Genomic DNA, 288358 nt, shown 5'->3' on the forward strand with positions numbered 1-288358 from the left:
TGACGACACACAAAGGTTACAGAGTTAAGCCCAAGAACAGGCCTGCACACTAAAGACACAGATTCTGGATCACTGAATCACATTACAATGGACAGGTATGTAGAATAAGATTGAAGAAATCCAATAAGATTTCTTTTATTCACATGTAGTGACACTTTTCGTGTATATATACACACATACACACACATTGTTTTGTGCATCTACTGTATATCCATCCATCTATTATCCCTAGCCGCTTTATCCTGTTCTACAGGGTCACAGGCAAGCTGGAGCCTATCCCAGCCGACTACGGGCGAAAGGCGGGGTACACCCTGGACAAGTCGCCAGGTCATCACAGGGCTGACACATAGACACAGACACCCATTCACACTCACATTCACACCTACGCTCAATTTAGAGTCACCAGTTAACCTAACCTGCATGTCTTTGGACTGTGGGGGAAACCGGAGCACCCGGAGGAAACCCACGCGGACACGGGGAGAACATGCAAACTCCACACAAAAAGGAGTTCGCTGGGCTCGAACCCAGGACCTTCTTGCTGTGAGGCGACAGTGCTAACCACTACACCACCGTGCCGCCCACATTTACTGTATATGTAAGCTTTATATACAGATTGAGTGCTTGATGAAACATTTACTCTATTCTAAAACTGAGGCATCCTTTTGTGCTTCTTACTAAAGCTCCTTATAAAAGAGCAATGTTCGCAAGTCATGCACACAAAACGGCATTTTAAATGTGCTCAAAACGCACTAGTTTAAAGAGCCATGCAGCTGTGCTGTCATCATGAAAAACAATCAACATAAGAGATGACACTTCCAAAATGGCTTGTCTGTACTGTACCACTGTCTCTCTAAGAAAGCCTGGCTTTCTCAGCGCCTATAACCCTGCATTCAGCTCAGGCACACAGCCCAGGAGCTGCAAAAAGATCTGCACCTCCAATGCAAACAAAGCACAGGCCCATGAACGATCGGAATAGCTGATAAAATAGTTTCCACTGCAGCTTGGCATGGGGCAATCCCATTTGGCAAGTGCAACCACTGTGGAAGAAATTCGTATGTATGTTATGTGGATACGGATTATGGAGATAAAGACCAGATGCGGTGAAAAGCACAGAGAGAATTTTATAGAAGTCATGATCACCTTCACTGTGGAGACAGCCCAGTGTGGATGTTCCAAACAAGGAGTCCCAGTTAGAGCGTTGCATCAGAGAGTGATCGTACTTCACCATGTGTGACACAACTGCTGAAAAGGACTTCAAATGCTGAACGTCTCGGTGTGATAGCTCTAAGCGGTTACGTCATTCTCTAGTAACACAGTAGTGTGTGTTTTGTGTCCATACAGAAATAGATATAAAAGCAGTTGTAAGGCAAATGCATACCGTGACACATCCCCTTCCTCACACTTCCATGGAGCTGGAGCCCAGTTAGACCAGATGAGAGATAGGAGCACGAGGTTATACTGAAAAGCTGAAAAGAAAGGAAATGGAGGCAAGAGGATAATAAAACTAGCCCCCTTTCTCTCTCATACTTCCCATATGAACTGTGGGCAGCTAGAGACAGTCACTTTCAGACCTCTAGGATGAAACACACCTCCCTCATACCCTACACTTCAAGGGATCCCTTGTTTAGTCACCCTCTTTTCAAATAGTTTAGCGTTTTTATCATGCTAGATTTTTGGAGGGCGGCACGGTGGTGTAGTGGTTAGCGCTGTCGCCTCACAGCAAGAAGGTCCAGGTTCAAGCCTCGTGGCCGGCGAGGGCCTTTCTGTGTGGAGTTTGCATGTTCTCCCCGTGTCCGCGTGGGTTTCCTCCGGGTGCTCCGGTTTCCCCCACAGTCCAAAGACATGCAGGTTAGGTTAACTGGTGACTCTAAATTGACCGTAGGTGTGAATGTGAGTGTGAATGGTTGTCTGTGTCTATGTGTCAGCCCTGTGATCATGGGCGCCGCCAGGGGGGGAAAGGTTAGAACAATTCTAGGGGCCCAGCACTGCCATGGGGCCCTTTAAGGGGCTGATAAAATGATTTTAATAAGACTTTTGAAATAACAACAATGCAATATTACATCTGGTAAAATGACCTAACTGAATAAGGTTGTCTATTTCTTGAGTTCTTCAACATATTGTCATTTAACCCTCCCCCTTTTGCGAAATGGTACGGTCCAGTTCTGGTAGAAGCGCGATGCGTTAAATGTGTGTGCTGATCAGTGCAATGCTACTTGCTGCTGTGTCGCGGTGCAGCAGCCAGCCAGCCAGCAGTGGAGTGCGTACAGTCTATGATCGCTAAATATGAAGAGTGGCTGTCAAAAACGTAAAGAAAGGCAGCTGAAAGCTGAGAGGGACCGGAGAGGCAGGCAACTGGTCACTCAGTTTTTCCCAAAGAAAGGTAGCTATCGCTCACATGTGTGTTCAAAATATTAGCGAATGGTAAATGAACAGTATGAACGTGGTTGGATTAGCCTATCAATAGAACACTTTTACAGTTTGTACAGTGACATTTTTTCCATTTTAATAACTGAACTGACTTGTGTGATAAACAATAAGATGAAATATTACGTTATGCTGGTGCTAATAACTAGTGCTAATAACCAGTTTCATAACTAATGGGGTGCCCTAAATATGCACAGATTCAGCCTCAGGGGGACCTCCGCCCTACCAAACCACTGAACCCCCCTTTGAAGAAGGAGGTAAGCAGCAATACAACCCATAAATGCTTTAGGATTGAAGTTTTTAATGAGCGAGCGCCATATACAGTTTGCTAGATTAAAGTGTTGCTAATAATGGACACCAGTCAAGTGTTTGACATGGTTACGTGTGTGGAATGTTCACACGTTCTAAACCACTGGTTTCAAATTGAGGAGCTGGAGAAAGCGCAGCACACATAAAAGAGGGATAGAGGTTACAACATATGAAGAAATACGTACGTAATTGATCAAAATGAAATGCAAAATCTTGAATTTTTATTTGTGATTGTAAATGCACCAGAATTAGTCACTGACCAGTTTTCATCTAGTCCCTGGTAGGTTAATACATAAAATGTAATAACAAAGTTACAAACTCAAAGTCCATGGGCTATCAAAAGTCAAATAATGACAATAGTGCAAGTGTGACGAGGGTGGGCAAAGTTGGGGGGCCCAAAATTCTAATCTTTCATGGGGCCCAAAATTTCTGGCGGCACCCCTGCCTGTGATGACCTGGCGACTTGTCCAGGGTGTACCCCGCCTTTCGCCTGTAGTCAGCTGGGATAGGCTCCAGCTTGCCTGCGACCCTGTAGAACAGGATAAAGCGGCTAGTGAAGATGAGATGAGATGAGATTTTTGGAGGTCAGTCTGCTCATCACCCAACCTTACCATTGTTATCTGATCTGCATCTCAGATCCTAGCAGGGTGTCAAAATGTTACAGTAGGATTCTGTTCATTTTATGGGCTATCAGCTTCCTTCTGTTCAACTCTGAGTGAAACCGATGATCAGTATGCTGGAGATATAGCGGGTGTCTTGCAAAGTATAACAGTGGACAAAAAAAAAGTCTTTCTGCAGACTGCATACTAGAGGTACTAGACGAATGCTACAGATGTGACAGTAGAACATGGTGGAAAAACATCCTCCATCCATCATTTGGTCATAAGGAGCTTCTGTGCTATGTTTCAGAATCAACAATTTCATCTGAGCTACCAGCTCATCCGTACGAGTGCATTTTAAGAACTTTACATCGGTGCAATACAATATACTGATTTGTTACACCAATTTATTTACTTTCATAATTAACAGCATAGAAGAAAAAACACTAAAGCTGGAACATTTGTTTGTTGCATGTATGTGGCTGTTCACTGAAGTGTGATTTGACGCATTATTTGCTGCATGAATAAAACATTATAAAAATCCTGAAAATATCCTGAAATAGTTGGTTTTATTAATTACTGGATGGCTAGTAAAAATTAGTAGTCATGTAACCTCTACTGCATACCAGAGAAGACATCTTTGAGTTTGCATATGGAAATCACACATCACATCACATTATCTCTAGCCGCTTTATCCTTCTACAGGGTCGCAGGCAAGCTGGAGCCTATCCCAGCTGACTACGGGCGAAAGGCGGGGTACACCCTGGACAAGTCGCCAGGTCATCACAGGGCTGACACATAGACACAGACAACCATTCACACTCACATTCACACCTACGGTCAATTTAGAGTCACCAGTTAACCTAACCTGCATGTCTTTGGACTGTGGGGGAAACCGGAGCACCCGGAGGAAACCCACGTGGACACGGGGAGAACATGCAAACTCCACACAGAAAGGCCCTCGCCGGCCCCGGGGCTCGAACCCAGGACCTTCTTGCTGTGAGGCGACAGCGCTAACCACTACACCACCGTGCCGCCCGCATATGGAAATATGGATGAATTTTCAAGTCCATATACACTTATGTGCAAAATAATAGCAGTGTGTTTAAAACCACTGAGAAAAAGCTCAATCCTCATAATAGCATTTATTTCCATATACACAAAGGCACTGGGAGCACTGCACATTCAATTCCAAATGAAAACATGAACAAAACATCAATTTTAAACTGAAAAATGAAGAAAAAAGAATAATAGGCTGTTCAAAAAAATAGCAGTGTCTGCATTTTCATTTACAAACTCGAATATTTACAGTAGAAACTGACATTTGTTTACAGATTTAGCTTTTCTGTTAATCACTGAACTAATATTTAGTTGTATAAACCTTTATTTCTGATAACTGCTTTACATCTGTGTGGCATGGAGTCAACTAACATCTGACACCTGCGAAGAGATATTCCAGCCCAAGCTGACTGGACTACATCCCACAGTTCTTCTGCATTCTTGGGTTTTGCATCAAAAACAGCATTTTTGATGTCACTCCACAAATTCTCAATCGGATTGAGGTCTGGAGATTGGGCTGGCCACTTCATAACATCAATCTTGTTGGTCTGGAACCAGGATGTTGCCCGCTTGCTGGTGTGTTTGGGGTCAATGTCCTGCTGAAACATCCATTTCAAGGGCATTTCTTCTTCAGCATAAGGCAACATGACCTCTTCCAGTATTTTGATATATTCAAACTGGTCCATGGTGGCTGGTATGCGATAAATGGGCCCGACTCCAAAGTATGAGAAACATCCCCAAACCATTATGTTTGCACCTCCATGTTTTACAGTCTTCACAGTGTACTGCAGCTTGAATTCAGTGTTTATGGGTCGTCTCACAAACTGTCTGTGGCCTTCAGACCCAATAAGAACAATCTTGCTCTCATCTGTCCATAGAATGTTGCGCCACTTCTCTTTAGGCCAGTCAATGTGTTCTTTGGCAAACTGTAACCTTTTCAACACGTCTTTTTTTTCAGCAATGGCACTTTACGAGGGTTTCTTGCAAATAGTTTGGCTTCACATAGGCGTCTTCTGATTGTTGCAGTACTCACAGGTAACTGAAGATCTTCTGTGATTTCCCTGGAGCTGATCATCAGATGCTTCTTTGCCATTCTTGTTATTCTATGATCTACGCGAATGGTAGTATTTCTTTTCCTACCACGTGTTTCGGGTTTTGTTTGCCATTTTAAAGCATTATTTTAGCTGAGCAGCCAATTATTTTCTGCACTTCTTTATATGTTTTCCCCTCTCCAATCAACTTATTGATCAAAGTTCTTTCTCCTTTGGTACAATCATGGGTGCAGATCCTGGGGGGGACATGACCCCCCCCCAATTTCTGAAAAACATGAATTGTCCCCCCCAATAAAAATCCCCTAAATTATTAAAAATTCATCTCATCTCATTATCTCTAGCTGCTTTATCCTGTTCTACAGGGTCGCAGGCAAGCTGGAGCCTATCCCAGCTGACTACGGGCGAAAGGCGGGGTACACCCTGGACAAGTCGCCAGGTCATCACAGGGCTGACACATAGACACAGACAACCATTCACACTCACATTCACACCTACGCTCAATTTAGAGTCACCAGTTAACCTAACCTGCATGTCTTTGGACTGTGGGGGAAACCGGAGCACCCGGAGGAAACCCACGCGGACACGGGGAGAACATGCAAACTCCACACAGAAAGGCCCTCGCCGGCCCCGGGGCTCGAACCCAGGACCTTCTTGCTGTGAGGCGACAGCGCTAACCACTACACCACCATGCCGCCCCTTATTAAAAATTGTACAAACAAATGTATTTTCAGACAAATGATTCCCTGTGCAGTACTTTTGGAATGATGTGGCAAGCCTCTACGAAGTCATGATTTATGGTTGCATGGTATGAGTTGCATACGGGCAAAAAAAAAAAATCACTTTTGTGTCCCCCCCCCAATCCTGACATCGGATCTGCACCCCTGGGTACAATGTCAACCCATTTTATTCACTGAGCAAGGGCTAAAACCAGCAGGTACAACATTTGTTGCCCTCCTTTAAATAAGGGCCATAATTGACACCTGTTTCTTCACAGAATGAATGACCTCACTAATTGAACTCCACACTGCTATTAATTTGAACACGCCCCTTTCATTAAATGAGTCAATTACATCCAATTAGCAGAGTGCATGTCATGACTGTTGATTCTGTTGGTTGCCCATTACTCGGCTACACCTATTTTTTCCCATGTTGTATTATCTTTTCTGCCAAAATCAGTAATTAAACACATTAGTGATGTTAGACTGCTATTATTTTGCACATAACTGTAGGAGTCTTTTTTTTGGAGGAAAGCTGTGACAAGACAAGAAATAATAGCCAGAAAGTAGCACAGGCATGAGAGCACCCTGAGACATAATGCATCACTGGTTACACAACTACTCCAACTTCAACAATCCTGTGTATTTACATGAAAGTGGCAAATGACGGTCTCAAAACATCCCATTTTACCAAAACATTCTATGCCTGATCTGCACCTTTACCTCAGAAAAGGCAATTTAATAAAATGTTTGACTAAACAAATAGGCTTTCAACCTAGACGTAAAAATTGAAACTGTGTCGGAGTCCTAAATACTAACGGAAATCTATTCCATAGCAGGGAATAATAATAATAATAATAATAATAACAACAATAATGTTACATTTATATAGCACCTTCCTCAAACTCAAGGTCGCTTTACACAGGTCAGAGAAAACACCACAGAGTTGCTAAAGAGTGGTGAGTTTATGCACTGGTGGAGAAATGCTCATGAAACAGAAAGGTTTTGAGATGAGATTTGAAGAAAGGAAGAGAAGAGCAGTCATGGAGGGGTTGAGGAAGGGAATTCCAGAGCTCGGGGGCCATGACAGTGAAGGACCTGCCACCCAAGGTAGAGAATCTGGTGCGAGGAACAGCAAGGAGATTATAGCTCAAGGATCTGAGAGAGCGGGATGGAGTATAAGGGGTCAGGAGATCACAGATGTAAGAAGGAGCAAGGTTATGGAGAGCTTTGAAGGTGAGTAGTATGATTTTATATTTAATTTTGGACCGAACAGGTAGCCAGTGAAGCTGAGAAAGAATGGGGGCGATATGAGCAGATGGTTTGGTATGGGTGATGAGTCTCACTGCAGAGTTCTGAATGTATTGTAATCTTTGAAGGGATTTAGTAGAGAGGCCAATGAGAAGGGAGTTACAATAATCTAGGTGGGACATAATGAAGGACTGGACCAATGTTTGAACATTACTAGTGGAAAGAAAGGGGTGAAAGCGGGCAATGTTCCGGAGGTGGAAGAACGCAGTCTTGGTGAGGGATTTAATGTAAGGATCAAAGTTGAATGAAGGGTCAAGCAATATTCCAAGGTTTCTAACAACAGGTGAAGATTTAACAAGTGCACCGGCGATGTTAAGACTGAAACTGGAGGATTTGGACAATGAAGATTTGGGGCCAATAAGCATGATTTCTGGGAAGCTTTGTGCAAAAAAAACAAAACAAAAAAAAAAAACCCACAACTGCTGCTCCTGCTGTCTCATCTCATCTCATTATCTCTAGCCGCTTTATCCTTCTACAGGGTCGCAGGCAAGCTGGAGCCTATCCCAGCTGACTACGGGTGAAAGGCGGGGTACACCCTGGACAAGTCGCCAGGTCATCACAGGGCTGACACATAGACACAGACAAACATTCACACTCACATTCACACCTACGCTCAATTTAGAGTCACCAGTTAACCTAACCTGCATGTCTTTGGACTGTGGGGGAAACCGGAGCACCCGGAGGAAACCCACGCGGACACGGGGAGAACATGCAAACTCCGCACAGAAAGGCCCTCGCCGGCCCCGGGGCTCGAACCCAGGACCTTCTTGCTGTGAGGTGACAGCGCTGACCACTACACCACCGTGCCGCCCTGCCCCTGCTGTATTCTTCATTATTCTAGGTACTGATAAAGAGCCTGCACCTTCTGAATGAAGCAGGCAGATCATACAAGAATATTTCACTCCAGTACTGTGGTGCAAGACCATTCACAGCTTTATAGGTCATTAGATGTATTTTATAATCAGTCTGAAATACTACTGCTAATATAATGTGGATAAGAGAAGGGTAATATTAGCAAACTTTCTGGTTATAATAGCTCTCCTGCAGAACATTGTTCTATGTATTTGTTTTCCTGTTTATTTATTGTTCTGCATATATTGTGCTGTGGGTGGCACGGTGGCGTAGTGGTTAGCACTGTCGCCTCACAGCAAGAAGGTCCGGGTTCGAGCCCCGTGGCCGGCGAGGGCCTTTCTGTGTAGAGTTTGCATGTTCTCCCCGTGTCCACGTGGGTTTCCTCCGGGTGCTCCGGTTTCCCCCACAGTCCAAAGACATGCAGGTTAGGTTAACTGGTGACTCTAAATTGACCGTAGGTGTGAATGTGAGTGTGAATGGTTGTCTGTGTCTATGTGTCAGCCCTGTGATGACCTGGCGACTTGTCCAGGGTGTACCCCGCCTTTCGCCCGTAGTCAGCTGGGATAGGCTCCAGCTTGCCTGCGACCCTGTAGAACAGGATAAAGCAGCTAGAGATAATGAGATGAGATGAGATATTGTGCTGTGCATTTATTGCTTGACTCACACTGTTGTGTATTTGCCCATTATGTAGTCTTGTGTACTGTTAAATGCTGCACCATAGTTATTTGATGGTTCATATTAATACTAAACATGTGTTCATCCAATTAAATTCTCTTTAGACTGTACCTGAAGGCAGGTCTTAGGGTATGTGTCCACATGGCTTTTTTTTTTCCCTGAGTACCACTATCTTTTTTCAACTGTTCCCAATGAGGAGTGGGTGTATACCACCGCATGTGGCCCCCAAGAGAAAAAGTGCAGCATCCAGCATCTGCCGTTTTTGCCGACCTGAGCACTTTGAGTTCAAAATCTCTGAATTTTTCAGAAAGGCGCCGTTATCGACATTGGTTGCCTGAAATGGAGCGGCAATCACACGATGCTTGAAATGTGTGTTGACATGTTTCAAAATATCGTCATAAAAACAAAATCAACATGCAATGTGGGAGCGTTTTTTTTTTTTTTTTTTTGATGAAGTGCTAAGATGAAGCGCTCCCCAGCGCCTTGCTAATGCCAGAAAAAAATGCTATATGGAAACGCCCTTACTCAACAGTAGCTGCTTGTTCGCAGCAAACATGGTGTTTGACTGTGCATCTTTCCACACACCAGTCCATTTTCCAATCCTCTCTTTAGCTTAGTTATTTTGAAGAGGGTTGATTGTGTGCAGGGCGGCACGGTGGTGTAGTGGTTAGCGCTGTCGCCTCACAGCAAGAAGGTCCTGGGTTCGAGCCCCGGGGCCGGCGAGGGCCTTTCTGTGCGGAGTTTGCATGTTCTCCCCGTGTCCGCGTGGGTTTCTTCCGGGTGCTCCGGTTTCCCCCACGGTCCAAAGACATGCAGGTTAGGTTAACTGGTGACTCTAAATTGACCGTAGGTGTGAATGTGAGTGTGAATGGTTGTCTGTGTCTATGTGTCAGCCCTGTGATGACCTGGCGACTTGTCCAGGGTGTACCCCGCCTTTCGCCCGTAGTCAGCTGGGATAGGCTCCAGCTTGCCTGCGACCCTGTAGAAGGATAAAGCGGCTACAGATAATGAGATGAGATGATTGTGTGCAAGTTAGCATTTATGTGATAGAGACCTTTGAGAGGAGCGTTTTTATCTGCTGCGCTGTTGAATACATGCATTTCCAACAAGTACGTCAAACACTTCAAAATGCCATCATTCTGACTTCCTATTTCAAAAGGAAACGTCAGCATACAGAATCAATTCATGACTCTCAAATCATTTCACTGAGACTTTAAAGAAGAGAAATTACGCCAAGGTTGTTCACTGGAACACATGATGTAACTGAAAGGCCATACACTGTTAGATTATGCTAAAACAGACAGAGCTTTCTGAAGATGGAAGTCAAATTCACGAGAGGCTTTTATGGTCACTAAAATATCCACGAATGGCTCATGTAAACAGAAGACCTGCACATCCTGTACTTAACCACAATCTTATGAGTGCTTTGAGCCAATTTACGTAACATTCACTGATCATCTTCTAATCTGTGCAAAGTCCTTTAGAGCAATTCCCTAATTATTGTCCCCAGTGATGTGATCTTTAGCTTTGCATAAAAGCATTTGGGGTTAAAATGTATCACACTGTAGGTGCATGCTTTTTCAGTTTCAGATTTTGCAACTAATAACTTGTGAATATTTTTGTTTGCTCTATGTATGAAGGAGACACAGTTCACAATATTCAGCACAGAACCTTCAAAGCAGAGATTGTTTCAGTTTCCATGGTAATGCAAGAAAGAGCGAGAGCATGATAAAGACAGAGCTGTGTGGGAGAAGGTATGCATGCGACGGAGGGAATGTCAGAGACAAGGTTGGAGAAGCATAAAGGAAGCATAAAAGCAGAGTAAGAAAAAGGCAGCATGTAAGACTTTGGAGGTCATGTCGGACGCAGAGAAATGTTCCTCTCCTTTGTCCCTTCCTCATCAAAGCTAACTCACAGAACTGACAGACCACAGAAGATCCCAGTCCTCTGTTTCAGCCCCTCCGAGGGACTCGTCCAAAGTTGCTGAGCTTTCACAATGTCAGCGTTCAATGAGGACGACTCATTTACCCACAAATCTCACGGAAATGTTTGCACACAGACACACAGGAGATTTCCTTCATTGATTCCATCTTGCTCATCCATATTGTGATCTTACAAGAGATTATTCAATATCCTTCACTGAACTTAAGTAGAAATTTCTGTACGAGGGGGTCAGACGGCCATTTCTGTCTGCCCCCGGCTCAGAATTTACGACCTGCTCACTAATTCTACATCAATGTTATCAAGTGCTGGGTTTTAGACAGAATTAATTTGAACTAATGCTTTCTTCACCTTGCTACATAAGTCTTCATTAGCCAAAATTCCTGACTTAACACTAACTCGTTGTCAATACACACCAAGCCTTCATTAATATCCTCCCCTTTACCAAAGCACAGCTTTTCCTCCCTGAGTCTGGCCTTAATCTCACCTTTGTCACGATGCCATGCTGGACAGACTGCTTACTTCTCTGTCCTGATGCAGGTCCATTAGACATGGGTCTGACTGCAATCCTATTAAAAGATGCCTCTAATCACAAAAAGTTTGCCTGAACAGACAAGTAAGCAGAAAAGAAAGAAGGCTCTTAGAAACACAATGCCTGAACATTCACTTGAAATAGAGGACGTTGAGGTATTACTCTGAATAAATGATACAATCATTTCCTTTTCTTGTCAGGCATTTCAGTGAAATTGAGTTAAAATACCTAGTCAAGTAAAAATGTCTTTCTTACTGTACTTTCGCCCAAATAATTACCCAGTGCTTTTGAGCTTGCACCACACAGGAACGGTAAAAGAATGCGTTAACACACAAGCAATGAATTCACGGATGTATGAATTTGTACCCAACATGTTGGTCAGTATGAAAGTTATATAATTAGACTTTCAAGCCAACATCCATCCATCTGGACCGCTTATCTGTCAGGGTCGTGGAGGAAGCTGGCGCCAATCCCAGCTGACTTCCATGATGAGAGGTACATCCTGGACAGGTCACCAATCTATCACAGGGACAAACAGCCATTCACATTCACGGGCAACTTAGAGTAGCTAGTTGACCTAATCCACATGTCTTTGGACTCTGGGAGGAAACCGGAGCACCCAGAGGAAACCAAGACAGGCTTAGGACAAGCAAACTCCACACAGAACAGTCCCAATGAGCCACAAGCTTTGAATCCAGAACTTTCTTGCTGCGAGATGACCATGCGAACCACTGTGCCACCCTCAAGCTGAGATTTTTTTAAAAAAAGATCTTTACAAAACAACTGCTGCCAAGGTAATTCTTGAAATCTTGAATATCTCCTGGAAGATTACAACTAACTTACACTATGTCTTCATATTTTAATTTGTCAGGCAGGGTTTACCATCATGCAGGTGAGAACAGGCCATGTTGATGAAGACGTACTTGGTGTGAATTGTTACTTGTGATGCGTTTACATTCATTCAACTTGAGTTTGGCTGTGGATTAAATTTGTTTACATTTTGGGAAATAGAACCAGCTACCGTAATTTCATTAGGGGCGGCATGGTGTGGTGTGGTGTTTTACAATGGAACATCTTCTTACTGAGGTCGTCTTCCCACCTTGCCATCAGTGTTCCTGGGATAAGCTCTGGATCAACCATGACCCTGACCAGGACACATCACTTACTGAAAATGAATGAATTAATGAATGGTTTGTTTTTGGAAATGTCATTCACATCATGATAAAAACAAAAATATCATCAGTGAGTTGATAACACACCTCTACAGCAGAGTAAACTACTGTATGGAACAAATATTTCTATTTTAATTCCAAAAACGACATGTCCATTAGGGCGGCACGGTGGTGTAGTGGTTAGCGCTGTCGCCTCACAGCAAGAAGGTCTGGGTTCGAGCCCAGCGGCCGGCGAGGGCCTTTCTGTGCGGAGTTTGCATGTTCTCCCCGTGTCCGCGTGGGTTTCCTCCGGGTGCTCCGGTTTCCCCCACAGTCCAAAGACATGCAGGTTAGGTTAACTGGTGACTCTAAATTGACCGTAGGTGTGAATGTGAGTATGAATGGTTGTCTGTGTCTATGTGTCAGCCCTGTGATGACCTGGCGACTTGTCCAGGGTGTACCCCGCCTTTCGCCCGTAGTCAGCTGGGATAGGCTCCAGCTTGCCTGCGACCCTGTAGAACAGGATAAAGCGGCTAGAGATAATGAGATGAGACGAGACATGTCCATTGGAGGCAATTTATCAACTTTTTTTTTTTTTTTACATTTCTACACATTTCAGAAAGATTTATTTATAGCAGACACAGGCAAAAACTGATCAAGTGCACAAAAACCAAAATCACATACAATCTACAGAAAAAGGTAGAAAAGTTGCCTTTTGAAGGATGTCTAACCCTCCAAATGATTTTTCCCCTCTCAGAGTACTCCAACTCCAATGGGCGACACAGTGGTTAGCACTGTCGCCTCACAGCAAGAAGGTTCTGAGTTCGAGCCCAGCAGCTGATGGGGGCCTTTCTGTGTGGAGTTTGCATGTTCTCCTCGTGTCTGCATGGGTTTCCCCCACAGTCCAAAGACATGCGGTTAGGTTAACATGGGCTGTAGTGCCCTTGAGTAAGGTACCTAACCCCCAACTGCTCCCCAGGTGCTGTAACATGGCTGCCCATTGCTCTGGGTATGTGTGTGTTCACTGCTTCAGATGGGTTAAATGCAGAAAGGACAAATTTCACTGAGCTTGAGTGCGCATGTGACAAATAAAGACTTCTTTTTCTTGAACGTAAACCAATGTCGGAGACAAAGAACCCCTCAGTATCTAACAAACCCCTCTCTTACCGCGCTCTATTGTTTTGCACATAAATAAAGAAGGTACAGGAGTTCAGTTCACTGTGTTCTTTATAAAAAAATTTTTATAGGTTTAAATTATCAATTCGAAACACTGAATCAAGAAGTAGTTTTTTTCTTCAGAAACAACTACTGAAAAAAAATACAAAGTGAAGTTACGGAAAGAAACCTTACAACTCCGAACTTGTTTTAATAACGCAGAAGATAAAAGCTAATTGAAAACTATTTTGACTGACATGACTGTAAAGCTGCATAAATGAACAGGTGTAGTACGGTGTTTTGAAATATTAGATGCATTATGCTATCTCACAACTCGTAGCTCTTTGTTCAGGTATTAAGTGAACAAAATGGTGAAATATTTCACCAGAAAGACTGAATACATCCATGAGAACGTGAGGAGTCAGGCTTATTTTTCCAAGATGGCGCTCCCGTGTGCAACATAGCATAGCCCTCCGAGTTAAGCTTCACATAGTTCTTGCCTTATTAGTGTTGTTGCTGTCTTTTTGTGTGCGTCATGTTAGAGCTCATACCTCATTGAAAATTCTCTTCTCTTTTCTCCCCTCCCAAAATGTCTATGTGCAATATAACTGAATTTTCTAACTTCTTTTTCTACCTCCTCAATCAAAATGTGCAATACTCAGTCAATTTGTGTGATACTCAATATATGTAATACCACTTCAGATAGATAATTACTTATTTATATATTTATTCATATACAGTTGCACTCAGTTTAATGACAGCCTTACATAGTTCTGTCTAGTTCCCTCACTGTTTATTTATTGTTATAGTTGTGTATTATAGTGTTTTTAAATTTTAGAATGCATGTTGTTTCGTATTTTTGTAAGCGCCCCCCCTTTTTATAATAATGTCTATGAAGCTGACTCGTGGAAAACGCTCCTGAATTCCAATGTACTGCAGTGTATTTGTGCAAATGGCAATAAACTCTAAACTAAACTTATTCAATGTAAAGTGCTCAGTCAGGGCTCAGACAAGCTGTTAATAATAATTTGTTTTTGGAAATGTAATTTTACAGAAGTACATGGGTCCATTTAGATGACGTTTGAGGGAAATGGACACACCCTATCTCTTTCTTCAATTGGAAAGGACAATTGGAAAGGTCTTCACTGCAATAATGAGTCTGTGTGTCTGTCAGCAGCTCCGCAGAAGACACAAACACATTTTAATATGGCGCACATGGAACTGAACTCAGCCCACATGAGGAGCATTCGGCTCATACACACCGACACTGCGGTGGTGTGAGGCTTACTGAAGAGCCAAGGCCCAGACAGTGTGCAAGAAGACAGACTAGAAAGATCAGCCAATGGAACCAAAAAGAAAACTGTACACACACACACACACACACACACACAGAGAGAGAGAGAGAGAGAGAGATTGGAAAAGAATGAACACTCCTGTCACAAAAGAATAGTCATGTGAGAGTGCACACTGAGGCAAAACAGTACAAATGCAATTCACTGGAGGACAGAGCAACAAGGACAACCGTGAATCACAGACAACCATATGACTGCCAACTAGTGGTGCATGCATGCACCTCGGAGTCAAATCCATATTAGATGTCCAAGCACACAAGGCTGAAGAGGTACTGCACAAAAAATCCACACTTTCATAAAATAATAGAAAGCCTTAGTGCTCTCCAAGTGCATTACGTGAAAGCTTTTCCTATGAACTTTGTTAATTTAAAAGAAAACGCAACCCCGAAACACATGAAATATGTTCAGATTGTAATATTTCTGATGTGCTTAGTGATTCTGGTGCTAATATTTTTGGTTGATGACGCATTTTCATTATGCCTGCAACAATTAGCTGACGTCACAGAGGAACACTGCTAGCACAGTTACAATGACATTTACTCGGGAAACAATTCATGATCTCAAACGTGTTAAAAAAAAAATCAGATTTCTCCATTTGCTCCTAAAAATAAAGGAGCAAGAGGTTCTTTTCTCACCATTTTTCAGTGACGTTCAGTGTCACATTAATAAGAATCCAATGTAGTAGCAGTGAGAAAAGCAAACAACAGGCTCAAAGTCCCAGAATGTACAATGCAGCTACATGACGCAGTTGTGCTACTTTGAGTTACCTGAGTCAGTTTGTTTAGCAATGTAGGAGATGACAAGTAGGATGGTGTTGATGGCATTAACCTCAAAGTTGAAGCTTTGGAAGCTGATCTGATTGAGTAGACTGTACAGATGAGAAGAGTTGGACCAACTATAAATCCATCCATCATCTACAGTGGTGCTTGAAAGTTTGCGAACCCTTTAAAAGTTTCTATGTTGTTTCTGCATAAATACGACCTAAAACATCATCAGATTTTCACACAAGTCCTAAAAGTAGATAAAGAGAACCCAGTTAAACAAATGAGACAAAAATATTATACTTGGCCATTTATTTATTGAGGAAAATGATCCGATATTACATATCTGTGAGTGGCAAAAGTATGTGAACCTCTAGGATGAGCAGTTAATTTGAAGGTGAAATTAGAGTCAGGTGTTTTCAATCAATGGGATGACAATCAGGTGTGAGTGGGCACCCTGTTTTATTTAAAGAACAGGGATCTATCAAAGTCTGATCTTCACAACACGTGTTTGTGGAAGTGTATCATGGCACGAGCAAAGGAGATTTCTGAGGACCTCAGAAAAAGCATTGTTGATGCTCATCAGGCTGGAAAAGGTTACAAAACCATCACTAAAGAGTTTGGACTCCACCAATCCACAGTCAGACAGATTGTATACAAATGGAGGAAATTCAAGACCATTGTTACCCTCCACAGCAGTGGTCGACCAAGAAAGATCACTCCAAGAGCAAGGCGTGTAATAGTCAGCGAGGTCACAAAGTACCCCGGGGTAACTTCTAAGCAACTGAAGGCCTCTCTCACATTGGCTAATGTTAATGTTCATGAGTTCACCATCAGGAGAACACTGAACAACAATGGTGTGCATGGCAGGGTTGCAAGGAGAAAGCCACTGCTCTCCAAACAGAACATTGCTGCTCATCTGCAGTTTGCTAAAGATCACGTGGACAAGCCAGAAGGCTATTGGAAAAATGTTTTGTGGATAAATGAGACCAAAATAGAACTTTTTGGTTAAAATGAGAAGCGTTATGTTTGGAGAAAGGAAAAACGCTGCATTCCAGCATAAGAACCTTATTCCATCTGTGAAACATGGTGGTGGTAGTATCACGGTTTGGGCCTGTTTTCCTGCATCTGGGTCAGGACGGCTTGCCATTATTGATGGAACAATGAATTCTGAATTATACCAGCGAATTCTAAAGGAAAATGTCAGGACATCTGCCCATGAACTGAATCTCAAGAGAAGGTGGGTCATGCAGCAAGACAATGACCCTAAGCACACAAGTCATTCTACCAAAGAATGATTAAAGAATGGTTAATGTTTTGGAATGGCCAAGTCAAAGTCCTGACCTTAATCCAATCGAAATGTTGTGGAAGGACCTGAAGTGAGCAGTTCATGTGAGGAAACCCACCAACATCCCAGAGTTGAAGCTGTTCTGTACGGAGGAATGGGCTAAAATTCCCCCAAGCCGGTGCGCAGGACTGATCAACAGTTACCGGAAATGTTTAGTTGCAGTTATTGCTGCACGAGGGGGTCACACCAGATACTGAAAGCAAAGGTTCACATACTTTTGCCACTGTATGTGGCATGGCGATAAATCAGCTCAAAATGGATGATCGGAGTTGGAATCAGCTCTGTGTTTTAGTATAGCGGAAATGGCGATGAGACCGATAGACTTCCTGCTGTGACATTACAGACATCGTCATTCACTCAGACCACTACCTATATAAATCACTTTAATCGTAAAAATTACTATATTAGATTTATTGTTAACGCTTAAAACTATTCCTGTGCCATCCTTGAGGTCTCAAGGCATTTATAAACAAAAGTGAGGCCATGGCTCTGCGTATATGCTTTAAGGGTTATAATGCTTCGTCACTGACTGCATGCTTACCCCAAATGTTTTGTTTAAAGAAAGTACTTATAGTTGTATCATCTGCTTTAACCTTAGTGATCAAAATTTTATAGCACAAGATCTTAAATTCACAGAATTATAATATAAAACCTTATAATACCAAAGTCTCCATTTGTCATCGTTGTGAATTTCCATAATCCCAGTGTGTCAGAGCATCCTCGTCCAATACAAGACCATGCAAGACAAATAAGTTACGAGACTTAATACTTCAGACATTTTAAGGACCCACACCCAAGTTGTTTTCTTTCTGTTAACAAAGCATAAAATTGCAGGCAGTTTGAAAACAAAACATTTTTAGTCAGTGTAATTCCTACATGATATGCGAATAATTACAAAGGAACATAAAGTTGTAAATCAGCGAGCAATTCACAATGTTGTCTGTTGTTTCTCTCTTCACGCTCCTTTATATGCAGCTGGATTTGTTTGTGTTTGAGATGTTCATACCTCCAGGCAAGCCAAAGCTCTACTGTGCTTCACAGGGCCGTGTTTTGGTTACCAGGAAGCTGACTAAGCTAAAAAGTGATAGCTAAAATAATACCACATACTATGTCAAGCGAGTTTGCTAGTCGAGTGTAAAAATACAGACTAAAGCAAAGAAATATTTTATGTTTATTATCCTCTTGGTACAAAAGTTTTGTGACAAAAAGTGAGCAAGTTGTTGGCAAATACTGCATCACATCACAACGTGGTGTTTCAAGTTCAAACATAGCTATATATCAAAAAATAAAGACTGTTTTGCAAGTCCAAAGGAAGTAGGGTTTATTTTCTTTTCCGGGATGTTGAACCTTGTCTAATAGGCAACTGTGAATAAAAATACTCAGAGTTCTGGACATGTGATCTGCTCGTCCTGGGTGCCCAGGCAACTGGTTTATCGACCCGATTTTCAGCGTCGATCATTTTCAGCTTATCCGACATCCCGGAAAACTCACAGAATTGAAGCGTTAACAGTCAAGTCATTTTATCTGCCCTCTTAGAAAAATAAGTTCGATTGTAAGAGTTGTACAGTACAGTTGTCCCTCTGGAGAGCCCTTAAAGGTTCTACAAAGAACTCAACAGCGCTTCCCTGTTAGAGAGGTTTTTCTGTGAGTCATTTCAACAGCCTAGCAGGCCAAAATCATGTGTAATGACTAGAATTAGACTGTACAGCACGTGTCACTTTGAATATACTGAAATGAAAGTGATCTTAACACTACATTATTCCGATAAATTGTCACAAAGGAGCCAAGAGGGGGGGAAAAGTGAAGGATGAAAGTAAATCAAGGGTAATGAAAATGTAATTTCTTGCTGGGTGCACAAAATTATGAGTCAAATCTTCATTTCAGCCCACGCTTAATTTCTGACACCTGAAGAGAAACCAGGCCAGGCTTTTATATTCAAACTTCCTCTACATCTGAGTATTATAGAGCTATCATTTAATGAGTGGATTCCGCAGATAAGTTTGATTTACTCATCTGGTTCAGGTATTTTTCTTTCTTAGGATGTCAGAAATTAATTTCAAAACTTGATCTGAATTATGCAAGAAGCTTCAAAGCATTTTTGATAGCAGCATCTGCAATTGCAGCTACAGGAATTGGGATTAGTGAATTATCAAAATTGCCAATCTAAAGTCAACTGAAAATTAAAACTTACAAAAAAAAAAAGATTAGCTCCTGATATATGAACATTTGTCCGGGTGATTGAGAAGTTAATTAAGGTCATTTTGATCTCCATCATTTAGCCTCAGGAAATGTAGGGAATAAAAGAAAAAAAGAGCAATGAGAAACTGATTTTCCTGTATGGATGATTCAAAGGAAGTGGTCGACGGTGAACCCAACAGGAAGTCTAAAAGTGAAAGTTCTCAAGAACCTAAAAATGTATTTTTCCCCCCAGGAAAGCATGGACTAGTACATGGGTAGGAATTGTGGTCATGTGCATCATCAACAGGAAGCTGAATGGACCGGGTGGTTTTAGGAGGATGGGAGGGGGGGGAAGAAAAATAGCTGCTGCCCTGAACACTGTTTCCAGCATATAATGATGATGTGACCTGAATATTGTATACTGCATCACAACTGAAGCAAAGGACCGATAATTATTATCACCACCACTGTTTCCACAAACAAGCCATCGGCACGTAGAGTTCATGTCCAAGAGATAAGGGAAAGCAGTAATGATTTGGTCAGGAAGCCGTGAAGTGTTTCTGAACATTTCTTTCTGAAAATGGATTTTGCAAGCACCAATGACTTAGAGACAAGAGTCACAAGCACTGGATTATTATTGCTTATTCTATGTACAGATCCCTTCTTGAGGTGGAAAGAGTTGGGCTTTTTATCAATACCAGAATAAAAGCAGGAGCATGTAGACGGTGCCATGCTGAAACAAACACCATGGCCCAGTGTTCTAATGAGACTGACCCGAAACCGGAGCTCGTGCGATCGATGCCCTCCGAGTCTCGCTCATATACATTCAGATCAATAGGCCTCGAGAGAGAAATTCATTCCTCCATGCTGGCAGACACAAACACCAAATCAGATTATCAGCTGTGGAGCTGTGCTATAAACACAGGTCTTAATGAACAGGTGCAAAGGCACAACTCACCTCGGAGATATTTCTCTGAAAGAAACTAGCACTCTTCACCGGTCGTCTCCTCTAGTCAAGCAGAAATAAATTAAAGCCACGTTCCCGTTAGGCTAATGATGACAGCGCGCGGCTGGTGGGCGGACTGCGGAGAAGGAGCAGATAGTAAACTCTGTGGGAAATCAGGTTTTATTCATCCATCTGGGGTGAAGCAGACATCAAATCCCTTTGATACATGTTGGCTTTCACAGGACCGAGAACTGCTTTTATAACACACTACATCACCAGTTGCATTGGTTGAAACTTCTTTAGTAAAGAATTTTGAGCCTTGCATAAGGATTCACCCCCATTGAACTTATCCGCATTTTGTAGCATTACGAGCTGGGATTAAGTGTAATAAGTCTTCAGAAAATCGCTCATAAAATAAGTGGGAAGTCAACAGAGTTTGACAAAATGATGTAAGGAATGAAGTGTGACCGGGCCTGTTGTTATTGATCAAATATACCACGCACCAAGAGGCTCCGGTTGAAATTATGGATTCTCCGAGGTGACTGGCAGAGTACTATTTTGTGAGGGGCGGAGCCTCTCAGTGCATGGTATATTTGATTTATATTCCCCATCAAAAAATTCCAAACTCTTCATAATTCACTTCAAGAAGAATTCAGTATTCCTTTCAAATGGCTAATCCAGGGCGGTACGGTGGTGTAGTGGTTAGCGCTGTTGCCTCACAGCAAGAAGGTCCGGGTTCGAGCATGATGATTTGTAATAGTTGCTGAAATGGGAAGAATTTTAACTCTACAAGGAAATGGCAGAAGAGAGTAAAACTGGAAGAAACTATAGTAGAGCGATAGGTTAAGGGAATAGTTCAAGATTTTAAAAAAATAGCGAGTTTCTCATATTCATCTCATTATCTGTAGCCGCTTTATCCTGTTCTACAGGGTCGCAGGCAAGCTGGAGCCTATCCCAGCTGACTACAGGCAAGAGGCGGGGTACACCCTGGACAAGTCGCCAGGTCATCACAGGGCTGACACATAGACACAGACAACCATTCACACTCACATTCACACCTACGGTCAATTTAGAGTCACCAGTTAACCTAACCTGCATGTCTTTGGACTGTGGGGGAAACCGGAGCACCCGGAGGAAACCCACGCGGACACGGGGAGAACATGCAAACTCCACACAGAAAGGCCCTTGCCAGCCACAGGGCTCGAACCCGGACCTTCTTGCTGTGAGGCGACAGCGCTAACCACTACACCACCGTGCCGCCCAACATGAGTTTATAAATAATAGAAATCAAACTCAACCAAAATCTTTTACACAAATAAATGGTCAAATATCTATATGCTTATAATCTCGTTTTCAAGTAAACACTTTTCTAAAACAGTCAGTGATGGTCTGCATTTACAAATATAGGTTTACATAACTTGAACCTTCCTCGTTTAAGTCCAGCTTCAAATTTTAGGAGGCGGAGCTACGGAGGCAGAGTGAGAGCAAATTCTTCTTGGAAATAACACGATTCCAGCTCTCAGATGACTGCACCTACAACATTCAGCTACATTTGGCTTCTGTTCATGTTTAATATTTTACAGTAGACATGGAACAATACATCGTGCAATGATAAATCGTGATACAAATTTATGATCATTCAACTCAATGAAATAAAATCTCATGATTATTATAAGGCTGTGTAATCTTAGTTTTTCTTTGGTGTAATTAATTGTTTCGACAGCAGAGAGTTCACAATAAATTATACTAGTGGGAATACATGGGACTTCATCCTAAGCAGAAGTAACACAGCTCTAATGCCGATCTAAAATGGGAAAGAGCTGCTGTGTGACTGACTGTACAAAGATTTAACAAGAAATCGGAGCTCTCTTTATACAGACTGCTGAAAGATAAAGAGAAGCAAATAGAGGTAGTACAAATGTTAATAGTTTATGATGAAAAGACCTATTTGTTATTAACTTTTTCATTTTAAATAAAAGAAATATTTTAGTTAACAGGTTGTGTGTTACTCCAGCCTTTACAAACGTGGGCAAATATTGTTGGTTATTAAGAAAATGAACAAAAGTTGTTTTTTTTTTTAAAATGTATTTAACGAAATTAATATTTAAATTGATGATGAATAGGAAAATAAATGTTGCATTTTTTGGTGATAAAATTTAAAATTTTTTTTCTAAAATACTGTGGAAAAATCAAATCGTGAACCCAATATCGTGAATCGAATCATAAATTGGGAGAATTGTTCCATGCCTATATTACAGTGAGTCATACTGTTTCCTAAACCACATCAGCAAGTGTGTATAACACTGGTGCAGAACTGTATGCATTTGCAGATGGGCATTTTTCAAAACAGATTGAGTGAGATTCCATTAATTGCCTCCATTAACAGCTAGCTACATTTGCCTTGCAGCTCCATAACAAGAAAGCAAACACTGGACACCAAAAATGTCTTTATTGCTCAAATCCCACTGTTTAAACCATAAAAAATAAATAAATAAATAAATAAATCACACAGCCAGCCACTGAAGATTGGGCACAATCCATTTAATTATTAAATTTAGTCAAATCTCCTTTTACAAAACCTTAAAAGAGTAATTCTGCTTTCTTTTTATTGGTCCAACTTACATAATGTCGCTAAAACATGTGCTAAATAATATTTTAAAAATGCATACCTACGAACAGTTGTTCGTTAAAACAAATATTCATGTAATAATTTCATACAAGGGGACCCTTCTTCCAGTTCTTCATTCGCGTCTTAAGGGAGATTTAGTCGTAACCAATTACAGGATTCACCTCAGGAGAACCAGCGCATCTGCTGTCCTCTAGCTGCTATGGCCCTGGAGAGCCTCTGCCATGAAGAGCTTACCCAGGTTCTGAGAAGTAAACTCCTTCACCGTCTGGCAATACGTGTTGATTTGCCCTAAAGACAAGGAGGAAAAAATACAGGCATAATTACTGCGACAATCTCAGGACTTGCTGAGTCATCTCAGATGCTGAAAGAGAGATTAAAAAGTGAGACGGAAAGGCAGAAAAGTCAACAGAAATAACAGGAGAGGTGTAGAGGTAGAGAGTAATGACAGCACTGCCTGGTGATCTTAATGTCCTCTATTATGTTGTAAGACCAGACTGCAGCACTAAGTGATTGGCTTTCTGCTAGGCAGCATTGAAGGGGAATGCACGTCTTGCCAAGCAGAGCTTGAGAGTTTTTCTAAAAGCCCTTAAGAGGCTGAAAAATGAAGTGTGGCCTCCCGAGCTTCCACAAACACTCCATCACCTGCAACAGCAGCTCACCTCTCAAAAACACACCCACACACAAACTTACAAGTGTCAGCTTCAGGATCACCGACGTGTTGCTCGTCCCGATTCTTCCCTGAATGGTAATGCAGACGTGACATCGGGTTGATGCCATGATGGAGGTACCAAAGTGTGTCCCACTGACATTACATTTACAAATATACTGCATACATAAACTAAAGGTACAGGACCAGTTTAAACCATGGGCAATGTGTCCTTCATAACAACAATGTAAATGCTCCAGATATACAACTTTAAACATGATTACTCATCTATTGGAATGGAATAAAAACACGTGTTCTAACCCCTTCTAGTGGGCTTCATTCATTTGGTTTGATAGCATGCAATATTGTTAGCATATCGCTTATCCTACCGGTATGTGTAGTACGTTACTCTACCCAATGGAGAATGAGCATGCAATATTATCATGATATTGCACTTTGTCAGGACAACACGACATCACACTTTGGAGCTGACGTGAATATCCAGTGACAAAACTTTTCTGCTGTGCAGGCACAGAACCATTTCTTTGTTTGCTGGGAACGAGAAAGATGCGCTGAACACCCAAAGGGCTACCAAAACTTCATTAGATATTCTTCACGCATATTTACAAGAGAAAAACATACCAAAGGACACTGAAAAACTAGAAGAGAGACACATCAGAGATGTAAAACTTCCGTGCTATTGAGCGACTGTGACCATTTGTAAAACAAACATGGCCGCGAGGTTTGCTTCGTCAAATACAGAAGATTTTGAGAGAATTTTGGCTGCCAGATTGCTCTGTTGTGTGTACAGTGCTCAGCGTAAATGAGTGAACCCCCTTTGAAAAGTAACATTTTAAACAATAGCTCAATGAACACAAACAATTTCCAAAATGTTGACAAGACAAAGTTTAATATAACGTCTGTTTAACTTATAACGTGAAAGTAAGGTTAATAATATAAACTTAGATTACACATTTTTCAGTTTTACTCAAATTAGGGTGGTGCAAAAATGAATACACTCCACAACAAAAACTACTACATCTAGTACTTCGTACGGCCTCCATGATTTTTAATGACAGCACCAAGTCTTCTAGGCATGGAATGAACAAGTTGGCGACATTTTGCAACATCAATCTTTTTCCATTCTCCAACAATGACCTCTTTTAGTGACTGGATGCTGGATGGAGAGTGATGCTCAACTTGTCTCTTCAGAATTCCCCAAAGAAAATAATTTCTTTACACCACAAAGGTGAAGGCTACAAGAAGATCAGCAAAGCTTTACTTATCAGTCAGAATACTGTAGCAAAAGTAGTACAAAAATTTAAGAAAGATGGAACTGCAACCGTCTCACAGAGACGTCCAGGTCGTCCACGGAAGTTAACACCTCGACAGGAGCGTCTTCTGATGAGAAGGGTTGAAGAAAATCGGCATGCAAGTTCACTGCAGTTATCTAAAGAAATAGAAAGCCAAATTGGGGTGACTATTTCCCGTGACACAATACAGTGTACACTGCAGAGGAATGGCATGCATGGATGGCGTCCACGAAAGAAGCCTCTCCTAAAACCCAGGCACAAAAAAGCCCGCCTAGAGTTTGCCAGGACCCGTGCTGACAAAGATGAAGACTACTGGGACTCTATACTCTGGAGTGATGAGACCAAGATAAATGTTTTTGGAACTGATGGCTTCAAAACTGCATGGCGTCGCAAAGGTGAGGAATACAAGGAAAAATGCATGGTGCCTACAGTGAAACATGGTGGTGGCAGTGTCCTTCTGTGGGGCTGCATGAGTGCTGCTGGTGTCGCGGAGCTGCATTTCATTGATGGCATCATGAATTCACAGACGCATTGCTCTATACCGAAAGAGAAGATGCTACCATCACTCCGTGCCCTTGGTCGTCGTGCACTTTTCCAACATGACTAAACACACATCTAAGGCCACTGTTGGATTTCTGAAGAAGAACAGGGTGAAAGTGATTCAGTGGCCAAGTATGTCTCCTGATCTGAACCCAATCGAACACCTATGGGGAATTCTGAAGAGACAAGTTGAGCATCACTCTCCATCCAGCATCCAGTCACTAAAAGAGGTCATTGTTGAAGAATGGAAAAAGATTGATGTTGCAAAATGTCGCCAACTTGTTCATTCCATGCCTAGAAGACTTGGTGCTGTCATTAAAAATCATGGAGGCCATACAAAGTATTAGATGTAGTAGTTTTTGTTGTGGGGTGTACTCATTTTTGCACCACCCTAATTTGAGTAAAACTGAAAAAATGTGTAAACTAAGTTATATTATTAACCTTACTTTCCTGTTACAAGTTAAACAGATGTTATATTAAACTTTGTCTTGTCAACATTTTGGAAATTGTTTGTGTTCATTGAGATATTGTTTAAAATGTTACTTTTCAAAGGGGGTTCACTCATTTACGCTGAGCACTGTAGCTGTAGATGTTGATTTTAAAAGTAACTAAGTAAATTACACAGGGAAATGAATACTTAAATCTGAGTGAAAAATACTGTAGCGAGTGGGCGTGGAAGAAGAGTCTGGAGACAGAAATCTTAGTTTCTCGGTTGCTAGCCTGTGCTACTTGCTCTCCATAGCACCGCTTTACTACCGTTCGCTAACACCACTAATGAACGCTACACCTGCTGGAAGATGACTTCACTGCCGCACTGACAGTGCTAACTTGCGGGTAAAGTAGCGTTGGCCTTCACTAATACGACTGATGAATGCTGGAGGTGACTTCACTGCCACGCTGATGAACTCGACACCGGCTGGAAAGTGACTGCATTGCTGCACTGACAGCGCTAACTCGCAGGTAAGCTAGCAATGGCCTTTGAGAATACTGATATGAAGTGAGTGTGCATGTATAATAATAATAATAATATTGACTTGCTTTTTTCATGGTATATCAGATATATTACACTCAGCTAGCATGATATTGAACTTGTCTTTGACTTGTTATGCCATGAAAAAAGCCAGTCAATATTACTTAAATGTGTCACTCAGATCTGCAATGTATTTTGCATGAAAAATGCGAGCTGTTCAACAAGAGAAGAAACTTCATATCTTCAAGCCAACGTGTGATCTTATTATATGGACACATTCATAAACAAAAAAAGACCCAAATTTATCAAAACAATTCATTGATTTCCTCACGACTGACATATAGGTTTGTGTCATGGTTTTGGTTCTCCATGTCCCGGCTGTAGCTCGTACGAAAATTAAAAGTGGCGTATTTCCCAGTAAAACACTCATGTCCATATATGTCTCAATCAGAAACACACACACGGGCTATTAGCTACAAGGGCTAAACAACACCCACAGAATCTTTCATCATCCTGTCTACAAACAATGGAAAGCAATTTCTTCCAGGTCACACCACCTTTCATATTCTAACAACTTAAAAAAAAAAAAAAAAAAAAAAAAAAAAAAGAGGGACTGTGAATATGACTTTATTATGGCCAGCACAATTTAGGAAGCAAAATGAGCTTATTTGCTTTAAGACACTGATGTCTTACAGTATCCGAATACTCAATAGACATGGATGAAACGCTAAAGATCACTTGGATGCAGTTGGAGGGCAGGTAGCTCAAGGTCCAGATTAGAGCCCTGCACTCCCGCGGGAGTCCCGCGGGACCCGACGCAAAGCAGTGAGGCGCGGGACAAATTTTGAAAGCTCATTGCGGGCGCGGGCGGGAGGGGGAGTGCACAATGCGGGAGCGGGTGGGAGAGGTGATAAGCTGCAGTCCCGCTAACTAAAAACGTGTTTAAAATAAAATTTATAAATTATTAATTTATGTCTACCATATATAATTTGTGCTGGATATTTTATTTGGCATTAATAAAAACATTTTAAGATGCTTAAATTTGCGGATGTGGTCTAATCTCGCGTACGTTTCCGATTCCTTTCCGCTCTTCCGTGTGTGAGATCTCCGATCATGGCAGAAGAGCAGAGCTCCTCTAGTGAAGCTCACAGTGCTTCAGAAGTAAGTGCTGCTTTAAAAAGAGGTACATTTACTGTTAAAAAGTCAAGAGTCCTGAAATCAGACATTTGGAAGTCGTTCTCACTCGTGTACGACGCAGAGGGAAATCAGCTGCCCTTTGCTTGTTGTGATAAGTGTTGTGAGCTGTAATTATGCTCAAATCCACTCAAAGTAGGGGGCGGGGCACCATCACGCTGTGTCTTTAAATTATATTAATTTCTTATAGGCCTACTTGTATTTCCTAGAATGTAAATGTGAGGAGTGACATATAAGCTATGTGCAATGTACAATATTCTTAATATCCACTGTAGATTTTGGTAGGTGTGTTGGGTATCTCTGGAAAGCCTCAGCTGCGCATGCCGCCTGGCAACGCGCACCCTCGCTATGTGCGCTAGGTGAAGGATCGGTCAGTGGAGAGCTCAGCTAAGCTCAGCATGTTTAATTCCCCAAGCCAATGACAAGAACTTTCGTGAGAAATAACGCGAATGTCTGCATCATGCTAGCCTGGGCCCGCCCATCCTAAGTGTGACGCAACACGAGGGCCTGTTGCGAGCTTAGTCTGGCCAGGCAAGCTATCTACAGCTCTTCCAAGCTCCCGAAAAATCGGGAACCAATCAACTTTGAGCATCTCCAACGGCCCTGGGTAGAGGCGTGTTCAAGGCAGTGACGTAGTAGAACTGCGACCGGAAGCCACAGATTGTTTACAGAATCTATGCCGGAAGCGCTTCATTCACGCTTCCGCATCTATTACGCATAGATGCTGTATTGAAAGCATTCAACGGGAAGTTCTCATTGAAAACGGAGCAAAGAGCAGCCCTGGAGGTATTTATTGAAAGGAAGGACGTTTTCGCCTTGCTCCCGACCGGCTTCGGTAAGAGTTCAATCTACCAGTTAGCCCCGTCGCGTCGCATACGTCAGAGGAAAGAGTGATGTGATTGGTTTAAGCTTCGTCACAGCCTTTTCTGGCTTCGACCAGTAGCAAACTGAGGCATTTCAGGGAGGCGGGTCAACCACGGGCTCTGGGAAACGGTTGGGCTTAATATCTTGGCCAGACCAATAGCTCGTAGAGCTTTGTCGCGTTAAGGCCTCTGCATGCTCGTGCGACAAGGCTTTCGCAGATAGCTTTTCGCAGACAGTTGTAATTTATTGTTGAGCGGGGATAATAGGCGTGCGCAATGTTATTCACCGGCACAACGCAAGGGGGCGCGAAGTCGCTAGGAGTAGTTGGTGGGTGTGGTTAGTGGAGTGTTTATCCTCCGGTTACTTATAATGACTAGAACTGGAGTCGTATAGATGTACGTACTTCCTCAATCAACCGCTCTTCATGCTGCTCCATCTTCGCTCGTGTTTTTAAAAATGGCGGTCGTGAAAACAAACCAAAACGGGAAAGTAGGGAAGCGGAAGTGCGTGTACAGCGGATGTAGAGTGGACCAATCAGAGCCCTCTTGTCTGCGGCGCTGTCTGCGAGGCTTCTGCGGTGGTCACAATTTTTGGGAGGTGCGCGCAGAGCGTCTGCGAAGGTGGGGGGGGGCTACGCAGACACTGTCTGCGAGGACTGGGTTGTCAGCATAAATTGGCCTTTAGCCAGACTAGCATCATGCGGGATTTGCGGGCGGGAGCGGGACAAAATATGGCAGGCGCGGGCAGGAGCGGGACTGAAAATCATAATTCTTTGCGGGAGCAGGACTGCACCATGCGGGAGCGGGACTGAAAATTCTGTCCCGCGCAGACCTCTAGTCCAGATTTCACACAACCTGTACACAGTGACAGTTCCAAATCTAATTACTCACAACTCAATAAGTGACCTCGCACATAAAGCCCCACAGGCGAAGATACTCCACTGCAAAGCAGAGCTGGAGTAAATCAGGAATGTTAATAATTCAAAGACAAATGTGCATCTGCCCGGGGTGCCTCTGCTCTGAGACAGTGATGAAAAACACAAACCTGAAGGAGGAAGGAGTTAGTTAAAAATAAATAAAAAAAATAAAAAAAATCTACTCAGAGACAGGGATTAGATGCAAAAGATCCTGTGAATGCTGCAGCTCCTTTATGCTCTTTAGCGCTCATTAGCATGAGAAAGAGTGACGGCTGAATTTGGCAAAGCGAGTGTGTGACATGTGAGTGTGTGTGTAATTAATCCTCACTGCCACAGATATAGTGACAGGCAGACAGGGGCTGTGAAGGCTGGTACACGAATGTAATCAGCTCTTCAGGCCCACTGTAACCTCAGCTGCTATTATCTGCACAAGTCTCTCACACCTAGTCATGAGGAATGCCAAATCCTCACACCGCAAGAGCAAACCCACGTATGCTCAACCTCTAACGATATAAATGCACTTCGAGGGAGTCGTTCACATCTTTGTGTGGCTCATCCTGCACAGTCTCACGCTGGCAATTCTGATTAGGGTCTCCAACAGTTAATCTGGACCGCGGTGCTGAAATAAACGGCAAGAAAACAACTTTCTTCTTGTCCGTCTCTATCTGGAGTAAGAGCTCTTTAACAGACACTATAAATTGCTCATCGTCTCTCCCGACTAAATCCTCAAGCAGCAGAGAGGATCAGTACAAATCTTTACAAACCTGGATTACTCAGACTAAATAAGGAAATGAATCATTAACAGGCTGAGCTCTCAGTCTGTTCCACATGTCTCACTCGCTTTGCTGAGCAGGCACTTCCAACACATTTCAGCTGAATCCATGAATCCTCAACGCTTCATTCCTGTGCATTTCTGAGCATACATACAGGCTTATAATATAATGGCTGATATGAGGAAAACTAGGGAGCTGAAATTAGCAGTGCACAATAAATGGTTCGCTAATAATTATCGCAATATTGTCCTTTGCAATACTGATATCCTATTATGCGTAACAGACGTCGCTGAATTCTGGCAAGCAGCCAAGACAGAAGAAAAATTGGGTTTTGTCGTCGATAACATACTTTAACACATCAATCTTAAAACACCCGAGATTTATTTATATCTATCACACACAGAGTGCTGTGCAAACGTCTTGGGCACATGTAAAGAAATGCTGGAGAACAAAAATGGCTGAAAAAAAATGAAATGAAATGTTTCAACATTTAAAAAAAAATACTGTAAAACAGCAGTAAGTCATTATTAATGAAACAGTCGATATTTGGTGTGAGACGACCCTTTGCTTTTAAGAAAAAAAAAAAAAGGTAGTCTCCGGTACAGTGAGTGCAGTTTTATGCGGAAATGAGCTGTAGGTTTTACTGAGCGTCTTCCAGAACCAGCCACAGTTCTTCTGGACACTTTGACTGTCACACTCGCTTCTTCATTTTGCACCAAAACCCAGCAGCCTTCATTATGTTCTCTTTTTTTATCTGAAAAGTCGGCTCTTATGTAATAAGCTGCTCAGATACAAACATTTCTGTAACATTTAATTTTGCGCTGGAAAACAAATGTTTGGCAGTCTAAAATGTTTTTGTACTGACACGATAACGTGGACGTCATAAAAGAGAAATCTGTAACAAAGTTTGTATGGGGGGGGAATAGGGGGGTTAAAGTGCATATCCTGGACCAATTTCTTTTTTTTTAATATGAAAGTATGTCCCTTTACACACTCATCCAGAAGGGTAATTTTGCACAAGGCCATCTGTCTACAGCAGGAAAAAATAAAATAACAAAACGCGTCTGGAAAAATCCCAAGGGAGTCTGGAGCCAGAATCGTGACGTCACCTGCGGAAGCGCCAGCAGGCTGCGCGAGCTTTGCACGGTTTCAGTGCACAGCCTGTGTAGCCCAAGCGCTCCCATTTCTCTCTCATTGTCCAGTCTTTTGGAAAACGATGAGTACTAATCCCATCAAGATTGGTGTTGCTACACCCTCCTACGATACATCTGTTAACCATTTTAATAATTACGCGATAATGTTGAAGAAATTTGCAGAAAACCACCAGGTCGTTTTCTCAGAAACAAACCAGCGCTGACGTAGGATTCAGAGGGAGGCGTCCCGCACGCGACGTCACGAAAATCAATGTTTCCCAGGAAATCCAAATGCCAAGTTTTTTCAGAGGCGGACCAATTCGCCTCAAATGGCTTGATTTCAACTGAATTTTTCTGGTATTGCGCAAGGTAAAAAAAAAATTGCACAAAATGCAAAATGTGACAGATATTTGACCTAAGTTTAATATAAAATAGGAGAATTACATTGATCTTGCTCCTGAATTTACCCAAGATGTGCCCTAAGACGTTTGCACAGTACTGTGTTTAACTTTTTAATCTTGTTGGGTCAGGAGACAAATTTAACAAACGCAGATGTAAATGCAGTCACATTCTGCCTAAAGATGTCTAAAAGCTTGCTAGCAAAAAGTGATTCTTTTCTTTAAAAAGCAAACGTCAGGCTTTGATGAAGTTCTTGGATAGTTCTGTGTTGCGGCAAAATGGATATGTAATCAGCCGCTGGCTGATGAAATGTCCAATTCCTCCCATCACAAGACAACAGCAAACGAGAGAGGGGAAAACGTGCTTCCTCCGAGACATACCAGGTTACAACCTCTGCGTCATTTTGAACTGCTGCTCATGCTGGGTAACACACTAGGAGGAAAGGACTATCTGCCTTGTTCTGCATACACGAGCACACAGGCGTACATGATCGGTCAAGTGTTGCTGTGATTGACAGGGGACAGACAGACAGACAGTCATGTCATCGCGCTCACACAGAAAGTACAGCCAATTTTGCTCTTTGTCTTCTGACCAGGAAAAAGTTGTGGCTGTCATGAGCTCATGATCTCCTGATAAGGCGAATGCTTTTCTTTGACACTCAGGAGGAGTACAACGGCATATTCGGACTATTGTAGCTTTAAAAAAAAAATTGAAAATGGAGCTGAGGTGGAGGGGTAACATTCTGAGAACATTACCTGTTAATTGAAAGAATAACTGATAGACACTTGAGTAGCAATAAGAAAATTGCTCGATAGAATGTACGATCTCATCTCATCTCATTATCTCTAGCCGCTTTATCCTTCTATAGGGTCGCAGGCAAGCTGGAGCCTATCCCAGCTGACTACGGGTGAAAGGCGGGGTACACCCTGGACAAGTCGCCAGGTCATCACAGGGCTGACACATAGACACAGACAACCATTCACACTCACATTCACACCTACGGTCAATTTAGAGTCACCAGTTAACCTAACCTGCATGTCTTTGGACTGTGGGGGAAACCGGAGCACCCGGAGGAAACCCACGCGGACACAGGGAGAACATGCAAACTCCGCATAGAAAGGCCCTCGCCGGCCACGGGGCTCGAACCCGGACCTTCTTGCTGTGAGGCGACAGCGCTAACCACTACACCACCGTGCCGCCCCAGAATGTACAATAGTTTCACTTAAATGCAAACCGTCAGAGAAGCACATAATGAATACATAAAGTTCGATTGCATGAACAAACCCCAGACCTGCTCCGTCCCTGGCTCATAAACAGCCCATCATATCCCTTGATAACGGAGTGTGCTACGAGTGACACACACAGATTTAACAGGTGTATTGTTCGGTTGCACCATCGACAGAAACGGTGTGGAGTGAGAAAACGAGCTGCGTTTCCCACAGATCTTCAACATACTTATGCTGGTAGTCGGCTGCCACAAAAATTCTCTACCTCGTGTCATTTTTGGATCGCGTTGGAGTCTACTCTGCTCGACCTGCTCAGCAAATCATGCATGTTATCTATCAGAGACAACCACAGGGTTCAGAAGAACAGACTCTCTCCTTTTTATTTCTTTTTTTTGCTTCACAAAAGGAGGAAAAGAAACACACACACACAAAAAAGTGGCCTATTAATCTCTGTTGCTGACACAAAAACAGAATGGCCAAACGTAGACAGACTGTTAATGTATTTCTAATAATAAGTTCAACGGTCAAGGGAGAGAAAAAGCACTATTATTCCAAAGCTGAATTTACTGACTAGAATCGAGCACTCCATGTTGTCATGGTAACGCATGTTTACAACATGAAAGCGTGGTTCATGTTGTCAGCTATTTGGCCAAATGTTCGAACACAGCACAGTTCCTTTTAGTGATGCAGTACATTATGTTCCTTATTATTTATCTATCCATCACAGAACATTCTCGTTCTTCATGATTATTTGCTAAAATGAGTCGGCAAATATACTTTGATCCGCTGTTAATATTCCTGGGCGACCCGCCCGAGTCGAGTCTGTGTGGGAAACACTACGCAAACGATGAAACTGTTGATGCGGGGTTTAAATTCAAAATAAAGTGTTTTTGGTTTTTTTTAATTAAAAAGAGAGCTCTCTTTTCTCTTCTGGCAATTATTAAAAATAAGTAATTAAAAATCTCATATCTGTAGCCGCTTTATCCTTCTACAGGGTCGCAGGCAAGCTGGAGCCTATCCCAGCTGACTACGGGCGAAAGGCGGGGTACACCCTGGACAAGTCGCCAGGTCATCACAGGGCTGACACATAGACACAGACAACCATTCACACTCACATTCACACCTACGGTCAATTTAGAGTCACCAGTTAACCTAACCTGCATGTCTTTGGACTGTGGGGGAAACCGGAGCACCCGGAGGAAACCCACGCGGACACGGGGAGAACATGCAAACTCTGCGCAGAAAGGCCCTCGCCAGCCACGGGGCTCGAACCCGGACCTTCTTGCTGTGAGGCGACAGCACTAACCACTACACCACCGTAATTAAAAATTATCAATAATTATTGTAATAACTGAAACGAAACATTTTATCATGACACATTTTTCAGCGAGCTCGCCCAGCCCTATTCTGAACCATATATAGCAGAAAACATGAAAAATAAATCACCATGTGAACAGTTTTTCCAGGCCACCAGACATACTGCTTATTAAACTGTCAGTTATTTAGGTTTTCCCCTCCCACATACACAAAATTAGAAGTTCTAGATTTGTTTTGCATGGGATAAATTTGATAAATTATGGTGATCCCAAAAAAAATGGTCAAATTAAAGCAGGTTGTGCATCATATGCTCACCAGATTGTTTTAATATCGTAATCACAATGTGTAGAAATCTACTTGTGCTTCCCCCATCAATACCATTTTGAAAGTGTACATCACACTAGGCTTCTGAAACTGTACGACTAAAACCAAGTCTTTAACTTGGTTAGAATTTTTTTTAGTGCAAGCTGGGTTTTTTTGTTTTTTGCCATCAATGATCTTGAAGGAAAAAGGTTGAAGTGTGTGGTTGGGGTGCAAACTGACCAGCGATGAGCAGGGAATCCATGCGTGGAGGAGGCTGTGGAGGCTTGAACAGCTTGGTGAGGTCTTCTTCAGGAAGAGGCGGCTCGCCTCGACTCTGCCTCTGAGCGTTCTCCTGCTGACGCCTCTGGACGTACTGGGTGGGGGGGTGGGGGGACACATGAATACATTAGCGTTAATATGACCTTGATACTTGGACCACCTGCCATTAACCTGCAGATGGCCTGAGCCGATTCAATCCTGTCCCAGTGAAACAAAAACTTAAACGTGAACCTTTCAAGCCACAAGTGGTGCATGACGGAAAGGAGAGAGAGCACTTTGTCAGAAGGGAGGAAAGGATGACAGGTGGAATCAAAGACTGTAGGAGGGAGAAGAAAATCAGAGAGGAGGAAGAAAAAAAAAAGCAGCACAGTGAAGTTGATGTATGGTGCGCATCCACCACCTTTAGCATTTCATCTTCTAATGTACATACCGTCCTCTGACTCGACACATTTCTGAAGTGCAGATGTAGTCTGAGCGGTGTGGGTTACGCTTCAGTACAGTTAGTCATGCATCACACAGCAGGCAAACATGCAATGTTTACACAGAAGCTGTCACTAATTACAGTTTTAACAGCGAGAGTTATAAAACTGCTACAGCAAAAACAATGAGTACACTCATTGATTCCTTGGACTGCATGAAGGGATAAAAAAAATATATTTTCTTCCAATATTGCAAGGAAACATGATGCAAATTGTCCTAAAACAAGCCACCATTGTGTGCGCGTGTGTGTAACATTTGGCATCAATTCCAAAATTAGTGGCAATCAATGAGTTACACACAAAAAAAAAATCTCTTAAAATGTCTGTTACTGAGCTTAATCTCACACTGATACCATGATTAATCTCACACTGAGAATATGAGAAAGTTTACAAAAAAGTATATACACAGTACCAGACAAAAAATTTGGACACACCTCCTAATTCAAGAGTTTTTCTTTATTTTTATTAATTAAAAGTCAGGCGGCACGGTGGTGTAGTGGTTAGCGCTGTCGCCTCACAGCAAGAAGGTCCGGGTTCGAGCCCCGGGGCCGGCGAGGGCCTTTCTGTGTGGAGTTTGCATGTTCTCCCCGTGTCCGCGTGGGTTTCCTCCGGGTGCTCCGGTTTCCCCCACAGTCCAAAGACATGCAGGTTAGGTTAACTGGTGACTCTAAATTGAGCGTAGGTGTGAATGTGAGTGTGAATGGTTGTCTGTGTCTATGTGTCAGCCCTGTGATGACCTGGCGACTTGTCCAGGGTGTACCCCGCCTTTCGCCCGTAGTCAGCTGGGATAGGCTCCAGCTTGCCTGCAACCCTGTAGAAGGATAAAGCGGCTAGAGATAATGAGATGAGATGAGAATTAAAAGTCATTTCATGTCTTAAAACAGCGATGTTTTTCTTTACTTAGCTGAGCGGTTCTTGACATAATATGGATTACTACAGTTGTGGAATAGGGCTATTTACTGTATTTATTATTTACCGTTTGATCTCAAACAAATTAAGAAGGCAAGAAACTAGTCCACTAATTAACTTTTGACGAGGCACACTGATTAATTGAAAAGCATTCCAGGTGACGACCACATGAAGCTGGTTAAGATAATGCCAACAGTGCGTGAAGCGCCTCATCTCATCTCATTATCTCTAGCCGCTTTATCCTGTTCTAAAGGGTCGCAGGCAAGCTGGAGCCTATCCCAGCTGACTACGGGCGAAAGGCGGGGTACACCCTGGACAAGTCGCCAGGTCATCACAGGGCTGACACATAGACACAGACAACCATTCACACTCACACTCACACCTACGGTCAATTTAGAGTCACCAGTTAACCTAACCTGCATGTCTTTGGACTGTGGGGGAAACCGGAGCACCCGGAGGAAACCCACGCGGACACGGGGAGAACATGCAAACTCCACACAGAAAGGCCCTCGCCGGCCACGGGGCTCGAACCCGGACCTTCTTGCTGTGAGGCGACAGCGCTAACCACTACACCACCGTGCCGCCGCGTAAAGCGTCATCAAGGTAAATTTAAAACAGGAATTTTTTTTTAAACACTTTTTTGTTTACCACATAATTCTGTATAATGTTTCACGTGTTATTTCATAGTTTTGATGCCATCAGTAGTGTTCTACACCGGAGAAAATAGTCAAAATACAGAAAAACCTATGAATGAGTAGGGGTGTACAAACATTTGACTGGTACCATGTCTGTTCGTCTGTGTGTGTACGTGCGCATATCCATTCATTAAATTACAGACATTTAGCAGACAGACAGTCTTATCCAGAGCGACGTACACGGTACCCAGAGCAGCCTGGGATTGGGTGCCTTGCTCAAGGGCACTTCAGCTGTTCCTGCTGGTTCAGGGAATCAAACATATATATGCATGTGGTGTGTATGTAGATATAAATAAAAAGGAGAGAGAGAGAGAGAGAGAGAGAGAGAGAGAGAGAGAGAGAGAGAGAGAGATATCCAGAGACATGGCTTCCTCTCATATATATGAACAAAAACAATACTGGCAGCTGAGAATTTCTCATATCAAAATATAAGAGAGTCAAGGGGCCATTTATACTTTACTTTTTTCCCCTCATAAGCAGTCATCCATAACTTCCTGTTTAACTGGGGCCAAATTTCCTTTCACCATCATTAAGATTGGAAAATATGCAAATTCAATGACACCCTTACCCCTTTTCCACCAAATCAGTTCCAGGGCTGGTTCGGGGCCAGTGCTGGTGCTGGTTCACAACTCGTTCAACTTGCGAGCCAGCTGAGAACCAGTTTGCTTTTCCATCGCTCGTGGTGCTAAGAGAAGCCATGTCATTACATCGCTGTATACGTCAGTTACGTCATTGTATATGTCAATACGTCGCTGTATACGTCAGTTACGTCGCTACGTTTGCATAAACCTTGGTGCGAATATCGAAGCAAAAACAACGCGGAAGAAGCAGCAGCAACAACAACAACAACAATAATAAAGGATGACTTCGCGTTTGTACAGCTGCTGCTTCTCGTCGCTTAAAAATGGCGATCTTTCACGGTCTTGTTATTGTTGTCGGTCTTAACAACTCCACCCCCCGCTGACGTAAGCGGTTCTTTCCTCTGGCCCAGCAGAGAGTTGGAACCGGTTTTTCTGGCCCCAGAGCCAGTTCTTTGTCAGTGGAAACAGAAAACCCGGTTCCAAACTAAGCACTGGCCCCAAACCAGCCCTGGAACTGCTTTGGTGGAAAAGGGGCACCTGACCTTTGTGAATCAGCCTGTCCCCTGACCCAAACCCAACTGAAAACCTGTGAGATTTAGCTCATTAACCACAGACGTTTTTGTACCTTCTGTTACCCATCTTTTCCGAAGGTGCTGATAAATCTTGAGCCCACTGCAGCTTTGCAACATAAGCAGGCTCAGTTCATGTAAGAACATCAGCAACAGATAAATACATCATATAAAATAATCAACAGATCACATCTAAAATATGGCCTATGAAACGTACGGGTCAAAAATGAAATTAATCTCAAAAAAACAAAAATTCATGTCTAGGATTCATTTTTAAGAACTCTGACCCATAAGCACTTCTAACTTATTGTAAATTCTCTACAGCACACGCTGTTCATGTCACTCACACGAGGACAACACGTGCACTTATCAGTAACCAAGCACGGGGCACAAAAGCCATTCTGACTTCATGCCTGAACCTGACACAGATGGCAACTCCATTGATTTCCTTCAGGCGCTGCTCATTTCACAGAGCCAATTTGGAAGGCTTTGTGTTCTGCCTAGTGGTGGATTTGGCTCTCTGCACTGCAGCAAAACAATGGATATCTCGGAAGGGGAAATGCTATAACCTTTACTGTGTTGAAAGCCAGAATTCAGTTCGAAAGCGTGAAAGCAGTCTAGCAGCGCTGGTGCAGCTCACCGCACTGAGCTCTGAGTCACCTGCTCAGTGTGGGCCAGCATCAAAGAGATCTGGCGACAAAGGGGCTCTTTCTTATCAGTACCAAAGCTAGTGCAGTGAACTCCGATGTACAGTCACACGCAGCACAACACAGCCACGGTAACCGCACAAAGCCCTGGACGAGCAGTTCAGCGAGAAATATTGATTTTTTTTTTTTCCCCCAGAAAGAATGGCCGAGCGCCAGCAAAGAACGGCTCACGAGAAGATTCCTTCAGCAGATGGAGGTGGAGGAAGAAGGAGCTGGAGGGCACTGGGCAGCGCGCCAGTCCAACTCAGACAGCAAGAAACGGAGAAATCAAGAAAACCATGACTAAATCAACCAGCAGGTGGTTTGGTTGGCCTTCAGGGTCCGACATGCAAGAAAGCAGACGACGAGAACTTCATTCAGACCTGATGACTGATTTTAGGATCAGCTCACAGTATGGGAAGGTGAGGGATCTCTAGGGGACTGACCTTCCTGGGTTAGGGACGGTTGTTAAAATTCGAAGGGCACTTCATGAGCTGTGCATCTTATTGGGAACATGGCCAAACGCCACAGCAAAACGCTGAATAAATATTCATGATGTGGTTAATGCTGAATACACGATGGTGGACTTCTTAATAGTACAGACTTAAGCAAATTAACTGAACAGAAAACAAGAACCTCAGCACTTTTTGGGGTCCATGTTGAATAAAAGGAAGGAAGGGAAAGGGAAAAAAGGTTCACACAAAAGTATCTACTACAGTGGCCAGGCTTCAGGAATGTTTCTGTTCAGTTGGAGAACACAAGTAACTCTTCACTTCTTGTTCTAATTTTAAAAACAGCTTGACAATCCCAACATTATGAGCAAAAAAAAACCAAACCCCTCCATCCTCTGAAAGACTAAACATTAGTAATTGTGTCTAACGAAGGTTACAGCCAGGTGCAGGAAAGCTTAGCGGAGCAGAAGGTTGTGCTACCTGGTGTTTCTGCTGCTGCTGTTTGCTCAGGCTGCGGCTGTAATTGTTGTACTTGCTGATGTCTTGGCACATGTCGTCCACTCGGTCCATCAGCATCTGCAGGCTTTTCTCGAGATGAGAGCTGCAGCAGAAGGAAAGGAAAAGCAAGGCACATTGGCTTCATTCATGCAGTCAGGATCTCACAGACGACAACAAATATTTACAGCAGATTTACTTTTCGAAAAACATTTTTTTTTGTCTCTCACACACACACTTTTGCCCCACAGCTGTTCATGGTTTCTTGTGGAATCCGAAACAAATTAAAATGGGGTGTTGGGGGGGGATGACCACACACACGTCTTAGTAAGGTATTGGACCACTCTGAGCTGCGAAGCGTCTTCGCATAAATTCTGCAAATCTCTTAAAGGGTAATTCTTCCAAAAAATTATTTCCTCAACTGGTGTTCAAGTGGACTGAGATTTGATCGGATGATTTACACTACCGTTCAAAAGTTTGGGGTCACTTTGAAATGTCCTTATTTTTGAAAGAAAAGCACTGTTCTTTTCAATGAAGATCACTTTAATCAGAAATCCACTCTATACATTGCTAATGTGGTAAATGACTATTCTAGCTGCAAATGTGTGGTTTTTGGTGCAATATCTCCATAGGTGTATAGAGGCCCATTTCCAGCAACTCTCACTCCAGTGTTCTAATGGTACAATGTGTTTACTCATTGCCTCAGAAGGCTAATGGATGATTAGAAAACCCTTGTACAATCATGTTAGCACAGCTGAAAACAGTTGAGCTCTTTAGGTGGGGTTTACATTAGACCGTATCAGCGGATCATCAGATTAACGTTTTTAAAACGATTAGTGTGCACACAGTAACACCAATACACGATTCGCCTGCACACAGCAACGCCAATACACGGATACGCTCGGCTCCGCAGGCATCCTGCGCTCCAAATCACTCCGCCCTGAACAGCGAGTGCCCTCTGGAGGGTGCGCACTCCGGCCCTGCGCAGCTCACAGAGCGCGCGAGTGAAGTGCACGAGCAGTGATTCGGGACTGAGCCGCTGTGTGTGTGATCTCAGTGCATATCGGGCATGCGCGTCACTTACCACTTGCAAGTGGAAGGACGGCAAGCCTAAAGACAATCATAACTACACAATGGGCAGTATTTGCATCAGTATTTGCAGTATTTTCATACTTTTATACTCTTTAATGAAAGGTGATACAAGGCAGAAGTCCGCGCCGTTTTTCAGCAGTCGCGTCACATGACCAACGCCAGCGAATCAGGAAGGTGGATGTCACAGTGACGTTGTCCAATGACGACGCCAGCTAGAGCTCAGCACAGCGTATCCGCGTATCTCAATGTTTACACAGCACCGGAGCTGACACGATCTGGATTGAATACGTGGACGCTGGCGGATTCCCGTTTCCCGGCGTTTTAATGTAAACGGACAGTGCATCCGTGAAGAAAACGAGACGGATACGGTCTAATGTAAACTTGGCCTTAGAGAAGCTATAAAACTGACCTTCCTTTGAGCAGATTGAGTTTCTGGAGCATCACATTTGTGGGGTCGATTAAATGCTCAAAATGGCCAGAAAAATGTCTTGACTATATTTTCTATTCATTTTACAACTTACGGCGGTAAATAAAAGTGTGACTTTTCATGGAAAACACAAAATTGTCTGGGTGACCCCAAACTTTTGAACGGTAGTGTATTTTACTTTCATACATATCAAATCATTTCATGAGCGCTTGTATCCTGTAGGTGGGGGCGGAGTCGTCCCGGTACAGAACACTCCAATCAGGATGGCAATGTTTAAATCATAGGATAAAGGTGATCAGTCAGAAGATTTCCAGCGACCCTTCCTGAGCAAGTCGAGTCGGTTTATTTGTTTTGCGCTTTTAACAAGATACATCGTCACAAAGCAGCTTTATAGAAAAAAAAGGCTTTAAATGCATGAGCTAATTTTATCCTCTAAGAAATGTATTTATCCCTGATGAGCAGGCCTGTGGTGATGATGGCAAGGAAAAACTCCCTGAGACAGAAATCGAGAGGAACCAGACTCAAAAGGGATCCCATCCTCATCTGGGTGATAACAGATACCATAGCGTGATTATAAATGACTCGCTTCTACATTAGTGTCCTATACAGTAGGAGTCACAAAGTATAACTGTGTAACCAGGAAATTCATTATAGTTTTAGCATGAAGTCTGTTTTGTTCACGTTATCATCAAATGTTCACTAATGGAGACTTGAGTGGAAAATTGTTCACGACAACTGCAGTCCTAAAGTTCTCATCTCATCATCTCTAGCCGCTTTATCCTGTTCTACAGGGTCGCAGGCAAGCTGGAGCCTATCCCAGCTGACTACGGGCGAAAGGCGGGGTACACCCTGGACAAGTCGCCAGGTCATCACAGGGCTGACACATAGACACAGACAACCATTCACACTCACATTCACACCTACGGTCAATTTAGAGTCACCAGTTAACCTAACCTGCATGTCTTTGGACTGTGGAGGAAACCGGAGCACCCGGAGGAAACCCACGCGGACACGGGGAGAACATGCAAACTCCGCACAGAAAGGCCCTCGCTGGCCACGGGGCTCGAACCCAGGACCTTCTTGCTGTGAGGCGACAGCGCTAACCACTACACCACCGTGCTGCCCGCAGTCCTAAAGTTATCACAGCGATTATAGTCCTAAAGCATCATAGCAAAACTGTAAGTAAGTGGACAACTGGACCCAATCCATGTCTACAAAATGTCCCCACTGCACTTCCCCCCCCCCCCCCCCTTTGTCACCCATGTGTAGCTCTGCCAACAGATTGTCATCATCTTTTGGGCTTCATCCAACTTAAACGCTTTAATCCGATTTTGATTTGGCTTTACATCTTAAAGCTACTTACACAACACAAACAAGACCCATCTAAAGTTAATATCAAAACCCCTCAAAAAAAAAAACCCCAAGGGAACAGTCGATCCGTATTGCTTTAAGTACTCAATTTGTAGCCCTCACATTCTGAAAACCAATAGATTACGCCTGCATAAAATATCACGTGCCAAACACAATTTGAAGTAATTGATATTTACTGTTGTGTGATGTCGTGTGATAGATTTTCTCGTCACTGTTACTCCCTCATCATTAAGTAAATCCAGTGAGGTAATCAAATACTTTCCTAGGCTAGGCTGGAAGACAGACGTGTAGTTCCTGCCAAAACCCGCAAAACTATTCTGTGATGACACTGAAGATCATGAAGCAAGCAAGCTTCCAAATTTTCTCGGCAAACTACGGATTATGGAATAATTTGATTTTGGGGTTAGCGCTAGAACGAAAACCACAAATCAGTCTTTTTGAAGGTTGTTTCATGTTCAGTGCAAGTCAAAGAGGAAACATTTGGAGACGTATTTCACTCTTCAATATTGGGAATTCCATACCATCAAAGCGCATCTGATTTACCCAGAGCGTACGAATTCCGGCACTGAGGCTTAGAAACGACTGCTCGACAGAAGGGAATACACTGATGGGTGGAGTTTCATGAGGAAACAAATAAATGATTCATCATATCCGAAAAACATCACAAGAAAAGCTGCATAGTTCAAGCAATCTGGAAATCCTATTCCATGCATGTTATGTTTCATGTCGAACATCAAAGTCAAGGACTGAGAGGATAACAGGAGGAGGCTTTTAAATTCACTCTAAACCCCGTGCCGAGTCTTTTTATTTCTAGTATAACATTAATCTACATTAGCAGCCAATTAGTTACAATAGCAAGTTCCATTAATCTTCCAGGAAAATTCCTTAAATCTGCTGGGAAAACAGATGAGACATGACCTGCAGGTAAGGACAAAGTTTAACTAATTCACATGCATGCACACACACACTCTCGAAGGTTCCTGGTAAGAATGGTGTCAAAGGCTTTCTACACCATTAACAAGGAGAGTTTAACGTTAAAAAGTGTATGTAATGCCTCTAAACCCCACTTTTTCCCCTCGTACAAAGCAACAATCATCATGTTGATTGACCGTGTGTTTTCGAACCGTAGCTGATTCAAAAGGCCATAAATTGATGGAAAATCAATAAGATCAGCCGATTTTCACGGAATCTGCCGAGACTGATCCAGAAGATCCCGAAGGGGTGCGTGACGTCACATGTCTAACAAGGATCCAGGTATCGGTTTCGTTCCTGTGCGCAGCAGTGGTTAGACCAGTCTCAATACGGTATCACTTTTTGAAGAGAATTCTGATAGCGATTCCGATTCTTATATCGGCACGGTGGTGTAGTGGTTAGCATGGTCGCCTCACAGTAAGGTGGTTCTGGGTTCGAACCCAGCAGCCGGCGAGGGCCTTTCTGTGCAGAGTTTGCATGTTTTCCCCGTGTCTGTGTGGGTTTCCTCTGGGTGCTCCAGTTTCCCCCACAGTCCAAAGACATGCAGTTAGGTTGACGTGGGGCGGCCTTGGGCTGAAGTGCCCTTGAGCGAGGCACTGAACCCCTGACTGCTCCCTGGGCGCTCTAGTGTGGCTGCCCACTGCTCTGGGTGCATGTGCGCATGTGTGTTCACTGCTTCAGATGGGTTAAATGCAGAAGATGAATTTCACTGTGCTTGAAGTGTGCATGTGACAAATAAAGGTTTCTTCTTCTTATATATCGGATGAAGGGGCAGAAGATTATCAAGGATATTCCAGAGTAAATGTTATCTTTTCAAACCCCAAAACAACAAACAGATGCCAGTTCATTCAGATCACGACAGTCTCACTCACCGCCGATAGCGCACCACCAGCCAGAGAGAACTGGAAACACCGATTGGGTTGTGGAGTTTTATTCTAAGCTGCCAAAATCTCGGGAAAATAACAGACCTCTTGCAGTCACGTGACCGAATCCCGGCTGGAATGTAAACAGCCGCCATCTTGTCGGTCAACAACACAGATAAATATTGTTGCACTCGTATACAAAATGTCTAAATTTCAACCGACGGACTACACGGCTCATTTTTCTAATGAACAGATAACTGGATATATGTCTAAAATAAACGACCTACAGATTTTAGTGACCCTTATCGCTTACCGGACGGAGTTTTCACGACCGTGTCAGTGGATATTGAACTGCCAGAGGTGGAATACCCAGACGTGTATAATTACATCATTAACTTTCCCTCGCTGTTCAGTGGTGAAGCACTGCGTGCTTATAAATCTCTGGACAGTTATCTTTACAGAAATTCAGGATTTGTCAGCTGCCCTCAGATGTGGCATCTTGTAAACAAGAAAATAACAATCCTCATTGGACGGGTAAGTCACTTAAGTATTGAGTACTAGTACTGATACCACATGGATATACTGGAATAAATACATGGCGAACCTGAGATGAAATGGTCACTGCACAGGCGCCAGTGATCGTTCTTTCCAGTCGGTACCCATGCCTTGTTGTTTGGATCGGCCCGGCCGATAGCAGCAATCCATTTTGCACGCCTGTCAGGGTCCCGTGGCAGCCTATGAAACTTTCTTCCCGATTTCTGACCTCTCCTGTTGTGGCATTTATATGCCATACAACTCTCCGGCATTGTGGCACGGTAATATTTGCAGATTTGGGCGAAAAACAACGAAAGTCAGTGTCGGTAAATTGCGATGGCGGAAATATGGCGTTTGAACGACAAGATGGCGTCTGTTTACAATCTGGATCGGCTGTGACGTCACATGCAAGTGGACTATATGCAGAAATGTAATCTTTAACGCGTACACTTATTCAGCATGTCAGGGGATAGGTAGGAAACGGATGTAAGTACAGAAGTACATTTTATTAATAAAAACTGACAATCCAAAACAGCAGGCAAGATCATAAACAAGCAATGGGTCGGGCGAGGCACAAAGCATCACAGGCACAGACCAAAAACGGAAACTAGGAACAGGGATCGGAAAACCAGGAGGTCAACACAGAGAAAAAAGGATCGGCAAATTGTACAAACCTCATGTAATACTTCGCACCGAGTGTGCGATGACACGGTCCTTTTATTGGCACACTGATGCATCTTAAATCAAACACAGGTGTGCATAATCAACAGCGCGCGTGCGTCCGCTTGGCGCGCACAGTCCATATTACGCCCGAGAGTCTTTCTGGTGCACGCACAGGAATGAGACAGTATCATTATTGAAAGAAAATATGAAATGGCCAATAATAAGGGAATCGACGACCCGTCCAAATATCAGATCAAATATCATTTATGAAATAAATCGGTTTCTATTTTGCTCCAATAATTCTCTGGTCGTCATTCTGTCTTGATTTGGGTAGATGCAGTGGCATGGTGCAACAGCTGGAAAACTGAATTAGATTTGTATAAAATCATGTACAAAGTACCACTGCATGTACTAATAAATATCATAATTATAATTTTACAATAGATCGGAAAAATGCAAATATTAGTGTCCATCATTTCATGTCTTGACTCTAACACCAGTGTAAATATATTCTAATCAATCTAGATCACTAGCTGGTGGTTATTAACTGATAATTAAAAAAAAAAAAGCTGCATATTTAGACGGGCTGTGGTCAACTTGTCCACAGCTCTCCTCTTCCTGACAGGGGGTGCAAGTTTCGTTTGCACAAACCTCACCCACTCTCACTTTAGACGAGTGTCTTTTCTCGGAAATTTGTGAACTGAATGTCCTGTTGTATATGGATCTGAATATCCAAACACAACGTAGCGCTTTCCCATCACTATTTTTGTAAGATTACAACAACAATGTCCAATTTTAGCAAGTAAACAAGCATGGAGTCAGATGAACGGAAATGACCCAGATAACCAGGGTTCCATGTGCAATATCATACGAGATTTGCCCTGAGGCAAGGCTGCCTTTTACCGGGCTCCAGAAGCCATGATTTATTGATAGTTTTGTGCTTGATAATAAAATAATTTATATTTATTTTTCCCTGCTTTATTAATTCATTTTGGTTGTTACTCATGACCGAAATGAACAGCTCTCCTCTTCCTGACAGGGGGTGCAAGTTTCATATCTTTTTTTTTTTTTTTAAATAATTTGTATATGTAAATAATTTATCTACAAGTTTTCTCTATTTTCTATTCTCTGTTTATCCTGTAACGATGCTACTGGAATTTTAATTTCCCTGAGGGAACCCGCCCAAAGGGATCAATAAACTTATCTTATCTAATCTAATCTAATGATGTATATTCATTTTAAAGCATTACAAAAAGGCATTACATAGCTACACTTTAAAGCAAATGAAGCTGTTTTAGGGAAGAGCAAGTGTCCCCCCAATCAATAGTAAACACCCCCCCCCCCCCCCAAACCACAAGACAAAAGTTCAAAGACCCCCACCCCAAAAAAATAAATAAAATAAAAACAAAACCCTGTCTTACGTTTGAGCCATATGTAATGCGCCTGAATAGTAAAGACGTGTGACACCCAGTTAACCACCTCAGCATTCTGTTCAGGTATTCATGTAGCCAGGTGAGAAAATACGAGAGGAAAAATAAAAAAAGCCACATCTGGCAGTATCATGATACAGAGAGCAGCACTGTCATGATTAGGGATATGCATCAGAACTAAAGAAAATCAAGAGCAAGAGGTTTGTTGGAGTAGAAGCAGGCAACTAGATATAAAGCTCATGAGACATTTCCAATTGCGTTCATTCCAACTCCATTAAAGGTCCTGAACTACAACTGATATAAATCAAGTCCCTGATTAAGGCATAATGTGTATGTGTGTGGTTTTTTTTTTTAACACCAGAGTAACGCTAAACAATTCAGGCTCCTCATGGTTAACTAAATGTCCATTTATTAACTCTTACGGTATCAGAATACACTCACTGGCCACTTTATTAGGAATACCCATCCACCTGCTGTTTGATGCAGTTCTGTAATCAGCCGATCCCTTGACAGCAGCACAATGCATCAAATCATGCAGATACAAATCAAGAGCTTCAGCTAATGTTCACTTCAAACATCAGAACGGGAAAAATTGTGATCTCTGTGACGTTCACTGTGGCATGGGTGTTGGACTGGTTTGAGTATTTCAGAAGCTGCTGATCTCCTGGGGTTTTCACACACAACAGTCTCTAGAGTTTACACAGGATGGGGCGAAAACAAAAAACATTGAGTTGAGTGAGCGACAGTTCTGCGTGTGGAAACATCTACTTGATCAGAGAGGTCAGAGGAAAATGGACAGATTGCTTCAAGCTGCCAGGAAGGATATAGCAACTCGTATAATCACACTCTACAGCCATGATGAGCAGAAAAGCATCTCAGCATGCGACAGCAGAAGAGCACACTGGGTTCCGCTCCTGCAGCCAAGAACAGGGATCTTACAATCAAGAACAAGTTCCTATTAAGTGGCCGGTGAGTATAATCTAACATTAATATTAATAGAAGTGTGCCTTTTGCCTAAAGTATGCATATGAGGAGGAAAAAAAAATAAAGGGAAAACGGAAACGCTAACAGAACACACGCTGTTTCAAACCATGAAATAAATTTGGCTTCTCCACAGCAGCTGCTTTGACAGTTCAAGGCAGAAGATGACAGTCTTTATGCTGAAAACACAAAGCTATACTCAAAGGTGTCTGAACACACCTCCGCTTGGCATTCAATTAATGAAACTGTGGTTTCATTTGGAATTGGAAAATAAAAATTTCAGTTTTGAAGAGAGTTAGCCAGTGAAAAATGCATGTAAACTTGGATACGGGGCATGAAAAAAAAAGGAAAAAAAACAAACAAAACCAACATTTTCCCATTTAACTACCCCTACCCAGCAAATTACAGCGTTTGCTGGCTCTGCAGGTTTGGCAAGAAAGTAAGCAAGTGTGTGTGTGTGTGTGCGCGCGCGTGTGTGTGTGTGGCCCTGGAAGGAGTTTTTAATGTTTCTGAAGAGGCTTTCTGTCGCGGTGTGCCAGCTCTGATGAATGAGGGCAGGGATCCCAATATGACCTCCATCTTTTCCCATGCACCTCATTATTCAGCCTCCAATGAGCTCAGAATACTCTCTCCCACACTAGCCGAATTACACACACCCACACGCATATACACACGCACACACAATCTCCTACGGTACACTGACACAAAAAATTACAGAGACATGTATATTTGTGTGGGCATACATACATGGACACACTGCACGGTCTATAAATCTCACAGAATCAAACAAGATGCAAAATTCTCACACTGTAAATGGTGCTTATGTTCGAATCAGCTGCGTTTGTGTGCCATTCATGGCCTTAACCAGCAAATTTATAATTGTGAATGAAATACTGTTCGGGGGGATCTCCAGAAAAGCGAAACAAGAAGGAGGGCGCCATCCTCTTCCTTTACCGTAACTGAAACCATTCGGTGACGCAGTTGGATCTGCACAAGGTCTGACTAAGGAACATGGTGTCCCAATAAAGGCTGCCACAGGAAAAAAAGGTGACTCAGTAAGACAAACTGCGTTATTTTAGCATTCGACTGGTGGAACGTTTGGATCATCTTGTGGCATGTTGGCAGGATTAATTCTGTAATCCAATTTTTTTTTTTTTAAATAAATTTAAAAAAAAAAGAAAGAAAGAAAGAAAGAAAGAAAGAAGCAAGGTTTCCTGAGGTCAGTGGTAAGGTTTGGGTATAGGAATACATATAGGAACTGCACTATTTACCAAGTCAATGGAAATACCTCAGAGATAATAATACAATTCTGCTCCATAAACACACACAGCCCAGGGAGCGCCGAACTCTTCTGGACCTGAGGCCACGTTGATTACAAATCTCATAATATAGAGGCAGCAACAACAAATCCAATCACAAATTCAAACTGATATCAGTGACTGGCCAACAAAACATGCACTGCTGTGGTGCAATTTTGCTGCCCAGTATATACTGGTCATACTGTTTCAATCATGACTGGTTACAAAGTGCCTTCAAATATTAAAGGCCGAGAAAAATGTACCTCTTTCCCCCTTGTATAATAATAGTACAAGTCTTGACAGTGAAAACTTATCACTGAAACCCACGTCGTGAACATTCAGAATGTGTCGAGTTTAAATTTGCCGCCAAGGGAATCCCGGCACCGGCGTCGCCATTAATAGCTGGCTTTTGCGTGACGTTACGAGTGAGTGTGGTTTTACCGGCGGTTTTTCGACTGACGTCCACGCAGTGTAGCTTCTATCCGACTCCCTGCAAGATTACATTCATTTTGACGGAAACTTGCGACAGAACATGATGGAGAAAGACAGACAAGTCATTAAGCAACAATCGACGACTGTTACGGAGAAGAAGGGGGAGAGAAAAGAAGGGAAAGTGATGCATCACTGCTGGGTGCAGCAACACAAATGCCGTGGAGGGAGTGGCCATGTTACCTTTATCTTTTGGGAAAAGGAATCACTAATTAGTCAAGACTTTGCGACAATGAACTGCAAAGCATTCTGTTTCCAACAAACTGCAAGACTACTAACTTGAGGAATGCATCTTCAACTTCCAGTCATCCTTACCACCCCCGAATATTTTAATTATTAGCCTAGCAGGCTAGCTGATGAAGGAAGTTGCATTGCTTGCAGTTGGAGCCCATATACTGCAATGGCAGGCCAGCGATAGACTATGCATGGCCACGGAAAAGTTGAACTCAAGACTGTCAGCTGTAGCTGTACTAGGCTAGCATATCATCTTAGTCTTTTTTTTTTTTTTACGTCTTTTCTAATTCTAAGAACATTTTGGAAAGCTTACCATTCCATATTTGCAAGTCAGTCTTCATGATCGTCCTTGGGTTCAACATTGTCACTGAACCCGCTCTCATCGGACAATTCTGGCTCGAATCGGTACAGTTAGATACCGCTCTCTTCTTCCCTATCGCTGGCCACTTCTTCTTCTGTCAGTACGTCATCAACTTGAACTGACGAAAAACTACTAAAACTTGAATTTTCTCCCTCACTAAATTCCTGCTCACTACGGTCGCTCATGTTGTTGCTCGTGGCCGACATACACTCGTGACATCATGCGGCTTCCGTCTGCTACTTCCGGTTGCTTCTCATCTCATCTCATTATCTCTAGCCGCTTTATCCTTTTACAGGGTCGCAGGCAAGCTGGAGCCTATCCCAGCTGACTACGGGCGAAAGGCGGGGTACACCCTGTTCAAGTCGCCAGGTCATCACAGGGCTGACACATAGACACAGACAACCATTCACACTCACATTCACACCTACGGTCAATTTAGAGTGACCAGTTAACCTAACCTGCATGTCTTTGGACTGTGGGGGAAACCGGAGCACCCGGAGGAAACCCATGCGGACACGGGGAGAACATGCAAACTCCACACAGAAAGGCCCTCGCCGGCCACGGGGCTCGAACCCGGACCTTCTTGCTGTGAGGCGACAGCGCTAACCACTACACCACCGTGCCGCCCCGGTTGCTTCTAAAAGGGCTAAATTTACTCGCCTTTCGTCTGCGAATATATCAGCTACCGTGCGGTTTAGAGAATAGCTGCCTCTGTCCAGGGACTCGATAAACCTCGCCGAACCCAAAGGTATTTCTCTCGGCCTTTAAATTCTTTGGGCACAGTCGCATGCTGCGAGCAAATTAAACAGTTGGGCTTCTGGTTTATTTCTCAGAAGAAATATGCCATTGTCCTGGCATTCAGAGTCCATCTTACATTTTTGTCAGTGCATTGCACAGTGCTAGCTTGTCAGGATACATTAGCCTGTTTGATCTAGCCCAACTAGCCTGCAACAAAATCTGCCTTAACCCATGAAAAATACACCAGTGGGATGAAGAGGCGCAAAAAAAACACTCTGCTAAAACGTGGTGCTAATTGTTCGTGGCGGCAATTATTCCACGGCAAAAGATGTTTTGTGTAAGCTTTTCAAAGAGGCAGAGAGATATCACCACCTAGTCTCCCCTGAACTAGCTCTGTAATGAGAAAAATACACGGCGCGCTGCTCAGAGCGTCTAGGGAAGCATAAGGGAGCACTTCAAATGGAACAAGAAGCAAACATGCAATTCACAAGAGCAACAAAAAGTTGTGTAAGCAAGCAGGATCTAATTTATTTAAGCACAACATTTTGAAGCCTGCCAGATAAACAGAGGCACCCAAACTCATCAGTCTGCTTTTGTTAAAATCTAAGACGCATGTTTGACCCTTCGGTTTGGGATGAGACCATCTGAGCTAGTGGGCCATGATAGATTAGCGGTTTAGGAAGGGATCTGTTGGGGCCAGACAAAAGATCTAACTCTAATTCCACCACAACACAGAGAAATAAGACAGCCGTGTGGTTCACTCGTGCAAGCCAAGTTGATTTTCGCATGAGGTAAGAGACTACTGCACCATCGTTTGAAATGGCGGAGGTGGAACGTCGTGTGCAGATGCGTCTGTGCACTTAAGGGAAGAAAAAGAAAAAAACCTTGGGAGGCTCAAGAAAATGTATGGTTAGCCTCTGTAATGCAAATGCTAGTGTGCTCTGGCTATGAAGTGCTTTCACACGCACAATCAGAGTCCAAGAGTAGCCGGATTATAACGGGGATGGACAGACTGAAAGTTTGAAAAGGGAAACTGAGGATGGGCTACAGGAGGAGAGTGGCAGGCCCCTCCAGACAGGCAGGCTCATTTAAAATTGAGGCTATACTGAGCGTGAGGTTCTTTTTTTTTTTTTTTTCCTCAGCCAAGCCAAGACGTACAGATTCTCCCAGCACCACCCGATCCACCCCCATCCACACACTGTAAAACTCAGTTCTTTTTTCACTCCATGCAGAAAAAAAAAGGAATTCAATTTAGCCTCTCAGATGAAGAGAGCTGATTTGATGTGAACCCTCTGGGAAGAAGGGAGGAGGGTGAGGGAGGAAGGGAGGGGGACGAGAGAAAGACAGGGAGGTATTGTACTAGCTGGGCTGCAGTGGTCCAGTGTTTGCTTTGGTTTCTACGGTAACAGCAGACTGCAAAGAGATAACTTAAACAGATGTGGAGAGAGCGGAGAGATGGAGGGAAAAGAATGCCAGAGCAAAGCCACTGATAAATCTGCCATGCCTGCACGCTTTTTTAGTATTTCAGTCATTAGAGAGGGAAAGAGGGAGCATTACTAAAGATAGAAAGACAGACAGAGAACAAGATGGAAACAAAAGGGTGAGCCCTGATACACAGTCATTTGAAGCAATACTGAGCTTGAAATTAAACAGGAAATCGCTACATTTGAGTGTGAAATCTAAATTAGTGCGCTCTGGAGGAACGTCTACCTTTTTTTTTTACTCGCTCTCAAAATGCATGAGTAAATGTCCAAAACTTAAATATAAAAAGTGATCATTTCTGCATCTAGGTAGTCCTGTGAACCAACAGGCATCTGATAACACAACATTCTCACTCACAACGATGACTCGTCAGAATACTAAAGCAGAGACGCAGAGCCATGGCCTCACTTTCGTTTAGAAATGCCTTGAGACCTCAAGAATGGCGCAGGAATAGTTTAGTGTTAACAATAAATCTAATATAGTAATTTTTACGATTAAAGTGATTCCTATAGGTAGCGGTCTGAGTGAATGACCTTGACGACCGTAACGTCACAACAGGAAGTCTATCGATCTCATCGTCATTTCCGCTATACTAAAACACAGAGCTGACTGCAACTCCGATCCTCCATTTTGAGCTAATTTATCGCCATGCCACGTAGATGTGTTGCTGGCCGGTGCAGCAACATGACAGAAGGTGGATTTATGTTGCATTCATGGCTCAAAAATGTTCAAAGTGCAAAGATTTGGACGCGGTTTTGAGAAGTTCATGGGCACGTTGGGCAGCTACGAAGTGGTCTGTCCTCTGCTCTGCACATTTTACTGAAGACTCGTACAAGACCTCTGATCTGTCGAGGAGCGTTGGCTATCAGCCCGTATTGAAAGAGAGTGCAGTACCAATAATTAAAGGAAAAGAAAACAAGAAAAGGAAAGTATTTGTTTATTTAATTAAAAAAGGAAAGTTCAGTTGCACCAGCTCTCCTGGAGTGAGCAGAGGGTTGTTGCTAAAACCCAGGATGGAACGGGACGGGACATATCGCTCGGGCAGTGACCTCCCCGCAGCTGTTGCTAAAACCGGTGACGTCCCGTTCTCTCCCGGGTTTTAATAATTGCCTGAGCCCAGAAGTAATGACGGAGTACTCAGTACGAAAAAAAAACAGAGAATGAGTGGAGCAGCCGTCTGATTTCTCCACTGGATATCGCTGCCATCTCACCCTGATGTGGAAGAAGCAAATGAACAGAGAACTGAATGAAGAACTGAAAGTCAGATTGTTTCAAAACAAAATCGGCCACAAGATCGGCCTTCAAGAAGCGAGAACACAGACGGGTAAACTCCAACACTCATTTGGATACAATACAACAAAAACAACACGCTGTTTAGCTGCATTTAGATTAATACATGTAACTTGTATTGTGTGTTTAAGTTAGCGGTATAATATTATTTAATTTGCTTCAGAATGTGATTGTCTCAGTTCATCTGATTATTTAATTAGCCTTTTACGTTTTATCAGTGAAAATGCATGCATGTACATGTATGTTGCATAAGTTATAACACCCATCCTGTTTTAATGAGAGTCAACCCACAATCAATGAAGTCAAATCAGTCTTAGTTGAGCAAGTTGGTAACGCTATTTCTTACTTTCACCATAAATTCTTATTGATATGACTTTAGTCTACAGCTGTAAAAGGCCTCGGCCTTAAAACCGGTTCCCGCTGTGACGTCACGCGCTCAGGGCTGGCTGGCTCAGCGGGGCAGCTCGAATGCCAACTTTGCGGTCGATTTTAACGCATAAAATATATATATTTTTATTCTTATTTATGCAGCATACAAGAGTCAAGGATGGAGATACTATCCACTCAGAAATGTATTTAAAAATAAAAAGGTTCTGTGTATCTGCTTTAATGAATTTGTCCCAAATCATCTGACAATTACACTAAAGACCCTCCTGGTCGAGCCGGTGTACGTGTGTGCATGTGTGTGTTTAGCTGTGTCCCCGCTCATCACACCTTTCCTCAGAGAAGGGCAAGAAATTTGCAATGTATTCTTTCAAATGCTAACGAGAGCTACCAGAGTTCTGCCTTTCACCCAAGACAAAACATTTGACAGAACTGAATTAAGAGAGACGAATTAAAAAGATAAAAACTCCCTTTCTACTCTGCTGGGAGAGAAACCTTCGGACCCACTTGGACCTTCAACAACGGAAAAAAAGGAAGCAACGCAAAAGTGACGATTTCTTGCTCCCAAATAAATAAATAAATAAATAAATAAATAAAAATTCACCTACTCAACCATGGCGGCACGGAACACAATTAATAAAATTTAAATAATTGAAATCTGAAAACCTCCCATGAGCGCAGTGCGAAATTGAAAAAAATAAAGCACATGCTGATGATTCCACTGAACAATATGCAGTACCTGATTTACCGATTAATCTGCAGGTCTGTTGGGATGCTTCCTTGACACAGAAGCTGAATGAGAAAATTGAAGAGTAGACTTATCTATCAAAACAGATTCCTTCATTCTTAAACCAATCAGTCTTCAAATGCGTTTCCGTTTAATTGGCTTTTTTTTTAATCAGACAGAAAAGGAAACCGAATACTAACATTGTGTTACTTCATGTTCTCATACGGTACTCAAAATTTAAACCCTTTTATCCACGACACCTTTTGCCTTCTTTCAATTTTCTTTGTCAGCTGATATGACAAAACAGCTTCTGTATTTAAGCATGATGCATGAAACTGATATACACTCACCGGCCACTTTAATAGGAACTTGTTCTTGATTCTAAGATCCCTGTTCTTGGTTGCAAGAGTGGAACCCAATGTGGCCTTCTGCTGCGACATGCTGAGATCATTTTCTGTTCACCACAGCTGTAAAGAGTTACTACATCCTTCCTGGCAGCTCGAACCAATCTGGCCATTTCCCTCTGACCTCTCTCATCAACGAGGCGTTTCCACCCACAGAACAGTCGCTCACTCAATGTTTTTCGCATCACTCTGTGTAAACGCTAGAGACTGTTGTGTGCGAAAACCCCAGGAGATCAGCAGTTTCTGAAATACTCAAAGCAGTCCATCTGGCTCAAACCAACACCCATGCCACAGAGATGACAATTTTTCCCATTCTGATGTTTAAAGTGGCGGCACGGTGGTGTAGTGGTTAGCACTGTCGCCTCACAGCAAGAAGGTCCGGGTTCAAGCCCTGTGGCCGGCGAGGGCCTTTCTGTGTGGAGTTTGCATGTTCTCCCCGTGTCCGCATGGGTTTCCTCCGGGTGCTCCGGTTTCCCCCACAGTCCAAAGACATGCAGGTTAGGTTAACTGGTGACTCTAAATTGACCGTAGGTGTGAATGTGAGTGTGAATGGTTGTCTGTGTCTATGTGTCAGCCCTGTGATGACCTGGCGACTTGTCCAGGGTGTACCCCGCCTTTCGCCCGTAGTCAGCTGGGATAGGCTCCAGCTTGCCTGCGACCCTGTAGAAGGATAAAGCGGCTACAGATAATGAGATGAGATGTTTAAAGTGAAGATTAACTGAAGCTCTTGATTTGTATCTGCATGACTTGATGGATTGTGCTGCTGTCAAGGGATCGGCTGATTAGAGAAGTGCATCAAACAGCAGGTAGATGGGTGTTCCTAATACAATAGCGAGGGGGTGTCGAGACTAGGAGCCAAAACGACGCATTCTCATGCATCACTGCATTTCACGTCACATGGCCATTTTGAGTACCAAATACTGACTGACTGCATCAGCAGTTTTTAATCTGTGCTTCATTAAGAAGATTTCATTTAATTTATAATGGTAATCAACTGCCTGAATAATACACTTCACGAAACACAGTCCATCTTCAACAAGTAGCAGTGCAGCAGACCATGTTACCGGTCATTCTGCCTCATAGCTACGCTGGCTAGCTAGCTACATTATGGGACAACTGGGAGTTTTATTCTGGCACCGAGTATTACTCACATTAGCTCAAGTTAGCTGATATCGACCTTTGTATAATTACAAAGTCCCCCCACACACACACACACTTTGGTAAATAGCCTGCATCTGTTTCTTCTCTGTCTCAATTGTTACGCTCCCCTGGATGAATATGTTTTCCTGACCCTATTGTCTCTTAATTTGAAAGCTCACAGCAAGCTGCTTGATAACTGCTCCCCCCTCCCCCCCACACACACACTTTTCACGCCTTAAATATGAAAAGAAAATAGGTGTTGAATGCTTTTATTTATTACACACCTTAAGGAATAAATAAATTAATCAGAACGTCAATGTGAGCTTGCATAGCTGTAAATATTTCTGCCATGTTGTACCAGGTTTTCAATAAGATGATGTTATTCAGGGTGCTTTCACACCTCCCTCGTTTGGTCCAGACCTTCAGACTTTGCAGTTTGGTCCGAACCAAAATAAGTGTCAAAAGGTGCCTCAGACTACGGTCCGGACCAAAGGAGCAAAATTTGGTCCAACCAAAAGAGGTGGTCTCAGTCTGGATCAAACTGAACCATGGTTCCCTTCGTTTGCAATGTGAAAATGCTTTCTGGGTGCTTCGGCCTTTCGGACCAATTACAGGAAGTCGAGGCAAGCTATGGTCATCGTCACCCATTAAACTACAGAAGAAGAAAAAGAACCGGAAGAGAAGTAAAAATGAGCCGCAGTAGCACATGGAGAGAGGAGGAAAGGAAATATTTATTTATCTTATTATCTCATCAGTCACTGTAGTAGCAAGTACCACTCACCTGACTGGCCTCTGCAGAAACAGAGTGGCCAAGGCTTGCAGGATCGCTTCCAGTCTTTGCCTTCTGACCTGTTGGTAACTGAAAAAGCGACCCACCGAACTGACAACACGCCGATGTCAGGCACATGTGCGTCTAAAAACTAATCAATGTCAAATGCAGGGAGATGCAGCCCACGCAAGTGATGACGACAGGACGTAGATACGTCATGCAAAGTTATTTAGCGTGCCCACAAAATTGCAACGTGAAACCAAATGTATCATATGTATACAATGCAACAAAAACACGAACCTTGGTTCTGGCCTCGGTCCGAACTTTCAAGTGCAAAGATGCCCTAAATAAACTTGAAAATCCGTTTTGTAGTAAACTATAAAAGTGAGTTACTGACATAACAACAAACATCCTTCTGAATCTCTCCAAAGGCTTAAGCAAATGTTCTGCTGTCCATCATTACCAGTTTTCACAATACAGACTCAACATGGCAGTGCTTTCCTTCTTGCCTGGATGTACGCTTGGATCAGATGTAGAAGATCCATATCTGTTTCACACTGGTGTCCCTCAAGGCTCAGTACTACAGCATCTGATAGCTTTCCGATAGCAGTTCTCTTGTTGATGTTATATCTTTATATTGCTTTTCCTTATGCTGATGAGACGCACTTCAGACTGCGGTTGCTACCCTGAACTAAGCAATAGTTGCCAGCTCAGATGAGACAAAACCCAGCATAACTGAGCTGCTGGACCTGGGAATGTACGACCATAAATTGATCCTATCGTCTCTGCTGAAAACTCACTCATCACTCAGGCACTGTATAAATGTTACATCCCTGGACATTGGATTCTGTCTCTCTGCCTCCCCATGTGGTTATGGCAGCTCGAAGCTCACCTATGCTTGACAGATGTAAGCATCATCAGCTAATTTGTAAATATTACTATAGAAAACAGACTTCATACACTATACGGCCAGAAGTTTGTGGACACTTGACCACAACACCTAGATAGGAGTCTTTCCTAAACCATTGCCACAAAGTTGGAGACAATTGTCTAGAATGTCTTTGTACGCTGGAGAATAAAGATTTCCTTCCACTGGAACTAAGAGGCCCAAACCTGTTCATGACTATGCCCCAGTGGACAAAATGAGGGCCTTGAAGACATGATTTGCTTAGGTTGGTGCAGAATAACTCGAGTGTCCTGCACAGAGCCCTGACTTCAACCTCACTGAACACCTTTGAGATGAACTAGAACACCAAGTTGACACCAAAAAAAAAAAAAAAAAATCAGGTGTCCAGCCTCTTGTGGCTGAACGGGCACCATGGTCCAAAATCTAGTGGAAAGCCTTCGCAAAAAAGTGGAGCGTGTTACAGTGGCAAAGAGGGGACCAGCTCCATATTCCTGCCTATGTTTTTGGAACAGGATGTTCAGTGGTCATGTGTCCACATACTTTTGGCCATATTTGGTTGCACTAGGTAAAGATCCACCATCTACACCCTTTATACAGTAGCTGCCTAATAACTGTATGGGCGAGTGCCTTTTCGCCTGGGAGTCATGCTTTTTCTCATGTTAAAAGAGAGTTTGGATAGCAAGAAAAAGATATTGTATTTTTCTTTTCCCTTTGGAATAGGGAAGGAAACTAAAAATCTCAGCACTTTTGTTTATTGTTTTGCTGTTATTCACCCCAAGGTGAATTCTCCAGCAGCAAGCTTCTTTTCTTTTTCTCCCCCAAATAAATTTTGCATCAAAATAACAAATCTGGTGCTTGGTCTCACTGACGTGTGTTATGACCCTTGCTTCCAAATGACACAAGCCCAATGTCAACTACTTATGGTTTTAAAGAAAGGAATAAATAGGGTTGTAACAATAAGAAGTTATCGTCCTCAGCACATGCTTTTTCAGAACTCTGTTGTACATCTTATACTTTCTCCTTGAAATCAGGTGCTTGTTTGACCTCTCGTCATCTTGAGTTTCTTGTTGGTGTTCTTGTCGATGCCATTAATTCCTAGCAACTGACCCAAAATGCATCTGCCTGACGTGGCTTCGATCTCCAGTGATGGACTTCACCGCATCAGTGTAATACTACATTCTTTCTGCTTGCCTTCATACTCGCTGAAAAGCCAAAACTGGACCAAAACCAAAAACTCACCTCAATTTAATACAATTTTCACACATGCATGAGTAAAAAGGGTGGCACGGTGGTGTAGTGGTTAGCGCTGTCGCCTCACAGCAAGAAGGTCTGGGTTTGAGCCCCGTGGCCGGCGAGGGCCTTTCTGTGCGGAGTTTGCATGTTCTCCCCGTGTCCGCGTGGGTTTCCTCCGGGTGCTCCGGTTTCCCCCACAGTCCAAAGACATGCAGGTTAGGTTAACTGGTGACTCTAAATTGACCGTAGGTGTGAATGTGAGTGTGAATGTTTGTCTGTGTCTATGTGTCAGCCCTGTGATGACCTGGCGACTTGTCCAGGGTGTACCCCGCCTTTCGCCCGTAGTCAGCTGGGATAGGCTCCAGCTTGCCTGCGACCCTGTAGAACAGGATAAAGCGGCTAGAGATAATGAGATGAGATGAGACGTCAGCATGAGTAAAAATGAAATTAGCTGCTAGTGCATGTTGTGTGTGTCGGTGTCTAACCTGCTGGAGAGGCTGAGCAGCTCGTGCTTTTCTACGGCAGTCGACTTGTCCTCCAGCTCCCACAGCAGCACGTTGATGAGGTGAGAGTTCTTGATGACGATAGGAACTTCCTCAAACATGTTCTCATAGCCCACACTGGCCTTCTTCAATCTGTGGGAGGACACACCATTTCTCATTGGCAAGCTGTTACACCACTCTAACGCTCGTCATTGTAACACAGCGCTTAACGATTTCCACATTTGCTCAAATGTCACTGTGGACCATCTTCTATCCGTTCTAGCTAAGCAGATCTGCAGAATTTATACAGTAAATTATTTTTAGAACTAATGTATTGGTGTGTGTTGGGGGGGGGGGGGGGGGGACGAGGGTATAAAAGCCGCTAAAAATTGATCGAGTCGTTGTTGCAACGCTGTCTTGTTGGAAGCAGTCACAGAAATATGAATTTGAGTATACCTTTGGATTTCTTTTGTTTCGCAATATTGCCAAAAACGGTCAACATTGGCCTGAAATACTCAATGCATACTATTAGGAACACCTGTACGCCTACACATTCATGCAATTATCTACTCAGCCAGTAGTGTAGCAGCAGTGCCAACAGTTCTGGCTAACGTTCACATCGACCATCAGATCAGGGAAAAAAATGTGATCTCAGCAATTTTGACTGTGGCATGACTGCTGGTGCCAGACAGGCTGGTTTGAGTATTCCTACAACTGCTGATCTCCTGAGATTTTCATGCACTACAGACTCAAGGTTACTCAGAATGGCGCAATAAAGAAAGAAAAAAAAAAAAAAAAAAAAAACACATCCAGTGAGTGGTAGTTGAAAGACCTTGTTGATGAAAGGACAAGGGAGAATGGCCAGATTGGTTTGAGCTGACAAACACGACAGTAACTCAGATAACCACTCTGTACAATTGTGATGAGCAGAAAAGCATCTCAGAATAGACCCCTTTCACATGACGTCACCGCGCCGCGAGATTTTGTTAAGCGCCATATTGGAAGACCAAGTACATGCACTCACAATATAAAACAAAGTACGAGCGAGAGTAAAGTGACACGATGGATGATAATTCGGGTTATGTGAGTACATTACCAGCTGCAGAAAGGGCACGGTATGTGGAGAAACTGGCTGTGCTTGATGGGTTTGACCCATATGATAAGACTCGGGGCAAGGGAGAATGGAAACATAAGGAGGACCTGACACCAATTTTCGGGGGGGGGGGGGGGGGGGGGGGGTGTCCCTTTTTTCCCTTGGGGGGTGGGGTGTGCTTGTCTCAGAGCGCGGATCTCCAAACACATGAGAAGCCTATCTTACGCACATATCACGCGGACTCCACACCTCCACACACGCATCGCGTCTGAAGTCATAACTCATCAGGGGAAATCGTGTCCGCATTGGCATGTTCAAAAAACAACCTCGCGTCAACAATGATACCACACGCAAGAAAAAAAAAAACAGTCAGGCTACTCAACAACCAACTTGGCAGCAGCGAGCAAGCCCCAAACCATCCTAAATTATTATTATTATTAAATTGTAGAAGTCTGGGAGGCTTGCTCCTCATACAGTTATCAACTTGGGGCCACTTTAGCATGTTTTAAATCTGAATTTCTTGCGTTTGCTTACCTCAAAGTGTCCGCAGATCATGCACAGACTTATCCATTATATCCACAGTTTTTTGCCAAGTCTCACACAGGTTTCTTTCAAGTCTACTGTTGGGCCAATAAATCATAAATAAAACAGCTCAGATTTGTTTGTTTAAGTCGTTTGCCACTCCACTTTATTCTCGTGGGTTCACATACCGTTGCCGTTATTTCCCCCTAATCACGAGTTTGTTGGTCTTCCAAAATGGCGCAGGGTCTGTTTACTTCCGGTTTCGGGTGACGTCAGTGAAAGGGGTCTATACACAACACGTCAGACCAAGTTGAGGCAAATGGGCTACAACAGTCGAAGACCAAGTCAGGCTCCACTTTTGTCAGCTGAGAACAGAAAGCTGAAGCTGCACTGTGTACAGGCTCACCAAAACTGTACAGCTGAAGACTGGAAAGACGTAGCCTGGTCTGAAGAGTGTTGAAATTGGTGCCAACAACAAGAGTCCACGGACACAACAATCCTGGCTGGCGGAGGTGGTGTAATGGTGTGGGGAATGTTTTCCTGGCACACTTTTGGTCTGTTAACACCAATCGATCATCTCTTGAATGCCACAGCCTGTTTGGAGTATTGTTCTCGATCGTGTTCATCCCTTCATCACCACAATTTACCATCTTCTAATGGCTACTTCCAGCGTGATAAAGCGCCATGTCCCAAAGCGCAAAAAAAAAGGGCACTTCAAACTGGCTTCATGAACATGACAAGGAGTTCAGTGCTTTTCAGTGGCTTTCTCAGTCGCCAGATCTGAATCCAACAGAACACCTTTGGGATGTGGTACAACGGGAAATTCGCAGAATGAAAGCGCACTTGAAAATCACGTGACGCAACTTGGACCAGAATCCGTGCTACAAAGAACTGCGGTTGTTCGGAGAGCACATGGACGCCCTACTCGGTATGGTGTTCCTAATAAAATGCTCCAAGTGAATGTGTAATACCGTATTGGCTCAAATATAAGACGGTGTTTTTGTTGTAAAAAATAGCTCTTAAAAAGGGGGGTCGTCTTAAATTCGCGGACTAGACAAAATGCCGCCAAAAACGAAAGTGAAAGTGAGGACAGTGAGAGTGAGCAAAGTGAGGCTGAGGATCTCTGTGCTGAGTAGCTGTAATTTAGCAAACTACCCTTTCCATTGTTTCAGTTGTTTATTATTGTAAACCTTAATGTATTGTTTAATGCATTGTTTAAAGCATTTGCACTGTTCTGCAAATTTATTCCATATACCCGTAGGCTATGGGAAGTTAATGCATTGACATTCTGAAGTTTATGAACTTTCAATCTAAACCTGACAAATTTGTTGAATTAATGCAATTTAAATGTTTTAATTTGACTTGTCTAGTAGCCTACAGTTTAGCCTCTTTTTTTACTTCTATGAAAAGTGTTCACGGAAATGAGACTGAAATGACCTCTATTTAAATGTGAAAAACAAAAGCCTCTAATTTTAAACAGAATTTTGAAATAAATACGCTTTGTATGAATGAACATTTGGTCTTCAAAAAACTTTTTCCCCAAAGATGAACTTGGAAAAGGGGGGGGTCGTCTTACATTCAGGGTCGTCTTATATTCGGGCCAATACGGTAATTATGGAAATCTCTTAACAGTGAAGCATGAGTCTTTTTCACTTTCTCCTTCTCATCTGATCACGGATTCAGTTCACGCTCTCAGTGCGGTGGTCTCGCGGCTACATAAGGAGGACATTCGTACTCGTGCTGTGATGTTTTCACACTAGCGCTCATCTGTCCATTATCAAGAGCACTCCGTATTAAAGCTGACACGCTCCTGATGAAAAAATGTGCTGGTGGCTCTCCTCGCTAATCGGGGGAAGAGAGACGACGACACAAGAGCCTGAAAGCCCAACGTGATTTAAATCAGAATAACAATATGAGCAAATGAGAGAAAATAGCAGGGGATATGGAACTGATAAGCTTTGTGTGTGTGTACGTTGCATATAACTATGATTGAGGACAGCTGTTTGTCGTGTCCGTGTGAGTGCAGATGCATGCATCATACCCTTCTGCGGAGAAGTCTTTCTCTTTGCAAATCTCCATGAGTTTAGGGGTCAGCCTGTAGGCCTTGAGGGACAGGGAGCCCTGAGCTGTCTTAATAGGATCTATGGAGAGAGAAAAGAGGCAAATAAGATGAAAATGCACTGATGCAAGGGTGTTCTTTACCACACTCTCCCAATTTTCCCAACAAGGCATCATTCTTTTCCACAGCAGATGCAACTAACTAATTTTTTTTTCCCCCAGGACAAACCATCAGCCTGAGCACTGAAAATTCAAAACAATAAAACAAACACTCGAGATTATGTCAGAGGTACGGAAGCAGAGAGAGGCCCTTCATATAATCCTTTTTTTTTTTAATTCACCTTGTTATCCCGAGATAACGACATAATTAATTCAGGATCTCGAGAAAACAACACAACTAATTCGAGATCTCGAGAAAACAAAACCGTTATCCCGAGATAACGACAATTAATTCAGGATCTCGAGAAAACAACACAACTAATTCGAGATCTCGAGAAAACAAAACCGTTATCCCGAGATAACGACATAATTAATTCAAGGTCTTGAGAAAACACAACTAATTCGAGATCTCGAGAAAACAAAACCGTTATCCCGAGATAACAACATAATTAATTCAGGATCTCGAGAAAACAACACAACTAATTCGAGATCTCGAGAAAACAAAACCGTTATCCCGAGATAACGACAATTAATTCAGGATCTCGAGAAAACAACACAACTAATTCGAGATCTCGAGAAAACAAAACCGTTATCCCGAGATAACGACATAATTAATTCAAGGTCTTGAGAAAACACAACTAATTCGAGATCTCGAGAAAACAAAACCGTTATCCCGAGATAACAACATAATTAATTCAGGATCTCGAGAAAACAACACAACTAATTCGAGATCTCGAGAAAACAAAACCGTTATCCCGAGATAACGACATAATTAATTCAGGATCTCGAGAAAACAACACAACTAATTCGAGATCTCGAGAAAACAAAACTGTTATCCCGAGATAACGACAATTAATTCAGGATCTCGAGAAAACACAACTAATTCGAGATCTCAAGAAAACAAAACCGTTATCCCGAGATAACGACATAATTAATTCAGGATCTCGAGAAAACAACACAACTAATTCGAGATCTCGAGAAAACAAAACCGTTATTTCGAGATCTCGAGAAAACAAAACAATTATTCCATGATCTCAAGAAAAAATTATTTCATGATCTCGAGTAAACAGCTGAGAAATGGTTCATTCAGGTGCGCCAAGAGACTTGTGATATGCTGACTTTGGGGCTATTTCTCATTCTGTATAGACGCAACTTTGGTCATTAGAATGTCTGGAATAATCGATCACCTAATAAGGCAATATTTTGATCAGGGGTTGACACAGGGAGAGATTGCATTAAGTCTTTTAATAAGGGATAATTTCAAAATTAGTCCGCGGCACCTCCGCAGAAGACTGGCCCGGCTTCGTCTCTACCGACGGAGATACAGTGATCCAGCTGAGATCATGAAATAATTGTTTTGTTTTCTCGAGATCACGGAATAATTGTTTTGTTTTCTCAAGATCTCGAATTAGTTGTGTTGTTTTCTCGAGATCCTGAATTAATTATGTCGTTATCTCGGGATAACAAGGTGAATAAAAAAAAAGATTATATGAAGGGCCTCTCGGCTTCCGTACAGAGGCACTACTGGACAAAATTTCTTCTCTGGGTTATGAGGCCTTCAATGTGCTGACTGATACGAACACGTGAAAGGAGGAAATTTAGAAACTAGTCATAGTGCATTAATTCGACTGTCAGGAGGCAGACATCTGGTGTCAGAAAGGCTTTATTAGTTTTCCACTGAGCCTCGCTCGAACATGCCAGTCACCTGGACGTTTTGACAGCCAACAAAAGAATCTGTAAAAATGTAGCATAATTCTATCCTTCTCTACCTGCATCCTGGCAACTCAATTGTCTGACTTCTCAGTGAGTTTCTATTTCGGGAGAGTGAAAAACAAAGGTTGTATTCAACAATGATGGTAGCAAAGGCAAAAAAAAAAAAAAGGAGCGCATTACGCATTACACAAGAGACGGGTGTGGTATAATAAATAAATAAATAAAAACTTAACTAAAGCAGGCACTCCACAGACAGAGTTCAGAAATGAAGCTGAAAATAAACAATCATATTTACAACTTAAACACCAAAAGCAGGGGAAACTGCACAGTGAGCTGACTGAGGGAAAATGCCACAGCATAGCAAAGGATGTAGTATAGCTTTGTTTAAATGCAAATAAAAAGATTTATAATAAGGTGAAAACGTTACAAAAAAAAAAAAAAACACACACACAGAGGACACTTTAATAGGAACTTGTTCTTGATTCTAAAATTCCTGTTCTTGGCTGCAGGAGTGGAAGCCAATGTGCTCTTCTGTTGCATGCCGAGATGCTTTTCTGCTCACCACGGTTGTAAAGAGTTGCTGTATCCTTCCTGGCAGCTCGAACCAATCTGGCCATTTTCCTCTGACCTTTCTTTATCAACAAGACGTTTCCATCTGCAGAACTGTCGCTCACTCGATGCTTTTCACCCCATTCTGTGTAAACTCTAGAGGCTGTTGTGTGTGAAAACCCCAGGAGATCAGCAGTTTCTGAAATACTCAAACCAGTCCAACACCCATGCCACAGTCAAAGTCTCAGAGATCACAATTTTTCCCGTTCTGATGTTTGAAGTGAACATGAACTGAAGCTCTTGATTTGTATCTGCATGAGTTTATGCACTGTGCTGCTGTCAGGGGATCGGCTGATTACAGAGCTGCATCAAACAGCAGGTGGATGGGTGATCCGAATAAAATGCGCTGCCATGATCGTGGATTATTTGTCAGGATCAGACTCCCTGTGCTACCCTGCATGCATGTGTTGATCGTGTCACATACCAGTGAAATTTTTTCCTGCACTAAACCCTTTCAATACACATGAAGAAGTTAACATTAACTGAATTGGTTTTTAGTTGAGCTGTTCATTTCATTCGAAATGGCGTTTTAAACTCCATCACCTTCCGAAACCAAACAGGAAATTCATCAAGCTCTTTGATAGGGGTCCATTCACTTCCGCTCAGCGAAACCCGATGGCTGTTCCTCTACATTCACAAACGCAGAATGCTTTATACGTATAGTGTGGAGTCACCATCCGAGTCCAAGCTGTTAGAACTTTAATGTTCACATGACCTTGACCCTGCAGAATTGATGCTCGCCCTCGACAAAAATCAACAGCTGTAAATGAAATGGTACACAGACCAAACAAAGTGAGAAAGCCGAGTTGACTGGAGATGGGGGAAGCTCAGAGGGCAGATCTAATCCGTGTCCAGGCTTCTATTACTGATGGGGGGGTGAAACAGAGCAAGCAGACCTTCAGACACAGCAGAGACAAGTCACCCGAAATGCATCAATCAAACTGCCAATTACAGCCCAGTAACACGGACACACCCTGTCCCTACATAACCCTCCCAGTTATGTATAATTTAAAGTCAATATGATAAGAGGAAAAGTGAATAGGTTCCCAAGCAAAGTGCTAGTTATGAAGGGGAAATGTTTGAGATTTACACAAGGCTGCCATTTTACTGTTTGAAAGTGCTGATGACACGAACATGACTCTATGCAATTTCTTAAATAAACTATACAACATGGCAAACATGTTAGATTTCTGTTATAATTACGTGAAAAGAAGCTGTTGTTACGCAAATATCCAACTTTTAATTGCACAGCGCAAGAAAACTGGGTCCGTGGCTCGCGGCCATGTTGTGACGTCAGCGGGAGAACACGCTGCGGTTCACTGGCTGTTCTACTCTGGTTCTACTCAATGGAAATGGCGCATGAAAACGCCGGTGAACTCTCTAGTGCTAGCTCTTCCTCTTCTGGGAGTCTAGAATTGTGTTGATCTCTTCCGAATAGAATCTATGATAGCCTACCCTCTTTACCCTTTGCCTCTCGTTGCTAGGCGGCAGTTACATGAAAGCCGCAACCTTTCACAAGCAAATACATGACTGATATCACGCCCACTTTATGATTACATTTATGATTATCATGTAGAATCTATAGCTCTACGTACCTTTACCTTATGTCGTTTCACAACACATGTTCTGACAGGAGGACTGTCTTTGGATCCGGCATAGCTACTAGTAGACCCCCTCCGGAATACTGGCAGTGTTGCCTGATTGGGAGGTTTCCCGCCCAGTTGGGCAGTTTCAAGTGCATTTTGGTGGGTTTTGAACATATTTTGGGCTGGAAAACTTCAGCAGTATCTGGCAACAGATACTGCTGACGTTTTCCAGCCCAAAATATGTTTAAAACCCACCAAAATGCACTTGAAACCTCCCAACTGGGCTGGAATCCTCCCAATCTCGCAACACTGTGTAGGCACTGCTGATGGTAGTAACACACGCTTGTGCTGAACTGAACACCCAAGAGATTCTTTTAAGCTGGGAAGGGTGTCAAAACAATCCAAATCGAAGTGTTCAGAGCACAGGACGGATGTTGGTGAGGGCTCCCACTTGTCACGAGTGCGCCTGACTTGCTTCACCCACTTCACATGCAGCTCGGGATCTCTGGGAAACTTGAATAAACTTACCCCATCCTTGTGGGTTTTGGAGCAAAAGCAGGCAACACAACATGAAGGCATAATAACTATATATATAAAAATGTCTAATAAAAATACTAATAATGATAAACTGAACACCTGTCGCATCAACAACAAACTGGTAAGTTAGGAGGAAGGTTCTTTCGCTGACGTCATATAGCTCCTCCTCCTCCTCCGTCTCCTGGGTGCTGCAGCCCCGTCAAATTTGCCCAAATAGCCGCGTTTTTTATCATAACTTGTAAAATAGGCGCCTTCATGAATTAATATATGGATCATCAGGAATTACTTTTTATGTTATAAAACATCGCCAAAGATGTCAAAAACGTGTCATCAGCACTTTAAGAGAGATTTAGACAAAGGCAAGGCCTGATACAACGCTGAGGAAAGGTACATCAGATATATTTCTTACGCAATCTAATATAATGTGCTATCCTGTTAAACTTAATGGGATTGTATTAAAGCGTGAGCCAAGTGTGGACTACCATCCTCGCTATCTGAATAAATTTATGAAACCCGTCATTAAACGTTACCCAATCTGACCTGGAAAATTCAATTTTAGCCTCCTGATATTTATGCATATTCAAAATTAAACCTCAAATTTCATTTCCACTGCTTCAAGACTGGAAATCATTTGCCTGGGCTAATAAGAAACATCTCACAGACCTGACCAAATTCATCAACAAATCCTCAGTGAAAAAGACTGGTGTGTTTTATAACCAGATGTTGGAGAGGTGGAATGAAAGTAGCTTAAAAGCATGCTGTATAACGAGCAACTCTGCTTCTCACAGAATCACGCCAGCGCGCACCTCAGTCACGGCACCCACGGCTGCTCTGAAAGGCCTTATTGTCTACACAAAGCATGTGGAGCAGGTTCTGGCAGCTGCGAGGTGTCTGATGTAGATTTGCACTGCAGGCCTGCGTCCTGATAGGGAGCCACATCTGGCGTGAAGGGAGTGACTGAGGAAACTTACTGACAGCAAGTGGACCAGGAGGGAGGAGGGTGCTGAGAACACTCAGGGTTTTGTGTGTATGTGTCGTCGGTCCACCCCCCTGCATCTCACCCGCTCAATCACAGCTGTAATCAGAGAGTCTGGAGTGCACCGGGAGCTCAGCTGAGTGAGAGGGAGTGTGCATGTCGGTCTGTCATAAATGCAGCTCCACGCATGGCTGCCCCCATCTGCCCCCTCCCCAGCCATCAGCACACAGCCACATGGTGCAGAGGGCTATATACTGGAAATGCTCGTACTCGAAGGGGAACGGTGGAGCAGGGAAGGGGAGGGGGGTCGTCCAGTGCGCCAAGCCTTCCAGCATTCCTGAAGGTACACATCAGCACTCCGATAGCAGGCAAAACAAATACAGAGGAGGAAACCCTGTCTAGACAGAGCCTCTGCTGGCCAGCTACACACACTGAGCTACTGTTTATCCAAGGGGGGGGTCAGGGGCAGAGAGAGAGGGAGACAGGGAGAGAGGGAGACAGACAGACAGAAAGAGAGGGGCTAAAGAGAGGGGGGAAAAAGGTTAAAATGCATGAGTGCAAAACAGAAAATGTTTAAAAGGGGGAGGGAGAGAGACTCTAAAGGTATACTTTTCTCCCTGATGATGCTTTGACAATACTGTAAATGCATATGGTCATGGCAATAAATCTTACTAAATTGGAGACACTGAATTTAATTTTGGGAGAGAACGAAAACCAAAAGAAGCCATACCTGAGAGAGAGAGAGAGAGAGAGAGAGAGAGAACCAAACGAAGCCATACCTGAGAGAGAGAGAGAGAGAGAGAGAGAGAGAGAGAGAGAACCAAACGAAGCCATACCTGAGAGAGAGAGAGAGAGAGAAAACCAAAAGAAGCCATACCAGAGAGAGAGCAAGAGAGAGAGAACCAAAAGAAGCCATACCTGAGAGAGAGCGAACCAAAAGAAGCCATACCTGAGAGAGAGCGAGAGAGAAAACCAAACAAAGCCATACCTGAGAGAGAGAGAGAGAGAGAGAAAACCAAACGAAGCCATACCTGAGAGAGAGAGAGAGAGAGAGAGAGAGAAAACCAAACGAAGCCATACCTGAGAGAGAGAGAGAAAACCAAACGAAGCCATACCTGAGAGAGAGAGAGAAAACCAAAAGAAGCCATACCAGAGAGAGAGCGAGAGAGAAAACCAAACAAAGCCATACCTGAGAGAGAGAGAGAGAGAGAGAGAGAGAGAAAACCAAACAAAGCCATACCTGAGAGAGAGAGAGAGAGAGAACCAAACGAAGCCATACCTGAGAGAGAGAGAGAGAACCAAACGAAGCCATACCTGAGAGAGAGAGAGAGAGAGAGAGAGAGAGAAAACCAAAAGAAGCCATACCAGAGAGAGAGCAAGAGAGAGAGAACCAAAAGAAGCCATACCTGAGAGAGAGCGAGAGAGAAAACCAAACAAAGCCATACCTGAGAGAGAGAGCAAGAGAGAGAAAACCAAACGAAGCCATACCTGAGAGAGAGAGAGAGAGAGAAAACCAAACGAAGCCATACCTGAGAGAGAGAGAGAGAGAGAGAAAACCAAACGAAGCCATACCTGAGAGAGAGAGAGAAAACCAAAAGAAGCCATACCAGAGAGAGAGAGAGAGAGAGAGAGAGAGAACCAAAAGAAGCCATACCTGAGAGAGAGCAAGAGAGAGAAAACCAAAAGAAGCCATACCTGAGAGAGAGCGAGAGAGAAAACCAAACAAAGCCATACCTGAGAGAGAGAGCAAGAGAGAGAAAACCAAACGAAGCCATACCTGAGAGAGAGAGAGAGAGAGAGAAAACCAAACGAAGCCATACCTGAGAGAGAGAGAGAGAGAGAAAACCAAACGAAGCCATACCTGAGAGAGAGAGAGAGAGAGAGAGAGAAAACCAAACGAAGCCATACCTGAGAGAGAGAGAGAAAACCAAAAGAAGCCATACCAGAGAGAGAGCAAGAGAGAGAAAACCAAAAGAAGCCGTACCTGAGAGAGAGAGAGAGAGAGAGAGAGAGAGAGAGAGAACCAAAAGAAGCCATACCTGAGAGAGAGAGAGAGAGAGAGAACCAAAAGAAGCCATACCAGAGAGAGAGAGAGAGAGAGAGAGAGAGAGAGAGAACCAAAAGAAGCCATACCAGAGAGAGAGAGAGAACCAAAAGAAGCCATACCAGAGAGAGAGAGAGAGAGAGAACCAAAAGAAGCCATACCAGAGAGAGAGAGAGAACCAAAAGAAGCCATACCAGAGAGAGAGAACCAAAAGAAGCCATACCAGAGAGAGAGAGAAACAAAAGAAGCCATAACTGAGAGAGAGAGAGAGAGAGAGCGAGAGAGAGAGAGACAGAGAGAGAGACAGAGAGAGAGAGAGAGAGAGAGAACCAAAAGAAGCCATACCAGAGAGAGAGAGAAACATAAAAAAGACACACCTAAAAGAGGGAGACAGAGAAAGGTCACACACGGACAGACAGAAAAAAGATGACAGAGAGAGGAGAGGAAAGGAGAGGAGAGAGAGACACACAACACCAAATAATAGAAGTAACAGCAGAGGGTACGCAGGGCTTCTTCTGTCCAGCTGGTGCGCAGACAACAGAGCAAAGACGATGAGAAATGGGCAAAGGCCATGAGAGAACATTAGCAATGGAAGAGTGAGAAACACAAGACCAAACCCAGAGCTGGGCAATTCTCATTAGCCCTGGCAAAGCACATTATGAAAGAGACTGACAGATGGAAGGAGAGGAAAACTGTACCATAGATTAGCACCACAGACTCCTCGATGGCGTGCTGGTAGCTGAACTGAGAGTCCAGCAGGGCTCGGCTCATGAAAGAGCCGAAGAATGTGGACTGGTACCAACCCACGTGCAGATGGTCGATGTTGACGTGACGAAGACTTCTCATCATCTCCATCTGATACTGAACTGTGAGGCAGAAGAGAGACAGACACATGTTTTGTGAAATGTTCTCAGGCTGCATAACTAACTGTACTTTAGTCATGACCAACAATTGCTGGCTTTTTGACTGCAACAAAAACACCACTCACTGTTGAGTCTGAATCTAAATTTTAAGCCAATAAGTCAATATCAGATATGAATTATTACTGACTTTGCTACATAAACTGAATAAAATCAAAACCACGCTGGCTAAACCTCCAACAGCTCTGCTGCACGCTGCGGACATGCACTACATGGTTCCTTACTTTTTATTCCTTTTGTTTACTATTTATATCTAGTACTGAATAAATATTCAATGTACTAATTAACACCTACACATGACGACCAAAACAGATCCAAAACTTCTAAATCAAAATCTTTACTAACCACACTGAAATGGCTCAATAAATAAACAAATACAACCCCGATTCCAAAAAAGTTGGGACAAAGTACAAATTGCAATTAAAAAGGAATGCAATGATGTGGAAGTTTCAAAATTCCATATTTTATTCAGAATAGAACATAGATGACATATCAAATGTTTAAACTGAGAAAATGTATCATTTAAAGAGAAAAATTAGGTGATTTTAAATTTCATGACAACAACACATCTCAAAAAAGTTGGGACAAGGCCATGTTTACCACTGTGAGACATCCCCTTTTCTCTTTACAACAGTCTGTAAACGTCTGGGGACTGAGGAGACAAGTTGCTCAAGTTTAGGGATAGGAATGTTAACCCATTCTTGTCTAATGTAGGATTCTAGTTGCTCAACTGTCTTAGGTCTTTTTTGTCGTATCTTCCGTTTTGTGATGCGCCAAATGTTTTCTATGTGTGAAAGATCTGGACTGCAGCCTGGCCAGTTCAGTACCCGGACCCTTCTTCTACGCAGCCATGATGCTGTAATTGATGCAGTATGTGGTTTGGCATTGTCATGTTGGAAAATGCAAGGTCTTCCCTGAAAGAGACGTCGTCTGGATGGGAGCATATGTTGCTCTAGAACCTGGATATACCTTTCAGCATTGATGGTGTCTTTCCAGATGTGTAAGCTGCCCATGCCACAGGCACTAATGCAACCCCATACCATCAGAGATGCAGGCTTCTGAACTGAGCATTGATAACAACTTGGGTCGTCCTTCTCCTCTTAATCCGAATGACACGGCGTCCCTGATTTCCATAAAGAACTTCACATTTTGATTCGTCTGACCACAGAACAGTTTTCCACTTTGCCACAGTCCATTTTAAATGAGCCTTGGCCCAGAGAAGACGTCTGCGCTTCTGGATCATGTTTAGATACGGCTTCTTCTTTGAACTATAGAGTTTTAGCTGGCAACGGTGGATGGCACGGTGAATTGTGTTCACAGATAATGTTCTCTGGAAATATTCCTGAGCCCATTTTGTGATTTCCAATACAGAAGCATGCCTGTATGTGATGCAGTGCCGCCTAAGGGCCCGAAGATCACGGGCACCCAGTATGGTTTTCTGGCCTTGACCCTTACGCACAGAGATTCTTCCAGATTCTCTGAATCTTTTGATGATATTATGCACTGTAGATGATGATATGTTCAAACTCTTTGCAATTTTACACTGTCGAACTCCTTTCTGATATTGCTCCACTATTTGTCAGCGCAGAATTAGGGGGATTGGTGATCCTCTTCCCATCTTTACTTCTGAGAGCCGCTGCCACTCCAAGATGCTCTTTTTATACCCAGTCATGTTAATGACCTATTGCCAATTGACCTAATAAGCTGCAATTTGGTCCTCCAGCTGTTCCTTTTTTGTACCTTAACTTTTCAGCCTCTTATTGCCCCTGTCCCAACTTTTTTGAGATGTGTTGCTGTCATGAAATTTCAAATGAACCAATATTTGGCATGAAATTTCAAAATGTCTCACTTTCAACATTTGATATGTTGTCTATGTTCTATTGTGAATACAATATCAGTTTTTGAGATTTGTAAATTATTGGATTCCGTTTTTATTTACAATTTGTACTTTGTCCCAACTTTTTTGGAATCGGGGTTATAAATAAAACTAAAATGCATGCCTCTTATTTCACAGCTATTCACTGTATATTATAGCTGTATATTTTAATCATCATCCAGGGTGAATATGTATCATACGCAGCCGTGGCCAATCAATATCCACATTCTGTTTACACAAAACCTGAGGCCTTGGTATGAAAAATTAATGTATATACAGTCAACTGAAGGAAAAAAAAAAAGTTTTGTTTTTATTTGCTGGTCTTATGATGTATAAATATTCTGGCATTGGCATCAAGTTAGTTAAAATGTATGTTCAAATGTAGTTAAATATGATAAACAAGTGGACTGAGAAAACCAGTCAGAAGTTGTGGCCAAAAGTGGGTTTTTCTGCCCAATATGCTTTATCATTTATTATATTTCCCAACTACAATATGAAATTGGTTTCATCATTTTGTTAAGGCGGGGCGGCACGGTGGTGTAGTGGTTAGCGCTGTCGCCTCACAGCAAGAAGGTCCTGGGTTCGAGCCCCGGGGCCGGCGAGGGCCTTTCTGTGTGGAGTTTGCATGTTCTCCCCGTGTCCGCGTGGGTTTCCTCCGGGTGCTCCGGTTTCCCCCACAGTCCAAAGACATGCAGGTTAGGTTAACTGGTGACTCTAAATTGACCGTAGGTGTGAATGTGAGTGTGAATGGTTGTCTGTGTCTATGTGTCAGCCCTGTGATGACCTGGCGACTTGTCCAGGGTGTACCCCGCCTTTCGCCCGTAGTCAGCTGGGATAGGCTCCAGCTTGCCTGCGACCCTGTAGAAGGATAAAGCGGCTAGAGATAATGAGATGAGATGAGATTTTGTTAAGGCTGTTCTCCTGCAAAGCTCACACTGGGTAAAGATCCAATTTATCAAAGTCAGTGACAAATGTCAGTCTGTCTAAAAATGTCTAACGTCCGTCTTGCTAGTTAAATGTGATTTCTGCACTCCGTGAACGTCAAGTTGTTGGAAAGCTGTGCCCAATGCTGAAACGGACATAAGCCTGATCAGTTCAGTGGTCAGACACCAGCTGTCAAAAACATCTTTAAATACAACTTCTCACTTTTCGGAAACAGATTTTAAAATGCTATGACTTTACTTCCGCTTGAAATACACCCAAAAGCAAAATATTTCAAAGAAACATTTCTCAGGAAAGCCTACTGTTTTCAGAATTACATAGAATAGTAAATTTCACCAGTCAAAAGTTTGGACACATCTTCAAATTCAATGGTTTTTTTTTCTTTATTAAAAGACGTTTCATGTCTTAAAGTAATGACGTCGTTTCTCTTTACCTAGTTGAGCGGTTCTTGACATAATATGGATTGCGCCAGTTGTGGAATCGGGCTATTTACTGTATTATTTACTGTTTGATCTCAAACTCAATAAGAAGGCAAGAAATTGCACTAATTAACTTTTGACGAGGCACCTGTTCATTAAAAAGCATTCCAGGTGACTCCCTCATGAAGCTGGTTAAGATAATGCTAATAGTAGGGCTGTGCGATATATCGAATATACTCGATATATTGCTGAAAATTCTGTGCGCGATACATAAAATTATTATATCGTAACTATAGAGTATTTTATGGTCATCTTCCGACTTGCGTTCGTTTCGTGTTTGTTGCGTTTGTTTAAAACCTTTCCCGGTGGTTTTCTCCCTGTCCCTCAGGCAGTAATGTGAGAGGCTGCCTAAGGGTAAAGAAAACAATAACGTCACGCACTCGCCAACCAATCCCGGGCAACATCTCGGTGCTGAAAGGAACTTCCGGGAAGATTTTCTAGTTTCGGTTGTGTTGCCAGATTGGGTGGTTTTAAGTGCGTTTTGAACATATTTTGGGCTGGAAAACGTCAGCAGTATCTGGCAACACTGCCGGCGGGAAGATTTCCTGGTTCCGGTTTACAGCGCTGACTCAGTTCGTGCAATCGCTGATTTTGCGTAGGCTACCGTGTAAGCTCTGTCAATTTCAGCGACAAATTAAAAATGGAAGCGGACGAATTGGTTCCTAAAAGAACTAGTAAGGGGTCAGTCATCTGGCATTTTTTTGGATATCGCGAGGAGGACGTGGAACAGCAAATGCCAGCTTGTAAAGTGTGCAAAAAAACCCTGTCATCACGAAAGGCAGCAGCCGGAATTCTACACATCTGAGAGGCAGAGCCAGAAAACATTCAGTTCAAAAGTGTGCAAAGAGAAAAATGATGTTTTGCAGATCTCTCTCTTCTCTCCCTCAATCTCTCTCTCTATTGTGAATGTTCCAGTGGTTCTCAGTAGTCAGGTTAATAGCTTGGAGATCTATTTTTTTAAATAATTTAATGAATGAGCACTTTTTCTTATTTAGGCTAAATGTCTTTCTCAGTGTTGAGCTTGCACTTTATTGATTTGAGCTCTGAGCAGCTCTGTATTGTATTGCCCCTTTGTTTTTGCAGTTTGTGCCACATCTTTGTTGAATAAAAATAGTCTTATTTCAATTCAATTGTGATTAATCACGAACATGAAAATTTAAAATGTGTTGTTGAAAACCACCTGTAAAGTTAACCAAGAATGTTATTTAATCTGCAGGGATTGTAGTGAAAACAATAAAGAGTAAAAGTTAGATTTCATGGGGTCCTTTAGAGGAGATTTAAATATATCGAGATACATATCGTATATCGTGAAATGGAGAAAATGTATCGGGATATTCATTTTTTCCCCATATCGCACAGCCCTAGCTAATAGTGTGCAAAACGTCATCAAGGTAAACGCTGGGTACTTTGAAGAATCTAAAATACGAAATATATTTTTGTTTAACACACAAGTCCATAGTTTTGATGTCTTCGGTATTGTTCTACAATGTAGAAAATACAAAAAAAAGCAGCCTATGAACGAGTAGGGGTGCACAAACTTTTGACAGGTAGCATATGTTCAGGGGAAAAAAAAAAATCTACTGAAAATTCAATATGTTTGGTCGCTGTTTAAAACTTCACCGTCTATTTATCTCTAAATTGCGATCCTGCATCTTTGAAGTAAATCTTGAAGTAGAAGACGTGTGGAGCTGTAAGACTGTCCCATAGGTCAGGCATCGCAGTGCACGGTTTTATTAGCCATGATGTATCTAAGCAAGGAAAATTATTTTAATAGAAACGTGTGCACTGAGAAAAATGGACATATTAAGCACGTGTTATAAATAAAACCTTTTTATTTGCCAATTTTAAATACTTATTCTAGAATGCTGGGTTTATTCTTCTATTATGGTGACTGTCGATAAAAGTACTGTAAAGTCCTTCTCTGAATCCGTGTTAAATCTCGAAAAATGGATTTTTAATCAGATTCATACTTCTAATTATAATACCAAAGTCACCATAAGGTTGTAACGTAAAAGAAAGCAAGAGATTCTGAAATGCCGCTGTTGTGATCCTTTCTTGTTAGCAGGGACAGAGAGGGAAAAGAGGGAGAGAGAGAGTGATGGAGGAAAAGACTCCGATTTGCTTTATCACCAGAGCTGCTGAACTTACCAGCAAATCAAACGTCTGACAAAATGATGGAATGGCGTGTGCGCGTGTGTGTGTGTGTGTGTGTGTGTGTGTGTGTGTGTGGGGGGGGGGGGGGGGGGGGGTTTGACCAGGCAAAAGGCTCTGGAGCGTTTAAGGACAGGTGCAAAGTGGAACCCTGAAATTACAGCTTCCAGCTCTGTAAACAATTACCACTGAGCAGAGAAGAGGGCAATATCACCGTGTGTGTGTCCGAAAGCTTAACGGTCAGTCCAAATAGCATGTGTGAAAAACAGATTAATGACTACTGTGTGTGTCCTCATGCAGATGAGTGCGTGTAGGTATTTATACGGGTGTGTGAGATGGCCGAGTGGTCACTGTTGAGGGTGTGCGCGCAAGTTCAGAGTACAACAGTTCCACACTCTGGTCAGACAAATGGTGGTATTTTGGGAGTGCAGCCTCAGCCCACTCTGTGCCATTATACTTCACCATCGGACTGACAGCATGGCAAACAGCGACCACAGAGCACACACTCCCACACCTCCGCACGCTCAGCTGGAATACGCCAGGCCATGAATTTCCTGTCTTTGACAGCTCTAGCTCAGCGGCAGTATGTGACAGGAGAGTAATATCAGGGCTGAAATTACAATTCGCACGTCAAACAAGCCCTGCAAGAGTCGCCACCTTCATTCTGAATGCCAGCAGTGATCTGCTCCTTCTCATAATCTCGTTTTACAAACACGAGCTAAACACATCAATTCTGGGGCAGCGTTCTTTATTTATGAAAGCGCGCCGAGAGGAGAAACAGCTGGGTAGAGCAGGCGCTCGTAGCCCGCGTAGGCCTTGTGCTTTCTTCCAAACAATGGCAAATCGAAACTGGTAAAGAGGAACCGCCGAGCAAACCGCTTGTTCAGACTCACACGAGATCAGCTTTATAAGGGAAGTCGATGTGGAGTCGGGGAGTGCAAAGGAAAAACAATGTGGCTTTTTTTGTGTGTGTGTGTGTGTGTGTGTGTGTGTGTGTGTGTGTGTGTGTAGAAAATACACGCAGACTTCAAAAGCGGCGGTTGGGCGCACGCATTCCAATACGCGGCACTGATCTTAACCGCAAGTTGGATCTTTCTCGGACAAACGAAATGCATGCGAAATAGAAAATAAATAAATAAACAAACAAGGTCAACGAGGGGGGGAAAAAAGAAAAAGGAAAAAAAAAAAAAAAACCCAAACCCAGAAAAGCATTTGAAACAACACAAAAAAACAAGATAATGAGAGTCTTACTGATGCTGTCCTGTAATTAAAAGACTTTCTGGCGAGCAGAAACACAACTCGGCAGAAATATAAAAGCGGGGCCAAAGCCACCAGATCAGAGCTTGAAAGAAAGTGGGCTTTTCTGTACAAAATTACAAATGCGATCTGAGGCCTCTCTTAACTTTTTAACTTATAGTGCGGACACGTTTAATGCCATGGTTTAAGAGAAACAAGAAAAATACAGCGCTGAGTGACAATATAGGGTTTTCGACAACGAACCCAGAGGGCGCTCGAACAGATCTGGGGCACATGTGGCACTCGCTTGCCAAGTTTCGAAAGGTTTGGGCTATGAGTGCAATAAGTTGTAACTGTGTTTGACATTGGATTACTGCAGCGCACCAATTGTAAAAAATGGTTTATGGTGTGTTGCATCTGTTTGAAGCAAAATGAGAGAGACAACTGTGTAAAGCAGGCAAGCCAAGTTTGCTGAGTGTGTGAGGCATGGATGCCACCTCATCTGTGAAACACGGTGCCACGGGCATGTACAGCTGCCAGCGCAACTGACTCACGGGGCTTTATTGATGATGTGATGTGACCGTGGATGGCTGCAGCAGGATGCATTCTGAAGTGAACAGCAACATCTCAACTGCTCAGAAGACTGAAAATAAACCGTGTGATGCTTCAGGGCAATATGTTAACGCGACTTACAGAAATTGGGAGGATCCCGATTGGTCGACTGATCTGAGCACTTAGTCACTTAGTTCGCTCACTCAAAGTCATCAGAGACAACACCCAGCATGTGGTCAGGGTTGGATGACAGGCTTCAAGTCATACTAACAGGGACGGTGACAAACGTTGAAAAAGGGTGATGATTTCGGCGTGTTTGTTATTCCGAAGAAGTCACAGCCACATTCTGAACATTAACCTCATCGTTGAATCAGACGTGCCAGAAGGAGCTCCGTTCCATCATTCTCAGATTCCTTGTGGACTGTACTGTTCCGTTCCTCTTACTCTCATCTTTCACAACTTACTCTCTCCCTCGTACATCTACTCAGCGTGAGACGAACAGCGAAGCTGCATTCCAGGAGACTGGATCCATTTTACATTACAAACACAGAAAAGATCTGCAGTACATTCAGAATCCTTTGAGAATCAGTACGAAGGGAAAAAACCTATCCCGTTGAGACACTGCGGTCTGTTCAGGTTTAAAACGTATACATATACACATGCATATAGTTAATACTTGGAAAAATCTGAACCTATACCAAGGAGTGGCATTCGAGAGGCTTTCCAACCCAACCTTTGGATTTGTTGCCATTTGCGGTGGAAAGTTGTGCTTGTGTGTTTGGAGATTTGGGGTGCGATCAATCACTATACTGCCTCGGAGCGTTCTTCCTACAATTCATTAAAGCACGTAGCGTAGCTAGCAATGTTTACCTCCACAAAGAAGCGATGCTTTTCATTCTTTGCTTAATGAAACAGGAGAGCAATAGTGACAAATTCTGTGCAGATATATAATAATGTGTGTATGATTAGTGTACGGTTACTAATTATGCTCCATAAAAAAGGTTTGCAACTGTTTCGGTTCATTTGTGAAGAGATGTATTAAGTGTGTTTGGAACAGTCAGAGGTGAAGCTGTAAGTTTAATTTTTCAGACAAATAAAATTAATCCTGATTGAGGGCTTTTTGCGGTTTTCTCGGTAACATGACAAAGCTGCATTTTTGTCTCATTAACTTCAAGAAAAGAAGTCAGAAGAAAGGTTTGGTGAGTGGTTGGTTTTAACTGGAACTGGAGGTGATTTATTTCCATATAGAGTACTGTCTTGGGCACATGTAAAGGAATGCTGGAGGCCAAAAATGGCTTAAAAATAATGAAATGAAAATGTTTCAACATTTAAAAAAAAAAAAATACTATAAACAGTAAGCCATAATAAACGAAACAAAGTAAAGATTTGGTGTGAGACGACCCTTTGCTTTAAAAAAAAAAAAAAAGTGCATCGCAGTCTGAGGTCCAGTGAGCGCAGTTTTATGCGGAAATGAGCTGTAGGTTTTACTGAGCATCTTCCAGAAGCAGTCACAGTTCTTCTGGACACTTTGACTGTCACACTCGCTTCTTCATTTTGCACCAAAACCCAGCAGCCTTCATTATCTTTTCTTTTCTAATCTGAAAAGTGCTCTCTTATAATATGCTGCTCAGATACAAACTTCTTTTCCTCCAACATTTAATTTTGTGCTGGAAAGCGAACGTCTCTCATCTCATTATCTGTCGCCGCTTTATCCTGTTCTACAGGGTCGCAGGCAAGCTGGAGCCTATCCCAGCTGACTACGGGCGAAAGGCGGGGTACACCCTGGACAAGTCACCAGGTCATCACAGGGCTGACACATAGACACAGACAACCATTCACACTCACATTCACACCTACGGTCAATTTAGAGTCACCAGTTAACCTAACCTGCATGTCTTTGGACTGTGGGGGAAACCGGAGCACCCGGAGGAAACCCACGCGGACACGGGGAGAACATGCAAACTCCACACAGAAAGGCCCTCGCCGGCCACGGGGCTCGAACCCAGACCTTCTTGCTGTGAGGCGACAGCGCTAACCACTACACCACCATGCCGCCCGAAAGCGAACGTTTGGACTCTAAAATGTTTTCGTACTGACTTGATAATGTAGAAGTCATAAAACAGAAATCTATAACAAAGTTTGTGCGAAAAAAAAGGGTGCCCAAGACTTTTGCACAGTACTGTACATGTACAACCTGTCTTGAATTTATTCCCTTTTTCTCCTCCTTGCCAGAACATACAAGTACCTGTAATAACCACTACTGTATGAGGCTACTTAACCCTGTTAATGTTTGTTTTACTTGTTCCAAACAAAATCCAAAACATTTTCTGGAAAGAAAGTTCCAGGGGTGCAAAGAGGAAGTCCAAGCAAGCATGAATGCATGTTTGCTTTAAAAATCAACCAAAACGACAAATTATAATACAAAAATATACACTAGATTATACACAAAGGAAGCAAAAGCAGTTTAACTGGGCACCAGTAATACCAGCAAACATAATTCTCAGTGTGGGAAATAGGGAATTTTAAGCAGACTGTCACAGGACAGACAAGTCTGAAATGTCTGTCCATCCCAATTTCAGCCCGTCCGAATGACAGGCTAAAGGTGCAGAACAATGCAGCCAGGGGCCCGGGGCCTGCCTTTGGGGCCTGAAAGCTGAAGGGCTTCAGCTGCCTGGAGGTCAGCTGTTTCCAGGCACATTTTTGTGATCTTCAAAAGCTAAATTACACTAGACATTAGTTGCTAATTACACTACAAATTGAATATAATTTACAAAAAAAAAAAAAAAAAGTCAGAAGACTCAAGAAAAACATGCTTAAAGCTCGACCCAAGAAAACAGTAGCACACACAGGTCAGTTCCATGTCTAAAATTTTATCTAATCTAATCTAATCTGAAACATTATGTCAACAATGATGATTTTTATAATAAGTCTATAAGAAATTTAGTAATTAACAATACAACTATTCTTCCATAAAGTTAAAATTTTGGAGTACGAGATTCCAAGCAACTTTGCAACAAAATGACTTAAGATGACTCAAAGTGAGACATGGTCATATCATTTGGCATTCAGACTCAAATCTGCTGGACTAGAACTGAGAAAATAGAAGAAAATGCCGCAAAAAAGAGAAACCAATCAAAACCCAAAGAGTGAAAGTGATCATCACACCATTACCATGGAAACAGTCTTTTATGAATGCGTACATGGGCGCTCAGTGCTTCGACGACGGAGTAAGGCGACAAGTTTTATGTTTCATCTAATTTCGGCAATTTAATATATTATTTGTCAGTGGGTACATAGGAAAGTGTAAACTAAAGTATAAAGTTTGTCAATATGTTTATCATCTCATCTCATTATCTGTAGCCGCTTTATCCTGTTCTACAGGGTCGCGGGCAAGCTGGAGCCTATCCCAGCTGACTACGGGCGAAAGGCGGGGTACACCCTGGACAAGTCGCCAGGTCATCACAGGGCTGACACATAGACACAGACAACCATTCACACTCACATTCACACCTACGGTCAATTTAGAGTCACCAGTTAACCTAACCTGCATGTCTTTGGACTGTGGGGGAAACCGGAGCACCCGGAGGAAACCCACGCGGACACGGGGAGAACATGCAAACTCCGCACAGAAAGGCCCTCGCCGGCCACGGGGCTCGAACCCGGACCTTCTTGCTGTGAGGCGACAGCGCTAACCACTACACCACCGTGCCGCCCCCCATGTTTATCATGCTTGTATGATTTAAAAAAAAATTTTTTTAAAAACCCTTGAAGGTATTTATCTTAATAAATGACCTACTCATTCTAAACCTGCCAAGCTTCGTCAGCAAAGCTGTCGACCCCAGAGGGTTAAAAAATGATGGAAAAAACACTTTGTCAGGGTCCAAAACCTGTCGTAGTCCATTTTCTTTTAACGTTATTGGTATGCCTACTGGCTGATAACATGCCAGAATGCACTCCTACTCGCTGATGAGAGGAGACTTGTCATTCATTCATCGAGAGCGTCTGCGATCGGCCAATCACAGGCCGTGTTATGACCATGTGTTCGCCCAGTGTAACATTTGGAAGAAAATTAGAAGTAGATTAGACCCATATCATGGCCTAATGGTTAGAGAAACAGCTTTGGGACCAAAAGGTTGCTGGTTCGATTCCCCAGACTAGCAGGATTGACTTAAGTGCCCTTGAGCAAGGCACCCAACCCCCAACCGCTCCGGCAAGAGTGGTGGCGTACCTTGTGTCTGATTAGCCAAAGAAAAACTGATGTGATCATCAGTTCGGGCATTGAACCCGACCAACTGAACTGAGACCCATATGTTTACAATTTTTTTTATGGGCCATCCAGTCCGATGCTTTTGAAATACAGACTGACAAATGCAAAAATTACCGGTAAACGTCCGCCAGGCCGGCCTCATTTCCCCACACTGATTCTTGACCACAAGAAGTCGACTTGTATAAGACATACCAATCCAGCTAAAAATCACAGCTATCCAACTTATTATTAAATCCAATAATATGCACTGTCCCTTGTTTGTTCAGTATTTAAATGATCTGTGTATATATACACGTGCATATTTAGTGTGATCGTGAAAGCAATCACACTGTTATCCATCAGACCTCTTTTTTGTCCTAGTTCTTCTCCTGCAGTTTAAGATATTGTCCCTTCAGCTCATTCCCCCCCCTCATTGAAATGGCGTAGTTCTGGTCTCATATGGAGTTTTGGAATCAAAGTCTTCCGGCTTGGTCACGCTTTCATCAAAGAGCCACCAAACCTCATTTCATAGCTCAGAACATCTTATGAGCCCCACTTTTTTTTTTTTTTGCACAGCGGCACAATCACGCTCATTTTCTTGTGGAAATGCCTCTCTAGTCATTCATACATTCATCTCCAATAGCTGCTTTATCCTGGTCAGGCTTGAGTCCATCTCAGGAATACACCCTGAATGGGACCCGAGTTCATCAAAGGGCACCATACACACAAATCGCACACTCATTCACACCGAGCTTAATCACTCCATCTGGTCATGGAACCACAGTGAAACCCACATGGACCCTGGAAGAACATGGAGAGCAGGATTCTGGAGCTGTGACTCTGCTCAGTCACCCCATCGGCATGTTAACTACAGCTTCAACACAACACTGTATATGAAGAAGCAGCTACTGGAAAACAAGTGTCAAAAACAAATGGTTTTTCCTCTCCACTGTGGCACAGGACAGCAGGAGGATGGACCGAAGCTGGGTAATGCCACCTGCTTCTGCAGGCTCGGAGGAGTTTTCTCTCCTTGAGGTCTAAAAACTTTCAACCAAGACTTTCCATGACACATACAAAGGCATGTAAAACTAATAAGCTTCTGCCTTACCAATCGAGGCTTATTTTCTTTCTGAATACCCTCACCTTGCTCTCTTTCTCTGCAAGCAGGACCACAGTCTCAGAGACTTGTTAAGAGACAGATATTCAATCACTGACAGCTTGTTAGGGCTGTGGAATTGGGCACCTCTGCCCTGCCATGCATGTTGAAATCTGTTCCATGAAAACAGGCTCAAAAGAAAAGTCAAGTCCAGTTTGGCAAAAACGTATACCGAAGTCAATTACTGCTACATATCTGAAAATCTGATGTGCTAACGATTAGAAAAGATACAAATCGTTAGTAATAGGATGGAAATTTGTTGAAAATGATCCAAGATTATATACAGATATACTGTACCAGTGCTACACCGTACTAGCTTCTTTCAGGCTTAGGGCTTCTGCCCGTTTTAAAGAAAAAAAAAAAAATCAACAAGTACAAATCAGATGAGGTCAAACTCCTAGGATTAAACCCCTGCTCACTGGATTAATTGCTGTTCACGCCATCAACAGAGCAACCCCGTTTCAGGTTCCACAAATCAACAGCATTAACAGCCATGTTCACACATGCACATAAAGGAGGATGAGGAGAGTCGAGGTCCTCGTCAACTGTCTGTTTTAAATAAGATCAGTAACACCGCAGGAGTTAGGAGGCAGTGCTCGCCCGTGGCTGCTTTCCCTGAACCACGGAGTTACAGCTCCATCTAGTGCGAGAGCTTTTCTCAAACAACTTCCTGTGCTTTCGAAGTCTGTAAAGACGAGCATACAAGCGGAATGGGTGGCTCTGTAAAAGGCCCGGGGTGTTGTAGCGCTTTTCCAGAGAGGAAGTGAATCTCTTTCACAAGTCATCAGTGTGTCTACACCTCCGAACAGCAGTTCATCCCAGAACACAGGGCACAACCCTCGCTGCCAGGCTGCAGGTTGAGTTAAGCTGCAGGGACATGGTTTGAAGTCTGAAGAAGAAAAGAGGTTTATTTCCTCTTCTCATCCTCCCCTGCCTCCTAATTACACACCACAAAGCCCTGCCTGCCTGTCAATCAGCGGTCCGTAGAGCGGCAAGCCGTGTCTTCGCACATAGAGGAGTAGGACGATCCGATACTTACCGCCGTGGCGTCTCGGAGTTTGTTGGTGCAGCAGGTGTGTGTGGGTGTGTCGAGAGAGTATGCACTTCACCTCTGAGCTGTCCTGATTACTGCAGGAACCAAGGAGTTCTTGTGTCTTCCGTTCATTTGTTCCGAGGCATTATAGAAATGCTGCTTGCTGGTTCTTTTTATGCATTCGGTGTAGGACTACACTTGTAACGTTGCAATTTATCCAACTAGATAATATGCCTTCTAGCCAAAAGCGAAAACAACAAGTGTCGGCAAATACAAAGCAATGAATGTTGATCAGCAGCTACACTGCGAACGGTTCACGCTCATTTACACAGCGATCACACTTGTCTAATGCACCCCAGCAGCTCAGATCGGAAGAAAAAGGGATGAAGAATCAAGAAAAATAATATTTTCGCCAACAGAAGAGAGAGTGTGACGGGAAGACTGGCCCGTGCAACGAACAGACAAAGGAAACAGTATGAAAGAATATGATTGCTCATACAAAGGAGGCAGGCTTTACTTTCCCGGTACAGTCGTAGCCATCACAGGGAATTGTGATATGCTGGATATCTATGGTAAATAATTGGAAAAAAAAAAAGTGCAAAGAAATCCACAGCATGTTCAAAGGAAAGAGAGAACTACCCTGCCTTCACAGCCTGCACAGCAAGCGACAAACTGTCAGGCAACTGTGTCATTTCCTTTCCCAAGTCAGCAGCACTGTGACAAAACAAGGCCATCTCAACTGAGATTTCCTGATGTATTAAAGCAACAAATCCAGACGATTCACTTCGGGAAATTCTTCAGTTTTGATATTGTGCCCCCTGCACTTCTCTACTCACAACACGTCAATATCGTCTTGGGTTTAGTTTTGATCCGACAGTGATTAGTGCACAAAAATCAAGAAAAATCTATAACCCTGGCCTTAGTTTTTATTGGGTTGTTCTATAAAATATACATTTTGAACAAAACTAACATGGTGATGTACATAAATTATACATCAGAAATACACAGAGGTGTATTTTCCACAGATATGGCCAAAACTCTGCTTATAGGCACAGCAAAGGCCACCACAAAATGCACTTCACTTCACAGCCGTATTCAGACTATTTCCATTTCCAGCTCTGATGCTTGTTCAGGTTACTGTCTGTCCATCCATCCATCCATCCATGTATCCTCTTAAACAATTTAGGGATGTACTAATTTTTTAAATGCGCTCATGGGCAAGCCAGTGACTCAGAAGAAATTGTGGATTCTGAAACCGAGAGCACACATGGCACGGCGTGACGGATGGAGGATACGAGGTCTATCGGAGCGTCCACAAGGTTTTTCCACCGTATTCAAGTCCGGTCATGGTAGCATCTGAAAACGAGTCTGGATCAGCCTCTCTGAGCTAGCAGCTGATCTGACTCTAAACTCGCTGAGAGGGTTGGATCATGATGTGCAACCCGCGGCTCTGAAAGTGACGATCACACCGGAATTCGCTCTACGACATTTCAAGGATGTTATTTACGTTTTGTTTAGCTTTACAGGACAAAAATTTAAGTGTGGAAGGGAATTCCTGTGGGAGCAGGATTAAAACAAAAAAACAAACAAAAAAAAAAACAGGCGAGGACACACACACCTACACTTTTCATTGTACACAGGTGAATGTAGAATTGCCTTCATTTAGTCTGAAATGCTTTCTAACTAACAGTAATTATATTCAGCCTTCTTTCTTTACCACCCAGTGACAGACTAGTCTCCAGGTCCCCACGTCAGCGACTATTAGTCAACTTGTCTCTGCAATCACAATACAAGCCATGTCCCACTGACATCACCGATTTGTCACGTTTGTCATGTAATATGAATGCAACCTTAAAGAAAAATTGGTCGAGACAAACAAATGAAAGAACTCCAGGGTTGCAGGGCTGACCCAGAGCAGCCATCTCATCGAGTCTAACCCTAGTTAGCTTGGGTAAACAGCTTACATCAGTCTTCAAGTTCCGTTTTCTGTCAGGCTCAGAACAACATGCCCTATTCTGTAGACGCCCTCAGGGGCGCCTGCAACCAAAACACACCATGGTAATTTCGGTTTCAGCTCTCCGTTTGCGATGAGGAAAAGGATGACACCAGGGAAAGGATTGGGTGGAGATGAGCATGGGTTTGGAAAACTTTTGGGGAGGGGGGAAGAGCACCATAGATGAGAAAGTCCAAAGACAAAAATATTCAACAAGGTCAGATTCGTTACATTACAGGCATTTAGCAGACGCTCTTATCCAGAGCGACGTACAACATACCCAGAGCAGCCTGGGGACCAGTTGAGGGTTAGGTGCCTCGCTCAAGGGCACTTCAGCCATTCCTGCTGGTCCAGGGAATCAAACTGGCAACCTTTTGGTCCCAGAGCTGTTTCTCTAACCATTAGGCCATGGCTTCCCCCATAGAGACAGTCATGAACATGGCCCTTAAAGGAGTACGCCACCCCCAGGTGAAATTGAGTCAGTCCCTGCAGTCCCTAGAGTTGGATGAGTGAGCCAAAGTGTTTTGTAGCCGACCCAGCCATTGTCCTGATCTAGAAACGCCCCGGTTAGCTTTAGCTTAGCGTAGTCGCTGTAATCCGGCGTGTCCAGCTAGCATGTCATTGCAAAAGTGAATCAAATAACTCAAGATTTTTTATAATTATTTCTCATGACCTGTACATTCACATCGAGTACACGTATCAATGCAAATTAACATGAAGGGATTTACTAGACCAATTTATATCTGGAAATATTTTTGGCCACAGCACAGGCAATGCACCGCTGCAGGCGCAAAGACACCACGCAGCACCTGAAAACCCTCAACTTCCGTCAATACACCAGCGTGACTACTAAGTTGTGGTGATGCGTGGTGTCTTTGCGCCTGCAGCGGTGCATTGCCTGTGCTGTGGCCGAAAATAGTTCCAGATATAAATTGGTCTAGTAAATCCCTTCGTGTTAATTTGCATTGATATGTGTACTCGATGTGAACGTACAGGTCATGAGAAATAATTATAAAAAATCTTGAGTTATTTGATTCACTTTTGCAACGACAATGCTAGCTGGACACGCCGGATTACAGCGACTACGTTAAGCTAAAGCTAACCGGGGCGTTTCTAGATCAGGACAGTGGCTGGATCGGCTACAAAACGCTTTGGCTCACTCATCTAACTCTAGGGACTGACTCAATTTCACCTGGGGGTGGCGTACTCCTTTAAGAGAGTTGGCATGCAATACTGGTCATTTTTTTTTAAGAATGAGTAGGGTATAAGGGTATCATCTATAACAGTGAGTATAATTATACACTGAAGGTGCGATCATGCTGTGAACCGTAGACCCCATCCACATGTGCATATAGATATTCCCAGACATCTCGGTCTACAAGAATACACAAGTGATTCAAAAATGCTCACATTAGCATGCCAGCCAATTAAGTGGTGAGAGTAAATTATCAACCGTCTGGTCAAAAGCACCAAGAATAACATTAGGAACGTGTGTATTGCGTGGAAGAGAAGGCGAAATGTGGAAAAACACCAACGTGGACAAAAGTTCGTTCATTCATTCATCTTCAATAACGGCTTTCTCCTTTTCAGGGCAGCGGTTGGCCAAAAGATCTAAAACAAACAACGTCAAACAAGCGTTCATATGTGTGGCCTGATGATGATGAACTACTGCTTAAGGTTCCTCTTGGGTTTTATCTGAAATCTCTGTTCGCGGTGTGGTTTGTATCGGCAGAGTGGTGGATTCACACGAAACTTAGCCAGAACCTATGAGAAATCATGCATCCGAGCACATTCATCACACACGCAAAACTGGAATGGACCTGCGCGAGTTGACGCCGGGGATGGGGCCTCAGGATAAGACCACTCGAGTTGTCAGGAAAGTTAAGGAAACAAAACAAGGGCTGATGAGCATAGAATTTTCTGCATGCTTCCCTCAATAGATAGAAAAACTTCAGTTAAGCACCTAGATCCCCAGGCACAGATTGATTCAGTCTCTGTCTCCGCACTAATGTTCACTGGAGCTTTGTTCGAGCAGCTTTAACTTCACAAAAGCTGCAACAGCCTATGGACCAAGGAAATCCAGATTTCATACAAACAAGTCCCTGGTGGTACAGTACAGCAAACATTTACAGCTCTGCTAGATGCATTATAAAACAATGCAATATTTAATATATTCCTGAGATTATTGTTGAGTTCTGGGGTCGTCGCAACTGTGGGGTTTTAGGGATATCAATAGCTGATAAGAAGATCATTAGAAGGCTAGAATAGTCGTTGAAGTTCGCAGTGCATCCAAAAAATGGCATTTTGCACCAACGCTAATTGGATTTTAAAGGGATAGTTCGGGATTTTTGACATGAATCTGTATGGCATCCCCATCAATAGTGTCGTGCAAACACACTGACTTACCCCCGACAGCATCCTGTGAGTCCAGTTCTTATCCAGTTTTGGTCCAGACGAAAGTAGTCCGGCAAGTTTGTTGGGGTCACGAAAGTAAAACGTTTTTCGTCTCAAAACAGTACGTGTTCAAAAGAGTGATATATTTGCATCACAAAACCATTGCCAAATAAAAAGTCAGACCTCGAAATCGCTTGGCACTATTTTGTCTCCCTCGGTATCACTGCATGCTGTCATGTTGACATCTGCGCAGGAATCAACACCTTTCCCATTGTTTGGCAGTGATTAGGAGTTCAGATCAGCGGCGCTAACAAGCTAATTTGAGAGCAAGAACAGCAACAAATTTATCACCTTCTATAGACTATACAATAATATATTTGTGAAAATGGTGCGCACTTGCGACTATCCAGGCTGTAGCAACAAAGATGTGGCTGAATCTCCGCACACATTTCACCGTCGTAGTCAGACATGTTGTCACTAACTTTGCTAGCAGTAAACAATGTAGTGATGTGTCGGTCGCGAACGATCCGGTTCAAAGAGCCGGCTCTTTGAAGTGAACGACGGGAGCCGGCTCTTCGGTGGGAGCCGAGTTGGGGAACCGAATCAGTTTTTTGTCCTTAGGTGCCTCAGAGAGAGAGAGAGACAGAGTTCAGCTCAGCTGAAGGATGATTGTCTATTTGACAACCATGATCATTGTTTTGTTGCCGTGAATTCCTAAAGCTCATGATATAAATTGTCGCTCATAAATTGACAGGTTCGGTCGGCAACCGCCTTGGCATGGCCAGATTAATCTGCGGTATACAACGAGACAGCAGTCATTATAACAGGAGCATATCTGCTGTTCCAGCGGCTTCTCATTACTGGTGGAGCAGAGTGCGGCACTTTTTTCTCTTTTTACACGCGCTCAAGGTGCCACATATTTTGTTGCACATTGTTCTGTGTTTGTTAAAATAATTTCCAACTTTGCTTCATAGTTTCTTAGGCCTGATTTATACTTCATAATTTATTTTGTGGCATTCTGTTCAAGGTCGAGTGTGAAATAAAGCCATAAAGGATAAACAGTTGATGTCTTCTGTGTATTTTATATTGGTAATATAACACAGTTTTGCATTATGTTTGTGAGAAAATAATTTATTAATTGGTAAGTAAGTTTTATTTCTATAGCTAGAACATTGTTACACTGCTATACTTTACAAAGGCTACAAAAACTAAAAAATAAAATGGAAAACATCCTATTGATAAAATATAAATAATAATGTAATTAATTAACTAGTTAATTGCAGCAATTAAATCAAAAATAAAATCTCAGGAGCCGTTTGGGAGCCGAAAGAGCCGGCTCCTTATAGTAAGAAGAGCCAAAAGAGCCGGCTCCCGAAAAAGAGCCGAAATTCCCATCACTAAAACAATGAATGAAACAGCCGTGGCTGTCACCTGGCGGCAGCGCGCAGTGATAAGAAGGGAGAGAAAATAGTGCCAAGCGATTTCGAGGTCTGACTTTTTATTTGGCAACAGTTTTGTGATGCAAATATATCACTCTTTTGAACACATACTGTTTTGAGACGAAAAACGTTTTACTTTCGTGACCCCAACAAACTTGCCGGACTACTTTCGTCTGGACCAAAACTGGATAAGAACTGGACTCACAGGATGCTGTCGGGGGTAAGTCAGTGTGTTTGCACGACACTATTGATGGGGATGCCATACAGATTCATGTCAAAAATCCCGAACTATCCTTTTAAGGTTCCGCTCACACTGCGAGATAAGCTTTCTGACTGCTACTAGAATTCTGACTTTTCCTGCCATTTACTTCATCTTGAAGGACTTCCACCGTTGGGTTGAAGGACTTGTGCAGACATGAGTGGTTAAAATCAGTACTCGCATCCCTACTCGCTTAATGCAAAGCAGTGTTCACAAGATGATTCCTCTTTGCTATTCACAAACAGGCTCGAGACAGCTTTCTGATTACAGACATCTGTCGAGGAGCTGCCTGGCCACAGGGGACGAAAAGCATCAAAACATCCATGACACGACTTGAGAGATTCGGGAGGCTTTTTTTCTCTTCACAACGTAGGAACTGAAGGAGATCGAAGCACAACCTTTACCCTAAATCGGCTGAAAGAATGCTGCGTCATGGCGTTTTGTTACTGCCGTTTTCCAGTTTTTTCTTCCTGGCTCTCTCTCTCCCTCCAACACACCTTTGTCTGATTAGCTGTGAGTAGCGGAAGCAGTGGAGGCGGAGGTAGCATTGGCTTGGAAGCTGGTCATTAGCAGCATTAGTCCTTTCATCCTCTTTGTCATCACGGTGCAAAACAAACCCTTTTAGGCAGCTTTCCATGCCGTTCTTTCCTTGGTGCTCGACCGAATGACTCGTGTGAGCGATGGGGACTGCTGCACTTGCTGCATGCTGCACACAGATTAGTTTATCGCAATACACAGACATTGCAAACACACTCAAAGGCTTGTGTCCCAATCCTGCCATGCAACCTTTGCCTCTCTCAGCAGCTCAGGCTTTGACTAAAACCCCTTCTTTGCAAGAGGTGCCACGACAATTAAAGGAGTGTGGGAACGATGTGTTCAAGAGCCTTCAAATCTGGGCCAGGACACATACTGAGTAAAGTTTTCCAACAAATACAGCACACAAAAGCTCACACGAGGGATCTACTTCTGCTGATGTGATCTAAACCAGCCTGTCCCAAGAGGAAAGCAGGAGTAATTTCTCTGATGGCACTCATCTCTTCAAAACAAACCCGAGGAGATAAACAGGGATCAATGAATAATTCCAAGCTTATGCGAGACTCTGATATGCAAACAGGGGCTCTGAAAAGTGTCAGTCTTTTGATTCTATAATGGAAGAAATAAAAGACAACGGTGTCATATTAAACCCTTGCCAATGGAAGGATTAGTCAGTCAAGCCACACACCTTTGATATACAACCACAAGCAGACCTTCGCTTTGTTCCTCCGGCACCGGCCTGGAATAGACTCGCCTCAGGGCGGGAGGCAACCCAGGAACAACAAGACAGCTTAGAAACGCCAGCCTTGTAGACGCTCATTACCAACCCAGAGCCATCCTCCAGGCCAAACTAGCATGCAGAAAAAGCCGAGGTAGCAGAAGGAAAAAGCAAGGCAAACAGCCTGGAGGTGGATGGGATGAGTGGAGAGAAGAAGAAGAAGAAGAAAAAAAAAGTGGCTTGTTAGGCAGCACACACGACGGTGAGCACAACATTTCAAAGCAAATATTTCTGAGGTCTGGTCGCAAAAGGATCTGAGAAGAATGGCCCCAGGGTGATTTGATCTAACAGGAGATTAACTGTGGTTCCGATTTGTGCCGCAAAACACAATGAGCACCACAATCACGTGCCAGCAGTTCGTTGAACAACCAATTATTAGGTATAGTCTTGCTTCAAAATGCCAGTTCACTGGGGTACAGAGAAGGAAAAATGGCACTGAATGTGGCATTTTGCAAAAACCTGTCTTCTGAACTAATAAACCCAAATACAAGTATCAAAAAACATGATGAAAGTTCATGGAAATATTAAGAATTAAGCAAAAATTACATTCATTAAATTACATTTCAGGCATTTATCAGACGCTCTTATCCAGAGTGACATACAACATACCCAGAGCAGCCTGGGGAGCAGTTTGGGGGTTAGGTGCCTTGCTCAAGGGCACTTTAGCCATTCCTGCTGGTCCAGGGAATCAAATCGGTGACCTTTTGGTACCAAAGCTCTAACCATTAAGCCATGGCTTCCCCAATTTGTACTTCAATCACTGGTAATGGCACATGTTGGACCAGACAAGTGAGATTTCTACAGGTGAAAACTTTACTTCAAAAGAAAAAAAAAAAAAAACCTCCCAGTAAGAGCATATGTAAGGAGATACAGATAAAATATAATTAAACGTAGGCTAATGAGCAAGCCAAAGGTGACCGCGGCAAGGAAAAACACCCCGAGACATCATGAGGAAGCCTCAAAAAAGAACCCGCCATTTTCAAAGCAACACCAGAAAAGAAATCGTTTCTTTTCACCGACTGTAAAGTTAAACACGGCTAAATGTGTTGAAAGGATGCTCAGTATGAACATCATGGTCTGCATGATTATAGCAGCAGTTCTTAGGTACAAGTCTACAATACAGAGCTGAGATTATCCACTGAAGAAAAGAGGGAAACTGGAGCACATACACACACCATGAGCTTTAAAAACAGCACCTTCTGTGCCTTTACAATGGCGGGGGGGAAAAAATAAATGCAAATGAATAAAAGCAGTACAGGCTGTGACACTGTCGACAAGAGAGGCTTTAGTGACTTGTGCCTATGGCAGGGGCAATTCCTCACTGTTTAACAGCAGGTGCTATACAGCACACAGGCTTTTGGTCCCAAAGCTGCTTCTCTAACCATTAGTACGTAATACGTCTTTTTATATAGAGTTTAGGACACACAACACACTTTGTTTTGCCTATAACAATGACGAGCTATATTGCCAAGATGAATTATAAAACTAAAAACATTATATAACAGGAGTCTGTACTGCAATACTGTCTGATCATTCAGTTTGCCGTCGCATTTAGGAGGAAATTAAGCAACCTGTCCTCCTCATCTACATATGCATGATGGGCCAATGTCAAATGATGTACATTTACTGTAGAGGGTGTGCTTTACTATTTGAGACACAAAAGCACGTCTTTCCATTCATTGAATGTACTTACCACTAGCTTTTATTATTACAAGGGTGATTATAGTTACTATAGCTACATCTGGAATGTGCTGATTCTGTTCGCTTTTGTAATTATTGTACCATCCACTATTAGGCAAAATTAAAATAAAATCTTACGTTATTTGAAAGTCTGGAGCAAGACATTTTGTTATTTTACAAATAACACCTCAGATATTGTTTTAACAATAATAAGCATCACTGTATAAATGACAGAGTGCAGATAGCTCTGTAACTAGATGTGCTTGGGGTTGCTGAGACGTGGAGGGCCGGGAATACCATCTAGCCCACAGTTCAGGTTGGAGTCCTTTGAGAGTAAATGCTTTGGCTTTCGCAACATTCTTTTCCCAAAAGCTGATGTCGGGAAAGTCTTCACACAGAAGGTTTTCTTGCTTTTGTAGTTTTTTTTTTTTAAACTGTTCTTATGTGTTGGGACTCTTCTGGGAAAAAGAAGGTACGCGAGACCACAAATCTGCACCGTCACTCTGGTCGTTTTGAGGAATTTTGTACAGATCATAACCGGCAGTAAACTAATTTCCACGTATACCTATCCTTCACTTCTTTCTGGCGAAGATTGTCCAAGTAATCCGATAGTGGAGCTTTTTTAAGCTGTAGTTTTCTTCAGACAACAGCAACAGACGCCAGATATCTCCGCTCGGCTTCAGTACATGAACAAAATTCACTTGCTCAGACTTTACCCAGACGTTGGGTAGCAACAGTTGCTAAGATAAATGTGACGTCAGTGCAAGGGGTCTTTATGTGGATGTCCTGAAGTCAACCCGGGAAAATGTAGAGGGCACCACCGACCACTCGCAGTGAGGAAAAGCACAAATGCGCACGCGTGCCTGAAGCGAGCCAATCTGAATCGCCATTACAAATCAGGAAGAAAAAAAACAAGATGGCGATCACAGGGGAAGCGGGCATGCTGGTTAATGCGTCTTGTTTTTTGTGACGTACTCGCTCGAAAATAATTTTTGTGCTTAAAGAAGCCGACCATAGGTGTGCCTGAACGGGCCTAACTCGCTAAAAGATTTCTGCCCGAGTGCCTTGGTCGGGCAAATCGGGCATTCGGGCAATGCCTGGCGTTGAGGCTTGAATAAACACACCACCTGCACTTACATCCGTCTCCCAACCATCTCTGACAGAATACTTCACACTACCTGATAAAGAGAACGCACGTTCACCTGTTCATACGTCATGTTCAGGAACAAACTAATATTAATGGCACTGAAACAGCCACCGTCAAATGGTGTGGTTGGAGTCTTGTTCTCAGACTCGACTCAGAATTTTTTTTTAATGACTTGAACACTGGGAACTCGAGACTGGACTCGGACTCGAGGTTTAGTAACTCGACTACAACAGTCAGTGCGTTTACATGCACATCCAAATCGAGCTGCTGTCAGTAATCGAGCTAAGGGTCCCAGCAGGGCTGCCAGAGAAATCCAATCCTACATGCACACAAGGAAATCGAGCTATTGTGTGAGGTACATTGTGCACCCGAGCCACAGGTGGCGCTACACGCCCCATCGTGTTGGTACACTTCCGGTTGTCATCATGAAGAAGAGCTATTCAAGAGTATAAACAAAGTTATCAGTTCCGTGTTCTGCTCGCCATTTTCTCTTCGTTCGTTCATTCATTCTCTTTGTTCTTCCTGACCTCTTCTGCTGCTCGCTACTACTACTGTTGTCATGCCGACCGAGGCTGTTGTGTTTCCCGCTTGTGGTCTCGTCACTCGTCACTTCCGGAAGGGGCAGTGCTGAAGTAAGTAGCTCGACTACGTAGCTCGATAGGGTTTACATGCACTAAGTAGCTTGGCTACAATCGCATAATCTAGGTCACGTAGCTCGATTACGAGAAATCCAGTTCGGTTCGATTTCAGCCGAGCTAAGGTGTTTCCATGGCATTTAGAACTTCGATTTCAGTTGAACTACGGCAGAAATTCGGTTATCTCTATGTGCATGTAAACGCACTGACTGATATGAACTCCTGAGTGCAATTATTGTAGCTGCCCACAGTCGTTCTGCACAACTGATACGATGACCACCACAAAAAACATACATCATATTTTCATTAGTTGGCGTGAGACAAGAAACACAAGGTTGTAGTTTCATTTAAAAACAAAACAAAAAAACCCCACAACCCTCAGAAAAAGACGACTGCCCAGACCTTGTTACTATTGAGAGGACATATTTTTTTGCTTTCCAAAGCAAGATGATGACAGAAGTCTCAAGTGGCCACTCAATGGAATGGAAAGAAAGAAAAAAAAAGAAACAGATTCAACAGCTCTGTCGGAATTTATGCTAGAAATCATTTAGCTGAGTAAGTTTAAACCTAATACACAACTTTTGTGCAACCCAAACAGAAAATCTATCAAGTACAGCAATATTCCATCATCTCTCAAACACCATATTACTCTTTATAAACTCTTATATTAACTGCTTTGATTATGTTATATATAATAGTTTGGGAAGGCGGGGGAAAAAAAAAAAAAAAAAACACACACTAGGCCAGCATACTTTTGCCAATCCACCTTCACAGCATTTGTCATGCAAATGCCAGTGATCTAGGCTCTCGGACAGGATGTCAGAAGTGGATTGCTTTTCTGTAGCCTACTACAGAGAAAAATACCTCCGTGCTTAGAGGCCTGTTAGCTGCAGGACTTTCTGCTAAGTTCAGTGCTGAAATACGAGTCCACTTTGTGCTTCGTGAAGTCTCTTGCATCTCTCGTGGATGTGCATTTCAACAAGGAGGCATTCAGTCAAGCAGGCTCCAGATGACACACCCTCCTTTTTTAATGAAAGTTATACAGAAAACATTCTTTTAGACTCTTTGGGAACTCTGTGTCTCCTGAACATGGTGCCATGGCATAAAATGTGTTATTCACTACATGTCCAATGCATCGTTTCACTTCGATTCAGAGCCTGGAAACAGTGCCACTAAAGCTAAATTGGGCAGCACTAAGCAAATTAAATGGAAGTTAATTTAAAGTCAAACATACAAAGTTCCAATTAACAACTGCTTTCATCTAACATGTATATAAGCTGTGTCAAACATAACACATAAGCTGGGAGCAGGCCAATAAAAGTTGAAGTTGACTAATCATCCTTTTTTGCAGCTGAGTTACAAAGGACGCAGCTCAACATGGCCGAGTCGAATGCACACACAGGCACCGCTGGCAGCCGCCGTATGACTCGCGTCTGACCACAGAACACATCGCAGACCTACAGGTAATTCAGAGTAGGATAATTAACCTGGGGCGGCACGGTGGTGTAGTGGTTAGTGCTGTTGCCTCACAGCAAGAAGGTCCGGGTTCGAGCCCCGGGGCCGGCGAGGGCCTTTCTGTGCGGAGTTTGCATGTTCTCCCCGTGTCCGCGTGGGTTTCCTCCGGGTGCTCCGGTTTCCCCCACAGTCCAAAGACATGCAGGTTAGGTTAACTGGTGACTCTAATGGCCCTTTTCCACTACCCTTTTTCAGCTCACTTCAGCTCGCTTCAGCCCGACACGGCTTGCGTTTCGACTACCTTAGAGCAGCACGACTCAGCTCGCTTCAGCCCTGCTTAGCACCCAAAACTCGCACGGTTTTGGAGTGGGGCTGAAGCGAGCCAAACCGAGCCGAGTGGGGCTAGGGGCGTGAGGAGACACTCCCCTGTGCGCTGATTGGTGAGGAGGAGGAGTGTCCTCACATGCCCACACACGCCCCGCGAGTACGCTGGGATCTGTAAACACCGTAAACCCGGAAGAAGAAGAATTACGAGAATTTCTGAAGCCTTATGCGCCTCGCCTCATCTCATCTATACGCTCTTGCCAGTATCTGTTGGCGTTGTCGGTGACAACAAGCCACAGCACCAAGACCAGCAACACTAACGACTCCATGTTTATTGTTTACTATCCGGGTTGTGAGACTACCGCTTAAAAGATCACTGATGTCACTGTTTGCGCCGCCTAACGACATCACGTGACATCCACCCACTTTCGCTAACTCCACCCAATGTGTCCACCCACTTCCAGCCAGCACGGTTCAGCGCGGTTGTAGTGGAAATGCAACTGCAACAGCCCCACTCAGCTCGACTCAGCCCAACTCAGCACCGCACGGCTCAGCCCAACTCAGCCGCGTTGGTAGTGGAAAAGCGGCATATATTGACCGTAGGTGTGAATGTGAGTGTGAATGGTTGTCTGTGTCTATGTGTCAGCCCTGTGATGACCTGGCGACTTGTCCAGGGTGTACCCCGCCTTTCGCCCGTAGTCAGCTTGGATAGGCTCCAGCTTGCCTGCGACCCTGTAGAAGGATAAAGCAGCTAGAGAGAGATAATTAACCTAACCTGCATGTCTTTGGACTGTGGGGGAAAACCAGAGCACCCGGAGGAAACCCACGCAAACTCCACACATAAAGGCCCCCTTCAGCTACCGGGCTTGAACCCAGAACCTTCTTGCTGTGAGGCGACAGCGCTAACCACTGCACCACCATGAGGTTCTAATCTGGCCCACTGGATGCATTTCGAAACGGTGTTCGAAAATAAAATCATCTTTGCCCCTTTTCCACCAAAACAGTTCCAGGGCTGGTTCGGGGCCAGTGCTTAGTTTGGAACCGGGTTTATTGTTTCCACTGAACAAAGAACTGGGCCAGAAAAACCGGTTCCAGGCTAGCACCAACTCTCTGCTGGGCCAGAGGAAAGAACCGCTTATGTCAGCGGGGGGGCGGGGGGCGTAGTTGTTAAGACCAACAACAATCGCAAGACCACGAAAGGTCGCCTTTTTTAAGCGACGAGAAGCAGCAGCTGTACAAACACAAAGTCATCCATTATTATTATTATTATTATTATTATTGTTGTTGTTGTTGCTGCTGCTTCTTCTCCATGTTGTTTTTGCTTCGATGTTCGCGCCAAGGTTTATGCAAACGCAGCGATGTAACTGACGTATACAGCGACGTAATGATGTGGCTCCCCTTAGCACCGCAAGCTATGGAAAAGCAAACTGGTTCTCAGCTGGCTCGCAAGTTGAACGAGTTGTGAACCAACACCGGCCCCGATTTGGTGGAAAAGGGGTACCTGTGGACTGTAATTGGAGTTACAGGTCTGAAACAAATAGATTCTGCTACCAAGAAGTCAAGTCCTTCTTGTGAGTCATCTGTATGCCTGAAATATCTTTAAAACATACTTCAACCATGAGGGAAGCTCCTGAAGAAAAACTCTCTCAGACATTTGACCTTGCTGTGGCCTTGACCCTGCTTGGATCAGTTCCATCTAATCACGTCATGAGAGTTGCAGGCAAGCTGGAGCCTATCCCAGCTGACTACGGGTGAAAGGCGGGGTACACCCTGGACAAGTCACCAGGTCATCACAGGGCTGACACATAGACACAGACAACCATTCACACTCACATTCACACCTACGGTCAATTTAGAGTCACCAGTTAACCTAACCTGCATGTCTTTGGACTGTGGGGGAAACCGGAGCACCCGGAGGAAACCCACGCGGACACGGGGAGAACATGCAAACTCCGCACAGAAAGGCCCTCGCCGGCCACGGGGCTTGAACCCGGACCTTCTTGCTGTGAGGCGACAGCACTAACCACTACACCACCATGCAGCCTCTAAATCCTACATATAAATCCAACAACCATTCAACTACTTGTTCTTGAGAGATCACATTAACAAAAAGCTGCCAGATGACACACAGAGAACCTGAAAGCATAAAACAAAGTCTAGCCTCTGCTATTCCACTAGGAGGCAAAACAGAGCAATAAAGTCGGGGCCTTAGACTTAACTAGCAACATAATGCACAAATAACACCACATGTAATTCTTCAGCAAACTAAAAATTTGATGTTGGAACCCCATCACCTTCTAAAAGAATTAACTTATGGGTTTCACAGCAATGAGGTGAATACTTACGCAATCGCAACTTTAGAGTTGATATTTGTAAATAATATGTGGGAAACACCCACAAGATGTGCCATTCTATACATGTTCGGACCCAGTCATCTCGCCATCACAATTTGGTCCTTGTCAAAGTCGCTCAGATCCTTACGCTTGCCCATTTTTCCTGCTTCCAACACATCAACTTCAAGAACTGACTCTTCACATGGTGCCCAATATATCCCACCCCTTGACAGATGCCACTGTAATGAGATACAGTGCCTTGCAAAAGTATTCATACCCCTTGAACTTTTTCACATTTTTCCACCTTACAACCACGAACTTAAAAGTTTTTTATTGAGATTTTATGTGATAGACCAACACAGAGTAGCACATAATTGTGAAGTGAAACGAAAATGATAAATGGTCAACATTTTAAACAAATAAAAATCTGAAAAATGTGATGTGCATTAGTATTCACCCCCCTGCGTCAATCCTTTGTAGAGCCACCTTTTGCTGCAATTACAGCTGCAAGTCTTTTGTGGTATGTCTCTACCAGCTTTGCACATCTAGACACTGAAATTTTTGCCCATTCTTCTTTGCAAAATAGCTCAAGCTCAGCCAGATTGGATGGAGAGCGTCTATGAACAGCAATTTTCAAGTCTTGCCACAGATGCTCAATGGGATTTAGGTCTGGACTTTGACTGGGCCATTCTAACACATGAATATTCTTTGATCTAAACCATTCCATTGTAGCTCTGGCTGTATGTTTAGGGTCATTGTCTTGCTGGAAGGTGAATCTCCTTCCCAGTCTCAAGTCTTTTGCAGCCTCCAACAGGTTTTCTTCCAGGATTGCCCTGTATTTAGCTCCATCCATCTTCCCATCAACTCTGACCAGCTTCCCTGTCCCTGCTGAAGAAAAGCATCCCCATAGCATGATGCTGCCACCACCATGTTTCACAGTGGGGATGGTGTGTGCAGGGTGATGAGCAGTGTTAGTTTTCCGCCACACATAGCGCTTTGCATTTAGGCCAAAAAGTTCAACTTTGGTCTCATCTGACCAAAGCACCTTCTTCCACTTGTTTGCTGTGTCCCCTACATGGCTTCTTATGCCTGTCTTTCAACAACGGCTTTCTTCTTGCCACTCTTCCAAAAAGGCCAGATTTGTGGAGTGGACGACTTATAGTTGTCCTGTGCACAGATTCTCCCACCTGAGCTGTGGATTTCTGCAGCTCCTCCAGAGTGATCATGGGCCTCTTGGCTGCTTCTCTGACCAGTGCTCTCCTTGCTCGCTCTGTCAGTTTAGGTGGACGGCCATGTCTTGGCAGGTTTGCAGTTGCGCCATACTTTTTCCATTTTTGAATGATGGATTGAACAGTGCTTCTTGAGATGTTCAGAGCTTGGGATATTTTTTTATAACCTAACCCTGCTTTAAACTTCTCCAGAACTTTATCCCTGACCTGTCTGGTGAGTTCTTTGGTCTTCATGATGCTGTTTGTTCTTCAGTGTTCTCTAACAAACCACTGAGGCCTTCACAGAACAAGTGTATTTATGCTGAGAGTAAATTACACACAGTAGGACTCTATTAACTAATTAGATGACTTCTGAAGGCAATTGATTGCACTGGATTCTATTTAGAGGTATCAGAGGACAGGGGGCTGAATACTAATGCACAACACATTTTTCAGATTTTTATTTGTTTAAAATTTTGAAGACCATTTATCATTTTCGTTTCACTTCACAATTATCTGCTACTCTGTGTTGGTCTATCACATAAAATCTCTATATTAAAAAAAAAAAAAAAAAAAAAAAAAAAAAAAACTTTTAAGCTTGTGGTTGTAAGGTGGAAAAATGTGAAAAAGTTCAAGGGGTATGAATACTTTTGCAAGGCACTGTAAATGTTATTCACGTCACCTCTCGGTGGTCATAATGTTACGGCTGATTGGTGTGTGCATAATTGTATATACAATTTGGAAACTTGGGCTTTTTGGTAATGAATTGCAGTCTGTTCGTTTGTTTTTGCATGCAATATATCCATTTGGTAATAAACGTCATATGGCCTGTTACCTAGAGTGAGTCCGACACCTCCGATTTACATAATTTTGTTTAATCGTTCAATAAAAGAAAGGAATGAAGAGTAACATGTACAAAAGTGTAACACCATTACATTCTGGTCCTACAACAATATAATTCTAAAATCATTAAGCAAAGCATTTTTTTTAAACTAATGAGAGAGCTGTGTTAAACTGACTGACAGACAAATTACATTAGCCAAAAGCATCCCATATGACTTGGGAGTGAGCTTTATCAAGTGATAATGTCATAGCTAATGGCGAGATAAATAAAGTCAGCAGGGCCTGACAGACAGCCCGTATCTAATTACAAACACCAACAGCATCCACAGCCCAAAACATCCGAGCCCTATATCCGAGAAGTGTCCGCTAAGATTTTCAAATAGCAGTTCTATCATGATTAAGCCAACTGCTGTATCTGCTACACAGTGTTACTTGAGGCAAAACTGCTTATGTGGGGTTACAGAGAGCAAGCGCTGCTATAAAATTCCAATAAAATTGCTTGAGAGCTGTGATTTGATTCTGCGTGTTAATGCATTTCCTTTAGAACAGGAAATCTGTGTGAGGGCGCTCGAGATACACCACGCCACTACTGAATCTAAACAAACTCAACCGTAACTTATTGAACAAGCAATATACGGAGAACAGCAAAACACTTAACAAGAGGCTTTTTTCCCCCCCCAACTGTGGAGGGTTCCTCACCACTGCCTTCATCCACACCTGGCCACTTTAATGAGATGTTGAGATGCTGTGGGATTCTGAAGTCATGTCGTACATGTTTGAGCTAAGGTCTACAGCATAGGCGGCCAACCCGCGGCTCGCGAGCCGCATGCGGCTCTTTGCCTGGTGTCATGCGGCTCTCACCTTCACGTCCAAGTTGGTGTTCGTTTGTGGTTTTATGTGCGTTTTCGCTTCACTGCAGTTAATTACGGTTATTTTATCAAAGGTGCTTCGCTTGGTTTCATTACGGTATTTTCACATCATGACAAATGCGCAGGTGCGTGAGATGATATGCTAAATTTCAGATCTCAAAATGGCAGGGAAAAAAATGCACTTCAAAAAGAAAATATGAAGATGAAAACAGGACGTTTTTAACAGAGTGGGAGGATTTATATTTTTTCGTTGAACGTTATGGCAAGCCATTCTGCCTTCTATGTCAGTCGTCATTGTCGCATTTCAAGGCTTCAAATCTTCAGCGTCACTTCAGCTCACTACATGCTAAAATCGACCAGGACTTTCCGAAAGGGAGTGAACTTCGTAAACACAAGTTAATCACGTTAAAAAGTCAATCACAAAAGCAGGTACAGCTCTTCAAAAAATTTACAAAACAATCAGAGACAGTAACACATGCATCGTATAAACTGGCTTGGAACATTTCTGGTGAGTTTCATACCATCCCTGCTGCTGAGGCTTGGGATACGCGCTGGGCGCGCAAGCCTGAGTAGTGGGTGAGTGCTCATTCAGTTTTGATGCCCTGAGTGAGAGTAGAGTATACTGTAAGTGTAAATAGTCATGAGAATACAGAACACATTGAATGAGAAGGTGTGTCCAAACTTTTGTCATGTAGTGTATATACATTATGTATTTGTTCATTTGTTTTCCAGTTATCAATTTGTGTGTGCGCGTGTGTTGTTCTTTCAAAAATTTGAGCATTGTATTATATTTTATCTATATTTGCACTTGCACTGATCACTGTTCCCAGTGCCTATGGAGCTTGTACTGTTTGAGGAAATTAAATTAGCACTTTGTAATTTCCATTTTCCGACTGACTGTATTTATTTGAATACTTATTTATTTGAATGCAGATCTTGTGTAGGTCATGCAATTGAGAATTCAAGCTGAATCAAAATGGCTTTTGTATTTTCGATGTTAAACAGGTAACTCCAAAATGCACTAGAATACAGGAAATTGCATCTAAGAAATCCAAAATTTTTCGGGGGAGGCCCCCCGGAACCCCCCCAATGGGGGGAATCCCCACATGTAAACAATGTCTGCCTTTGTGCCCCACCTACAATTTTCTTCACCAGTCACCACTGTTGAAAATGACTGGCCTGTGGTCTTGGTACTGCAGTAAATGTATCATTATCATGTTGGTGTGGGGCATTGGTTAAGTTGGAGTGTGACATCAATGTGGCTGTGTGTGTGTGTGTGTGTCCGCGCGCGCAGAAGGAAGGGTAATATTTGTGTGCCCATGTTCATGTGCCGATGTGGCTCTTTGCCGTAACACAGTAAGAATTGTGGCTCTTGGGCTGCGACTGGTTGGCCACCCCTGGTCTACAGTTAGGTGTGTTGATGAAGCTCGAGAGTCACATGCATTACTAGGAGGCATGTAATGGGTCTGAAAGGTAAGCTTATAACAGTATGAATCCAAAATTATCTGGACCGCTGAGCATCACACCCAAACATGGTTCTTCCTCAGATTGTTTCCAAACGCTATCTTTGAGCTGGAAATTTCACCCCAGTGGAATTAAGAGGCCTAAACCTGTTCCAGCATGACTATGGTCCTGTGTACAAAGTGAGCTCCATGAAGATATGATTTGCCAAGGTTGGAGTGGAAGAACTCTAGTGGCCCGAGCCTTGACCTCAATCCCACTGTGTAACTTTGGGATGAACTGGAACACTGACTGTGCACCAAGCCTTCTCCATCAGACATCAGTATCTGACCTCATGAACACCCTTGTAGCTGAATGATCACAAATCCCAACAGCCATGCTTCAAAATCTAGTGGAAGGCCTTCCTAGAAGAGTGGAGGGTATTACAGTGGTGCTTGAAAGTTTGTCAACCCTTTAGAATTTTCTATATTTCTGCATAAATATGACCTAAAACATCATCAGATTGTCACACAAGTCCTAAAAGTAGATAAAGAGAACCCAGGTAAACAAATGAGACAAAAATATTATACTTGGTCATTTATTTATTGAGGAAAATTATCCAATATTACATATCTGTGAGTGGCAAAAGTATGTGAACCTCTAGGATTAGCAGTTAATTTGAAGGTGAAATTAGAGTCAGGTGTTTTCAATCAATGGGATGACAATCAGGTGTGAGTGGGCACCCTGTTTTATTTAAAGAACAGGGATCTATCAAAGTCTGATCTTCACAACACATGTTTGTGGAAGTGTATCATGGCACGAACAAAGGAGATTTTTGAGGACCTCAGAAAAAGCATTGTTGATGCTCATCAGGCTGGAAAAGGTTACAAAACCATCTCTAAAAAGAGTTTGGACTCCACCAATCCACAGTCAGACAGACTGTGTACAAATGGAGGAAATTTAAGACCATTGTTACCCTCCCCAGGAGTGGTCGACCAAGAAAGATCACTCTAAGAGCAAGGCGTGTAATAGTCAGCGAGGTCACAAAGGACCCCAGGGTAACTTCTAAGCAACTGAAGGCCTCTCTCACATTAGCCACTGTAAATGTTCATAAGTCCACTATCAGGAGAACACTGAACAACAATGGTGTGCATGGCAGGGTTGCAAGGAGAATGCCACTGCTCTCCACAAAGAACATTGCTGCTCATCTGCAGTTTGCTAAAGATCACGTGGACAAGCCAGGAGGCTACTGGAAAAATGTTTTGTGGATGGATGAGACCAAAATGGAACTTTTTGGTTTAAATGAGAAGCGTTATGTTTGGGGAAAGGAAAACACTGCATTCCAGCATAAGAACCTTATCCCATCTGTGAAACATGGTGGTGGTAGTATCATGGTTTGGGCCTGTTTTGCTGCATCTGGGCCAGGACGGCTTGCCATCATTGATGGAACAATGAATTCTGAATTATACCAGCGAATTCTAAAGGAAAATGTCAGGACATATGTCCATGAACTGAATCTCAAGAGAAGGTGGGTCATGCAGCAAGACAACGACCCTCAGCACACAAGTCGTTCTACCAAAGAATGGTTAAAGAAGAATAAAAGTTCATGTTTTGGAATGGCCAAGTCAAAGTCCTGACCTTAATCCAATCGAAATGTTGTGGAAGGACCTGAAGCGAGCAGTTCATGTGAGGAAACCCACCAACATCCCAGAGCTGAAGCTGTTCTGTACGGAGGAATGGGCTAAAATTCCTCCAAGCCGGTGTGCAGGACTGATCAACAGTTACCGGAAACATTTAGTTGCAGTTATTGCTGCACAAGGGGATCACACCAGATACTGAAAGCAAAGGTTCATATACTTTTGCCACTCACAGATATGTAATATTGGATCATTTTCCTCAATAAATAAATGACCAAATATAATATTTTTTTTTCTCATTTGTTTAACTGGGTTCTCTTTATCTACTTTTAGGACTTGTGTGAAAATCTGATGTTGTTTTAGGTCATATTTATGCAGAAATATAGAAAATTCTAAAGGGTTCACAAACTTTCAAGCACCACTGTACAACAGTAAAGGGGGGCCAACTTTGGATAAGGATGTTCAGCAAGTACATGTGGGTATGATGGCCAACTTTTGGTCATATAGTGTATCTGGAGGGTTCGTTAAATAGTAGGCTACTTGATAAATTGATATTTACTCACTGATTGAGAAGCCATAATCCTGTATAAAGAAGGAATCACATTCTCAGTCAGTCATTGAACAGTCCCAAGGTGGTAAAAACACTCCTCCAAAAAGTGTGCGTCAAAATGAATAAACTCCAACCATTCTCAACCAAGGGTGCTTGGATCAGGAAAGAGTCTACAGGATGAGACACAGATGATGAAGCAGAGTTGCAGCTAACAAGCTCCTGCTATGGAGCCATAACCATCCCCAAGTGAGGGACATTCACTGTACTTTCTAGAGCGCATTTAAATGGACAAACAAGACTAGTCCAGGATGAATCATCATCATCAAAAAAAAAAAAAAGCTGTTTTCCTGCAAGTAATAAAAACTACAAAATTCAAATGAAAATACTCAAACTATTTTATACTATTACAACAGCGTCTAGAATGTTTTCAGCATTAAGTGTTGCTTAAGAGTCTGACAGATCTTCGTGGCAACCAATAAACGTTCAGTGCCAAATCACCACTATTACAACACTGAGAATCCATCAAGCATTAATGGTCAACTACAATCTGGTAAACCAGAGCGTCTGCGGTTCAGCTCAAATCAACCAGCAAGCCAAATCAAGATGAAGAACTCATTAGGAAATCAATGATTTGGAATGATGTACACAGATGTTTTAAAAGGGGATTAAGAACATTCGCTTTTTTGTAATGCTGCGAGACTGGACAGAAATCTCACCATCACACTAAAGCAACAAAACTGGCACAAGCAAACATAGGAGTGCAGTCAGTGGCATATTTTGCTTCAAAAAATACCTCTTTTCTAAAGATCCCCGAACCCCATATAAAATCTTAAAAAGTCAAGTTTGTTAGATGGTTAGTTGGAAAGCAGACGGAGCACGTCAACATCAGTGTTGCTTCAGAAGCAAACCTACTCCGACATTCTGACCGTGGTTCGCTTTTCAAACTAGTTGAAAAGATTTACCAATCTAAATGGGATTCATAGAATAGTTAAATCTAATCAAAAAAGGTAACATTTTATAGCCATCTAATCAACTTGTATTTGACAGAAGCCATCACTTTATATTGTTAGTCAGTTACCAGGATAGCTAATCTAACGACTGAAACAACACTGAAATGCAGGCGAAGAATCCAGGTAATGACGCTGGCTTACCTTCAGGTCCAAAGTTAACCATTTCATGAATAACAATGTCTAAAGTTAATAACAATGTTTAAACGATATCTGTGAAGATACTCAGTCATCCAGGTACATAGTAATCTGTGGTTGGTAAAAGAGAGCAACTGGACTTGCTTGAAGATTCTTGAAGACGTTTCGCCTCTCATCTGAAAGGTTTCCTCAGTTCTGTCTGACTAATAGATAGTTTTCACTGACGTCACGGCATTCCGGGGAAAGCCCTCCAGCCGCCATCTTGCGGGGCAAACAAAACGGACCATCGCCATTACCGGCTACGTTATCTCGGACGAATTTATGAAGTTATATAGTCAGTTTTCTAAAATAAAGATCAATGTCGGCAAAATCAAGCAAACAGAAGTATATAGATACATTAGACGACATCTCACGACAACGGTATGCAGCCAAACTGGCCTTGATTGGGAGAACTGACCCCTCCGAAGTGGACAAAGATGCATTTTCAAGTGACTATGCAGGGCTGCCAAAGCCTAAAACTGCCAAAGCCTGCTCCAAAGCCTGAAACTGACTTCATCAAACTTTAAAGGCTGTCTGATATATACAACTTTATATATTCACAGCGTGCCTTTTGTCGGATGCCGCCTTTTTCACGGCTGAATCGCGCAGATCCGATTTTTTTTTTGGGGGGGGGGGGGGGGGGGGGTGTTGGAGTGTCTGATTATAATTTCAAAGTAAATTCTGTATTAAAATTACTAAATAAGCAAATCCGTTACAGTCCATGAAACAGGAAGTACAAGGATGAGAAAAAAAAACAGTTTAAATCGCAAAGCTGCGCACATTTGCGCAGTCCTGCACACCGCTCGGGCTGCGCAAATGTGCGCAGCTTCCCGATTTAAACTGTTTTTTTCTCATCCTTATACTTCCTGTTTCATGGACTGCAACGGATTTGGTTATTTAGTCATTTTAATACAGAATTTACTTTGAAATTATAATCAGACACTCCAACGCCCCCCCTAAAAAAAAAAGAAAAATCGGATCTGCGCGATTCAGGCGGCATCCGCCAAAAGGCGCGCTGTTTGCATCCCAAACACAAATCAAATCATACAGAATAGACCTAAAATGTTTTTCAAAAATGACCCTTGCGTGAGTGAAGTGACAAGTTTCAAATAGAAACGTGACAAACGAGCGATATTAAGTGTACATTACAATATAAACGTACACTCAGCGGTTCCAGTTAGGCATTCTCCAGAGATTGTTCACATGATGTTTTGGTTTCCAAAAACAAACTTAAACACAATTGATTGTTTATTTAAACAACTTACCACTTATAAAATGATCGGAGCAGACTTTACTGTGTTTGGAAGGCTGATAATCCTTGCGGTTGATTCTCGCAAGCCATAGATTTCTCCTTTGTATGCTGAGTTTCTTTGTTTGCTCGCCTTCGTGCTCCCGTACAGTGGGAATTCCATAAAAGCTCCGCTTGACTTCATCATATGACCTATTACGACAGCTGTGAATACAACAGGTGTGCACCATTGCGAGCTTTAAATAGCCTGCTTGGGTTCTTTTGAAGACTTTGTACTTGCGCGTTACAATGTGTGCTCAGTCACCCGTACGGTAAGCTTGACCAGCAAGATGGCCGCCACTAGAGAATCCCCGACTCTGTGACGTCATGTGAAAACTATCTATTGGGAGTATCCAGTATTTATCCTCTCATGCATCATCATAGAATCCGAATCAGAATTCTGATGGCTGCATTGTAGGTGGCTGATAAAAGATGTCTTAGACCCCCACCTCTGTTCAGTGATGGTCGTTCCAGGTTGACAAAAATGAACGATCCTCTCTGGCTAAGATGTCTGCCAGTTTTCTGGAAGTCCTCTCATACTCCTGCACCAGTCGAAGGGATCTCATCCCAAAGTGCGTAGAAACATATCTGTGAAGATACTCAGTCATCCAGGTACATAGTAATCTGTGGCTGGTAGAAGAGAGCAACTGGACTTGCTTGAAGATGTTTCGCCTCTCATCTGAAAGGATGAGAGATCCCTTCGACTGGTGCGGGAGTATGAGAGGACTTCCAGAAAACTGGCAGACATCTTAGCCAGAGAGGATCGTTCATTTTTGTCAACCTGGAACGACCATCACTGAACAGAGGTGGGGGTCTAAGACATCTTTTATCAGCCACCTACAATGCAGCCATCAGCATTCTGATTCGGATTCTATGATGATCCATGAGAGAATAAATACTTGATACTCCCTATTAGTCAGACAGAACTGAGGAAGCCTTTCAGATGAGAGGCGAAACGTCTTCAAGAATCTTCAAGCAAGTCCAGTTGCTCTCTTCTACCAACCACAGATTAATGTTTAAAAGACTAATCGGAGATCATTAACAAATGCAAACATGGCATTTCTTGTTTTCAATATTTCTGGACCACTAAAACACTACATTATAGACATTTAGTCGACGCGCTTATCCAGAGCAGCCTGGGGAGCAGTTTGGGGGTTAGGTGCCTTGCTCAAGGGCACTTTAGCCATTCCTGCTGGTCCAGGGAATCAAATCAGTGACCTTTTAGTCCCAAAGCTGTGTTTCTAACCCTTAAGCCATGGCTTCCCCAATTTGTACTTCAGATCACTGGTAATGGCACATTTTGACCAGACAAGTGAGATTTCTACAGGTGAAAACCAAACTTCAAAAAGAAAAACAAACAAACAAACAAACAAAACAAAAAACCTCCCAGTAAGAGCATATGTAAGGACATACAGATCAAATATGACTAAACGTAGACTAATGAGCAAGCCAAAGGTGACCACGGCAAGGAAAAACACCCCGAGACATCATGAGGAAGCCTCAAAAAAGAAACCGCCATTTTCAAAGCAACACCAGAAAAGAAATCATTTCTTTTCACCGACTGTAAAGTCAAACACGGCTAAATGTGTTGAAAGGATGCTCAGTATGAACAACATGGTCTGCATGATTATAGCAGCAGTTCTTAGGTACAAGTCTACAATACAGAGCTGAGATTATCCACTGAAGAAAAGAGGGAAACTGGAGCACATACACACACCATGAGCTTTAAAAACAGCACCTTCTGTGCCTTTACAATGGCGGGGGGGAAAAAATAAATGCAAATGAATAAAAGCAGTACAGGCTGTGACACTGTCGACAAGAGAGGCTTTAGTGACTTGTGCCTATGGCAGGGGCAATTCCTCACTGTTTAACAGCAGGTGCTATACAGCACACAGGCTCAGGGAACGCAGTGTTCCCACTTAGCACCATTTGTCTCCGTGGGTGAAGATACATGGTGACCTGACTACCGCCGATTCCCTGGGGGCCTTCTTTAGTCCAGTATAGATTCCAACTCCAGTGGACGGCAAGCGAAGAGTCTGGCTTTATAGAAGCCGAACATGGATCGGTCACATTTAAATAATCAATAAGGCAAGAAAGTAGCAGTCAAGCTTTACGACAGAGGAAGACTCATAAATCAGGGGATAGCTTCTAAAAATTCTTTAAGCTGCACTTGACCGAGCATGTCCATTTTTTCCCCAACTGCTGTTTATTCTCTCACAACCCCAGCAAAAAAATAAAAATAAAAAAACCTAAATAATTGAGCAAATCTGTCTGGCTCTACTAGTCAGCTAGTGCAAATTAAACAAACATCCGAAATTTAAATAACTTCACTGATCCAGTGTTAATTATAATCACAAAGACCATTTACACAATACCTAATCAAATTTTCAGTGAGGAAATATGAGCCTCGGCTCATTTCTGACAGCAGGAAGCTGCGATCTTTAAATAACACGCATATATTTGTGTGTTTATCAGAAAAGCACACACCCATCTTCAGTTCTCTCTCTGTCGATGGAGAGGAGATATTCTCTTTCATGGTGCCACACTGCCACCTTCTGGAGCACGGTAATGCTGCTGAGGTATACGGCAGCTCTTAACCTTATTTAATCCCCAGCATCAGAACAAACACCACCCACTTTCAGCATTTGCGGGCATTCTAGTCATGTCTCTTTTATCTCTGTTGTTCTCTCAAGCACTCCAGTACGAGTGCAGAACTGAGGGGCAAAATCCTATTTCACGTCATGTGACGTTTTATACAGCCGCCGGCCATTATAGGCACGCAAACCGATCCCTTTCTGGGAGGCTGCGTCTGTCAATCAGAGCGGTTAATAACGGGAGACTGACGCTACATCAGAGCGCAAACCTCGTTTGTTCGGCTGCCTCCCATCCCCTTTTTGTAAGCAACAAACCTGCTAATTAGGTTCTTGCAAAGTGAACAGCAGCATTAATGCGCAACCTTTTCCATTGAGGCCATGCTGTGAGCAGCTAAGGCTTAAGAGCGTACTGTAATTACTACTGCTGATAAATCCAGTTAATGAAAAAGAGCCAGACCAGAAGCTCAAGGGAGGTGACGGAGAAGGGAGGAGAACGTGCTACTGGTGGCAAAGTCAGACGAGTCACATTTCAAGCATCATATCAGAATCATGGGCCCTGTAATCAGACCAGCAGTTCACACTTGGCTTTTTTATGCGTCTTGTACATGACCAGTTGTGATCGTATTATGGAATTCGAGAGGGTCGGAAAATCTGCCCAAAGCAGAATCACTGCAACAGCAGCACAGACACTACTAGAGTCATAAAACTCAAAACCTGGCTAACATTACTCCAGCTCAGTTTGGTCGATGAAATCTTCACATGTGCAAATCAACAGCAGATGCATTTTGTGCAGCTATTGCTCGGTTAAACACACTTCATGTGCTTTCAGTAATCGGGGGGGAGGGACAAACCAAAACCCCATAACGGAGCTCTGAACCTAATGTGCGGAAAGTACAAAACAAAGGTATCCCATGTATTGTAGTCGAAGCACAGGCATGCGAGATAAGTAGTCGTCTTTCTCTCACGCACATCCAGCTGTAATGGCTCGGACCACAATGTAGACGGCTTTAACTTGCTGGGATTGTCGAACAACATTGAAAAGCTGCACTATTTGTTTTCCTATGAATCTTTCACACTGTTGCAGAGACACGTCTCGGCTATCTGTCGACAAAAAAAATCACATTTTATATCGTACGTACCTTGAGACCTTTTGAATATTGGTCCAAATCAAGGTGATACTAATGTCTGTGTACCAAGTATGGCTTTGTGATGCATTTTGCATTTCGAGAACATGTCCATCAGTCAAGAATTCCAAGCTCTGAATTTATTTAGCATTTAGTACGATCAAAGGATTCGAGGCAAGTTTTTCTGCATTCAAATAAAAGGGTCACAATTCTTCATTTCCAACCACAGACCAGGAAAAACCAAAGAAAATAGGAGTCTCTCGAGTCCGAATTCCTGTGCAGGGACTCAGGAAGGTCTCCTCAACCCCAATTTCAGCAAGCGACATCAAATCAACATGGCTGCTCACAACATGAACAATAAACAAAGAAGCACTTCTTACTGTTCAGTAAGTTATACTGTATATACACAAGTATTTGCTTTAGGTCAGTCAACATCGAGAAATATTCACTTGTTAAATCGAACACTGAACATACAGTTCACTGTTTGGAGGCGTTCATGTTTTTCCCCCACTTTGCAGCTTGAACACACAAAGGGTCAAAAAACGGTGCAATTCCAAGCTCCGATTTCCTACTTCCATGGTAGGTCAAATGCAGCCTTAGTTTCCTTTAGCAAAATTTTCCAACAGAATAATAACATTTCTTATTTTTTTCGCGGTCCAGTTTCCATCAAATCCTGCGCTCTGATTGGCTGGCGAGCGGGTCCGTATCCTACGATACGGACCCCAGTTACGGACCTCTGGTGACTTGCTCGTTTACAACAACAAACATAGTAGCAATTTTTGTCAACATTTATTTTTGCATTTCTCAGCATAATAGCATTAATTTTACAGCATGGGTAGTGATAACGACAGTGTTCACAGCGAAAGTGAGTTTTACTACCCTGAGGAAGACGAAATAAAAGAAAACATTTCAGGAGAAAGCTAAAAACCTGTAACTGTTGCTAACGCCGAGCAAAAACATGGCTGAATCCTGAATGACTCCCATTTGTATAAATAGGGGACTACATAGGCGGCAAAATGTAGTTTTTTTTTCCTGCCATGGAAGTGCACTTGTATACCGAGGAGGAAGCCATTTGCATTACAGCCGTGAATGAGGACTCAAAAGGCCGGCTCGGCTCGGTTTTCCCTTTCGGGCGCTCTCATTTTCTGTTATTATTTGGTAAAGAAAAAAATAAATACATTATTTACCAGCTTAAGGTCGGTCCGTATGGTGAAATACCATGACCTCGGCCTTGAATACTGACCTCGGCCCAGAGGGCCTCAGTCAGTACTTTCAAAACCTCAGTCATGGTATTTCACGATACGGACCTCCCAGCTGGTAAATAACATATGTATAACACCATTATATGGAAACGAGTGTTTTACTAGGAAATACACCACTCGTAATTTTCATACAAGCTACATCTGGGACATCGAGAACGGCAACCGGGACATATTTCCAAACATCACTCCTGGGGAAATTGATGAATTGTTGACTTGATATGAAGTTGATCTCATGTTGAAACTCGTATTTCATACAAAATACATCCCAGACCTGACTGACATATTTCCTGATATTTCACTCTGATGTCGTCATTCGCAGTGTTTTCCTGCTGACTAGACACACACTCAAAATGGCAAACCGGATCAAAATAAAATTCTTTTTTAGGTTAACTTGCATATTTTTTCTGGATGTGTCTACATAATAAAAAGATTATTACACAGAGACACAAAGATATTAAAGTTTGTCTTCTCATGTTGAAAAATATTCCACTCGTGCACTTCACTCACTCATGGTGTATTCATTCACCACGCGAAGATGAACATTTCTTTGTGCAACCGTGTAATACCCTTCATTTATTCTATCCACATTCACTGGATAGGAGCAATCGCGCGCTCCGATTGGCTACTCTACTACTAGGCTAGCAGCTCATATACCGTGAGTAGAGAAAAACAAAATGGAGTATGTTGCTGAACCAACTGAGGACGAAATAAAAATTCTACTCGAAAAAACAAAACCCCAAAAAATACAAAAAAAAAAAAAAAAAGAAAAAAGTATTTGATGGAAAGAAATTTTTTTTAATTTTTCAAGAATTATTATATTTTTTCACAAATTGCTACTGTCATTTCGCTGGTTTGTTTCTATCCTAAGCGGAAATTATTTGGTCAGACGTTTTGTATAAAGTTTTTATTTATCAAATTTGCAAAAAATAAAAATGCTCCATTTCTCAAACTCCAGTTAATGTGGATATTAAAAAAAAAAATTCCACTCAATCTCATGGTACATGGCTTTTATGCACCATCAGCTCATGTACGACTCGATTTTTTTTTTTTTAAAGATTTTTTTGGGCTTTTTCCACCTTTATTGGATAGGACAGTGTAGAGACAGGAAATGAGTGGGAGAGAGAGATGGGGAGGGATCGGGAAATGACCTTGGGTCGGAATCGAACCCGGGTCCCCAGATTTATGGTATGGCGCCTTATCCACCTGAGCCACGACACCCCCATGTACAACTCGATTTTGTGGAATAACTTAAACATGCACTGCCGGGTGCAAAAAAAAAAAGCCCACGCCCTTTCAAAACCATACACTATTTTCCAGTCCAATGTCCAAAGACCACAGTTGCAAAGACACCATCATATGTTTGACTGAAAGCAAATGAAGCATCCAACACAGTGCATCTCAGACACATATGGGACCATGTAGGACAACAACCGACAGATGTTACAGTAACATATGTTCATACTAATACACAGTGTCTGAAACTTATTGTACAATTATCTGGTAATAAACAGAATCTTAACAGTTGGCTCTCCACAGCTACGTATACAAACTTCATAATCAGTCCAACAGGAAAAAGAACGTTCTGCTCTTGGTTTCAGGCAAATGTCCTTTTCCTGTGAGAGGAGGTGGTACTTGCCATATCTAGAGACAAAACAAAGACACACTAACAAAAAAGGTAGAAATCTGGATGATGAGAGAAAACTCAACCAGGACAACAGACATTGTGGAACATATTCACGAGATCTACAGAATGAAAGCAAGTAAAGCATAAAACAAGCTTAAAAGAATGCGAACGTGTCTCTGTCTACCACATCCACAGCATATGTGATTACGAGAGAGAAAAGAGTTCCAATGTAGTGAAAAAAAAGCACAGAAAACTGGCTTGAAATCGACTCATCACTGAAGTCTTGGGACAAGGGTTCTCAAAGACAATCAGCATTCATGCAAAACTTTAACATATTCTTCTTCCATCAAAGACGAGCTCGAAATCTGTCCAATTCCTCCTTACAGAGATGGGACTACTTTTTCCAAAGTGAAAAATCTGCTATAGCTCAGACACACAGCTTTGTAAAACATCTGTCAGGTCTTTCTCATCCCAAGACCTTTGCTCTTAGCGTATAACGGTTATATTAAATTTGTTTGTTGATTTGCATCTTTTCCAGGGTTTCCCCAGGTTTGACCACCATAAATTTAAGACTTTAAGACCTTTTTAAGCCCACTTAAATGAGAATTAAGACCTACATCGCACCCATTATGCGGTCGTAGAACACCAGATCAAATTCCCAATAATGACAAATGCTTCAAGTAAAAATACTTTTATTATAAAAGTTATATACTTAAAAGTCATTATGTGCATTGCTTGTCAAATCTTCACATTCAACACAAGCAAGACCGAATTTTGTTATGTAAGACGTTTGGTTTTTTCCACAGGAGAATGTTGTAGTGACTTCCGAGTCTGGGAACACAGCCTTAAAGAGTTCGCTTATGCCCTCATTCGAGCTGTACGAGTGGTGTTCCGTAATTGTTTTTAAAATCCAGAGCACCTCTGCCCGAAGCGTCGGGGTTCCACCGACACCCATCATGCCACTGCTCGGCCCTTGTGTTGTTGCTAGCCTTGCCGATGATGTCTGGCTTGGCTGATGCTGCTGACGTTCGACAGCGGTGCTAGTGCCAACTCCAGATGCATTCGGAGATTGAACCGTGCAGAACTGAGCGATGGGCTGGTGGCGGTGGAGGGCAGATGCAATGTGCTTTGAGCTCTTCATGTGAGACTCTAAAGTGAAATGACCTATAGTGGACAACTTGAAGGTCTTTCGACAAACACAGCATCTTGCTTCAACATCGCTTCCAGGAACCTCCCTCACCCAATCACGATATCTTTCATCTGAAAGCCACTGCTGATTAAAACGACACTTCCCCATGCTGCGATTCGCGGAGTCTCCTCTCCACCACGGACTCCAACGATTGCGCCGGCGCGAAAACGTATCAATATTGTTTCTTTGCACATACTCCAAGAAATTCACTGATGTAACGCAAAACCCACGTTTTCACATTGTAGAATAGTATGAGTAAATTTAAGACCTTTGTTTAAAAAATTAAGACTTGGGCAAAGCAATTTAAGACTTTTTAAGGCCTTAATTTTGGAATATTAAAATTTAAGACTTTAAGACTTTTAAGACCCTGCGGCTACCATGTTTTCATGCCAGAATTCAACAACTGCACTTTGATTTCTATTGTCAAAGTTTCGCCCAAAGACCTCTCATTGTCAAAATGGTCTGTGGTCATTGTGTAGATGTTACAGTGATGGATATTTTTAAAAGCTATTCCTTCAAGTGTGCTTTCACAGGGTCCCAAACAGCTGTAGGGCAGACGTGCATTAAGCTGGTGCGCATTTGTTACTCAAAATGACAAGAAGCACACGGATTACCAAATATCAGCCATTTAATCTTCTACCTCCCCTCAACAGCACCAACCGGAGACAGCAGCGAGGAGGGAGGACACAAGTGGCAAATGGGAAGCAAGCAACAAGCAGAGTGCCAAGTGAGTGAGACAGACATAGCAGGAGACGAGGGTGATGAGTGAGTGGAAGACAGCGAGGAGAGAGATGTGCGCTAAAACTGGGGCAAGGGAGGGCGAGATGAGGCAACACCGTGCCCACAGATCCTGCTCAAGTTGTAGAAGTCTGTAAATGCATAAACCTGGCACTAATGTATACACTCAGTGGTTGGTATCTGCACTACACAGCTTGTGTCTGTAAACATGGGGTTTAACACGGGGCTGTGGTTTAAGCACGTTTCTAGAACACTTCAACAGCTTCGTTAAAAGGGACTTTCAAAAGAGGTGACAATCCGCCACCAAGCTGGGATTCAGGAGAGATTCCCTTTGTTTACTCCTTCCAATTTTGAGTTCTGGGTACAAGGTGAAATTTAATACTGCTCTGATCCTGATCTCCTTTTAGGACCCGAGCCACGATGGCGACTTGCTATAGCACTTTTTCAAGATCTGTGCTGGCATCATTGTCTGCTTCCACAGCACAAACATTTCACTGAAATGGTCTGTGAAGGTTCTCAGGTCATAGCAAACCACAGGTGCTAAAAAAGGCAACTGGACTTGCTTGAAATTCTTGAAGATGCTTCAGCTCTCATCTGAAAGGCTTCTTTAGTTGTGTCAGACTAGTGGGGAGTTCCAGGTATTTATCCTCTAGTGGACCAGCAACCCTAAGAAGAGCGATTGCGGTCACATGGATCACAGAGTCATCCTGTAGGTGTAGGTCCCTGGGGGCCGGGCGTGAACGGTGTTAGCAGCCTAGAGAGTCATTAGGGTGATCCGTGGGTCGTTGGCTCTCTCTGCCATCACGCGAGTCATTGAACTCAGCAGAGTTTTGGTGTGGATGTGTATTCAGTTTTCTGGGAAGTGTGCCAAAGAGGAGGAAAAGAAGCCATCTTTGGCCCTGTCCACACGGCAATGGATTCAGGTGAATCTGATAAAATTGTTTATCGTTTCGGCCTGGCATCCACACAGCACCGGTGTTTTGGGTGCCCCAAAACGAAATCTTTTGAGAACGGGTTCCAGAGTGAAAAAATCTGGCAACGGCGCCGTTGCGAAGTCGTCTGGATGAATAGAACAGATTTGTTTACGATGATGTCACAACCACATGACTGTCAGTGCTTCACGCCGGGTAGAAGTGTAACGAACTCGATGCGAGTTGTCAACAAATCCTATAACTTGGTTCATGAAACGCGCTTACAAAATATTTTCACTGTGAATATTTATTGTGTAATGGTGCAAAGTGAGAGAGAGAGAGAGAGAGAGAGAGAGAGAGAGAGAGAGAGAGAGAGAATAGCCCTTAGGGCAGAGTCTTTAGTCCAAACACTGCGGAAGCAGTACCAAACCGCGCACCGCCCGTGCGCTTTCCAAAAACAATCCCGCCAGCAAACATAGGAAAAAAAAAAAAAGGAGCGATCTCACCTCTTCAGATGTTGGTTTAAGTCCGACAATACATTCCTCAAAAAGGCTAATGCTACAGAAGAAGGCTAATGCTACAGAAGAAGGGGTTTATGCGCATGCATCTACTTCTATTGTTTTGGTGTCTCCGATGGGACTGTCTTACAGCGCACGTAGTGGTGTGGCATGTGTATTGCATCGTTTTCAGCAAGCGCTGCGTTGCCATATGAACCTGAAATTTTACTGATCCGTTGCCCATGTGGACACGATATTTAAAAAAAAAAAAAAATCTCGTTGCCGTTGTCATGTGGATGTAGCCTAAGTCAACCTGGAACAACCATCACTGAACAAAGGAGGTGGTCTGAGACACCACCTCCTCTGTGTCCAATGCTGGCACACTTCTCAGAAAACTGAATACACATCCATACCAAAACTCAGCTGACTTCAATGGCTCGCATGATGGTAGAGAGCGCCAACAACCCACAGATCACCCTAATGACTCTCGAGGCTGCCAACACCGTTCACACCCGGCCTCCAGGGACCTACACCTACAGGATGACTCAACGACCCAGGTGACCTCAACAACTCTCTTTCGGGTTGCTTTCGGTCCACTAGAGGATAACTACCTGGAACCCCTCACTAGTCAGACAGAACTAAAGAAGCTTTTCGGATGAAAGGTGAAACGTCTTCAAGAATTTCAAGCAAGTCCAGTTGCCTTTTTCTTTTTTTTTTTAAAAAACATCTATGGTTCAATGATTTGGAAAACATGTTAAACCAAACCCAAGGATGATCCAGAGGTTCAGGTTTGTATTGGCCGCAATAACAATAATCATATCCGAGTGACGCATACTTGCTCCTAGATTATACAGTTGAGGCAAGTTTCCAAAAAGAAAGCTTAAAATCCACTAGCTGTGACATCGTCCTTCAATATAGCTCAATGCAAAGCACGGAAATGCCTCAATTGATGGTGTATGGATAAGATGTTAGGGAAGGCATGACTGATCAGAATAATTACCGTTTACTGTATTGGAAATGTTGTATAACCCTACAAAAGAACCACATAATAATATAATGCGTCTTTATAAGACCAAGTGTTAACCAAGTGACAAAAGTGATTCATTTGCTCTAATAGTGCTTTTTAAAAGTTCATTGACGAATCAAACACACACACACACATTTTCAGCATAATTAAATATGTTTTCCTGCTCTTTTCTCAATACAAGGAAACATCATTAATAAATAATAAGCGCACGTTAATTGCACATATGCAGTACATAGAGATCCCTGGAGTATTCCTTAAATGTTTTCCAGCTGAGAAAGTTTCCATGACTGAAGTTTTTGAAACCAGATGAACATAAATTAATTAAAAATTACATGTCTACATTACACGCCCATGGTTCAAAACTTATGACAAGGTCTGGCTGTTGCTTGAACTTTCCCACCACTGTGCCTGTTAGCAAAGCGCACACCTCCTATTAAATCAGATAAACAAACTCCACTGCCTCAGTTAGTCGGTTTCCCCGAGCTTAACGCCCCCAAAGGCCAGAGTCTCCTCGGGTCAGTAGCACCTCCTCATCAAAATGAAAGCGCTTGCTCTGCGAAAGAGACAAGGTGAAGGAGCAGACCTGACAGACTCCTGTCTGCCATTTTAAACACACAAATAAATAAGGCAATTTCCAAGTGAGGAGTGACAGTGGAGTGAGTTGTTTGCTCATTAGGAAGTGAATTTATAACTTTTTGCAACTCTTCGTATAGTTCAAGGCCTCTGATGACATGGTTTATGAGGACTGGTTAATTATTCATTATTCTCCGTCTCTTGTCCAGGCACAGCACAGGCTTGGGAGCAGGCAAAGACCAAAAGAACATGAACATGAGAGAGAGGGGAAGTAGAGAAGCATATCGATTTTCTTCTCATTAAACATTCGTTAATCATCAGTGATCAAAATTTCATTAAGTTTCACACTAACAGGCACCCACAGACATTCATACAGACTTTACAGCAGTTCAGGTGGAGCCATTTCGAGGCATGGAAACCACAGAGTCTCAACGTGTTAATAAGCACAGAGTCTCAAGACGTTCTCCATCTTGCCTGAAGCCCTGTTTAAATGCTTGCTGTGTACAGGTTCATTCCTACAGTATGTGTACTTCCGGTCCTAAAAATACAGTGGTGCTTGAAAGTTTGTGAACCCTTTAGAATTTTCTATATTTCTGCATAAACATGACCTAAAACATCGTCAGATTTTCACACAAGTCCTAAAAGTAAATAAAGAGAACCCAGTTAAACAAATGAGGCAAAAATATTATACTTGGTCATTTATTTATTGAGGAAAATGATCCAATATTACATATCTGTGAGTGGCAAAAGAATGTGAACCTTTGCTTTCAGTGTCTGGTGTGACCCCCTTGTGCAGCAATAACTGCAACTAAACGTTTCCGGTAACTGTTGATCAGTCCTGCACACCGGCTTGGAGGAATTTTAGCCCATTCCTCCATACAGAACAGCTTCAACTCTGGGATGTTGGTGGGTTTCCTCACATGAACTGCTCGCTTCAGGTCCTTCCACAACATTTCGATTGGATTAAGGTCAGGACTTTGACTTGGCCATTCCAAAACATTCACTTTATTCTTCGGTAGAACGACTTGTGTGCTTAGGGTCGTTGTCTTGCTGCATGACCCACCTTCTCTTGAGATTCAGTTCATCAACAGATGTCCTGGCATTTTCCTTTAGAATTCACTGGTATAATACAGAATTCATTGTTCCATCAATGATGGCAAGCCGTCCTGGCCCAGATGCAGCAAAACAGGCCCAAACCATGATACTACCACCACCATGTTTCACAGACAGGATAAGGTTGTTCTGCTAGAATGCAGTGTTTTCCTTTCTCCAAACATAACGCTTTTCATTTAAACCAAAACGTTCCATTTTGGTCTCATCCGTCCACAAAAATTTTTTCCAATAGCCTTCTGGCTTGTCCATGTGATCTTTAGCAAACTGCAGATGAGCAGCAATGTTCTTTTTGGAGAGCAGTGGCTTTCTCCTTGCAACCCTGCCATGCGCACCATTTGTTGTTCAGTGTTTTCCTGATGATGGACTCATTAACATTAGCCAATGTGAGAGAGGCCTTCAGTTGCTTAGAAGTTACCCTGGGGTCCTTTGTGACCTCGCTGACTATTGCACGCCTTGCTCTTGGAGTGATCTTTGTTGGTCGACCACTCCTGGGGAGGGTAACAATGGTCTTGAATTTCCTCCATTTGTACACAATCTGTCTGACTGTGGATTGGTGGAGTCCAAACTCTTTAGAGATGGTTTTGTAACCTTTTCCAGCCTGATGAGCATCAACAATGCTTTTTCTGAGCTCCTCAGAAATCTCATTTGTTCGTGCCATGATACACTTCCACAAACGTGTTGTGAAGATCAGACTTTGATAGATCCCTGTTCTTTAAATAAAACAGGGTGCCCACTCACACCTGATTGTCATCCCATTGATTGAAAACACCTGACTCTAATTAACTGCTAATCCTAGAGGTTCACATACTTTTGCCACTCACAGATGTGTAATATTGGATCATTTTCCTCAATAAATAAATGACCAAGTATAATATTTTTGTCTCATTTGTTTAACTGGGTTCTCTTTATCTACTTTTAGGACTTGTGTGAAAATCTGATGATGTTTTAGGTCACATTTATGCAGAAATATAGAAAATTCTAAAGGGTTCACAAACTTTCAAGCACCACTGTACATACTGACAGAGAGATCAATCACACCACTGTAATAACACACTATGCAACAGTGAATAATTACTTCAGAATGCATCACTTAGCTTGAATGCATTAAATACATTTCTTATAGAAAATTAACAACACAGTGCATCATATTCTATTGTCCGATACAAGGCTCGAGTCGATGATGTGTTTAGGTATCAAACAATGCACAGGCTATTAATCATAAAAAATACAGCTTATATTTTATGACCTGTAATAAACATTGACACCATCAAGCCTACATTCACTGTTCTGAAAAAGTTATTTCGTCTTTATCTCAAATCAACAAACTGTGGTGTAGCTGTAGATACGAGATCCTATTCTGGCGTGACTCTGAAATGACAACTAGCTAACAGCAGTATGGGAAATAAACAGTACCATGCTTCAGACAGACCCTCCTTGATCAAATGGTTAATTAGCCAGTTACATTCTAATGAACAGCTCCTGTTTTGTGACATGCTGCTAACATGGATCGAAACTATAGTGTCATTATAAAGGTTCAATTATTGCATAATCAATGCTTATCAACTGAAAAATAGAAAACTAAGGCATACGGTTGTGCTCAGAACTTTACATACAGGGATATGAACCATGGCGGCACGGTGGTGTAGTGGTTAGCGCTGTCGCCTCACAGCAAGAAGGTCCTGGGTTCGAGCCCCGTGGCCGGCGAGGGCCTTTCTGTGCGGAGTTTGCATGTTCTCCCCGTGTCCGCGTGGGTTTCCTCCGGGTGCTCCGGTTTCCCCCACAGTCCAAAGACATGCAGGTTAGGTTAACTGGTGACTCTAAATTGACCGTAGGTGTGAATGTGAGTGTGAATGGTTGTCTGTGTCTATGTGTCAGCCCTGTGATGACCTGGCGACTTGTCCAGGGTGTACCCCGCCTTTCGCCCATAGTCAGCTGGGATAGGCTCCAGCTTGCCTGCGACCCTGTAGAAGGATAAAGCGGCTAGAGATAATGAGATGAGATGAGATATGAACCATCATAGACATGAACCATCATGGCAATATTGAGCTTTCAATTACTGTTTTGAACTGTTCTTTTTTGTGAGACTGTACACCATACATATTTAATTTAAAAAAAAGCTCAACGAAAATAACGGTGCACAAGTTTAAATTTATTTTAGGTTTTCTGAAGTCAACACAAGGTCAATTATACATACAGGCTCAAAAATTTACACCCATTGACATGATTAAGTCAGTGGTGGTGAAAGTGTCAAAATGTCTCCAACTGCCAAGGCCTTTTAACTTCTTGTTACGTGATCATGATTGACTACAGCTGGTACCTTCTCTGTGCTAATAATAAAAAGGGTTTGTTTGACCAACACAGTCCAGTGGGAAAGTCCAAGGAGCTCAGTGCAGATCTGAGAAAGAGGATCATAGATTTACACAACCCTAGAATGTCTCTTGGATACAAATCTAAAGACCTGCAGACTCCAAGAACATCACTTCAAACAACTCTATGCAAGTAGGAGGTTTAACCAGGAAACTGGTTGTGATGGTCAGGAACAACCCAGAAGCCACCAAGGCACAGGCCTGCCATGAACTGAAAGCTGTCCATCATCAAGCGAGCTTTATATCACCATGGACTGCCATCCAAGAAAGAAGCCTCTGCTCCAAAATCAAACTGAAGCTGACCACATGGACAAAGAAAAAGCCTTTTGGAGGAAAGTTTTATGGTCAAACAAGACAACGATTGAGTTATCTGGCCACAGGTACCAGAGGTACACTGTACCAGTTGTTAAGCATGGTGGTGGTAGCATCATGCTCTGGGGCTGTTTTGCTGCCAGTGGAACTGGTGCGTTGTACAAAGTGGATGGAACCTTGAAGAAAGAGGACTACCTGAGGATTCTTCAGCATAACCTCAAACCACGAGAAGCTTGGACATAATTGGGTGTTCCAACAGGACCATGAAGCCAAACACACATCAAAGCTACTTGTGGAATGGATAAAGCAGGCTAACATTCAGCTCAAAATAAGTCCTGACCTCAATCCTATCAAAAACATGTGGACTGTGCTTAAAAGTCAGGTCCTTGCCAGGACGCGCACAAATTTAACAGAATTCTACTAATTCAACCAAGAAGAGTGGTCAAATATCCAACCAGAATTCTGCCAGAAGCCTGTTGATGGTTACCAAAAGTGTCTAGTCAAGGTAAGACTGCACAATTATGGAAAAAATGACAATCACAATTACCTTGATCAAAATTGTAATCACGATTATTAATCACGATTATGCTTGATGTTAGGGAAATCACTTAAATTTGATTTCACTATATTCAAACAAACAATATGAACAGCTTTCAGTGCAGAATGAAATTTAAAAGAGAAATTCTGATTTCCAAATGACAAATAAATGAAATTTATCCAAGAAATTACCAAAGGATGAAGGAACTGAAAACTCAATTGCAACAATTACATAGCATTATACTGAGGCCTACAAGTTTTTAGCTAGAAAGAGCAGCCTATCAACATGCTCTGGCTTTAAACATGAGCGAAGGCAGGTCACAGCATTGCCTCCAGTGCTAAACAGTCTGTTGTTCCGACATGGTTAGCTTTTCTCTCTCACCTCAATCTGTTACCTACTCTCACGCCATCACCCCTTGAAGAAGATACCGCTGCACTGAAGCTCTGCGCACTTGGCTTGCTTGCTTATTTAGGCGGAGTAATGAAACCTTACATGCGTCGGTTCGCCCCCTAATGGTTTGGCGGAGTACTGGTCAAAAAGTGCTTGATCAGATATGCAGCAGAGCTCGCATTTTAAATGGAAATAAATCGCGATTTTCATTTAATTTAATCGTGGCAGCCAAAATCGCAATTTTCGATTAAATTCGATTAATTGTGCAGCCCTAGGTCAAGGTCAAACTTGCTATGGGACATTTTACCAAATATTAGGTGTGCTGTATATATTTATATTTCACCCTGAATGTATAATTGTGGCTGTTTTCAGAAAACCCAAAATTCTTGGGGGGGGGTTTCTATTAAAGCTGTGTTGTGCAATCATTCTGCCACAGAAAAACAACAGTTTAACGAAGTCACTGATAGCACAATACTGCCATGACATTCATTTCCATGATGACATTCATGTCCCTGTATGTAAATTTCTGACCACGACTGTATATTCAGGCATTGCTTATATTTGCTGCAACAAAAGTATCATCATGTCCATTTTTTTTTTTAAATCATTATACCCCTGAATGTTAAATTGTTGGCAGTGTCTAGACCTCTTTTAGGCTTTTAAATGTTTATGACATATGAATATTAACTAAACACAAAGCTTCTGCAAGCGCGGCTCTATAGTACATACCGCATTATCACTTGGCGCGCTCCTGCCTGAGATGCGGCCCGTTTCCCTGGCTACACCTGCATGTTCACACCCCATAAAACCCAAGCAAATAGAGCACACACTCACGCTCCATCTCTCATGCCTCCGCTCTCTCTCTTAACAAGCCCTTTCTTCCCATCATCCGTACGCAAGGTGATGAGGCACCGCTCTCTGGATGAGCTCAATAAAAACCAGGGCTCCAATACAAGAGTTCAGCTGAATTACACTGCAATTCTTCACGCTTTTTACTGGCCTTATTGACAATGACATTTTTCTACTTTAGTGATCATCGAAGAGCTGGCAAGCGGTAAACTTGGGAACGGCAGGCAAAGTCAGGCAGGGTGGTAAAAGACAAAGAACTGAGTCGCAGGAAACTGTAAAAAGATAATACTTGAGCAGTCAAGGCTGCAATATTTCTCTCCAATGAACTTCACTGTACAAGAAGGTGAAGCAAGGAAGCAGTGACTGACATGTCTGTTAGAGTTCAGTAAAGCCCTGATGCTATAAATTCAAGGACATGATACATAGAACATCTTAAAAAACATACAGGGCATTTGCTGAATTCTGAGATCTAAGAGACGGTGTATCGCAAAACTCGAAAAACATCGGAAAGCTTTTGAGCAACGTCCGTTTATTCTCTCAGTCACCTTCACATCAGACCTCCAAGTATTAGCCAGTACTTAAATCTGGCTTTCAGCTTCGTAAGGAAGCCGACTGCCTGTATGCCTTCCAAAATGATCAGACTATAACCCAATATAAAATACATCAGTGGATCCAATGACAAAATATTATAAATCCGATCCGATCCACCATTTCAGGCCTGTGCAGACCTGGAGAGCTATCCTCAATATCCCATCAGTACACACAAATAAGGCTGACAAGTATATTTTATTCTTTCATTTATTCTAACAAAAAACTCTTTCATCCAGTCAGGGTCTTGGTGGATCCAGGTATTCCCAGTCCACCTATTGGCATAGTTTTGGGAGACAGGAGGAAACCCAGGAGCAAAGAGGAAACCTACAAGTCCACCATGAAAGCATGCAAAACTCCGCACAGACCATAACCTGAGCTCAGGATCAGACTGGGGACCTTGTAACTGTTACCCCTTTTCCACCAAATCAGTTCCAGGGCTGGTTCAGGGCCAGTGCTGGTGTTGGTTCACAACTCGTTCAACTCGCGAGCCAGCTGAGAACCAGTTTGCTTTTCCATAGCTCGCGGTGCTAAGGGAAGCCACGTCATTACGTCGCTGTATACGTCAGTTACGTCGCTACGTTTGCATAAACCTTGGCGCGAATATCGAAGCAAAAACAACACGGAAGAAGCAGCAGCAACAACAATACAGGGAGTGCAGAATTATTAGGCAAATGAGTATGTTGACCACATTACCCTCTCTATGCATGTTGGCCTACTCCAAGCTGCATAGGCTTGAAAGCCTCCTACCAATTAAGCATACCAGGTGCTGTGCATCTCTGTAATGAAAAGGGGTGTGGTCTAATGACATCAACACCCTATATCAGGTGTGCAAAATTATTAGGCAACTTCCTTTCCTTTGGCAAAATGGGTCAGAAGAGGGATTTGACGGACTCAGAAAAGTCAAAAATAGTGACATATATTGCAAAGGGATGGAGCACTCTTAAAATTGCCCAGCTTTTGAAGCGTGACCATCGAACAATCAAGCGCTTCATTCAAAATAGTCAACAGGGTCGCAAGAAGCGCGTTGAAAAAAAAAGGCGCAAACTAACTGCCCATGAACTGAGGAAAGTCAAGCGTGAAGCTGCCAAGATGCCACTCGCCACCAGTTTTGCCATATTTCAGAGCTGCAACATCACTGGAGTGTCAAAAAGCACAAGGTGTGCAATACTCAGGGACACGGCCAAGGTAACAAAGGCTGAAAAACGACCACCACTGAACAAGACACACAAGATGAAACGTCAAGACTGGGCCAAGAAGTATCACAAGACTGATTTTTCTAAGGTCTTATGGACAGATGAAATGAGAGTGAGTCTTGATGGGACAGATGGATGGGCTCGTGGCTGGATCAGCAAAGGGCAGAGAGCTCCAGTCCGACTCAGACGCCAGCAAGGTGGAGGTGGGGTACTGGTATGGGCTGGTATCATCAAAGATGAGCTTGTGGGACCTTTTCGGGTTGAGGATGGCGTCAAGCTCAACTCCCAGTCCTATTGTCAGTTTTTGGAAGACACCTTCTTCAAGCAGTGGTACAGGAAGAAGTCAGCATCCTTCAAGAAAAACATGATTTTCATGCAGGACAATGCTCCATCACACGCATCCAAGTACTCCACAGCATGGCTGGCCAGAAAGGGTCTAAAGGAAGAAAGATTTATGACGTGGCCTCCTTGTTCACCTGATCTGAACCCCATAGAAAACCTGTGGTCCCTCATCAAATGTGAGATCTACAAGGAGGGGAAACAGTACACATCTCTGAACAGTGTCTGGGAGGCTGTGGTTGCTGCTGCACGCAATGTTGATCGCAAACAGATCAAAACACTGACCGAATCCATGGATGGCAGGCTTTCGAGTGTCCTTGTAAAGAAAGGCGGCTATATTAGTCACTGATTTTTTTTTTTTTTTTTGAATGCCAGCAATGTATATTAGTGAATGTTGAGTTGTTATATTGGTTTCCCTGGTGAAAATAAATGAGTGAAATGGGTATATGTTTGTTTTTTGTTAAGTTGCCTAATAATTATGCACAGTTATAGTCACCTGCACACACAGATATCCTCCTAAGATAGCTAAAACTAAGAAAGCCCTACTCCAACTTCCAAAAATACTCAGCTTTGATATTTATGAGTCTTTTGGGTTCATCAAGAACATAGTTGTTTTTCAATAATAAAACTAATCCTCAAAAATACAACTTGCCTAATAATTCTGCACTCCCTGTAATAATAATGGATGACTTCGCGTTTGTACAGATGCTGCTTCTCGTCGCTTAAAAATGGCGATCTTTCGCGGTCTTGTTATTGTTCTTAACAACTCCGCCCCCCGCTGACGTAAGCGGTTCTTTCCTCTGGCCCAGCAGAGTTTTGGTGCTAGCCTGGAACCGGTTTTTCTGGCCCCAGAGCCAGTTCTTTGTCAGTGGAAACAGAAAACCCGGTTCCAAACTAAGCACTGGCCCCGAACCAGCCCTGGAACTGCTTTGGTGGAAAAGGGGCATGTGAGGCAACAAAGCTACCCACTGCACCACCATATCACCCAGGAAAAACCAGATATGCTCGAATCTGTTAGATTGTTATCGCGATGTGATGGATTATTTATAATTCCAATTTCACAGAGGATACGAACTTCCCAAACACATAAGACACAAATCAGGAAAATGTAAAATGTGATTTGCAAGCGGGAAAATAAATAAATAAAATGGATTACACAGAACGCTGTTTAACTCCAAATTAACTTTGTTTTCAAGAAAAATGGTCCTTTACCATCTTACTGTGGGTCTGTGGTTAAAATAACTCTTCAAGCTTTCATATGATCTCATAGTGACCGCACTCATTCCAACCCCAATCTCTCAACCGCAGGACAGTGTGGTTAGAAATGTGTCGGCCGTGGTGGCAAACTTCACTAATTGAGCTGGCACAAGCGTTTTTGACTCATCCTGTGACTCCAGCAGCTCATTTCCGACGCCAATTTAACTGCGAGCATATGCCAAGCTGTTATGACAGGTCAATGCCTGAGTGTGCATGAAATAATAATGAGCATTTATGCCAAGAATGAGGGCAATTACCTTAACTTAAGCACAGGATATGAAAACAGCTCATGTTATAAATCAGGTCTGAAGCATTTCTTCAATCCAGGCCTTCTTTCGAAACTTTCGAGGGGGTTTCCCTGCTCTAATCAAAGTGCTTCAGGATCATAAGAGGCTTGGCGAGTTGCTGTGAAGCTGAATGAGATGAGACGCTTGACTATTCAGAGCAGCAGGGCTCCGACAGTGGAGCTCAGAAGCTGTTAAATAAGGAGACAACAAATTGCTGAAAGATGTAAATAAAGTCAGCAGGCGTCTCACCGTCTCTTTCTCTATGCCTTTACTCCAGCTTGAGTTAAGGACTTTTTTTCAGGAACAGCCTGTCATAACCTTGACGCGCACCGTTCAAGAAAATGGTTTAAAACAATTTTTTTTTTTTTGGAAGACTCAAATATGCCGTGGATGGGCTGCAATTGTGCTTGTACCATAGTTCAGATAACTTTGCTGCTAAAGTAATTTCCAGCACCTTCCAAGTTGTCACTTTCCCCATGTCGCACAGATCTACAATTCATGATACAGCCGATGACTTTGGCATAAATGGAAGCGTATGAAGTAAAGGCAATTGCTACACTTCTTCGGTGAAGAAACTGAAAAGCACTAGGCTGTAATTCTGAATGCCTTAACCCCTTCAATGCCCTTGGACGAGTCACGTACGTCATGAAATCTTTGACCGCTGTGCCTTATGACGTACGCTACTCGTCATAAACACCTCCTTTTATGTACCTTACATGGCACATTACTTTTAATTCACGGTGGCACATATGAATTACAGTTAATGCCTAAAACATTCTTCCGTCATAAGGCACAGCGGTAAAAGATTTCATGACGCGCGTGACTCATCCAAGGGCACTGAAGGGGTTAAAACAATGTGAGCTAATTAATTTTATGCGGTCTCTCAGCATGTAAATTTCATCATTTTCACTGCAACGCTTAAAAGCGTAATAATGACTTTGTAACGGTCAAGACATTGGTTTCTTTATTGCAGACCCTGCAAGCAAAATGCTTAGAGAAATCATGCTGCTGTTCCTTGCTAAATCCATAGCCTGGAAAATTCATTTCCAAGTAAATTCAAGTAAAACTGGCAGCCTGGTGGAACACTAATATGACTGAGCAGGTAATTATTAGATACTTGTAGAAAGCACCTGCTACCTGCCCATATGCTTGACGCCGAGTGCTAACTGTTGACATCTAACTCCACAGAGACACTGTATTTGGCACTGTAGGTTCTGTGGCAGTGCAAAATAAACAGACAAGCTTTGCTGGAAATTACAGAGCGAGGAATGATTGGTTTGTTTAACATTGTTTAGCCCACTTGTCTTGGTAAAGTAAAGCTATTTCAACTTTATGCCCATTCCACACATTTAAAAAGCAAGACTCTTGTGCATGCAGCTGTATGAAGGCTGTACTATTTCCTCAGTATCTTAAAGCAGATACGCAGAACCTTTATTTTTAAGTAAATTTCTGAGTGGACAGTATCTCCATCCTTGACTCTTGTATGCTGCATATATATATATATATATATATATATATATATATATATATATATATATATATATATATTTTTTTTGAGAGTTAAAATTGACCGCAAAGTTGGCATTGGAGCTGCCCTGCTGAGCCAGCCAGCCCTGAGTGTGTGACGTCACAGCGGGAACCGGTTTTAAGGCCGAGGCCTTTTACAGCTGTAGACCAAAGTCATATCAATAAAAATTTATGGTGAAAGTAAGAAATAGCGTTACCGACTTGCTCAACTAAGACTGATTTGGCTTCACTGATTGTGGGTTGACTCTCATTAAAACAGGATAGGTGTTATAACTTATACAACATACATGTCAGCGCTCGAATAAAGTGGTCTCGCAGTCTCGCCGCGACAGTTATTTCCTCTGTGCGAGTGTTGTTCAGAAAGTCAGGCTGCCCCGCGCGAAACTTGATTTTTGGGGCATACAAAACGATCCCTTTACAAGCGGCACGGCACAGGCTTTAATATATGCCAGTTTAGTCACTAAGGCGCCGCTCACGTGCGCAGCACAGGCGGGACGTCAATGAACCCGCTGTTTATTTCAGCTGGCATATATTAAAGCCCGTGCCACGCCGCTTGTAAAGGGATCGTTTTGCATGCCCCAAAAACAGGGCTTTGAACCAGAATTTTTTTCCAATTGGTTTGTTCCGAACAGAAACGGAATTTTAACGTTTCCGGTTTTGGGTTCCACCATTAAACAGACGTTCCCGAACTGGTTAGAACAAAAAAAAATTTTGTTCCCGGAACGGTTAATTACGTTCCCTGTCAGCTATTTAACAAATGGCTATAAAATTATGTCTCTGTCTCATCCAGCTTAAGCCAAATGTAGGCTAATTCTATAACAACCTTCATTAAATAAGACAAGAAATAATTCAAAACAAATTATTTCAAATGTTGGCGATTTGGATTCTCAGTACGTCTTCCCATCTACACAAACAGAAAAAGTGCCAAAAATGAAAGATAATTCGTTTAGTGTGTTACCAAAGGCTAGTCAGGCCCGATGCATTGATAGGCTAACAGAGGTTAACGTCATTTAATGTTCGCGAGCCTCTCATTAACATGGACGAATATATTGATATCATGTTTGAAATTGACGTTTTTGAATAACGATAGACTGCAATATTTACCTCTTATTTAAAATGTGGAGACGTGATAGTAGTCCACCCTCCCGCTCTCTCCATTCAGTCAGCGAACGTCACACAGGAAGTGAACCCCAGCGGGTCATAGAAACTTGCGCAGGAGAAGAATGACTTTTTTATTTGTAGGCTATGGAAACTTTGATGAACGAAATAAAAACCGGTATTAACCGGTTACCATTATTTTTAATAAGCGTTTCTGTTCCGGAACATAAAAAATAATAAAGTTTCTGGTTTCGTTTCTGTTCCATGTGAAATAGAAAAAGTTCCCGGTTTTCGTTTTCGTTCCTTGAACCGGTTCAAAGCCCTGCCCAAAAATCAAGTTGCGCATGGGGCAACCTGACTTTCTGAACAACTCTCGCACAGAGAAAATAACTGTCGCGGCGAGACTGCGAGACCACTTAATTCGAGCACTGTATGTACATGCATGCATTTTCACTGATAAAACGTAAAAGGCTAATTAAATAATCAGATGAACTGAGACAATCACATTCTGAAGCAAATTAAATAATCTTATACCGCTAACTTAAACACACAATACAAGTTACATGGATTAATCTAAATGCAGGTAAACAATGTGTTGTTTTTTGCCGTTTCATATCCAAATGAGAGTCGCAGCTTTCCCGTCTGTGTTCTCGCTTCTTGAAGGCTGATCTTGTGGTCGATTGTTTTGAAACAATCTGACTTTCAGTTGTTCGTTCAGTTCTCCGTTCATTCGCTTCTTCCATGCAAGGGCGAGATTTTGCTGCTGAGGCAAGCATATCCAGCAGAGAAATCAGACAGCTGCTCCACTCATTCTCCATTTTCTCCATACTGAGTACTCCGCCATTACTGGTCCGCTCAGGCAATTACTAAAACCCAGGACGGGACGTCACCGGTTTTAGCAATAACCGCAGGGAGATCACTGCCTGAGCGATAGGTCACGTCCCGTCCTGTTCCGTCCTGGGTTTTACCAACAATCCTTGGCTCACACTCCGGGAGAACCAGTGCAACTGAACTTACTTCCCTTTAAAATAAATAAATAAATAAATAAATAAATAAGATCAAACTTTCCTTTTCTTGTTAGTTTTATTTAATTATTGGTACTGCAACCTCTTTCAATACAGGCTCCTCAACAGATCAGAGGTCTCGTACGAGTCTTCAGTAAAATGTGCAGAGCAGAGGAGAGACCACTTCGTAGGTGCCCAATGTGCCCATGAACTTCTCGCAAAACACGTCCAAATCTTTGCAGTTTGAACATTCTTGGGCCATAAACGCAAAGTAAATCCACCTTCTGTCATGTTGCTGCACCGGCCAGCAACACATCTACGTGGCATGGCGATAAATTAGCTCAAAATGGGGGATCGAAGTTGCAGTCAGCTCTGTGTTTTAGTATAGCGGAAATGGTGATGAGACCGAGAGACTTCCTGCTGTGACGTTACGGTCATCAAGGTCATTCACTCAGACCGCTACCTATATGAATCACTTTAATCGTAAAAATAGCTATATTAGATTTATTGTTAATGCTTAAAACTATTCCTGCGCCATTCTTGAGGGCTCAAGGCATTTAGAAACAAAAAGTGAGGCCATGGCTCTGCGTATATGCTTTAAGGACTAAAAGGATAGATAATAATATTAAACTTGTGCTAAAATTTAAAAAATATGGTTTTCTGAAAGTATTACAGTGAGTAACAAACACTAAAAACAGTTTACAGTGAAAACTAGCTGATTAGACTGTAAAAGCTACGCTCTCCAGCCAAAAGTACGTGGTTACCTGATCACCACACCCACAGAAAGTCACAATTCTTGGGTTTCAGTCACGTGACTTTTCTTAACAATTTCACTTCTGGTAAAACAGCTGGTGGTCTAGCAAACCAAAACGGCTGCCGTAGTGCAAACAACTAGTGAGTACGCTCGTAATCTAGAAGCCACTGCTGGGTTTAGATATATTCAGAAGATTGCTGTGTGCAGTGGAATCGACCCCTACAGTCTGGGAAAGAAGGATTTGTCATACGATCTTGAAAACTACCCTTCAGTCGAGTTCCCCGACATCTCGAACTGGTGTTGCAGACGTCCTTCTACACCGCAAAACGGATGAAAGCGTGGAAGAGTATGGAGGCTTACAACTTTTTTGTATGTGGCTGAGTAAATTTTATGCATACTTACCGGTATATAAAAAAAACGAAAAAAAAAAAAAACACACACACACACACACACACACACACACACACACACACACACACAGTCTACCTGTAATGTGCAATTTTTCTATACTTTTTCACGGTAGATAATGCAAATAGCCCTTTGTATTTAATCCTTCGTTTGTCTAATTTTTATTTCAGTTTTATTCGTTATCTGTTTGACATTTTCTTGCTACTGTAACACGTGAATTTCCCCGATGTGGGATGAATAAAGTGAATCTAATCTAATGGACCTCGGTATCAAGTAGCTGCTGAATGAATAATTCGCTGCTAAATGGTGTTTTTTTTAAGCTTTTCATTCGCGTCTTTACAACAAAGTGCTGCAAGTTGAAGTGTAAACAAACAGTTTGCTTGATTCTCACTTGTGTTGGCTCTTATCTCTCAGGTAAATCATTCACAAAGATAATCAGAAACCCCTTTAAAGACCTGGATCTTAGTTAAACGAGACGGAGAATTGGTCACGGCGCATTGTAACTGTACGGCTGGGTAAGAATTTTGTTGCGACCTTCATGCATGTGGACTTTGTGAGGAGTAAACAAAGAAACAGCTGGGGAAATTTAGTGCTTCGTGACTAAAAAAAAAAGTACCATGAAATAACGACGCATGGCAAGAAAAGTACTTGGAAAACACTAAGGACATGGCTGAGAGAGATATACAAACCTTTCACCAAAGAGATATACAAACCTTTCACTGCAAACTTTTTCAGTTTCACGGTTTGATCGATTCAAACAACCTAAAACAACGCAAGTGGAAGGCATTTTTCAAGCGAGCAACACACCTTCTCCATACAAAAACTGTCAACTGAGCTTTGGTAGACCACCAGGTAAAGTTTTGAATAACTAATGAGGCGGATGTGACGCCACGTGAAACCCAGCAATAGACAATGTCTTTAGATGCAGTAGCATGAACATCTCCCTTCACTGGAACTAACAGCCCTTTTCCACTGCTTGATACCACCAACTTGATTTGACCCGCCTTTTTTCAGTTTTCCATCAGGGCATAGTTGCAGGTACCTGGTAACCGGTACTTTTTTTTTGGTATCGCCTCCTTCGAGGTTCCAAGCGAGCTGAAGTGATTTCAAAAGATGGCGTGAAAACATTGTGAACTACTGACTGGTCAGAGAGAATCGGATCACTGCGTCATCATTGTGTGAGACAGGATGGAACACTATGATGGGCCAAAAAGGTTTTAATTTTGTCAGCTCGGTGCATGGGGAGTAATAATAATGAAGCTGTTCCTGTGTGTGTGTTCATTGAAGATGACGTCCTGACGGTTTCATGCACTGTCGCCATGACGACCAGCTGTAGTGTAAAACAAGCTCATGATACCAAAAGCAGGTAGAGTCGAGTCGAGTCAGTACCATGCAGTGGAAAAGAGCTATAAGAGGTCCAAACCTGTTTCAGCATGACAATTCCTTCAATGCCGTTAAGACAAGGTTGGAGCGGAAGAACTCGAGTGGCAATTGCAGGAAGGAACTGCAGTTTCTGTTAGAAGAGGGAGTTTTGATTCCAAACACAGATTCCTCTCTCTCACGCCACAAGGCTGATAAACTGATACAGCAAATATCACAATCATTGCTACAAAGGTTCTCGCATGAGACCTCACTTAATTTAATCCAATCATAGTGTAGAAATGTGAGTAGATGTAAAATATATATATATATATATATATATATATATATATATATATATATATATATATATGTGCGCGCGCGTTATTTATCAGCTGGGAGGTCCGTATCATGAAATACCATGACCGAGGTCTTGAAAGTACTGAGCGAGGCCCTCTGGGCCGAGATCAGTATTCAAGGCCGAGGTCACGGTATTTCACCATACGGACCGACCTTAAGCTGGTAAATAATTTTTTTTTCTTTCCCAAATTCAAACAGAAAACGAGAGCGCCTGAAAGGGAAAACCGAACCGAGCCGCCATTTTGAATCCTCATTCACGGCTGTAATGCAAATGGCTTCCTCCTCGGTATACAAGTGCACTTCCATGGCAAGAAAAAAAAAAAAAAACTGCATTTTGCTGCCTATGTAGTCCCCTATTGATACAAAATTGGAGTCATTCAGGATTTAGCCATGTTTTTGCTCGGTGTTAGCAAGTTAGAGGTTTTTAGCTTTCTCCTGAAATGTTTTCCTTTATTTCTTCTTCCTCAGGGTAGTAAAACTCGCTTTCGCTGTGAACACTGTCGTTATCGCCATCCATGCTGTAAAATTAATGCTATTTTCCTGAGAAATGCTGGCAAAAATTTATAAGATTTTTGATAATCTTATAAATCTCATTTAAAAAAAAAAAAAGATAAATGTTGACAAAAAAACATGCTACATTTGTTGTTGTGAACAAGCGAGTCACCAGAGGTCCATAACTGGGGTCTGTATTGTAGGATACATATATATTGTATATATTGCATATATATTGTAGGATATATATATATATATATATATATATATATATATATATATATATATATATTAAAAAAAGGATGACCGAGTACACTAATCTCAACATTGGAGGCTGCGAGTTTGCCCCACAGCTATCCGTGGCCAGGAGCCAATTGTGGGCATCTATGAGCTCATGTATGTGGAAGAGGGCGGACAGCACTTTTCTCTGACTGTGTGATGCGACTCTGTGGCACAGTATAAGCAATAATTCTGATAAAAGATGTGGTTGGGCCAGAGGAAACACGTGTTAGCCATCATCTTACCTGGTTATTAGCTGTCTGACGTGACCATATTGAGGAGACAAGGGAAACCATCTCAATCCAAATTATACCAAAAGTTTGCATACGAGTGTATAGATTGTAAAACCTTTGGATGCCTTGTGTTTAGTCTGAATCAGAGGCACATTGTTACTGCTGTTATTTCAATAAAGTTTTTCACTTTTTTTCCAAGTTCAAAGAAATAATCCTTTTTTTCCTACACTTCTTATTCTCCATTTTATGAACTTCTACAGTCTTCCTGTCTTTTTTTAAGCAAACCTAAACAGTAGTGTCTTGTGACAGTATCACAAAATGACACTTGTCTCACACACACACGCCTAATAACTTCCAGCACTTCACAGGAGCTGGAGTTGTTTTAAATGTTTTCGACTCTTCACAGTGCTTTTGACACAAGCGGGTGACTTTTTGTATTTGTCTTCGTTAATGTCTGAAGGTACAGCCCCTTCCTTTTCCCCTGCCGTGTCTCAAGCCTCCAAAGGGATCTCGAAATCCTTTCAAAGGTATTTTGCATCAGGGCAGCAAGGGATCTGTGCTCCCACTGTCAGTGTGTGCTCAGATTACAAAGTGTCAATCCCTCACTGTCCTTCTCACTGTCTCCGGCTGCTCTCGGTCTCACTAACACTCAGATGATGGTGAGGTCCACTTTTCCCCTGCAGCACAGGGAACATATGATGCTTACCAACTCTTCTTGTGCGTGTTTGTTTTATTTATATATATAAAAAAAGATAAAAGAGAAGGTGGCCTAGTCGGTCACATCCACTCAGGGCTAAATCTGATTTTCCTTTCAGAAGTGTACTCCATCAATGCTGAGGTATTTTTCAACTCTCATTGGTTTCCATCTAACTGAAAACAGGTTCAAGCCTGCAAGGACATAACTGTTGCTGAGGCAGAGGGAGGATAATGCAGCTTTGATTTGCTGTAGTCAACTTCTTTTGTCTGAAGCAGCCTCAAAAACATCCATAGCAATCATGTCAAAATCTTTTTCTTTTTTTAAATCCCACAAAAGGGGGGAAAAAAAGACCCTAGACAAAGGAGGCATCTGTAATAAAAACACAAATAAGACTTGATATTGTTGTATTCCAAACATTACTCCATTCTAGCAACATGAGGCACGCACCATACCACTGCAACACTTCACACGAGTCCTGTATGTATTCATAGTGTATTATAAAAGTACCGCACAGCCCGATGTGCTACCTCACTGATACCACAGCGATTTGCCCGTCACAATTTATTTGATTAATAAATAACACATCGTGCTTTCTAATTATTTATAGTTACATTTCATGTTGTCAAACATCCAAGTTAGTTTCTGTTATCACTTATATTATAGCAGCAATTATAAAATTGTTCCCTCAGCAGGCTACTTCCCCCCCCCGAAGATCCACGGACAATTGGAACTCTGAAAAAACCCCGACTTCCCGTCACCGGAAACCACACAGGAATGATCATTCAATTCGGAATTTAGGAGCTCAGGAACTTGTCCAACATCCATCTTGTCCGGTGTAATTCTGTTGATTTTAGCCTGGTTATCTTAAACGTGATGAGATTCAGCAGGACTATGCCAGGCCTCATTCAGCATGGGCTACAACAGCGGGGCTTCGTAGACACAGAGTGCATGTGCTTGACTGGCCTGCTGCCAGTCCAGATCTGTCTCCTATTGAGAATGTATGGTGCATCATGAAGAGGAGAATCAGACAATGGCGTCCACGGACTGTTCAGCAGCTGAAGTCTGGTCTCAAGCAAGAATGGACAAAAATTCCAGTTGCCAAACTGGAACGATTAGTATCCTCAGATCCCATACGATTAAAAAATGTTATTAAAAGGAAAGGTGATGTAATACAATGGTAATAATGCCTCCGTCCCAACTTTTTTTTTTTGAATGTGTTGTAGGCATCAAATTCTAACTTCATTTATATTTACAAAATACAATTAAGTTGGACAGTAAACCTATTGAAAATCTTTTTGTCTTTGTGCCAGTTAAATAAAAGGTTCATACGAATTAACCAATCACAGATTTTGATTGCACTTTGGAAAATATCCTAATGTTTCTGGATAAGGGGTTTGTATAACATTTTTTTTAATTACTTGTGTTCACACAAAGAGGAAAAAACAAAACAAAACTAAACTTGGCACCAATTTTGGGTGTTCGGCAACTCCTCTGGGTGTGTGTGTTCTGGTATGGTGATGAACCTTGCTCTAATAAACATAATACATTTAGATATCCTGATATATAAAGAAGCCGCCTTTGTCACATATACATTACAGCACAGGGAAATTATTTTCCTCGTATATCCCAGCTTGTTGGAAAGTTGGGGTTCGAGCACAGAGTCAGCCATGATATGATGCCCATGGAGCAGAGAGAGTTAAGGGTCTTGCTCAAGGGCTCAACAGTGGCAGCTTGCTGGTGCTGAGGCTAGAACCCCTGACCTTCAGGTCAGCAAGCCAGCGCCTTCACCATTGAGCCACCACTGCCCCATCCATATATTTCTTAAATAATTACTTGTAAAGATGCTGGCATGTCTTAGTTTACGCTACAGGTTGTTAAATTCTCCCAGTTTTATTCTCTCCTTCACTCACCCTCATCAAAATCAGCGTCGTCCTCGGTGTGCTGGGGGAAGGGGAAGCAGTTCGTGATCTCCAGCCTGTCATCCACCACCAGGCCCAGCAGCACTCCCTGCACCACCTCACTGCCCTGGCCCTCCTCCTGGTAGTGTTTAATAATCTTCAGCACGACCTGCAGAGACAAACAGCACGACTTTAAACATGAAACACGCAAGCCAAACTGCACACGTGCTCCAAGGCCTGGGAATTACCTTCCTGTCATGCTGCATTACGGTATGATTAAACCATACTGAGCCATTTCCAACCTGTTTGTTTACATCCAGTGTACTCCTCATGCATGTCATGAAAGCAGTGTCTTATAGGGCTGGGAATCGATCCAGATTTCCTGGATCGAGTCGATTCCGATTCGATATTGATTTACTTAGAGATTGCTGGATTGTCACTTTAAAGTAAAAACTGTCCCTATTGACAAGAACAGCCCCATATGTGTTTGTGCATGTAATTTAACACCAAATGCCTTCTCCAGTGCAGTTTGATTTGCCGCAGGTTTAGCGGAGACTGTGTCGGCGTGGTGCCTGGATAAGTGGTTGCGGAGATTGGTTGTATTGCCACTATATTTTACCTCTATGTGGCACAGTTTGCACACTGCTTTTGTTCTGTCGACTTCGTCTCTGTCCTCATAACGTTTGAATCCAAAGTAATGCCGTACATCAGCTTTCAGGCCAGGTGGTGATTTTAGCTGTGCAGCTTCAGCCATCTCGCGTTCTTAAGTTTCGGTTTCGTTTGCCGGCATCCGCTTTTTATAGCGGTCCTTGCGCAGTCGAGAAAATAGTGCCTATGGACCCTTTTCACGTGACGTCACGACAAACGCGGCCGCCATTTTGGACATGTACTACCAGTAGTCTACCACAGCCAACAACGAGGAACGACGGCAAAGCATCGAAAGGAATATAGCCATCAAAGAAAGCTTTTACTTTCAGCAAGACTTCCATCATGCCATTATATTGTTGTGCACCTGGATGTAGTAACCACCAACACACAAGGCAAGATTTATCATTTTATCGGATCCTGACAGATGCTGACCGACGGAGAAGATGGATGGTCTCTAAAATATTGGCAAAATGATGTTTATTGACATAGCAATCGTGTGTAACGGGAAGCATTTGCATATCCGAAATGTTGTGTTTACATCAAAGATAAAATAAACCGATATGACAACGACTGCTGCTGCCAGGTTGGGGACACAAACTAGTAGAAAGGAAGTGTGCCAACAGACTTCCTTTGTGGTCGATTCTGCTTTAAGGTAAAGGCCAATTTATGCTGACAACCCAGTCCTCGCAGACGGCGTCGTAGACAGCGTCTGCATAGCCCCCCTTTCGCAGACGCTCTGCGCGCACCTCCCAAAAATTGTGACCACCGCAGAAGCCTCGCAGACAGCGTTGCAGACAAGAGGGCTCTGATTGGTCCACTCTACATCCGCTGTACACGCACTTCCGCTTCCCTACTTTCCCGGGTTGGTTTGTTTTCACGACCGCCTTTTTTTTTTTTAAAGATATTTTTTGGGCTTTTTGCACCTTTATTGGATAGGACAGTGTAGAGACAGGAAATGAGCGGGAGAGAGAGAGACGGGAAGGGATCGGGAAATGACCTCGGGCCGGAATCGAACCCGGGTCGCCCGCATTCATGGTATGGCGCCTTAACCACCTGAGCCACGACGCCCCCAACAACCGCCATTTTTAAAAACACGAGCGAAGATGGAGCAGCACGAAGAGCGGTTGATTGAGGAAGTACATACATCTATACGACTCCAGTTCTAGTCATTATTAAAAAAAAAAGTTCTAGTCATTATAAGTAACCGGAGGATAAACACTCCACTAACCACACCCACCAACTACTCCTAGCGATTTCGCGACTTCGCGCCCCCTTGCGTTGTGGCGGTGAATAACATCGCGCACGCCTATTACTCCCCACTCAACGATAAATTACAACTGTCTGCGGAAAGCTATCTGCGAAAGCCTTGTCGCAAGAGCATGCAGAGGCCTTAAGATGCATTTAATTATTCGTCTGCTGTGGGTTTGGAATCGGTAGCCTGACCGATTCGTTCATGTTTGTGGTGCCATTTGTCTGTTGACGCGTGTTGAAATGGAAGATTGGTTGGTGACATGATTTCCAGTGATGCTTTGGTGCTGCTGTGGATCAGATGTGTTGAGTAGCCTGACTGTTTTTTTTTTTTCTTGCGTGTGGTATCATTGTTGACGCGAGGTTGTTTTTTGAACATGCCAATGCGGACACGATTTCCCCTGATGAGTTATGACTTCAGACGCGATGCGCGTGTGGAGTCCGCGTGATATGTGCGTAAAATAGGCTTCTCGTGTGTTTGGAGATCCGCGCTCTGAGACAAGCGCAAGCACCCCCCCCCCAAGGGAAAAAAAGGGACCCCCCAAAAATATCGGCATAGTTCGAACACTGGGTTGGAGAAAGTAATGGCAAATAGTGAGTGCACAAACCATAGAAGGTAAACTGTACACAGCGCCAGGGCAGTGTGATGGTATGTCTACTTTTAGATTGTGTTAGCTTATCAATGAACACACTCGTCACTCGACAAGTTTCATGTCTTTACGACGGATACTTAAATGTGTGTTAGGTATTATTGTTGCAGTCTAAGCAGTCATTGTAGCAGCTAGATGAGCGAGAACCGAAAGGGTCTGTGCCATAAACCGTTATTTCTTCATGTCCAAAATGGCGGTCGCGTTTACGAAGGTCACATGAGTGAAAAGGGTCTATAGCCGCCTGGAAGAGATCGATCCACACAATTTTTGAATCGACCTCGTATTTTTTGAACGTGAATCGATATCGGACCGTGAATCGATCTTTTGAACCCAGCCCTAGTGTCTTATGGTTTGGTATGGTTTAACAATGTTGCATCAATAAATCACGATAATCTACCAAATAATTTTGGGGGGAGGGGAATCCAGTCATCAGTAACTGTGTAGGTTAAACCAGCGGTCCCCAACCTTTTTTGCGGCACGGACCGGTTTGATGTCAGACAATATTTTCACGGACCAGCCTTTAAGGTGTGGTGGATAAACTGTGGTATTTTCTAAATATAGTAATAAACGTGAATCCACTGTGTACTCGTATGCAACTTTATTAGCAGCATCCTCGTAACATCGCGTCAGCAACATAACATGAGTAATGTCCTCTCTCCAACATTCTTGGTCGCTGAGATAAGCGTCTTGACATGCGTCAAGAGCAGAGCATGTGAGCGGAGCGGACGAATTTTGAAAAGAGCGCGGAGCGGGATTTTTTTTTTTTTAAGGATGGGAAGGATGGAGCGAGGTAATGGCCCGCTCCAGTTTCGCCCCGTTACCGCTCACATCATGAGTCTGAAGCATGCCCAACGTGGCGCAGAATGAACGACAGCAGTGTTTGTTTGCCATCTGCGCTCCGCCTGCTCATGATGCGTTTAGAGGCGGCTCGGAAAAACGCGTTTCCACGTGTTAAAAATTAATTAAGTGGTTGTAATGGCTGTAAAAAGTGCGGGGGACAGGGGGCAGAGATACGGGAAGTGCTCCGCGTCCGCTACGCGCATGTGTGCACATATTTTTTGAGCGAGTGTGGAGTGGAGCGGGATGCAATCTTGGTGGAGCGCTGAGCGGTAACGGGTGAAGCGGCATGGTGCGACATTGAGCGGGGAGCGAGCGGAGCGACCACCTCCGTGAGCGAGGACCGAAATTCTCGCCGCTCCACTCCGCTCACATGCTCTGGTCAAGCGTGAGTTATAGACGGATGTAACGGAGAGAATCCGGTCATTTTTCAAAATCAAACATCGTTCAGACTCAGATAATGAATGAAACAGAAATAGTGCAGGTTATTTATTCTTTCTGTGTGGCCCGGTACCAAATGACCCACGGACCGGTACCGGTCCGCGGCCCGGGGGCCGCTGGGTTAAACCATTTTTTGATGAACTCCAAAACTTCCAAGTCACGCAATATTCACGCGGACAAATGAAGGACCAACAAAGACAAAGCCACGTCGATGAACGGACAAAAAGAGTCATTTGAAAGAAAGCAAGTTAGCTATCTAACATGCTTTGCTTGCCTCCTACAGTTTTAGGGCTTCAGTCAATCAGCCATCACACAACTGGCAGGAGAATTAATATCATGCTCAATTAGAGCAAGCAAGAAAGCTGAGGCACTGATGGTGCATTACTCAGACCTCCCTTCTGCATCATCAGAACCATGCATGCAATTAACAACACAACCCTTAAACTCTGTCTGGGCGGCACGGTGGTGTAGTGGTTAGCACTGTTGCCTCAAAGCAAGCAGGTTCTGGGTTCGGGCCCCGTGGCCGATGAGGGCCTTTCTGTGTGGAGTTTGCATGTTCTCCCCATGTCTGCTTCCTCTGGGTGCTCCGGTTTCCCCCACAGTCCAAAGACATGCGGTTAGATTAACATGGGGCGGCCTTGGGCTGAAGCACCCTTGAGCGAGGCACCTAACCCCCAACTGCTCCCCGGGTGCTGTAGCATAGCTGCCCACTGCTCTGGGTATGTGTGTGTGCTCATTGCTCACTTGTGCATGCATGTGTTCACTGCTTCAGATGGGTTAAAAGCAAAGGACAAACTTCACTGTGCTTCAAGGGGAACTAAAGGCAAATTTTTTATCATCAAAATTCTATTTCCCTCATTTTATAAAACGTAGGAATCCATTTCTGACAGCTGTCACTGCTATAGCAAGTTATGAGTGTTTGAAATATGCCATGTAATATAATCAGTCCATATGTCAAAGCAATGGCTGTAAACGAGATTCGCCAAGACCTATACGAGACATCGTAGGACGGAAGTAAAACCTAAAGTGGAAATCAAAGTGACCAACATCTGCCAACGCTGTCAAAAAAAAAAAAAAAAACGCGCGTGCCTTCCTTCGAATGCTGACGTAATCAAGCCAGAAGTTTTCCCTGTGTCTGAAATCGCTCCCTGCTCACTATATACCGCACTATATAGTGGGGACGCCATTTTGTAGTGCTGCCCGAAACCTTAGTGAAGATTACGTGGGAAATGCGCTCAGTATAAATATGTATTTATTATTTTGAAAACCCACCAGCCGCCTGATCGGACACGTTTTAATTGTGCGATAGCAATGACGTAAATACCAGCACGACGGACTCGTCCTTATCCTGTCATCTTTCCAACTCTTCTCTACTCCACGTTGGTTCGAAGTTGTATGGAATAATCTCCATCACCGATGAAGCTGGAAAATCTCGAAATGAATCCAAATTGGAATGATATGGCCGCTGTTTTCAAAATGGTGGCGCCGACACTTCACGTTTGAAGTCTCGCGCAAGTCTCGTGAAGATCGCGCGGATAAGCGACGCCTGCCGTGGATCATACGAACTGCATTCAACACGTCTAAAAACCGAAAAGGCTGATAAGTGTAAGATAATATGCCAATACAAGTCACGATATAAGGTTAATAAAACCGAAAACATTAACGCTAATTAAGAAATAAAGCAAGTTTAAAAATTACTTCCGTTCCCCTTTAAGTGTGCATGTGACAAAAAAAAAAGGCTTCTTCTTCTTCCATACTTTCTCAGGCTACGCAAGTATCATAAGCATTGTAATTATTTTGAGAGAGACACAGCAGTTAATAGGAATAAAGACAGAATTTGTCCTCACAACCTTGTTTCTTCACCTATCCTAACAAGTTCTAGAGCTTGGGTCAGAGTGCAGAGTCCGCCATCGGACAGTGTCGGATTATGAGCAGTAAGTAGCCCCAATGCACTAAAGCTTGACTAACTTGCTTCTAACTGATCATTTTAAGCAAGTCACTGTGGTGAGACATCACTTTCCCCAAGACCTGACATTTCTATAAAACACTGGGGTTTCACTGGGATTTAACCGCTCTGATATGGAGTATCTGTACCAGGGCCAACATGGACCCGAAATTCTGGCTTGATATCGATTTTGATATCCTCTGATCCAATCCAACAGAGTCTCTGATGTTCCGCATAACTAAGCAACAGCTTACGGACAGGGATGCAACGACACCATCTTTTTCAGACCGAGTACTCCAACAAGGAGAAAAAAAAAAATGGCTAATGACCCTCGGGCAGTGAAAAACTCTTACACAGTTTATTGTGCTTGACAATCAACCATTGCTGGTCATTAATGGAGGATTTTGTCCAAATTGGAGATTTAAAAAAAAAAAGCCTCAAGGAAGCTGTAGCTTATACCGGCCAAGATGCTCATAAAATCGTAAATGACACGTGGCACCACGACCTTGACAACTTTTATGCACATCCACCTGGGGATTGAGAGTTTGACCGAAATCCGATCAATCCTGGAGGAGGAGTAGCGATTTTTGAAAATTGTGGACGGACGATGACGTGTGATCACATAAGCTCATTCCAGCTGCAGGCCAGGCGGGATAAGCTTACAATCACACGTCGTCTGCCGTCGTCCGTCCACAACTTACAAAAATCGCTAATCGTCCTCCAGGATTGATCGGATTTCGATCAAACTCACAATCCCCAAGTGGATGTGCATAAAAGTTGTCAAGATCGTGGCGCCACCTGTCATTTATGATTTTATGAGCATCTAGGCTGGTATGAGCTACAGCCTCTTTGAGGCTATTTTTTTTTTATTTCCAATTTGGACGAAATCCTACATCAACAACCAGCAATGGTTGATCGTCAAGCGCAATAAACAGTTATTTGCAGTTATTTTCACTGCCCGAGGATCATCATTAGCCATTCTTTCTTCTCCTTGCTAGAGTTTGCTGCACTGTTGGTTATTGCAAAGGGTTGGCTCGTGTAGGTGCAGATTTCATCATACTCGCTTTTATGTCTGCTTTTTGAGATATGTTTGATTAGACTGCTCATGTTCGAAGACTTTCTTTTCATACCGCCTCTTGATATTTCTGCAGAGAAACACTTATACTCCGCTATGCTTTGGTTTTGGGATCCTCATCGATTTTGTAGTGCTTCCACACCGCCAACATTATGTGGTTGCATTCTTCTTCTTCTTGTCTTTTCCTTGGAGCTTAAATCTTTAACTGTCTCCTTTCATCATTATTTCTTGTAAGTCTCTTTTGCTCACATGACCCATAATTAAGCACAAGTTAATGCAGTATCAGTAACAGATACCTGGCCTATTTTCACAAGAACGAGTACAGGCTATACTGATACCTAGAGATGAAAGTGGAGCAAAGAAAAAAATCCTGAACTTTTGAAAGTCCAACTAAGATATGGGGGGGGGGGGGGGGGGGCGCCTCCGTCCCCCGAAAATATTTTAATAACATAACACGCAAAACCCTGCATTCTAGGGCATTTTAGTACTTATTTTCACTAAAACAAGTTATAACTTTTAAGCCTTTTTCTTTCATGTACATTAATGATTAACGTCAAAAATATCAAATTTAATTCCCCGAGTTAATGAGTCATTTTCAGGAGTGCGTTTAGAAAACGCGGTGATTTTCCTGCTACACAGTTCATTACTTTGGAAAAAAAATAAAAAAAATCAGACAGTTGAAGGTAAACTCAGCAAAATCCCAACACAGTACTGTTAAAAAGTAAAGGTCTGTTAGAGTTTCTAAAGTTTTCAGGTTTCAATGTTGGGGACGCTGAGCCTCATTTATCAATCTTTTAGTAGAGTTGTGCGTTTGCAGAAGCTAAAGTGAACTAAACAGTTCCGATTCATGCGAGTTGAAGCCAATTGTTTACATTCGTTCGTATTGTCTGTAAATTTAAATACACCACTGAATACCAAATTTCTCTCATAAATCAGGGACGTAGCTAGGATTTTTTTTTTTTTTTTGGGGGGGGGGGTGTCACACACTGACTGGCAGCCTGAGTACATTATGTAACAAAAAATAAATTACCATTGCTAGCTTTAGGTAGCTTAGAAACCGGCTCTTCCATTACTGCTGTTTCTTCCACGTTTTCTTGATGTTGTGTTCTAGAAGCGGCACTAAAACTTAGCTTCGAAACCACAAAATGCAACTTTGATGGAAAAAATATATAATAAATTGCTTACCTCTCTTCACGTCAAAAGAAGGAGGAAAGTTTTGCTTGTTTTGACATGGTGAATTATTAACACGAGGAAATACTTGTAATTCGCAACTAAAAAGACTGCAGCTACACTGGCAGCTTGAACATGCTTTCTAGTGCGATTGTGTTGCGCTTGCGCAGAACAGTGTCAGTCCTGCGCACCTTAGCTCGTGCACCTGAAGGCGCGCCTAACGAGCTCCGGCACGCAAAGAACACCTGTCTTTAATCAATGAACTGTGTTTGGGCTATTTAAGGACCACGCCCATGCAAGGACGATGCGAAGTATTACACCGCGTCCAGGAACGCGAAAAATCCAAAAAATAAAATTTCTCCATTCTGAAAACCGGAGATTTTCAAGAGTTGTCAAATATCCAGATTTCCGGGTAAATCCGAAAGACTTTCATCTATAGATGCCAGCATCAGTGCATCCCTACTTGTGGAAAGTTCTCATTTATGAAAAAGAGTAAGTACTGGATCATGTATAATAGAATTTGATCAAAAGTTGAAAAGTGGGAACGTCATGTACTCACTGCTCTAAAACTCATCATTTTGCATCAACTGAATCCGTTATTTCCAAGCAAGGACAAAATGTATTGGGGGGGAGTGGCAAAAATCCCAAACTGGCCCCCCGATATAAAAACCTACATTTTCAGCTACTGTACAGACTCGGCATGTGTACAGTACAGGTATTTGAACATCAACCGTTTGAGGTGCCAGTATTCAAAAACTGAACACACTATTGTGGTTTTGCCTTACATCTACAGTCAGTGAAAAACTACATCTGGCAAGATTTTGATGCTGAGAGATCATGGTGTTCAAGTTGGTAATACATTTCCAACAACTCATTTAAAAGTCAAAAACTGCAACGTATACCAAGATGCAAGTACCTTAGGTTTGCAAATGAAACCCCCCTTTTTTTTTTTGGCAGAAGCATTTTCCGTGCTATATATTTTAAATGGCCACTGCTGTCACATTCAACTATATTTCCTTCACTGGTTCAGTAAATATTAGGCATGGAACAATATATTGTGCAATAAGACACAAATATATGATGATTTCAACCTCTGAAAGAAAAAAAAATTAATCTCGATTAAAGCTAGACGACCTTTTGATTTCATAAAATTGGTGAAATTTAGTTCCCTCTGAAATTTGCTCATTGTGATAAATGTTTATTTCTGTAATCTCTCAAAAAAAAAAAAAAAAAAAGGCCATTCTGTGGCTGGGAAGTTATTTAATTTGAGGGGATTCCTGAGCAAATAACGTGCATGAAATCGGTCGCTTCACACAGTCTTGCAGACAGAGGAAGTCCGTGTGCGCACGCGCAGGTTCACCTTCTTCTGGGTTTTACGGCAGTTGGCATCCACAGTGTTGCATTACTGCCATCTACAGGTTTACCTTTGACCGTGCACTGACAGTTCCATCATTCTGTCGCTAAACGAACAGCTGATCACACCGAGGTGCTCGCTGACCACCGATATTTACTAATTAGTTTGGTCCTGCGTTTCCTTCCTTTCGCAACATTACGTCTTTTCTTCTCGCTTTCCGTTACTGTAGTCGGTCTTTCACGTTTCATTCACATCCTCTGTTGTTCTCTCTTGTTTCAAATTTGTATCCCACAGTGCCTTGCGTGAACAGGGAAAGCCCACTACGTGATGCATGACATACTATCTTGAATTGGGTCATGGTGAAGTAGGAAAATAGAGTGGAGAATTTAGAGCCACATGGCCCTTAAATCATTAATTGTTCTACTTAAATAAATTAATTAATTAAATTAAATTGGAAGTCTGTTATTTGAATTCAGTAGCTTTCAATCCACTAAACAAAAATAACTGGGTGTCAGGGGAAATTCTTTTTATGACCTGCACTTGTAAAATCTGAAAGGCAGTACAGCTTTAATATCAGACTGTGTAACCTCTTTGTTTTTCCTAGCTGTAACGGTGTTGTTTAGACTAGGGATGTTAACCGATGACCGTTTGAAAGGTGGTTGACCGAATCAACGTCAACCGGTTAATTTTTTTTTGGTTGTCGGTGAAAAAAAAAAAAAAAAAATCAATCGTTTTGAAGCTGCCGATTTTGGAGCGGAGAACCTGGAATTCTGTGTTTGTAAACGCTTGGGGCATGCCATGCGGTGTAAGGACGACAGCTGACAAATCAGAAACACCCATTCAGTCATGTCCTGCCCTCTCGTCCCAGTTAAAGACAGCTGACAAATCAGAAACACCCATTCAGTCATGTCCCGCCCCAGTTAAAGACAGCTGACAAATCAGAAACACCCATTCAGTCATGTCCCGCCCCAGTTAAAGACAGCTGACAAATCAGAAACACCCATTCAGTCATGTCCCGCCCCAGTTAAAGACAGCTGACAAATCAGAAACACCCATTCAGTCATGTCCCGCCCTCCCGCCCCAGTTAAAGACAGCTGACAAATCAGAAACACCTATTCAGTCATGTCCCAGCCTCCCACCCCAGTTAAAGACAGCTGACAAATCAGAAACACCCATTCAGTCATGTCCCGCCCCAGTTAAAGACAGCTGACAAATCAGAAACACCCATTCAGTCATGTCCCGCCCCAGTTAAAGACAGCTGACAAATCAGAAACACCTATTCAGTCATGTCCCGCCCCAGTTGAACACAGCTGCCACTCAGCGAAAGAAAAGTGTAGATGCAGGCTTTTTAGCTTACAAATTACTATTCTGTTTTTTTTTTAATTATTAGAAGGCACATGGAGTTTAGTCCTGCCTTGGCCAGTGCATTCTGAAAGTATGTTTCGGTCTGTAGCCAACAATGCATGTTATTGCAGATCATATCTCTCCACACAAACTAAAGGCGCAGATGCCGACTTTTTCACGGCTTTTTCATGGACTGTAACGGCATTTGCTTATGTAGTCATTTTAATACAGAATTTACTCTGATGAAATTATTCAGACACTCCAACGCCCCCCCCCAAAAAAAAAAAAATCGGATCTGCATGAGCCGTGAAAAAGGCGCGCCGTTTGCATCCCTGTTTAAACTCACAGGTTAACCGACTTTAACCGGCTAATGAGGCTCGGTGGTCGGTCAAGATTTTTTTTTAGTTTTCGCCATCCCTAGTTTAGACAGCAATAACATAACAGCAGGCATACATTTGAGTTCACCCTAGGCGAAAGTAACACAGCTCTAATGCCACGAAAACACAACTAAAACGAGAGCAAGCTGTTCTGCGATTAACTGTACAAAGATTAAAAAAGAAATCTGAGCGCTGTTTTTACAGACTGCAGAAAGCTTAAAAAAAAAGAGAAGAAAACAGAGGTAGTACAAACATTCAAAAGTGTATTAAGAAAAGGCTTTTGTGTTATTAACTTTTTCATCTGTAATAAAAGGAACATTTTAGTTAATTGGCTGTTACATCTTACTCTAACCTTTACAAATGTGGACAAATAATTATTGCTGGTTCTGAAGAAATGTTTTATTTAACAAAAGGAATATTTAATTGATAAAGAATATGAAAATAAAATGTTACATTTTTTGGTCATAAGATTTTCATTTAAATTTTTTTTTTTCAAAAAACATTGTTTCCAACAACCTAATCATGACGGATGAATCTTTTAGAAATATAAAATGTGCAAATGTTTGTTCTGATAGATTAATGCAAACATATACGATTACAGTGATGACAAATTTCATTTACGTCGTTAGATTTTCAGTCAGAACTTTGAGAGTTTGAATGTGAGCCTCTGCCAGAACACGCAGTGCTACGGTCTGAAATATTAAGTCACTGTTCAGTTCAGTTTTACTGAGAAGCTAAGATTTTCTGTTCGTGATTTCACTATATAACGTATGTCAAACACAAACACATGTGCCACAGCCAAGAAGAGGTGGAAAATTGAATTGCTGTGGAAAAATGATATTTCATTATGCCGAGTTAAAGACGGTTTTCCCGTCTCTTAGTGGTTAAACAAATACCTGTCCATTAATTCTTATGGATATCTGAATATTAAAATTCGACAGAAGGCACATCCCTGGTCCAGACAGCCAGTTACTGAGTTCATACTGTGATTAACCAACATGCATTACACCCTTCTGTACACAACAGAGCTGTGGCTATCAGAGCAGAATTAATCTGCCCTTTTCATATTGAACGAAGGTGGTAATTAAAAGAACCGTGAGCCAAGAAGCATTGAAACCACATCATCTGAAAAAGTGAAGCTGAAACTGTACTCTGCATAACCCTTTAAGTGATCACAGAGGATTACATGAGCCAGCTGCAGGAGTAAGGATCCCTGAGTGGAGATAAGACCGCTGGCCGAGCGAGCCTCCATCCTGCCAACAAAGCGCTATCGATCTCTCGTGTCCGAGAGACCTACTCTCACGGCTGTAATAGATTATTTGATGCGACTGCCAGAGACTACCTCATTTAAATCTTAATAAAAAATAGGCCTGAAGAATACACTTTGTGATGAGGAGAAACAGGAGCCAGAGTGCTAAGACAGTGAGAAGAGTGCTTGGATGTATTCGCTTGAGCCAGAGTGACGACGTAGTTAAAAAAGATCCTGTCTCGAATACCTTCGACACTGGCCCATGCTTAAGGCTCCAAGAGTTTGATGGGGATTAGGGAGCCACCAAATGCATGGGGGATCAATACCACACACACGATCCATTAATCTGAACCACCCCTTCACCTTGAGCCAGTACTTAAGAGGTAATTTCTCACAGAAGTCAACAAGTGCTTGATTTTTGCTGCAGAAAGCATCGAATGCCATCTACAACACAAGGCCAAAAGGTTTTGCATTTGAAAAATACAACCTTAGTAAAAGTTAAGCTAAGGCAGCAACTCTACATTCCCAAAGAGCTTAAATAAGAACAATTGCAGCACTCTGGAGTTTTTATTCTCGGCTTGGAAGCACAATAAAAATGTTCTCTACAACACTGTAGGTGCAATAGGCTCATCAAATCAGTCTCATGTAAAAAGGGATCAGTCTCAAATTCATTAATTCAAGTGTTGAATAGTTTATAGCTAAACTATTAAAATCAATGGAATAACTTCACGGTGATGTTGCTATAGTTTTAGTGAGTATTGTAGCTCTAATGTAATATGTTTACTCTAGATCTATAACATTCATATAACAACCAAATGGGCGAAGGCAATTAGAATACTTGTTTGGCAGAGGCTGGCACTCAGTGAATGTTGTAGCAATAGACAGGACACAGTTTATTCCAAAGATACCATTTATTGAAATAGCTGACACGAATTAGCAAACTAATACTGATCAGATATAGCAACAATAGCAGCCAAGGAATAATTCAATATAAATGGTGATACAATGTATACAGGTAATAATAAGTAGTGTATGTGATGATAACTAAGGCACTAATGGTGATCAGAAGTAATAGCTATATGAGTGATTCCACGCTTATGGGTACTGAAATGGGGACATGAATTATTTTTAAAAATTCACCTAAAACCATTTCTTTTTTTTACCATCAGGTCACAAAACATGTAATCTTTAATGAATGATGTGTTAAAAGATAACTTTAATTTTCTGAGATGTAATAAAAACATATTTATATGCCAAAGTCAGAACGTAACAGAAGTGTTGTGGACATATATATTCTCAATTTTAACAATGTAGAATTACTTTTTGAAACATAGGAAGGTGATGTTTTAGCAAATATAATTAATAAACATGTGTAGTAGAATAAACATACACATTCTTTCAATAAGATTAACATGGTATATAGCTAGATTGTAATTAATTTGTAACAGACGCGAGATGGACAATCGTAACAGAAGTAATGTAACAGACATCATTTTGGAACTCATAGGCTTGACTTTGGCATATAAATATGTTTTTATTACATCTCAGAAAATTAAAGTTATCTTTTAACATATCATTCATTAAAGATTACATGTTTTGTGACCTGATGGTAAAAAAAGAAATGGTTTTAGGTGAATAAGTTCATGTCCCCATTTCAGTACCCATAAGCGTGGAATCACTCATATGCAAGTTTACAGTGTAGGGGTGAGTGGATGTTAAAATGTGAGCGGGAAATCACGTGTTTATGTGCGTCTGTGTGAGAGTGTGTGAGAGAAGGCGTGCGCGCCTTTGTGCTAGGTTCCGCCTCAAGGGGGATGGGCAACAAGGAGAGCGCATGAGGAAGAGAGAGACAAAGGATCTGTAGCTTAAAACTAGTCCAGCTAAACTTCTACTCAACCCTTAGCTACTCCTGAAATCCCAATGTTGGAGTGTAGTGCGACGGAGGGAGTTAAAGAGAGAGAGAGAGAGAGAGAGAGAGAGAGAGAGAGAGAGAGAGAGAGAGAGAGAGAACGCATCCACGATCTAACTAAACACAGACAATAAACAAAGTAAATCAAACAGCACGCGGTCTAAGACCGACTTTCATGTGAATCAAAATGCGTACATTTAAACCATAAATTAATTCAAATAAACAACACTCTTCACATTAACTAGCCCCAACTAAAGACTAACAATTGCCCAGATGCCAGGCTGACTTGAGATCGCTCTTGCTTGGCGACTGAAAGTGCACCGTCTGTTATCCGAAGACAGCGCGGAGCGCAGGTCCAAGGAGAAAACCGTTCTGTTCCTTTTACAGCTCGTCAGCTGAAGCTCTTCTGTGTCCTGTCGGTCGTCCAATGATGTGGAAGGAATCGTCTGTAGTTCGTCGACGTTGCAAAAGGGAAAAAGGCATCCGGTCGCCTTTTCTCTTTAAAATACTGCGTGGGCTGCAGTAACTAACCGGGTTCAGTTATTATTGCAGCTATGTGAAGATAAAATACATTGAACTTTGGCTAAAGGTCCGGTATCAATAGCTAACTCTTTGTTCTTTGTTCTCCTGTAGCACAGATGCACGATGTCTCTTTCACGCGTGGAAACCCACTTCCAGAAAGAAGGAATTTCGATTCCGCCGCGGGTTTAAAGCACAGTCGTGACATCACTGTATTTGGTATCCGGTATCGCCTCTGTATCCAATACCATTAACAGGGAGTCAGAAGAACGGGCAGAGATAGAACATGGCATCGAGTACAGGGATTGGTGTGTTCAATGCTGTACAGTGAAAGGGAGATGATGATTCATAAATGGTTACAATGGCTACGGCATGGCAATCCATCCCTCCAACACGAAAGGTTAAACTGAAATTCGCAATACTGACATTTGTGGCAGATCACAGAATCCAGGGACACATGTCGGCCCGGGGGCATTTTGAGTTATTGACAGATTCAGAAAGTACAGTTTCTAAGCTTTCCAATGATGCCTTCCATGTGGAGATCTGACAATATTTGAAGAATGTGTGGCCTTTTGAAAATGTATACTTCTTAAAACAGAAAAGGGAGAAAATCGCCCGCAAAGTTTTCCATCTCAGCTACTCTGGGTGTAGGGCGGGCACATAATGCTGCTCATCTGCATGACATTAAGGAAAGCTCTACCCCCTACAAGCTAGCACGATACTACTTTCATGTAAACAAAGATCACCACGTCAATTTTCCTTCCATGCAAAGTATGCCCAACACAATTATGAAGTACAAAAATAAGTCCTAAAGTATACTTTAACGTTTTGTGGTTGAAAAATTACTTACACTGTAAGAAAGAAAGATGGCACGATGATGACACAACTAACACAACACTAGTTTCATGTAAAGCCTCGGTCACAACCGGCCGTACAGTACGCGCTCCTACGGCCGGTCTACACGCAAAAAACGCAAGAAACACACGGAGAGTGCGCATGAAACGCACGAGAGTGCACGTATGAAAAGCACGAGCGCACGCGTGTGATGTGCTAATTTTCGAGCCGCAGACCGGCCGCAGAGGTTCTTTGTCATGTCAAACAAACTCTACGGGCGCTTACGTTTTTTTCAGGTTGCAAGACAAACTTACGGCCAACGCGCGTCTTTCTCCGTGAACAAAAAAAAAAACGCAGCGATTTGGGAAACACCAAAAATCACACGGCCAAAAAAATCGTACGTCCGGTTGTGACCTAGGCTTAACCAAACCACAACACTCTCCGTTACATGCAAAAATAACCACACAGCCTTAGATTAATAAACTTAGCCAATCAGAAAGAGAAACGGCGCCTTGCACACATCAATGCCTCCGGTGGAATGTAATCCTAGAACGGTCCGTGTATCATCCGATCATTCAAGTATTCCATTCAATCTGGAAAACGAGGTTGCGGGTTTTTTTGCTAGAAATGGTGATCTCCGATGTAAATACCATGTGTCTGTTTGCTTTGCGGTGTTTGCTCCTCTGCGCTCTGTTTAGTAACTCATTCCATAGTGAAATTACACGCCTGTATGCAGGTTAAGTAGCCATGAGCTCAACTCGGATCATACAGCTGAATCGCGGAAAAAAAAAAAAACAAATGGCTTAAATCATGTGAATGGCCCATATGGTAATTTACCCACACCCCCCAGCAGGCTACAGTCCTGACAAAAACGAGACAATTTGCAACAAAAAATGTATGCTTTTCCAACAAAACAATCTATTATCTGAAATACTGATTGCATTCTTCAAGATCTCAATTTGCACATGATGGAAAAAAAACAAAAAAATCACAAATTTCAAAAAAAATGCTTCTTTTGCGATTATCTCGGATTTGTTTCGGCCGACGTGTCTCTGGATTCGGTGAGGGGTCACATTTCATATTGCTCGCTTCTTACATTTTTCTGGGGCTTTTTTTTTTAACCTGATTTTCTCCAAATTCCCAACCACTAGCTAGCTCTCCCCATCACCCACCTACTACCAATTAGGGATGGTGAAGTGCTTCAACTACCACATGCTTTCTCCAAGATATGTGAAGCTCGCCAGTGCATCATGGCACAGCTAAACACTCCGAAATATACATCAACTTCCCTCTTCCGCAAACACGAGCTCACAGACGTTCACCATCAGCTACTGTCATTCTGACTGACAGGAGAGGGTGTAATGGCATCCAACCTCACCAAGAGAGCTAAATTTTGCTCCCTGAAAGGGGAAACATTATGAAATACTCACTTTCAGTGCTCGTGCACATATGTTTGGGTATCTAGAGTGCCTACCAATCCACAACTCTAAAATAAAACACCCTCCCTGCCAGTTTCAGAAAATGTGCTGCAACAAGCCATTGACCGCGAGTTGGCCTAGTGGTTAGCGTGTCCATCTCTCGATTGAGAGATCGCGAGTTCTACTCACAGTCAGGTCATACCAAAGACAATCATAAAAATGGTACCTACTGCTGTCTGGCAAGGCACGCTGCAATACAGATGTGAGTGGGGAGTCAAACTCTTGCGGTTACCAGAGGACTAGCCCCCCCACTGTAACCCTAGCTATGTAATAGATGAGAGGCCGAGGGCTACGGAAACACCACATGGCATGGGAAGGACTTTGATTTGATCAACAAGCCGTTCAGATTTGCCTCCACTTTCTACATCCCAAGTGGAGCTCATTAGGAATAATGCCACCCCGTCATCTGAGTATCTCCACTCATGGCTTGAGAACTGCCTCTGTGAATGAATACTCATGAGGAAAGAGTGACCTGACTGACCGGCAGAAGGAGGGGGGTGGGGCAGCCAGTGGCTCATTATCATTTAAAGGAACATGCACGCAAGTGTGTCAACTTGTGGAAAAGGAGTACAATGTGCCACCTTTAACGCCAATTTATATTTCTGCATCAAATCTGCACTGTAGGGTACGGTGCAGCCATGTACCCTACACTGTAGCCTGATGTACACCTCCAAAATGATTAAGTAACTATGCTCCTCTTCAGTGTGTAAAATCTCAGCTTGCGTGCAAGTATAAAATACTTGACCCTGCATGAGCATCAGTGCCGTACCCACAGCTACAGTGCCTTGAAAAAGTATTCATACCCCTTGAACTTTTTCATATTTTTCCACCTTACAACCACAAACTTAAAAGTTTTTTTTATTGAGATTTTATGTGATAGACCAACACAGAGTAGCACATAATTGTGAAGTGAAACGAAAATGATAAATGGTCTTCAACATTTTAAACAAATAAAAATCTGAAAAAATGTGCATTAGTATTTAGCTCCCCTGCGTCAATCCTTTGTAGAGCCACCTTTAGCTGCAATTACAGCTGCAAGTCTTTTGTGGTATGTCTCTACCAGCTTTGCACATCTAGACACTGACATTTTTGCCCATTCTTCTTTGCAAAATAGCTCAAGCTCAGCCAGATTGGATGGAGAGCGTCTGTGAACAGCAATTTTCAAGTCTTGCCACAGATGCTCAATGGGATTTAGGTCTGGACTTTGACTGGGCCATTCTAACACATGAATATTCTTTGATCTAAACCATTCCATTGTAGCTCTGGCTGTATGTTTAGGGTCATTGTCTTGCTGGAAGGTGAATCTCCTTCCCAGTCTCAAGTCTTTTGCAGCCTCCAACAGGTTTTCTTCCAGGATTGCCCTGTATTTAGCTCCATCCATCTTCCCATCAACTCTGACCAGCTTCCCTGTCCCTGCTGAAGAAAAGCATCCCCATAGCATGATGCTGCCACCACCATGTTTCACAGTGGGGATGGTGTGTGCAGGGTGATGAGCAGTGTTAGTTTTCTGCCACACATAGCGCTTTGCATTTAGGCCAAAAAGTTCAACTTTGGTCTCATCTGACCAAAGCACCTTCTTCCACATGTTTGCTGTGTCCCCTACATGGCTTCTTATGCCTGTCTTTCAACAACAGCTTTCTTCTTGCCACTCTTCCAAAAAGGCCAGATTTGTGGAGTGTACGACTTATAGTTGTCCTGTGCACAGGTTCTCCCACCTGAGCTGTGGATTTCTGCAGCTCCTCCAGAGTGATCATGGGCCTCTTGGCTGCTTCTCTGACCAGTGCTCTCCTTGCTCGCTCTGTCAGTTTAGGTGGACGGCCATGTCTTGGTAGGTTTGCAGTTGTGCCATACTTTTTCCATTTTTGAATGATGGATTGAACAGTGCTTCTTGAGATGTTCACAGTCTGGGATTTTTTTTATACCCTAACCCTGCTTTAAACTTCTCCAGAACTTTATCCCTGACCTGTATGGTGAGTTCTTTGGTCTTCATGATGCTGTTTGTTCTTCAGTGTTCTATAACAAACCACTGAGGCCTTCACAGAACAAGTGTATTTATGCTGAGGGTAAATTACACACAGTAGGACTCTATTAACTAATTAGATGACTTCTGAAGGCAATTGATTGCACTGGATTGTATTTAGAGGTATCAGAGGACAGGGGGCTGAATACTAATGCACACCACATTTTTTAGATTTTTATTTGTTTAAAATTTTGACCATTTATTTTCGTTTCACTTCACAATTATGTGCTACTCTGTGTTGGTCTATCACATAAAATCTCAATAAAAAACTTTTAAAGTTCGTGGTTGTAAGGTGGAAAAATGTGAAAAAGTTCAAGCGGTATGAATACTTTTGCAAGGCACTGTAATTATAAATCAGCCTTTAGACTCCCGTCAGTTGATGGCTGTGGAATCATGAGGGTAGAGCTGGGCGATAAATCGATTAATTCGAATTTATAGTTAAGGACGATGTGCTTTTATGAAAATCAGTTTTCTCTCAGTTTTAACTTCCACCACCGACGCTCCCCTCTGCGCATGTGCAGAACGGATTGGGCAGCAGGGACGGATCAGGCACTGAAACTATAGCCCTCCTCCTGCGTGCTTGCCATAGACACACACAAACATGGCAGCAATTGGGGGAAAGCCACAACTTTTTGAGTGTTTTGTCCGCCGGTTGTGGTGTAGCTCCGGACCTAGTTTTGGGCGTCGGTTCCCTCCAGGCCCTGGTTCGCCGTGGGTGATGCCTGTGCTCCCAGCTGTGGACTGCAGTGAGCTCGTTGCTCATTTTACATCGTTGTTGTCCAGCGCTCTGTGCTTTAACGCTTGGCGTGATGTTCTGAGCAATATTGCTCGGTGGTGTCGCGGCAGCTGTGCAGGCGGTTTGGGACACACCAGCGCTCTGCATGGCGGAGCTTCTGTGCTCGCTTTGTGGATCCATGGCGTGGTGTTCGAACGATGTTGCTGGCGGCGACACGGTGGCGGTGCTGGAGATGTGGGACTCGTTTGCATGTGCCTTTTGGTGGGACTGTGGCTGCTACACCACGGGAATTACATCCTGACCCCTACTTGGTGGACTTTTTTCTTTTTATTTATTTTTTATTTATTTATTATTTTATTTTTTTTTTCCTTGTCTATAATTGTCAAGCGTCCTTGGGTTTCTTGAAAGGCACTATATAAATTTAACTTATTATTATTATTATTACTACTTGTGCCCAAGAAAGGAGTAACTTCCTCCGTGATCTGGAACTGGTTCGGTTTTGTGGCGTCGGACGCAGACCAAACAAGTCCTCATTGTAAGGAGTGTTTGAAAATGGTTGCTTCCAGAGGAAGCAGCACAACGAATTTATTCCAACACCTTAAACAGAAGCATGCAGCAGAGTGGGAGAAGTGCTGCTCCCAGCGGAATGAAAACATTCGCAGCACTAGCACACCATCCAAAGTAAAGCAAGCAACCGTCCCGCACACATTTTCGAACTGTGTGCCTTATGATAAGAATGGGGCGTGGTGGAAGGCAATCACAGATGCTATTGCGATGTTTTTTGCAAAAGACATGGTGCCCACACATACAGTGGAAAAGTTGGGATTTTTTTTCCTATTTTGCCAGTTTTATCGAAAAGGACAATTTTATTTATTTATTTTCCCCCCGCAGTCCAAATCCTGCGCTCTGATTGGCTGGCGAGCAGGTCCGTATCCTACGGTACGGACCCCAGTTACGGACCTCTGGCAACTCGCTCGTTCACAACAACAAACATAGTAGCATTTTTTTGTCAACATTTATCTTTTGTTTTTTAATAAGATTTATTTATAAGACTATCAAAAATCTTATAAATTTTTGCCAGTATTTCTCAGAAGGATAGCATTAATTTTACAGCATGGATAGCGATAACGACAGTCTTCACAGCGAAAGCGAGTTTTACTACCCTGAGGAAGAAGAAATAAAAGAAAACATTTCAGGAGAAAGCTAAAAACTAATTTGCCAACACCGAGCAAAAACATGGCTGAATATATATATATATATATATATATATTTTTTTTTTTTTTTTTTTTTTTTTTTTGAGGGGGCATTTTTTTTTTTTTTTTTTAAGTTTGAGGGTGCATTGTGTCAGTGCCAGTTTGAAACTAAGCTATGTTGGAGAAAGCTTTCTAAAAGTTACTATATGTTCTCACTATTTACAATAGCGTGGTCTGCCATCTCATCTACAAGCTTGTTTTTTGGCTTCTTTTTGGTTTCTGGTTGCACTTTAACCCCAAAGGGGAAATTTAAGTGAAAACAAAATAAAGGTAAAACTTGTTTTGAACCATTTCTTTATCAACTGTAGTTTGATTTTTAGTGGGGGGGGGGGATCGATTAAATTTGAAAATCAGATTTTTTTTGTGAAAAAATTGAAGATTTTTTTTTTTAGGCCATATCGCCCAGCTCTGCATCAGGGTATGAACTAAAGATCTCCTGACTACAGAGCAGAAGCTTTTCTGCTGCACCACTAAGTTATCTCCATTTCAATACCCATTAAAAACTCACCCCACCCCAACTGCACAAAAAGCAACCCACGGGTTAATCCTACAGCTACTGTTATTTATTTGCCATTTCAAAGATTGCTGACAGAGGGCATCTGTAACCAAAAGCTAGGTCAACACAGCCTGTGAGGCAAAGTGTAACTGCGAGAAAAACACTGACAAGTCGTACCCTTCCCCTCAGCTCAGCAAATCCCTCGTTTAAAATGATGAAGTAACCTTTTAAGAAAAAGGGGCAACTCAGTTTTGAGCAGCTCTGTTCCAGCTGCAGTGGAGCTCAGTTCCAGGCAGAAAAAAAAATGCCTTAAGTGATGAAACGGGCCAAATCCACTGCATGGCATAAGTACATCTGAATGTGTGCGATTATCTCGGGCTATACAAACTTGGGGAAAAAAAAAAATCTTTCATGAAAGTATTGCCTTTGAACAATGCAGAGTCCTAAAAATAGTTTCTCGTGAACAGTTAAGTCTACAGTGCTGACATTAACAATGCTTTGTAATAAATAACTCAGGAAACTTGGTGTGAACAATCGCAGTAATTAGGGGAGTGCAATTAGCCGTCTTTTACTAGGCATGTAACAATATATCGTGTATCAATAAATCGCAATACAAATTTATAATGATTCAAAATCAATGAAAAAAAATATGCTCATCAGGCTGTGCAATCTCTTCGTTTCTCCTAGCTGTAATGGTGTTGGTTAGACAGCAAAGGGATAGCAGGAATATGCGTGACTTCACTCAAGGCAGAAGTAACACAGCTCTGATGGCATGATAAAAAGACAGATCTAAAATAGGAAAGAGCTGTTGTGAGATTGACTGTACAAATAGATTCAAGAACAATTTTTTTTTTTCAGACTACTGAAAAATAAAGAAAAATTTCTGGCCAAGTTCATAAAAAGGTGATTAAGAAAAGGCCTATTTGTTAACTTTTTTCATTTTTAACAAGAAGACAGTCATCTATATCCCCCGCCCTATATACCAAGGTTCAAGATATTATGTGTCACATTTTTCAAGTTCTGCTGCAGGAAACCAACCCTACCACTTTACACTGACCTCAGCAGCCCATGGCACAAGCCCACCGGACCTTCGGTCCAGGTGAGCTAAACGTTAAAATTTCTCACATTTCTTAGTATCAAAAGGCACATTACTTAATCAACACATACAGTATACCAACTTTCAAGACCGTACTACTCAGTTTTCAAATTCTGCTCCGGAAACAAAACCTACCCCTAAGACTAACCTGAGAGACTAAATCTGAAACTGTTTCCATGGAAACATGGAAAATTAAAATTTCTCAAAATTTCTTAGTATGAAAAGGCACATCTACATCACCTTGTTAACATGTATACCAAGTTTCAAATCCGTATCATGAATAGTTTTGGATATATGCTCTGGAAACAAACATTGCTCTTAGAAACCAAGTCAAAATAAAAAAAAAATTTAATATACATAAAAATTTGAAAAATACTTTTTTCCAAAAATCCAAAATAGCAAACAGCACCAGTTCACATTTTCCTTGATAGCTATACAAAGTTTCATGAAGATCTCTTCAGTAGTTTGGACAGACAGCCGGACGGAACCTGTTTCTACATCTCCCGCCCAAACGAAAGGAATGTTTTAGACAATAAGAAATTATATTTTACTCCAACTTTTACAAATGTGGGGAAATTATTGCTGGTTATTAACAAAGTGAAACATACGGGTTTTTCTGATTTAATAAAATGAATATTTAAGTTGATAAAGACTAGGAAAATAATTGTTGCATTTTGTGGGAATAAGGTTTATTTAATATTTTTCCAAAAATAAAGAAAAAAAATCTAAATCATGAACCCAATATTATGAATTGAATGAAACCGTGAACCAAGTAAATGGTTCCATGCCTGGTCTTTACACTGGAAATATTACTATTATGTTGCTACCTTGTTAACGCATTAAGAAAATCAGCATTTCTGAAACACTGGAAAATCCGGCAGAAATTTTGATTTCAGTGAGGCTTCCACAAACATTACACATATCTTTACTACTTTACTATTTCAATTGATAAATGAGGACCAAGGTTTGCTCAGCTCAGCCCCGTCAATGATTTTTGGAGTAAGGGACCATTTGGAAGAAGAGTAGTGGGCAGAGGCAAAGCATCAGCAGTAACACCGCGACCACAATGTGGGGAGGGGGGGAAGGGGAAGAGGGGGGGGGATGGGCGGGGGAGAAAAAAAAAAACAAAAACAAACAAACCCGGGCGACCGAAACCAGAAATTTTTTGAATACAAAAATTAGATGTAAAATGTTGCGTTCTGAGTGATCCAGAACACAACATTTTGCATCTCAGAGTAAATAAAATTTTCTTCGTGATCTCATGATTTAGGTGGGCAATATGTGAAAATCAAAACTAATATAAATGAAAGTAAAACCTCTAATGATTTCAGGCAAATCTGACCCATTTTCAAGTTTTATAGGTTAATCACGGGTCAACTAGGATGTAGTAAATTCTTGAATATTCAGTCGTTATTGTGAAGGTCGAGACCATCTTCAAAATTCTGCAGGGGCCGAGGCTCCAGTAAGAAAAGGCAACCCTAAGAAGAGCTGCTTCAAGGTTAGAACAATAAAAAAAATGAAAAGGAGATCTTGTGAAACTGATACAGTGGTGCTTGAAAGTTTGTGAACCCTTTAGAATTTTCTGTATTTCTGCATAAATATGACCTAAAACAGCATCAGATTTTCACACAAGTCCTAAAAGTAGATAAAGAGAACCCAGTTAAACAAATGAGACAAAAATATTATACTTGGTCATTTATTTATTGAGGAAAATGATCCAATATTACATATCTGTGAGTGGCAAAAGTATGTGAACCTTTGCTTTCAGTATCTGGTGTGACGCCCTTGTGCAGCAATAACTGCAAATTAAAGCCGCAAGCGGCCTTGACGGGCCCTCGCGCCAGCGGCCAGGGGGGGCGGGGGCATGCGTCCCCGCGAAATACCGTAAAGAGTCTGCTTGCCAAGTTTGACCAATCAGAAGCTGCAATATCATTTGTGCCATAACCAGCACCCCCAGGGGTGAAAGTGCACAAAATTTGGCGGATATGTCAGGAGAGCTATGAAGAGTTTGCGTATGAAGTTTGATGACAATTGAGTAAATAGAAGATGAGAGATAGATTTTTGAAGAATAAATTTTTTGGTTTTTCCCATGTCAGAAGGTGGCGCTATGCTGTACATGAGCGATTATGAGTTGGAGAAATAAGTGTCTACAACAGCAACGCACTATCACAAGGTAGTGGTGTGAAGGAAAAGCATTATGGAGTTATTTACCAAAAACCCGTTTTGGAGAAATTGCGTCGGCCAAAAACAGCGCCCCCCATGGACGAAAATTCCCAAAATGTGGTATACATGACATGGGCGGTAGTAAGAGGGTGGCCGTGAAGTTTGACCAAATTTGAGGAAAGATTGGATTGTTTGCCCAAAAATAGCGCCCCCAGTGGCGAAATATCACAGAAAATGGGGAACATGTCAGAAGCCCAATGAGGGATTTGCGTGTGAAGTATGAGCAGTTTTGAGCAATTAGAAGATTTGTTATGAATTTTTAAGCATGTAAAATTTTGCATTAAAAATTGATTGACGTATAACTTCTGAGCGGTTTAAGCTACGTGAAACTTATTTAGTAACTTTTGTCAGCCATGTCTGTAGAAGATGTGTATCAATTTTGGTGACATTCCTATGAACAGTCTAGGAGGAGTTGCGCCGTCTTCGTGGCCATGCATTTCGCACAAAAGTGAAATTACCTCACTTCCTGTTGGGCGTGGCTAATGCATTGGCATTACATTTTTGTCCGGCTTAGTGAGATACATATGCGTACCAAATGGCATGCCACTCCTACAAACTACATGGCAACCAGGCACCTTAAAGCGGGAGGCCAAAATCACAACGAGGTAGGGGGCGCTATAGAGGCCCTGAGGCCCGGCTGGACCTGGGCTTTTGGTTCTCAGTAGCGGTGGCAGTCTAAGAAAAAGGAGCCAAATTTCGTGCGTGGTCGACCATGGCAAGCGCCCCAATAAGGGTCTTGAAAAGAGTTTGCTTGCCAAGTTTGACAAATCAGAAGCTGCAATATCATTTCCGCCATAACCAGCACCCCCAGGGGCGAAAGTGCACAAAATTTGGCGGACATGTCAGGTGAGCTATGAAGAGTTTGCGTATGAAGTTTGATGACAATTGAGTAAATAGAAGATGAGATATAGATTTTTGAAAAATAAATTTTTTGGTTTTTCCCATGTCAGAAGGTGGCGCTATGCTGTACATGAGCGATTATGAGTTGGAAAAATAAGTGTCCACAACAGGAACGCACTATCACAAGGTAGTGGTGTGAAGGAAAAGCATTATGGAATTATTTACCAAAAACCCGTTTTGGAGCAATTGCGTCGGCCAAAAACAGCGCCCCCCATGGACGAAAATTCCCAAAATGCGGTATACATGACATGGGAGGTAGTAAGAGGGTGGCCGTGAAGTTTGACCAAATTTGAGGAAAGATTGGAATTTTTGCCCAAAAATAGCGCCCCCAGTGGCGAAATATCACAGAAATTGGGTAACATGTCAGAAGCCCAATGAGTGATTTGCGTGTGAAGTATGAGCAGTTTTGAGCAATTAGAAGATTTGTTATGAATTTTTTAGCATGTAAAATTTTGAAGTGAAAATTGATTGACGTATAACTTCTGAACGTTTTATCCTACGTGAAACGTATTTAGTAACTTTTGTCAGCCATGTCTGTAGATGATGTGTATCAATTTTGGTGACATTCCCATGAACGGTCTAGGAGGAGTTGCGCCGTCTTCGTGGCCATGCATTTCGCACAAAAGTAAAATTACCTCACTTCCTGTTGGGCGTGGCTATGCATTCATAGAACTTTTTTTGTTCGTCTCAGTAAGATACATATGTGAACCAAATTTCGTTCCTCTACGACAAACTATATGGCAACCAGGAGCCTTCGAAAAAAGGCAAAATTTTCAAGGCGTTAGGGGGCGCTATAGAGGCCCAGAGCCCCGCCCAGATCTGGGGTTTTGGATCTGAGTAGCGTAGGGGATGCCGATAAAATGATCCAAAATATGCGCGTTTTCGTCCACAGGAAGTGCCCCAAAAAAGGCCGAACAGCGACCGCGACTAAGGAATAATAATAATAATAATAATAATAATAAGAATAATAATAATAATAATAATAATAATAATAATAAAAAACCGAACAAGATCAATAGGGCCTTCGCCCTATAGGGCTCGGGCCCTAATAAACGTTTGCGGTAACTGTTGATCAGTCCTGCACACCGGCTTGGAGGAATTTTAGCCCATTCCTCCATACAGAACAGCTTCAACTCTGGGATGTTGGTGGGTTTCCTCACATGAACTGCTTGCTTCAAGTCCTTCCACAACATTTCGATTGGATTAAGGTCAGTACTTTGACTTGGCCATTCCAAAACATTCACTTTATTCTTCTTTAACCATTCTTTGGTAGAACGACTTGTGTGCTTAGGGCCGTTGTCTTGCTGCATGACCCATCTTCTCTCGAGATTCAGTTCATGGACAGATGTCCTGACATTTTCCTTTAGAATTTGCTGGTATAATTCAGAATTCATTGTTCCATCAATGATGGCAAGCCGTCCTGGCCCAGATGTAGCAAAACAGGCCCAAACCATGATACTACCACCACCATCTTTCACAGATGGGATAAGGTTCTTATGCTGGAATACAGTGTTTTCCTTTCTCCAAACATAATGCTTCTCATTTCAACCAAAAAGTTCCATTTTGGTCTCATCCGTCCACAAAACATTTTTCCAATAGCCTCCTGGCTTGTCCATGTGATCTTTAGCAAACTGCAGATGAGCAGCAATGTTCTTTTTGGAGAGCAGTGGCATTCTCCTTGCAACCCTGCCATGCACACCATTTGTTGTTCAGTGTTCTCCTGATAGTAGACTCATGAACATTAGCCAATGTGAGAGAGGCCTTCAGTTGCTTAGAAGTTACCCTAGGGTCCTTTTTGACCTCGCTGACTATTACACACCTTGTTCTTGGAGTGATCTTTGTTGGTCGACCACTCCTGGGGAGGATAACAATGGTCTTGAATTTCCTCCATTTGTACACAATCTGTCTGACTGTGGATTGGTGGAGTCCAAACTCTTTAGAGATGGTTTTGTAACCTTTTCCAGCCTGATGAGCATCAACAACACTTTTTCTGAGGTCCTCAGAAATCTCCTTTGTTCGTGCCATGATACACTTCCACAAACATGTGTTGTGAAGCTCAGACTTTGATAGATCCCTGTTCTTGAAATAAAACAGGGTGCCCACTCACACCTGATTGTCATCCCATTGATTGAAAACACCTGACTCGACTTTCACCTTCAAATTAACTGCTCATCCTAGAGGTTCACATACTTTTGCCATTCACAGATATGTAATATTGGATCATTTTCCTCAATAAATAAATGACCAAGTATAATATTTTTGTCTCGTTTGTTTAACTGGGTTCTCTTTATCTACTTTTAGGACTTGCGTGAAAATCTGATGTCTCGTCTCGTCTTTATCCGCTTATCCGGGGCCGGGTCGCAGAGGCAGCAGTCTGAGCATATTTATGCAGAAATACAGAAAATTCTAAAGGGTTCACAAACTTTCAAGCACCACTGTATATTTATTAAACTTTAACTATCAAAACTGAAGAGACAAAATATTTTAAAAGAGGAACTTGTGTTGAAACTTGAGTCAATATAAATTCATGTTTTATACATTAAATATTTATATTAATTTATGTATGTATATTAATTTATGTATTTAACACTTAATGCAAAATTGTTACGGAAACTTCTATTCAATTGTAGTTCTATTAATTTAAACAAAAACTAACAAATCACACTTTTTACTTGTCTATTAAACTTTGCACTTCATTAATTGTAATACAGATATCAATCAAACCTTGTGATTTTTACTGGTAACAAAATGCGCAAATCAACAGACTTCACTTTTCTGAAGTTTAAATCTCACTCGGCTGGATAACGCATACGCAGTACTGGCACAAACAATAGCCACTGTCGTAACACAAACACGATTCTTGACGTCTAAAAGAGATCACTTTTCTCAGTGAATAAATACAAACAAAGCATGTCGCATAAAAATATACGGAAGATTTTAATTCTTTGAAAAACCACTGCGAGTATCCGGCGACAGAGCGTTTATAGGCGGCAGTTACTGACGGGGCTGTAAGTAAGGGGTTAAGATAATAGACTGAAGTGTAGCTCGGCAACTCTTCATGCTACAGCATTTTCCAAAACGTATGTCAGTAGCTAGGATTCCATTGTGGGTTTTCACAAAATAAAAGCGATATTTTTAAAAATGCGTCAAAACTATTGTGAATGGTCGGTGTTCCCACCGAGTGATGTAATGAGCTGGATTTTCTCTCCTCTTGCTATTCGTTTCTCCTCCAATGATGCTCTTACAGAGTGCTCTTTTTTTCAGAAAGGTAGCTTTCCATTTGCTCTTCATGTCATGAGAAAATATGTGTTTGTTTCAATGTTGGGAAATATGGCTTTATTGAATCATCTGCAAAACCACCTAATGTGAGCACAAACATTTTTGCGATTCCCCCCCAAAAAAAATTCACATATATTTCCACTACTCGTTTTTGAGTTTGCAATTTCAAATTGCGCCTTCAAGGAGATACGCAGAACCTTTTATTTTTAAATACATTTCTGAGTGGATAGTATCTCCATCCTTGACTCTTTTATGCTGCATAAATGGGAATTAAAAATCATATATATATATATATATATATATATATATATATATATATATAAATTTTTTTTTTTTTTTTGGGGGGGGGGGGGGGGGAGGAGTTAAAATCGACCGCAAAGTTGGCATTCGAGCTGCCCCGCTGAGCCAGCCAGCCAGCGCTCGAAACTAACGGTGTCCCGACGTCCCGGGGACCATAAAAAATGTCATCGGGACACAAAATTATTATATCTGGGACAATCCCGGGACAATGGAAAAAAATAGATCTAGAAAAAAAGTTCTACATTAATATTATTTACAAAGCCGTAACACATACGTAGACATTCACCTAATTTGTCAATTTTAATTTTAAAACGTTAACAGCGAAAAATACATAGTAGCTACACTTTCGATGCACCTGCATCCGTAGGCTACAGAGCAGCGCATTCTGTTCTAGAATCTTCGGCCGGAGTCCGCGTTATATGGACTTGGAATGGAATTGCTACCGCACACGCTGCGCCGACTCTTGCCAGAACAAAAATGCTGAAGTGGTTGAAGCGGACCGACCGCGGGGAAGAAACTGAAAGCCCAGACATAACGTCTCCGGGACCTTCAGGATCCAAAGTGTCATCGCCTGGTCTGCAGGCAACGCTAGCAACTGAATGAACTTAATGAACACTGTTAGACACGTTATAAAATACAACAGGAATGATGTGGCTGGATAACGGAAAAAATGGATAAAATGGATAACGGAAAGTTCATAAAATGGATAACGGAAAGTTCATAAAAATGGATAACGGTAATGGTGAAAATTATAAGTTGGCCTTATAAGTGCCAACAGATATTCAAGGTATAAGTAGATGAAATGAACATAAAAGGGGTCTTATTTTCAACTAAAGTGTACTGCAGATGTAGGGAGTTGAAACATTTTCTGAATGAGCTAGTTGGCCCCTTTAAATAAACGGGTATCTATTCATACAGTGAGATCGCCAAAGTTTAATAAACTGAAAATGCAATAACTGTAATTTTGAAGTAGATGATGTATAGGACATGTGTCGCTTGTGTCTTGTGACTTATTGTAAAAATGATATAAAGGGTTCAAAATCGCATAGTTACAAATATAATAGTAACTTCATATGATAATATTAACCACTGGTTATTTCAGAGAGGAAAAAAATGGGGACACTATTGCTTCCATTCGGGACAATGCAACACAGAATTCGGGACCACTGGGGGACACAGAGAAAAAAAGTTAATTTCGAGCCCTGCAGCCAGCCCTGAGCGCGTGACGTCACAGCGGTAACCGGTTTTAAGGCCGAGGCCTTTTACAGCTGTAGACCAAAGTCATATAAATAAGAATTGATGGTGAAAGTAAGAAATAGCGTTACTGACTTGCTCAACTAAGACTGATTTGGCTTCATTGATTGTGGGTTGACTCTCATTAAAATAGGATAGGTGTTATAACTTGCGCAACATGCATGCATTTTCACTGATAAAACGTAAAAGGCTAATTAAATAATCAGATGAACTGAGAATCACATTCTGAAGCAAATTAAATAATATTATACCGCTAATTTAAACACACAATACAAGTTACATGTATTAATCTTAATCTAAATGCAGGTAAACAAACATTGTTTTTTTTGTTGTTTTGCATCCAAATGAGACTTGGGAGTTTACCCGTCTGTGTTCTCGCTTCTTGAAGGCTGATCTTGTGGCCGATTGTTTTGAAACAATCTGACTTTCAGTTGTTCGTTCAGTTCTTCATTCATTCGCTTCTTCCACGCAAGGGTGAGATTTTGCTGCTGAGGCAAGCTTATCCAGTAGAGAAATCAGACGGCTGCTCCACTCATTCTCCATTTTCTCCATACTGAGTACTCCGCTATTATTATTATTATTATTATTATTGCTCAGGCAATTACTAAAACTCGGGACATTACCGGTTTAGCAACAACCATGGAGAGGTCACTGCCTGAGCGATGTTGCGTCTCGTCCCAGGTTTTAGCAACAACCCTCTGCTCACGCTCCAGGAGAACTGGTGCAACTGAACTTACTTTCCTTTAATTGTTGGTCCTGCACCCTCTTTCAATACGGGCTTATAGCCAACGCTCCTCAACAGATCAGAGGTCTCGTACGAGTCTTCAGTAAAATGTGCAGAGCAGAGGAGAGACCACTTCGTAGCCGCCCAATGTGCCCGTGAACTTCTCGCAAAACGCGTCCAAATCTTTGCAGTTTGAACATTCTTGGGTCATGAATACAATGTAAATCCACCTTCTGTCATGTTGCTGCATCGGCCAAAAACACATCTACATGGCACAGCGATAAATTAGCTCAAAATGGAGGATCGGAGTTGCAGTCATCTCTGTGTTTTAGTATAGCGGAAATGGTGATGAGACCGATAGACTTCCTGCTGCGACGTTACAGTCGTCAAGGTCATTCACTCAGACCGCTACCTATAGGAATCACTTTAAATCGTAAAAATTACTATATTAGATTTATTGTTAACGCTTAAAACTATTTCTGCGCCATTCTTGAGGTCTCAAGGCATTTATAAACAAAAAGTGAGGCCATGGCTCTGTGTATCTCCTTAAGCAGGTTAATGGAAACGCAGTTAGTGACACAGAAGGATTTGCTTTCTGGTATACTGTAGACGGCTAGCATACCAGCTACACTTTGTAGTTTGCTATGGTTTCCAAACATGGTCCAGACAGTTTAGTTCTCTGATGTAGTCACGTGGGGTGTTCTCAACGGGACCTCGTTTTTGTTAGCTAGCTACGTATCCTAACGTTCCTCAAATACTGTGCATTGTGATGATTTTGCATGCTATTCCAACAATCCAGATCACTCTGGACTAAAGTTTAAATAAGACACTGGTTAATCATTTGCGGAGGCAACAAAGTTTTTGGGTGTTTTTTTTCCCCTCCACAAATCATGATTCATTCACCTCATGTTACTGAGGAGGGTTTCACTTTACAAACTGCTCCTTTAACAGCAGAGAATAAGTTACGAGTATAAATCATGATCCCTTCTCAAAGCAATGAGAAATCCAGAATAAAATTGTCCTTTGTAATCCTGAAACGATAATTTCATAACTCGCCCCGAGTGCCGTACGCTAATGATCCTTGTTTTGGGGTTCTCAGTGGCAGCTGTTTTGGAGACTAATGAGGAGCCATGGGGCTGAAACAGGCAGAGATAAATTCTCACCTATAGGTAGAACTATATGGTCGAGCGTGGGCTTGGAGACTTCACTCAAGTGGAAAGTGCAGAAAGAAGCATCAAGCTAAAAGCTCTCCCAAGAAATATTAAGGCAGACAGTTGACTTTGTTTTTCTTAAAAATATGACAAAGCCCATATACTGTAACAAGGATCTACACTCCCACACTTATGTTTAAATTCGATTACAGCAACCCTTCCATCAGGTTCGCCAAGAGATCTACAGGGACAAATCAGTCCAACTAATCCCTCCCTGGAAAGCCTGGCAAGCATCAATAAGCTGATGAATTCATCCTCATAACTCTGAGAATACCATTACACTTATCCATCAACGTGTTTGATGCCTGCTCACTTCCAGTGCGGGGGATTTGGAGATGATAAATAACAATCATAACCTCATACACTTAAGTATGAACTGTTCAGAAAGAGCAACACACTCTGAGCTGGCACATTTTCTGTGCTCTCAGCTCTGGCTTCAACCAAAAGCCTGTCGTCTGATTATCAATAAAACTGACAGGCTGGGGAGAAGACACGGGGGCCATTAGGCGAGATTCCAGGAGACAAGAGAAAAGCCAGGATGAGCTCCAAACACCGCGTCTCCTTGACCTTTGAGGGCCGAAGGCTTCGGCCATCCACATCTGCCAGCTTCAGCTACCCAAGCCGGAGCACTGTGGGGCAAACGTAATTACAGTCTTTTTGTGATTTGGGTAAAAAACTTTATAAATTACACCATTTAAGGTTCATGAGCCCGTGTTGTACTTTCAGGTGTCTTTTTGGCTACTTTTTTAGAGCTCAATTTAAAACACTAACACTCTGCTTTGGAATGCAAGTGAATACAAATACATTATCCACAATGAACAATCACTATGTTTACAGGCACATTTCCTGGTTTTTGCCCTTTTCAGAGAAAGGCAACATTCCTTTTAAGCTGTTTACATGGCTAATGAAAATGAATATTCTACTAATATTCACATATAAAAGTACTGTGCAAAAGTCTTCGGCACATGTAAAGAAATGCTGTAGACCAAAAACAATAATAACAACGAGTTCAATTTATATAGTGCCTTTCTCAAAACCCAAGGTCGCTTTAGAATTATAGAAAAGGAAAAAAAAATCCACCAAATAAAGGTCAGGTTTGTCATTCCAATGGTGTAGCAGCCACAGTCCCATCAAAAGGCACACAAAAACAAGTCCCACACCACCAGCACAGCCGCTGCAACAGCACCGGGCAACGTCACACGCAATACCACGCCATGGATCCACAAAGCGAGCACAGATGCACCACCACGCCGAGCACTGGTATATCCCAAACCGCCTACACAGCCACCGTGACGCCACCGAGCAACATTGCTTGGAACATCACACCAAGCATTAAAGCACTGCTGCACAGAGTGCTGGACAACCACGATGTTAAAATGAGCAACGAGCTCACTCACTGCAGTCCAGAGCAAGGAGCACAGGCATCACCTATGGCGAACCAAGTAAATATTGTCGCTTCCCGCTGGATCACAACCCTCAAAAAAAGAAAAAGGAGCATGCAGGCAGATATGTCTCAGCATGTGTGTTGCAGCACAATGTATTTACAGCATTATTAGTAACTGCCTGGTCAGGGCTGAAGGGTTTTTTGTAGAGATGCACCGATACCACATTTGTGAAAACCGATACGAGTATGAGTACTATCATTTCAGTACTTGCCGATACCGAGTACTACCGATACCGATACTGTTGATGTTATTAAAATATAGGCTACCTACATATCTATAATCTAACACCCGCGGGCCGCCGCAATGCTCGCAACCACCCACTACAACTCTGCGCACTGACATTCAGTACCCAGCAGAGGGAGACAACTAGTCATGAACGAGTGTATAGAGAAGACGACTCAGCCGTTACAACCAAACGCAACATTGCGTCCCGTGCTCGTGGAGCTCCATACCTGTAGATGGGACGTCAATTTCCTTGGTCTTAGCGTTGCCCTCAACTGAAACAAGTTGGAAAACTCAATCAGCCATTTCTTAAAGCTCTCTCTCTCACTCTTCACTCTTAAACTCTCCCGGTTGGACTCGTACTTAAAAACTCTGCCGGTTGGATTCACCTATACAAAAATCCGATTTTCATTTGTTTGTTAGTGAGTAGCCTGTCCTACAAAACCCTTACCTAGGCGAATAGCCAACATTAAAAAAGGACAACGTTGGGGATCTTAGCGTAGGCCTATCTGCGTATGGCAGCGAAAGGGAGTGGAGTGTGGAGAGATGTTTAAAATGACAGTGTTGGGGAAAGATGTTGTGACGGCACTGTTTCATGACTACGCAAACACATCTTCGTCATGGAAAAATGGGTTGTTGTCGAACAATTTTTTTTGTCTTCTGACGAAATTAGCCTACGCTCAATGCTTGAGATTTACTATTTTTTTCCTGGGAGAGGCTTTTTTTCCTCGAACGGACGCTGGCAAAAGGCGCTTCACGGAACACTATCAGCGCATGGTATAGCCTATCATATTATGCTCAAGCCTGAGCTCAACAATGCTTCAATTTTTTTTCTCTCTCGAATGGAACAAAAAGCGCTGCGGGGAACATTGGGATCGGCGCATGGTATCGGCAACTGTTTGACAAGTACGAGTATGAGTATATTAGTGGAGTATCGGGGCTGATGCCGATGCCAGTATCGGTATCGGTGCATGCTTAGTTTTTTGGGAAACTGCCAAATAAATATCACAGGAAGGTACAAAAAAAAGTCCTGGTCACATTTCTATTCGAAACCAAGTGAGGGAAACCAAGTGGCATGTGCCAGGAAGCACACACCATGCGGGCGGGCGGGCGGGCGGACGGACGGAATATATTTGCCCAGTCCACCACTCTCGGGGGGTGTAGTGTCCTGTTTTGTTTGTTTTTTTTTGGGGGGGGGGGGGGGGCCACCAGAACATGTGCATATACACACGGTGGTGTAGTGGTTAGCACAGTCGCCTCACAGCAAGAAGGTTCTGGGTTTGAGCCCAGCGGCTGACGAGGGCCTTTCTGTGTGGAGTTTGTATGTTCTCCCCGTGTCTGTGTGGGTTTCCTCCGGGTGCTCCAGTTTCCCCCACAGTCCAAAGACATGCAGGTTAGGTTAATATGGGATGGTCTTGGGCTGAGGTGCCCTTGAGCGAGGCACCGAACTCCCAACTGCTCCCCGGGCGCTGTTACCATGGCTGCCCACTGCTCTGGGTCCGTGTGTGCTCATTGCTCACGTGTGTGTTCACTGCTTCAGATGGGTTACATGCAGAGAGGAATTTCACAAGCGTGTGATGAATAAAGTGGTTCTTCTTCTACACACACACACACACACCAATATTATGGTAGGAGAAACACTGAAGCTGCATTGTTCTGATTGTGGGCACTTTTTAAGCAAACATCATTTCAGCAAAATGTGGAAAGCTTTCATTATGATCTATTCTTGTTTGTGTCAAAAAAGCCTGATCGCGAGTTCGACAACAAACAGCTTTGAAGAACAGATACATCTCGGATCTCAAAATCAACAGTCCAATCCCGGATATTCAGTAATCCACATGGAACACTGGGGAAAATGATCTGCAACCATACCAGCTTTTTGTGGACAAGACTGAGGGTGTAGGGCTCCTTCTCATGTCTGGAGCAGTGGATAATTATCAGCTAACTCAAATGCAATGCAAGAAACACAATCTTTCAACAAAGTGAAGTCTGAATGCTTTAATTTAGCAGCCCTGATGATATATAACGTGTACAAAATAGCCTTGTTCCTACATCCTCTTGGTATCAACTGTTAGTACTGGCCCTTTCACAGCAGGAAGAACGATAATCAAAAGTAGGAAAAAATGAAGCCCCAGTGTGAGATGGCGGAGTGTGGATGGCATACAAGTCTGCAGTCGCAGGAGGTCTGTTTACATGGGTAATTAGCAGTGAGATGACACCAGAACACGTCGGAATTATTACAGAAGAGAACACAACAGAAGGCTCACATTCTGCGCACCCAGGGAAAGAGTCAAAAATAAGGGGGGGGGGGGGGGGGGGGGGGGGTCAAGTGCAGTGAAATTAGCAAAGTATTACGCAGGTCTGGTGGCTAACTACGCTCCAGGGAAAGAAATTAGTAAGTAGGACAAATCAGTAACCCAGGCACCTGGTGGGCAAGTCTGTTCAATCCCCAGAAAAAGAAGAAGTTTTCATTTGTTTCTGCTTAAACACAAATTACTTTCCTGTGGTGCAACACACAAGTGCGGTATATGGCCAAAACTTTGTGGACACCCGACCATCCCACCCATGTTTGCTTTCTGAACATCACATGCCAGATTCAGTCTCCATTTGCTGTTACGACACGCTCCACTCTTCTGAAAAGGATTTTCACTAGATTTTGGGGCGTGACTGTTAGGATTTGAGATCATTCAGCCACAAGAGCATTAGTGAGGTCAGGTGAGGGGGTCTGGGGTGCAGTTGGTGTTCCAGTTCATCCCAAAAGGTGCTCAGTGGGGCCGAGATCCGGGCTCTGTGCAGGACACTCGAGTTCTTCCGCTCTAATCTGCTCAAACCATGTCTTCACAGTGCTCGCTTTGTGCACAGGAACATTGTCATGCTGGAGCAGGTCTGAGCCTCTTTGCTCCAGTGAAGAGAAACCTTAAATGTTTTAGCACAGGGCTTTTCAAAGTGGGGGGCGCCAGAGCTCTTCGGGGGGGGGGGGGGGGGGGGGGCGCAATGTGAGGAAAAATAAACCAGAATAAGTTACTATTGCGGACATTTAGTGAACTTCAGCTAGCCTTCACCAGAGACAAAATGGATCGATTTTTAGTACCTAAAGCTACAGTGAGTGAGGAGACAGAGTCTGGGCCAAGCAAAAAAAACAGAGCCTCCAGGATGTTGCGATTTGCAACTTCAACGCAAATTCAACCAATCCCCGCGAATTCAGGGCGGTGTTGCAATTATATCCAATCACCGCAACGTTCCCGCAAATTTGACCAATCGTTGGTGTCGTCTTGAGGTGACGTCAACAACGATTGGTCAAATTTGCGGGAACGTTGCGGTGATTGGATATAATTGCAACACCGCCCTGAATTCGCGGGGATTGGTTGAATTTGCGTTGAAGTTTCCATTGTTTAGGCAGCTTCAGCATTATACTGTGAGATTCTGTTCAAATTGTTTTTTTTCTTCTATGAAGCCTGAGCCATTTATTTTATTAGTTTATAATTGTTTAATTTAGTCTTCGGGAGAGACTGCCTGCACACAGTACTAGTATTAATAGTTTTTTTTCTTACATGAAAGCTGAGGCATTTATATTATATTTTAAGGTAACTTCATGTTGTGCTGTGAGGTTCTCTGCACTTTAACTTTTGAACCAACAGGTGCATTTGGATAAGTAAAGCCTATTTTTCTGCATTTTTGTAGTCCTGGTAATCTTTTATATTGGTAAAGTTGTTTATAGGACCATTTCTCAGTGTCTTTGTTTTTTTAATCAATAGTTTTTCAGTAATAACTTAATATTTAACATATCACTCAATTTTAATCACAAAAAGAGAAAATCGCAACAATTTCTCGCAACTTTCACTTCCTCCCGCAATGTAATCGCAACAAAAACCTAGAAAACGCCACAACTTTCATCGCAATTTTTTGGAAACCCCCGCAACATCAGATATTTTAGCCCGCAACAATCACAAAAAAGGCCCGCGAAATCCTGGGGGACTGAGAAAAGAAGTATGACCACGATTATTTAAAGTTTGGATTTTCATGGACTGGATCTGAAGGTGCTCCACTGCCACAGTGTGTTGTCTGCCAAGAGGTGCTAGCTAACGATGCTATGAGATGTTTAAAATATGTAAAACAAGATGTTTTAAAAAGCACAGATGTTTAAAATGTGAAAAATAAAAAAAATAAAAATGTGTACAACAACCATTTTTTTAAAAATACGAATGGAACATTAAGTATAGCAACAACAAAAATTGTAAGGGGGGGCGCTGTTGTTTATTTGCTCTCCGAGGGGGGGCTGACTCTCCCACACTTTGAAAACCCCTGTTTTAGCATACAAAGCCATCCTATACAATTGTTTGCTTCCAGCTTTCTGGCAAAACTGGGGAAGAACCACAGTGATGGTCAGGTGTCCACAAACTATTGACCATATAGAAGTTCCTCATTGCTGCAACAATGCAAAATGCTGCAAGCTATTCATTAAGGATTCCACCACCTGCTGCACTACACACATTGGCTAAGGTGAGCTCTCCAGTGCGGTTAGGTAACACTCCTGCTCGCATGTGGTGAAACTTACTTGGTGAAAATAAAAATGTTAGCCAGCACAACGTTAGGATAGAAGCATAACGTTAGGATAGAACACCACAGGTCAGAGCCAAGACGTTGGACAAGAACTTGCTGATTTTTGCTGAGGAATTCAACATTAGAAGTGGATAATCATCAAATACTAGTGCATCTCAAAAAATTAGAATATTGTGAAAAAGTTCAATATTTTCCATCAGTTATTTAAGAAAGTGAAAGTTATATATTATAGACTCATTACACACAAACTAAAATGTTTCAAGCATTTTTCTATTTTAATTTTAATCAGTACGGCATACAGTACAAAAATAAAAACCCCATCTCAAAATATTAGAATATTTCATTTCGAGTTTGAGTAAAACAGTATGAACACAGTGTATCTCTTGGTCTAGTTCAGTACACACAACCACAATCATGGGGAAGACTGCTGACTTGACTGTTGTCCAGAAGATGATCACTGATGCCCTCCACAAGGAGGGTAAGCCACAAAAGGTCATTGCTGAAAAGGGTGGCTGGAAAAGGTGCACAAGCAACAGGGATGGCCGCAGTCTTCAGAGGATTGTCAAGAAAAGTTGATTCAAGAACTTGGGAGAGCTTCACAAGGAGTGGACTGAGGCTGGTGTCAGTGTATCAAGACCCATCACGAACAGACATCTTCAAGAAAGGGGATACAACTTTCGCATTCCTAATATCAAGCTTACCCTTAGCCAGAGACAATGTTAGAAGTGTCTTATCTGGGCTAAGGAGAGAAAGAAATGGACTGTTGCTCAGTGGTCCAAAGTCCTCTTTTCAGATGAAAGTACATTTTGCATTTAGTTTGGAAATCACGGTTCTAGAGTCTGGAGGAAGAGTGGAGAGGCACAGAATCCAAGGTGTTTGAAGCCCAGTGTGAAGTTTCCACAGTCTGTGATGATTTGGGGTGCCATGTCATCTGCTGGTGTTGGTCCACTGTATTTTATCAAGTCCAAAGTCAACACAACACAACCATCTACCAGGAGATTTTAGAGCACTTCATGCTTCCATCTGCTGACGAGCTTTTTGGAGATGCTGATTTCCTTTTCCAGCAGGACTTAGCACCTACCCACAGTGCCAAAACTACTACCAAATGGTTTGCTGACCATGATATTACTGTGTTTGATTGGCCAGCCAACTTGCCTGACCTGAACCCCAGAGAGAATCTATGGGGTATTGTCAAGAGGAAGATGAGAAACACCCGACCCAAAAATACAGATACGCTGAAGGCCACTATCAAAGCAACCAGGGCTTCAATAACACCTCAGCAGTGCCACAGACTGATCACCTCCGTGCCACACCGCATTGATACAGTAATTCATGGTAAAGGAGCCCCAACCAAGTATTGAGTGTATAAATGAATATACTTTTCAGAAGTTGGACATTTCTGTATTGTAAATCCTTTTTTTTTTATTGATCTTAGGGAACATTCTAATAATTTGAGATACTGGATTTCTGATTTTCATGAGCTAAGCTATAATCATCAAAATTAAAACTAAAAAAAAGGCTTTAAATATTTCACTTTACATGTAATGAAGATAGAATATATGAAAGTTTACCTTTTTGAATTAAATTATGAAAAAAAAGGAACTTTTTCATGGTATTCTAATTTTTTGAGATGCACTAGTACTTGGTTGTTTCCCCTCAGTCCATGTTAACGCACTTGACCAGCAGACCAGCTCACCAACTGGAGGTTTCACTTGCCCAGTGAGCTTGCAAATGAATTCATGATTTGTCCACCCCTGACGATTATCGAAGCCAAACGCTAACTATGACAAGAAAAAACATGGGGACGTTGGGATACGTCCTGAATAGTACTTCATGGTCAGTTAAGTCCAATCAAAGCTCCTTTCTCTTGAGAAGTGTGAAAATGGATGACCCCGAAACAAACTCACAATCAACAACGGGCTAAGCTGCTGTCACAGGCAGCCAACAGGACAAACGAAGACCAAGAGTTTAGGGTTGAACACAAGTCTTTGACACCCCTCTCTGTGAGACACACTCAATCTCGCTGCGAATTCCTCAGGGGAAAAGCTGTCTCGGTACCGAATTGCTTCTCACAAAGACAGAGAAACTTAGCATTGTTAATCTGTTCACTTTCCGAAAGAACACCAACGCACTAATGCATAATGAATTTCAATCATGCTGAATATTTTCATTCAACTAAATGCTATTACTTCTACAGTTTTTGAAAATTCTGCCAAATAAAAGCCTGAAGAGCAAATATTCCATCAGGATCAGAAAGGCTTAAGACTTAATTCATTTTAATGATTTAATAAAAAGTAAATTCAAAACAAAATATTAATTTAAATTACATTAAAAGCTCTTCTGTGCGGCATCACCACATTAAATATTTAGCTCTTTCTTCAGACGTAACCAACTTGTTGAAACAGTGAATTTGTTTGCAGCAGACTGGGTAAGTCAAAATGGCCCACTACAAATGATAAACAAGGCAAACCAAACTGAAATGAAAAATTTGGTAATAAACGTAGAGATTATTACTACATTATATTCAGTGACCAACTGATGTTTTTGACGAGGCATCCAGCAATATCGTGTGACGATAAATCACAATACAAATGATTCAAATTGATGAAACAATTATCAGGCTGCGAAATCTTAGTTTTTCTGAGCTGTAATTATGTTGTTTCGACAGCAGAGGGCACAACAACGTACAATAGCAGAAATGTAAGTGACGTCACCTTGGGTGGAAGTAACACAGCTCTCATGCAGTGAAAACCCACAAAAACAGCTCAAAAATGGGAAAGACCTGTTGTACAATTGACTGTACAAACAGATTTAACAAGAAATCAGAGCTCTCTTTTTGCAGACTAATGAAAAAAAAGAAAAGCAAATGTAGGTAGAGATAAATGTTCATAAAAGTTTATTAAGAAAAGGTCCATTTAACTTTTTCAGTTTTAATAAAAGGAATATTTTAGTTAATAGGCGATTTCATTTTTTTCGCGGTCCAAATCCTGCGCTCCGATTGGCTGGCGAGCGGGTCCGTATCCTATGGTACGGACCCCTGGCGACTCGCTCGTTCACAACAACATACATAGTCGCATTTTTTGTCATCATTTATTTTCACATTTCTCAGGAGAATAGCATTAATTTTACAGCATGGATAGCGATAACAACAGTGCTCACAGCGAAAGCGAGTTTTACTACCCTGAGGAAGAAGAAATAAAAGAAAACATTTCAAGAGAAAGCTAAAAGCCTAACTTGCTAACACAGAGCAAAAACATGGCTGAATCCTCAATGACTCAATTTTGTATAAATAGGGGACTACATAGGCAGCAAAATGTAGTTCTTTTCCTGCCATGGAAGTGCACTTGTATACCGAGGAGGAAGCCATTTGCATTACAGCTGTGAATGACGATTCAAAATGGCGGCTCGGCTCGGTTTTCCCTTTCGGCTGCTCTCGTTTTCTGTTAGAATTTGGTAAAGAAAAAAATAAATACATTATTTACCAGCTTAAGGTCGGTCCGTATGGTGAAATACCGTGACCTCGGCCTTGAACACTGACCTCGGCCCAGAGGGCCTCACTCAGTACTTTCAAGACCTCGGTCACGGTATTTCACCATACGGACCTCCCAGCTGGTAAATAACATACATACGTTATATATTTTACTCCAACCTTTACTAATGTGGGTAAATAATTGCTGGTTATAAAGAAAATTGTTTTTTTTTTTTTTATTTAGCAAAAGGAATATTTAAGTTGATAAAGGATAAGGGAATCTTTTTTTTTTTTTTAAATATTGTGAACTGAATCAAATTGTGAATCGTTACACGTCTATTTTTGACCAAAGACCAAAATGTACACTTTTTTTTTTTTAAATAAGGAGTACATGTGGCAATGTGCAGATGTTACTCTGGCTAAACTCTTGGGGGGGGGGGGGGGGGGGGGAAAAGCACATGAATATTATACATTAACAATTTTAAGAATCCAGAAACACATTTGCACACAATGATACAGAAAGACTTCTATTAGCTTTCAAAATATGCCTACTTTTTTTTTTCTTTTTTTATAAACTGCTGCTGGAAATTAATAAACTAAACTCACCTAACTTGGATAACCAGAAGTGAAATAATCCTAAATGGAGTATTAATTTTTAAAAAAATCAGAAATTCTCAAATGAAAATATATTTGATTTAGACCGACTTTCAATATTTAGCTAGACAGAGATTCATGGTTTGTCATCCATTTGTCATTCTGGTCAGGGATGCAGTGGATCGGGGGTCTATCCTGCCCTGGGCACGTGGCAGGAATACACTCTAAATGGGACACACTTTCACAAGTAGGGGGAGGATATCGCACACAGTCCACCTCCTGGCATGTTTTTGAGAGGTGGGAGAAAACCAAAAGAACCCGAAGGAAACCCAAGTGGCTTTCTAAGCCGTAAAGTTTTCTCCAAGGACGATTTCAGAATTTGAATGACGCTCTCGCCTTTCTATTTACAAACTGCACGCGACCTACTGCACACCTACGATCGATTCTGCTTTGCAAGTCTAGAACACTTGCCAAATGTCACATGCATATCCTCTCCTGCGCATTTACAGCTTTTCATTTGCACTCTACATGTTCGCAAATAGCAATCAAAAGCTATAAACACGCGAGTCATATTTACAGATCAAACGCTGCGATTACACATCTACACATTCTGCTCATTAAGAGCGTTCTTAATCTCTGGAGATGCTGTGACAGACGACCATCGTTCACGGACAGTCAGCTTTATTTTATCCATATGCTCGCCTCTTTCTTTTTTAAACACACATGCAGCAATATAGCCGTCAATCTCTTTTTCTCCTGCTCCGGAAGAGCTGGAAGCTTACAGCAAATCAAGCCCGGCTCCCGCACTCTCGACACGCACTACGTGTGTAGACGCTGCTCTTCTCTCACTCCATCTTTCAGCCACTCGTACTCGCATCCTGCACATGTGTAAAACAGCTGGGAGAGAAAAGGACCGGATGGTTGGTGTTTCACTGGTGATTAAATCAAAAGCGAAAATCTGTCCTTCAGCGTCTCGCCCAAGACGCCGAGCACAGCTGCTGACTCAGTAGTGAACAGGACACGAGCACATCCTTATTCTGAACTTCACCTTTCGACTTGCACGAAAACCATGCATTTTTATCAGCAAAGACTTTCAGAGAAATTTATTCAAGTGTGAAGAGTAAACTGTCACTGGAATATTGAAAACTTTTTTTTTTTTAAGGAGCTTGGGAAAATCAGGAGTATTAAATGTGACAGAAAAGTGTTATTGCATCATAAAATATAAGCCTGTTATCTTTCCGCATGCAAATGTCTTCTCCGATTTACTTTAATATGCCGTTTTATCTGTTCTGGTTTGCTATGACATATTTGATTACTTTTATCTTGTGTATTTTTGTGTGCAAGTGTTTTTTTACGTATTTTGTCCTCATCCCAATATTACACTCGCCTTGAAAAACATTTGTACAAGTTACTTTCTCTCTCGTAATCATTTGTGTTTCATTTCTATGAAGCTATTTGGGCTGCATTTTATGTCAGAAATATTAGTTGGGGGCCAAGCAGAAACACTTGCGCTTCTACCTTTTCATATTGGGGCCAAGAACATGGACTCAGGACCCCATTTTCAGGAAGTGCAAAAACAAAAATTACCTCATTTAACTACTGGGGAGTGCTGCAATAAGCAAAATGTGTTTCGGCTAAAAACTATTCCTGTTAAAGCCTAGGTCACAACCGGACGTACGATTTTTTGGCCGTGCGATTTTTGGCGTGGGGGCGACACGGTGGTGTAGTGGTTAGCATTGTCGCCTCACAGCAAGAAGGTCCGGGTTCGAGCCCCGTGGCCGGCGAGAGCCTTTCTGTGTGGAGTTTGCATGTTCTCCCCGTGTCCGTGTGGGTTTCCTCCGGGTGCTCCAGTTTCCCCCACAGTCCAAAGACATGCAGGTTAGGTTAACTGGTGACTCTAAATTGACCGTAGGTGTGAATGTGAGTGTGAATGGTTGTCTGTGTCTATGTGTCAGCCCTGTGATGACCTGGCGACTTGTCCAGGGTGTACCCCGCCTTTCGCCCGTAGTCAGCTGGGATAGGCTCCAGCTTGCCTGCGACCCTGTAGAACAGGATAAAGCGGCTAGAGATAATGAGATGAGATTTTTGGCGTTTCCCAAATCGCTGCGGTTTTTTTTGTTCGTGGAGAAAGACGCGCATTGGCCGCAAGTTTGTCTTGCAACCTGAAAAAAACGTAAGCGCCCGTAGAGTTTGTTTGGCATGACAAAGAACCTCTGCGGCCGGTTTGCGGCCAGTCTACAGCTCGAAAATCAGCACGTCAGACACGCGCCCTCCGTGCGTTTCACGCACACCCTCTGTGCATTTCTTGCGTTTTTTGCACGTAGACCGGCCGTAAGAGCACGTACGGCCGGTTGTGACCAAGGCTTAAAACATAATTCTGGTGTCTGATGAGATTGTGGGAGGTCCCAAGGCAGAGACATGGCAACTTGTCAAGTCGTCGTAATTGATCCGGCCGCCATATTGGATTTTACTGAAAGGTTTGAAATTTTTTTTTCCACAGGCCATAAATTTTGTCCAATCAGCAGCAAATTTGGTAGAGATGATCTTCAGACAAAGCCTCACAAAAAAGTTAGACAGATTTTTTTTTTATTTTCAAAACTGTTCATCCATTACTCTCCAGCCTATCAAAACCTGAAGCGACGCCACCAAACAAGAAGAGAGTTCAAATTTCAGCCAATCTTTGGTTGACTGACATGAAACTTGCTGTGAGCGACGGCAGCCATGCCTTTGAAAAAACTGACACGGTATTTCCATGGCAACCACGCCCTGCTCGAATGCTTGGCCGCCTCACTGTTTGCAGCTATATTTATTAGTAGTATAAATACACAGGTGATTATAGGAAATTGTGCGCGCTGACTGGCCATGAATTTTGGACCATTTCTCAATAAATCGCCTCGAGCGACTCAGCAAAATGGCGGCCAAATCACTTCGTCACTCTAAGTGAGGAAGAATTACAAATTATGAAAGAAAATCCTGTTCCTAAAAGCACTAAAGATGCTATGAAGTTTGGTCGAAAACTATTCAAAGGTAAGGTGGAATTGTGATTTATTTTAGCGACTTCAAAACAAAAGTATTTTATGCAAGTCGGCATAGATAAGTGAGCGTGCATTACATTTGTATGCTGCTTTTGAAGTTTGAAATCTTTTTTTTTTTTAAATAAAATCACCTGTGTATTGATACTAAAAACAATTATCCGCCTCAGTGAATATCAGTGAAGGATAACCTCGACTTTGTCTCTGTTATTATTCACGGATTTTCAATTTGCCTTCAGAAAATAACTGTTAATTACACCCGAGTACCAGAGGAAACCCCAACTCCATACGTGTAGAGTTGGGGGTGTGTCTGAACTTGCATCTTCAAATATTACAATCCTGGTGACATTGGGACCAATGACTGTGTATGGAGTGGGCAACAGGGCAATACTGTTTCTCGTTGCGTGGTTTTGAAACCTAAACTGAAAGTCAACTTGGAGCCAATGGATCCAATTTTCTCTCTAATTTAGTCATGGCCAATTCTCACCCATCCAGGTCTCCCTGATCACACTACAGCGACCAACCAGGGATGGCAAAGGCTGTCACACGATTCCTGGCACAACCAGATAATTGACAAGAGCATCCAAGGGTCCCATCTGCATCTCATCATTGCTGAGGAGTGTGCTCCCATCACCCAATCAAGCATCCAGCCAGAGCAGGTCATGATATTTTTTAACCATATTAACATGCCATTGTTGTGTATTATGCCTGATGTCAAGACTCTCGTCTCTGCGAGCCTACCACACAGACTTGTGTCATTTTTAGGGCATACCGAACAACCTGTGTTTTCTCTCCCCCCAATCTGTCCCTCTGAGTTACATGTTGGTCCTGGGATCAAGGTGCTGGCCTCTTCTGCCCCTTGGACCTGCCTGATCCATCCTGGTGCCCTGTGTCTGGTCGGAGTTTTATCGCATCGCTCCTGTGAAGGACGGCCCTATGTGGACAGTTGAGGGTTATACCTGGAGGATGCTCTGGACTCTTACAGTAATGCTTTTATGGCTGAGGACTACAGCTGACTTGCTAACTTTAGGACTGCAGTTGCCATGAACAGTTTTGCACTCAAGTTTCCATCAATGAAGAGTTTATAACATCAACGAAACTGTCTTCATGATAAAACTGTTAATGTTATACTCATGTTGTCTGTTGTTGCCCAAATGAGGATGGGTTCCCTTTTGAGTCCGGTTCCTCTCGAGGTTTCTTCCTCATGTCGTCTGAGGGAGTTTTTCCTTGCCACCGTCGCCACAGGCTTGCTCATTGGGGATAGATTAGGGACAAAATTAGCTCATGTTTTAAGTCATTCAAATTCTGTAAAGCTGCTTTGCGACAATGTTTATTGTTAAAAGCGCTATACAAATAAACTTGACTTGACTATCCCCGAGAGCACACGCCCATTTTGCTCTCTTGGGCTCCCATCATTGGGATTTGAACCGGCGATCTCCGGATGACAGGGTGAACGAGTATCCTTCACAGAACCCGGTTGCACCAGTCGATTAGCCTGGCTAACGCGACTTCAAAGCTCTCCGAGCTATTGGTCTGGCCAAGATATTAAGCCCAACCGTTTCCCAGAGCCCGTGGTTGACCCGCCTCCCTGAAATGCCTCAGTTTGCTACTGGTCGAAGCCAGAAAAGGCTGTGACGAAGCTTAAACCAATCACATCACTCTTTCCTCTGACGTATGCGACGCGACGGGGCTAACTGGTAGATTAAACTCTTACCGAAGCCAGTCGGGAGCAAGGCGAAAACGTCCTTCCTTTCAAATAAATACCTCCAGGGCTGCTCTTTGCTCCGTTTTCAATGAGAACTTCCCGTTGAATGCTTTCAATACAGCGTCTATGCGTAATAGATGCGGAAGCGTGAATGAAGCGCTTCCGGCATAGATTCTGTAAACAATCTATGGCTTCCAGTCGCAGTTCTACTACGTCAGTGCCTTGAACACGCCTCTACCCAGGGCCGTTGGAGATGCTCAAAGTTGATTGGTTCCCGATTTTTCGGGAGCTTGGAAGAGCTGTAGATAGCTTGCCTGGCCAGACTAAGCTCGCAACAGGCCCTCGTGTTGCGTCACGCTTAGGATGGGCGGGCCCAGGCTACCAGTCGATTGCCTTGAAAATCCGACTCAGCCTGTTTAACCGAGGTCATGCAGGAGGTAAAAACCAGAGCTGGATTATATGCTATAGACTAGGGGTGTGCAAAAATATCGATATGGCGATATATCGCGATACTTTGTCTTCCGATTCAATATCGATACTCAAAATTTGAATATCGATATTTTTTCAAATAATAAAATCATGTTTCAGACGGGTTGTAAATCCAGTACGACTTCCGCACCTCCGCTCCGCGAGGTGTCGCTGTGCCGCTCCCTCACTGCAAGGCACTCTTCGTCTTCTCTTTTTTTCCCCGGCGGTTGCAGTGAGGAAAAAAAACAGGCAAGCATGGCTGTTAACGTAAACCTAGAGACGCCGCCGAACTTTAAGGCAGATGTTTGGAGGCACTTTGGATTCCAAAGGAAAAGAAAAAAAAAGACAGTGAGCCGGACAAAGAGAATGCACTCTGCAAAACCTGTTTCGCTCCAATTAAATTAAGATGCTCCAATTAAGATGCCCACTGCACTTTTCAATGTGTTTCAGACAGTGTGTTGTTCCTGCAAAATAAGCACAAGTTAAATGTTCTCAGGTTCTCAAGTTTACAAAGAACAAATGTATGTGCAGTCTGCAGTGCAAGTTTTAAGTTTTCATAAAACAATTTGATTCTGCTTGTTAAGCAGCACTGATGTGTCCATGCTTACAGAAAAGTTGAGAATACTAGCACAGAAATGGGAATTTACTGTATGTTGTAGTGAAGCAACTCTTGGTTTTGCCAGCAGTGGAATAGAGACAAATATATGTCTGGCTAGAGTGTGTAGTTATGTATGTGAAATGTAATTTTACAGTGGTCAGTAAATTCTGATTTTCTTCAGTGACACAGATATCGTGATGTGGTTGAAATTTCTTGCAATATATCGATTATCGCAGAATCGCTGTACCATGATATTATCGTTATCGTGGGCAAAATATCGCCATAGTATCGTATCGTGAGGTATCTGGTGATACCCAGCCCTACTATAGACAATACCGGTTGGACGTTGCGTCTGCATCTCACCTGCCCGTAATGATCACGGACACTTCTGGTTGATGCAGGACATCTGTATAATATCACAAATTAAAGAGTGACCAGTGCATCTATATTAATAATTATTTCGCATTCAAATGGTCTTTGGGTGACTTTAATATTGACCTATGTCCTATTGAATTATATTACAACCATCTGGGACATGAATTAGTGACTAAGTTAATCATCATGTTAATTAATCATGGGCAATGAAAAAACTGCACTATTTAGCATATGAGTGACCTAGAAGGGATGGCGCTCGTCCTCGCAGCTCATCAACGTGACCCACACAGCTCTGGTGCAGTTAACACGCTGTCTCTGGAGGTCTACAGAAAAAAAAAAAACACAAACAGCTGGCCTTCTAATGAGCTAAAAAGCAAATCGGTCTCCACCTGTTAGCCTGGACCGTGCTCTCTGCTGAACGGCTCCACCTCAACCCCGACCCCCCACTTTAACCCGTTCTCCTGTAAATGTTTTATAAACCTCAGGAAAAAGCCTAAACTGTTTGAAATGCTTCTGTAGTTCTGGATGTTTTGAAACTGCTGCTGCAGAAGGAAACTGTTGTATTGCCGCGTGTAATAATTCTACAGTAATCTAATCCTGACAGGAGAAAATGACAAGCTGATGATACAGTGCATGCGCAAACCTCCTCCGCAAGCAACGAGTCCGTGGAGCCAGTCTGCCCCCTGCTGGCCTTTCACTTCGACTGCACAAGACCAAGCCATCATATTTAAAATGAGGTGCGAGAAAAAGTGTCATATTCCTTTGTGCGCAAGTGCCTCAGGGCAGATAACAGCTTTCAAACAATTTCAGCGGGAACAAGGGAATCATGTTGCTGCCTGATAATGATTCTGGTTTGAAAGCAAACGCCGGTGCTCCAAAAATACACTTAATGCTTCCTGGTTCTCAACCAAGGCCTGTGTTACTGTTTTAGCAATTACCTTTTCAAAAGCCTGTCTAGACACCAGGTTTGGCTGGCACACAAGATAAAGTCTATCAAGCAGCTGCTGCGAGTTCATTCCGTTCAGCTTTTGAGAAAAACACCACAATCTCGGTTGAAAATTAGGGCAATCGTGAACGTGCGAAGCTCCCCGAGCACAACCAAAAGTGCTACCGCCGCGTTCTGAGATCTAATTGGTTTGGGGTCTGTCGCTTCGTTGCGTAAAAAGATCAAAAAGTCACAAAAACGTTTGAGAGAGCAGGAAAAGATGAAGCGGCATAGCAGGAAAATTCAAGGATTTTATCAAGCTCTCTGATTAAGCGAGTGACCTCCTACGGTGCAGTCAAGGCTAATCCATCTCATCTGCTTAACACGCCGAGAATATTTAAAAGTCATACATTAAAGTCTTAACACAAAATAAAGCAAATGCTGGAAAAATTCTAAAACCTGTGGCTTCCTGAAATCTTTTGACCATCTTTGCTGTTTTATGAAGACAGAGAGGCCTTGAAGACGAGGAAGGGATTCACACTTCTCATGCACATGCCAGCATTCCTTAATAAAAGACAACCTAATAGCTAACAATGGCAGGCACTTGAGAGAAGAAGTGCACGCGCGTGTGTGGAGTAGTGACAGCAGCGGGAATACGCAGCTGCAGAGCTGACAGCACCAACAGTCTCGCTGATGTTCACCTGCTGCATGGCTCACATATGGCAGCCAGTGCTGCTCACACTGATTACACCCCATCATGGGAAGCTCGTGATCACAACGTTAAGGTTTTGAGAGCGCTGCGAGGGAAATGACAAGCCTAGCAGCACAGAAAATTTGGAAATCATTTAAGAGACGCACACAGTCAGTGCCGTCATGCAATCAAAATAAATTCAGGCCAGGAGTAAGGGTTTAACAACGACGGACTCGACAGACTCATTAAGAACAAACTTCGTGTTCGCGGACATGTTCCGTTTGACCGACTATAAATATTTATACGAGAACATTAGAGAAGATGAGAGAGAGAGAGAGAGAAAGAAAAAGCAGGCCGGTGAGGAAATGACTGTTTATAGTGTTAACAGGAATTTGACTCATGGGTGTTCCACAGTATCAAACGTAACAATAAACGGAAAAAAATAAAAAGTTCTCAGAGGTGGACAAAGTACCCAACTTCATTACTTAAGTAAAAGTACAGATCCTGCTGGTCAAATGTTACTCCGATACAAGTGAAAGTTGTCCAGTCAAATTTTTACTTAAGTACTTAAGTACTTGCTTTTAAAAATACTTAAAGTGCCATTCCACCATTGGATGTATTCTTTGGCATAAAATACAATATATTTTGACAACATATATAAATGGTATCACTAGATAGAGAAATCTTTTAGCTTCAAAATGATATATCAAACATAATTTTTTGACAATGACAAGTATATTAATTTTGTGACCAAAGTCACCTACCCTTTAAATTTCCGCGCGTGATGTCATCGGCAGGTTCCCCTTCTTGTGTACCACGTGACGTGTGACGTGGCACATATTATCAGCAATGGCGGATAGAACGCGATAAAAATAATACCAATAAATCTAGCTAATACCAATAAATCTAGCTAACTGAAAGATTAACTCAATTTTTCGCAATTTTTTTGGCCCCCATATACGAGGAGAAATGACTCTCTCACTTTGGGGGTTTCCTGGTCTAAAAATAGACCGACACGTGGTACACAAGAAGGGGAACCTGCCGATGACATCACGTTTCACTACCGCGCGGAAATTAAAAGGGTAGGTGACTTTGGTCGCAAAATTAATATACTTGTCGTTGTCAAAAAATTATGTTTGATATATCATTTTGAAGCTAAAAGATTTCTCTGTCTAGTCATGTTGTCATAAAATATATTGTATTTTATGCCAAAGAATACATCCAATGGTGGAATGGCACTTTAAGGCCACACCAATTTAATTAGAAGCGAGCGGGCGAAATTAAAATAAAAGAAAAAAAATTTTTTTTTAAATGCTCCGATGGTAAAATTAGCGGTGGAAATAGACCAAACAATACAGGCAAACCAGTAAACAGAATTTAAACATACCTGTCAAAGATTTTACGCTTTTGTTTGCTGAATATCCTAACAACCACAAACACAAGCTTTGTAGGATTCCCCTCCACAGGCATGTTTCTTCCACAAGTCTTTATCTAAAGTGAAAGGGGCAATTTGATTGGTTTTCGGAGTCATGTGACCTCACGTCACGTGACCTTTTGTGTTGGCGGGAGTTTGATTTCGATTTTTTCATTTTGCATTTTTTTCAAGCGGCGATTCCAAGACCCAACTAATTAAATTGGTGTGGCCTAAGTACTAAAAGTACATTTTCTGTCAACGCATCGTTGTATTATTGCCACAACGCTTACAAAACCTAATGCCATTACCAAAGACAAACGTGAATTCACAAAATGAACGCATGCTGTGCCATCTTGGTGGTTTAATGTTAAACTCGCTAGTCAGTGAAGCGCCACCTGACATGCTAGCAAATGCTTTTCAAGCTCAAAATCATATTGGGAAGCTAACGCTACTAGAAAAGAAAGACTTCTACATTCTGTTTATTTGGCAAGATTATGCTAAAACATTTCTGAAAGACTTCAGATAAGTTAACGTTATTCATGTTTTTACATGCTAACTAACAGTGTCCAAGTTAACTAGCCATGTGTTAACGTTAGCCATGGACAAGGCGATGGCAATTTGGCGGGCAAATCCATAGAAAGTCATTTGACTAACCAGACTGCATAGCTATTGCAATGTTATCGCTAACTCTAAAAGCACAGATAACTTCACTACAAGCTTTCTCTTGGAACAAAACCTTTATACACCTCAATATACTTCCACAGGTTAGACGGTGAGTTTTTGTAGGCTGTGATGTGGTTCGTTTTCAGCAAACATTTAAAACAAAATGAATCTCTATTCCTTTCAGAAAACTGAAACATGGGTTCCAGGTAAAGCCATGGGGGTGCATGCATTCTCCAGAAGAACCGCCTCCTTCCATTCCACCATCAACTGATTGTGTTAAATAACGCTGCTGAGAAAATCACCGAACTTGATTTTATCCAGTCTGTGGACGTGACCCTAGTGATTACTGATCGGCTGTCTCAGTGTCACCTGGGAAAAAACCAATCACGTTTTAGAAAAGAAAAAAACGATCCACTTTCAAAGCTGCTTCATAGTAACGAGGACCTTGATAGAAATGTAGTGGAGTGAAAAGAACAATATTTGCCTTTCAAATGTAGTGAAGTTAAAGTCATAAGTTTCCCCCCCCCCCCCCCCCCAAAAAAAAAAAAAGTACAGATACTCAAAGTCTACTTAAAGTATAGTACTCAAGTACAACCCCGATTCCAAAAAAGTTGGGACAAAGTACAAATTGTAAATAAAAATGGAATGCAATGATGTGGAAGTTTCAAAATTCCATATTTTATTCAGAATAGAACATAGATGACATATCAAATGTTTAAACTGAGAAAATGTATCATTTAAAGAGAAAAATTAGGTGATTTTAAATTTCATGACAACAACACATCTCAAAAAAGTTGGGACAAGGCCATGTTTACCACTGTGAGACATCCCCTTTTCTCTTTACAACAGTCTGTAAACGTCTGGGGACTGAGGAGACAAGTTGCTCAAGTTTAGGGATAGGAATGTTAACCCATTCTTGTCTAATGTAGGATTCTAGTTGCTCAACTGTCTTAGGTCTTTTTTTGTCGTATCTTCCGTTTTACGATGCGCCAAATGTTTTCTATGGGTGAAAGATCTGGACTGCAGGCTGGCCAGTTCAGTACCCAGACCCTTCTTCTACGCAGCCATGATGCTGTAATTGATGCAGTATGTGGTTTGGCATTGTCATGTTGGAAAATGCAAGGTCTTCCCTGAAAGAGACGTCGTCTGGATGGGAGCATATGTTGCTCTAGAACCTGGATAGACCTTTCAGCATTGATGGTGTCTTTCCAGATGTGTAAGCTGCCCATGCCACACGCACTAATGCAACCCCATACCATCAGAGATGCAGGCTTCTGAACTGAGCACTGATAACAACTTGGGTCGTCCTTCTCCTCTTTAGTCCGAATGACACGGCGTCCCTGATTTCCATAAAGAACTTCAAATTTTGATTCGTCTGACCACAGAACAGTTTTCCACTTTGCCACAGTCCATTTTAAATGAGCCTTGGCCCAGAGAAGACGTCTGCGCTTCTGGATCGTGTTTAGATACGGCTTCTTCTTTGAACTATAGAGTTTTAGCTGGCAACGGCGGATGGCACAGTGAATTGTGTTCACAGATAATGTTCTCTGGAAATATTCCTGAGCCCATTTTGTGATTTCCAATACAGAAGCATGCCTGTATGTGATGCAGTGCCGTCTAAGGGCCCGAAGATCACGGGCACCCGGTATGGTTTTCCGGCCTTGACCCTTACGCACAGAGATTCTTCCAGATTCTCTGAATCTTTTGATGATATTATGCACTGTAGATGATGATATGTTCAAACTCTTTGCAATTTTACACTGTCGAACTCCTTTCTGATATTGCTCCACTATTTGTCGGCGCAGAATTAGGGGGATTGGTGATCCTCTTCTCATCTTTACTTCTGAGAGCCGCTGCCACTCCAAGATGCTCTTTTTATACCCAGTCATGTTAATGACCTATTGCCAATTGACCTAATGAGTTGCAATTTGGTCCTCCAGCTGTTCCTTTTTTGTACCTTTAACTTTTCCAGCCTCTTATTGCCCCTGTCCCAACTTTTTTGAGATGTGTTGCTGTCATGAAATTTCAAGTGAGCCAATATTTGGCATGAAATTTCAAAATGTCTCACTTTCGACATTTGATATGTTGTCTATGTTCCATTGTGAATACAATATCAGTTTTTGAGATTTGTAAATTATTGCATTCCATTTTTATTTACAATGTAAATATGCATATATATGTGCTGGGAAATCAAAAATTGAGCATTCAGGGCATGGTGAGCTATTCAACATTTTGCTGCTGTTCCTGTCCAAACAACTCGTCCGTCAGCTTCAAGCGCTTCCTCAGTGGAAGACGTGCTCCAAAGCTGCTGCTCGAGAATCCGTTTCCGGAGCAGTTTTGAGTTTAAAAACGGCTCTCTGACGCCATTCATGCTGAAGATCAGTGGCAAAGGATGAAATCGCACTCTGCCCTCTTACAAGAACACAAATCAGTCCAGAGTCAAAGCCTTGAACGAAAATGACCGATTCATGCTACCTGGCCGGTCTCCAGGAGTGAATGACTTTCAGTGCTATTATTTCTCCATAAAATGTAAAAATCGTAATGGACTGACCGCTGAGTTCTAAATCCTGCCTCCAAACATCAGGTGTACAACATTAAACAAGTGAACCACAAGCAAAACTATTAGGGCTGTAACGATACACCCAACTCACGATTCGATTCGTATCGCGATTTTTGACCCACGATTCAATACACCCACGATTTTTAAAAAAAAATTTTTTAAAGTAGTAAATTTGACTTAACATTTACTTACTTACATTAACTCTTTAATAACAAATAATTCAGACCACTGCAGAGAATATGTATGCAAAAATGAACAAATGTATATCCAAAGATTGTTTTATTTCTCAAAATAATACTGTTGAGCCAGAAGCTCTGTTTTTTTCGGTTCTGAAAAAGTCATTTTTCCAAATCGTGTAAATCCGTTAAGATTTTTTTTGGGGGGGGGCTCTCTCACTGTCTCACTCTCATAGGGCCAATGATTTTCTGTGATCGCGGAAAACAGATGGAAATTACGGAATTTTTATGGTGAAACATTGCTCGCGTGTCAAAATGTAACTGCCGCAGGAGGCTTCCGCCCAAGCAGACATGCCTTCAGTGTTGCCAGATATTGCTAACGTTTTCCACCCCAAAATATGTTCAAAACCAGCCAAAAAGCACCTAAACCCGCCCAATCTGGCAACACTGCATGCCTTTCCGGTCAAGTGATTGTGATTGGCTTGTGGCACACCTAGCCAGCCAATGAGCTGCTTGTTTACAGATTCGCTCCCCGCGTCGCAACCAGAATGGCGACCGCTTAAAAGAAATGAATGCTCTGCCAGTGGCGAGTGTGGACGTTGCGTGACTCGCAGAAGATTGTCGCAGGTCGGCGAAAAAACGACTTACTAATAGATATAAAAAAAATAAAAGTAATTTAAGTAAGTTTAAAATGTAATTTAAATAAAAAGTAAAGTATTCATAAATTGAAGTTTGGAAGCGCCTCTGTTTTTGGGCTGAGGAGAAGTTTGAAAGGGTGTACCGCGATTCTGCCTTCTTGTATCGCGACACGGATCGTGGCTCTGCGTATCGCGATTTCGATACGCATATTGTTACAGCCCTAGAAACTATACACCTTATGGGTATAAAAACGAGCAAGAAAGGGTGCACACGTGCATGAAAAAGTGTGAAGCAGGAAACAGTTCGAAGCCAATCAATCAAACAAAACACCTCTGGGCAGAGGTCAGAGAGATCATGCTTCATGCTGAAGGCTTTACACAGCTACAAGAAACGAATAAGCTGCGCGGCAAGAGCTTCGTGTGTGGCGATTTTCAGCAACGTAAATAAATATGCATATTTACCTTGTGCCAGAATGTGTCAATTTGTAACGCAATCTGTGTGAAAGAGGAGTTTTACGGTTTGTCTTCACTGTATCACACTACAGTCTTCATTTAATACCACACAAGCCAGTTGTGGAAATGAAAGGAAAAACTTTGTACAAAAGCATCTTTGCATATCCTTGTGCGTAGAACAAAAAAGATTAAATTTATATTTTGGAGAATGACTTCCAGGGCTATGGGTAATTCCGTCCAATAAATTGTTTTTATGGTAGACCTTGTCATACATTTGTAATATGCATTTGAATTATAGGCGCAAAATGTTGGTTTTAATTTTTAAAGCCTAATAAATCAGAAAGTTTTATTTCTTTTGAACACATACCTAGTTGCCTAAAGACTACTATAACATGAGTAATAATTTATTACTCATGTTATAGTACTCTTTAGGCAACTAGGTATGTGTTCAAAAGAAATAAAACTTTCTGATTTATTAGGCTTTAAAAATTAATTTTAATTACTTTTTAATTACATATTAATTACTTAGGATCGATTCGTACGTTCAAAGATCGATTTTTTTATTTTAATTTTTATTTTTAGTACATTTTTTCCACCACGAACATTTCCCCCAGTGACCCCCGTCACGTCATCGAATTCTCGCAGGCGCACTCGGTGTGTGACCCCGCAGTGTATGACCTCAAACAAACATGGCGTCGGAGAGTAGTGATAGAGTTAGCGAAAACTTTCTGAAAACACCACCGTCTCTCAAGGCTCCAGTCTGGAGATATTTCGGGTTCCGAAAAGAAAAAAAGACACAGATGCGCTCGACAAAACCAATGCCGTTTGCAAGTTGTGTCAAATCGAAGTGAAGTATTTTGGAAATACGACGAACTTGAACAAGCACTTGCAACGACATCACCCGGGGATCAAGCCGTCCACAGGACAGCAAATGAAGCTGAAAGAAAGTTTAACACTGCCAGCCAATTCAGCACGATCTCATAGCATAACCATGGCGATTGCGGAATTTGTCTGTAAAGACATGCGGCCGTACTCCGTCATTGAAAATGAAGGCTTCAGGCGGCTTATGAATGTCGTGGAACCACATTATGCTATGGTGAGTCTATGGTGAGACAAGTGAAAGTGTTATACTTTGTTTACAGGCTCTTATGTTCTTATTTATGTTATGTTCTTTTGTATTTACAGGTTATTTATGTTCTTATTTACAGTTTCTTATGTTTCATGTTACATTGATTGAGAGGTCTTTTTTATCTTGATTAATAAAAATAATGCATTTGGTTGCAACAGCTTTTGGGTGAATTCTTATTGTCAAATAATGCATTGGTTGGTGTCCCAGCTGGAGGTGGATTGACCCTTGCCATTTTAACCAGTCTTACAGCCATCAGTAAATACAAATACTTATGATTTGCTGTTAAAATTTTTGCGTTCCTCGTCCATTCTGAGTATGTAGGTTGGCAACAATATTGTTTGAAGTCACAATGCATTCGTTCATCCCCTGAATGTTTTAAAAGTTAAAAGTAGTTAACAAAAATAGAAAATAAATAGATACCGTATTTTCTGGACTATAGAGCGCACCTGTGTATAAGCCGCATCCGCTCTATTTTTTAAAAAAAATTAAAAAAAAGATATACAAGCCGCACCGGGCTATAAGCCGCAGATATCTATGTTGAAAAATTAGATATTTACTGCATGTACAGAACGATTTTGTACTGTAAATGTACATGTATGTACCTGAACAGATTCTTTCCGAACAGTGCCTTTTAACACGGCAGCAACTTTGCTGATTAAAACGGAACAGAACCAAGAGAAAATAACCGGTATTTATTTACCTTCATTTCTCCTGTGTTTGAAACCACAAGTCACTTTAATCATCTTCGCTGGATTTGAAAATAATTACCAGTTAGTAATTTGTCGTGCGTGTTCTATCTGCTAAAGATCTGCTAATTCTTCTTTGCACTGATTTTTCGTCTATCTTATTTTTGATTCTACTTCCGGTTAGAGCGCCCCTAGCGGTGGAAGAAAAATCCACAGAATAGCCGCACCTTTGTATAAGCCGCATGGTTCAAAACCTAGGAAAAAAGTAGCGGCTTATAGTCCAGAAAATACGGTAGTTCTTTATTTCTGGCTTCCCTGAAAAAAAAAACCTGGCTGCACGCCACTGCGACAGTCATGAAATTAAAGATTTTTTTTTTTTAAAGAACACTAACCTGAATCGGATCGGATAGAATTTTAAAGAATCGAAAAGAATCGATTCTTAATCCAAAAAAAATCAAAAAGAATCGATTCTTAATCTTCAGAATCGGAATCGGATCGCTTCTTGAAATTTGAATCGATTCCCAGCTCTAGTAATAAATAAGAAAATTTGAAAGATCTGGTGTGCTTTAATGTGGAGATATGGGGCATCAAAGTTGCTCCAAAGCACATTTTTTTCTGATTTTCAGCAAGCCATAACTTGGCAAATATTGAACTGTGAACTTTCTATTTTAGTCTTTAAAGGCGTCTGGCATTGAAGAACAATCCTTGAAAATTTCATGCATCTTGCATGAATAGTTTAAAAGTAATGACTTATGGAAGTTAGGTCCGTTTCTGTAGCACGCGTTTCAACAGTGAAATTGGGACCACGCCCCTTTTTTAAAGCCCCTATATCTCAGAAACTAATGAAGGTACAAGCCTAAAATTTTGTACACTATTTATTAGGCACACTGACAATATTTCCAGAAAGTATGAAGCAAATCTGAGATGGTCAGTGGCGAGGCCTCTGGTGATTTCACATGGATTGACCCCTATATGTCTTTTGAACAGACATAACATGGACTTGGGCTCATGGCTGTCTGTGAGCTCAGGCATACGGAAATGGGCGGATACCGCTTTCCTCTGAGGGCATCACATCACCCCTTGACGTTGCAAGAGCGGCAGTTCGAAAAGATGCAGTCAGCTGGTGTCATGTCTTGGAGGCAGCATGTGGTGGCGTTCGCCCTCCCTGACTGGTAGCTGACGTGTGGTAGAAGAACCTGTCTGGTGGTTGAGAAGTGGCCAGGACGAAATTAGACAGAAAATCAGGAGGAAATTTTAAAAAAAAAAAAAAAAGATCTACACTTTGACCACTCTGAGGTAGCAAATAAACACAAGCTGAACTAAGGACTTGCGCACAACAAAGGTTCCAGAAGAGCAGGGCTCAACATTAATGGTAGTCCGACTGTCTGAGACAACCAAATGTTTGGTCAAACTCACATCTGCCGGTCTGACAGGAGTAGTTAAATATTTGTTGAAAATCATTTTTAATAGTAATTATTCAAGTGTTATATCAACAAAGTTCCAAAAAAACTAGTTCAACCCCCTCAGTGATCCAGCCGTGTTGTCGTTTACAAAATTCTGGGGAAGCAGAGTACAGCAGGTGTGTGTGTGTGTGTGTGTGTGTGTGTGTGTGTGTGTGTGTGTGTGTGTGTAAAAATAACCACGCTGTAAGATCTAATTATAGATTATCAGACATTGAATTCATCGAAATTGGAGAAATGGTGATCAACTACCTCAGTAAAGGAAACGTCCGTGGTGAATCTTCATTTCATTCGGACATTTATCGCATTTTTCTTTTGTATAGTTCACATTAACCATCATAAATGTCGTAAAATATTTTGCGGGAATTTTACGACAGTGCCAAACTCACTTATGGTTTATTTTCATTCACAATATGATTCTGTCCCCCTTATGTTCAACTTGTTTGGGGTTTTTTTCGGTTTCATTTCTTTAAATTAATTTATACTTCAGGTTTTACTGAATTAATCAAGATTGAACTTCATTTCCTCCAGAAGCCTTGAATTTGGGTGAGTCTAACTCAAAGTGCATATCCTGGACCAATTTCGTGTTTTTTTTTTTTTTTTAAATATGAAAGTAAAGTATGTCCCTTTACACACTCATCCAGAAGGGTAATTTTGCACAAGGCCATCTGTCTACAGCAGAAAAAAATAAAATGTGTCTGGAAAAATCCCAAGGGAGTCTGGAGCCAGAATCATGACGTCACCTGCGGAAGCGCCAGCAGGCTGCGCGAACTTTGCACGGTTTCAGTGCACAGCCTGTGTAGACCAAGCGCTCCCATTTCTCTCTCATTGTCCGGTCTTTTGGGAAACGATGAGTACTAATCCCATCAAGATTGGTGTTGCTACACCCTCCTACGATACATCTGTTAACCATTTTAATAATTACGCGATAACGCTGAAGAAATTTGCAGAAAACCACCAGGTCGTTTTCTCATAAACAAACCAGCGCTGACGTAGGATTCAGAGGGAGGCGTCCCGCACACGACGTCACGAAAATCAATGTTTCCCGGGAAATCCAAATGCAAAGTTTTTTCAGAGGCGGACCAATTCGCCTCAAATGGCTTGATTTCAACTGAATTTTTGTGGTATTGCGCAAGGTAAAAAAAATTGCACAAAAATGTTACAGATATTTGACCAAAGTTTAATATAAAATAGGAGAATTGCATTGATCTTGCCCCTGAATTTACCCGTGATATGCACTTTAAAACTGCAGATCAGGCCATGGGTTAGAACACCACATGCACCATAATGGGGCATTGGATAGTTTCTGTTTATTGTTACAGTTAAAGTTTTATTGAAAAATTAGAAATCATTAAAGTATAACGTTCGTATCTATACCTGCTTTTTTGATAAACTTTACGAACCACTTTCCTTTCACTGAACTAGTAAATACGTATTAATAAAATGGCAATAGTCAGGACAAGTGAGAAATCTTGCTGCTTGTCCAAATGTCAAGCTCTGAACAGTCGAGATTCAAACGTCAACCATACTGATCAGACACAAGCAACAACTAGATAGAACTCGACGCCAGTGGCGTCGATGGTAGACTACACGCCTTATTAAGTTGTGATTTGGGGATGGACATTTGACCTCACAGTAATCTTGACCTGTGACCTTTTAACCTCAAAATCTAATCAGTTCATGTTTGTCCCAAAGCACACAAATGGTGAAAGTTTGGTGAAATTCCTTTCATTTGCCTTGGAGATACTGTGTTCACAAGGTTTTCGGACAGACATTTGACCTCACAGTGACCTTGACCTTAGACCTTTTGATCTCAATCTAATCAGTTTATCTTTGTCCCCAAAGTGGTGAAAGTTTGGCGAAATTCCTTTCAGTAGTCTTTGAGATATGGTGTTCACAAAGTTTGGGGATGGACATTTGACCTCACAGTAATCTTGACCTGTGACCTTTTAACCTCAAAATCTAAAATCAGTTCATGTTTGTCCCCAAATGCACAAATGGTGAAAGTTTGGTGAAATTCCTTTCATTTGCCTTGGAGATACTGTGTTCACAAGGTTTTCGGACAGACATTTGACCTCACAGTGACCTTGACCTTTTGATCTCAAAATCTAATCAGTTTATCTTTGTCCCAAAGTGCACACATGATGAAAGTTTGGTGAAATTCCTTTCATTAGCCTTTGAGATATCGCGTTCACAAGGTTTCGGGATGGACGCGCGCACGGACGCCCCGAAAACATAACGCCTCCTGCACCTTACGGTGGTGGAGGCATAAAAATAGAGTAATACTGAGCAGCTAAAAGGTACTTTTTGTTCATGTTAAAAGGGTAACTGCATGGCAAAAAGACAAACAGTCCTGCAGAACTGGTGAGATTTTGAGCACTACTGGCATGTGCCTTAAATGCCTACGCTCAAAACTTCCTTAAATGCTTACAATTTTGTTGGCGTGACCCAAAGTTCATTTCAAACCACGTGCAGTAAAAGTGCTATGCTGTACACCCAAGTCCATGATTTAGTTATGAACTTTCTCCCACGCCGGCTCTATTTTTACAGAAACGCACCACACTAAAAGGTACGTCACACGTAAAGACCAACGACTGTGGAGGCCCGGGAAAACCGCCAGGAACCATGAAACTTTTGACCAAAAGTCTTCTGCCAAAAATAAGTACATTTATAAATATGTTTCACCAAAACATGATATTGTTTTTATTTAGGCTACTATTCTGCTTTGGCTTTCTTCCTGCACAGGTCAGGCTGGTTAAGGAGCCAGTTTAGTAAAACACAGTCAGTCTGACTAAAGAAACCTTCGCTCACTAAAACACACATCTCGAGATGTGATCAGGTGGATGGGTGGGTGGGACACGGGTCTAATCGGTTCATTCTGGAATGAATTCCTGGTTGTAAAAGCGTCTCCTGATCCATATCAGCATTATGAACTCAGAAAAGAGCGCTTACAAAAAGTCTGTACAGGACGAAGTCTTTAAAATATGTTTGATAAAAAGAAAAGTTGTTCAGTTAACAGAACAGACACGACTTCACTGCCAATTTTATCAAGAGCACTGACCAGGTGGGTATGAGACATGAACAAGAGGTTTGTGTTTAAACCTCAGGTGATACGACAGAGCGAGCTTGATGCAGACGACGACTTCTTTTGGCTGCTCCCGATTAGGGGTCGCCACAGTGGATCTTTCGTCTCCATTGCTCCCTGTCTTCCGCATCCTTCTCTACTACACCTGCCACTTTCATGTCCTCTCTCGCCACATCCATGTATCTCCTCTTTGGCCTTCCTCGTTTTCATTTGCCTGGCAGCTCCATCCTCAACATTCTCCTTCCCACATGCTCTGCATCTCTTCTCAGGATGTGCCCGTACCATCTCAGTCTCATCTCTCTTAGCTTCATTCCCAAACTCTCCACATGTGCCGTCCCTCTGATGTGCTCGTTCCTTATCCTGTCCAACCTCCCATCGCAAACCTTAAAGTGCATATCACGGGTAAATTCAGGAGTAAGATCAATGTAATTCTCCTATTTTATATTAAACTTCGGTCAAATATCTGTCACATTTTGCGCAATTTTTTTACCTTGCGCAATACCAGAAAAATTCAGCTGAAAATCAAGCCATTTGAGGCGAATTGGTCCGCCTCTGAAAAAACTTGGCATTTGGATTTCCCGGGAAACACTGATTTTCGTGACGTCGCGTGTGGGACGCCTCCCTCTGAATCCTACGTCAGCGCTGGTTTGTTTATGAGAAAACGACCTGGTGGTTTTCTGCACATTTCTTCAACGTTATCGCGTAATTATTAAAATGGTTAACAGATGTATCGTAGGAGGGTGTAGCAACACCAATCTTGATGGGGTTAGTACTCATCGTTTCCCAAAAGACCGGACAGTGAGAGAGAAATGGGAGCGCTTGGTCTACACAGGCTGTGCACTGAAACCGTGCAAAGCTCGCGCAGCCTGCTGGCGCTTCCGCAGGTGACATCACGAATCTGACTCCAGACTCCCTTGGGATTTTTCCCAGACGCTTTGTTATTTTATTTTTTTCTGTTGTAGACAGATGGCCTTGTGCAAAATTACCCTTCTGGATGAGTGTGTAAAGGGACATACTTTCATATAAAAAAAAAAAAAGTGAAATTGGTCCAGGATATGCACTTTAATATCCTCAACTCCACCTCCTGTCTCTTCGTTAAAGGTATGGTCTCCAATCCATACATCACAGCTGGTCTCACTCCTGTCTTAGGTAGGTATGAGACATGAACAGGTTTGTGTTTAAACCTCAGGTGATACGACAGAGCGAGCCTGATGCGGACGATGCTGATAATTAAAAGTAAGCTCTCATTGTCTTACGCAAAATGTATAATGCATTCAGCACTTAGCTCCAGTTCATTAGTTTAATTAGACAAGCGATGTGCCGAGGGTGATATTTATTACAACAGCACTGGGACGTTTCACGATTTGTATCACCCGGCTTGTCTGTGTTCATTACATAAAATTGCAATTCTAGCAATAGTTCATTACACTGAAACGGTTATTGGACTTGCTGAGGGCTGTCAGTCAGTCAGTGTGTGTTGCCTGGCAACAAGCAACACCTTAACCAGCTGTGACTTCTTTGGGAACTATTTTCACTGCACTGCAAAAATCTCATCTCATCTCATTATCTCTAGCCGCTCCATCCTTCTACAGGGTCGCAGGCAAGCTGGAGCCCATCCCAGCTGACCACGGGCGAAAGGCGGGGTACACCCTGGACAAGTCGCCAGGTCATCGCAGGGCTGACACATAGACACAGACAACCATTCACACTCACATTCACACCTACGGTCAATTTAGAGTCACCAGTTAACCTAACCTGCATGTCTTTGGACTGTGGGGGAAACCGGAGCACCCGGAGGAAACCCACACGGACACGGGGAGAACATGCAAACTCCGCACAGAAAGGCCCTCGCCGGCCCCGGGGCTCGAACCCAGGACCTTCTTGCTGTGAGGCGACAGCGCTAACCACTACACCACCGTGCCGCCCCACTGCAAAAATAATTAATTTAAAAGAAGCAGCTGCTTTTATTTTTGTTGCATGCACACTCAAGCACCGTGAAATTCCTCCTCTGCATTTAACCCAGCTGAAGCAGTGAACACACAAGTCAGCAATAAGCACACACACATACCCAGAGCAGCGGCACGGTGGTGTCGTGGTTAGCGCTGTCGCCTCACAGCAAGAAGGTCTGGGTTCGAGCCCCGTGGCCGGCGAGGGCCTTTCTGTGCGGAGTTTGCGTGTTCTCCCCGTGTCCGCGTGGGTTTCCTCCAGGTGCTCCGGTTTCCCCCACAGTCCAAAGACATGCAGGTTAGGTTAACTGGTGACTCTAAATTGACCGTAGGTGTGAATGTGAGTGTGAATGGTTGTCTGTGTCTATGTGTCAGCCCTGTGATGACCTGGCGACTTGTCCAGGGTGTACCCCGCCTTTCGCCCGTAGTCAGCTGGGATAGGCTCCAGCTCGCCTGCGACCCTGTAGAACAGGATAAAGCGGCTACAGATAATGAGATGAGGCCATCCTTAAAAAAAAAATCTGTTTCCTGTCCACCGGGTGAGCAAAAAAAATTTCAGTCGGGAGGGAGGGATTTTTTTTTTTTAATATATGGATGGATAAGAAATCGCAATGCTGTGTTTGCTTTTTCTTTCAGTACTTTTTATTACAAAAGCAGACACATTTAATAAAATGACAGTTTAATCAACTGAAACTTGTACAAAAACTGTAAGTTAGCATTTTAAATGCTGACTGCAACATTTGCAAAACTTTTACAAAGGTACTTAAAATGTCCGACACACGGACTTTTTGTAGTTCTAAATCGAGCGTTAGGCCTAGTTCGGATGAAATTACACTATTAAAATGATCACTGAATGATTTGTTTTTCTGAATCTTTACTATTTTGTTGTTCGCTAGAATACCATTTTGCGATTTCACACTTCAGCAAATGTTTGAAAACTCCGGATCTCCTTCCTTCATGGTGGCTACCATTTTTTTGTGCCGCACAGCGCATGCGCAGAGCTGATTCGACAGGACTTTCCACAAGCGCCGGCTGCGGCCACGCAATTAAGTCCAGCCGGCTACTTTAATGACTATTTTTGTAGCCCACAGGCTCTAAATATTAATTTTCGATTTTAATAAAATTAAATGTTTATGTAACAGACTGACAATAATGTCAAACTGAACCGTTGATCAGGGGAGAGTAACTCATCCGCGCCCCGACATGCACTCAGTTGCGTGAATGTGGCATGCACCGAAAATAAGAGATTTACAAGCCAGGAAAGCCTCATGATGCAATACGCAAGAAAAGAAAGAAGATTTACTGCCATTTTATTTTGTATTTGAGTGAAGTGAATAAATAAATGGTCTGTGGAAAATACATTTAATCCTGGGAACTGCGTGCACAGTTTATGTGTTTACCCCCCCGGCTACTTATTTGTCATGGCTGGCTAGTATGAGCCTTAGTGGAAAGCCCTGGGAATGTGTAAATATCAAGTTCGATTTTAGATTTACGAACCCGAAAAAAATGTCAAAAAAACGGCGTTAAAAAAAAAATTTCACCCGCACAAACGGCACTCACCCGGCCGGTGGACCGGAAACAGAACATTTTTTAATAATGGCCTGAGATGAGACATACCCAGAGCCATACCCAGAGCAGCAGGCAGCTATACTACAGCACCTGGTGAGCAGTAGGGGGTTCGATGCCTTGCTCAAAAGGCACTTCAGCTATAATGCAGAGGAAGGGGAAAGTGCTGTTCACTCACTCAACTCCCCTCACATTTATCCTACTGGTGCTGGGAATCGAACCAGCAACGCTTTGGACCCAAAGCTGCATCTCTCACCTTCAGGCCATGGCTGCCCTATTTACAGAACTGTTCGCCTCGCGGTTGGGTCATACCAAAGACCATCATAAAAATGGTGCCTAATACCATCTGGCAAGGCACGCTGCAATACAGATACGAGTGGGGAGTCAAACTCTCGCGGTTACCAGAGGACCCGCCCCCCACTGTAACCCAAGCTATGTAATATAGGCGAGAGGCCGAGGGCTACGGAAACAGAGATCGGCGCCGCCAAATGCGCCATGAATGGTGCAGGAAGGACTCTGACTTTGTATAAAAGTAATATTGCAATATGTTGTATTGAATATCAGCATGGCTGTGATTACCTGCAGCCGAACCACAGCCATGCTGATATTCAGTACTCCAGCACTCCTACACATGCGAGATCACTGAATTATAATTTGGTATGGATGCGTTTTATACTTATATACATTAAAACTAGGGTAGGTCATTTTTTAGAAGCATATGTTTTATTTATTGAAATTCTCTTCACATCCCAACAGCAATGAATAAATAAAATGCTCGGACAGTAAAAAGGGGGGGGGAATCTGTCATCTGTGGCAGTCGCAGGGCTGTAAAAAGCCTGTCCAATCATTTAATTCAGTCTGAATTAAATGACTGGATGGCCTACATGCCTGTGCACTCATTGTGCATGACTGGAGTGTTCTACAAGGCCAGGCAGACATATGGCCCTTTTCCACTACCCTTTTTCAGCTCACTTCAGCCGGACACGGTTCGCGTTTCGACTATCTAAGAACAGCACGACTCGGCTCGCTTCAGCCCTGCTCAGCCCCCAAAACTCGCACGGTTTTGGAGTGGGGCTGAAGCGAGCCAAACCGAGCTGAGTGAGGCTAGGGGCGTGAGGAGACACTCCCCTGTGCACTGATTGGTGAGGAGGAGTGTCCTCACATGCCCACACACGCCCCGCGAGCACGCTGGGCTCTGTAAACACCGTAAACCCGGAAGAAGGAGAATTACAAGAATTATGAAGCCTTATGCGCCTCGCCTCATCTATACGCTCTTGCCAGTATCTGTTGGCGTTGTCGGAGACAACAAGCCACAGAACCAAGACCAGCAACACTAACGACTCCATGTCCTCCATGTTTATTGTTTACTCTCCGGGTTGTGAGACTACCGCTTAAAAGCTCACTGATGTCACTGTTTGCGCCGCCTAATGACATCACCTGACGTCCACCCACTTTCGCTAACTCCACCCAATGTGTCCACCCACTTCCAGTCAGCACGGTTCAGCGCGGTTGTAGTCGAAATGCAACTCCAACAGCCCCGCTCAGCCCGACTCAGCACGGCACGGCTCAGCCCGACTCAGCCGCGTTGGTAGTGGAAAAGCGGCAATAATGCAGATGTACTGCTAAAGCTAGCACAAACAGCAGCCATGTTCATTGTTTACGTTTATTATAACATTTGTTGTCTTCTCGTGAATGAGACGCATGAGGTAGTTGAATTGCTCCACTCACTCCCCCACCCTAACAACGCTGTCTCTCATGGACCCGTCCTCAGGTTGTAGTCAGGCAGTGCGCGTTCATGTGTTTTAGAGCGGTGGCTTTGGAGGGAGGTCTGAAGGGAAGGGGTGGAATACTTTCAAATTCTGCTTTACTCTTGCTATTTTAGCCAAAATTGCCTACCGTAGCTTTAAATTTTAAATACATCTCAAATCCATCGATAGCCTCAAGAGTGACATACAGAGATTTGCGTCACGGTTTTGGATCTCCATGTCCCAGATGGAGCTTGTATGAAAAATACAAGTGGTGTATTTCCCAGTAAAACACTCATGTCCATATAATACATGGAATTATGTGGTAAATTAAAAAAAAAAAAAGGTTAAAAACAAAATATGTTTCATATTTTAGATTTGTCAAAGTATCCAGTGTTGTTGATGCTTCTCACACTATTGGCATTATCTTAACCAGCTTCATGAGGTCATCACCCGGAATGCTTTTCAATGAACAGGTATGCCTTCTTCAAAAGTTAATTAGTGCAATTTCTTGCCTTCTTAATGTGTTTGTCAAACAGTAAATAATACAGTAAATAGCCCGATTCCATAACTGTAGTAATCCATATTATGTTAAGAAGCGCTCAGAAACGACATCCATCATTACTTTAAGACATGAAGTGTCTTTTAAATTAACAGAAATAAAGAAAAGCTATTGAATAAGAAGGTGCAAACAAACTTTTGACTGGTACTGTGCCTGTAAAGGATATGCCACATACCGTACATACAGCGGTGCTTGAAAGTTTGTGAACCCTTTAGAATTTTCTATATTTCTGCATAAATATGACCTAAAACATCATCAGATTTTCACACAAGTCCTAAAAGTAGATAAAGAGAACCCAGTTCAACAAATGAGACAAAAATATTATACTTGGTCATTTATTTATTGAGGAAAATTATCCAATATTACATATCTGTGAGTGGCAAAAGTATGTGAACCTTTGCTTTCAGTATCTGGTGTGACCCCCTTGTGCAGCAATAACTGCAACTAAACGTTTGTGGCAACTGTTGATCAGTCCTGCACACCGGCTTGGAGGAATTTTAGCCCATTCCTCCGTACAGAACAGCTTCAACTCTGGGATGTTGGTGGGTTTCCTCACATGAACTGCTCGCTTCAGGTCCTTCCACAACATTTCCATTGGATTAAGGTCAGGACTTTGACTTGGCCATTCCAAAACATTCACTTTATTCTTCTTTAACCATTCTTTGGTAGAACGACTTGTGTGCTTAGGGTTGTTGTCTTGCTGCATGACCCACCTTCTCTTCAGATTCAGTTCATGGACAGATGTCCTGACATTTTCCTTTAGAATTCGCTGCTATAATTCAGAATTCATTGTTCCATCAACGATGGAAAGCCGTCCTGGCCCAGATGCAGCAAAACAGGCCCAAACCATGATACTACCACCACCATGTTTCACAGATGGGATAAGATTCTTATGCTGGAATGCAGTGTTTTCCTTTCTCCAAACATAACGCTTCTCACTTAAACCAAAAAGTTCCATTTTGGTCTCATCCGTCCACAAAACATTTTTCCAATAGCCTTCTGGCTTGTCCACATGATCTTTAGCAAACCGCAGACGATGTTCTCTTTGGAGAGCAGTGGCTTTCTCCTTGCAACCCTGCCATGCACACCATTGTTGTTCAGTGTTCTCCTCATGGTGGGCTCATAAACATTAGCCAATGTGAGAGAGGCCTTCAGTTGCTTAGAAGTTACCCTGGGGTCCTTTGTGACCTCACTGACTATTATACGCCTTGCTCTTGGAGTGATCTTTGTTGGTGGACCACTCCTGGGGAGGGTAACAATGGTCTTGAATTTCCTCCATTTGTTCACAATCTGTCTGACTGTGGATTGGTGGAGTCCAAACTTTTTAGAGATGGTTTTGTAACCTTTTCCAGCCTGATGAGCATCAACAACGCTTTTTCTGAGGTCCTCAGAAATCTCCTTTGTTCGTGCCATGATACACTTCCACAAACATGTGTTATGAAGATCAGACTTTGATAGATCCCTGTTCTTTAAATAAAACAGGGTGCCCACTCACACCTGATTGTCATCCCATTGATTGAAAACACCTGACTCTAATTTCACCTTCAAATTAACTGCTCATCCTAGAGGTTCACATACTTTTGCCACTCACAGTAACATCGGATCATTTTCCTCAATAAATAAATGACCAAGTGTAATATATTTGTCTTATTTGTTTAACTCAATTCTCTTTATCTTCTTTTAGGACCTGGGTGAAAATGTGTGATGTTTTTGGTCATATTTATGCAGAAATATAGAAAATTCTAAAGGGTTCACAAACTTTCAAGCACCACTGTAGATACAGAGGAACAAACCAACAGCAACTCTGCTTTACAAAAATGTTAATAAATTTTCTCGGTTTATAGTTTAGGATAAACACAGTGTAACCAGAACAATGACCATCTTTTGTGTCCAAACTAGACACAGCTGGCTGAATAAATTCTGTACAATCCGGTGTGTGTGTGTGTAGAGGAGCATCAGGGATGAAGTCAGAGGGGAAGTGGACTGTACATTCTCGAGGAATCTGAGTCTAAACAATCTGCTAGTTAATTATTATTAATTGTAAGTATCAGCTCTGACTTTCTTCCTGACTCAGGAGCACAACTCAGCTACACAACTCTCATCCTAGTAAGCATTCTTTATCACTATATTAAACTCTGCGCGCCGACTGAGTGAATATCCGCTCTGAAAGCAAAGACAGAAATATCTGGACTACTCGCTCTTACCAGGCCTTCAATCTGAACCTGTTTGACAGAGGACTCCAGACTGGTCCCAGGAGAAGTCTCTTTGCGAGCCGCCATCTTCACAAACACGCGAAACAGAAGACCGGGACAGAGCGAGTGACTTCCGGTAAATGTGCGGCTGTGTATTCTAACCGGAAAGAAACAATGCTACGCTGATTGGTTCCTGTGTGCTGTGTCTTGAATTTATAATTTGTATTTTATTTTTAAAAAAAAGAATATTTCTTTCTTTTTTAAACACACATACATATATATATATATATATATACTACCGTTCAAAAGTTTGGGGTCACCCAGACAATTTTGTGTTTTCCATGAAAAGTCACACTTTTATTTACCACCATAAGTTGTAAAACGAATAGAAAATATAGTCAAGACATTTTTCTGGCCATTCTGAGCATTTAATCGACCCCACAAATGTGATGCTCCAGAAACTCAATCTGCTCAAAGGAAGGTCAGTTTTATAGCTTCTCTAAAGAGCTCAACTGTTTTCAGCTGTGCTAACATGATTGTACAAGGGTTTTCTAATCATCCATTAGCCTTCTGAGGCAATGAGCAAACCCATTGTACCATTAGAACACTGGAGTGAGAGTTGCTGGAAATGGGCCTCTATACACCTATGGAGATATTGCACCAAAAACCACACATTTGCAGCTAGAATAGTCATTTACCACATTAGCAATGTATAGAGTGGATTTCTGATTAGTTTAAAGTGATCTTCATTGAAAAGAACAGTGCTTTTCTTTCAAAAATAAGGACATTTCAAAGTGACCCCAAACTTTTGAACGGTAATATATATATATATATATATATATATATATATATATATGAGTGATTCCATGCTTATGGGTACTGAAATGGGGACATGAACTTATTTTTAAAAATTCACCTAAAACCATTTCTTTTTTTACCATCAGGTCACAAAACATGTAATCTTTAATGAATGATATGTTAAAAGATAACTTTAATTTTCTGAGATGTAATAAAAACATATTTATATGCCAAAGTCAGAACGTAACAGAAGTGTTGTGAACATATATATTCTCAATTTTAACAATGTAGAATTACTTTTTGAAACATAGGAAGGTGATGTTTTAGCAAATATAATTAATAAACATGTGTAGTAGAATAAACATACACATTCTTTCAATAAGATTAACATGGTATATAGCTAGATTGTAATTAATTTGTAACAGACGCGAGATGGACAATCGTAACAGAAGTAATGGAACAGACATCATTTTGGAACTCATAGCATATAAATATAAATTTGGCATATAAATGTTTTTATTATATCTCAGAAAATTAAAGTTATCTTTTAACATATCATTCATTAAAGATTACATGTTTTGTGACCTGATGGTAAAAAAGACATGGTTTTAGGTGAATAAGTTCATGTCCCCATTTCAGTACCCATAAGCGTGGAATCACTCATATATATATATATATATATATATATATATATATATATATATATATACTTTGTATGTGGCTCGGATTTACTTCACATGTTTCTGTGATAGTGCTTATTTAATGTATCGTGTTTCTATACGGTCCGGTTTGTCCGTAACACTGGCAGTACCATGCTGGTTGTATTTTCAGTGCATAGAAATGGTTTTGCTGTACTATTTTTTTTTCTTCTTCTTCTTCTACTTCAGTGATTTATATATAGCTATATATTTAAAGCCGGTTTGTTTATTCAGTAAGTCTTGCTAGCTAAAAGAATAAGACATTGACTGACTGGAGGAGATTCACTTCCGGTTTGATCAGGAAGTTAGAGAAGTCAGGATGAAGATTAAAAGACAGAAGCAGGTCAAGAAGACGATCAGTTTTTATAAATATAACTTTGGTTTTCGGGAACCGTTTCAAATCCTGATCGACGGGACTTTCTGTCAGGCTGCGCTAAAGAATAAAATCCAAATCAAAGAGCAGCTGCCGAAATATTTTATGGGGGAAGTTCAACTGTGCACCACTCAGTAAGTACAGGACAGGACAGGATAGGATGAGTGAGTTCAGTGCTTCATGGCCTGTCTCAGTCCTCAGATGAATTTTCTTCTCTCTTTTCCACAGATGCGCCCTGAAGGAACTTGAAACCCTTTCAAAAGACCTGTTTGGAGCTAAATTAATCCTGCAGAGGTTTCAGACCAGGAAATGTAAACATAAGGAGCCTGTTCCAGCCTCTCAGTGCCTGCTGTCCATGCTGGGAGGCACAAATGCACATCACTACTTCGTTGCCACGCAGGTAAAACCAAACCACAGACCTGGTGTCTTGATTACAAGCCTTTCTTCCTGAAAGATGCATGTGATCTGACATTTTATTAGACATAGATAGTCTCGAAGCCCTTATTAGAAAGAAAGCACAACTTCATTCATCACACACTTGTAAAATTCCTCTCTGCATTTAACCCATCTGAAGCAGTGAACGCACACACGTGAGCAATGAGCGCACACACATACCCAGAGCAGTGGGCAGCTGTGATAACAGCAGCCCGAGGAGCAGTTGGGAGTTCGGTGCCTCGTTCAAGGGCACCTCAGCCCAAGGCCGTCCCATATTAAAGTGCATATCACGGGTAAATTCAGGAGCAAGATCAATGTAATTCTCCTATTTTATATTAAACTTTGGTCAAATATCTGTCACATTTTGCACAATTTTTTTTTTACCTTGCGCAATACCAGAAAAATTCAGTTGAAATCAAGCCATTTGAGGCGAATTGGTCCGCCTCTGAAAAAACTTGGCATTTGGATTTCCCGGCAAACACTGATTTTCGTGGCGTCGCGTGCGGGACGCCTCCCTCTGAATCCTACGTCAGCGCTGGTTTGTTTATGAGAAAACGACCTGGTGGTTTTCTGCAAATTTCTTCGTTATCGCGTAATTATTAAAATGGTTAACAGATGTATCGTAGGAGGGTGTAGCAACACCAATCTTGATGGGATTAGTACTCATCGTTTCCCAAAAGACCGGACAATGAGAGAGAAATGGGAGCGCTTGGTCTACACAGGCTGTGCACTGAAACCGTGCAAAGCTCGCGCAGCCTGCTGGCGCTTCCACAGGTGACGTCACGATTCTGGCTCCAGACTCCCTTGGGATTTTTCCAGATGTGTTTTGTTATTTATTTTCTGCTGTAGACAGATGGCCTTGTGCAAAATTACTCTTCTGGATGAGTGTGTAAAGGGACATACTTTCATATAAAAAAAACACAAAATTGGTCCAGAATATGCACTTTAACCTAACTGCATGTCTTCGAACTATGGGGGAAACCAGAGCAAACCCACGCAGACAACATGCAAACTCCACGCAGAAAGGCCCCCGCTGGCCGCTGGGTTCGAACCCAGAACCTTCTTGCTGTGAGGCGACCGTGCTAACCACTACACCACCGTGCCGCCCAACTGCGCTGGGCTAGTCATGTATGGCGAATGCCTGAGTACCAACTCCCCAAAGCAGTCCTGTATGGAGAACTGAGTACTGGCAAGAGGAAATGTGGTGGTCAGAAACTGAGATACAAGGATGTCCTCAAAAGACACATGAAGAGTGCTGGAGTGGATGACTTCACCTTGGAAAGGCAGGCCCTTGACTGAAGAAAATGGCGTTGCACCATCAAGAAGGCAAAGAATTCTTGATGGTGCAAGACTACATCCGGGTTCATGAGAGACGGCATACCGTTGCGACTAATTCAGACTTCATCTGCCCCAGTTGCCAGAGGCCATGCTGATCAAAGGCAGGTCTCATGACCCACATGTGTTCCTGCATCACCTAACAATTAGTCATCATCGAAACGATGGACGGCCAAAGAAGACATGGACATCGACAACCTTTATTGTCATTCAGTATGCGACAAGTGTACACCGAACGAAATTTCAGTTCGGCTCAGCACAGAATTAAGTATGAAGTGTATTAAATTTAAATTATGCCACAGCAAAAATATTATAAAGTGCAATAGTATAAAGTGACCTGTGGAATTAGGAATGTTCAAGTTATAAATAGAAGTTTAGAGTTTAGGTTTGGAGTTCCGCAGTCTGGTGACCTGGGGGGAAAAGCTGTTACAGGGCCTGGTGGTCCTGCACCGAATGCTGCGGAACCTCTTTCCAGAGGCCAGAGGGGAGAACAGTCCATAGTGAAGGTGTGAGGGGTCACTGATGATGTTTCTGGCTCGAGACATGCAACGCCTTGTTGCAATGTCCTGAATGGAGAGAAGAGAAGTCCCGATGATTTTCTCTGCTGTCCTCACCACTCTCCTCACATTCTTCCAGTCAGAGGTACTGCAGTCTCTACACCGCACAGAAATGCAGCTGGTCAGAACGCTCTCTGTGGTGCTTCTGTAGAATGTAATGAGGATGGGCGGGAGCAGGTGGGCTCTCTTCATCCTACTCAGGAAGTGCAGATGTTGCTGTGCCTTTATTGAAGTTAAAATCAAGTTCAAAGTGGGGCAGCACGGTGGTGTAGTGGTTAGCGCTGTTGCCTCACAGCAAGAAGGTCCGGGTTCGAGCCCCGTGGCCGGCGAGGGCCTTTCTGTGTGGAGTTTGCATGTTCTCCCCGTGTCCGCGTGGGTTTCCTCCGGGTGCTCCGGTTTCCCCCACAGTCCAAAGACATGCAGGTTAGGTTAACTGGTGACTCTAAATTGAGCGTAGGTGTGAATGTGAGTGTGAATGGTTGTCTGTGTCTATGTGTCAGCCCTGTGATGACCTGGCGACTTGTCCAGGGTGTACCCCGCCTTTCGCCCGTAGTCAGCTGGGATAGGCTCCAGCTTGCCTGTGACCCTGTAGAACAGGATAAAGCGGCTAGAGATAATGAGATGAGAAGTTCCAAGTGTTTGTCATATGCACAGTAAGGACATGTCCTCTTGCACAATGAAATTCTTAGTTTGCGGTCCACCATGAATGCCAATTACAAATAAATAAATAGGCGGAAGAAATAATACAAAGTAAAGGCAATATAGTGCAAAATAAAAGGGGAAAAAACACCCAGTATAGTACAAAATAAAGGTAAATGTAGTGCAAAATAGGTAGTGTAATACAAAAATAAGGCAATGATTGGATGTAGCAGCAAAAAGGGCAGTCATGTGCAAACAAACGTAAACAGTCGAGGGCAGTTTACAGGGAGGTAGTCCATGGTTATAGACTCCTGTCAGCTGTTCAGGAGTCTGATGGCAGTGGGAAAGAAAGAGTTCTTTAGTCTGACGCTCTTCTGTCATGCTTCTGTACCTCCGGCCTGAGGGTAGAAGTGTGAACAGTCAGTGCTGGGGGTGGGTGGGGTCTCTGAGGATGGAGGCGGCTCTCCTGTGGACTCTGCGAAAAGAAAATGCTTTTTCTTTCTGTGACGCGCAGAACCTAACCTGTAGAAATTATACAACTTCCTTTAAAATGTATTTAAAATCTGCAACAGATCATAAAATAAGATGCAATGCAACAATCCATAATTTTCACAGGTGCATTCAACTCTTATTTAAATGCTGCTATGGACATTTCAGGGTGGCACGATGATGCAGTGGTTAACACTGCCACCTCAGAGCAAAAAGGTTCTGGGTTCAAACCTCACAGTCAATTGGGGCTTTTCTGTGTGGAGTTTGAATGTTTTCCTCATACATGCGTGGGTTTCCTCCAGGTGCTCCGATTTCCCCTCACAGTCCAAAGACATGCGGATTAGCTCAACTGGCTACTCAAAATTGTCTGTGAGTGTGAATGGTTCGTTTGTCCCATGATGGATTGGTGACCTAGTCTGGCTAACGCAACTTCAAAGCTCTGCGAGCATTTGGTCTGGCAAAGATATTAAGCCCAACCGTTTTCCAAAGCGCGTGGTTGACCCGCCTCCCTGAAATGCCTGTTTGCTACTGGTCGAAGCCAGAAAAGGCTGTGACAAAGCTTAAACCAATCACATCACTCTTTCCTCTGACGTATGTGACGCGACGGAAACTGCTTGAGTAACAGGAAGAAGATAAATACCTCCAGGGCTGCTCTTTGCTCCATTTTCAATGAGAACTTCCCGTTGAATGCTTTCAATACAGCATCTACCGCTGTGTCAAAGGCTTACCGCTGCTCCATGTTCGTAATGTTTCTAGTGAATGAAGCGCTTCCGGCATAGATTCTGTAAACAATTGCCGCTTTTCCACTACCAACGCGGCTGAGTTGGGCTGAGCCGTGCCGTGCTGAGTCGAGCTGAGTGGGGCTGTTGGAGTTGCATTTCGACTACAACCGCGCTGAACCGTGCTGGCTGGAAGTGGGTGGACACATTGGGTGGAGTTAGCGAAAGTGGGTGGACGTCAGGTAATGTCGTTAGGCGGCGCAAACAGTGACATCAGTGATCTTTTAAGTGGTAGTCTCACGACCCGGATAGTAAACAATAAACATGGAAGACATGGAGTCGTTAGTGTTGCTGGTCTTGGTGCTGTGGCTTGTTGTCACCGACAACGCCAACAGATACTGGCAAGAGCGTATAGATGAGGCGAGGCGCATAAGGATTCGTAATTCTCCTTCTTCCGGGTTTACCAAGAGTAACCAAGGGTTTACCATGAGTAACCAAGAGCATTCCAGGAAAAACAACAGATTTTTCATTCATTCATCTTTAGTAAGTGCTTGATCCTGGTTAGGGTCATGGTGGATCTGAAGCCTATCCCAGGGGCACAATGGCACGCGCGCGCACACAGAAACTTAGGGGCCATTTAAAGTTGCCGATCCATACCATATACGAGCATGTTTTTGGGAGGTGAGAGGAAACCAGAGAACCCAGAGGAACTCCACACAAACACAGGAAGAACACACCAAACTCCATACAGGCAAAGCTCAAGATCGAACAGGGACTGACATTGTCCACTGCACCACCTGTGCCATTATTGTGCAGTATCACACGCTGATAGAAAATAAAACATTGTGTTATGTTTCAGGAAGTAAGCTTTTCTACAATGTGTGATTTAACATCAAGAGATTAAAAAAGTAGATAAAAACATTTCTGGCTGCAATGAAAATGTATGACAAAAGTTACGGTGGTGGTTGAAAGTTTGTGAACCCTTTAGAGTTTTCTATATTTCTGCATAAATATGACCTAAAACATCATCAGATTTTCACACAAGTCCTAAAAGTAGATAAAGAGAACCCAGTTAAACAAATGAGACAAAAATATTATACTTGGTCATTTATTTATTGAGGAAAATGATCCAATATTACATATCTGTGAGTGGCAAAAGTATGTGAATTTCTAGGATTAGCAGTTAATTAGAGTCAGGTGTTTTCAATCAATGGGATGACAATCAGGTGTGAGTGGGCACCCTGTTTTATTTAAAGAACAGGGATCTATCAAAGTCTGATCTTCACAACACATGTTTGTGGAAGTGTATCATGGCACGAACAAAGGAGATTTCTGAGGACCTCAGAAAAAGCATTGTTGATGCACATCAGGCTGGAAAAGGTGATAAAACCATCTCTAAAGAGTTTGGACTCCACCAATCCACAGTCAGAGAGATTGTGTACAAATGGAGGAAATTCAAGACCATTGTTACTCTCCCCAGGAGTGGTCGACCAACAAAGATCACTCCAAGAGCAAGGCGTGTAATAGTCGTCGAGGTCACAAAGGACCCCAGGGTAACTTCTGAGCAACCGAAGGCCTCTCTCACATTGGCTAATGTTAATGTTCATGAGTCCACCATCAGGAGAACACTGAACAACAATGGTGTGCATGGCAGGGTTGCAAGGAGAAAGCCACTGCTCTCCAAAAAGAACATTGCTGCTCATCTGCAGTTTGCTAAAGATCACATGGACAAGCCAGAAGGCTATTGGAAAAATGTTTTGTGGACGGATTAGACCAAAATAGAACTTTTTGGTTTAAATGAGAAACTTTATGCTTGGAGAAAGGAAAACACTGCATTCCAGCATAAGAACCTTATCCCATCTGTGAAACATGGTGGTGGTAGTATCATGGTTTGGGCCTGTTTTGCTGCATCTGCGCCAGGACGGCTTGCCATCGTTGATGGAACAATGAATTCTGAATTATACCAGCGAATTCTAAAGGAAAATGTCAGGACATCTGTCCATGAACTGAATCTCGAGAGAAGGTGGGTCATGCAAATGGCCAAGTCAAAGTCCTGACCTTTAATCCAATCGAAATGTTGTGGAAGGACCTGAAGCAAGCAGTTCATGTGAGGAAACCCACCAACATCCCAGAGTTGAAGCTGTTCTGTACGGAGGAATGGGCTAAAATTCCTCCAAGCCGGTGTGCAGGACTGATCAACAGTTACCACAAACGTTTAGGTGCAGTTATTGCTGCACAAGGGGGTCACGCCAGATACTGAAAGCAAAGGTTCACATACTTTTGCCACTCACAGATATGTAATATTGGATCATTTTCCTCAATAAATAAATGACCAAGTATAATATTTTTGTCTCATTTGTTGAACTGGGTTCTCTTTATCTACTTTTAGGACTTGTGTGAAAATCTGATGATGTTTTAGGTCATATTTATGCAGAAATATAGAAAATTCTAAAGGGTTCACAAACTTTCAAGCACCACTGTATGTCAGTTGCGGTTAATGGATTTGGGCTGAAAGTATAAATATATTATATTAATACTTGTTGATTTCTTCTCACATTACATTGTGGAAGCTTGGAAAATCTATAAATGTGGAAAATTTGAAACTCGTTTGATAATTTGGAGGGGGGTAAAAAACAACCATTTTTACCTATGGTGCTTTGCCTTCAAATGGACCTGAATGGTTTATGGTTCTGAAATGTAAAATTGCCGACATTCTGATCTCCATTTACAGGACAGAGAGTTGACTACAGCGCTGATGGAGATCCCCGGTGTGCCCCTGATCTACATTATCCTCAACACCATGGTGTTAGACAAACCGTCAGCATGTTCAGTGAAGCATGTGGAAGCAGTGCAGCTGGGAGAGCTCGTGAGTCCTCATCACCAGCACAGCCTGCAGAGCCTCAAAGCTGAGCAGGGCCTCAGTAAGGACGGTGAGGAGCGGCGGGGGAAAAAACGCAAGAGAAAGTCAGGCAACCCGAACCCTCTCAGCTGTTTGAAAAAGAAGAAGAAACCAATGCCACAGCAACCCAAACAGACTGACGGAGAGAAGAAGAAGAAGAGGAGCAGGCACAGGAAGAGGAGCGCTCCTGGGCCGTCTGTTAGTGTGAACCCAAACCCTTCCGGTGCTCAGTCATGACACATCTTCTGTATATCAGCTGATTGTATAAGAATCCCACTGTTTTTTACTAGTCAGATTTTTGAATAAAACTTGAATCAAGATTCTGATGTTGCACTTTTTCAGAACCCATATGGCAGCGCATGTCCCATGACCACCACAAGGTGGAGATAAAGATCATTATAAATGTTCTGCTCGATCATTTTTGCACGTGGGCTGCGTTTGACGACTTTTCTCCTCTTATGGCCACTTACAGTTTTTAAAACACAGTACTGTCCGTTTCATGTAGAATAAAAAAATGCTCGTGTATTTCCTTTTGGGGGCGGCACGATGGTGTAGTGGTTAGCGCGGTCACCTCACAGCAAGAAGGTCCTGGGTTCGAGCCCCGTGGCCGGCGAGGGCCTTTCTGTGCGGAGTTTGCATGTTCTCCCCGTGTCCGCGTGGGTTTCCTCCGGGTGCTCCGGTTTCCCCCACAGTCCAAAGACATGCAGGTTAGGTTAACTGGTGGCTCTAAATTGACCGTAGGTGTGAATGTGAGTGTGAATGGTTGTCTGTGTCTATGTGTCAGCCCTGTGATGACCTGGCGACTTGTCCAGGGTGTACCCCGCCTTTCGCCCGTAGTCAGCTGGGATAGGCTCCAGCTTGCCTGCGACCCTGTAGAAGGATAAAGCGGCTAGAGATAATGAGATGAGATGAGATTTCCTTTTGGGCTGTAAGAACAGATTTCGGTGTTTAACAACAACTACGTTCAATTCATATAGCGTCTTTCGCCAAACTAAGGATCCGCTACAAAATAATGGCACTCCAGAAAGAGAAGCGAATCAACCTCGAGAAAACATGACTGATGGAAGACACCAAAAACAAAATGACAATTTGCACAAGTTGCATTTTTCAACGTATTGAAAAAGATCGAACAGTCGGTGATTGATTAGGAAAGGAGATATCAGGAGGAGGGATAACAGAGTGAGAGAAGAGACCAGATGTGAGATTATTTTTTTAATTTGGGAAGAGATGTCCAAGTCTGAAGCCAGTGAGTGAGGGAATTCCACAGCTTGGGAGCTGCAACCCTAAATCCCCTGGAACCCATGATGGAGGGTTTAACTTTGGGGACAGACAACAGACCAGAGGATGAAGATCTGAGCCTGCGAATGGGAGAGTAGGGTTGAAGTAATTCCATGAAATATTGAGGAGCGTAGCCATGGAGTGCTTTAAATGTGAACAGAATCATTTTATATTGAATGTGATATAGATAATAATTAGACTATTTTCAGAAGGTTAATAACCAGTTTAGCTCATGCTAATCTTACACTGGGCCTTCTATCTATCCAGGCTTGGGACAGGCACTAAGTACGCACTGTCTTGTGCAACCCCAGCGGCTGGGTATTTTTACCGAATTTGCATGTCTTTGAACTAAATAAGAAGAAGAGTCATCAGGAGAGTACATATCCCTCCGGCCCCCACATGAAACCCTACTCCAAATTTTCCTAACTTGAACTGGTTGCCATAGAAACATGGAAAAAAAATCACAGAAATGTCAAAAGGGACAACTCCTCTAGGCACTTAACATAACTGTCAGGTTTCATGAAAAAATTCATAATAGTTTTTGAGTTATGCTCCAGAAACTAAAATGTTTACAGACAGACGGACAGAGCAATAGTTACAACCCCGATTCCAAAAAAGTTGGGACAGACTACAAGTTGTAGATAAAAACGGAATGCAATGATGTGGAGGTTTCAAAATTCCATATTTTATTCAGAATAGAACATAGATGACATATCAAATGTTTAAACTGAGAAAATGTATCATTTAAAGAGGACTGGGGGGAAACCGGAGCACCCGGAGGAAACCCACGCAGAACATGCAAACTCCGCACAGAAAGGCCCTCGCCAGCCATGGGGCTCGAACCCGGACCTTCTTGCTGTGAGGCGACAGCGCTAACCACTACACCACCGTGCCACCACCTGCTGGTTTATGCCCTTAAATGTAGAGATGTCATCAATGAATGGAAAAGAAAGGCTGCCATCAGGACTGAGTGGAGAAAATTGGTGCGTAACACCTGCATTAAATTAGATGAGAAAAGGAAGAAGTATGAAAGGAGAAGAGAAAAAAGAAGACACGATCAGTCAAAAGTGGACGATTTGTAAATATGCCTGTCGAACTGTTATTCCTATGTGTTATACTCGTGTTGAGTAACAGCGTGTGTGTTATGCAGTTCTCTAATCAGCCGATCCCTTGACAGCAGCATAATACATAAAATAATGCAGCTACAGATCAAGAGCTTCACTTAATGTTCACTTCAAACATCAGACCGGGAAAAATTGTGATCTCACATTGTGATGTTCACTGTGACATGGGTGTTGGACTGGTTTGAGTATTTCAGAAGCTGCTGATCTCCTGGGGTTTTCACACACAACAGTCTCTAGAGTTTACACAGAATGGTGCGGAAAACAAAAAACACTGAGTGAGCGACAGTTCTGTGGGTGGAAACAAACGCCTTGTTGATAAGAGAAATCAGAGGAAAATAGCCAGATTGCTTCGAGCTGCTAGGAAGGATATAGTAATTTGTATAATCACACTCTACAGCCATGATAAGCAGAAAAGCATCTCAGCATGCAACGGCAGAAGAGCACACTGGGTTCCAGTCCTGCAGCCAAGAACAGGGATCTTAGAATCAAGAACAAGTTCCTATTAAAGTGGCCGGTGAGTGTATTGTACCTGTCACTCAGTCAAAAAGCAGCAAGGACTGTCACAAAGAGAGCAGTACGCTTCCATCAGTTGAATAATATAAAAGGCCTGACTTTTACAAGGAAAGTGATACTTTTTATTCGTGGTGCTGAGACGAAGCCAACTGTGTTGAAAAATGGTTCATATCTCGAGGCTTTAAGTGTCCACTAGAGGCCTCTAATGGTCAGCTTAGAGTACCATGTGAGACCTGTTTTAATGACAGCACTGTGTGTAAAATCTGGACTCATAAAATCCAAAAAAAGAACAAATTAAACAACTGGTCTAAGAAACCATCCATCCATTATCTGTAGCTGCTTATCCTGCCCTACAGGGTCGCAGGTGAGCCGGAGCCTATCCCAGCTGACTATGGGCGAGAGGCGGGGTACACCCTGGACAAATCGCCAGGCTGGCACATAGACAAACAACCATTCACAGTTAATTTAGAGCCACCAATTAGCCTAACCTGCATGTCTTTGGGGGAAACCGGAGTACCCGGAGGAAACCCACATGGAGAACATGCAAACTCCACACAGAAAGGCCCTCGATGGCCGCTGGGCTCGAACCCAGAACCTTCTTGCTGTGAGGCGACAGTGCTAACCACTACACCACCATGCCGCCCGAGCTAAGAAACCATATCACATAAAATAATTCATGAAGTGGATTCAGTTTCATTGTGGGGCGGCACGGTGGTGTAGTGGTTAGCACTGTCGCCTCACAGCAAGAAGGTCCGGGTTTGAGCCCCGTGGCCGGCGAGGGCCTTTCTGTGCGGAGTTTGCATGTTCTCCCCGTGTCCGCGTGGGTTTCCTCCGGGTGCTCCGGTTTCCCCCACAGTCCAAAGACATGCAGGTTAGGTCAACTGGTGACTCTAAATTGACCGTAGGTGTGAATGTAAATGGTTGTCTGTGTCTATGTGTCAGCCCTGTGATGACCTGGCGACTTGTCCAGGGTGTACCCCGCCTTTCGCCCGTAGTCAGCTGGGATAGGCTCCAGCTCGCCTGCGACCCTGTAGAACAGGATAAAGCGGCTAGAGATAATGAGATGAGATGAGTTTCATTGTAGCCTTGACATGAACTTTAAATAATACAGGGTTAGTCAAAATTATGTTAACACTTAAATGGTAGAAAACCATTTATTCACAAAACATACATCATATGTGCAAGATGATTTACAGGACGGTCTCAACCTGTTCGCCATCATGCTCAACACACAAAAACCAGTGAGCAACAGTACCATTTCATCTGTCACTCATGGCATACGTCTATCTGCAGGAGAAAAATAATCCATTAGTGTTAACATAATTTTGACTAACCCTGTATATGCAGGTTGATAATTTATAATACTGCTAGTTGTATTTTGTAAAAAAAAATGTATTGTTTTTATGTCATTGATTTAATGATATGAGATAAATCGTGATAATATTTCTTTAAACAGACAGCGAAAGCAGATTTGAGATTGCATATACAGTATACTACAGGGCTGAAAGTAGGAAGGAATCTGTACACTATATGGCCAAAAGTTTGCAGTCACCTGATCATCATATCCATATGTGTTCCTTCCCCAAACTTTTGCCACAAAGTTGGAAGCATGCAATTATATAGGATGCCCTTGTATTCTGTACCATTAAAGGTCATAGGCAACGGTTTTAATTTTATGCACATTTGAAACTTTATATGTTAAAAAACCCTCTGTAATTTTCTTCTGGTCCCAAGAAGTATTGTTAATAAGTAATAATTAAAATAAGTTAGCGCGGATCGCGGCGCATTTCTGTTCGGCTATTTTCGTGACCACTCGGCACGTGACGTCATTTAAGTCAAACAAACCGCTTGAGTTGAGTCCACTTCCGTTTACTTGCATTGCCGTTCGGCTTGAGTGCAGACGTGCGTTCAGGAATTTCCAAAGAAAAACCCCATGCCTTATTGTTGTGCAGTGAACTGTAACAACGGGACCGGTTCAGGAAGAAGTTTTTACCTTTTTCCGAGAGAGGAGAAGAGGCAGAGAGAGTGGGTTGGCTTTTTCCGAAAAAGGAGAAGAGGCGGAGCGAGCGGGTTGGCTTTTTCCGGAAGAGATGAGGCGGAGAGAGTGGATTGTGCGCGTGAAACAAAATCAAGCAGTCAAAGAAGAAATGGAGCAGCTACGCTCAAGCAAAAAGGAGAAGATTGGAGATAAACGTTTTTACTTTTGCTTGCAATTGACAAGTCAAGAATCCTGAGGGATCCTGTACAATCATTGTGGAAATGAGACAAAGGGATATTTCCTTGCTTAGAGTCGGCTATAAATAGTATTATGCCATGGATGGCAGGCTAATGTGGCCTACCGGCGCACTGTCCAGTAATTGTTCCCTATATCCACTAGGGAGGGCGGTTTAATTATTCTTCAAAAGGGCTCTTATTTAGTATCACGACGAAAGTAAGAATTTATCATAACTACCAGGATAAATCATTTGGGCGCGAGTCTTGTTGAGGTCCGGGGTCACCGCGATCAGAGTCGGCCGAGTCGCTGTCCGATTCCGAGGCCGCACGGTCAAACCAGTGAACCACATTCACCAACTGCTTCGCAACGGCCATAGGTTCATATGTATATGGTTTCGCCTCTCGATATTCAATGTGGAGAGTTCCTACTTCAAAATCGCTATCGCTTTCAGACATTTTACACAACCTCTCACGACCAAAGTCCGTACACGTGTGCTCGGTTCGCAAGTAAACACAGAGCTGCTCCCAGTCTGTTTGGCTTGAATGACGTCATGACGACGGCCCCCTGATGGTGAAAGTGCGCATAAGTGAAATGTAAACAAACCTTCGGAAATTGGGCAAAACAGTATATTTTAACCGTTTTATTCAATTTTAGGGTGCAAATTAGACACTGGGAGGATTGAATTCACTTTTTGGGTCATTCTTCTAGACAATAAAGTTGATATTCTACGTTTCACCTCCGACCCTTGCCTATGACCTTTAAGATTTCCTTTCACTTGGACTAGGAGGTCCAAACTTTTTCCAGCATGGCAATGCAACTGTGCAAAAAACGAGCTCCAAAGATGAAGATGATTTAAGAAGGTTTAAGTGGAAGAACTGGAGTGTCCTGTACAGAGCCCCAGAACTCCATTGAACTCCTTTGGGATGAACTGCACCCCAGGCCTCCTCATCCAACATCAGTGCCTGATTTCACTAATGCTCTTATGGTTGAATGAACACAAATCCCCTCATCCCTGCTCCAAAATCTAGTGGAAAGCCTTCCCAGAAAAGTGGAGGTGATTATAACAGCAAAATAGGATCTAAGAAGAACAACAACTTTATTCATCACACACCTCTGAAATTCCTTTCTGCATTTAACCCATCTGAAGCAGTGAACACACACACCCAGAGCATTTTAATTTCCCTGAGGGAACCCTCCCAAAGGGATTAATAAAGTTCTATCTAATCTAATATGCTATGCTAACAGCACCCAGGGAGCAATTGGGAATTAGGTGCCTCGCTCAAGGCCATCCCATATTAACCTATCCACATGTCTTTGAACTGTGGGGGAAACCAGTGCACCCAGAGGAAACCCACATAAACACAGAGAGAACATGCAAACTCCACACAGAAAGGCCCTCACTGGCCACAAACCCAGGACGTTCTTGCTGTGAAGCACCCATGCTAACCACTTACACCACCACCTAGAGCGCATACGGATGCGATGGTCAGGTGTCCACAAACATTTGGCCATATAGTGTCTATATTCCTTCCCAGAAGAGTGGATGTTATTATAACAGGAACAGGACTAAATCTGGAAAGGAAGCTTCAGAAAGCACATATGAGTATTATGGTGAGGTGTCCACAAACTTTTGACAATATAGTTTAGGTTGAATGCAACTTTGCTCAAATGCTATTAGACCTGAAGCTAGACTGAGCCATTGGTCTCAGTGTTCACTATTCAGAGGCAGAACCTCCTAAATCACCGCTCCTTCAGGCCGGCTGCTGCTCTGTGGCGTCAGATATGTTGAAGCTCTTTGTTGGTTTGAGCTAAAGGGTTTGAGTAATTCAGCTTTAATTATGGCCTTAATTGCATCATGGTTATTTTTGTCCTCATTTGTGCAAGTTGCTCTGAGCAACACAGACAGACCAATGGATTACATAAAGCAACGTCACAGCATTGTGAGCAGTTTCTGCAAATAAATCAAATCTGATTTGGTATACTGATGTCACAAAAAGCACAACATTCACTTGAGATACAAGTTCCAATCTCGAGCTTTTCATAACTTCATCAGAAGTGAGTTCTCATTTGTGTAAAGTTTCTATCCGCTCCGTATTAGTTCCTTTTTGTGTCTTACGTCTCTACCAAACGGCATTCCACTCTGCCAAAGGACAATGACCAGCCAACTGCTCTGAGCACTGCTCACATAACCATGACAACGCCATACCCACGTCCAGTAACCATATGTGCGAGACATGCTACAAGAGTAAACAAGAACATCACTGGGTCTCACAATCGATAGAGGTGACGTCCCTCTTTCTACGTCATGCTCACACACAGCTCGCTCATTCTTGTTAGCTCCTAATGAGCTGGGAACAAGGAAGGGGAAGGGGCTCGTCCATAACATTAGCCCAATCTAGAGCCACCACTAACAAGAGTTCAGTTCTGTTTACTAGAGCAAGTGGTAGGGCTCTTAAAGTAGCTAAAAACTGAAGACAAAGCTGTCCAGCTGAGAAAGTGCTTTAGGTAATACCCTCAATAATACAGCAATAGCCAAGACAGTGTTCTTCAAGAAGTAATCCAAAGAGAATGGAAGTAGTCCTGACCAGACTTCGAGATTTCTCATGTAAGGAAGCTAGCTTCGAAGACTACAGAGCAGCAGTGATCTTCAGAGAGAAGCCACTGACAGAGGAAACATGCAGAGACCATGATCGTGCTGGGCGTCTGGACATAGAGAGTGCTTTGGCCTGGCTGAGACGAGAGCTGGTAAGATCTGATAAATTCCATTCAGGAGTAATTTGTGAATTAGAAACATCTGGAAAATGACGAGATGAATATCCGTGAGGCTTATATTTGTGTTTGATTGCAAATATCGGGGGGGAAAAGTTTTACATTTTTTGCAGTTGATTATAATTATTTGCCCAATTATTATTCATGCATATGTTATGTTGATGTTCGTGCCCATTTAGAAACAGCACTTTGGATTTGGCGAAAAAATCATTTTCAGCTGAAGACATTTTTCCGTTTTATATCACTGAATCCAACGCTGGTGTCAATTCACATGCAGTGCTGTAAACTGTATCCTGCTCGTACATGGCGTACGGCCGTAATTCGGTGAACCAAACTACACCTCTGGGGTGGTCTGAGTATACTATAGAAGAGTTTATTATAGTTTGAGGCTGAGGTCAAGTTACCTCAAAGTTCAACAACAGCAGAGGTCATCTTGCCTGTCTGAGAGGTTATTGCCAAGCAGTAAAAGGTATTGTAGGTCTTGTCATTGACATGCAGAGGTCATAAGGACAATGTCTCACCAGCAACATTCCCATGGGATAAATACAGAGTAACCCCATTGTCACTTAGCATTTACTGCTTCGACCACAGCAAATACGACCTTGTCAGCCTTCGAGATCAGAATTAGAGAAAAGTCCAAGATGGGTTGAAATTCGACGCAATGATCCGACGTAGAGAATTACAGTAATCGGTGAGTGTAATCAGGTGGTTTTGAGAAGGGAAAAGTCCAGACTTACATAACCGTAGCTCAGTTCCTCAACGTTGTCAGAAACAGGGGTACAGTACGAGCCAATTTCTGTCCCCCAAGGTACAATGTACACTAATGTACCCCCTAGGGCTCATTAGTGGACCTCAATGTGTACCTTTTTTAGGATAAGAAATACATATATATTCTCAAGCCGTAATATAAAGGGTACCAATAAGTACCTTCGAAGGTCCTGCTTCAGTGACAAGCCATTGTACCGCTAAAGGTACAATAATGTACTTTTTTTTTGAGAGTGAAGTTTAAAATCTGTTTTCACTTCAACTATTTCAATGTCAAATTTCACAGAATTTCAATCCATAAGTTATAACTGTAATGCTGTGATGACACTTCTTTTCATTCAAGTGCAGTTATTCTACTGGTTAAAAAAAAAGTTGAAAAGCTTATCTTGTTCATTTCATCTCGTGTACAAGTCTGATGTCATTTTTAAGTGACTTGTACAAACCAAGTGTGTATTAGCTAAAAGCTGAAGAAAATGGAGGTCTGTTGATATCACTGTCTTGTAGAAACACTGCAAAAGCACAGATGCCATGCATGTAATCAGGTATGGCATCTTCAGCATACTTGCAAAAAAATAAAAAATTATGTAAAATTGACATTATCGGTCAAGTCACAGCCAAGAGGTCTGTGATTATTAAAATTTTGGTATAATGGTGGAAAATTACGGCTCAACTTTATCAGTTATTAGCTGTATTACTGAGTTAGTGTATAGGAAGAGTAATTAGTCTATTTTATTGGACACTTGGATGGAATGGGTTTAATTAAAGCTGATATAAATATCAATAAAGTCAAATCTATTGATAATTTGAATACAAATATCAGTGTATGGAAAGTTGAGCAAAAAAAAGTGCCAAGTTTATGTTCATCAAATAAATCTGTAAAATGAAAGGATGCAAAATATTTGAGTCTTGAGTAAACTTTGACTGAACTGCTTGGGGTTTTTTTTCTCCAAAACTCTACAACGATGATCTTTACTCAGAGTTTGTGCTTGTGTAGTTCGAGCTGCTCGTGTGCATTCCCTGTCTCCAAGACTATCACTTCCAATAAAGTCTCATGGCCAGGCTTTCAGACGTCTGCGTAGCAGGAGAAGTAAAAAGCGAGCGCAGAACAAGCATTGTTTTCTGTTCCCTCCTGTAGGATATTAGTCATGGTTCTACTGCAGAGGCTGCGGCAAAGAAATCTAAAAACACATGTAAGAAAAACGTCTCTAACACACGCAATTGAGTATAAAGTCAAGACAAGTTTGAGAAGAAAGTTATTTCTTCTCATTTTAAAAAAATTGGTTTTCTCACATACTTCCACTTATCATACACTACCGTTCAAAAGTTTGGGGTCACTTTGAAAAGTCCTTATTTTTGAAAGAAAAGCACTGTTCTTTTCAATGAAGATCACTTTAAACTAATCAGAAATCCACTCTATACATTGCTAATGTGGTAAATGACTATTCTAGCTGCAAATGTCTGGTTTTTGGTGCAATATCTACATAGGTGTATAGAGGCCCATTTCCAGCAACTCTCACTCCAGTGTTCTAATGGTACAATGTGTTTGCTCATTGCCTCAGAAGGCTAATGGATGATTAGAAAACCCTTGTACAATCATGTTAGCACAGCTGAAAACAGTTGAGCTCTTTAGAGAAGCTATAAAACTGACCTTCCTTTGAGCAGATTGAGTTTCTGGAGCATCACATTTGTGGGGTCGATTAAATGCTCAAAATGGCCAGAAAAATGTCTTGACTATATTTTCTATTCATTTTACAACTTATGGTGGGAAATAAAAGTGTGACTTTTCATGGAAAACACAAAATTGTCTGGGTGACCCCAAACTTTTGAACGGTAGTGTACATCTGCCAGACCATGAACTTCAATGCATTTGTAGTTCATTAATTCATGTATTTAAAAAGGTGTTGGCAGGAAAACTTTCCGTTCCGACATTCCTCAGTCTGGAATGTGCTGGAATTTGGTATATTATTTTTCTTACAATGAAAGCAATTAGAAAGCTTCAGTTCCTCATAAAGGATAAAGGAATCATTTGCATTTGAAAGAAATTGTCAGTCAGGAATAGTTTAAACACACACACACACTTCACATCACTTTATGTTATATTTTGATGTTATCTGAACAATGTCTTGTCTTTGGGAGAGCTTTTCTTTGCTTTAGGTTTTTAATAAACTCCAGACATCAGTGTTCTTTTCATGCTGATTTGGGAATACACCACACACACTTCCCATCCCACACAGAGACACTTGTTTTCCTTGGGATCACTTATATGATGTGTGTAGTTGCGGCTCAGGCATCCTTTTGTGCTGAAAATCCCTGACTGTTAAATATTGATGTATATTAGCTGCGTGCGTTCCTGCCTCAGGTCTGCTGGGGATTAAAAAGACTGTAAACATTCGGAATGTAATTTCACTTGGTTATATTTGCTAAATACATGCAACATACTGCAGTGTGACGGTCGTGTAGTGGGCGGAGATCACATCACATCACATCACATCACATCACATCTCTCAGAGAAACGGAGACCTTCCAGTGAGAGGATAAGGTTTTATCTGACTCAACTGGGGTTTGAAGTTTTGTCCCTATAGAAATTACATCTCTCTCTCTCTCTCGCTCGCTCGCTCGCTCACTCGCTCTCTTTCTTTCTCTTAAAATTTCTTTTCAACTTTTTTCAGAATTTCTTTCAATTGTTTTTCTCAAACGTTCTTTCCATTTTTGGCTTATTTTTCCTTTTCTTTTATTCATTCATTTTTTTCTGTCTTTCCCTTCAACTTTTTGAGTTCTCTGAATTCTTTTTTCTCTCAAACATTCTTTACATTTTTTGCTAAATTTTATTTTTCTTTCTTTCTTTTCAACTTTTTCAGAAGTTCTTTGAACTGTTTTTCTCTCAAACATTCTTTGCATTTATTTCTTTTTCCTTTCCTTCTTTTGAATTTTCTTTCTTTCTTTCTTTCTTTCTTTCTTTCTTTCTTTCTTTCTTTCTTTCTTTCTTTCTCTTCAACTTTTTTAGAAGTTTTTTCAATTTTTTGTTCCTTCAAATGTTCTTTCCATTTATTTATTTTTCCTTTCCTTCTTTTGAATTTCTTTCTTTCTTTCTCTTCAACTTTTTCAGTTTTTTCAATTGTTTTTTCTCTCAAACATTCTGTCCATTTATTTATTTTTCCTTTCCTTCTTTTGAATTTTCTTTCTTTCTTTCTTTCTTTCTTTCTTTCTTTCTCTTCAACTTTTTCGAAGTTTTTTCAATTGTTTTTTTTCTCTCAAACATTCTTTCCACTTATTTTTTTCCTTTCCTTCTTTTGAATGTTCAATCTTTCTTTCTTTCGAACTTTCTCTTCAACTTTTTTAGAAGTTTTTTTCAATTGTTTTTTTTTTGCAAATGTTCTTTCTTTCTTTCTTTCTTTCTTTCAAAAAATGTTCAAGCTTTTTTTTTTTTTTACTTTTGAATGGTTCTCAAACATTCCTATAAACTTTCTCAGTAGCTTTCTTTCAGGTGTTTTTTATTTCACTCAAACTTTCTTTACATGTTTTTTTTCTATTTTGTTTCTTTCTTTTCAACCTTCATTCTTTTGAACTTTCAAACATTCTTCAAACATTTTTTCTTTCTTTTAGATAGATAGATAGATAGATAGATAGATAGATAGATAGATAGATAGATAGATAGATAGATAGATAGATAGATAGTAACTTTATTGATCCCGGGGGAAATTGCAGTGTTCCAGTACTAATACAGCGCACAGATATTCTATAGCATGTTAATAAAATTCATTGGTCTTCAGTAACCACTTCGACCCGTCCTGGATTGTATGCCAGTTTTAGAGATGTACTTAACCTTTATAGCGTTCATTTTTGTCAAAAACCTTCTTAAAATGTTTACATTATAATTCAAGGTTTCAGACACATTCAGCTCACACACACCCTCAACAATATCATCCTTAGATGAGTTCGAAGAAGCTGTAAGAAGCTACAGGCCAGTGTACACAAGTCTTGGACTCGGATTAAATTGATGACTCTTCTCATGACTTGCCAACATAAATTGTTTCAACAATGTACTTGTGTCTTTAAAGTATCCCGAGTCCCCAATTTAAATGTCATAAATCATCAGTAAATAAATGGTTTTATCCTACATTTAGATGAAAGTGTGGCTCTGAAACATCAGAGTGTGGCTCCTGTGCTGTTACAGATGGAGATGCGCTCTCAGGACCAGGCTCTGATCCGGCAGCTCATGGACCTCCACGCAGGTATTCAGGAGCTGAAGCAGGAATGTGCTGTGGACGGCGAGGAAGAGGAGGAGCTGGATGAATATGAAGAACAGTCCTGGGACTCTGATAGTGAAGCAGAGGGGAGCAGTGCTTCCTCGTATTCAGGAGAAATGTTCTTTTGCTCATCCATCTACTCTAACGTCTGTACCAGTCCACTAGCACGCTCCCTGTCTAAGAGGACCTTTGGCCGCCGTAGTTCAGTGCCTTAACCAACCTTCTGATACACTGAGGCTCTCGTTCACACTGTTCTCATATCATTTCATGAAGTATTACTAACTGCATATCAGAGAATATCGTAGTAGATGATGATGATGATGATGATTATTATTATTATTATACAGGAGGGGTGGGGGCTTCATTCTGGGGGGGGATCACTTTTGAGTGGGTTTCAGAACAAAGTTCAGAGTCGGGTGGAGTGCTGTTTACTGTGAGTTCTGATTATTGTCACAGGTCTCAGTCTGACAAGGTCTTTTGGACGGGCTGCTATTATAATTTTATTTCACTAATCAGTCACTCAGTCGATGTGTGTATATATACAGCAGGGTCCAAAGGACTGACAGCACTAGTGAAAATGCTTTTGTTTGGCTTTGATTTCGAATTTAATACAACAATTTTCTTTACAAATTATATTATTGACAGCAACTTGAGCGAAAAAACAGAAACTTAGTATTTGGTACATCCACGTTTTTGCTTTAATGATAGCGTGCTTGTGTGCACAGGTTTGTGTAAAAGCTGATGATCCATTTTAGATCAAATCTATCGGAGTATAAGTCTGAACACGTTTCAGTGGAAGATATAAGACTCACAAATTTTTGAAAAATTTAATTAGTGATCATTTTTGAATATTGAATAGTCCTTTCCTTTTTGTTTATTTTTCAAAAAATCACAGATTTTCAATGTGGTCTCAGAATTTTGGACTCCACTGTGTATATGATATAGACGTGGGAAATACGCCACTTGTATTTTTCATACGAGCTCCATCCGGGACACGGAGAGCCAAAACCGTGACATAAATCTCTATAGGTATGTCGCTCGTGAAGAAATCAGTGATTTGTTTTGATCAATTTGGGTACTTTTTGTTTGTGAATGTGTCGATATAATAAAAAGAAAATCACACATTAGTTTGAAGATATGAAGTTGATCTTCTCGTCTTGTAAAACTCACATTTTTCACACGAAATGCATCGTGGCTCTGAGTGACATATTTCCTGATATTTCACTCCGATGGCGTCACTCCCAGTGTTTTCCAGCTGACTTGATGCGCATTGTCAAAATGGCGAACCAGTTCAAAATTAAAATTCTTTTGATTAACTTGCGTATTTTTTTGTGGATGTGTCCACCCTTACAGAAAAAACACATGAATTTCACATGTGATTTCTCACATGTGAAATATGTGGAAAATGTGTTTTGCACATGGGAAACATGTTATTTGCACATGGGAAACATATGGTTTTGGCCCAATTTTATGTGAATCACATGTGCTCTACATGGTAACACGTTACAAAATCTGATACCATGTATTCCACATGTTACCACATGTGGTAACATGTGATCACGTGGTAATTCATGTGTTTTTTCTGTAAGGGCATATAATATAAAGAACATTACACGGTGGTGCGAAGATATGAAGTTTATCTTCTTGTGTTGAAAATATTTTCCCTCATTCGCGGATATGTTCACCACTCGAAGATAAACTTCACATCTTCACGCAATCGTGTAATATCCTCTAGGTATATGAGTATACATGAGAGTGTGTGTGTGAGAGAGAGAGTATAGATATTGAGTTCATGATGTGGAACTCATGTCACATAAAGCTGGGACCAGGCTGGCCTTCACCATCCATAGCCACTTATCCTGTTCTACAGGGTCACAGGCAAGCTGGAGCCTATCCCAGCTGACTATGGGCGAGAGGCGGGGTACACCCTGGACAAGTCGCCAGGTCATCACAGGGCTGACACAGAGACACAGACAACCATTCACACCTACGCTCAATTTAGAGTCACCAGTTAACCTAACCTGCATGTCTTTGGGGGAAACCCATGCAAACTCCACACAGAAAGGCCCTCGCCGGCTGCTGGGCTCGAACCCAGAACCTTCTTGCTCTGAGGCAACAGCACTAACCACTACACCACCGTGCCGCCTGGCCTTCGCTAGTCAGACTTTTTTCTTTCATTATGATACACTATGATTTATTATGTGCTAAAATAACACACTTTGCATATTTACACTCACGAGACATTTTAGTCACCTGACATTCTCAGGTGTGCGTCTCTGCTGTATATGGAGTAGGTGATGAAAACGAAACTCGAAAACTAAAGTGAATCATTTTTTACCATTTCACTGAAACAGCCTTTCTAATGGGTGACAAAATGTGTGCTTTCAGGGACTTTGGTTAATTTGAGCACAAACACACAATATAGTCATTACTAATAGAATATCCAGGACATGGATTTATCAGAATATACACATGTGAGTACCTGTTATTACATTTCTGCTTATTTACAGTACCAGTCAAAAGTTTGTATGCCCCTACTCATTCATAGGTTTTTCTCTATTGTGACTTTTCTACTTTGTAGAACAATACTGAAGACATCAACTGTGAAATAACATCTGGAACATATGTGGAATTATGTGGTGAACAAAAAAGTGTTACAAAACAAGACATATTTCATATTTTAGATTCTTCAAAGTATCCAACCCTGATGACACTTTGCACATTATTGGCATTATCTTAACCAGCTTCATGAGGTCGTCACCTGGAATGCTTTTCAGTTAACAGGTGCCTCGTCAAAAGTTAATTAGTGCAATTTCTTGCCTTCTTAATGTGTCTGAGATCAAACAGTAAATAGTAAATAATAATAAAAATACAGTAAACAGCCCTATTCCACATCTGTAATAATCCATATTATGTCAAGAAGCGCTCAACTAAGTAAAGAGAAACGACGTCCATCATTACTTTAAGACATGAAGCGACTTTTAATTCATAAAAATAAAAGCTATTGAATTAGAAGGTGTGTTCATAATTTTATAAAATCAGTTGAGATGATCTCGTTATATATAAATTGCTTAAGCATCGGATCTTAGACACATTCCTGCTGCAACATCTAAAACCTAGACTAGAACATACTCGTTTTGTTGGCTGAACATAAAGAAAAGAGCATGTGTATTATATTTATAGAGTAATGATAACAGTAGTGAGTTATTGTGATTGTTTTGGGTGTGACTATATATTTTGATGAAAAAGTTCATTTGGGACACATCATGCATCAGACGCCATGATAAAATCTCATGTATTTATTGGTCTGGCAAATTGTTTAATCAAGCAATAAAAAAAAAATTCAATTATATTCTCTAGACGTACATTTAGAATTATTGTCCTGCGCACTTTTCATCACAACTACTAACATGCACACACACATATCAGCTCAGATCCAGCAGTTTGGGGACTGTGTCAGAAAGGTTGATGAACCCATGTACTGTAACTCTGGCACTCAAAATGAATGCTAAGCATGAAGGGCTATAAAGCAAAAAAACTTAACAGCAAAGTTTGAGGGTGCGAATCAGTCCTGTGGTCTGGGTTCAACATTCTTGAAGGCATGCAATTTGGAAAAAAATCACACATTTCAAATTTCATTTGTTGAAAAACTCAGCAAGAAGACACACTTAAATGTTTTAACCTGCATTAACCAATGTTTCTTCCAATAACCAATGGTTAAAACATTATAGCACAGAACGTGAACGTCTTATTTAAGATAAATGTCATTTTTTGGAATTATGGAACATAACTCCCCTTACGAAAATTAACCATGGTTTTACTATGAAAACTAACCATGGTTTTACCATGGTTTATAGTTATTCATGGTTTTCATGGTTTTTTGGGTAACCATGAAAACCATGGTGCATTTTACCTCAATGTTCACTTAAATTTTTAGGTTCTAAGTAAATGTTAATGTATCTGGGCTGTTAATCTAGATCTTTCTCTACAGCATTGACTGTTGGACGAAAGCATGGTAATACTACAGTTAGTGCATCCTTTTAAAAACCATACTATCCCTTTTAAACTAATTTCATAGTTACTATGACCCATTACACATACAACTATGATGCTACTACAGCTACTGCAGTACTATGGATAAACCACAGTAATGCTATGGTTGGTTCATAGTACTTAGAATCACCATGAAATACCATAGTAGATCCATGGTTACTACCATGGATGAACCATAGTAATACTATGGTTGGTTCATAGTATTTAGAATAACCATGAGATACCATGGTAGAATCATGGTTACTACATAAAAAACATGGTAAAACCATAGTAAACCATGGTAGATTTTCGTAAGGGTCGCATGCCAAGATATCAAAAGTAACAGATATGAAGAAGACATTTTTTTCCACTTGTCATGCTGATCTCAGTGCTGCTCTGTGTGAGTGGAGTCTAATAAAAGAGGACCACTTTCCCTCCTCAGTCTCTGGATCTCAGTGTTAAGCCCGAGCAGGGTCTGAGCCAGCTGCCGGTCCTGCGAGCGCATCTCCAGCTGAATGTTAAGGAGAAAAACACAGATACACAATTCAGCATTCAATTAGCTCACAGAAGAAAAACAGCCAAACAGTTATTTTTATATTATATATAAAGTTTCTCAGATGCTGGTTTGCATCCTCATTTCAGTCGGCAATTCTATGGCAACCCTTTAACATGATTTATGACATGACTTCACATTAAAGTAACATAAACATCAGCATTAACATAGTAAGGAACACGACCAACATCATTAACATATGAATCAATATTGTTGCTTTCATATAATGCTCAGCGTAAATGAGTGCACCCCCTTTGAAAAGTAACATTTTAAACAATATCTCAATGAACACAAACAATTTCCAAAATATTGAAAAGACAAAGTTTAATATAACATCTGTTTAACTTATAACATGAAAGTAAGGTTAATAATATAAACTTAGATTACACATTTTTCAGTTTTACTGAAATTAGGGTGGTGCAAAAATGAATACACTCCACAACAGCACCAAGTCTTCTAGGCATGGAATGAACAAGTTGGCGACATTTTGCAACATCAGTCTTTTTCCATTCTTCAACAATGACCTCTTTTAGTGACTGGATGCTGGATGGAGAGTGATGCTCAACTTGTCTCTTCAGAATTCCCCAAAGAAAATAATTTCTTTCCACCACAAAGGTGAAGGCTACAAGAAGATCAGCAAAGCTTTACTTATCAGTCAGAATACTGTAGCAAAAGTGGTACAAACATTTAAGAAAGATGGAACTGTAACCATCTCACAGAGACGTCCAGGTCGTCCACGGAAGTTAACACCTCAACAGGAGCGTCTTCTGATGAGAAGGGTTGAAGAATATTGGCATGCAAGTTCACTGCAGTTATCTAAAGAAGTAGAAAGCCAAATTGGGGTGACTATTTCCCGTGACACAATACGGCGTACACTGCAGAGGAATGGCATGCATGGATGCCGTCCACGAAAGAAGCCTCTCCTAAAGCCCAGGCACAAAAAAGCTCGCCTAGAGTTTGCCAGGGCCCATGCTGACAAAGATGAAGACTACTGGGACTCTATACTCTGGAGTGATGAGACCAAGATACATGTTTTTGGAACTGATGGCTTCAAAACTGTATGGCGTCACAAAGGTGAGGAATACAAAGAAAAATGCATGGTGCCTACAGTGAAACATGGTGGTGGCAGTGTCCTTATGTGGGGCTGCATGAGTGCTGCTGGTGTCGGGGAGCTGCATTTCATTGATGGCATCATGAATTCACAGACGTATTGCTCTATACCGAAAGAGAAGATGCTACCATCACTCCGTGCCCTTGGTCGTTGTGCACTTTTCCAACATGACTAAACACAACATCTAAGGCCACTGTTGGATTTCTGAAGAAGAACAGGGTGAAAGTGATTCAGTAGCCAAGTATGTCTCCTGATCTGAACCCAATCGAACACCTATGGGGAATTCTGAAGAGACAAGTTGAGCATCACTCTCCATCCAGCATCCAGTCACTAAAAGAGGTCATTGTTGAAGAATGGAAAAAGATTGATGTTGCAAAATGTCACCAACTTGTTCATTCCATGCCTAGAAGACTTGGTACTGTCATTAAAAATCATGGAGGCCAGACAAAGTACTAGATGTAGTAGTTTTTGTTGTGGGGTGTACTCATTTTTGCACCACCCTAATTTGAGTAAAACTGAAAAATGTGTAATCTAAGTTATATTATTAACCTTACTTTCACGTTATAAGTTAAACAGATGTTATATTAAACTTTGTCTTTTCAACATTTTGGAAATTGTTTGTGTTCATTGAGATATTGTTTAAAATGTTACTTTTCAAAGGGGGTGTACTCATTTACGCTGAGCACTGTATATCTGTGGTGGTTAATTATGAAAATTCTTAACGGAGACTGAATAGTGAGTGAGTTTCCACATTTCAGTTGACTATTACCGCCGCCAGCTTTATTGCCGGAGGTTACGGTTTTGCCTCTGTTTGTTTGTTTGTTATGACTCAAAAAGTAGTGAACAGATTTTGATAAAACTGGGTGAACAGCTTTAGTATTATCCAGGATCAAGTGCTTCGATTTTGATGTTGATAACATGTGGCTTGGCGGAGATATGCACTCTACCGAGTGTGCGTCTTGTCTAGTACCTGTTATTAAATTTCTGCTTATTTACAGTACCAGTCAAAAGTTTGTACACCCCTACTCATTCATAGGTTTTTCTGTATTGTGACTATTTTCTACGTTGTAGAACAATACTGAAGGTATCAAAATGATCAAATAACATCTGGAACATATCTGGGAAACAAAAAAAAAGTGTTAAAAAACAAAAACAAAAAATGTTTCATATTTGAGATTCTTCAAAGTAGCCACCGACCGTTTACCTTGCTGACGCTTTGCACACTGTTGGCGTTATCTTAACCAGCTTCATGAAGGAGTCACCTAGAATGCTTTTCAATTAACAGATGCCTCATCAAAAGTTAATTAGTGGACAAGTTTCTTGCCTTCTTAATGCGTTTGAGATCAAACAGTAAATAATAAAAATACAGTAAATAGCCCTATTCTACAACTGTAGTAATCCATATTATGTCAAGAACCGCTCCGCTAAGTAAAGAGAAACGACATCCATCATCACTTTAAGACATGAAGTGACTTTTAATTAATAAAAATAATAATAATAAAAAACAACAACGTTGAATTAGACGGTGTGAACAAACTTTTGACTGGTACTGTGTGTGCACTTCTTTCATATAACTGATTGAAGAAGCATTGGTTAATGGAGGCGTATTTAGTAAAAACACAAACAAATATTATAGTAAATAATATCATACGTATTATTAACAATATTACTGTTACATAGCTTACATTTTTCCCTTCATTAGCATCAGTTATGCTTATCAATTCCATGGTTAGTAATATTGCGTAATGCAGTTAATTAAGGAACAATTTTATTACAATGTTTAAACCAGAGTGCCATTTTTAAATCTTTAAAAGCAAAATGACTAAAACAGATCATAACAATGAAAAGGAGCAGAAGGTATTTTGCGGGTGCTGTTCATCCACAGTACTATGTTAGATGTGTGAATAAACAGTGCTGTTCATGGTTATAAATTTTGTTCATAGTCTATAGCAGTGTAACACAATGTTATAATCAAAGCATAGCTTCCCAAACTGCAGAAAACCCCAGACAGTTTGGTGATTTCTCCGCTGAAAGACACCTGCATTAATTCACCAGGGAAGTTCACAGCTTAATGCATGTCTTAGATAAGAAAAATGACCCAAACTGTGCTGGGCTCCAGCCCTCCAGGACTGTCGTTGGGAATAGAAGAAGAAGAAGATTTATATAAAATTAGAATAGAAGCTTTATCAAAAATGAATCTCAACTCTGTACACAAATATCCTGTATGATGTGACATGGTTATTTAGGAAGGACTCGTGCTCTTCTAAACTTTTGTCATTCACCATTTATAGTAAGCATTTGCAGTAAAGTTGGATGAACAATTTGAACGAAGAAACTTCATGCGTTAAAGGTGAATTAGGAGAAAAAAAAAAGATATCCTAGAAGTAGACAACATAACAAGTGAGTTTATTACTTCGCACGATCCATCAACTACATTTTAGAAATGATGTGACGATAATCAATAACGTGTAGTTACACTGCGGTGAAATCAACTCACCAGTTCAGATCGTAACCAGGTAATTGCTCCGTCTATCTTGGCTCTGCGTAGCTCTTCATTAGCTTGGAAACTCCTGCCAGCGCTCATCGGATCATCGTCATTTTCAGAAGGCTCTCGCGGCTCGGCTGTTGTTCTGAAGGCATGGCGGAGCTTGTTTTTAATGTTCTCCAGTATCATAATGGACACTGAGTCCTCATACTGTGTCTCTGGGTTCATTGTGGTATCCAGGGGAGTGAATGAAAGTGTGTGAGACGATGCCCTGGTTGCACTAATGCCCTTCCTCAGGGGACTGACTTCTTTCACACACACATCTTTAGTCCGGTGTCATACATTAGTGGGTTTTTTTTTCTTCCTCGTGTCCCTGGCGCTCTTTCTGGAGTACTCACTAAAACACTGAGAAACTGTCACTGATGAGCAGCAAGTGTGCAAGTCCTTCTCTAGCCTGCTAGCACATTTGGGCCTGCCTTGTTTTGTCACTGTTACTATAGAGAAACACCTCCCCAACCCGGCAAGAAGAATGGAGGGACACTGTGGACAAAGACTATTGTTTCATCCAAAAGAAATGAAAAGGTGCAGGGGGCCGTGCTCACTCAGTCTTTCACTCACCCCCACTACGCGCCCATTCAGCCTTTGTGTGAGAAATGTGCTGCGAGAAAGATCTCAGTCCAGTCTTTCTTTGTGATGGAGTACAGTGTCTCGACAGCTAGTTTTCTTCTGACCTTTTACGCAGGTTTTATAGGCCTGAAAAAAAACAACAACTCATCACCATCATACGTCAAACGAGGCAGCGGTTAAGAAGCTGGAGTCTGTGCTTTTCAGTGGGACACCACAAAAGCTTGCTGTGGAGAAACAGAATTAGCACTTTTGTGTGTAAAGCGAGCGTATTTCCCAAGAGGCAATCAATCCACAACTCGCTGGCAGGCTTGACAAAATCCTTTCGCTCGCTCTGTAGAAACCAAAACAAGAAGTCCAGTGTATTCTCCTGCCTCATGCAAGCTACAGCCAACACTTTTTACAAAGGCGCATACTCTACAGCACCAAAACCGACCAAAGTTATTCACTCTGCATACATTTCTTCAGCGAAGGACATTAAAGTTAAAGCCATTCATGAAAGCCACTTTATTTTCAACTTCAGTAGAGCGTCAGTGGTTTCGAAATATCAAGCTCATTATGCATGCCTATTGTATGATGAACTTGCTGGGGGGTTGTTAGGGATGCGGTCTGGAGTACTGCGTGACATTTGTGCAGAGATGCTCGTTAGAGCGTGGGCAAATGTGAGATTAAGTCTTAAGGTCAGTCAGTGAAGCAAAACACGACACTCTAACAGAAGACAAATGAGCAACCATTTCAACTCAAAGTGATAGTTCAGAGAAAGACATTCAGTGGCTGAAGGTTGTCTTTATTCGAATCATCAAAGGTGACATAAATACTGCTTCACGCTTTCCTCTAAGAAAAAAACAACAACAAACAATAACACTGATTTAGGAAGGATTTTAAAATCAGCACACGGAGGGTACAGTTGAGGCCAAAATGTCACATACGCCCAGGCTAAAGATATTCTCACGACTCCACGTGTTTCATGTTCCCATACATCTCTTTCAGCAAGTCAGTTCGGACGAGGTGTGTTCAAACTTTTGACTGCTACTGTACATTTGCTTGGACATCCACTTTAATTCCATAAGATGTCTCATCTCATCTCATTATCTCTAGCCGCTTTATCCTTCTACAGGGTCGCAGGCAAGCTGGAGCCTATCCCAGCTGACTACGGGCGAAAGGCGGGGTACACCCTGGACAAGTCGCCAGGTCATCACAGGGCTGACACATAGACACAGACAACCATTCACACTCACACCTACGGTCAATTTAGAGTCACCGGTTAACCTAACCTGCATGTCTTTGGACTGTGGGGGAAACCGGAGCACCCGGAGGAAACCCACGCGGACACGGGGAGAACATGCAAACTCCACACAGAAAGGCCCTCGCCGGCCACGGGGCTCGAACCCAGGACCTTCTTGCTGTGAGGCGACAGCGCTAACCACTACACCACCGTGCCGCCTCCATAAGATGTCTTTTCAAAATAATATTTTGACAGATTAATTTCAGCTTTTATTTACTACTAGCAGGTTACCAGGCGTTGCTCGGGTTTTGCAAAATTCTGGGTTGCCCCCAGACTTCCATGTCAAATTTGGTGAAGATCCATTGAGAAATGATGTTAACCCAAGAGAAACAAAAATCCAAACATCCACCACCCAGAGGCCCACCGGGGACCCCCTGGGGCCCAAATATGGAATTTTTGAGCTCTGCAAAATTGTGACTATCTCCTGTACCTATGTGCCAAGTTTAGTGAAGATCTGTCGTGTTGATAAATGTAACGTGAAAGGCATTGAGGGAGGGGGTGGGTGGATGTTGTGCCCTCCAGGGACCTCCCTGGGGTCCGTACATGAATTTTGCTTATATCTGCAAAATTCCGGGTCATCCCCGGACCTACTTGCCAAATTTGGTGAAAATCCGTCGAGAAATGGCGACGTTAGCTCAAAGACAAATGAACAAACGTTGCCACTTATTATATAAATGTGTACATACACTTTGACAGTACTTGGTGGCATTGCCTTTTAATGGCTTGAACTTGAATCAACCACTTGGAAAGGCCTTATGCAAGTTCCGTACGACTTTATGCCAGAATTGTAGACCATTTCTCCTGACACCACTGGTGTAACCCAGTCAGGTGTGAGTGCTTCTTTGCTCAGAGATGGTTTTTCAGTCCAGTCCAGACATTTTTTTGTGGGATTCAGGTCAGAGCTTTGTGATGGCCACTCCAATACTTTCACTTAGTTGTTTTTAAGCCATTATGTTCCAGCTTTGGAGGTATGCTTAGGGTCCTGCTGGAACACCTACAGTGGTGCTTGAAAGTTTGTGAACCCTTTAAAATTTTCTATATTTCTGCATAAATATGACCCAAAACATCATCAGATTTTCACACAAGTCCTAAAAGTAGATAAAGAGAACCCAGTTAAACAAATGAGACAAATATATTATACTTGGTCATTTATTTATTGAGGAAAATGATCCGATATTACATATCTGTGAGTGGCAAAAGTATGTGAACCTTTGCTTTCAGTATCTGGTGTGACCCCCTTGTGCAGCAATAACTGCAACTAAACATTTCCGGTAACTGTTGATCAGTCCTGCACACCGGCTTGGAGGAATTTTAGCCCATTCCTCCATACAGAGCAGCTTCAACTCTGGGATGTTGGTGGGTTTCCTCACATGAACTGCTCGCTTCAGGTCCTTCCACAACATTTCAATTGGATTAAGGTCAGGACTTTGACTTGGCCATTCCAAAACATTAACTTTATTCTTCTTTAACCATTCTTTGGTAGAACGACTTGTGTGCTTAGGGTCGTTGTCTTGCTGCATGACCCACCTTCTCTTGAGATTCAGTTCATGGACAGATGTCCTGACATTTTCCTTTAGAATTCACTGGTATAATTCAGAATTCATTGTTCCATCAATGATGGCAAGCCGTCCTGGCCCAGAGGCAGCAAAACAGGCCCAAACCATGATACTACCACCACCATGTTTCACAGATGGGATAAGGTTCTTATGTTGGAATGCAGTGTTTTCCTTTCTCCAAACATAACACTTCTCATTTAAACCAAAAAGTTCTATTTTGGTCTCATCCGTCCACAAAACATTTTTCCAATAGCCTTCTGGCTTGTCCACGTGATCTTTAGCAAACTGCAGACAAGCAGCAATGTTCTTTTTGGAGAGCAGTGGCTTTCTCCTTGCAACCCTGCCATGCACACCATTGTTGTTCAGTGTTCTCCTGATGGTGGACTCATGAACATTAGCCAAGGTGAGAGAGGCCTTCAGTTGCTTAGAAGTTACCCTGGGGTCCTTTGTGACCTCACTAACTATTACACACCTTGCTCTTGGAGTGATCTTTCTTGGTCGACCACTCCTGGGGAGGGTAACAATGGTCTTGAATTTCCTCCATTTGTACACAATCTGTCTGACTGTGGATTGGTGGAGTCCAAACTCTTTAGAGATGGTTTTGCAACTTTTTCCAGCCTGATGAGCATCAACAACACTTTTTCTGAGGTCCTCAGAAATCTCCTTTGTTCATGCCATGATACACTTCCACAAACGTGCTGTGAAGATCAGACTTTGATAGATCCCTGTTCTTTAAATAAAACAGGGTGCCCACTCACACCTGTCATCCCATTGATTGAAAACACCTGAGTCTAATTTCACTTTCAAATTAACTGCTAATCCTAGAGGTCCAAATACTTTTGCCACTCACAGATATGTAATATTGGATCATCTCATCTCATCTCATCATCTCTAGCCACTTTATCCTGTTCTACAGGGTCGCAGGCAAGCTGGAGCCTATCCCAGCTGACTATGGGCGAAAGGCAGGGTACACCCTGGACAAGTCGCCAGGTCATCACAGGGCATATTGGATTATTTTCCTCAATAAATAAATGACCAAGTATAATATTTTTGTCTCATTTGTTTAACTGGGTTCTCTTTATCTACTTTTAGGACTTGTGTGAAAATCTGATGATGTTTTAGTTCATATTTATGCAGAAATATAGAAAATTCTAAATGGTTCACAAACTTTCAAGCACCACTGTAGTTGCGACCAAGTTTTAACTTCCTGGGTAATTTCTTGAAGTTTTGCTGCAACAGGGTCTCTGCACATTTCTGACCAGCAAAAATAATACTTTTTAAGACCATTTTAAGACCACTGAGTATAAAAAATAAGACCACTACCGCGGAACAAATACGTACAGTAAAAAAAAAAAAAAAAGCACACTCTAGGTTAAGTTCAAAGCATTTTTTTAATAAATAAGTGCATCTTCAGTTTACAAAACAGAACATTAGCTGCCTTCTCGATATTTTAATAGTAGGGTACTGCTGTAAGCATAAACAGTGAGGAAACAAATTGATCTTCAGTTAACAAAACAGAACATAAGCTCACACCTTCATTTGAAGTGTATGAGTGGTGTCGGGTAATCGTCTGCAGAACCCACAGTATTTCTGCCTTCAGCGTAGCGGTTGGGGCGAATGCCGCGAAAGCACTTGTGCTGGGACCCGGAGACGCTAAAGCTGGCGTTGCACTTTTTGTGACCGTAGAGGTGAACATTGGCATGGGGACTGTTGTTGCCCGACTAGCAGCATAGCGCATATGCTTTTCCCCTTTCGAGTGAGCGTCAAGGGCTTTACAGCCCATTGTTGTTAACTTGATGTCTTTCCGACATACCTTACATCTCGCTTCATATTCTGAAGTTGCTGTTGTTAGCCAACTTTTGTATTTTGGCTCCTCAAGCCACTTGTTACTAAACTTACACTTCCCCATCTCCGTTCATGTTCAAGTTCAACCACTTCTTCCTCGTCTGCTCTACTCTCAATGGTTCTACTACATGGATAAAAGAACACACTGCCCCCTGTGGCGTGGTTCCTGCGCTATTAGAACTGGTGCTAGACACACAACGGCTCTTGTGCTACTTGTTCAGCATCTTGATAACAAACGACGCTGGTTGAATAAATAACGTTAGCGCGGAAAAAAAATCCAGACATATGTTTTTTTTTCATTTACCGTAGGCTACCCGGATGAAATTTAATACCTCCCATGTGAAATTTAATACCATAGCTCAAAAAATAGCGAAATATAATGCTTTTTAAGACCTTAAAAAACACATATTAAAAATAAGACTTTTTAAGACTTTTTAAGGATCCGCGGAGACCCTGTGCAAAACATGTCTCAAGTCCACTAGTTCATTAAAAAAAAAACTAGATAGAACTCGACGCCAATGGCGTCGATGGGGATGCCTCCACCTGGTAGACTACACGCCTTATTAAGTTGTGATTTGGGGATGGACATTTGACCTCACAGTAATCTTGACCTGGTGAAATTACTTGTATTGTGTTCACAAGGTTTTTGGACAGACATTTGACCTCACAGTGACCTTGACCTTAGACCTTTTGATCTCAAAATCTAATGAGTTTATCTTTGTCCCCAAATGCACAAATGGTGAAAGTCTGGTGAAATTCCTTTCATTAGCCTTTGAGATATCATATTCACAAGGTTGCGGGACGGACGCACGGACAGATGGACAACCCGAAAACATAATGCCTCCTGCACCTTACAGTGGCGGAGGCATAAAAAAAAAACTACAACATGATGCTACCACCCTCATGTTTCACAGTCAGGATGGTGTGCTTTGGATTAAAATCTTTAGACTTTTTCCTCCACATATAATACTGATCACATTGAAACTATCAAATAACAAATGGAACTTGTATGGAATTATGTGGTAAACAAAAAAAAAAAAAGTTAAAATAATGTAACATATTTTAGATTTGTCAAAGTAGCCAGTGTTTACCTTGATGACGTTTTGCACACTATTGGCGTTATCTTAACCAGCTTCATGAGGGCTTCACTTAGAATGCTTTTCAATTAACAGGTGCCTTGTCAAAAGTTAATTAGTGCAATTTCTTGCCTTCTTAATGTGTTTGAGGTCAAATAGTAAATAATAATAATAATAATAATAATAATAGGGGCGGCACGGTGGTGTAGTGGTTAGCGCTGTCGGCTCACAGCAAGAAGGTCCGGGTTCGAGCCCCGTGGCCGGCGAGGGCCTTTCTGTGTGGAGTTTGCATGTTCTCCCCGTGTCCGCGTGGGTTTCCTCCGGGTGCGCCGGTTTCCCCCACAGTCCAAAGACATGCAGGTTAGGTTAACCGGTGACTCTAAATTGACCGTAGGTGTGAATGTGAGTGTGAATGGTTGTCTGTGTCTATGTGTCAGCCCTGTGATGACCTGGCGACTTGTCCAGGGTGTACCCCGCCTTTCGCCCGTAGTCAGCTGGGATAGGCTCCAGCTTGCCTGCGACCCTGTAGAACAGGATAAAGCGGCTAGAGATAATGAGATGAGATAATAATAATAATACAGTAAACAGCCCTATTCCATAACTGTAGTAATCCATTTTATGTTAAGAACCGCTCAACTAAGTAAAGAGAAATGACATCCATCATTACTTTAAGACATGAAGTGACTTTTAATTAATATAAATACAGAAAAACGTTGAATTAGGTGTGTCCAAGCTTTTGATTGCTGTTGTATGTGAACATAAAATGTGTGGAATTGTGAAACATTGAGTTTGATTGTCTTTAGCCTAGATGAGACCTTTGGACTCGACTGTATTTTCATCAACAAAGACAAGATTTAAAGAAGTGCTCATTAGAGTGAAATTATCAGCTAATTTCTTTAATGAGCAGTGACATTATAAAATAATTTAGATTTGCAGATAAGCGTTAACATTTTATTTCAACTTCCAAGACCAAGTCCTAAAAATGTCCTAAAAGTCTAATAACCTCACCAGTGATGAGGAATTCTCGAGCTCTCTAATCTGTCTTCTTCATCACTCTTATAACTGTCTTTATAAACATTCAGCAATCTTTCTACCAGTTAAGCTAATTTTAACCTTACAAACCTTCTGGCCAACTGGATCCTGTAGGCAAGACTGTGTTGACACTTACTGGCATCTGGTGGTAAGCCCAAGTGTTTGCTGCAGGCAAAGCCACATCTAAGATCCTTCTGTAATGTTTTTTTGAATATTCACATAAAAACTTAATTTGAATGAGTGATTAATAATAAATTAAACGTTTGAACACAGCCATCACCGACACAATACAATTTATGAATTAAAAAGGTCTGCTTATTTTTGAGCTGCTTATTAAAACAAAACAATGACATCACTCCATAATATATTATGTATTTTATTAAAATGCAATCATTACATATAAATATTTGTACACAGCAATGAAAAAGTTACAAAATTAAAAACTGTATTCCAAACAGAAGCTTATATATAGTTTACAGGAGCAAAATCCTAAAGAATTACCATAAAACACGTCTTTGACAGTAAAAGTAATATAAATACAAATGTAACCTGTAAAAGTCAAGGCAATCTGATGGCATGATTTCTGAATCGACAGCGCGGGATGGGAGTTAGCCGTATGCGTATTTGTCTGATGCTGCTCTGTCGTTAGGAATCATCTGTCCACTCAGCTTCATCAACAGCTTTACAATTAGACCTGCCTGGAGAGGAAACATGGGTACTCGCTGTCAAACACAGACTGATATAATTACCAACATCAGCTGTGAATGCTGGCTACAATTTTATACTGCCACAGATATAAACATTAGAAGTAGAACAAACAAATGAGGTGAAATCATGAGATCGTCCTCTTCCCAAAACAAAAAGTCCAGGGTGTAGAGCTGGATCTGACCCAACTTCTCCTTCAAGCCTTACCCTAACCCACACAATGCTGTACAACACAAACACATTCCAACCCCTGGACTTTTGACTCAACTCTATCCACCTCCACCCAGGTAGGAGGGACTGGATCAGGTCTGACTCCACCCAGTGGACTTTTTGTTCTGTCATGAGGGGTGCTTGGAAAACTTAAATTGTGAATTTACCATTTCCGAGACTGCCAGAGATGCAAAAATCCACCCCTTCAACATACATGTGTCCACTACGTGAGGTAAAACATAAAAAGAGCTCTCCAAAATTCATGAATAAAACCTGACAGGCATTCTCTTATGGGAAAATAATCAATGATGACGAGGCGTGATGCTGTTACCATCCCGAAAGTTGATTATTTTCCGATAACAGCCTGTCGTGAAGAGTTCTGTTCCTCTTATGCCACAGTAATGTCAACGATTTATTTTAAATAAAGAATTCTTATCAACTACTTGTATACAATGTTTGTTGACTTGTAAATGGAACAAAGTATGCTATAAATACAAGATCAACTGTGAGCTATTGCTCACTTGCGTATACACCCGCTCTCGCTTAAATCAGAATGCAAGCAATAGAAGGAACAGGACACTTATTATGAATGTTGAAGTCAACAAATAATGAACCCTGAAACAAGTAAGTAAAGCGCAGTGTTCTCCCCAGGGATTTCAAATAGCATCCTGGTAAACTGTCATTTTGAAATAGCATTTTGTTTCTTGAAATAGTGTCAAAATCCACCCTGTGTGTTTCATTAATACATTTGGTCAGTAAACAGGAAGTCGATGTGCGACAGACCTGAAAACGGTACACACGGTATAGAACCCCAAGCTGAAGCTCGCTACCAAATATCAAGCAGCTGTGATTTGTAGTTGCTGAGAAAAGTGTTATGAAAATTTTGTAAATCCACCCTATATGTTTCGGAAATATATTCAGTCAGTCAACTGGAAGTTGATGTGCGACAGACCTGAAATTGGTAGACACGGTATAGAACCCCAAGCTGAAGTTAGTACCAAGTGGCTATGATTTGTGGTTGCTGAGAAAAAGGTTTTTTTCGGACAGACGGAAATACGGACGGATGGACAGAGGCAAACCAGTATAGTCCCATCCTTCAGAGTGGGCGTATAATTAAAAAAAATGTATTTATTTCGACCTATTTTCCAGTGTTATGAGTCCAGTGTTATAAAGAGTCATGTTAGCCAAATAATAGTAGAACATTGGGTTTTTGAATAAATATAAATTGGAATATGGAATATTTTTGGACTTCTTACAAGGTATTTTTTGCCCAGTATACCTGTTTCGTGTGTACTATGAAGTTCTTCTTGTTCTCTAGACTGTGGATTTGGACGTACTGGTCAGCCTGCCCGAGCTGCCACATGAAGGTGCCATACTCCATGCTGAGATGGAGCACCTGGAGCAAACAGAGCAAAGTTAATGCAGCTCATGCAGAGAGAGACACAACATTCCACAAAACCTGATACAACATTAAGAGATGTAGGGCCCCCAGGTTAATATGCCTTCACAGAACACGCATGTTGTAATATAGATTTGAGGTTTAACCATTTAAGTGAGACAAACTCCACCCACTGACATGCTGAAGACCAACTCAGCCAAAAAGTGAATTATTTTGTTGATAATTATAGTTTTAAGTATTATGGATTGTTTCAAGTCCAATTCTGAGGCAGGTTGGTGAAATTACAATGAACAGTTCGAAAACCAATCGACAATACAACAAGAAAAACAGAAGAAAAAAGATTACTCTTACAAAAACACCAAGTTATCAAGGAAGTATTTAGTTGAAACAGTCTTATACGTTTTTGAAAACAGAAGCAGAACCCCTCAGTGGCTAATGCTTGTAAGGATGCATAAATTACTATTATTATACTAATTACTATAAATCACCGTGTCTTTTGAAAGGCTTGCCAGTTAAATGCCCCTGAAATCCAACTGGCTGATGGCAGCCATATATGTCCAACCAAGACATCCTAAAAACTCACGTATTAAATTATTTTGGATAATTACAGTGCCGTGCAAAAGTATTCACCCCCCTTGCTGTTTGTCCTGTTTTGTTGCATTACAAGATGGAATTAAAATGGATTTTTGGAGGGTTAGCAGGCTTTTGTCTAAACCGGGGAACAGGGGCGCTGCACCCTCTTACCGAAATGCCGATTGAACCCCAAGTCACACTTAGGCCATGCACTTGTATGCTACTGCACAACATGCAATCTTTCTCAAAACGATCTTTTCTCCATGAAAACATCCCAGCAACACCACGTGACAATGTGTCTGATCATCAAATACGTTATAATTACTCCAAAAATATTCCAATCATAGTCGATACACCGCCAGACGGTGCAAAAACAATCCGAATTGGCGTTTTCCAGACTGAGGCGCCACGTTGTTTAGTTGTTTACTTGTCGCGGCTGCTTTCGCGAGATTTGACATGGGTTACATACAAGGTCAGCTGACTTGTAGAGCGAGAGTTCTTGAGACTGAATGGCCTTTCACCCACCGGCGCGGGAGCTTTTGACAGAAGTAGTTCGCGAGTTGTTTTTGTTGACACTTGGGCATTTAAAAATGTCATTCCGCGGCACGAAACGGAAGAAAGCCAAAGACTGTCCAGGGCAGAAGAAGATTACTTCTTTCTTTTTCAAAGGCTTCGCACGGAGGAGGGGGGGACGGACAACCCCCCGCACCATCCCCCCCCGGTCGCTTCGCTCCCTCGCCATGGTGAGCACCTTCATACTAAATTTTTCTAGAAAAACCCCTGGGGTTAGCACCATTTGATTTACACAACATGCCTACCACTTTAAAGGTGCACATTTTTTTTTTAATTGTGACACAAACAATAATTAAGATGAAAAAACAGAAATCTGGAGTGTGCATAAGTATTCACCCCCTTCCGTATGAAACCCCTAAATAAGAGCTGGTCCAACCAATTCACTTCATAAGTCACATAATTAGTTGATTAAGATCCACCTGTGTGCAATCAAAGTGTCACATGATCTGTCACATGATGTCTGTATAAATCAACCTGTTCTGGAAGGACCCTGACTCTGCAACACTACTAAGCAAGCAACATGAAAACCAAGGAGCCTCCAAACAGGTCAGAGACAAAGCTGTGGAGAAGTATAGATCAGGGTTGGGTTATAAAAAATATCCCAAACTTTGAATATCCCAGGGAGCACCATTAAATCCATTATAGCAAAATGGAAAGAATATGGCACCACTACAAACCTGACAAGAGAAGGACGCCCACCAAAACTCACAGACCGGGCAAGGAGAGCATTAATCAGAGATGCAACAAAGACACCAAAGAGAACACTGAAGGAGCTGCAAAGATCCACAGCGGAGATGGGAGTATCTGTCCATAGGACCACTTTAAGCCGTACACTCCACAGAGCAGGGCTTTATGGAAAAGTGGCCAGAAAAGTCATTGGCTTAAAAAAAAAAAAAAAAAAAATCACGTTTGGAGTTTGCCCAACAGCATGTGGCAGACTCCCCAAACACATGGAAGAAGATTCTCTGGTCAAATGAGACAAAAATTTAACTTTTTGGCCATCATGGGAAATGCCATGTGTGGCACAAACCCGACACTTCCCATCACCCTGCAAACACCATCCCTACAATGAAGCATGGTAGTGGCATCATCATGCTGTGGGGATATTTTTCATCTGCAGGGACAGGAAAGTTAGTCAGGACTGAAGGAAAGATGGATGCCACTAAATACAGGGCAGTTCTGGAGGAAAACCTGTTTGAGTCAGCCAGAGGTTTGAGACTGGGACAAAGGTTCATGCTCCAGCAGGACAATGACCCGAAACATACTGCTAAAGCTCCACTGGAGTGGTTTAAAGGGAAACATTTAAATGTCTTGGAATGGCCTAGTCAAAGCCCAGACCTCAATCCAACTGAGAATCTGTGGCATAACTTGAAGATTGCTGTACACCAACACAACCCATCTAACCTGAAGGAGCTGGAGCAGTTTTGCCTTGAGGAATGGGCAAAAATCCCAGTGGCTAGATGTGCTAAGCTAATAGAGACATACCCCAGACTTGCAGCTTATATTGTAGCAAAAGGTGGCTCTATTGAGATTTTTCACCCACGTGACCAAGTCATGTGATGCATCGTTAGGCTGCCATTTTGGACGTCACGGCTCGAATCAGTTTGAATGCGAGGAAGGCGACAAACGAAAAACATAAAAGAAAAAGGAGCGAGATGCAGAAAACACCTTCACTATCCAGCGACGTAGGGCATTTACAGGGCGAGCAGAGGGAGAGGTATTTGCAAAAATTGAGGTTAGCAGGCTTAGAGAACGATGTTTACTTGCTTCCACCAGGACTGTTTACTGACGTACGGAAGTACACGAAGCCCTCGTCTTTACCTGACTTCGGCCCACATGATCTGTATACCCTATGTCATTAAAAACCCATCGCCATACACAGGTATTGATCTGAAAGCGTATAAGAGTTTGGATCCTTACAAATATTTTGTGTCAGGCTGGGTAACATGCCTACATCAGCGGGTCGTCCCTGGAGCCGGTGGTCGCCATCTGATTACAGCTAAGGTTTGTTCACATTTTCATTTACTTTCGGTCCTCAGGATAAACAAAATGTTATTAAATGTCATTGAAATAACTTCTTAGTCTGTTGAGACATGGCCCGTTATAAATTTGCTGTTACCAGGCAATGACCAAGAACTGTATTATTAGGGTCGGTGTCGGTGTTGTAGCAGTGTACTAGCAGCTAGCTGTTAGCACTAGCTAATGTGAACAACATAGTAGCTGGTATGTTACTGTAGCAATGTTTACGTTCAGTCATTTGGATGACTCTTAAAACCTTTCAGTCTCGAGTTTTTCCTTTACTGTATTTACTAGTTTACTGTAATTATGATCCGGCAGCTATTTACACCGGATCCAGTGTAAATAGCTGCCGGAGCGTGCTCCGGCTTGCTCCCGCTCAAATTAAGCAGCGCGCTCCGGCTTGCTCCCAGAGTGCTCCGGGAGCAAGCCGGAGCGCGCTGCTTAATTTGAGGGGGAGCAAGCCGGAGCGCGCTCCGGAACCTCGGCCGGAGCACTCCGGGAGCAAGCCGGAGCGTGCTGCTTAATTTGAGGGGGAGAAAGCCGGAGCGTGCTCTGGAACCTCGGCCGGAGCACTCCGGGAGCAAGCCGGAGCGCGCTGCTTAATTTGAGGGGGAGCAAGCCGGAGCGTGCTCTGGAACCTCGGCCGGAGCACTCCGGGAGCAAGCCGGAGCGCGCTGCTTAATTTGAGGGGGAGCAAGCCGGAGCGTGCTCTGGAACCTCGGCCGGAGCACTCCGGGAGCAAGCCGGAGCGCGCTGCTTAATTTGAGGGGGAGCAAGCCGGAGCGTGCTCCGGCAGCTATTTACACTGGATCCGGTGTAAATAGCTGCCGGATCATAATTACAGTAAACTAGTCAATGCAGTAAAGGAAAAACTTGAGACTGAAAGGTTTTAACAGTCATCCAAATGACTGAACGTAAACATTGCTACAGTAACATACTAGCTACTATGTTGTTGACATTAGCTAGCTTGACCTTCAAAATGGCGGACACCGGGGCGTCACGTGACCCCGTGACGTCAGGTGAAATACCTCAATAAAAGTATTGACTTTTTTTGGGGGGGATACTTATGCACACTCCAGATTTCTGTTTTTTCATCTTAATTATTGTTTGTGTCACAATAAAAGAAAAACAAATGTGCACCTTTAAAGTTGTAGGCATGTTGTGTAAATCAAATGGTGCCAACACTGCAAATATCCATTTTAATTCCAGCTTGTAAAGCAACAAATCAGGGCAAACACCAAGGGGGGGATGAATACTTTTGCAAGACACTGTATTAAGCAAGAGAGTCACATCACGAATTTCGTAAGGAGCAGGCTAATTTATAAAAATAGGTAAGCACACATGAAGCCAGTATCTCACTGGGCTGAGACAGCCTGCGACTAGTTGGAGACACAACAATTGCGATAAAATATGCGAATTAGCGACAATTTTCACTTGGAATCACACTGAATTGATATTCGCATATTTTACCGCAATTGTTGTCTCTCCAACTAGTCGCAGGCTGTCGCAGCCCGGCTTTCCCTCGGCAGGCAGGGAAGTAGAGGAAGCCTCATGGAAACTGACTTGAGAAGGGTTCACGACAGCTTTGCGACACCAGTGACGCATTTGCGGCTACTTTGAGAGAAATTCTGTCGCACAAATTTTTTGAACATGTTCAAAATTTCAGCGACGAAGGAGCGACACTTTGCGACTCATGCGAGGAAATTGAGAAGCCCCGCGAATGTTTCAAGACACTTTTGAAACTCTCTCGTGAATGATGTTCGCAATTTGTCGCAGCCCAGTAAGATACTACCCTTACAAAATATTATATATGATAGAACTTAATGGTTAAAAAATTGTTTCTTGGATTTACAGTTTCTAGTGTTCATTGTGTTTTTAGCAGAGAATCAGAATAGAAAATAAATCCTAACAAAAAATTGTTATATTATGCTTTGATCCATAATAACAAACTTAAAATAGCACCTTAGCTAAGCTACAAAGCAAGACAACGATTTGCACCACATGCAAAAAGAATATCATAAAAGGTTGACTAATTAAACAGACTTAAGTAAAGAATAACTAGATAGAACTCGACGCCAGCGGCGTCGATGGGGATGCCTCCGCCCGGTAGACTACACGCCTTATTAAGTTGTGATTTGGGGATGGACATCTGACCTCACAGTAATCTTGACCTGGTGAAATTACTTGTATTAGCCTTGGAGATATTGTGTCCACAAGGTTTTCGGACAAACATTTGACCTCACAGTGACCTTGACCTTAGACCTTTTGATCTCAAAATCTAATCAGTTCATGTTTGTTCCAAAGGACACAAATGGTAAAAGTTTGGTGAAATTCCTTTCATTAGCCTTTGAGATATCGCATTCACAAGGTTTCGGGACGGACGCACGCACGGACGCACAGATGGATGGACGGAAGGTTTCGGGACGGATGGACGCACAGACAACCCGAAAACATAATGCCTCCTGCACCGTACGGTGACGGAGGCATAAAAATGGAGAATAATGAGTGCGAAGTCTAGATCCAGAGAGAGAAATAATAATGATGTGGTGTCATACGACAGAACATTTTAGGCTGAATAAGATGTGTACTGACGCATTTGGTTTTAATGTGCTTTTCAACAGTTGAACAGTTAAAATTCAGAAAAGCTTTGTTCACGCATTTGCTAAGTGCATCATGTTAAAACAGTCTGCAGAAACAGGCTGAGTTTTATCAAAGGAGCACGATAGAACTATAGCAATCGGTACAAATTTGGGCATACTTGCAAACTAGTGCTTGGGCCCCAAATGATCGCTGCTTGTGACAACATTTATTACTATCACCATTGTTTTTTTTATTATTATCATCATTACTGAGCTATGCAGAAAGCCATTAATCTCACTATATATTCTTGCCTCACCTTGGTTTCCATGTTCATGAGGTGCAGACCTTTGGTGTTGACCCCCACGTAGACCCGGATGACCTTGTGGGTGCTGGAGCTGGCCTTGGTGTAGACCTGGCCGGTAAAAAAGGCAGCGCCGTAGGTAGGAATGTCCCAGCAGTTCTGTAGGAAGAGGCGCTGAAGGTGCTGCATTTCTTTACTCACTCCCTCACTGGTGCTCAGACTCTAAGAAACCAACACAGACAGAGAGGCAAGCTTAGACAAAGCATGCCAAAATCTCGGTTTTTATTCAAGCTAGCTATTTACGAAACAGTCAGATCTGAAATGCAAGCCTGCCTTATACTCGTGAAGGATCCTGCTGGTCAAGTGATGTGCTTTACTTTTCACTTTGGATATCGGAACTATGGATTTCAGGTTTTCCTCACTGTTGAAAAGAGACAGAATGATAAGAATGTATATAATGGGAAAAGACTGACTCGAGCATCAATTTAACGTGCTTACTTCAGAAAGCCTTGTTTGTGTTTTTTGCTGTCGTAGTTGCCGTAAATGATTTGCAAAAGGAGGCTCGCTAGAGTTATGAGCCTGCTGTCTGGTGATGAGAAGAAACCTTTGAGGAGGAAATAGCGAGCTTCATCAAACAGGATGAGGATGGAGAGTGGATCTTCAACCTGGAGGAAATGTCCAACGACACAGTTTAACTGTCTTTTCATCGGTCTTGTATTTCGGCGATAGCTATCTTGTTAAAATTAACACAAACTAATTTCAGCACCTTCTTTTCAACATCCAGAGGCAGACGGACATCTCTTCGCAGGAACAGTTGGGGGCTCTCCCTTTGTGGGTCCAGCGCAGTCAGGTCTGTGACGATCTCGGGCCAGATACGCAAATGCTGTAAGGGTTTGTGATAGGGCTTCAGCTGCAGACCTTAAAAACGATGACAGCACTTTGGTTACAAATCGCGCTTCTTTCTTCCATTTATCCCAGTCATTCTGTTTAACCTACTAAAGTCAAATGCTGGTGTGTGTAGTTCAGTGAAAGAAACTGCCAGAAATTCTGGATTAAACTCGTCTTTTACTAGTGTTTTCCATGGATGGAAAGCATTGTGAAAAAGGCGAAGTCTCATCTCATCTCGTCATCTCTAGCCACTTTATCCTGTTCTACAGGGTTGCAGGCAAGCTGGAGCCTATCCCAGCTGACTACGGGCAAAAGGCGGGGTACACCCTGGACAAGTCGCCAGGTCATCACAGGGCTGACACATAGACACAGACAACCATTCACACTCACATTCACACCTACAGTCAATTTAGAGTCACCAGTTAACCTAACCTGCATGTCTTTGGACTGTGGGGGAAACCGGAGCACCCGGAGGAAACCCACGCGGACACGGGGAGAACATGCAAACTCCACACAGAAAGGCCCTCGCCGGCCACGGGGCTCGAACCCGGACCTTCTTGCTGTGAGGCGACAGCGCTAACCACTACACCACCAAAGGCTAAGTATCTTGTCCTTTTTATGACTGTTGTGGTTGGACTCACTGAGGTTCTCAGAACAGATCCAGATGGTGAAGTACTGCTGCGTTTCCTGTGAGAGCCTCATACCCTCCATGATCTGCTGCACTGTCGTGTTGTTGCCATGCTTTAATTCCACCGAGCGGTACGAACCATCCATGCGGTAAATCCGCACCTTTTCATACTGAAAATTTTCATACAGGTACTCATTAGAAACTACAGGAACAGTGTGTACTCTCCATTTGTCTTTCTTATAAGTATGTGCATTTGTATGTTGAGTAAAGCCAGGCAGTATAGTAAAGTGTACACATTATACAAGTATCCAATCCTAAACCCAAGCATTTAATAAACCATTTTAAACAACTCAAGTTTTTCTTTAAGTACATACGATAAGGACTGTATATGGAGGGCGATGATGCTTACTGGCTGGTTACTGGCTTGTTTAAGGAGCTTTACAGTCTCTTCCCAGTTGTTCTGTTTATTTTCCTCGCAGACTTGAAGAGGGGAACGTTTCTGTTGGTCTTCAATGTGCTTTAAAAGAGAATAACAAAAACAGATCAGATGTGACTCGTGAAAGAAAAAGAACGCGTCATAAAAGACGTGCTTTCCATAAACATAAGGTGTGGCATTATCAGTGAGACTTTGCATTGCCAAAATGTTGGTCAATTCGTTTATTTTTTCTCGTCTTGACTATTGAAATTCTCTCTTTTATGGTCTCCCTGCCACATTGCTCAATCGCCTGCAGTACATCCAAAACTCAGCAGCTAGAGTCCTCACACTCACCAAGCGCACTGCTCACATTACTCCTGTTTTACAGCAACTGCATTGGTTGCCAGTTATCTCTCGGATTAAATACAAAATCTTGCTTTTAACCTATAAAGCTCTTCATGGTTTCTCCCCTTCCTATCTCTGTGAGCTAATTCATTTGTACTGTCCCTCCCGCTCCCTCAGATCTTCTGTCTGTGGACTTCTGACTGTCCCACGTTTTAAACTGGCATCTATGGGTGGCAGATCATTCAGTATTGCTGCTCCTAAACTTTGGAACTCATTACCACAATCGCTTCGTGACTGTTCCACTCTCTCTTCCTTCAAAGCTAACTTGAAAACTTTCCTCTTTACCTCACACTACTCTTCCTAGTGTGTGTTTTTTTTGTGTGTGTGTGTGTGTGTGTGTAACTCCTATGTAAAGCGTAAATTCGGGTCTTGGGTTTGTGAAAGGTGCTATATAAATTGAAATTATTATTATTATTATAGTGTTGTAGTACTTGAGACCAGTTTTTTGAAGGTTTCAGTCTCGAACGCATTTTTTCTCGGTCTTGTCTCGATCTCAGACATAGAGGACTCGGGATTTTATTTCAAGACAGGTCAAGACCACAACTGCATGGATTTCAATAAACTGCCTGTGCACTGTCTGATTTGTTAACATCGTTACTCTGACTGGATGTAAAATTTCCTGCTGCAAATTTAACCAAGAACGTGACTCACTGCGAATTCAAAATTTTCGTTACTGTTAACGGCTGTCACCCCTCCCCACCCTCCTACACACACGCTGGTCTTGACTCGGTCTCGCCCTGCCTTGGTCTTGGCTTGATCTCAACCCCTCAAAGTCTCGGTCTTGTCTTGATTGGCGGCACGGTGGTGTAGTGGTTAGCACGGTCGCCTCACAGCACGAAGGTTCTGGGTTTGAACCCAGCGGCCGGCGAGGGCCTTTCTGTGTGGAGTTTGCATGTTCTCCCTGTGTCTGCATGGGTTTCCTCCGGGTGCTCCGGTTTCCCCCACAGTCCAAAGACATGCAGGTTAGGTTAATATGGGACGGCCTTGAGCGAGGCACCTAACTCCCAACTGCTCCCCGGGCGCTGTTAGCATGGCTGCCCACTGCTCTGGGTATGTGTGTGTGCTCATTGCTCACGTGTGTGTGTGTGTGTGTGCATGTGTGTGTTCACTGCTTCAGATGGGTTAAATGCAGAGAGGAAATTTCACAAGTGTGTGATGAATAAAAGTTGTGCTTTCTTTTTTTGGTCTCAGTTTCGGTGGTCTTGACTACAACGCTAATTTATAAAACACATAGACTTGAATGTAATTCTAGCCATTTCTATTTGGTGGCCAATGCAATAGCGAAAGAAAACTACATTAGGCAGTTTGACTCACCCGGTCTATATCAGGGTGCTGAAGCAGGAGCTCCACAATCTCGGAGTGGCCTCCTCCAGCTGCAAAGTGCAAGGGGGAGCTGAGCTGTCCATTCAGCAGGTTGGGGTTGCAATTCCCTTTCTCCAACAAAAGTTTGGTGGCCTCTACCTTTCCGTGCCTGCAAGATTTAAACAGCCATATCTCAAATACCACCAATTTTTCCAGCTTCTACTGTGTTCATTTTTTTTTTCAAAACAGACTGACCCCAGTTTAAACCACTTTCTTAATGCAGTAAGACATGTTTTCTTTCTCACTATTACTTTTGTGAGATTAAGCAAAGAGAAACTCGAACAGATAGCACATACCAGCATGCATAATGGATGGGGGCCCAGTGGTCACTGTCCAGCTGTTTCACAGAAAAACCACTGTCCAGCAGTTTGGAAAGAAGCTCTGTGTCTCCCTCGCAAGCACTGCGATGCAGGGGGAAGTCATCCACCCACTGGCGATCTCTTTACGACAAAGAACATGACATCTCGTGGTATTTAAAGGTTATGGGCTTTATAATGGATTTGAATTTGAAACAATTATCTTAATAAAAAAAAAAGACTATTGCTAAATCCTTTCCTCTCATCATTTTCTTGAGAATGAGCTGCAGGTCTGTAGTCCTGTCAACTGTAATGTGTGTGTGGCACATTACAGACTCGTTTATTCACTCACTTGTCCTCAGTCACACTGGTCATGCTATGTTGCCATTTCTCTCTCTTTGGGATCTGGATTTTGGAGTAGTCTGGAGCTCCCAAGCCAAAGTACGGATTAATGATGACCTTATCCACCTATACACACACCATCAGAAAACCCTTAATTAATACATGGAGCATTACTTTAAAAAGAAATAGCTGGCCTCATTTTACAATTTATTGTCTTCTCATATAAATGCTATTATTTTTGGTTTTCCAGACACATTGCTGTTTTTCTTATTTTAAAAGCTGCTGAGTGTTATCTCACTCTGTTGGTGTACTGCAGGTCTGAGCCATAGAGTGGGTTCTCTATGCACATGTCTGCCTTCTCCAGAGACATCATCTTGCTCTTGATCTCTAGTGCAGTGTAGCCCATGTGAAGCGACATGTCGTTCTGCTTGCTCTCGGTAGAGTAGGCAGGATTGCTCACGTTGGTCTTGACCCTCTCAATAGGCGCAGGTCGGAAGAGTGCAGGGATAGCATGTGGAACACTGTGCTGCTCTGCTAGCCACCTGAGGGCAGCATACACACATTTTTCAGTCATACAAAATATTTCGTTTTATCTGATCAGCATATATTGGGGTGTGCAACCAAATAAATGTACCAAGCCATCATTTATGTTACCTAGTTGAACACTTTAGACCTTAAAAATCAAAATAGTGCTTATATCCCAGATTAAAGGTGCAGTCAAAACATTTTTGAGTGTTTTTATATTTATAGTAATCATCCATCCATCATCTGCAGCCGCTTATCCTGTTCTACAGGGTCGCAGGCGAGCTGGAGCCTATCCCAGCTGACTACGGGTGAAAGGCGGGGTACACCCTGGACAAGTCGCCAGGTCATCACAGGGCTGACACATAGACACAGACAACCATTCACACTCACATTCACACCTACGGTCAATTTAGAGTCACCAGTTAACCTAACCTGTATGTCTTTGGACTGTGGGGGAAACCGGAGCACCCGGAGGAAACCCACGCGGACACGGGGAGAACATGCAAACTCTGCACAGAAAGGCCCTCGCCGGCCACGGGGCTCGAACCCGGACCTTCTTGCTGTGAGGCGACAGCGCTAACCACTACACCACCGTGCCGCCCTCTATAGTAATCATATACATCTTAATTTTACTTCAGAAAACTGGGACTCGCAATACTGCTATGCAATGTGTCTTGTTTCTTCATTTGTTTCAGTCTTCGGTGTACATTTTTCCAGCTCTGTTCTTTTTCTTTAAACGGCTGCCCACAGTGGACTCCGTTGAGTGGACGGGGAAGAGTCACTGTTTTGTATAATGGATGTGATGTGTCTCAACAAAGGGCTCTGACAATTACATATTGCCCATTTTTGAATTAATTTAAATATGAATTTACTTATAGACGTTACAACATATTACTTTAGCTCTGTTCTTAGTTCTAAGTTCTTCAGACCACTTGGCACACTTTTTTACACTATTTTCACAATGGGAGCTTGTGATTGGTAACTTGTAGCACCTCATGAGTTTGCTGTGATTATGTGACACAAAAACAAGTGACCTGCATTTGTAGTCATTCTAGAACACAGAGGAGATATATACCCCTTCGCAGTAAACGTCATTCATACGTAAGAGGAAATTGCGCGTGCAGCCTGGACTCAAAAAAGACTCAGCGATGCCTAGTTGTTGTGTTGTCGGGTGTCAGAATCGTAGCAGTGATGGGGTTAAAATGTACAGAATTCCAGCAGGATCTCACCCATTCCAAAAAAAAAAATCACCAACGTCTATGACTACAAGCCATCAAACGTGTAGACTGGGATGAAAGCACTATCAAAAAATGCGCGGGTTTGCAGCGCCCACTTCATCACAGGTAAGATCAGGCTATTTATTAAATCTTTCTTTTTTATTCTTTCTAGTCTTCGTTCATTGATGTAGCAAAATACTTTGGTAACGTTTATCTGATTAGCTGGGTCATAGATACACAATGTAATGAATATTGTTAGCATGTTAACTTAGCTTTGCATGCAATTTTGTTTGTAGGAGAGCTCTCGCTTGACTCAAGCAGTCCAGATTTTGTGCCGTCATTATTTGTGTATGCCGAAAATCACAATTTTAAAGCAAGGATGGAAAGGTAAAATTGTGCGCCCTCACTCTAAATGCCAACTTACATTGATTGCTCTAACCTAGCTCCCGCCCCGTTCAGTTTCATTTCTGCTCTCTGCCTCTCGCTTTTTACGCAGCTCTGATTTCTCTTAGCTGCACTCTTTACACCATCATTCCTTTCATGCCATCACCTCCTGCAAATTGCTGTTTAGTGTTGGGATTTGCTGTTGTAGCTAAAGCCACATTGCCATCACATCACTGGCATAATTTGATTAAAACAAAATGAATATGAATGTCCCATTGTTAATCAAGTTGTACATGCCCGCACATAACATAATCATATGCGTCTAAAGACTTGTAGGCACGAAGTTTTTCGTGGGTGTACACTGAAGTCTTGTCAATAAGGTACGAGTATATATCTGGACATTGTATACCAGGGAACTTACTAACATCGTCCGTCCACTCTTTAATTAAATACGAATCCGGTAGGCGATGTCCACTTGTTAGAGTTAACTTATTTATGTAGCATTCTCGATCTTGTAACGACAATTGTTTTGCATAATCTGACAGCTCATAATGCCGGTCTATGGGCAGCGCCATTGTTTCTGAGTCCAGGCTGCGCGTGCATCCTGGCAACGGTCGGTTTGTTTACAAACATGCAAAGGGGTCTATAATACAACCCCAATTCCAAAAAAGTTGGGACAAAGTACAAATTGTAAATAAAAACGGAATTCAATAATTTACAAATCTCAAAACCTGATATTGTATTCACAATAGAACATAGACAACATATCAAATGTCGAAAGTGAGACATTTTGAAATTTGATGCCAAATATTGGCTCATTTGAAATTTCATGACAGCAACACATCTCAAAAAAGTTGGGACAGGGGCAATAAGAGGCTGGAAAAGTTAAAGGTACAAAAAAGGAACAGCTGGAGGACCAAATTGCAACTCATTAGGTCAATTGGCAATAGGTCATTAACATGACTGGGTATAAAAAGAGCATCTTGGAGTGGCAGCGGCTCTCAGAAGTAAAGATGGGAAGAGGATCACCAATCCCCCTAATTCTGCGCCGACAAATAGTGGAGCAATATCAGAAAGGAGTTCAACAGTGTAAAATTGCAAAGAGTTTGAACATATCATCATCTACAGTGCATAATATCATCAAAAGATTCAGAGAATCTGGAAGAATCTCTGTGCGTAAGGGTCAAGGCCGGAAAACCATACCGGGTGCCCGTGATCTTCGGGCCCTTAGACGGCACTGCATCACATACAGGCATGCTTCTGTATTGGAAATCACAAAATGGGCTCAGGAATATTTCCAGAGAACATTATCTGTGAACACAATTCACCGTGCCATGCGCCGTTGCCAGCTAAAACGCTATAGTTCAAAGAAGAAGCCGTATCTAAACATGATCCAGAAGCGCAGACGTCTTCTCTGGGCCAAGGCTCATTTAAAATGGACTGTGGCAAAGTGGAAAACTGTTCTGTGGTCAGACGAATCAAAATTTGAAGTTTTTTATGGAAATCAGGGACGCCGTGCCATTCGGACTAAAGAGGAGAAGGACAACCCAAGTTGTTATCAGCGCTCAGTTCAGAAGCCTGCATCTCTGATGGTATGGGGTTGCATTAGTGCGTGTGGCATGGGCAGCTTACACATCTGGAAAGACACCATCAATGCTGAAGACCTTGCATTTTCCAACATGACAATGCCAAACCACATACTGCATCAATTACAGCATCATGGCTGTGTAGAAGAAGGGTCCGGGTACTGAACTGGCCAGCCTGCAGTCCAGATCTTTCACCCATAGAAAACATTTGGCGCATCATAAAACGGAAGATACGACAAAAAAGACCTAAGACAGTTGAGCAACTAGAATCCTACATTAGACAAGAATGGGTTAACATTCCTATCCCTAAACTTGAGCAACTTGTCTCCTCAGTCCCCAGACGTTTACAGACTGTTGTAAAGAGAAAAGGGGATGTCTCACAGTGGTAAACATGGCCTTGTCCCAACTTTTTTGAGATGTGCTGTTGTCATGAAATTTAAAATCACCTAATTTTTCTCTTTAAATGATACATTTTCTCAGTTTAAACATTTGATATGTCATCTATGTTCTATTCTGAATAAAATATGGAATTTTGAAACTTCCACATCATTGCATTCCGTTTTTATTTACAATTTGTACTTTGTCCCAACTTTTTTGGAATCAGGGTTGTACTCGCACAAGCATGGAAACCGTTGAAGCCTACTTGTCAAGGCCGAGCAGCATCTTTGAGGTGATCGAGTTGAAGTGGGCGCTGGTTTCACTGCACACACGCATGATGTCTTGCAGACAGTAAAAGCTGGGACTCCCAGGGTGATACACAGGCTTACTATTGTCTGGAGAGGATTAGAGACCGCTGAATTAATTATACTGTATATTAATACCCAAGTATATACGACTGAAATGTTTTCAAAAACACGTTTTCATCCCCTGATCTTACCTTTAACATTAATTGGCACAATAAATAGTGAGGCCTCCTTTCCGTCATTCTCCCCATCTAGAGGGAACTTCTTCATGTGCACAACACGTTTCCCTGTGAGAAGTACCACAGAGTCTCATCAACCCTTAATCAAGAATATTTTAAGACATAAAACAGTTAACTGTTTCACTGTTTCTCAGCAAGTCTTCCATTCTAATCATTCTGCTTCTATCCAGCCAATAATTAATAATTACCTTGTCCTGAAGAATTCTCGATTCTGACTGATCAGAAGTTTCATTTCCTATTTGCACCATGCAGAGGTGGACAAAGTACCCGACTTCATTACTTAAGTGAAAATACAGATCCCACTGCTCAAATGTTACTCCGATACAAGTGAAAGTTGTACAGTCAAATTTTTACTTAAGTACTGAAGTACTTGCTTTTAAAAATACATTTTCTATCAACGCATCGTTGTATTATTGCCACAACGCTTACAAAACCTCATGCTGTTACCAAACACAGAAATGTGAATTCACAAAATAAACGCATGCTGTGCCATCATGGTGGTTTAACGTTAAGCTAGCTAGTCAGTGAAACTCCACCTGACATGCTAGCAAACCCTTTTCAAACTCGAAATCATATTGGGAAGCTAATGCTACTAGAAAAGAAAGACTTCTACATTCTGTTTATTTGGCAAGATTATGCTAAAACATATTTCAGAAAGGACTTCAGATAAGTTAACGTTACTCATGTTAGCGTAACTCTGTTTTTACATGCTAACTAACAGTGTTCAAGTTAACCAGCTATGTGTAAACGTTAGCCGTGGACAAGGCGATGGCAACTTGGCGGGTGAATCCATAGAAAGTCATTTGACTAACCAGACTGCATAGCTATTGCAACGTTATCGCTAACTCTAAAAGCACAGACAACTTTGTTGCAAGCCTTCTCGTTTTGTTCCACGAGAAAGCTTGCAACGAAGTTGTCTGTGCTTTTAGAGCTAGCGATAACCTCAATATGCTTCCGCAGGTCAGACGGCGAGTTTTTGTAGGTCGTGATGTGGTTCGTTTTCGGCAAACAAAGCAAACATTTAAAACGAAACAAATCTTTAATCCTTTCAGAAAACTGAAACATGGGTTCTAGCCAGCGCTCGAAACTAACGGTGTCCCGACGTCCCGGGGACCATAAAAAATGTCATCGGGACACAAAATTATCATATCTGGGACAATCCCGGAACAATGGAAAAAAATAGATCTAGAAAAAAAGTTCTACATTAATATTATTTACAAAGCCGTAAACCATACGTAGACATTCACCTAATTTGTCAATTTTAATTTTAAAACGTTAACAGCGAAAAATACATTAGTAGCTACACTTTCGATGCACCTGCATCTGTAGGCTACAGAGCAGCGCATTCTGTTCTAGAATCTTCGGCCGGAGTCCGCATTATATGGACTTGGAATGGAATTGCTACCGCACACGCTGCGCCGACTCTTGCCAGAACAAAAATGCTGAAGTGGTTGAAGCGGACCGACCGCGGGGAAGAAACTGAAAGCCCAGACATAACGTCTCCGGGACCTTCAGGATCCAAAGTGTCATCGCCTGGTCTGCAGGCAACGCTAGCAACTGAATGAACTTAATGAACACTGTTAGACACGTTATAAAATACAACAGGAATGATGTGGATGATATTGACGGAAGATACCGTTCAACAGAATAAGTGAGTTTTCTTGGTGTCTTTCTAGTTCAGAAAGTTTAGTCAGTCAGCAGCACAACTAGGCTCGGACCTGCACTATGTTAATGTTGCTAACATTTGCACCCACGTTTCGGCAGTGAAAGTTCATAAAAATGGATAACGGAAAGTTCATAAAAATGGATAACGGTAATGGTGAAAATTATAAGTTGGCCTTATAAGTGCCAACAGATATTCAAGGTATAAGTAGATGAAATGAACATAAAAGGGGTCTTATTTTCAACTAAAGTGTACTGCAGATGTAGGGAGTTGAAACATTTTCTGAATGAGCTAGTTGGCCCCTTTAAATAAACGGGTATCTATTCATACAGTGAGATCGCCAAAGTTTAATAAACTGAAAATGCAATAACTAATTTTGAAGTAGATGATGTATGGACCCTTTTCAGTCACGTGACCTTCGTAAACGCGACCGCCATTTTGGACATGTAGTGGACTTCGGCTCGAATCGGTTTGAATGCGAGGAAGGCGACAAACATAAAAGAAAAAGGAGCGAGATGCAGAAAACTGTATTTACTAGTTTACTGTAATTATGATCTGGCAGCTATTTACACCGGATCCAGTGTAAATAGCTGCCGGAGCCAACGTCCGGCCGGGCCACGGAGCGAGCGCGCGCTGGCTCTGCGGCCGCCGGCTCCGGCCGGGCCACGAGTGAGCGCGCTCCGGAACCTCAGACGTTGGCTCCGGCGGCTATTTACACTGGATCCGGTGTAAATAGCTGCCAGATCATAATTACAGTAAACTAGAATGGAATGTTAACAGCAATGTAATGCCTTTTCTGGCTAATTTTATTCGTCTTACCTCCAACAAAGTGGTCACTACACAAGCGCTGGTATGCCGCTATCCATCTTCTCCGTCGGTCAGCATCTACCGGGATCCGATAAAATGATAACCCTTGCCTTGTTTGTTGATGGTTACTACATCCAGGTGCACAACAACATAGTGGCATGATGGAAGTCTTGCTGAAAATAAACACTTTCTTTGCTGCCGTTCCTCAATGCTGGCTGTGGTAAACTACTGGTAGTACACGTCCAAAATGGCGGCCGCGTTTGTCGTGACGTCACGTGAAAAGGGTCCATAGGACATGTGTCGCTTGTGTCTTGTGACTTATTGTAAAAATGATATAAAGGGCTCAAAATCGCATAGTTACAAATATAATAGTAACTTCATATGATAATATTAACCACTGGTTATTTCAGAGAGGAAAAAAATGGGGACACTATTGCTTCCATTCGGGACAATACAACACAGAATTTGGGACCACTGGGGGACACAAAGAAAAAAAGTTAATTTCGAGCCCTGGTTCTAGCTATAGCTGTGGGTGCGTGCGTTCCCCAGAAGAACCGCCTCCTTCCATTCCATCAACTGATCATGTTCAAATAATGCTGCTGAGAAATCACTGATCTTGATTTTATACAGTCTGTGGACGTGACGTGATCCTAGTGATTACTGATAGACTGTCTCAGTGTCACCTGGGAAAAAACCAATCACGTTTTAGAAAAAAAACAAAACCATCCACTTTCAAAACTGCTTCATAGTAACGAGGACCTTGACAGAAATGTAGTGGAGTAAAAAGTATGATATTTGCCTTTCAAATGTAGTGAAGTTAATCATAAGTTGCCAAAAAGAAATACTCAAGTAAAGTACAGATACTCAAAGTGTACTTAAGTACAGTACTCAAGTAAATATACTTCGTTACTGTCCACCTCTGGCACCATGGCTCTGACACTAGTGTCAACTGCACAGGTTTATATTAATACACTCAGTGTACATACAGTGCCTTGCAAAAGTATTCATACCCCTTGAACTTTTTCACATTTTTCCACCTTACAACCACAAACTTAAAAGTTTATTGCACACAGGCGGCTCTTAATCAACTAATTATGTGACTTATGAAGTGAATTGGTTGGACCAGCTCTTATTTAGGGGTTTCATATGAAAGAGGGTGAATACTTATGCACACTCCAGATTTCTGTTTTTCCATCTTAATTATTGTTTGTCAGAATAAAAAAACAATTTCCACCTTTAAAGTGGTAGGCATGTTGTGTCAATCAAATGGTACTAACCCTCCAAAGGTCCATTTTAATTCCATCTTGTAATGCGACAAAACAGGACAAACGCCAAGGAGGATGAATACTTTTGCAAGACACTGTACTTCCACCAAATATGGCTTGTTGGAGAAGTATACTGTACATATAACAGCCTTTTAACCAATCAGACTATGTGGGTAAAAATTGTCATTTCAACAGTTCTTTTCTGAAACCAACTGAAAGCCATGATGTTATTTCTGATAGCATGCCCGCTGTCGTGTTCTTCTGCTTCATGATAAATACTACACACGTATGAAACGCTCCCAAATGATCAGAGGACTCTAACCTATTATGCCTTGGTTATTTGATATGGGTTTAGTTGCTTCATCCACATATTCCAGGATTGACTTTGTTTTGTCACTGTCTACATGGATTTTGGTCCCCAGGAGAACCTTCTTCCTCTTCTTCTCTTTTCCCTCAAGTGGAACTTCAATCAGCAGAATCTACAGAAGTGACCCAATATGTAAATAAGCAGCATAAGTGTTTACATGAACATTTATGCACAATATGTAAAAATGTCGATTACTCCATAAACAAATATGAGTAAAAATACATTAATTAGCCTTTTAATCTGTCCCACTCAGTGAGCATTTCATGCAGAACACCCAGCTTATACAGTGGGGCAAAAAAGTATTTAGTCAGCCACCAATTGTGCAAGTTCTCCCACTTAAAAAGATGAGAGAGGCCTGTAATTTTCATCATAGGTACACTTCAACTATGAGAGACAGAATGGGGGGAAAGAATCCAGGAAATCACACTGTAGGATTTTTAATGAATTAATTGGTAAATTCCTCGGTAAAATAAGTATTTGGTCACCTACAAACAAGCAAGATTTCTGGCTCTCACAGACCTGTAACAACTCCTTTAAGAGGCTCCTCTGTCCTCCACTCGTTACCTGTATTAATGGCACCTGTTTGAACTCGTTATCAGTATAAAAGACACCTGTCCACAACCTCAAATAGTCACACTCCAAACTCCACTATGGCCAAGACCAAAGAGCTGTCAAAGGACACCAGAAACAAAATTGTAGACCTGCACCAGGCTGGGAAGACTGAATCTGCAATAGGTAAGCAGCTTGGTGTGAAGAAATCAACTGTGGGAGCAATTATTAGAAAATGGAAGACATACAAGACCACTGATAATCTCCCTCGATCTGGGGCTCCACGCAAGATCTCACCCCGTGGGGTCAAAATGATCACAAGAACAGTGAGCAAAAATCCCAGAACCACACGGGGGGACCTAGTGAATGACCTGCAGAGAGCTGGGACCAAAGTAACAAAGGCTACCATCAGTAACACACTACGCCGCCAGGGACTCAAATCCTGCAGTGCCAGACGTGTCCCCCTGCTTAAGCCAGTACATGTCCAGGCCCGTCTGAAGTTTGCTAGAGAGCATTTGGATGATCCAGAAGAGGATTGGGAGAATGTCATATGGTCAGATGAAACCAAAATAGAACTTTTTGGTAAAAACTCAACTTGTGTTTGGAGGAGAAAGAATGCTGAGTTGCATCCAAAGAACACCATACCTACTGTGAAGCACAGGGGTGGAAACATCATGCTTTGGGGCTGTTTTTCTGCAAAGGGACCAGGACGACTGATCCGTGTAAAGGAAAGAATGAATGGGGCCATGTATCGTGAGATTTTGAGTGAAAACCTCCTTCCATCAGCAAGGGCATTGAAGATGAAACGTGGCTGGGTCTTTCAGCATGACAATGATCCCAAACACACCGCCCGGCCAACGAAGGAGTGGCTTCGTAAGAAGCATTTCAAGGTCCTGGAGTGGCCTAGCCAGTCTCCAGATCTCAACCCCATAGAAAATCTTTGGAGGGAGTTGAAAGTCCGTGTTGCCCAGCGACAGCCCCAAAACATCACTGCTCTAGAGGAGATCTGCATGGAGGAATGGGCCAAAATACCAGCAACAGTGTGTGAAAACCTTGTGAAGACTTACAGAAAACGTTTGACCTCTGTCATTGCCAACAAAGGGTATATAACAAAGTATTGAGATTAACTTTTGTTATTGACCAAATACTTATTTTCCACCATAATTTGCAAATAAATTCTTTAAAAATCAGACAATGTGATTTTCTGGATTTTTTTTTTCTCATTCTGTCTCTCATAGTTGAAGTGTACCTATGATGAAAATTACAGGCCTCCCTCATCTTTTTAAGTGGGAGAACTTGCACAATTGGTGACTGACTAAATACTTTTTTGCCCCACTGCCAAAATGCAGCAGCAAGGGTTCTTACAAGAACAAAAAGGGTAGTCCATATCACTCCAATCCTAAGGTCTCTGCACTGGCTCCCAGTGAGCTATAGAATTGACTTTAAGGCATTACTTCTTCTATTTAAAACATTAAATGGGATGGGACCCAGCTACCTACTGGATATGTTTCAATTATATGCACCAACTAGGTCTCTAAGATCACAGGAGAAAAACTTGCTAGTAATACCAGCTGTCAAAACGAAGTGTGGTGAAGCAGCCTTTAGTTGCTATGCTGCTAAGCTTTGGAACCAACTTCCAGATGAGATCAAAAATGCTCCTACTGTTGTTAGTTTTAAATCCAGGCTCGAGACAAAGCTGTTTTCAGATGCTTTCACTTGATTAATTTTTACCTATAGTGTAATTAATTTCCTTTAACATAATTTATTTTGATTTTCATGATTTTACTTTAATTCTTTATTTTAATTTCTTTTTAGTTTTGGATTTTAATGATTTCACTTTTACTTTAATTCTTTGTTACTGTTCTTATGCTTTTATTTTTTGTGAAGCACATTGAATTGCCTGTGTGTATGAAATGCGCTATACAAATAAACTTGCCTTGCCCACTGTACACTACATGGACGAAACTATGAGGACAGCTGGCCACCCATATGTGGTTTTTCTCCACACTTCAGCCACAAATTTTGAAGCACACAGTTGTATAAAATATCTTTGCATGCTGTAGCATTACAATTTCCCTTCACCGGAACTAATGCCGCTTTTCCACTACAAACGCGGCTGAGCCGGGCTGAGCCGTGCCGTGCTGAGTCGAGCTGAGCGGGGCTGTTGGAGTTGCATTTCGACTACAACCGCGCTGAACTGTGCTGGCTGGAAGTGGGTGGACACATTGGGTGGAGTTAGCGAAAGTGGGTGGACGTCACGTGATGTCGTTAAGCAGCGCAAACAGTGACATCAGTGACCTTTTAAGCGGTAGTCTCACGACCTGAATAGTAAACAATAAACATGGAGGACATGGAGTCGTTAGTGTTGCTGGTCTTGGTGCTGTGGCTTGTAGTCACCGACAACGCCAACAGATACTGGCAAGAGCGTATAGATGAGGCGAGGCGCATAAGGCTTCAGAAATTCTCGTAATTCTCCTTCTTCCGGGTTTGCGGTGTTTACAGATCCCAGCGTGCTCGCGGGGCGTGTGTGGGCATGTGAGGACACCCCTCCTCACCAATCAGCGCACAGGGGAGTGTCTGCTCACGCCCCCAGCCTCACTCGGCTCGCTTTGGCTCACTTCAGCCCCACTCCAAAACGGTGCGAGTTTTAGGGGCTAAGCAGGGCTGAAGCGAGCCGAGTCGTGCTGGTTTTTGGGAGTCGAAACGCGAGCCGTGTCGGGCTGAAGTGAGCTGAAAAAGGGTAGTGGAAAAGGGCCATAAGAGACCCAAACCTGTTCCAGCAGGATGATGCCCCTGTGCACAAAGTGAGCTCCATGAACACATGATGTGTTAAGTTTGGACTGGAAGAACTCAAGTGTCCTGCACACAGCCCTGACCTCAACCCCACTGAACACCTTTAGGATGAACTGGAACACTGACTGCACCCCAGACCTCTTCACCTGACATCAGTAATGCTCTTGTGGCTGAATTCTTAGAAGAGTGCAAGTTTTTATAGCAGCAAAAAAAGAATTCTGAACAGGATGTTCAACAAACACATGTGGGGGGTTTGATGGTCAGGTGTCCACACACATTTGGCCACATAGTGTACCTATAATTCGGTAAACTTACTATATAGGTGCACTATGTACGTGTACAATTATCTGTTGCTATGGACGATGTGTCCACCCCCCTGTACTTCCTGTGTCACTGCTAAATAATATCTGGCCCTATGTTGGTCCCTTTCTATTGAAACATGGAATAGAGGGGCACTGATGATTTATTTACAGCAAAGACAGGCTAGAGTCACTTATTATGTTCTTCTAGGTGCAAGAGACCAATGAGTGGAGATATAAGGTGAGTATAAGCGTGGAACTAAGTGTCGCTGTTCTTACCTCGTATGCTTTGGCGCGGTACTCCTTGGAGCTGAGGCTCACAGCACTCTTCGGCCGTATTACAGCTACAAACACGTCTTCCAGCTCCTGATTACCCATCTTTTACACAACTCATACCCAGCGTTTCACTTTCTGATAGCGGCAACTCTCTTAACACCATACCTGCAGTGGATGACATAAAAGTAATAAGTAGGGGTGGGCAATATTATTATTATTATTATATTGTAAACACAACAAAATGTCACAATTAAATCAAAGTGTCCTCTGCATAATTTGACATTGAGTACAGTAAGGTTGAATCACTTGACCTTCTTGATCTGTTTTAAATAGTTTCACATTGGACTAACAAGTTTTAGAGACTGATTCAGCAGCGCTTTAGTCCTTTAGTCTGTTCAGCATTCACTTTCTCATCCATGCACTCTGCTCAAATGTTCAAATTTCATGCCAATACCGCCATTAAATGACATTGCACTCCTTGTTTTGTATATCGATGAATAGCTGACTCTCTGTTGTAACTCAGCACATCTAGGTCATATTGCTACACTGAATTCTGGACATCGGAGCCTAACATTTGTTCTCTCCAATACCTGTACGCTGGATTTCTCATTAATGAGACATATATGTTATTTACCAGCTGGGAGGTCCGTATGGTGAAATACCGTGACCGAGGTGGTCTTGAAAGTACTGGGCGAGGCCCTCTGGGCCGAGGTCAGTATTCAAGGCCGAGGTCACAGTATTTCACAATATGGACCAACCTTAAGCTGGTAAATAATATATTTATTTTTTTCTTTCCCAAATTCTAACAGAAAACGAGAGCGCCCGAAAGGGAAAACCGAGCCGAGCCGCCATTTTGAATCCTCATTCACGGCTGTAATGCAAATTGCTTCCTCCTCAGTATACAAGTGCACTTCCATGGCAGGAAAAAAAAAAAAAAAACTACATTTTGCCACCTATGTAGTCCCCTATTTATACAAAATTGAGTCATTCAGGATTCAGCCATGTTTTTGCACGGAGTTAGCAACAGTTATAGGTTTTTAGCTTTCTCCTGAAATATTTTATTTTATTTCTTCTTCCTCAGGGTAGTAAAACTCGCTTTCGCTGTGAAGACTGTCGTTATCACTATCCACCTCATCTCATCTCATTATCTCTAGCTGCTTTTCTCCTAAGAAATGCTGGCAAAAATTTACAAGATTTTTGATAATCTTATAAATAAATCTTATTAAAAAAAAAAGATAAATGTTGACAAAAATTGCTACTATGTTTGTTGTGGTGAACGAGCGAGTCGCCAGAGGTCCGTAACTCGGGTCCGTACGATAGGATATGGACCCGCTTGCTAGCCAATCAGAGCGCAGGATTTGGACTGCAAAAAAAAAATAATGATCATTACTGGAAAATGGTGAAAAAAATGAAACTCCTGCTTTCATGTTTCGGAGCTAATGGAAAAACCAAGATTACCACCACTGATGTTTGAGATTAATTAATTTTTTTCTCCTGTTAAATGCCATTGTAACTGGTTACTGTGTTCATGACCAAGTGGAACTGAGACGTTTCCGACTTTCCTGTAAGAAAGATCAGTAGGTTTGAATGACTCTTCAAATCATAATTTCTAAACGGAAAGTCAGAGCTTTTCTAGAGCTCCGTCTTCTCCAAGTTATGATTCAATGACGTCACTTCAACATGGAGGCACTCAAAGTGAAAAGAAAGAACAAGAAATAACAGTGTGGCGTAATATTAAGCAGTCTTTTGAGTTTCTGTTTAGATTTAAAATTCTGGGTGGGACTCTGATAACTGACATGGTAATTCCCTTTCTGTAAGATTTTTTTTTTTAAATCAAATGGCTCTTTCTTGTAATTTTTTGTACTATAAACAAAGTATTTATCACATCCACTTCAAAAAAATTAAAGCACTAACGAAACATTTTCATTTTATTTCCGACTTCAGACTGCTGAGTTTGTGTGAACGCTCTGATGTGGGAAGTAGGAGGTTCTAAGCTGGAAAATTCAGAGATCTCAGTTGTCATGAACGCAGCACGTACACGCAATAACAATGTCCCCCTGTGACATCGGCACAGCACACAACCTCTATCTTGTCATGGGAATAATGAAAATACAGCACCACCCAATACATTAAAAATATTTCAATATAAACCTAATGTATTTCAGGGTGGACTCATTATTTAAGTATCATGTTTGCATCGTGACACTTTATGACCGAAAGTTTGTGGACACCTAACTCTGAATGCTGTGGTATTACAACTTCCCTTCACTGGAATGAACAGACCCAAACCTGTTCCATAACGAAAATGCCACTGTGAACAAAGCGAGCTCCATGAAGACACAGCTTGAGAAAGTTGGAGTGGAAGAACTCGAGTGTTCCGCACAGAGCCCAAGAACCCCACAGAATACCTTTGGGATGGACTGGAGCTCTGACTGTAGCCCAGACCTCCTCACTAATGCTCTTGTGGCTGAATGATCACAAATCTCCACAGTCACTTTCCAAAATCTAGTGAAAATCCTTCCAAGAAATTTGGAGGCAGTCATCATAGTAACGGAGGAACTAAACCTAGAGCACATACGGATGTGATGGTCAGGTGTCCACAAACTTTTGGCAATAGTGTATAATGTTTTCTGTCCCTAGTTATCAATAATAACATTCATCATCTGTTGTTAAGTACAGAATATAACGCAAGGGTTAATGAACAGGTCATGTTGTCTTTAGGCAGATGGGACACAAAATAATATTTGAAGTGATCAAGCTTGTTGTAACTTTTTATAAATTTGTTTTATTCTCAGGGCAAAATGACCCAAACCTCATCTGAGTAATGGACAGGTCATTTTGACCCGAACATTTGAAGGAGAGATTTTTGGAGCAGATGCATCAAAAAGTAAAATTTGCCCATGTTGGATAGGAGCCAATATGAGCCAAGACTTAGCATGGTTCTACTTTAAGTAAAACATTTATAACAGATCATTTTGTCCTGAAAAAGTGCTTTAAAGCAACTGAAAAACTGCCAGTACGGTACATGAGGGTACTTCAAAAAGTTCTCGGCCCCACCTGGAAAATATCACAGGAGAAAGATTGTTCTTGTATTATTTTTCTACAGTCTCCTTTAACTTCAATGCACTCGGTCGACCGATGTTCAAGCTTCGTTATCCCTTTCTGGAAGGTCACATCTTGAGCCTCCAGATACTCCTCAGCAGCATGGATGACTTCATCATTACTCTGAAAATGGCGACCACGCGAATGAGATTTCAGTTTGGGAAACAGATAGAGGTCAGACGATGCCAGGTCGCGTGAATGAGGTGCATGGGGCAACAGTTCAAAGCCACATTTGGCTGCTTCTGCCACCTGTGCTGTGTGGATGGGTGTATTGTCCTGGAGCAGCATCACACCAGTTCAAAGCATTCCTCTCCTTTTTTCTTCGATTCCTTCTTTCATTTGAGTTTTTTGTCAACAGCGATATACAGCTTTATAGTATACAGTTATGCCCCAAAATGGGTGTTACGCCCCTTGTTCCCGGGTGAGGCCAAGAACTTTCAGAAGTACCCTTGTAATGATATTGAACTGAGCAAGGTATACACTCCAGTGGTGGAAAGTACATTTACTCAAGTAAAAAAAAAAAAAAAATTGACGTACTTGTACTTTGAGTATTTCCATTTTATGTAATGTTATTACTTCTACTCCACTATATCACAGAGACAAATATTTCACTCTGTACATTTCTGTGACCGCTTTAACTACTAGTTACTTTTCAGATTACAATTTTTCATATCCTTCGTGTCCGATGAAAACTGTGCATCCCTAAAACGTGGTGATTCTGAACATTTGTGATAAACTGAAAGATGAAGTGCTCCTTTATGGGACTGAGAAAATTTTACACTTAAACTATTTAATAATCCTCTTGGATTAGCTGGAAAATGCATCGTCAAAGATGAACACAGGACTGTTTTTTCTGGGCTCATGAAAAGCTGACCTTTTAGAGATACACTGAATATGATATCTGAGAATATGATGCTTTACTGGAGATTAAACCAACCAACAGTATCTCATCTCATTATCTCTAGCCACTTTATCGTGTTCTACAGGGTCGCAGGCAAGCTGGAGCCTATCCCAGCTGACTATGGGCGAAAGGCGGGGTACACCCTGGACAAGTCGCCAGGTCATCACAGGGCTGACACATAGGCTACGTTTACATTACGTCGAATCAGCGGATCATCAGATTAATGTTCTTAAAATGATTCGCGTTTACACTAAAACCGTTAGCCGTGCACACAGCAACACCAATACGCGGATACGCTCGGCTCCGCAGGCATCCTGCGCTCCAAATCACTCCGCCCTGAACAGCGAGTGCCCTCTGGAGGGTGCGCACTCCGGCCCTGCGCAGCTCACAGAGCGCGCGAGTGAAGTGAACAAGCCACGATTCGGGACTGAGCCGCTGTGTGTGAGATCCCAGCGCATATCACTTATTACTTGCAAGTGGAAGGATGGCAAGCCTAAAGACAATCATAACTACACAATGGGCAGTATTTGCATCAGTATTTGCAGTATTTTCATACTTTTATACTCTTTAATGAAAGGTGATACAAGGCGGAAGTCTGCGCCGTTTTTCAGCAGTCGCGTCACATGACCAACGCCAGCGAATCAGGAAGGTGGATGTCACAGTGACGTTGTCCAATGAGACGCCAGCTAGAGCTCAGCACAGCGTATTCGCGTATTCTCAATGTTTACACAGCACCGGAGCTGATACGATCTAGATTGAATACGTGGACGCTGGCGGATTCCCGTTTCCCCGCTTTTTCAGGGGGGTTAATGTAAACGGACAGTGCATCCGCGAAGAAAACGAGACAGATACGGTCTAGTGTAAACGTAGCCATAGACACAGACAACCATTCACACTCACATTCACACCTACGGTCAATTTAGAGTCACCAGTTAACCTAACCTGCATGTCTTTGGACTGTGGGGGAAACCGGAGCACCCGGAGGAAACCCACGCGGACACGGGGAGAACATGCAAACTCCGCACAGAAAGGCCCTCGCCAGCCACAGGGTTCGAACCCGGACCTTCTTGCTGTGAGGCGACAGCGCTAACCACTACACCACCGTGCCGCCCTAACCAACAGTACATAAAGTAAAATGAGCTTGAGTTTAAATATCTACAGCAGTTAAATGGAACATACTGTTAACATTAATGCAGCAGAGATAATCTAAAAGCAGTGTGTGTGTGTGTAGACACAGTTGCAATCAGAAATATTCAACCCCCTCACCTCAAAAGACATTACAGTGGTGTGGATGAATGATAATGACAAAAAACCTCATTAAACAACAAAAAACATTTCTTGATACATAGGCTCCAGCTTGCCTGCGACCCTGTAGAACAGGATAAAGCGGCTAGAAATAATGAGAGGAGATGAGATATTTGAGATATTTTGACAACAGAAGTTGACTTAACTTTGAAGTTCAAGTGAAAATGTTAATCTTTTAACACGTGCACTATTATTCAACCCCCAGCTTCAGTACTTTGTGGAGCATCCTTTAGCTTTTATAACTTCTCACAAATGTTTTCGGTAAGTGCGGACAAGCTTCTTACACCTCTCGATTGGAATCTTTGCCCATTCTTCACGTGCAAAAGCCTCTAGCTCAGTGATGTTTTATGGCTTCCGTGTTGCAACTGCCTTCTTTAAATCCCACCAAAGATTTTCAATCGGATTTAAATTTGGTGACTGAGAAGGCCACTCCAGGACGTTCCAGGATCTTGACTTGGAGGTGTGCTTGGGATCATTGTCTTGCTGGAAAGTCCATTGATCACCAAGGTTTAATTTGTCAACAGAAGGCATCACGTTCCTCCTTAAAATGGCCTGCTATTTCTGGGAATCCATGATGCCAGGTACACGATCAAGAGTGCCAGTTCCTGCTGCAGAAAAACAGCCCCACATCATCAATAACCCTCCTCCATGCTTGACTGTGGGGATGGTATTCTTCTGGTCATAAGCCTGGCCTTTCGCACGCCAGACATACCGCTGGTCCATATGTCCAAACAGTTCCAGTTTGGTTTCATCAGTCCATAGAACCGTCTCCCAAAACTCTGTAGTCTTATCCAAATTCCTCCTGGCATATTCTAGTCGACTTTTGATGTTCCTTGTGGTCAAGAGTGGAGTGCGTCTTGGAGTCCGGCCATGAAATCCTTGTTTATTCAATGCACGTCTTATAGCTGCCACTGAAGCACTTGTACCAGCCTTCAGCATGTCATCCTGTAGGTGTCTTGCACTCACATGGGAGTTTTTCCTTAGTTGTCCTGACTAAGTGGCTAAGGGCATCTGATGAAATTTTGGGCTTTCTTCCACAGCCAGGCAGGTTTGCAGCTGTTCCATAAGTTTTAAGCTTCCTTATAATGCTCCCAGTGGTGTCTCTTGGAATGTTAAATTTTTTGGAAATCTTCTTATACCCAAGGCCCTTTAGGTGTGATGAAATAATCTCCTCTCTCTCTCAGCTTTTGTGAAAGCTCCTTTGTCTTTCCCATGATTGCAGCTGACCTTGAATACTTTCATGGGTGGGGTTTATATATGCATCATAGCTGAAGCAAATGAAGGATCGTTATAGAGTTCACAAGGGCTTAATGATGTTTCAACTCCACTTTCGGCCATAAAAACTGTCAGAAAGCTTTAAAAACAACAATATTACTAGTGCATCTCAAAAAATTAGAATATTGTGAAAAAGTTCAATATTTTCCATCAGTTATTTAAGAAAGTGAAAATGTTATATATTATAGACTCATTACACATAAACTAAAACGTTTCAAGCATTTTTCTATTTTAATTTTAATCAGTACGGCATACAGTACAAAAAAAATCTCAAAATATTAGAATATTTCATTTCGAGTTTGAGTAAAACAGTATGAACACAGTGTATCTCTCGGTCTAGTTCAGTACACACAACCACAATCATGGGGAAGACTGCTGACTTGACTGTTGTCCAGAAGATGATCACTGATGCTCTCCACAAGGAGGGTAAGCCACAAAAGGTCATTGCTGAAAAGGGTGGCTGGAAAAGGTGCACAAGCAACAGGGACGGCCGCAGTCTTGAGAGGACTGTCAAGAAAAGTTGATTCAAGAACTTGGGAGAGCTTCACAAGGAGTGGACTGAGGCTGGTGTCAGTGTATCAAGACCCATCATGAACAGACATCTTCAAGAAAGGGGATACAACTTTCGCATTCCTAATATCAAGCTACTCCTGAGCCAGAGACAATGTCAGAAGTGTCTTATCTGGGCTAAGGAGAGAAAGAAATGGACTGTTGCTCAGTGGTCCAAAGTCCTCTTTTCAGATGAAAGTACATTTTGCATTTAATTTGGAAATCATAGTTCTAGAGTCTGGAGGAAGAGTGGAGAGGCACAAAATCCAAGGGGTTTGAAGCCCAGTGTGAAGTGTCCACAGTCTGTGATGATTTGGGGTGCCATGTCATCTGCTGGTGTTGGTCCACTGTATTTTATCAAGTCCAAAGTCAACACAGCCATCTACCAGGAGATTTTAGAGCACTTCATGCTTCCATCTGCTGATGAGCTTTTTGGAGATGCTGATTTCCTTTTCCAGCAAGACTTAGCACCTACCCACAGTGCCAAAACTACTACCAAATGGTTTGCTGACCATGATATTACTGTGTTTGATTGGCCAGCCAACTTGCCTGACCTGAACCCCAGAGAGAATCTATGGGGTATTGTCAAGAGGAAGATGATTAACACCCAACCCAAAAATACAGATACGCTGAAGGCCACTATCAAAGCAACCTGGGCTTCAATAACACCTCAGCAGTGCCACAGACTGATCACCTCCATGCCAGGCTTTCGTCTAAACGGGGGAACAGGGGCGCTGCGCCCCCTTACTCTCGGCGTGCGCCCCTTTACCGACTCCGTGAAAACATCCCAGCAACACTACGTGACAATGTGTCTGATCATCAAATACGTTATAATTGCTCCAAAAATATTCCAATCATAGTAGATACACCACCAGACGGTGCAAAAACAATACGAATTGGCGTTTTCCAGATTGAGGCGCCATGTTGTTTAGTTGTTTACTTGTCGCGGCTGCTCTCGCGAGATTTGACATGGGTTACATACAAGGTCAGCTGACTTGTAGAGCGAGATTTCTCGAGACTGAATGACCTTTCACCCACCGGCGCGGGAGCTTTTGACAGAAGTTGTTCGCGAGTTGTTTTTGTTGACACTTGGGCATTTAAAGATGTCATCCCGCGGCACGAAGCAGAAGAAAGCCAAAGACTGTCCGGGGCAGAAGAAGATTACTTCTTTCTTTTTCAATGTTGACAGACAATTTGTTACAATTTCCCTCTCAGATAGTCTCAGAATGTCCCATTGGAGCATTTTTCAAAGGCTTTGCACGGCGGGGGGGGACAACCGGCACCATCTCTCCCCCCCCCCCGCTTCGCTCCCTCGCCATGGTGAGCGCCCTCATACTAAATTTTTCTAGAAAAAACCCTGCATGCCACACCGCATTGATACAGTAATTCATGGTAAAGGAGCCCCAACCAAATATTGAGTGTATAAATGAATATACTTTTCAGAAGTTGGACATTTCTGTATTGTAAATCCTTTTTTTGACTGATCTTAGGGAATATTCTAATAATTTGAGATACTGGATTTCTGATTTTCGTGAGCTATAAGCCATAATCATCAAAATTAAAACAAAAAAGGCTTTAAATATTTCACTTTACATGTAATGAATATAGAATATATGAAAGTTTACCTTTTTGAATTAAATTATGAAAAAAGGGAACTTTTTCATGGTATTCTAATTTTTTGAGATACACTAGTCTACAAGGGTTGAATAACTGTGACATGGCTATCTTAACAAAATATACTGTTACACACAAATACTACATCATACATTTTCTGTGTTGAGTTTATGTATCACTCAACTCATGAAGTCATCCAAAGCAGAATCCTGCTCTTTGAAAAAACTTCAATTGATAAATCCTTAAAATCTTTTTGTTTTGTTTTTTTTTTGGGGGGGGGGGGGGGGGGATGAATATTTGATTGCAATTTTGTGTGTAACACACATACACACACATACAAAAAAAAAATACATAACACACACGGCGGCACGGTGGTGTAGTGGTTAGCGCTGTCGCCTCACAGCAAGAAGGTCCGGGTTCGAGCCCCGGGGCCGGCGAGGGCCTTTCTGTGCGGAGTTTGTATGTTCTCCCCGTGTCCGCGTGGGTTTCCTCCGGGTGCTCCGGTTTCCCCCACAGTCCAAAGACATGCAGGTTAGGTTAACTGGTGACTCTAAATTGACCGTAGGTGTAAATGTGAGTGTGAATGGTTGTCTGTGTCTATGTGCAGCCCTGTGATGACCTGGTGACTTGTCCAGGGTGTACCCCGCCTTTCACCCGTAGTCAGCTGGGATAGGCTCCAGCTTGCCTGCGACCCTGTAGAACAGGATAAAGCAGCTACAGATAATGAGATGATATATATATATATATATATATATATATATCAGAAAACAGTGACCGGGAGCATTTTATGTCCCAAGTAGTCCTTTCACTTTCTAAGTGCATGTTTTTATTTCAGTAAGGTTTTGAACGAAGGACTTTCACTTGTAGTGGGATATTTTTATAGTGTGGTATTACTAGTACTTTTACTTAAGGATTGTAATGCTCCTTGCACCACTGATTCACTGTAAGAAAGAGAGAAGCCTGAAGCTGCGGAGTGAAAGGAGGCTGTTTACCCGCACACTCGACTCGGCACAGCCCCGGATAGCAACAAGCTAACTGGCCCGCTACCGCAAAAACCGTCCAATGCAGGACCAAAGAACAATACACTCACCTCTAATAATTAACAGAAAAAAAAACCCAAGATAAATATATTGACTAAAACTGGAAATAGTGAACATGTATCCGTGAATAATTGCGACGGACCCATGAGAGCCATCACCGGCCACCATCTTGCTAACGAACGCTGCGTCCGCGCTTCTGCCTCAGGGGAGTCACAGCCCGTCAGCGACGCTATAACGGCCATATTCACGCCCTGTTCCGAGCTTATTACAAACCAAGAGCTCTGAAACTTACCCGAGAATCCACGCTTTCGTTCCGACGGACTTCCGAGGAAGTTAAGAAATTACTGAGGTGAGAAAAACCTAAAGTTATGCTAACTTCCGGTCCGAGTGGGAGGATGGAGTTACAGTGCGCAGGCATTGCACGCGCCCCCAAAACAAGCGCGTGCACGCGCCCCCAAAAAACAAGCATGTGGTTCTGAGGCCCTTCCTTCCATAGAATTACTACATCACTTCATGTTATGCCTGCATTAATGTTATCACACATTTGTACATACTGTAAATATCTATCATATCATACCATTCCATATACTGTAATTCCTGTACATTTATACTTGTATACTACATGTTATTTACTGCTACAGTGGGGCAAAAAAGTATTTAGTCAGCCACCAATTGTGCAAGTTCTCCCACTTCAAAAGATGAGAGAGGCCTGTAATTTTCATCATAGGTACACTTCAACTATGAGAGACAGAATGGGGGGAAAGAATCCAGGAAATCACATTGTAGGATTTTTAATGAATTAATTGGTAAATTCCTCGGTAAAATAAGTATTTGGTCACCTACAAACAAGCAAGATTTCTGGCTCTCACAGACCTGTAACAACTTCTTTAAGAGGCTCCTCTGTCCTCCACTCGTTACCTGTATTAATGGCACCTGTTTGAACTCGTTATCAGTATAAAAGACACCTGTCCAAACCTCAAACAGTCACACTCCAAACTCCACTATGGCCAAGACCAAAGAGCTGTCAAAGGACACCAGAAACAAAACTGTAGACCTGCACCAGGCTGGGAAGACTGAATCTGCAATAGGTAAGCAGCTTGGTGTGAAGAAATCAACTGTGGGAGCAATTATTAGAAAATGGAAGACATACAAGACCACTGATAATCTCCCTCGATCTGGGGCTCCACGCAAGATCTCACCCCGTGGGGTCAAAATGATCACAAGAACGGTGAGCAAAAATCCCAGAACCACACGAGGGGACCTAGTGAATGACCTGCAGAGAGCTGGGACCAAAGTAACAAAGGCTACCATCAGTAACACACTACGCCGCCAGGGACTCAAATCCTGCAGTGCCAGACGTGTCCCCCTGCTTAAGCCAATACATGTCCAGGCCCGTCTGAAGTTTGCTAGAGAGCATTTGGATGATCCAGAAGAGGACTGGGAGAATGTCATATGGTCAGATGAAACCAAAATAGAACTTTTTGGTAAAAACTCAACTTGTGTTTGGAGGAGAAAGAATGCTGAGTTGCATCCAAAGAACACCATACCTACTGTGAAGCATAGGGGTGGAAACATCATGCTTTGGGGCTGTTTTTCTGCAAAGGGACCAGGACAACTGAGCCGTGTAAAGGAAAGAATGAATGGGGCCAAGTATCGTGAGATTTTGAGTGAAAACCTCCTTCCATCAGCAAGGGCATTGAAGATGAAACGTGGCTGGGTCTTTCAGCATGACAATGATCCCAAACACACCACCCGGGCAACGAAGGAGTGGCTTCGCAAGAAGCATTTCAAGGTCCTGGAGTGGCCTAGCCAGTCTCCAGATCTCAACCCCATAGAAAATCTTTGGTGGAGTTGAAAGTCCGTGTTGCCCAGTGACAGCCCCAAAACATCACTGCTCTAGAGGAGATCTGCATGGAGGAATGGGCCAAAATACCAGCAACAGTGTGTGAAAACCTTGTGAAGACTTACAGAAAACGTTTGACCTCTGTCATTGCCAACAAAGGGTATATAACAAAGTATTGAGATGAACTTTTGTTATTGACCAAATACTTATTTTCCACCATAATTTGCAAATAAATTCTTTAAAAATCAGACAATGCAATTTTCTGGATTTTTTTTTTCTCATTTTGTCTCTCATAGTTGAAGTGTACCTATGATGAAAATTACAGGCCTCTCTCATCTTTTTAAGTGGGATAACTTGCACAACTGGTGACTGACTAAATACTTTTTTGCCCCACTGTATGCACTTCTGGTTAGATGCAATCTGCATTTTGTTGCCTTGTACCTGTGACATGTGCAGTGACAAAATTGAATCTAATCTAATCCTAACCTCAGGAATGATAAATTTAGAGCCAAAAAAAAATTTATCAAACACCACTTTCCTTGTGAGGACCATCCAAATGGCACAAGTATCAGATTTCACTCTCAGGCCTCAGTAATACTGTATATAAAAATACGCACACGCATCCTTATGAGAACCTTCCATATTTGTTTTTCTGTACTTTTGATTGTCGATGTCGAAACTTAACACCACTAACCTGCGTAAACAAAAGGAAACTTCATAAACACATGTTAGTGGTAGGGGACCCACACAGTTTTGTTTTTTGGGGACCAGGCCAGGTCCTGTGAGAAATCCTAAAAGAAATATCTTGAGATGGAGATGCTGACCTCTTCTGCTCCTCAGACCTGCCTGATCCATCCTGATGCCCTGTGTCTGGTTGGAGTCTCATCGCATCGCTCCTGTGGAGGACGGCCCTATGTGGACAGTTGAAAGTCACACTTGGAAGACACTCTGGACTCTTACAGTAATGCTTTTATGGCTGAGGACTACAGCTGACTTGCTAACTTTAGGACTGCGGTTGTCACGAACAATTTTGCACTCAAGTTTCCATCAATGAAGAGTTTATAACATCAACAAAACTGACTTCATGTTAAAACTGTTAATGTTATAGTCATGTTGTCTGTTGTTGCCCAAATGAGGATGGGTTCCCTTTTGAGTCTGGCTCCTCTCGAGGTTTCTTCATGTCGTCTGAGGGAGTTTTTCCTTGCCACCGTCACCACAGGCTTGCTCATTGGGGATAGATTGGGGTAAAATTAGTTCATGTTTTAAAGACATTCAGATTTTTTAAAGCTGCTTTGTGACAATGTTTATTGTTAAAAGCGCTATACAAATAAACTTGACTAATGTAATTTAAGCATTAGAATTTTCCTTCAGATAAATGTATCTAACTGCAATACCAACTCCATGGCAAAAGTACTTCAACAACATGGGCCACATCCATATTATCCTGAACACAAATACAGGATGCACACCATGGTCAAAAGTATGCAGACACCTGACCATCACACATGGTTCTTTCCCAAACTGTTGCCACAAAAATTGTATATAAATGTCTCTGTATGTTGGCGCATTACACTTTCCTGTCATTGGAACCAAGAGGCCCAAACCTGTTCCAGCACGGCAATGCCCCTGTGCACAATGTGAGCTCCATGAAGACATCATTGGCCAAGAACAGAGTCGATGAACTCCAATGTCCTGCACCAAGCCATTGCAGCTGAACCAACACAGAGCCCCACAGCTACACTCCAAAATCTCGTAGAAAGCCTTCTTTGAAGAATGGAGGTTACCATCACAGCAAAAAGGGACTAAAATGACACCTGGAATGACGTGATCAGGTGTCCACATACTTTTGGCTATACAGCGCATAACAAATGATCTCCAAGGGTTGATTACTGCATTTATTTCAAGTCAGCCGTGAAAAGTGGAAAAAGTGGCCAAAATATAAACACATCATTACAGTACAGGTTTGTCTTGAACTTGAAACAGATTCATGTGTAGTTTTGATTAGATAACGCAAGTGGTTAACAAGTAAGGGACACTGTACAGCAAGATGGTCATTATTAGAAGAAAAACCCCAACAGGGAGATGCAGAACACTGTCAGGGTTTATTTCACAATAATGACTAAAGAAATCAATAATTTGACAAAATATTGATTTAAAAAGGACTTGTGCTCCCCCAAAAATAATGGTCCGTTTGATGCTAGCAACGTAAACACCGGAGCCTAGATTAGCTTCTGTACA

At 42.2% G+C, this 288358-nt stretch overlaps 4 protein-coding genes across 4 annotated transcripts; 1 reads left to right on the plus strand and 3 right to left on the minus strand.

The window, feature by feature from the left end:
• Positions 1 to 22881: 22881 nt before the first annotated feature.
• On the minus strand, positions 22882 to 211811 carry eif3hb (eukaryotic translation initiation factor 3, subunit H, b). Its single transcript, XM_060942964.1, has 8 exons — positions 211703 to 211811; positions 140774 to 140930; positions 71996 to 72163; positions 63657 to 63756; positions 60004 to 60153; positions 39715 to 39835; positions 34825 to 34957; positions 22882 to 23278 (listed from the first exon to the last, which is right to left on the minus strand). Exons 1-8 carry the CDS (start codon positions 211775 to 211777, stop codon positions 23181 to 23183), a joined length of 1002 nt encoding a protein of 333 aa, XP_060798947.1. The 5' UTR covers positions 211778 to 211811; the 3' UTR covers positions 22882 to 23180.
• A 1516-nt stretch (positions 211812 to 213327) lies between these two features.
• On the plus strand, positions 213328 to 220952 carry utp23 (UTP23 small subunit processome component). Its single transcript, XM_060942096.1, has 3 exons — positions 213328 to 213693; positions 213788 to 213959; positions 220465 to 220952. The coding sequence occupies exons 1-3, from the start codon at positions 213506 to 213508 to the stop codon at positions 220867 to 220869; spliced, it is 765 nt and encodes a 254-aa protein (XP_060798079.1). The 5' UTR covers positions 213328 to 213505; the 3' UTR covers positions 220870 to 220952.
• A 16902-nt stretch (positions 220953 to 237854) lies between these two features.
• si:ch211-153f2.3 (protein FAM167A) lies at positions 237855 to 242635 on the minus strand. Its single transcript, XM_060942097.1, has 2 exons — positions 241737 to 242635; positions 237855 to 238086 (listed from the first exon to the last, which is right to left on the minus strand). The coding sequence occupies exons 1-2, from the start codon at positions 241950 to 241952 to the stop codon at positions 237961 to 237963; spliced, it is 342 nt and encodes a 113-aa protein (XP_060798080.1). The 5' UTR covers positions 241953 to 242635; the 3' UTR covers positions 237855 to 237960.
• Positions 242636 to 249502: 6867 nt separating this feature from the next.
• On the minus strand, positions 249503 to 284720 carry krit1 (KRIT1 ankyrin repeat containing). Its single transcript, XM_060942965.1, has 17 exons — positions 284570 to 284720; positions 274495 to 274656; positions 270530 to 270686; positions 266428 to 266520; positions 266194 to 266323; positions 262137 to 262380; positions 261849 to 261964; positions 261497 to 261640; positions 261153 to 261309; positions 259428 to 259535; positions 259032 to 259188; positions 258269 to 258420; positions 258001 to 258167; positions 257836 to 257923; positions 257518 to 257724; positions 251337 to 251453; positions 249503 to 249840 (listed from the first exon to the last, which is right to left on the minus strand). The coding sequence occupies exons 2-17, from the start codon at positions 274591 to 274593 to the stop codon at positions 249751 to 249753; spliced, it is 2226 nt and encodes a 741-aa protein (XP_060798948.1). The 5' UTR covers positions 274594 to 274656; positions 284570 to 284720; the 3' UTR covers positions 249503 to 249750.
• Positions 284721 to 288358: the final 3638 nt, after the last annotated feature.

The sequence above is a fragment of the Neoarius graeffei genome, chromosome 16 (genome assembly GCF_027579695.1).
Source record: "Neoarius graeffei isolate fNeoGra1 chromosome 16, fNeoGra1.pri, whole genome shotgun sequence".
In the NCBI taxonomy this organism is placed as follows: Eukaryota; Metazoa; Chordata; class Actinopteri; order Siluriformes; family Ariidae; genus Neoarius; species Neoarius graeffei.

Coding starts and splice junctions, on each gene's coding strand:
- eif3hb (XM_060942964.1), bottom strand. CDS start 211,777: ATGGCGGCTCGCAAAGAGACTTCTCCTGGGACCAGTCTGGAGTCCTCT. Junction 63,757..71,995: donor GTCTGTGGTGCTAATCTATG/GTACAGTTTTCC, acceptor CTCTCTCCATAG/ATCCTATTAAGACAGCTCAG. Junction 23,279..34,824: donor GGATTCCCTGCTCATCGCTG/GTCAGTTTGCAC, acceptor CCTTGTCTTTAG/GGCAAATCAACACGTATTGC.
- utp23 (XM_060942096.1), top strand. CDS start 213,506: ATGAAGATTAAAAGACAGAAGCAGGTCAAGAAGACGATCAGTTTTTAT. Junction 213,694..213,787: donor GTTCAACTGTGCACCACTCA/GTAAGTACAGGA, acceptor TCTTTTCCACAG/ATGCGCCCTGAAGGAACTTG. Junction 213,960..220,464: donor ACTACTTCGTTGCCACGCAG/GTAAAACCAAAC, acceptor CTCCATTTACAG/GACAGAGAGTTGACTACAGC.
- si:ch211-153f2.3 (XM_060942097.1), bottom strand. CDS start 241,952: ATGAACCCAGAGACACAGTATGAGGACTCAGTGTCCATTATGATACTG. Junction 238,087..241,736: donor CCTGGTTACGATCTGAACTG/GTGAGTTGATTT, acceptor CTTAACATTCAG/CTGGAGATGCGCTCGCAGGA.
- krit1 (XM_060942965.1), bottom strand. CDS start 274,593: ATGGGTAATCAGGAGCTGGAAGACGTGTTTGTAGCTGTAATACGGCCG. Junction 259,189..259,427: donor AACAAGCCAGTAACCAGCCA/GTAAGCATCATC, acceptor GAAAATTTTCAG/TATGAAAAGGTGCGGATTTA. Junction 257,725..257,835: donor GGATCCTTCACGAGTATAAG/GCAGGCTTGCAT, acceptor TTGGTTTCTTAG/AGTCTGAGCACCAGTGAGGG.